Genomic DNA, 288,358 nt, shown 5'->3' on the forward strand with positions numbered 1-288,358 from the left:
TACAGTGACCTCTACAGAACATTCAGTGGCCATAACAACACTTCCTGGAATATCCACTATAGGTGCAGGAGTTACTAGGACAGCACCACAAACAACAGTTTTTACTCTTTCTTCAGCCACTCCCTTTTCAACTGCAGCCTTAACATCCATAATACCACCACCACCACCAACAACAGGACCCCCAACAGCCAGAACTCTTGCTAGAACATCCACCACTAGAGCAGCAGTTATCACTACAGCTGTAGTGACTCCCTCTTCAACTGCCTTTGCAACAAATGCTGAAATTACAGCAAAAACAACACCAACATCAGGTGCCATAACATCTGTAACAACAACAACAGAATTCTTAACCACCACAAAAATTCGTCCTGATATACCCAGAACTACTGCAGCAGTTACTACAACAAACCCAAAAACGACAACAGCCAAGGCAATAATAAAAGTAACAACAAGACCCCCTACATCAACTACCACAAAAGCTACTCCAATAGTGCCTGAGATCATTACAGAATTAGTTTTTCGCTCTTTTGACACATATACAGATGACCTCAAAGATGCAAACTCTGCAGGCTTCAAAAAGAGGGCTCAGGAAGCCAAAAGTAGGGTGAGTTAAGATCCACTGACTGGATTTACAGGAGGCACAGTGATGAGATCTTCCTTGATTATTTAACCTGTAGCTGAGAGAAGAGGCAACATTTAAATTATAAACACTTATAGTTTATTATACCAAAGTAGTGACTGCAACTGTGTGTTATTTGCTACAGCTTGAAGCAGTCTACAAACTGAAGTATGCTAACTTCATCAGAGTGATTGTCTTAAGATTCACGTAAGTACAGAATATTGCAATGCAGCTCATTTCATGTGCATAAGTACAGTATGTACAGTATGTGTGTGTGTGTGTGTGTGTGTGTGTGTGTGTGTGTGTGTGTGTGTATGTAAAAGAAAGAAAGAAAGGAAATGAAGAAAGAGAATGCAATAAACTGATAATTTACTGGTAACATGCTTATTTTAGAAATCTTGTTTGACATCTGTCTGTACAATATATTTCAGACCTGGGTCAATCATCACCACAACACAACTAGTTTTCAACTTGACACAAGCTGTCCCTACAGTAAAAGAAGTTGCAGATGTCCTTGTGGCATCAGTGGCAACAACAGATGTTGCTCCACTAAACATAATTGCTTCCTCAATTTCAGTCAATGGTTCAGGTATGTCTGACAACATTTTAAAACATATCAAATAAATTCTCACAAACTGTCCCTCACACTATTACTCAACATATCTTATGGAATTTATAGTCAATAAGATATACTGAAAAAAGGAACATAAGGCCTTATATATTTTGTCCTATACAGTATGTCCTAAATGGGTTCCATGTAATTTGCTTTCTTTTTCTAACAGCTATTGCTGCTACATCTGTTGCTGCTATGACAAACACAACAGCTTCAAGTGGATCAAAGATTGAATCCAGTCTACACCAAACAATATGCCTCATTATTATGTCAAAACTATTACAGCTTTTCCTGTAAATTAGTTAACCATACATCAACCAAACAGCAAAATATTCCCTTACAAATGTAAAAAACGTTTACAATTTTTATTACGTTAAAAGTATTTTACTTTAAAATATGGTATATGGCAATATAAAAATAAGACTGATATTGCACTGTTCCTCAAGAATACAATTCTCTTGGTGACTAATATATTCACTTAACCGCAGGCTGTTGAATCAAAAAAATGGAAATAATTTCTTATGTTTTATGCTTTTCTATGGGAGGAAGAAGTGGATCTTTTAAAGCTAATGTATAGCTTTAGATTAAAACAGTTATGTTCGATTAAAACAGTTGTTATAATACATTATTTTGTCTAGTATGTTCTAATATTCCAAGTATGTTCTAATATTGCATTATGTCATATTTATTATAATAAAATGAACATATTTATTGAGCTTATTTTCCAAAATTGAGTGTTTTTCCAATTAACATTTTTTATTGATTCAAAAAATACACATCAATTCAACATTTAAATTTTAACCCCACCTGATATCCCTCCCCATTTACCAACCCCACCCTGACCCCCTACGAACACCCCTGTGGTCACACAAAATAATACACACACACACACACACAAAAAGGTAAAAAAAGAAAAATATAATAAACTGTGGCAAGCAGGGCAGGGCCGAAAGCCGTGGGAACAGAGCGAGGCTGCTGGCGCGATCACTAACCTGCGCGCCGCACCGGCCTCCTGTCTCACGGGGGAGCTCCGGGAGGATAAAAGGAGGAGTGATGACAGTGAAGGACGAGAGAGGACCAGGCCTGGACTTTGTGTTTTGTTTATGTTTGTGCGGTAGTACACGAGGGGCTGACACTTTACTTTCGTTTTGTGTTTATTTTATAATTAAAATATGTTTGAATGTTCACCAGTTCCCACCTCCTTCTTCCCTGAACTACTAACCTTGTTACATAAACATACATAACTAAACTAAACTACTCTCTCCCCATCCCCTCCCTGAGAGAAATTATTACCCCATATCTTAAGAAACAAGTCCCCAAACCCAGCCTTCTACTTGCCATCTCCTTGAAAGCTGCCACCCTCCCCATCTCTGCACACCACCCCGGAAATGATGGAGCTCTGTCCGACTTCCATTCTCTTAAAAATAATTTGTCTGCCAATCATGATACTGGTCAGAACCCAATATTTTATATGTTTATCCCCCAAGTTTATGACCACCCCATCACCCAAAATACAGAGTCTGGGGCAAAGTAAAATTAGATTGCCCAAAACATCACACATACATCTCTTAACCTTCAACCAAAATTCTTGAATCTTAACACACACCCAAAAAACATGGGTTGGGTCTCCATCTTCTGATTGGCATCGCCAGCAGGTGGGTGTGTCTTTAAGACCAAGCCTATTCAATCTAGAGGGGGTCCAATAGAATCTATGTAAAATCTTAAATTGCATAAGGCGAACCCTTGCATCTCTAGATGCAGACTTGATGTTATTTAGAATCCTAGCCCACACTCCCTCCTCCAATACCAAATTTAAATCTTTCTCCCATAATCTCTTGAGAGAAGTTGAAGCTCCATCCCCCAGACTCTGAATTAGCAGGGAGTAATACACTCATGCTTCATGACCTTTTACAAAAGCAGAAATCACCTCTCCCAGAGTATCTGCCACTTTAGGGGGATGTGTGCTACTCCCTAAAACAATACAGAGCAGGTGGCACAGCTATAAATACATATAGAATTGAGATCTGGGAATCCCAAAATGTTGAACCAAATTTTCAAAAGATCTGAACACTCCACTCTCATACAGGTCACTGAGTGTAGTAACCCCCCTCACAATCCACTCTGACCAGCAGAAAGGGGACTTATTAATACATAATTGTGGGTTCAGCCATATGCTTGAGGCAACATTTAAATAAATGCCTGAACTAAACAAAGTGCAAATGCAAGTTAAGAGGGTGTAACTTAACTTCTCCGATTAGTTTGATAGAAAGGCTTTGCAATGGCAAAATAGGAGCAAGAACTTCCTGTTCAGTACAAAACCAGGGAGGGGCTCTTTCAGGTGGAAGCAACCAATGAGCCAAATGTCTGAGACCGAATGCATAATTATAAAATACAATTTTGGGTAGGCCTAGCCCACCTTTGTCAATCGGCTATGTAACTTATTAAAATGTAATTTAGGACTCTTACCATTCCAAATGAAGGACTTCGCTATGCTATCAAATTGCTTGAAATAAGAGAGAGGGACATCTACAGGGACAGATTGTAACAGGTAGTTAAAAACATCTGGCCCCGGAACCTTGCCTGAGGCAAGGCCTTAATTACCTCGCCAAGCTCCTCCAAGGTTATCTCAGAATCAAGATAATTTTTTGCTCATTCGTCAATTTAGGGAGTTCTAATGGTTCCACAAATTTTCTAATGTCTTCATCAGTAGACAAAGATGTGGAACTGTAGAGATCTAGATAGATTCTTTAAAAGCATTATTAATATCAATGGCTGAGGTAAATATTTCACCACCAGCAGATTTCACTGAGGGAATGATAGGAAAAGACTCAGATGACATTTGGCGCTTCAGCTCTGCCTCTGCACTTTTAATATTCCCTTCCAACTCCTCGAGTTCTCATGCTTTGGATTTTTGGTGAATGATGCATACTGTATGATCCGACCCCTAAGAACTGCCTTAAGTGCCTCCCAAGCCATGCCCACAGAGGATACTGAGGACCAGTTAGTCTCCATATAGACATTGATTTCAGCCTTTAGCATTTGTTGGAATTCAGGATTTTGCAAAAGGGATACATTAAAGTGCCAACTATATGATTTCCTTTTCTCCATATGTGGCAACACATCTAAACTCACCAGGCTGTGATCTCAGACTAAAATGTTTCCAATTGAGCAATCAACAACAGATGAAATGAGGGACTTAGATATAAAAAAAAAATCTATTCTAGGATAAATCTTATGGACTGAAAAAAAAAAAATTATAGTCCCTACCAGATGGGTTCAAAAGTCTCCAAATATCTGTAAGACCAAGATATTTAAACATCCTGTGAAGTGTCAATGTTGCTCTAGGGGGCTTACACTTTTGCTTCACTATGATCAAGGAGAGAGTCCATCAAAGGATTAAAGTCTCCTCCCAATATTATATCATGAGGGGTGCCAGCGGCTTGCAACATCCCGTCAAGATCTATAAAAAAGCCCTGATCATCAGCGTTAGGTGCATAAATATGAGCCAAAATCAACCTTTGCCCCTGAATGTCTTCTAAAACAATAATGACTCTTCCTAATTTATCTTTAATCTGTTTGAGACATTTGAATTGTAGATGTTTACTTATCAATGTAATGACTCCCCTGCTCTTACTTGAGCCAGCAAAGAAAACATGTCCACCCCATATCTTTCCAAATTTTTTCAGCTTCTTGCAGGGAAGATGTGTTTTGAAGAAACACAATATCATATTTCTTACGTTTAAGAAAATAAATAACCTTCCTTCTTTTTATGGGGTGCCCCAACCCATTCACATTCCACGTGGAGAGAGACAATCCACTCATCTTAACATTTGACATTTTGACATGTAAGAAAAAATAGATTGAGTGTCAAAAACAAAATTATAAAGACCACATTCCAACATTAGAGCAACAAACAAGCCCCGAACTTCCCCCAGAACAAAAAAAACGGAAAAAAGAAAAATGTGTGCATTAACCCCGCGCAAGATAGTGCCAACCAGCATCCATCCCTCTAAACTCAAACAGTCCATGTACACCTACGAGAACCCCCGTGACAACTTTGCCATCGGATTGCTCGAGTCTGGTGTTTCTATACAAATTTTGTGAGACAGAATTACACAACAGAAAATAATCTATAAAACAAACTAAAGCCAATATGAGGCATAAGCACAAAGAACGTGTAGATTCATCCACATAACCATCCTGAAGGTGTGTCCCTCCACAAAACAAACTCCAGCCACTAGCAGAACCAGCACAAAATTAAAGAAAAAAAAGGCCATTCAGTTTCCTCGGACAGTAAAACGAATGATCAGTGAGTCAGGACCACTCGGCTGTTACATGAGTGCAACAAATGCCCTAATCACTCTAATGATTTGCAAGAAATATTCTACAAAACATACTCCATCCAATAGGAGGCACAAGCACAAAGAATGTGCAGATTCATCCACATACTGTCCTGAAGGAGTGTTATTCCACATAACAAACTCCAGCCACTAGGCGGAACCAGCACAAAAAGAAACAAAGATGGCACTCAGTTTCCTCGGATGGTCAAGCGAATGTTCAGTGAGCTAGGTCCACTCGGCTGCATCACACAATGACTTACTTAGTCCATTGTCTTTATGAAGGACAATGCTTGCTGCAGGTATGTAAATGTTTTATGGCCATCCTTAGCATATATTCTAAATTTGGCCAGGAACATCAGTACAAAAGCAACCTTTTGTTGATGTAAGAGTTTCTTGCATTCCTTGAAACGATGTTTCTGTCTTGTCAAATTTGCAAAGTCTGGGAACAAGAAAATACTGTGGTTCTTTACTCCTCACCTCGTGTAACACAATATCTTTATTGGATGATCTCAGAAATGTGTCCAGAATTGATTGGGGCCTGTCTCCCTCAGCGGACCTCCAAGCCAGAACTCTGTGAGCTTGCTCGATTTCCAGCTTATGGCCTGTTATGTCAAGCAGACTCGGGAAGAGCTCGTCTAGGAATTTCACCATATCTCTGCCTTCTTTGTTCTCAGGAATTCCAACAATTTGGACGTTGTTTCACCGGTTACGATTCTCAAGATCTTCCAACTTTTCCCAAATGTGTTCCAATGGTCGCCAGCATGTCAGCAGCTAATTCCCTCTCCGATGACTCCAGATAATTGATCCGTTTCTCGACATCCCCCATTCTTGTAACCAGCACAGAGAACTTTGTCTCCATGGCAGTGATTGATCGGCGTATTACAGCAAGATCCTCCACGTCCACAACGACCTTCGCCAGCATCACCGACATGCTCGACAGTTGACGCTGAATCTCTCCCACCGCACCGTCCAAACGGAGTCCCTGGTCTGCGGCCCTGTCTGGTGTATCAGCTTGAGCACGTAAGTGTCTTTTAATGTCTCCAGTGCCCGAGTATTTTGAATTCTTTTACATATTGTCTTCATAGAACAGTAATGGAACAGGGTGTATCGAATCTCACCGGTTTAAGGCACAAAATGTATTAAAAACTAGCAAAGTGCACAGAGCTCGCCGTTCACAATTTTGACCCTCGCATGGCGCCACGCGACCAACCCAAAAATTGAGTGTTAAATATTTTGTATTGATGCAAAGACACTGACCCACCCACTATATTAATATCATCATCCTCACATAACTGAACCACCTCAAAATAGTACATTTATAAATGGTAAGCATCGCTGTCCTTATGCCACAAGAATATAGTCCAACCTTATTGAGAAATTTAGTTATGGCAAAGCTTATTGATGCTCCACAAAATGCTCAACAAAATGTAAAGCCAATTATTCACTGGTCTGCGAAGAACGAATGAATGTCATTTTCTAGCAATCTGTGCTCTTATAATAGGCTTATTAGTTTTTGCTTTCTCTGGTTGTGCTTAGAATTAAAGATTCAGAATTAATACACCCCTGTTATTTCCCATCCAATTACTGTAAGATACCTAAATGGAATTAAATTCAGGTTAGAATTTCTGCATGTATTGTAAGTAGGTATTTATTAATTCTGATAGGTGTTTTTGTCCATTGCTCATAAGGATTAACGTCAAACGGTGACACTAAAAATAATACGTGTGGTATGAAACATGCTCAAAGCAGTCAATGAACATTCTTCAAGACTATGTTTGGCACCTAATCATGCCATAGAAAGAATTACCTAACAAGTCATATGGGTGTCTGGAACACAGATAAATAGCACTCACACCCAAATGTGTAAATCACCAATTAATATCAACTCTGACACATCTGTAAATCTATGCGTGCCGTATACTGGACTTGTGACTTATATCACAGAAGGTTTAATATTTAGGCTCAGCAGCAGCTAGACATTGACAGTTCAGAGTAGAGACTAGTAGAACCATGAATTCTGACTATGAATTCAATTTAGCAAGAATTCGAGTTTTAGTAAAGACTCTACCTAGCCCTGGAGGACAAGTCTAATTATTATAATTTAACCAGGGAATGTGGAGGCATGGGTATAACCACAGCCCCATGTCCACATATCACATAAAACAAGAAAATCAGTGGCCATACACAATTATCATCAAATGCACCCTTAGGACACTTACTAGACACTACTTGTGTGTTTTGGTCCACTTAACGATATGTCAAATATGAAAAACATACGATAAGATACATATTATATGTAATGCCACTTTTAAGTAAGATTAAGATTTAAGAGTTTTCCTCTAGCAATTTTTTATTTCAAATTCTGCCATTATGTTTAAAATTCTTCTTTCATCTTTCCTTGTTATCTACCCACTAAATAAAATGACACAAAGCACACATAGACCATTCAACACAAGTTGAACCCTAACAGTGGGGTAAATTGTCACACTATTTGTGGTAAGTTGACATTAAATAGACTATTATAGGCTTTTTAACTAAATGTTAACAGTAAAACAAACAATAACAAACAAAAAGCAAACAATTAATGGCAGTACCAAGGGAGTACTACTATAATGTATTTATTCTTTACTATTTAAATAATGTGTTCTCTTTTTCATATTGGGGTAATGAGAATATCATAATGAACATCTTTTTTGAGTTGCAGTAATGAGAATTGAGGGGTAAAATGTGCAAAACTGTCACGAAAAAAAATCACAATATTAGGAAAATCTTAATGGCCCAAAAAACAGGCTTCATTTTCTATTTGCCAAATATAATTTCTTATTTGTTTCTTTTGATTTTGGAGTAAAAAAGGACCAGGACACTTCCTTATTTCTTTGATAAATTCTATAAAATTACAACACATGAGACAACTCATGAGCCCCAATAATGACATGACAACCTGCCTAACATTTAGTCCTTAGAACACAATTCAACCGTAAAATCGACCGTTTTGTGTAATTGGACTTTTGACCCGAAAAGTCAAACTAACCAACATGATCACAATGGAAGTCAGCATGTTGTTTTCGCATAAGAGACCCTGGTTCGGATCTCGCGTGGAAACCAGAAAGTAATCACATTTGCATTATTAGTGACGACCGCGATTTAGAGGTTGCATTTTTCCCTTTAACATTAAATTTTCACTCCACTGATCGTTAGGTCTAAACCTAAGTTTAGGGTTTGGTTTTGGGGGTACAGTTTATAAAATATGCATTCCTTTTCACTGCATTACACACCATACAGCTGAAAACAACTTCCTTTTGGATCCCCTCGGTGGACATTTTAATCAGAAAATACATGTTCATCGCTCAACAACACTTACCACTTTGGCCATTGGGGGCAGTGTTTTGAATTGCGGTGAGAAAAGACCAGTTTTACCTAAAGAAAAGTCAGCCTACTGTTTCCAGTTTCACTGTGAGATCAGTTTGAACTAACATCGGGCTCCCCAACTTTTTCAACTAAACCACACAAAATTTAGGGTTCATAGTCTGAATTAAAATCCAATTTTAATAATTATTATGTATTAATTATTATGTAGTATTATTATGGCTGTCAGAGTTACCCCTGCTCTTGTAATAACTCCTACTATTAAAAAGTGAGCTACTCTACCAGTCAATTCCTCCAGCTAGAACTTCAACAGACAGCAACATTTTTCTACAAGTTCATCGGCTTTTAGTCTCACAACCTTTCAATCAAGCTTCAACAGTAAGGTAATATGACAAATGTAGCTCTAAATTGATCTTCAGAACTATAAAGGAAAGGAACTATCCACTTTACAACATGCAAGCAGGTCAACTAAACATCATCATCACAATGTGTGTTTACACGTACTTAACATATAATCAAATAAACAAAGTTAACAGATAATTATTTCCATTAGTTTAATAAATGTAATTCAGATTTACTTCAAGGTCTTACCAGCTCTATGAAAAACACCTGGTAAATCCAGCAGTCATGGGAAAGATATCCACCATCTGTTAATTCTTAGCGACAACACACTGAACATGATTAAGAAACCAACATCACACCCATAATATTTTAAAACCAGCTTAATATCCACCTATCTCACAAAAGATGTTCAGAAGCCAGCCTTCTGTATTGTTCATCATTTGTTCTTTATTTTGGGTGTTCCTCAACAGAGTGGAACAACACCCCAGAACATACCATCACCTGCTCACCTTTACTGCTTATAAAATCTGTATTTATGTATCAAAGGCAATATTCACAATTACAATTTTAAATCATAATCAAAATGTTGGTTTTCTTCTTCTCAGTACATTTATGTAAAATGTATGTTATGTGTGTGTTTAACCCAATGTACCCCTTTGGCACAAAAGCAAAGTGTCTTGAGTTTGCTTGCCCAAAAAGAAAATTATATAGTAAGTGAGTCAAGTTATGCTAACAAAACAAAAACAAAAATCACAAAATAGGCACAGTACCACTAAATTACTATAAAATAATTAATATTAATACAAATAACATATTCACTTTTTTAGACCATGAAGTTCTGAACAGCTAAACTTACTTTACGGTTATAGTTCATAAATTAAAAAACTGTCAAAACAAGCCTCTAGTCCATACAAACATTTCAAAAAATCAAAATGACAACTTCAATACCACACATAACACCATGAGTGTGGACTGTACTCAGTCTTCATTTTAAACAGTTATCAAATCATATTTAGTTCAGATCTGATGATTGTTGATTAGAGAAAACATCCAGTTTTGTTAATGGCATTTCAATTACTGTAAATCTCTGGAGCGCACAATAAATGTGTGTCAGAAAGCAACATATAAGCCAATGTGTTTGCAAAATTGTGTCACATCCATGCACAAAATTTCCACATTTTCTTACAATTGTATACTGTGTCTGTTTAACCAAATTAGGTTTCAGTGTAAACAAATCCATAGTGTTTTTTTTTATAAATTTACATGTTTTAACAATGAAAGTGAGTACATTTTTGTATGATTTTGTATGATATATATACAGGGTTGGGGAGAAACAGAATACATGTAACAGGAATACGTATTTAAAATACAAAATATAAGTAACTGTATTCCACTACAGTTACAATTTAAATCATTGGTAATTAGAATACAGTTACATTCAAAAAGTATTTGATTACTGAAGAGATTACTTTGCATTTTAGTGTCATTTGTTTCATTTAATATTTAGTCCTTTCAGGTGGAAAACATTTATACATATAAATGATGCGATCAAAAGTGCATTTGAACAGCGGTGAAACACTTTCTTATGATGTGTTACATTCATACGAGCAGACAGAGAAGTAAGTTTGAAGTAAGTTTGGAGCAGAAGAAATAGAAATAAACCTTGTGTAAGTTGTCAGCTTTACGCTAAGCTAAAATGCTATTTCTAGATATTTTACATGCACATGTTACCAGGCACGATCATATTTTATTATTAAGAAAATTCACATTGGATAAAATTTTCTTTTTCTAGTAAGACCTTTGATATTAGGGCAAAAATCGCTTTCTTGATAATAATTTTTGTATTGTTTTCCTGTAAAAATATCTGAAAATCCTTAAAACAAGATCAATTTGATTTATCTTGTTTTAGAAACAACACTGCATAAAATAATTTGGTTTTTCAGAGAATGTATTTTTAACAAGTGTATTTTGTCTTACTGTACTGGCAGAGTTTTTATAATCAAAACAAGTGAAAAAATCTACCAGTGCTGAAGAAGTAATCCAAAGTATTTAGAATACGTTACTGACCTTGAGTAATGTAATGGAATACATTACAAATGATATTGTACAAATGACATTGTATTCTGTAATCTTTCTGCATATAAGCATGCTAAATGCTAAGATGTAATTGCTCTTTGAGTAACAGTGTGTTGTTTGTGTACCCGTCCTCAACCTAAGCAAAAGCTGCTCAGTATTGTCAAGGGTGATCAGACAATAATCAAACACTCTCTCCTGATCTGTCTCAGCACATTGGAAAGTCTGATTCATTTAGTGAATCTTTCATTTGGAGGGTTCATGTTAATTAACAGGTTAATAGACCTTATTCACAGCAGCGTCATCTTTGATTTTTAATAGGAATGACAACGAGGCTGTTAGGGATAGACTGCAGTCTCTTCAGTGCAGTTTTAAGTGTTTTTGGATCATTCCACGGTCAATACAGTGAAAAAATATCTTTCTAAGAACACTCAGTAGACAAAAAACTCCAAACAACATAAGCTGTGGAAAATCAGATGTGATCAAGGAGCTTTTTACAGCTTTATATAAGCCTATCGTTCATGCCATTGAAGAGACAGTAAGTCTATCACAGCCTCGTTGTCATTCCCATTAAAATTAAAGATGGTGTTAGCGTGAATAAGGTCTCTGAACAGTCATCGATTCGAATCTCAGTGCTGCGTTTTACGTCGTCGTCGTCTTTTCTTTCATATCAAAATATTAAAAGGGTCATGGTATGCCTTTTTTCATTATTTTAATGTTTCTTGGTGTTCACTTATAATATTATTAAAGTGTCTACACAAAAAACTATCATATGTTTGCAAAAACATGTTAATTTCCCACCCTCATTCTAGCTGAAAAGGAGATTGCTCCTTCTTTTTCAATGTAGTTAGCTACTTTATGTTGCTAGATTGCAGTGTAGCTAACTACTTTTACCAAAAAGGCATTGTTTTACTGGAGTTTGGAGTTTCGCAACATTGATAGATGAAAAAAGGTCACCCTGAAACTGGATCAGTTAAGATGATGAACATTTACACTATTCATTCCAAAGCAGGGGCTTTCAAACTGGGGTCCTGGACCCCCAGGGGGTCTGCGAAAAAAGTAAAAAGGTTAACATTTGACAAAACTACTGTTTCGTTCTGCTCTCTTGATTACTTCATTCTATTGACAGACAGTTTTTAACAGTAGTAAATAAAACAAACAGTTTTGTGAATTTTGTTTTATTGAAAAATGTGTTAATCTCACTTTCCTTGCAATATAATTTACATTATTTTGAGAATAGATTATACTTGTGTTGTATCCAATATCATGCCTACTGTTTTTCTCACACGATAAAAATGGGACTTTATTCATTAAAATTAGGAGCTGGCTTTATATTTTAGGAAGGGGGTCCTTCGCAAGGGTGATCGTCATATTTGGGGGTCCTTGATGAATTTGAAAACCCCTGTTCTAGAGCATACTGCATGGTGTATTTCAACTCTATCACAACAATAAGCATTGCAAACAGAATCTAACTGGCTTTGCATAAATACACAGCTGCATATAAGGACTCATTGTTTTCCTGTTACATAAAATGCATTTCCATATTAGGAATTAACTTGTTATATAAACAAATGCTCTAACGAGAAAAACAATGGTAACTGACTACTAATTACTATTGTTATTGTGCACATATAATAGTTACAAAAAAAAAAGAAAATGACTCTAGGTCAGCTAAGACTGTGCAAAGGTTGAGTACTAAGAACAGTCAGGAGTTTGGTCAGCATTACTGTATTGGGTGCGGATTGTCAATTTGTAGGTTGTCAGACAGAATGATCAAGTAGTCTAAGAGCTTAAAGGCAGAAACCATGTTAGTCTGGTGGTGTTGGCCTTAAGGGCCTATTCTGGGCCTATTCGTCCTGATGGTAGGCAGGGGTGTAACTAACCATGGCACTCATTTCCTGATATGCCTCACATCTTTTTACACTGTTCATCGGATGTCTATGAGAGAACTTTTGGCTCAGTGAACTGGGCTGTTTTCTTTCCCATATCTCATCCTTGTTGACAACAATCCCACAGTTGTGAGGAAGATTTCAGCAAATTGCTGTGTTGTTTGCAGTCAACATGCAAGTAGCTAGGTGTACTACAGTGAACCCAGTATGCAGCTCTGAGGGGCTTCAGTGAACCAAGTGTTAAGTCCCATTCTGGATCCTTACTACTTGACTTCTGAGAGTAAGGCTCAATATAAGATACATGAGCAGTGTATTTTGATGGAATATAAACTTGTGTGAGCAACATATAAAATCACTAATATTTCATTAAATAATTATAGGTGTTTTGCCAGGTTGGAGGGCTCTTTAAAGTGTAAAACTGACTTGTATTTTATTTTAGTTGCTATAGTGAAGGGCTTGGGATTGTTCTCGCAGTGCCATCATCATTAAGATAAAGTGAGTAGTATTTGGCTGGTCATATTATCTTATTCAATTGGCCCCCATGAGGTAACCTAGAATAGAATAGAATGGCTATTTTTAGGTCGCTTATATGACAGGAATCTTAAGCTCTTCTGAGTGTAATTCATTTTTTTTAAATGTAAACAAGCACTATTCATTTCTTTTTGTGCAGAAAATAAATAAAAACTGAATGCATCTTTGATTATAATCACTGCCACTGATCAAATAATCAATAACTTTTAATAATCATGATGACCAGTATTAGTTGCTAATACTTTCTGAGACGTGCAATTTGCCCTGAATTCACTGAAATGAAGAAACCAAAACATTTCCTTTCTTATTAAAGCTTATTTTCTTCTATTTACACTTACTTTGTATCGTAGTTCCTTCTAGTTGAGCAACTACAGATGCAAAAGGATGAGGAAAAAAAATATTATTTAGTTGCTTTCTGCTTTACAAGTTGAGAACTGTATTATTCAGTCTGAGAATTTCATGTGTCATTTATAAGGCACTTTTCAATCAGTACAATATTTCAAAATACAACAACAAGTATCCCAACATTTCCTATTACATTCTCAAAGCCCTGATAAGAAGCTGCCCTCCTGATCAACCACATTCTTTCAAACGTTATGCAATCTAAAAATCTAACAATGCATGGCACACACAAAGACATTGTCCAACCGGTCAAACTGTCCAAGTGCAACATTATCATTCTCTGACCTACAGAAACTTTTAGAGACTTTTTTTTTTTTTTTTTTTTTGCATAACAATGCAGTCTGTTGTTTGAATCAGGGTCGGACTGGCCGTCGGGAGAATCGGGAATGGCCGGTCAAAGTAATGGCCGTGGCACTCCCGCTCAACAACTTTTGGGCCAGTTTCTATGTAAAATCCCAGGCCAATTTCTCTTCCCAGTCCGCCCTTGTTTGACACCCATCTCATTAATAAGCATGCATTGTTGATTTTGTTCAGCACTGGTGATAAGTCATTGTTGGCTGGCAATATTGACGCAATGTGCTTTCTGTGGTCAACAGGTCTTAAACCAAAATAACAGGAAGCTTAAAGAAAGATGTAACAAATGCAGGGATTACAAGTGATCTCTGCTCTGTGTGTCAGGCAAAGTTTTAAATTTGTCATATGTGTCAGGCTTTGTCATACTGCAGCAATGGAATGAGTAACAAATATCCTACATGTACATGGAAAATTTGGAGCAGTATTCCAACCAAATAAGGCACAATTATATATATATATATTGTAAATTTCTGACCTGTCTTTCAAAAATTGAATTAAGCAGCAATAATATCAATATATATGTATATACAGTGCTGTACAAAAGTCTTAGGCACATAAGATGTTTCGCAAAAACATTTGTCTTAAGATGGTTATTTATATCTGCTACTTTAGTGTGTCAGTAGGAAATATATATTTTATACTCCCAAACATTCCTTTTGCAAATAGAATAGAACAGAAGAACAGGGAGCCCTGCAACAGATGGCATGGCCCTCACAGAGCCCCAAATGACCGATTCGCTAAAAGACCTTTAGGAGAGGTAGGAGTGTAGGAGAGGACGTTTCTAGCATATCAAATTTTCAACAGACAAGCATGCATCTGTTTTGTGGTTGATTTACAACTCTGAAATCTGTGGAATGTGTGATATGTTATATAAACTAATAGTATTAGTCCACACTTAAACCCTTATGTTGTCATTACTGGAAAAATCAAGTTGTCTTGTTTGGGCTTATGAATCAAATATCTCCTTGAACTTGTTTATTTAAAAAAAATTATAGACTTAAGATTTAAGTGTTAATAACTCAAACATAAAAAAGTAAAAAAATTGAAGCTGTGGGAAATACACAATCCCTTGCGCTTAAATTATTAAATGATGTTTGCTTGGGCAAAGGGAACTGTTGGGGACATTTGTATAGTTATTATTAAGAATTCATTGATGTTTTAGCTCTTTGTTTTATTATTTATATTGTTCTTTTGCAAATAGTTGTTTCTTGTGAGCCGTGTCCTCTTTGGTCAAATTGGACCCTGTTAATATTATCTCAGTTCTCCTTGTGCATTTACAAATGAAGTACAGGCATATATGTATTTCTCTGGAGAATTAAGTTTACTGAATTATTTTATTAGAATCAGTCATAATATACTTTATTTGAGCTGTGATATTATAGATCTAAATCTGAGTCCATTCAATGAAAATGAAGTTGAAACAACAACATTTAAACAGCAAATCTGAGTTAAGTCTACATGCATCTATAATTATAATTTTCTTTATTTATCACACATTATACATTTGCACATATATGGTGAAATTCTTCTTTTTCACATATCCCAGCTAGGCTGGGGTCAGAGTGCAGGGTCAGCCATGATACGGCGCCCCTGGAGCAGATAGGGTTAAAGGCCTTGCTCAAGGGCCCAACAGTGGCATTTTGGCGGTGCTGGGGCTTGAACCCCCGACCTTCTGATCAGTAACCCAGAGCCTTAACCGCTGAGCTACCACTGCCCTCTAATCCACTTTAATCTAGTTACCTGAAATTAAATAGTTAAGTTGATTCTAGATGAACACCAAGTTAAGTTAAGTTAATTACACAAGTTTTGGAGACACCATTACTCAGTTCAACTGAGGGAACAAGTTTACTCAATCAGTTGGCTCTTGTAGACCTGGTTACATAAGAACTGAGCGGACTGTGATGCGTCAAACATACTTGGGCAAGATTACACCATGAGACAGTGAGCCTGTTGCATCTGCACTGATGCAACACACTTTTAATTACTGGGGAACTTTATTTCCTTGTTCCTTCTTACAGGCATGATGCTGCATTAATATATGGCATCATGTGAGTGCATTCATTGGCACTACATCTATTTTTATTGTATTTAATTTATATTAAATATAACATTTTGTTTATAAAATATAATTGTAATAAATGTTTTTTTTTAGAGATACATCCAAATCAAAATGCAAATCTCTTGATATTTTATTATATTACTACATAACTGCATGGAATAGGCAATTTTACAATTAATACTTTAAATTAAATGAAATTTAATATAATTAATTTGTATTGGATCACAAGATGGAAAATTATATATACAGTAGACAATAGCGAGTGTTTCTAATTGTGACAGTATATATGAGTGAGTATGTCTAATAACAACACACTTCAAATTCAAGGTCAAATGAAGAGGGAGAAAAGAATGCCTAAAAAATGCTCATGAACCAAGACAAATTTTGATTTCTGCAATAACCTACTGGTGTAAGAGTGACATCTTGTGGTGTAAGTTGTTGTAATAAAGTTTGACTTCAAAAATTGCTGACATAAAGGGTGGGAACATAGTGGAGCATCAACCATTTAGAACGCAGAAAACCTTGAACATTCAGGAAAATTGAAATTATTCTAAACTTGGTCTCTCTACCAATTATGGAAATGGATAGAGATGTGTGGTTCTACAGAAAAACATAATAAAACTTAGCCTACGTAAATGATAAAATAAAGAAGAGGTCTCAATCAGAACAATAATAATGCAATAATGATAAATAACATGATAAAAAAAACATTTTTTATTATTAAACTTATATAAGTCTATATATGCAGATGTCTATACCAACAGTATTATGCTCCCAAACAAGTAATTTAAACCATTTATATGGCTTGCACACCAAGGCTGCAACACATATGAGTGAAATATCAATGAAAACCACAATAAAGATTATTCTACACAGCAATAATATCATTGTTCTTATATATCTCAATATTTCACACAAATACATACAGGTGCATCTCAGTAAATTAGGATGTCGTGGAAAAGTTCATTTATTTCAGTAATTCAACTCAAATTGTGAAACTCGTGTATTAAATAAATTCAATGCACACAGACTGAAGTAGTTTAAGTCTTTGGTTCTTTTAATTGTGATGATTTTGGCTCACATTTAACAAAAACCCACCAATTCACTGTCTCAAAAAATTTGAATATGGTGACATGCCAATCAGCTAATCAACTCAAAACACCTGCAAAGGTTTCCTAAGCCTTCAAAATGGTCTCTCAGTTTGGTTCACTAGGCTACACAATCATGGGGAAGACTGCTGATCTGACAGTTGTCCAGAAGACAATCATTAACACTCTTCACAAGGAGGGTAAGCCACAAACATTCATTGCCAAAGAAGCTGGCTGTTCACAGAGTGCTGTATCCAAGCATGTTAACAGAAAGTTGAGTGGAAGGAAAAAGTGTGGAAGAAAAAGATGCACAACCAACCGAGAGAACCACAGCCTTATGAGGATTGTCAAGCAAAATCGATTCAAGAATTTGGGTGAACTTCACAAGTAATGGACTGAGGCTGGGGTCAAGGCATCAAGAGCCACCACACACAGACATGTCAAGGAATTTGGTTACAGTTGTTGTATTCCTCTTGTTAAGCCACTTCAGAACCACAGACAACGTCAGAGGCGTCTTACCTGGGCTAAGGAGAAGAAGAACTGGACTGTTGCCCAGTGTTCCAAAGTCATTTGGAAACCAAGGTCCTAGAGTCTGGAGGAAGTGTGGAGAAGCTCATAGCCCAAGTTGCTTGAAGTCCAGTGCTAAGTTTCCACAGTCTGTGATGATTTGGGGTGCAATGTCATCTGCTGGTGTTGGTCCATTGTGTTTTTTGAAAACCAAAGTCACTGCACCCGTTTATCAAGAAATTTTGGAGCACTTCATGCTTCCTTCTGCTGACCAGCTTTTTAAAGATGCTGATTTCATTTTCCAGCCGGATTTGGCACCTGCCCACACTGCCAAAAGCACCAAAAGTTGGTTAAATGACCATGGTGTTGGTGTGCTTGACTGGCCAGCAAACTCACCAGACCTGAACCCCACAGAGAATCTATGGGGTATTGTCAAGAGGAAAATGAGAAACAAGAGACCAAAAAATGCAGATGAGCTGAAGGCCACTGTCAAAGAAACCTGGGCTTCCATACCACCTCAGCAGTGCCACAAACTGATCACCTCCATGCCATGCCGAATTGAGGCAGTAATTAAAGCAAAAGGAGCCCCTACCAAGTATTGAGTACATATACAGTAAATGAACATACTTTCCAGAAGGCCAACAATTCACTAAAAATGTTTTTTTTATTGGTCTTCTGATGTATTCTAATTTTTTGAGATAGTGAATTGGTGGGTTTTTGTTAAATGTGAGCCAAAATCATCACAATTAAAAGAACCAAAGACTTAAACTACTTCAGTCTGTGTGCACTGAATTTATTTAATACACGAGTTTCACAATTTGAGTTGAATTACTGAAATAAATGAACTTTTCCATGACATTCTAATTTATTGAGATGCACCTGTATTAGCGTATATCAGAATGAGCTTTATTGCCAAGTATGCTTACACACAAAAATAATTTATCATGGTGACAGAAGCTTCCAGTGCAAAGAGAATGCAACCATATATACATACATACAAATATATATATTTAAACATATATACATATAGTGACTTAATAAAAAATATAAGATAAAACAGATAAAAAATAAAAAGAGAAATATACAATAGAGCAAAAATGTTGTTCGAATATTTTATATACAGATATACAGTTATGTGCAGGTGATGTAATGTATTGAAGAAGAGGTAGGATATGTTACAGAATATAAATGAAATATGGATATAAGTAGGAATGGATGGATTGAATATTGCACATAGTTGTATTGGCCAAAGGAAAGTATTTTGGGGCAGTTTTAACTGTTCATGAGGTGGATGGCCTGAGGGGGAAAAAACTGTTCCTGTGCCAGGCTGTTCTGGTGCTCAATGCTCTGTAGTGCCGGCCAGAGGGCAACAGTTTGAAAAGGAAGTGTGCTGGGGGAATGGGGTCAAGAGTGATTTTAACAGCCCCTTTCGTCACTCTGGAAGTGTGCAGTTCTAGCAGGGTGGGTAGGGGAGTGCCAATAATCCTCTCAGCATTCCAAACTATCCTTTGAAGTCTTCTGATGACTTGGTAGCTGAACCAAACCAGACAGTTATAGAAGTGCAGAGGACAGACTCAATGACTGCTGAGTAGAACTGTATCAGCAGCACGTGTGGCAGGTTGAACTTCCTCAGCTGGCGATGGAAATACAACATCTGCCGGGCCTTTTTCAAAATTGAGTCTATGTGGGTCTCCCACTTCAGGTCCTGTAAGATGGTAGTGTCCTGGAACCTGAATGACTCCACTGCTGCCACAGCGCTGTTCAGAATGGTGAGCGGGGTTAATGTCGGGGTGTTCCACTGTTTTGAGCATGTTCAGTTCCATTTTGACTGCACCAGACGGTCAGCTGTTCAACTTCCCTTCTGTATGCATACTCATCGTCATCTTGGATGAGGCCAGTGACTGTAGTGTCATCTGCGAACTTCAGGAGCTTGATAGAGTGGTCTTTGGCGGTGCAGTCATTTGTGTACATGGAGAAGAGTAGTGGGGAGAGCACACATCCCCGGGGGGCACCAGAGCTAATTGTGCATGTGCTGGAGGTGAATTTCCCCATTCTCACTAGCTGCTGCCTGTCCGTCAGAAAGCTGGTGATCCACTGACAGATAGAGGCAGGAACAGGGAGCTGGGTTAATTTAGTCCATAGGAGAGCAGGGTTGATGGTGTTAAAAGCCGAACGGAAGTCAACAAATAGTATCCTTGCCTAAGTCCCTTGTCTGTCTAGATGTTGAAGTATGTAGTGCAGTCCCATATTGACTGCATCTTCCACAGACCTGTTTGCTCGAAAGGCAAACTGCAGGGGATCCAGGAAGGGTTCAGTGATGTCCTTCAGGTGGTCCAACACCAGTCTCTCAAATGACTTCATGACCACAGAGGTCAGAGCGACGGGTCTGTAGTCATTTAGTCCTGTGATTTTGGGTTTCTTTGTGACAGGAATGATTGTGGAGAATTTGAAGCATTGATCTGTTGAAGATCTGTGTGAAGATGGGAGCCAGCTGGTCAGCACAGGATTTTAGACAAGTGGGTGAAACACAATCTGGTCCCTGTGCTTTTTCTATCTTCTGTTTCTGGAAGACCGGCACACATCCTCTTCACAGATCTTAAGTGTAGGTTGAGTAGCAGGACAGGGGAGGAGTGTGGTTGCAGGGGGTGTAAATGTTTGTGTGCTGTGAAGGTTGGAGCGGGTGTGGGGTGTGTGACTGGGCTATTCAAATCTACAGTAAAACACATTCAGATCATCAGCCAGTTGTTGATTCCCTACAGTGTTGGGGGATGGTGTCTTGTAGTTAGTAATGTCTTTCAGGCCTCTCCACACTGATGCAGGGTTGTTAGCTGAAAACTGTTTTTCAGATTTTCAGAATAGCTTCTTTTAGCCACTCTAATCTCCTTCTTCATTCTGTTTTTGGCCTGATTGGACAAGATTTTATCCTCACTTCTGTAAGCATTCTCTTTGGCCTGACGAAGCTGCCTGAGTTTTGCTGTAAACCATGGATTGTCATTGTTGAATGCACATAACCTCACAGAAACTGATATATAATGTCACAGTATCTGTGAGCTCATCCAGGTCTGTGGCTGCATCCTAAAAAACACTCCAATCAGTGCAGTCAAAACAGGCTTGTAGTTCCAGTTCTGTTTCATTGGTCCATCTCTTATAGTCCTTACTACATGTTTAGCTGATTTTAGTTTCTGCCTGTAGATCAGAAGAAGCTGAGCCAGACAGTGATCAAAGAGTCCCAAAGCTGCTCGAGGGACAAAGCGATATGCATCCTTTTGTTGTGTAGCAATGATCCAGTGTATTTCTGTCTCTGGTGGGACATGTAATGTGCTGTCTGTATTTAGGCAGTTCATGTGTGAGATTTGCCTTGTTAAAATCACCAAGAATAATAGTAAGTGAGTCCGGGTATTGTTGCTCCGTGTCTGTGATGTGATCAGCCAGCTGTTGCAGCGCTGCGCTCACACACGTGTGTGGAGGAATATAAACAGTCACAGGAATACACGAGGAAAACTCAAGTTTATGAAGAGTGCCTCTAATTTAGGTCAGCACATCTTCTTCAGCGTTGTTACATCTGTACACCAATGTTTGTTGACGTGAAAACATTCTACCGCCTCTCGTTTTCCCTGTTAATGCCACGGTGCGATCCACTCTGAACAGCTGGATGCCTGGTAGATGAAATGCACTGTCCGGAATGGCTTCACTCAGCCAGGTTTCCGTGAAGCACAATGCAGCAGAATTTGCAAAGTCCTTATTTTTGCGGGTGAGGATTAGTAATTCTTCCGATTTGTTAGGAAGAGAGCGGAGATTCACTAGATAAATGCTTGGCAGCACGAAAGTTTGCGTCTTTTAACGCGCTTGTACAGCACCGTTGCTCGTCCAACTAAAATGCCCAACAGAATGTCCAAATGGCCGAAATGGCCATTACAACTTGAGAAAAACATAATCGAAAAGTACATAGTCATTTAGTCATGGAAATAAGATGAGTTAAATAAACTTGTGCAATGGGTTATTTCTAATCGACATTATCCCTACATTAAGTAAAAAGCATTTATTTACATTTAGCATCATGCACAAATCCACATAAGGCAAATAAATAACTGAACTACTCTCTAAAAACTCTCTGATCTGCTGATGTTTGTTCATCAACCTATGAACCTATTTCAGAGCAGTGCCATCTTTGATTTTTGAAGGGAATGAAAATGAGGCTGTGAGTGGTGTATTCCAAACCGCACACTTTTGCACTATTTTACATCATTTTTGTAGAATAAGTAGCACAAATAGTAAGTTAACACTAAAAATGCAACAAAAACAAGTGTACTTTGAGCACCCAGATGATGCACTTCTTCAACCGTCAAATTGAAGAGTGGAATGTTGGACACTTCGTTGACTCAGCGCTCACGACTTGCTGTATGTAGAGTATGGAGCAGAGATACCTGGCTGCGTTACTGGCCTGACAAAACAATTGTAAAAAATGGAGAATGTTGGAACCACTGGCAAAACTTCAGTGAAGACAGCTCCTTACAAATGTATGTTGTATGCTTTACCATCACCCAACGCTGTGTGAATGTGTACGTCGAGATGCAAGTGTTGAACTGAGTTTGACTAACGCGCTAAAGCTAGCGGCAACACATTGCATGCGTTTGAAACGTCATTTCCGTTGGCTGTAATACGACGAATGCTTTCATGTAGTAAATAATCGTAAAGTGTTTCAATTGGGACGATACTACACTTTGAAAATTCGCACACTGCTGCACATGGCTGAGTGCATAGTGTATATTGTAAGTGCACAGTGTATAGTGCGTCATTTGGGAGTCAGTGACAGTCTCTTCCATGGGCTGTACTGTTATTTAAAGCGGTGTTGAATTTTCAGCTGATAACCTACGGTGACCCAGGAATGCACAACACAACAAAATTAGCTAAGCAAACAAAAGTTGAAAACACAATGGAAATAAACCACAAAACAATGGAAATAAGTTATAATACAACAGTAAAAAACACAACACAACAGAAAGAAGCCACAAGGCAACAGAAATAAGCAGAAACACAACAAAATGAAGCCAAAACACAACAAAATAAAAAAAAAAATGTGTTTAAAATGGCTTTATAATTTGTGTGGCAGTTCTAACTCAGTGCAGGCAAGATCATGATTTTGTTTGATCTTTATTCTGTTGTGCTGTGGCTTTTCTGTTGTGTTGTGGCTTATTTCTGTTGTGTTGTGGCTTTTCTGTTGTGTTGTTGCTTATTTTCATTGTGTCGTGGCTTATTCGTTTTGTTATACCTTAATTTCGTGGTTCCCTATGTGTCACTCACTCGACGTTATGTCGATGTAGTGACACTAGGGGTCAGTCTTGGTAGCCTGAGATACCTCTGGTCTTTGGTAAAAGGCCAATGAAAATTGCCGAGTGGTATTTGCATGCCACTCCCCCGGACATACGGGTATAAAAGGAGCTGGTATGCAACCATTCATTCAGATTTTCTCTTCGGAGCCGAACGGTCATGCTCATTGAGCTGAATACTACTGTTCATTCACCTCTGCTGGATCTGACGGCGCATTTCAGCGGCTTCTCCCTCCTCTGCACTGGTGCACTGCAGAGAACGCCCCTGGGCGCTTCGGCAGAAAAACTAGAGAGTATATTTTCTGAAAGAGCTTTTTTCCCCTCTATAAGAGTATATATTTCTCTAAAAGAGCGCACACACGGAACGTCTTTTTAAAGATGCCTTTCCGATTGTGTGTTATTCCTGGTTGCGGTCGTTATCTCTCAACTTCGGATGGTCATGATCGCTGTCTTTCGTGTCTGGGCCCGACCCACACGGAGGCAGCTTTTGTGAATGGTTCATGTTCTCACTGCGACAACGTTGCGGTCGCAGCTCCCCAGCCTCGATCCTTCTACCTATGGGTATGAGGTCAGCGTGGCTAGCACTGGGGGCGATTTAGGAACCCCAAAGGGATTGTCTCCGCCAGGTATCCCCCCGCGGACCTCCCATTCCCCAGCACGCTCGTCTGCCCCAATTGGGCTTCAGATGAGTTCACCGGCTCGTCTCATGGCGAGTCTGGCTTCTTGTTCGGAGTCCACGAAGATGATGAGCTCTCGAGCGCAGCATCGGAAAGCGGCTTGTCCAGTCGGACGCAGAAGCCTCAGCTGGGCTTCCCCCTTTGGGGATGATTGCCCAGTCACAGGCCGATGCCGAAATGATGGACATGCTTTCCCGGGCCGCTCAAAGCAGCCACGCCCCACTCCAGTGCCATTCTTCCCGGAAGTGCATGAGGAGCTGACGAAGTCATGGGAGGCACCTTTTACTGGCCCCGACTCTGCAGGTCCCCCGCTCTCACTACCCTCGATGGTGGGGCAGCCAAGGGTTATACGGTGATTCCCCAGTGGATAAGGCGCTCGCGGTGCACCTATGCCCGCAGAGCGCCGCCACCTGGCGTGGACGCCCTAGGCTCCCATCCAAGCCCTGTAGGCTCACGTCGTACCTGACGGCTAAAGCCTACAGTACTGCTGGACAAGCCGCCACTGCCCTGCACGCCATGGCTCTCCTGCAGGTCCACCAAGCCAAGGTGCTGAAAGAACTGCATGAGGGTAGTTCCGCCCCAGATTTGATGCAGGAACTGTGCTCGGCGACCGACCTCGCTCTCCGGGCGACAAAGGTCACGGCGCGGTCTCTCGGGTGGATGATGGCCACACTAGTGGTCCAGGTGTGCCACCTTTGGCTCAACCTGGTCGAGATGTGCGAGGCCGACAAGACACAGTTCCTTGCTGCCCCCATTTCCCAGGTGGGCCTATTCGGCGACACCGTCGAGGACTTCGCCCAGCAGTTCTTGGCGGTGAAGCAGCAGACGGAGGCAATCCAGCACATCCTGCCCCGGCACGGCTCAAAATCCCGCACTCCGTCTGCTTATCACCAAGGGCGTCCCCCTGCGGTGACTGCACCGGCTCCGCCGCAGCCCGCCCCTTCGCCCCGGCCCCAGCGTGGAGCCCACTGCAGGAAGCCGACGCCACCCATCTCACAACCGGCACCAAAGAACCCACGGATGTCCTCGAAGCGCCCCTGAGATGGGCGACCCAGGGACGAGGGAACCCACTCACGTAGAGCTGGTAAGAAGACCACTCCATACCCCGGTGGAGGGCCGGGTGGAAAATCTTTTGTTGCCTTTTTGTTTGATTTCGCCGCATGCCCAAGTGGCTGTGGTACCCAACAGTTCAGCAAAAGAGCAGCTTCCTTCCTCCCTGGGTCACATACCCGGTGTGTACGGTCGTCACCACGACTACCATCCACGGGCTTTTTCTTGCAGGATTGGCACTCCAGCGGTGGCCTTTCTGCCCCTGAGTGCCCAGCTGTGGCACACAGCCGCCCCCGATGTGGCAGTCTCCATGGGTTACGAGGACAGGCCTCTTCCTCCCCCATCCCAGGCTGTTCCGGGGGTGGTCACAAGGAGCCAGATAAGTGCATCGATGTCCCTAGACTCAGCACGTTAAGGGAGGTGGGCATTCGCATTCTCAACTATCTCTGGCTAATCCTAGCTCACTCACGAGACGTTGTGTGTGCACAGGGACCTGGTGCTCTCACACCTCAGCTGACTAGGGCTTCGGGTCAGCTGGGAAAAGAGCAAGCTCCTCCTGGTTCAGAGCATCTCTTTTCTCAGATTGAAGTTGGACTTACCTTACGAATGAGTGCGCCCAGTCAGTGCGTTCAAACAGGGAACAGCGGTTCCACTGAAACTTTTTCAGAGGCTCCTGGGGCATATGGCATCCTCGCCGGTGGCCACCCCGCTCAGGTTGATGCATATGAGGCCGCTTCAGCACTGGCTCCAGACTCGAGTCCCAAGATGGGCATGGCGCCACGGGACACGTCGTGTGGCCATCACGTCGGTCTGTTCGTCTTTTCAGCCCTTGGACCGACCTCTCGTTTCTACAAGCAGGTGTTCCTTTAGAACTGGTCTCCAGGCGCGTCGTGGTCATGACAGATGCCTCCAAAATGGGCAGGGGCACTGTTTGCAATGGGCACACAGCCGCCGGCCTCTGGACGGGCCTGTGACTGCATTGGCACATCAACTGCCTCGAGTTGTTGACAATTCTGCTTGCCCTGCGGAGGTTCCGGCCGTTGATCCAGGGCAAGCACGTGTTGGTTCGGACAGACAGCACGGCAGAGGTAGCATATGTCAACCGCCAAGGCGGTCTGCACTCTCATGTATGTCACAACTTGCCCGCCGTCTCCTCCTCTGGAGTCAGCAGCACTTCAAGTCGCTGCGAACCACTCACATCCCGGGCAACCTCAACACTACAGCAGACGCGCAGTCACGGCAGGTTACCCTCAGGGGAGAGTGGAGACTCCACCCTCAGGTGGTCCAGCTGATTTGGATTCGATTCAGACTTCGCCTCCCAAGAATCCTCCCACTGCCCGCTCTGGTATGCCCTCACCGAGGCTCCCCTCAGCATAGATGCGCTGGCACATTGCTGGCACCCTGGCCTACGCAAATATGCATTTCCCCCAGTGAGCCTGCTTGCACAGACCCTGTGCAAGGTCAGGGAGGACGAGGAGCAGGTCGTCCTGGTAGAACCCTACTGGCCCACCCAGACGTGGTTCTCGGACCTCATGCTCCTCGCGACAGCTTCCCCCTGGTGAATTCCCCTGAGGAAGGACCTTCTCACGGAACACGGAAGACCTAAGCTGTCTCCCACCCGTGGTGGTAGACACGATCACTCAGGCTAGGGCCCCCTCTACAAGGCGCCTGTATGCCTTTAAGTGGCGTCTGTTCGCTAAGTGGTGTTCTTCCCGACACGAAGACCCCCAGAGATGCGCAGTCAGATCAGTGCTTTCCTTCCTGCAGGAGAGGCTGGGAGGGAGGCTGTCCCCTTCCACCTTGAAGGTGTACGTTGCCGCCATAGCAGCACACCACGACGCAGTCGACGGTAAGTCCTTAGGGAAGCACGACCTGATCATCAGGTTCCTAAGAGGTGCCAGGAGGCTGAATCCCTCTAGACCGTGCCTCATTCCCTCATGGGACCTCTCCGTAGTTCTTCAGGGTCTACAGAGAGCCCCCTTTGAACCTTTGCAGTCAGCCGAGCTTAAGGAACTCTCTTTGAAGACTGCCCTCCTGACTGCGCTCACTTCCATCAAAAGGGTAGGTGACCTGCAAGCGTTCTCTGTCAGCAAAACGTGCCTGGAGATCGGTCCGGGTTACTCTCACGTGATCCTGAGACCCTGACCGGGCTATGTGCCCAAGGTTCCCACCACCCCTTTAGGGACCAGGTGGTGAACCTGCAAGCGCTGCCCCAGCAGGAGGCAGACCCAGCCCTGTCGTCGCTGTGTCCGGTGCGCGCTTTACGCATCTATTTAGATCGCACGCAGAGCTTTAGAATCTCTGAGCAGCTCTTTATCTGCTTTGGTGCACAGCGGAAAGGAAGCGCTGTCTCCTAGCAGAGGATCGCCCACTGGCTCATTGACACCATAACTATGGCATATGTCGCCTAGGACATGCCACCCCCGGTAAGGCTACAAGCCCATTCTACCAGGGGTGTAGCGGCTCCCTGGGCCCTGACCAGGGGTGCCTCTCTAACAGACATTTGCAGAGCAGCGGGCTGGGCAACACCCAACACCTGTGCAAGGTTCTACAACCTCCGGGTGGAACCGGTTTCATCACAAGTAGTGGCACGCAACACAAGCGGATAAGCCCGGGATAGCTGGCAGGGTGTATCGCTTGCACATAGCGCTTTCCACCTCCCTTGGAGCTGAAGACGTGCACCATTAATTCCCAGTAGTGTTCACAAACTTTGTTCCCTGATTGACTTCCTCCGAGCCCTGTGGCAGTCGAGTTTTCGGAGAGACTCGCTGCCAGCCCAGTACACACGCTAACTAAGAGCCCTGTTCTGGGGTAGGTGCTCCGCATGTGGCGGTTCCCTGTAAGGCTAACCCCATGCGATTATATATCTTCCGCTAATTCGTTTCCCTGTTGGCAAACTGCGTCTTCCTTGGGCAGAGCCCCTCTGCCCCAGTCTCCATGTTTGTAGTAACTCCTCCCCCATTGGGCAGGCTCTACCTTGAAAACTCTTCACATGGTTGGAAAGACCATGCGACGTATTTTTCCACTTAAATATCCCCCCTCGCTTTGGGCGAGGTGTGGTCTCCACGGTGTCTTCCCCTTGGGAGGGACACCCCCCGACTAGACCTGGCGGCCCAGTCAGATAATCCCCCTTCTTTTTTAGGGAGTGGAAAAAAAGAAGGGGAAAAGAGGCCACGACTGGGTTAAGACTGTCTCTATCTTTTGGGTAGTCAACTTGTCCCCAAAAAGGGCAGTTCGACACTCATAACTATGCCTTTTATCAAAGACCAGAGGTGTCTCGGGCTCCCAAGAGTGACCCCTAGTGTCACTACATCGACACAACGTCTCGTTCCCTCTATCAGGGAACGGAGGTTACACAAGTAACCATGACGTTCTGTGGCTTTTCTGTTGTGGTGTGGCTTATTTTTGTTGTGTTGTGGTTTATTTCCGTTTTGTTGAGGCTTTCTAAAATAATGTTGAATATAAAAAAAAACTCCAAAAACACGAGCTGCGAACATTAGACTTTTGTACAGCTTTATACAGTGCACGCTATTGATGAAATAAGTCTATCCCTCACAGCCTAAATATGCCCCTACTCTGCCCTATTCATAAAATACATAAAATGCAGTCATGTGCGCTAATTGGCTACTGCAGACAGAGCTCCAAAAAGGGGCAGGAGCTCCAAATAGCCACCCCACTATACCTAGCTCCATGAGCTATACCTACTTGATCATTGATCTGAGTAAGAGCATAGCGCCCTCTGCCTATTTTCAATCACAACAATAACAGTTATTTTGTTTTACATCAGCCTGCTTATTTTAGCTGATGCATTCATCAAGAGCAGCATACAGCACACAGCAAGTTTAAAACAAACCTAAACATTAATAAATTAATATTAATTGAAGCAATTGTCTTAATAATATTATTAATTGAAATTGAATAAACTGTTTACATGACATAGAATGATGGTTATGGCATTATAAAATATATGTTCAGATTTAGATATTAATTTTCATGTGAATGTATGCATGATCTATGTGACATCATTTACAAACTACTTGATACCTGTTCATTTTAAGCAATTTGCATTAAGTGCTTGCTTGGCAAATCTGTGGCATTTACATACCAGGTATATTCATACCTTCTCCATCATTAATTCTATTTAATTTCCCATGATATATCTGTTAATGATGCCTCCTATCCACAATCCAGAATTTATTCATAATACTGTTGATACAACAGAGTGAAAGAGAAAACTTGTTTGGGAATGTACCTATCTTCCCTACTTTTGTTGTAGCATGAACCATATGTGCCCAACCCTTCGTGATTTATTTTCACCAAACACAAGATTTACAGGAATTAAGGTCTCAGCTCTGCATGCAAACTGTTGTTTACCAGAATGAGACTTACAAAGATTTCCCTGGGAATCACTTTTTTTTTTGTTTTTTTTTTTTTTGTTCAGTGTCTTTCATTTTAGCTTGATGTAGTTAAAAAGTCAAGTTAAAATGTACTTATAAATGAAAACTTTTCTGAGATTACTTTCACTGTTGGAGGCAGCTGTATTGAGTGTACTATACTCTCAGTTGGTTTAGGTAAAAAGTGTCTGTCATATGTCAAATAAATTCTGAATTACTTACTGAAATGCAAAACACTACCCCAGTGCCCAAAGCGGTAAGTGTTGTTGGGCGTATGGGCACAGGTAAGCTCCATTTTCCTCTTGTAATATCCACAGTGGCGCCAAAAGCGACATGTGAAAAGAGTTGTTTTCAGTTGTACAGGCTGTAATACAATGAAGAGGAATGTATATTTTATCAACTTTAACCCCAAACCTAAACCTGACCATAAGTGGTGTAAAAATGTGAAGTTAGAAGAAAAAATCCAACCTCCGAATAATCACTGATTATGCGAACACCATTGCTGTTTCCAGCAACCATTTGTGTTCTTCTTATAACAGAATACATGACAGAATATAAAATAAACAGATTGGTAAATGAAATATTGAAATTAAGAGTGTGAATATGGTTTTATTTATCTATTTTATTATACAGGTTCCATATGTGTTATAAGGTGTAGGTACAATTCTAAAGACATACATAAAAAGACATACAGTCCACCTTATTTTCAGTAAAATAAAAGAAATTAAATGAACATTGTTTCATGGAAATTTAGAATAGCTGAAACATGACAATTTAATTATGATTATGCACATTTCACATTATAATTTAACATTTAAAATCTCTTTTAAGTTACATAAACATAATTGCAAATAATTTCCCTTGATCATTTCCCATCAGTTGATTTAAGACATTTCAGAGGTTGTATCTTATGAAAAATTCTTGTCTGTTTTATAAATCTAAAAGACATTAAACCCATAAAGCATACCATTGTGAATCATATTATAGGTTAGCTTCATGGCTGAGTTATAATTTTTATGCATTCTCTATCTCACACCACTTTTATCTCTACAACCTCTGTTTTCTAACTCACAGAGTACAGATAAACACTAAAAACAAAACTTTTGATGTGGGAAATCCCTATTTCCATCCTTTATAGTGGCTTCATAAGCTTTCCAGATGAACTCTTGAGTAACACAAAGTACAACATATAACTGTTTGATTTGTTTTACTTTTATTTTCACTTGTATGAGCTGTGGTTATACGAAATAATTAAAATGACAACAGTTTTCAGATTTAGTATATAAAACGGGTCCAGCTTTGTGATCGATGGTGTTCAATATTTTATTTACTGTGGCTTTTACGTACATGGAAAAGTGTGTGGACTATTGGTGATAGAAATCATGACAAATTACAGCTCCACTAGCATAAGGTTATAGGAAAACAGAAAAGAGATATGACTTCATATAGGAAGCCAAGATGGTGCGTCTGAGTTCTGTTTAACCTCCGTGACATTTCTGGTAGGTGATGAACGTGGCTCTGGGCTTCACTTGTAGTTCAGCCAGCGTCTGGTGCAGCTGAACAGGTTTTCCACTGTAAGCGAGATCCACACTTCCAGCAAGCTCTGGTCTCATCTTCAGTAACTTCTGCTGCAGTTTCCCAATGGTATCGGTGCTTCTCAGCTTCAGAGGAATGGTGGTACCATTGGAACCATTGAAGATATTCACATGAATGGGTCCAGAAATTGGTGGAACTGGTCCTTGAACCTGGAGAACGCTGTGGGTTGTGTTTTCAAACACCTGATGGAAGGGAACTGGTACTGTGTCTTTGGGGTCTCCTTTTACACACTGCTGGGGTCCACAGTATTCCTGTAGATGCCTCAGGTACAGAGTCTGAAAGAGAATCAGGACATTCTGATAATGTGAGTGACAATAAATAAATAAGGTTGGACACAAGTGAGAATTGCAGCACTTTCATTTGACCATACATAACACAGTTACCCAAAATTTAAAGATTCAATTACGAATTGGCTCCTTTTCAATTCATGAATTGGAATTACATGAAGAGGAATTTACTGAGGTACAAACAATTCAACACACAAATTTCGCATGGCCTCGGTAGCTCAGCGAGTATTGACGCTGACTACCACCCCAGGAGTCATGAGTTCAAATCCAGGCTGTGCTGAGTGACTCCAGCCAGGTTTCCTAAGCAACCAAATTGGCCTGGTGGCTAGGGAGGATAAAGTCACATGGGTAACCTCCTCTTGGTCGCTATAATGTGTGGTTCTTGCTCTCGGTGGGGTGCGTAGTGAGTTGTGCGTGGATGCTGCGGAGAATAGCGTGGGCCTCCACACGTGCTACATCTCTGTGGTAACGTGCTCAACAAGCCACGTGATAAGATGCGTGGATTGACGGTCTCAGACGCGGAGGCAACTGAGATTTGTCCTCTGGATTGAGGCGAGTCACTACGCCACCATGAGTACATAGAGCGCATTGGGAATTGGACATGTGAAATTGCGGAGAAAAAAACCAAAACATTTTGCAACATAACAAAATTACACCAATTTTTACTAAATATGCTACAAATCAGAAAATTTGTTTCTGATTTGTAGCATTGTAGAATTGCTTGTGTTCAAAAGTGTCAAAAATGAACACAACCATCAAAAATTATTTCAATTTTCCCATATAAAAATAAACATTGATTTAAAAAAAATATATATATTTAATGAAGCACAAAGTGGTCCAATAAAATTAAATGTATTAGATATTTAATATGATTAAATACAATTACAATATATGCCATTTCAAACATTACTTTTCAATTTCATCTATGTTTATGGAAACACCCCATATGTTTTTGTTTATATATTTACACTTACAGCATAAATTTGAATTTCATTCCATTTTAATTCTATAAATCTAATTCCGTACATTCAAATTTAAATTACGGTTCTGCATCTTATTTCTTACCACAGATTGGAGCAAAAAAAAAAAAAAAAAAAAAAAAAGGCTTTCTCAATTTGATTCATGTTAAAAAAAAAAAAAATAAAAAATACATTTAATGGTTGCACAGCTGAATATCATTTTACTTAAGAACATCAGTAGTGTTGAGTGTAAAGTTCCTAAAACTGACAGTTTAACGATCTTATTAAAAACCCATCAAATCTTAGGCTAAATGACTGTCTGCATTAAAACTGTATCTTATTTAAAACCATTTGTAACTTGTAATAATTTTACCTGTTCTGGCCAAACATCTGGACTAGCCATACTGCTTTGAAATCTCTCTTTTGTTTATTCTTTTTAGTCCTTTGCTTGTTGTGTTCTTTTTGCAGATGCCAGTTTCATTACCCAAAATATGGATAGTACGACCTGTTATACCCATTCAGACTGATTTGTCCCGCCCAGGTTTCAGTGGAGATGAATGGCAGGTATAAAAACATTCTGTCATTGGGGGCGTGTCTGGGTAATGTACTTCTTCTTCCTTAACTTGAATTTTAACAACTACCTTTGTCCTGTTGTGGCAACTCCTGTCATTTGGACTAGCACAGATAAATGAATATTCCAAATAAGGTGTTTACATGACCCCAGAATTCCAGATAAGGAACTATAGTATGACCAAATTCCAATCTTACTTTTCATATGCATGTAAACATGATCTATGCGACATGACAGTATTTATATACTATGTGTAACCTGTTTATAATAAACAGTTTATAATAAATGCAAGCAATTGGTGATGTATACCTACCACAAATGTTCATACCTGCTCTAACATTAGTGACATTTGATTTGATTTGCCATAATATATCTTTTAATGCTGCCTGCCATCCACAAACCAAAAATTACAGTCTGATATTGTTGATACTACCTGAAAATTACAAAGTGAAAGAGAAACTTTTGTTTGGGAATGTCCATATTTCCTCCTCCTCTTGTTACACATGATTAATTCTCACCAAGCACAAGACTGAAAAGAATCATGGACTCAGCACTGCAGTTAAACCAGATATGAGATAAACACAGTGAGAGATTCCACGGGGAATCAGCATACTGGTTTGCAGTTCAAAAGAAATTAGTTTCCTCCTTTGTGTTTTCTTTCATTTGAATTTTTAGTTCTTGATGCTTATTAAAGGAATATTCCGGGTTCAATACAAGTTAAGCTCAACTGACAGCATTTGAGGCATAATGTTGATTACCACAAAACGTCTCCTTTTATTTAAAAAATAAAATAAAATAGAAAAAAGCAAGAATCTGGGTTACAGTGAGGCACTTACAATGGAAGTGAATGGAGCCAATCCACAAACGTTAAAATACTCACTGTTTCAAAAGTATAGACACAAGACAATATGCGTGTTAACATGATTTTAGTGTGATAAAATTGTAAAATTGCTTACTAACCTTTTCTGTGTTTTCAACGCCATTTACCCTGTAATCTCGCAAAAACGACAATTTAAACAACTTTGTAGCTCAAATAATACATGAGTTTTAACAAAAGAATTAATGTAAGTGCTTTTATAAAATTATAAGCTTCACATTTCTGCCTTTAAACCCTCCATAAATTGGCCTTCAGTCACTTCCATTGTAAGTGCCTCACTGTAACCTCATTTTTATTTATTTTTTAAGGAAAGGAGGGAAGAGTCTAAATGAATTTTTGTGATAATCAACATTATGGTACAAATTCTGTCAATTGTGATTAAAGCTTATATTGAACCCGGAATATTCCTTTAAGGGTACAATAAAAAGTTACTAATCAAATGATCAAAATTATACATACATGAAAACATTATTCAGATCACTGTTGTGCCCTAAACAAAAGATCATATTTGCTCCAAAATGAAGGCCCTTATATTATGTGTATTCTCAGTTTTTGTAAAAAGTGTCTGCTATCTGCCAAATTAATTCTGACAGCCGAGTAACATAAGAAAGGAGTATAATTTATGTAGGGGGTCAAAAATACAAATACAGAATTATATTTAAAAGCATTTACAAACAAATGCAAGCATTGCTTATAACTGTTGGCTCATAATTTCTCTGACTACTGAAAAATATCACGTAACATTACAGAACATTATGGGTTTTTTTATATATACTTTCATAGGTGTATTTACAGAACTTGCAATATGTTTGTGTACTTCAGACAACAGAATACTTAACCTATTTCACATTTTGATTTAACATGAAAAAATCTTAATGAACATTTTTGCAATACATTTCTCTTGAACCATCACATAAGACATTTCAGAGGTTGTATCTTATAAGAAACTCTTGTTTGTTTTAAATATAAAAGACATTTAACCCCATAAAGCATTCTATTGTGAGTTACATGATGGTTGAGTAATCATTTTCATGCATACTCTATCTCACACCACTTTTATCTTTACTACCTCTCCATTTATTGCAAATGACAAACCCACAGTGCAATATCACTAATAACAGATATTACTGTTTAATACTGTTTAAATAACGGCACCACGTCTTCACGCATTTGCTTAATAATTAGTGATTTGTGTTACAACAAAACACTAAAGGTGATAATCAAATCATAGATACTAATGATTTTTCACTGGAGCAGTTTTGAAGCTTGTAATGGATATATCTTTCTTATTTTTGAACGGATCTGTGATGTGTGTGCTGCTCTCATGATGACAACTGTTTTCAATACAAATAAATGTTAGCATATCACAATTAATGTAATTTTACTGTGTGGAGCATAAACATAACTGCCACATCTAACTTGCAAAAGTGTGGCTAAGGGCACTTTAAAAATAATCGGTATTGGTATCGTCCAATCTTGGTGTTAAAAAATCGGTGATCATATCGGTCTCACATTCCCTGACCGGTGCACCATTAACGGATGGTTAAAATTGTTCTTTCGTTAGAATTCTAAACTATACTGAATGTGAGACCTGCTCTTTATAGGCAGTTTGCATTAAATGTCAAATCTGTGGCATTTACCCACCACAAATACCCTCTCCATCTTTAATTCCAATTCATTTGTCATGTTAAATCCTTTAATGCTGCTTGCCATCCACAATCCACAAATTACAGTCTGATACTGTTGATGACACCTGACTTTATAAAGTGAAAGAGAAACTTTGTTTGGGAATGTACCTATCATTCATCCTCCTGTTGTGGCACTAACCAAATATGCCCAACCCTTCAACTCACCAAACACAAGACTTACAAGAATTGAGGACATAGCCAAATGTGTTTGCAAGAATCCAGATAAGAAATAACTCATCAGTGAAAGATTACAAATAAGGGAATCACCGTTCTTTTTTGCAGTGCAAAACAAACTAGTTTCCCCCTTTTTGTTGTTTAAAAGCTTTCTTTCATATTCATTTTCATATAGATCAAGTTGAATCAGTTATTTAATATTTCATGATGCTATAGTGGATTAAGGATCTTCATTAAAAAGCCATCAAATCATAACATTGTGAATCACATTATAGGTTAGCCTCATGGCTGAGTTGTAATTTTATGCATTCTCTATCTCACACCGCTTTTATCTCTACGACCTCTGTTGTCCAACTCACAGTGTACAGATAAACACTAAAAACAAAACTTTTGATGTGGGAAATCCCTGAAAATGCCACTTTATTTCCATCTTTCATTCACTGCAAATGTGTGCCAGAAGTTTGCAGCTCTTTGCCGGTAGTGGTGAACCTCCAGAAAACCTTTGGCAACAATGGACAATTTGCCGCAAGTTTGCCGCAAAGCTCATTTGCATGTGAATATTATCAGTGATGAATTTGCGTACCATATAAGCCCTCGTACAGATTTATTTTGAAATATAAAAAAGACAGAAAGCAGGAGAAAATGTTGTTTTTGCAGAGGAAATGCACATATTTGTTGGTATCGTTTTACTTTTTATTTGGAGCCAAACAAATGTTTAATTCTTTTGTTATTTGGGGCCATGTGCTAGCACTGTTCGGTGGCCATTTTGGAAGTTGCTCCAAAACTTCACTGTTTTTGATTACTTCATAAAAAGCCATTTATCTGGAGTCAGGTGAACAAACTGGGTGAGGAATGATAAAAATGTAAAACTAAGAGATTAATATGTCAAATGATACTTGATATCAGAGATTGAAACTCGAGTCTGTTACTCGGGCTCAACTCGAAAAATGACTTGCGTCTCGACTCAGACCCGTAAACAATTGACTTGAGACTTGACTTAGACTCAAAATTATAGACTCGTGAAAACATTTTGCAACTGTTTTTCCCACCGGTGTGACTACAGAGTTGGCCAACTCTCCTTTTCTCTCTCTCCGTTTATGCGCTGCCGTTTTCTGTTAAGCGATATCAAATGGACAAATTCCAATGGACAAAGCAGCCCGAGTGCAGAGCAGCTGTGCTTAAGCGTCTCGAGCTCTCAACCTCACAGCTCACATTCTAGCGCTGTGAGGACCAGTGAGAAGCACAGCACGAGTCACGGAAACATTTGAATTTGGCACAGAATTCTCAGGTGCAAACCTCTCAGTGAGCAAACATTAAACGGCACGACCAGGGCTGTCCCGTCCTACAATCGATACAGGCAGCCGCCTAGGGCCCCGATGTGCCTGTGGGGGCCCGCAAACACGTTCAAAGTAAATGAACAAGTCCTAAAATTGAGAAATATTGATTACTTTTATTTTGAAATTCTCCGCAGTCCAATGGTTTTTATCGCGCACACACTCAAGAGAGCGTGCAACACAGCAGAAACAGCGCTTGACAAATCATTAGGACTTTTCACATTTTCTTAATAATCTGCTGGGGAAGGAATTAAAACACTGCAGATATAAAGATGCAAAAAACTCACAGAGTGAACATATGAGCAATTAATCTGGAAAATAACCAAACCATCCTATCTGCAAAGATCTCTGCTCTCTACAAGGTATGTTTATTCTTTACATTTGTTTACAAATATATATTTCGAGGTGTTGTGTTTATAGGCCCTATTTAAAATATGCTGGTAACCTGATTTTCACTGATGTTTTAACTTTTATTCACTTTTGCACACATTCTGGCCAGCTCTAAATAAACTTATGTGGGTAGTTGAGATGGAATTTCAAGCATTGTCTGCAGTGTCCTATACTATTAAAACTATCTAAAACTATGTTAAATAGTATTTTATTATTCTGTGTTACTTTAATGGGTAACACATATGGTTGTATTTGTTAACATTAGTTAATTACATTAGTTAACATGAACTCTCAATTAACAATACTTAATAATCTTGGTTTATGTTAATTTCTAAATATAATGGTCCATCTTTAACATTAAAAATTGCATAAGTTAACATTAGTTAATACAATATGAACTAACATGAACAAACAATAAACAATCGTATTTTTATAAACTGACTAATTAGCCAAGATTAATTAATGATGGATAATTGTATTATACATTGTTAATGATATCTAATGCAAACCTTATTGTAAAATATCACCAAGTAATTACCATACTTGCAGTTTCTTGACCTCATATTAACTGAGACATTGGTTTATTTGTACTTCAAGAAAAAAGTTGAAAGGCGATCAAAATAAGGAATTGTGACTTGTCACAGTACCTAAAATACACATATTCCCCTATGTATGCAAGTACATTTTAACCAAACATATTTGGAAAAAAAGCTATTGGACATGCATTTTCATGATTTTGCCTAGGGCCCCCAAAAACCCACGGGTCGACAAAACATCATTGACGTTGAGAAAACACAGTGACATGCACAGACATAAATTAGCAGAATTTTCATATGTCACCACCTTTATCATGAATTTACTATATTAACACTAACTGTTTTGACTGTAGTATTTTAGGCAGAAATATATTCATAATAAATATTATATTTATAATAATACTATAGTTCTGTTAAATTTATAATAGTCTACATTAGGGAAGTGAGGGAATATCATTCATTTTTGTTATATCTATGGCAGTATATAAATGTTTATTATATATATATTGTATTTATAGTTTTAAATGTGTTTAGGATTTTTCTTTACAAAAACGCAAAAGTTTGTTTTATAGAAATCATGTTACATTTTACCATGGTAGTGACGATCCACGCTTGATTTTACCTGAGGTTACCATGGCCCTTTCAAGCCCTAAAGATTTTTGGACAAATGTAGTTTTCCCTTCTGTGTAAAATCTGTTCTCTGAAAAACATGTGATAGTTTATTGATTGTTTCCTGAATAAAAATACAATTCATGATTAAAGTAAAACCTTATGTACTTTATTAGACACATTTAAATAAATAAACAATCCCTTAAAGTAGTCAGTTTTAATATTTCAAAACTGAATTAGCATTATACTGGGTTTATTAAACTAACCAGCTGCAGATAATGAACTATTGCCAAAAAACTAAAAAACTAAGACTTGACTTGGACTTGTGACCAAACACTTGAGACTTGACTTAGACTTGGCCTTGAAAGACTTGAGACTTGACTTAGACTTGGCCTTTAAAGACTTGAGACTTGACTTAGACTTGACCTTGAAAGACTTGAGACTTGACTTAGACTTGGCCTTGAAAGACTTCAGACTTGACTTAGACTTGGCCTTGAAAGACTTGAGACTTGACTTAGACTTGGCCTTGAAAGACTTGAGACTCTACTTAGACTTGGCCTTTAAAGACTTGAGACTTGACTTAGACTTGGCCTTTAAAGACTTGAGACTTGACTTAGACTTGACCTTGAAAGACTTGAGACTTGACTTAGACTTGGCCTTGAAAGACTTGAGACTTGACTTAGACTTGGCCTTGAAAGACTTGAGACTTGACTTAGACTTGGCCTTGAAAGACTTGAGACTTGACTTAGACTTGGCCTTGAAAGACTTGAGACTTGACTTAGACTTGGCCTTGAAAGACTTGAGACTCGACTTAGACTTGGCCTTGAAAGACTTGAGACTCGACTTAGACTTGGCCTTGAAAGACTTGAGACTTGACTTAGACTTGGCCTTGAAAGACTTGAGACTTGACTTAGACTTGGCTTTGAAAGACTTGAGACTCGACTTAGACTTGGCCTTGAAAGACTTGAGACTTGACTTAGACTTGGCCTTGAAAGACTTGAGACTTGACTTAGACTTGGCCTTGAAAGACTTGAGACTTGACTTAGACTTGGCCTTTAAAGACTTGAGACTTGACTTGGACCTCAGGGAGTTGTGAACATGTCTGCTTGATATTATTTATTTTCTTTGTATTTAACATCAATACTTTGTATTTGAAAATATGGGTTTCATGAGTATCTGGAGCTATTGCAGGACACTGCCTGAGTAATGCTCACAAATAAAGAAAATGAATAAAAACTGCTGATAACCACATTAAATGAAAATATTTAAGAAGCTTCTTGAGCACAAACAAGATTTAGAACCTCATATTAAACTGAATTCATTGTCAACTCTACATACTGAATCTATTTTCATTACAGGGAGAAAATGAATAGGCAAAGAAAAGAATTAAAAGGACTCTCAGGTTCAGAAATGACATATTTCATTTCAGTATTTCAAAAATGAGGAGTTTATTTAGGAAAATGTGAAGCATTTACATTTTTAAAAGCATAGTGGGCTTATTAATAACACATGTGGGCTTAAATGGTACACAAGTTCCTTATAAGCCCACTCCAGACTTTTCACATTTGCAGTTAAATAAAGTACTTAATTTTGTCAGTTTATCACAAAACATATCATCAGTGTTTAGATGAGAGATTAATCTTTGATTTAATACTAATTTTAGTGGAAGGCTGTTAACATTTCTATAAGAAAACATGTAAAGCTTAGATTTGGGTGGGCTTAATTGGGTCACTTCCCCTACATGGAAAAGTGTGTGGACTAATGGTGATAGAAAATGTGACAAATTGCAGCCCTATTTGCATAATGTTAAAGGAAAACAGAAAAGAGATATGACTTCATATAGGTAGCCCAAATGGTGCATCTGAGTTCTGTTTAACCTCCGTGACATTTCTGGTAGGTGATGAACGTGGCTCCAGGCTTCACTTGTAGTTCAGCCAGCGTCTGGTGCAGCTGAACAGGTTTTCCATTGTAAGCGAGATCCACACTTCCAACAAGCTCTGGTCTCATCTTCAGCAAATTCTGCTGCAGTTGCATAATGGTATCGGTGCTTCTCAGCTTCAGAGGAATGGTGGTACCATTGGAACCATTGAAGATATTCACATGAATGGGTCCAGAAATTGGTGGAACTGGTCCTTGAACCTGGAGAACGCTGTGAGTGGTGTTTTGAAACACCTGATGGAAGGGAACGGGCACAGTGTTTTTGGGGTCTCCTTTTACACACTGCTGGGGTCCACAGTATTCCTGGTGACAGCTCAGGTCCAGAGCCTGAAAGAGATAATGAATGAAATTCAGATAATGTGAGTGACAATAAATAAATATGAACTTTCATCTGACCATACACACACAGCTGGGCACAATTTAGAATTTTTCAGTTGGGTTCCTTACAATTCATGAATTTGAATTTGAATCAGAATGACAGGAGGAATTTACTAAAATACAAAATAATCTAAAGTTAAATACAGCAACGCACAAGAAAGTAATTTCATTTGTCCATCGCAAGTTTGCAACAAAGCACAATCACATACATTTTTACAAAATATGACTATTTATTCTCTGATACGTAGAATATATTTTCCCGCCTGTGTTAAATACCGTCAAAACAATTAACACAACCAATTAAAATTGTAGATTAATAATTAAAATCTATTGGTTAAATAATATATCGACTTAATGAACCACGCGGTGGTCCAGAAAATACAAATAAATGTATTTAATATTTAATATGATTAAATACAGATTCTGCATGTGCCATTTCAAACATTAATTTCTAATCTAATCTAATGTTTGTGGAAATACCCCATATGTTTAGTGTATGATAGTGAAAACTACACTTACAGGAGGGCGGGGCCAGGCTGTGAGGACACACATCTCACCCTGGATCAGGCTAATCAGCCGGAAGGGGGACAAAGACGAGCCGGAGGCGCCAGTTCGAGAGAGAGAGAGAGACGCACGCGGCCATGTTGCATGTGTGTCTGCGTTTAATTTTTGTTTTATGATGAGTTTTATCATTAAACTTTACATTGACTGTTTAGCCGGTCTAAACTCCTCCTTGATCATCTCTTACCCCGTTACAAGCAGTTATTTGAATTTCTTTGCATTTTAAAGCTGAAGTGTGTCATTTCTGCATTGACCGGAATTGCAAAAATCAACGTTTTCAAAATAACTTTTTAAATTCGACCCCCTTTTGTCATTGATCAAGCAAACAGGTAGTCCCGCCCACAACCCACGGCATTAGCTGAGACAATTCAAATTGGAATAATAATTAAAAAAAGCATTCTCAATTTGATGCATCTTAAAAATACATGTTATTGCACAGACCTTGCTGAATATAATTTTACTTTAGAACAACAGTATTGATTGGGATAAATTCCTAAAACTGACATTAACCATCTTATTAAAAACAATCAAATCTTACACTAAATGACTTACACTAAAAAATACTCTTATTTAAAACCATTTATTTGTACCTGTACTTGGCAAACCTCTGTCATACTGCTTTGAAATCTCTCTGTCGTTTGTTCGTTTTAGTCTTTTGCTTGTTGTGTTCTTTTTGCAGATGCCAGTTTCTTTTGCCCAAAATAAGGAAAGTGCGACCTGTTATATCCTTTCTAACTTTGATTTGTCCCGCCCAGTTGTTTCACTAGAAGTGAAGTCACAGGTATGAAAACATTCCATCATTCGGAACATGTCTGGTTTATATAAGCCTCCTCACTTTGTAGCATTTTTAACTAGAATTTTTACAGCTGCGTGCGTGTTGTTTTGACAGTTACTTTCCTTTGGACTTGCAATGATAATTAACACTTTATAGGCCAAGAAGGTGTTTGCATGATCCAGAATTTCAGTTAAGGAGCTGTAGAGTATGACCAAATTCCAATCTTAATTTTCATGTGCATGTAAACGTGATCTATGTGTCATTATTTGTAAACCTACCACAAATCTATCATCAGTTACATTTGATTTGCCATAATATACAGTATCTTTAAATCCCGCCTGCTATATCCACCAACTACAAGTTTCAGTTTGATAAAGTTGAAACAACCTGACAGTTAAAGATTGAAAGAGTAACATAAGGAATGTGCCCGTCTTCTTTCTCTTGTTATACAAACCAAATACAGCCAACCCTTCTTGGTTAATTCTCACGAAAACACAAGACTTAAAATAAACCAGACCTCAGATAACACCTGTGAATTATTCCTCTGGAAAAAATTTTTTTTTTTTTTTTTTTTTTGCAGTTCAAAAGAACTAGTTTCCTCGTTTGTGTTTTCTTTCATTTTAATTTTATGTGGCTCAAGTTGAATCATATTCTGTGTTCAATACAAGTTAAGCTCAAGCTCAATCAACAGCATTGGTGGTAAAATGTTGATTACCTCAAAACTTAATTGGTGTTGGACTTGAGTACAAATCTGGGTTACAGTGAGGCACTTACATTGGAAGTGAATGGGGTCAATCCTTAAATGTTAAAATACTCACCATTTCAAAAGTAGAGCCATAAGACGTTAATAATATGCATGATAACATTTAGTGTGATAAAACTGCTTACTAACCTTTTCTGTGTAAAGTTATATCCAATTTTCTTTGCCATGGCAACGTAACACCGTAAACCCCATAATCCAGCAAAAACAACTATTTAAACAACTTTACAACTCAAATAATACATGAGTTTTAACTGAACAATTAATTAAAGTACTTTTATAAAGTTATTAGCTTCACATTTCTGCATTTAAAACCTTCCAAAATTGTTCTCATTGACTTCTATTGTAAGCGTTTAAATTTAGTCTTTTTTAAATCATAAGGAGGGATGAGTCGAAATTAATTTCTGTGGTAATCAAACTTAAACATGCATGAAAACATTACTGAGATTACTATCACTGTTGTGCCCTAAAGTAAAACATCAGATTTGCTCTAAAATGAAGGCCCCGATATTGAGAATTATATTTGAAAGCTTTCACAAACAAAAGCAATCATTGCTAAAAACTCTTGGCTCCCTATTTCTAATGGACTGAAGGATGACAAATATCATTAAGTTAAAGACAGAACTTTGTGGGTTTTATGTGTACTTGCATAGGTGTATTTACAGGAAATGATGTTTATTCAGATAACACAATATATAGCAAAATACCAAACAGATATATACATGAAACATTGGAATTAAGAGTGTTAATATGATTTTATCTACAGTATCTACTTTATTCTAAAGGTATATAGGGTATGTGCAATACAGTGTGGTACAAATCTATCCACATACAGTACTGTATTAAAGCCCTACAATCAAAGAAATTAACATTTAGATAAACGTAAATAATTTAGTAGCTAACACATGACAAATGCAATTAAATTGCACTTTAATTTCGATTACAGTAGTTCAATCACTGCCCTGTACAATTTTAAACACTGCTTACCAAAAAGTTGCATCATTTAATCTACTCCATCAATACATCATTTGTACTGTACAACATATACTACAGCATACAGCTAACTAATATTGGTGTTATGTTCATGCTGAAAAGCCAGCTGAGTCTGGTTACTCTTAAGACGTCTCAAGAAGTTCGTTTTCATTTATTAACTAACTTGTTAAGGAATTTTTGATCCTCTCCACAGTCACCTTTGGGTTAAGCTTAAGACATTAAGGCATGACTTTCTATAAAGCCGTTCATTGGGGCTTTAAGATGTTTAAGACATTGCAGTATGATTTTCTGTAAATTTGAAGCATGTAATGTGGAAAGCGTTATACAAATAAAAATGACTTGACATTTCCCTTAAACCATCATTTAATTCATGCAAGACATTTCAGAGATCTATTATAAGACAAAATGTTGTCTGTTTTATATATAGAAAAGACATTAAAACCCATAAAGCTACCATTACTTACGGCTGTGGTCATTCAGTTATGATAGTTCACCTAATGATAGGTTGGCAGTCTCTTTGTGCCTTTCTTGGTACTTTGTACTTGTTAGATAGCCAGATAATATTTTTGCATTCTCTGTTGCATACCAATTCTATCTCTATCTCTATCTCTGTTTTCCATGAAGCACTAATGACAAACTTCCAGACAGTGTACAGATAAACACTAAGAACAACATAGTTTGTCTTATTGTGGCTTTTTACACGACACATCGAACAAAAGCATTTGAGAAATTAGCAAATAAGGCAAAACTACACTTACAATGTAATTACAGTGTATTACCCTACAGTATAATGATAAAGGAAAATAAAATAGAGATGTTGTTGACAAGGTTGACAATTCAGATTGCCAGTGCATTTCTGGTAGGTGATTATCGTGGCTCCAGGCTTCACTTGCACTCTGGGGTCTCTTATTATACACTTTCTGGGTTCACATAGTTCAAGGAGATTCCTCCAATCTGGAGCCTGAAAGAGGTGCAAAACCGTCAAAGAATACAGTTGCACATAAGTGACAGATTGCAGCTCTATCATCTGACCTTGCATAGCATAACGCGGTTAGTAGGGGTGCAACAATCGATCGGCCACTGCATTGTGCTAAGATTCAGGGCCGATCTTTTTTGCAGCACACAGGGAATCACACATACACTGCTACTCTATTGAAGAGCGCTTGCTCAGCCCTTGATGCATGACAGTGTGGCCTCTGGAGGGTGAGCTGTTGGCAATTCTACATTCACAAATTTAAACATTCAGACATGCTGTAATTGAGCCAGATGAACATACGGGTTTGTTTTAAAACATGTGTACGAATAACATGTGTATGAATATTAAGTTGCGCATTTTCTAAAGTCATTACAGTAGTAATTCTGACTCTGCAAGGTGAGCACAGAGAGGATCAAGAGAGCATAAAAATGAATTAAACATCCAAATACAAATCTGAGTATATGTGATGTAACAATCAGACATTGTGTGGAGCAATAGAGACTGAGTTATCATGAGCACTTTCAGCTTCACTCCCTTCAACATGTGCACTCTTGGTGTCAATCAAACAAGTGCACCCACCAGGTTACATTTACATTTATGCATTTGGCAGACACTTTTATACAAAGCAACTTACAGTGCACTTATTACAGGGACAATCCCCTCAGAGCAGCCTGGAGTTAAGTGCCTCGCTCAAGGATACAATGGTGGTGGCTCTAGGGATCAAACCAGCAACCTTCTGCTTATCAGTTTTGTGCTTTAGCCCACTACACCACCTCATCAGTCACTCATCCCAGTGCTATTCTGTGATGATCCCAATTTAAATCAGACTGATGTTGGTCGCAATATCACTAATAACAGATATTACTGTTTAATACTGTTTAAATAACGGCACCACGTCTTCACGCATTTGCTTAATAATTAGTGATTTGTGTTACAACAAAACACTAAAGGTGATAATCAAATCATAGATACTAATGATTTTTCACTGGAGCAGTTTTGGAGCTTGTAATGGATTTATCTTTCTTCTTTTTGAACGGATCTGTGATGTGTGTGCTGCTCTCATGATGACAACTGTTTTCAATACAAATAAATGTTAGCATATCACAATTAATGTAATTTTACTGTGTGGAGCATAAACATAACTGCCACATCTAACTTGCAAAAGTGTGGCTAAGGGCACTTTAAAAATAATCGGTATCGGTATCGTCCAATCTTAGTGTTAAAAAAATCGGTGATCATATCGGTCTCACATTCCCTGACCGGTGCACCATTAACGGATGGTTAAAATTGTTCTTTCGTTAGAATTCTAAACTATACTGAATGTGAGACCTGCTCTTTATAGGCAGTTTGCATTAAATGTCAAATCTGTGGCATTTACCCACCACAAATACCCTCTCCATCTTTAATTCCAATTCATTTGTCATGTTAAATCCTTTAATGCTGCTTGCCATCCACAATCCACAAATTACAGTCAGATACTGTTGATGACACCTGACTTTATAAAGTGAAAGAGAAACTTTGTTTGGGAATGTACCTATCATTCATCCTCCTGTTGTGGCACTAACCAAATATGTCCAACCCTTCAACTCACCAAACACAAGACTTACAAGAATTGAGGACATAGCCAAATGTGTTTGCAAGAATCCAGATAAGAAATAACTCATCAGTGAAAGATTACAGATAAGGGAATCACCGTTCTTTTTTGCAGTGCAAAACAAACTAGTTTCCCCCTTTTTGTTGTTTAAAAGCTTTCTTTCATATTCATTTTCATATAGATCAAGTTGAATCAGTTATTTCATATTTCATGATGCTATAGTGGATTAAGGATCTTCATTAAAAAGCCATCAAACCTATATAGTTGATACATATTTGACAACTTTACTGAGATTTCTATATCACTGTTGTGTCCTAAAGCAAAACATCCTATTTTCTCCTAAATGGAGGCCTCTACAGTATATTGCGTGTACTCTCAGTTGCTTTAAGTAAAACGTGTCTGTCATATGTCAAATCAGTTCTGACAATAGAGTAAAATAAGAGAGAAGTCTAATCAGTTTTTATGAAGAGTTATATTTGAAAGCTTTTACACACAGAAGTAATCATTGCTGATAATGGTTAAATCATCATTTCTCTGACTGAAATATCACAAGTCACAGTAAAGAGAACATTTTGGGTTTTATTTGTGCTTGCATAAGTACTGACAGGACATGATATGTTTGTGTTCTTCTTATAACAGAATACATGACAGAATATAAAATAAACAGATTGGTAAATGAAATATTGAAATTAAGAGTGTGAATATGGTTTTATTTATCTACTTTATTATACAGGTTCCATATGTGTTATAAGGTGTAGGTACAATTCTAAAGACATACATAAAAAGACATACAGTCCACCTTATTTTCAGTAAAATAAAAGAAATGACCATTTTAATTTCACTTAAATTTAGGATAGCTGAAACATGACAACGTCATTATGATTATGCACATTTCACATTGTAATTTAACATTAAAATCTCTTTTAGCTTACATAAACATTTTTGCAAATAATTTCCATTAATGCAGCACATCATGTATGACATTTAAGTGGTTGTATCTTATGACAAGTTGTAGAGCCTATAAAAGACATTAAAACCAAAGCTAACCATTGTGAATCCCGTAAATCACATAATGAAATTGCAGACTCTTTAGATAATCCCACTTTTTTGTCTACTACCCCTGTTTTTCATTCATTGCCAATGACAAACTTGTGTAATAGTGTACAGATAAACATTAAAAAATGAAACTGCACCCTGAAAATGAACCCACTTTATGTATATCCTGTTGTGGAATCACAAACTTTCAAGCTCAATTCTTAAGGAACACAAAGTGCAAAAACAAAAGAAATACAACATCTTTGTACCACCAAGTACAATTACAGCTTAAACAAATCTTTTATATAAAACAGTATTAAAATATTATAATGTTTAGCTCAAAATCACCATGTCTGACTGCTCTGAGTTCACATTCACTTTCTGTTTGATTTGTTTTGCTTTTATTTTCAGTTGCAAGGTCTGGGGTTGTTAATGGCTGGTTTTACCAATAATTAAAATGAGATAACACTTTTTAGATTTTGAATATTCATCGGTCTGTTTTGTGATTGACGGTGGTAAATATCTCTTTCATAGTGTGACACAATGAATCAATTAACGGTAACAGAAAATGTGAAAAATTACAACATCAACCGCAGCATAATATTGAAGGAAAACAGAATATCAAATCTCATCAAAACATGGTGTATCCGAGTCCTTTTTAACCTCCGTGACATTTCTGGTAGGTGATGAACGTGGCTCCAGGCTTCACTTGTAGTTCAGCCAGCGTCTGGTGCAGCTGAACAGGTTTTCCATTGTAAGCGAGATCCACACTTCCAACAAGCTCTGGTCTCATCTTCAGCAAATTCTGCTGCAGTTGCATAATGGTATCAGTGCTTCTCAGCTTCAGAGGAATGGTGGTACCACTGGAACCATTGAAGATATTCACATGAATGGGTCCAGAAATTGGTGGAACTGGTCCTTGAACCCGGAGAACGCTGTGAGTGGTGTTTTGAAACACCTGATGGAAGGGAACGGGCACAGTGTTTTTGGGGTCTCCTTTTACACACTGCCTGGGTCCACAGTATTCCTGGTGACAGCTCAGGTCCAGAGCCTGAAAGAGAATCAGAACATTCAGATAACGTCAGAGACAATAATAAAAAAACAATGTAGGACACATGTGAGAACTAAAATACTTTTATCTGACCATAAGTAACACAGCTGGACAACATTCAGAATTTGAAGGAATATTCCGGGTTCGGTAAAGGTACAGCTCAATCGACAGCATTTGTGGCATAATTTCGAATAATTTAGATTTGTCCCTTCTTTTCTTTTCTTTTCTTTTCTTTTCTGAGGTTACAGTGAGGCACTTTCAATGGAAGTGAATGTGGCCATTTCTTGGAGAGTTTAAAGGCAGAAATGTGATGTTTATAATTTTCATTAATTCTGTTAAGAATTCCAGATATTCCAGACACATTCAGTGATAAACAGCGATATCTCTTAAAGGGCTTAGCAAATACTTTCCAAAATAGTATTACTGTAAAACGTGGAAAGCTAATAATATTCCAAAAGCTTGTTTTCATTATTTTCACTCGATATTATGAGCATTGGCCTGCAAAAGCTGTCGCAATGTGCGTTACCCCGGGAAGAGTTCCTTTGGGAACTGCATGTCCAAAATTAACTTTCTTTTTGTAATAGATTTTTGGTGAAGAAGATAGAGACATGAAACCAGTGTCATTCAATACAGGAGGACAGTGTGCAACTTTCACAACCTTTCATTTTAAAGGTTGAAAAGGGAAATGCATGTCCAAAATTAACCTTGTTTTTTAACCAAAATCTTTACTGCACTGTAAAATTGGGTATAACTTTACAGATATACTGTAAGGTTAGCAAGCAATTTTATTGCACTAAAATTGCGTTAACACTCATATTGTTCACATCTGGTGGCTATACTTTTGAAACTGTGAGTATTTTAACATTAATGGATTGGCCCCATTCACCTCCATTGTAAGTGCCTCATTGTATCCCAGATTTTTGCTTTTTTTTATAGAAGTTAAAATCAAGATTCAACATCAAAATTATGGCACAAACACTGTCAACTGAGCAAAACTTGTATTGAAACTGGAAACAGTAGCTTTAAGAATTGGTTCCCTTTCAATTCATGGATTGGAATTTGAAGAGCAATCTAATGAAACTGCTTAAAAATTATAATTAAAAAATATATATATATATATATATATATATATATATATATATATGTGGCATTTCAAACACTGATAATTAATATCTACTGTTTCTGGAAATGTCTCAAGTTTTGTGTATGATAATATGTGTAATTCATACTGAATAGTAAAATTGATAAAAAAAAATATATACATTTACAGCAGTAATGAATTTATTTGAAATTAAATTTAAATCTAATTCTACTTAAATTCAAATTTAAGTTAAGTACTGTGTTCTATTTGTTCCCAAACTTCAAATTGGAATTAGAAATGTATTCTTTCTTAAATTCTGGATGATGCACAACCCTAATACATAATAATTTCATGTTAAAAATGTATTTAATGGTTGCACGGACATTGCTGAATTTTATCTTAGAATATCGGCATTGCTGAGGCAGTTCCTATAGCTTAAATACCTTTTTCAAAAACATATAAAATCTTTTGATGAATGATAAATCTGCATTAAAACATACTCTAATTTTACCTGTGCTGGGTAACAGCGTGTAGCCATTCTGACTTGAAATCGTTCTGTCCTTTGTGTTTCTTTGTCCTTGGCTTCTTGTTGTTCTCTTTGCAGTGGTAGCTTTATAGCCAACATCAGAAGAAAAAAAAACGTTTAACCCTGATACAGACTCCACCTCCAATAATCATTTCCGACTTTCATTTCGTCATGCTAGTTTAACAAAGTGAAAGCATGACACAGCTGTATGAAAAAGTAATATTTCCATTTTCCATCTGATTTTTCCATTAAGACTGAGTTTATAAAAGTGGTGTTTAAAGAAAATAAGATCACTGACAACTTAAAAGCATCTATTTGTTGAATAAAATGCACAGTTCAGCTCTCAAATTATTGATCATTGCACCTCTCATGCAAAAAGTCCCTGAATAAATCGAAAGAAAAAGCTTCTTAGCCAAGCTCCTTGCTAAGGTGGAAAGTACCAAAGTATTACATTTGTTTACATACACCTTAGCTAAATACATTTAATCTCAGTTTTTCACAATTCCTGACATTTAATCTTAGAAAACATTCCCTGTCTTAGGTCAGTTAGGATCACTACTTTATTTTAAGAATGTGAAATGTCAGAATAATAGCAGAGAGAATGATTTATTTCAGCTTTTATTTCTTTCATCATATTCCCAGTGTGTCAGAAGATTACATACACTTTGTTAGTATTTGGTAGCATTGCCTTTAAATTGTTTAACTTGGGTCAAATGTTTTGGGTAGCCTTCCACAAGCTTCTCACAATAAGATGCTGGAACTTTGGCCCATTCCTCCAGACAGAACTGGTGTAACTGAGTCAGGTTTGTAGGCCTCCTTGCTCGCACACACTTTTTCAGTTCTGCCGATTGAGGTTCGGGCTTTGTGATGGCCACTCCAATACCTTGACTTTGTTGTCCTTAAGCCATTTTTCCACAACTTTGGAGGTGTGCTTGGGGTCATTGTCCATTTGGAAGACCATTTGTGACCAAGCTTTAACTTCATGGCTGATGTCTTGAGATGTTGCTTCAATATATCCACATAATTTTCCTTCTTCATGATGCCATCTATTTTGTGAAGTGCACCAGTCCCTCCTGCAGCAAAGCACCCCACATCATGTTGCTGCCACCCCCATGCTTTACGGTTGGGATGGTGTTCTCCGGCTTGCAAGCCTCACCCTTTTTCCTCCAAACATAACAATGGTCATTATGGCCATTTTGTTTCATTAGACCAGAGGACATTTCTCCAGAAAGTAAGATATTTGTCACCATGTGCACTTGCAAACTGTAGTCTGGCTTTTTTTATTTTTTATTATGGCAGTTTTGGAGCAGTGGCTTCTTCCTTGCTGAGCAGCCTTTCAGGTTATGTCGATATAGGACTCATTTTACTGTGGATATAGATACTTGTCTACCTGTTTTCTCCAGCATCTTCACTAGGTCCTTTGCTGTTGTTTTGGGAATGATTTGCACTTTTCACACCAAACTACGTTCATCTCTAGGAGACAGAATGCATCTCCTTCCTGAGCGGTATGATGGCTGCGTGGTCCCATGGTGTTTATACTTGCATACTATTGTTTGTACAGATGAACTCGGTACCTTCAGGCATTTGGAAATTGCTCCCAAGGATGAACCAGAGCTCCACAATTTTTTTTTCGAGGTCTTGGCTGATTTCTTTTGATTTTCCCATGATGTCAAGCAAAGAGGCACTGAGCTTGAAAGTAGGCCTTAAAATACATCCACAGGTACATCTCCAGTTGACTCCAATTAGCCTATCAGAAGCTAATTGGCTAATTGCCTAAAGTCATGACATAATTTTCACAGGCACAGTTAACTTAGTGTATGTAAACTTCTGACCCACTGGAATTGTGATATAGTCAATTAAAAGTGAAACAAAATGTCTGTAAACAATTGTTGGAAAAATTACTCATGTCATGCACAAAGTAGATGTCCTAAACGACTTGACAAAACTATAGTTTGCTAATATTAAATCTGTGGAGTGGTTAAAAAATGAGTTTTAATGACTTCAACCTAAGTGTATGTAAACTTCTGACTTCAACTGTATATTACCACTCATGCAAAAAGTCCCTGAGTAAATCGAAAGAAAAAGCTTCTTTTGCCAAGGTGGAAAGTCCCAATGTATTATATCTGATAAAAAATTTTTTTAAAAAGTAGACTGTGTTAGTAGGGTTAACCACATTTGTCTACAGTAATTGAGAACAACAATTTCTCACCAGTAGTACAAATGAATGTTTTCAAACAACTTTAAAACACTCCTGCCATCCTTCATGGTTCGCACCCCATTGATTAAGGCAAAGTTATGATGCCAGGCCGCTCAGATTGCAATGCCCTTTGGTACCATCAGTTGTGCAAACAATTACATTTCTCCTTTAACATACTGGTGTGTATTGTATACTGTACATTGTATGTTATTATTTGTATATTGTGTTGTGTGCAATTATATGTATATTAGATATGTAAATTGTGTTGTGTAAATCTGATGTGTATTGTACATTAGTATATGTCTCCTCACTGTCATGACTGCTATGTTGCTCGTAACTGCACCCAAGAATTTCCCCCACTGTTGCACTTGTGTATATGGTTGTGTGACAATTAAAGTGATTTGATTTGACATACAGTACATAAACCAGGAATCATTAGACAAAGATATTTGTTGGGGGGGGGGGGGGGGAGTCATGTGACAATCACATAAACTTATGTGCACACAGAGATATTGGGGGACAGGTGTCAAATAAAGGAAAACGTGTTTATTTGTATTTCAATTTGCTGTACAAATATTACATAATACAGTCACTCATTCCTACTCATCAAGAGCCACCTTCCTGCAGGGTTTATTTCCAACCCTGCTCTTACACACTCGACTTTAATTGGTCCAAGAACATTTAATTAAGAGTTGGAACTAAACTTTGCATTGGCTCTGAAGCAGGAATAAGTTGCCCTGCATTAACCTCAGACATTTTTAAGCAGATAGACAACCTAAACCTCTCCACAACACATTCTGTTATAATAGCTCACATACAATGCAGTCTTCTTTGAGTCTCTGCCAGAGAGAGGTCAGCGTGCCAGTGGTACAGACAGGCACTAAAAGTGCATATTAATAACAGCAAGCTTAGGTCTAAAGAGATTCTCACATCTACTAAACCTATGAGCTGCTGTTTGTTTTCCCTGCTCTTTTCTTGACACTAGGTGGCGTTATCTGCAGCGCTGAGAGTGTGTCTCTCTTCTCAATCTTTCTCAGCTGTTTCTTCTTCATTCTCTTTATCTTTGCAGTATTCTTAATCTGTGAGGAGCAAAGCAGTGAGTTACTAAGAAGGCACATAAGCAAAGAATAATGTCACTTAATAATAATAATACTGCAACTAAGTATGAGATTTCCAGATAGCATGTACAAAAGCAGAAATAGGCTCTGTTCCAAAATCCAGTGAGCTCATGGATGCCTGACACAAAAGCTGTTGGTAACAGGAATATACTGCCTTCTAAGATAAACCTTCTTAATAAAAAATGGCAATCAAATTAAGACTATTTACCCAATATCTGTGAACATTGTACTTTTTATGCTAAGGGTAGCACGTCATTAGCATAGCCACATGCTAATGGTAATCTCTTTTCGAATCGAGTTTCCTGTGCACTTCACATGAGTAGCGCCATTTGAGTTGCTGCTTATGAAGAGTGATCTAAATCGGTCACTAATGAGGTTCCATTTTAGTTAGGATTCTACCTTAGAAAGCAGTAAAAAGCAAGTTGCAATAGTTTGCGTTCCATCGCAATAAATTTACCATAGTTTTCCTATAGTAATATTGTAGTAACCATGTTTTGCTGCTTGAATTTTTGCGCCAGGATTGTCATAAATTCACTCAACAGCAATGTGAAAGACTGGTAGAGAGCATGAAAGCTATGATTGAAAATCAGGGTTATTCCACCAAATATTGATTTCTGAACTCTTCCTAAGTTAAAACATTAGTATTGTGTTGTTTATAAATGAATATGAACTTGTTTTCTTTGCATTATTTGAGGTCTGAAAACACAGCATCTTTTTTTGTTATTTTGACCAGTTGTCATTTTCTGCAAATAAATGCTCTAAATGACAATATTTTTATTTGGAATTTGGGAGAAATGTTGTCAGTACATTATAGAATTAAACAAAAATGTTCATTTTACTCAAACACATACCTATAAATAGTAAATCCAGAGAAACTGATAAATTTGCAGTGGTCTTTTAATTTTTTCCAGAGCTGTATATATTTCACCAGATGAGGTTTAAGGAGGAATAAGGTTTATTATTCACAAGATATGAAGCTGGAGACACAATGTATTTGCTAACGTTTCCATACAGTCACATTTTAATTTGCATGCCCACGCTTCAATTTGGAACTCCCGATCATCTTATCAAAATAAAAACAATATACACTGAAGTGAGAGAAAATATGGATGATAAGTCAGTGATAAAAGATTTAGATCCCCACGTGATTATTATTCACGAATAAAAAAAAATATTGAAATAAAAAAAAACTAATCAGCATCTATCGGCACAGATGTTTGAAAAAAACTGTTGGCACAGATCAATCGATAAAACCAATATATATCGGTTTACCTCTAAAAGTAACCATGTTTTTTTTTTTTCCCGAAAACCATGGTTTTAATACAGTATACTGTATCCATATAGTAACCATGGTTTTACTAGATTAACAATAGTTTGTTTGTGGTTACTATGTTTTACTACAAATACCATAGTTTGTTTTTTAAATCATAGGAATCACAATCTTTATTTTTATTACCATTGTTTTTGTTTTCTGTGTTATTACTATTGTGTCACTATGAATATCGTTAAAAAATGGTTACTGACAGTAGTAAAACCATGGTAAATTTATAAACTATTGCGAGGCCATGCAAAAATATTTCAGAAAAAACAAAAATAAATTGCTGCCCTGTCCTCTACGGGGCTCCCTACAATTCTGAAAGAAATGAGATATTTTGTATTTACCACTTGCACAATCTCCGCTTTTCTCTCATTTTCTGCTCGTCTTCGCAGATTTTCTGCTCTTCTCATCTTCTTGTCCTGCAAAAAAAGGACACTTTAGTTATCTGAACTACATGCCACACTGTGTGATTGTTGAAAAGTAGTCAATTCAACATTGATAAAAAAAAGCTTGCAGTTTGTAGGCACAAGCACACCTCTTTCTCTTTGGCCTTCTCGTCTTTGAGCTGCTGGTGGTACTGCTTCACCAGTTGTTTCTCTCTCTTGGCCTCCATTTTCTTTTCCCATGAAGTACGCAGAGGTTTGTCCCTCAACAGAGCAGAGAACCTAGAAAGCACAGCTACACATCAAGCACTGAACACGCAAACACATAACATCAGAGTAGAGGTCGACTGATAGTGGATTTTGCCGATCTCGATAACCAAGTTGGTGGAAAAGCCGATGACCGATTAATCAGCTGATAGTTTTTAAAATCTACTTATTGGATGTAAAAAAGAAAATAAAAAAAAAATAAAAAACTTTCCTTACTGTGGCACAGACAGAGGCTACAAGAGTCCAAAATAAGTTAAATCCCAGATGTGTGTTTGTTGTGCAACCAAAATCCCAATAATAACCAGAAGAAAATGAAGATTTGCTGCATAACACGAGACTTTTAATTATAAACAAACCCGAAATACACTGAGGACTCTTATTTTGAAATGTCTGTGCTTCCAGCTCATTCATACACACAAGGCAAACAAAACATGCACTCGTACAATTATCTACAATTTATTACAATAGAAGCACTTTAAAGTAAACATTGCAATATGGGCTACTGAATACTGTATGAGCAGTAATTCATCAACAGTAGATTATCAGCAACAGCTTGTCAATTGTCATGTTTTTGTTTTTAATAATATTTCACATTAATAGTAGTGAGTCCATAAACATTGATTGTGGCAGAGTCTTGGCTCCGTTACAATGCTTTATATGGAAATATTCACCAAATTAAGCTTTTTGTAGCCTATATATTCACCAGATGAAGGGTTTTGGCCACAGAGCAACCCGGAGGATTAATAATAATAATAATAAAAATCGGCAACTATCGCTGTCGTTTTTTGTTGCTAACCGATAGTTCTAAAAAAGCAACTATCGGCACCGATTAATCGGTAAAACCGATATATCGGTCGACCTATATCAGAGTGTTGATTAGACCCCACTTTTTAGCAAATTAGAAATGCTTACTGCATATCAATCATTTTGCATGTTGGGTTTGCTGACATTAGATTGACTGACGTGTCTTTGGGGGTGGGGTTTTGTGAAGAGGGCATGTGGTTGATGGAATTGAATATATATTTTAATCTATTTCTTAAATTATGGCCCGAGAACAGATTAGGATTAGTGAGTGATAATGCAATGCCATAATTTTGCCAAAATAAATAAATAAATAAAAATAAACTACATAAATGAAATGTAACATCTGTGTAATGGTTATGATATAATGGCATAATGGTTCAACTCCCATGAAGAATGTACATATAGAGCAAACGTAAAAAAACTCCAACAAGGTTAGGCCATCTGTCATCGACAAGAAAAACAAGCAATGCAAAAAACATTAGTCACCTTTGCTTGTTACGGTCTTTCCATACTCGTCCAGATTTGGGTTTCCCAAGAGGCACCATTTTACTTTTTATCTCACTGGATTCTGAGCGAGTCCTTTTTTTGGCCCTTTTCTTCTCAGGGTCAGTGGTACATGTAGACCCCGTCTTTCTGTTATTCGCCACGTTTACCAAGTTCTCCTTCTCACTGGTCTGATCTGAAACAATTAACTCTATTTGCTTTTCCTCTGTTGGTGCTGGTGCTGGTGCATCTGGGCCCACCGCTTCTGTCATTGCGCACTGATCAGTTGCATGTGCTGTAGATTCATCGGCAGGTTTTCCGGACGGTGATTCCCTGCTCTCTGCAGGATCCTCTCGGATAACAGACTTTCTGGTGCGACGGACGGGAGTTTTGGTCGTCGGTGCGCCGGAGTCCAGCAGCGCCGTGGGCGCTTGAAGTCTGCGGCCGCTCCGTGTGCGACTTATCACGGGAGGATCCTCTTCGGTATCGGGACCTTCTGGCTTTATAACACCATCTCCACTGTCTGTATGTATTTCCTTGTTTCTGGACACTGACATCATTAGCGTTTTATCGGTCAATTCAAAAGAAAAATAATTACACAATATCGGGTTTAATAAAATCCACACATGTGAACAAACACGCGTATTCCCCGTTTCCTCAAGAGGCGAAGAAGAAGATTCATCATTATTATAGGAAGTGGCGGCACCTAGTGGTGGGGAGACGCAGCAACCGTAATATAACCAGTCACGAGAAATTTAACCAGTTCATTGATTCATTGCAAAATGATTCACTGTTCGAAGAACTCGAAACACAGCGGAACACAATAGTTAAAAAAAATGCTGCCATCATGTATTTTCTTTTAAAATCAAATTGCAATATCCTCCAACAACTTAAATAAATATCACAGGTTCAATACAAGTTAAGCCAAAGTATTTGTAGCAAGTCAGTCCACTCGGCAGCCATCTTTGGAACGCACTCGCGAGGCTATTTCCAGTCACGCCAGTGCAGCTCCTATCTACTTGAATGGAGAAAGACCAAAATCTCAAAAACGGTTGGTCAAGATTATGATCAAAGAACATTTTTCAAATCAGCAGTCGAAGCTGACGACAACTGGTCTCAAAAACTTTGCTTCTTTACCTCATATTACGCTAAAACACGCAATTTTCCCGGCTTGTATAGCTAATGCGCATGCACGTTGTCGAGATGATTGACAGGCGATGTCTGTATCTAAAAGGTGATTGGCTCTTTTAACTGTAAGGCGGGACTTCCTTTCTACGTCCGTTGCCCGTTATGCGCTAGACTAGAGCTTGTTGGTTGTGCGTTCCAATTTCTCCCATTCATTTTAATAGAAGTGGCCCGTCTCTGCTAAAATCATCTCTGATTAAGCGCAATCGACAGCATATGTGGCATAACGTTGATTCCCACAAAAAGTAATTATAATAAATAAATAAAAAATAAAATAAAAAATCGAGGTTACAGTGAGGCACTTACAATGGAAGTGAATGGGGCCAATTTTTGGAGTGTTTAAAGGCAGAAATTTTAAGCTTATAATTTCATAAAAGCACTAACATTAACTCTTCTGTGAAAATGCATGTATTATTTGAGCTGTATAGTTGTTTAAATCCTCATTTTACGGTTTTAGGGTTACTTGGCATTACATTGTCATGGCAACGAAGTTGTAAAATGGGCCGTAACTTAATAAATATAGCTACATAAATTTGCAATATTTGAAACATAATTAAATATTAGATCAAATTGCCTCAAAATGAACCTTTAGACATTATACACAATGATCACATGGAAAATGACAATTTTGCAGTCCATGGTGACAAACAGGTGTTTAGGAAAGTAATGTGGTAGTTTTTGTCGCTACTTATTATTTTGGGAGCAAGTAAAATCAATGGAGCCTTCAGCCCCGTTGTACCCTAAACTTACTGAACTAGTGTACTTATTTAAAGTGTTTAAAACTGACTCGAGATCAGATAACATGACATTTGACGCTGGTTGCCGGACTCACTTTGGAGCCTCGTTTGCTGCCTGAAGAAGTCGCACAACTTGACCAGTTTGATTCGAGCTCCGAAGCATTGATTCAAAAGATTCATGAGGGTTTCGATGCTTTGCGAACCGAGTCTGCTCATCACAACATCTGACTTCCGCACCGCGTTTGCCGATTCAAGCGCACCATGGCTCTCGGTGTCCGGCTGCTGCCGCTTCTGCTCCAGACCATTCTTCCGATAACGGCAAGTATTTACTTTGTCTAATTGTTTCAAAAGAATCGTTTACGTCAAATGAATGCTTTGCTTACAGCGTGCAGATGTTTTCTCCAATCACTTGTTTATCATACTTGGAATAGTGACTTGTTGACTGAAAATGTTATTGATCCAAATGCACCATCTCAGATTACTATCACAGTTTTCAGTATAGTGCAATTCATTGTTTATGGACGAATGTTATCACGTAAATAGACTCGGTTCCTCTTTTGGTGTTATAATGTAATATAATAATAGACTGTGAACACGGATCTCTCATCCAGAATAGTGCGTGTACACTGATGATTCTTGCGTCTTGTGACATGTCATGTGAGCATGACAATCATCATATATATACATTTACATGACACTGAAAATTATTTAGAGCTGTAATTAAGCTTGCATTCAGTGCATGGATGATTATTGACATGCATAATCATCCATGCACTGAATAAAAGCAAGATACTGCATAAGAAGTCCATATAAAGAAAGAACAGAAAGAATACATTTTTCTGGGATAGTTCACCCAAAAATGAAAATTCTCTCATCATTTTCTCACCCTCATGCCATCCCAGATGTGCATGACTTTCTTTCTTCAGCAGAACACAAATGAAAATGTTTTGGAAAATTTCTCAGCTTTGTAGGTTCTCACAATACAAGTGAATGGTGACCAGAACTTTGAAGCTCCAAAAATCACATAAAGGCAGCTTAAAATCTGTTTCTCATCCACATCTATCATATCGCTTCTGAAGACATGGATTAAACCACTGGAGTCACATTTATGCTGCCTTTATGTGCTTTTTGGAGCTTCAAAGTTCTGGTCACCATTCACTTGCATTGTGAGAACCTACAAAGCTGAGATGTTTTTTCTAAAAATCTTTGTGTTCTACAGAGGAAAGAACATTAAACACATTTGGGATGGCATGAGGGGGAGTAAATGATTTTTTGGGGGGAACTATTTCTTTAACTCTGAAACAAGTTGTTCTTGTATTAAAGCTCTCTCTATCCTCATTCTTCTGCAGCTCGCCACAACTCCCAGTTTCACCGTGGATTATCGTCAAAACTGCTTCCTTAAAGATGGAGAGCCATTTCGCTACATATCCGGCAGCATCCACTACAGCAGAATTCCCAGAGTGTATTGGAAGGACAGACTACTTAAGATGTACATGGCTGGTTTGAACGCCATCCAGACGTAAGATGAGCACTGTGTGGATAACGGACAACTCAGGTTTGGAATTTTAGCTGTGTAGAAAACAAGAAAGTAAACAAAATTCACAACTTCATCCTAGATATGTACCTTGGAACTTCCACGAGCCGGTGCCCGGTCAGTATGACTTCAGCGGAGACCGGGATCTGGAGCACTTCCTACAGCTGTGTCAAGACATCGGCCTGCTGGTCATCATGAGACCAGGCCCTTACATCTGTGCAGAGTGGGATATGGTGAGAGAGAGAGAGAGCTATAAATCAGGGTACTCTATATAATGAGCAAGGAAATGTATTGAAAATAATGTGTAAATGTAAGTGTAAATTTGCTGACCTCAGCTTACTCAATATTTCTTGTTGCAGGGAGGCTTACCTGCCTGGTTGCTAAAAAAGAAAGATATTGTTCTACGATCATCTGATCCAGGTAATAGCGTGAGTTACTGATTAACCCCTGAAATCACCTGAATATGTGATAGAAAGAGTGAATCGTACAGCCTTTGACATAAAAACTCTTGTTCTAGACTACATTGCAGCAGTGGATAAGTGGATGGGGAAGTTGTTGCCCATAATTAATCGTTACCTGTACCAGAACGGAGGACCCATCATTACTGTGCAAGTAAGAGAACTGTATAACAATCACAGTGATGAACTTGAAACGTGCACAAATGTAGAGAAAAATCAAATGTATTTAGAACAGAGCTGGATGATATATCGAATATTTATATTATATCCGTAATGACTTTGCAGGCAATATAAAACTAACACCAGTGATGATTTTAATATGCTATTTATTTAATGTTAACTAGTCTACTGGATAATGCAGTAGCACATTTAACAGTAATTCCAGTGATAGATTTTAGTAGAAAAGAAGCCAGTTTTATTTGCACAACTTGTATTTGTATACTAATTATAATATTATTTATTAACTTTTAGAGTTTTATTATACAATAGTAATATATATTCAGTTGTGCCCTCGTGCTTTTATTTTGGCGGTCGAAACACTCCAGGAAGTCCTGTTGAGTGTATGTAGCCTGTAGTTCACAGTCATTTAATACGCTTCTTATCTGAAATCTGGTGCATGTTATTAGCAAACCGAACTATTGAGCATCTAAGATGTTGTTGTGCACATGCATATTCTGTATTTACTTATTAAATGCAGCCTTTTGCGATTCGTTTGTCTTCAAGTGACTTTGAATAAAATGCACAACTCATATGGACTTCTATAATGTTGCTTTTATTGTTCTTTTATGGCTTGACAGTAACGATCAAGACAACCCACAGTATCTCAATTGGATCGGGAACTATTTTTTCTAGTTTTTCTCTACTCTAAACTATTTATGTGGCTAAATATAGCTCTTTTGATGCGTAAAACATGGCCGCTAGTCCAATTTGTCAGTGAATAATTCGGTTCTTTTAAACAAATTAGTGGAAACAGGTCGCAAATTGGTCTACATTATTCTTTGGCAAATCGGTCTGAATCAAAATGATTTTTTTTACATTTGTATCCAGTAATCACACACTCTGGGAAAGATAGTGGAAAAGTTATGAAAATGTGTTGGTCAAAAAGGGCAGGAACCCTGTTCTTTGTCTCACACTTCACGAGTATCAGAGCATTAAGACAGATGTTTTAATAGTGTCTCTAATTTAAACTTTAATTTCAAAAATGACACTGATGGTCTTTGAATCAGTTCAAATTGTCAGTTTCAATGAATTAATTAAACTCTAATTCAACAATATATTTGCGTCATCACACAAAAATCTGTAATTATAAATGTAGGTAAATATTGCCATTTATTACAATGTATTGTTATATTGGTGCATATATGTAAATGTAAATATCAAGATAATTTTATTCCAAACTTGTCTCGTAGAATAAATGTTACTATTTTTGCAAACAGACGTTTACGTGCTGGGTTATAAGAACTATAACAACTGTGTGTTTTATTCACGTTCACACAACTCATGACTTACACGCACACTTTTACTCTAATGCATTATTTGAAAAATTATACATTTTAATGCTTGCATTACAGACCCACCTACATTTACACATTTATTCCAACTGGATTAGTTTGCACGGTAGCTCACCTGATAGAGTGATTTTATTTTTTTGATTTTTCTCCCCTTTTCTCCCCAATTTGGAATGCCCAATTCCCAATGCACTCTTAAGTCCTCGTGGCGGCGTAGTGACTCGCCTCAATCCGGGTGGCGGAGGACGAATCTTAGTTGCCTCCACATCTGAGACTGTAAATCTGCGCATCTTATCACGTGACTTGTTGAGTGCATTACCGCGGAGACATAGCACGTGTGGAGGCTTCACGCTATTCTCTGCGGCATCCACGCACAACTCACCACGTGTCCCACCGAGAGCGAGAACTACATTATAGCGACCACGAGGAGGTTACCCCATGTGACTCTACCCTTCCGAGCAACCGGGCCAATTTGGTTGCTTAAGAAGCCTGACTGGAGTCACTCAGCACACCCTGGATTCGAACTTGCAACTGCAGGGGTGGTAGTCAGCGTCTTTACTCTTAGGGCCCCCCCGATAGAGTGTTGGACTCGGAAGTCCGCGGTTCAAGCCCAGCCAAGCATACAAGCGGATCCGTGAGATGAAAGTGTCATAGAAGCGATCCGAAATGATGTGGTTACTTCAGAAAATGTGCTTTTGGACACTATCAGTTAGGTTTAGGTGTTGTTTTAGGGTAAGGATGTCTGTTTTATTTCCCTCTCATTTGATCTTTGATCACTGTTGGTTAGGTTTAGGTTAAAGTTATGTAGGTAACTACATTTTGCTCCCCCTGCTGGACATTTCACTGGGAAACTACAGCGAAATGTGTAATAAGGCACATAATTTCGTTTTGCAATAATGTGGCCACGGTTACATAATGTTGATGAGATCAGGGTGTTTTATAAGCTATAGGGCCCAGCCCTAATTGTGATTGAGTTTCACACTTTATTTTTTTTTCTCTTAACTAAAAATACATCTACTCATAGTTATGAATATGACTGGATGGGATGCATCGAATTAAGATTTTTTTCCTCATACGCAGGTAGAGAATGAATATGGCAGTTACTTTGCATGTGATTATAACTACATGCGGAATCTTTCCAAACTATTTCGCTCTCATCTGGGAGAAGAGGTGGTTCTGTTCACCACTGATGGAGCAGGTGTGGGCTATCTGAAGTGTGGATCCCTCCAGGGCATCTATGCCACCGTTGACTTCGGTCCAGGTCTGTGCATACAAATGGAATGGCTCACCTTTCTTAAACTTTTCTTAAAGTGTTAGGGTGCTTTTAGAAGCAAGTTGAAAGATTTTTTGAATATAAACCTTAATAGTGTGGATAATCACATGATGGTTTGGATGGCTACAAAAGGCGTTATTTGAGATTTGGTTATCTCTTTTTCATCCTATTTAAATAAAATAAGAAAGTCACAAATTGAAGAACTAGAACAAATTTGTCTCTCCCAAGAGTTAGTGTTGAAAAAGAAATCTCAAGATCTGTTGAAAATGCATTGAAGAGCTCCAGGTCCAAGCTAAATGATCTGCTTCGAAGAAAAGCTGAATTTATTATGCATAGAGTTCGGCAGAATTATTACTATAACGGTCCAAGACCTAGCAAGTTACTGGCATTACAACTTAGACGAAGTGAATCCAGGGCTTTTATCGACACTATTCATTCTCCTACAAAAGTACTAGTAACCAATCCTAGAGAAATTAATAACACCTTCGCAGATCATTTTAAAGATCTTTATCAGCCAGAGGACAACACGGACGTGGTTGAGTGTCATACATTTTTACACGACATAGATCTACCACAATTAATGCTAAGTGAATCCGAGCAATTGAGCCAACCTATAACACTCGAAGAACTGTATACAGCATTAAAAACGGTAAAGAAGGGGAAAGCACCTGGGCCAGATGGGATCCCACCAGAATTAATCCTACATTTTTGGGACATACTAGGACCAATTATGCACGCCGCGATAAATACAGCAATTCTAAAGGGAAAATTCGAAAAACAAATGAATACAGCTCTAATATCTTTAATACCAAAAAAAGACAAGGACCATACAAAATGATCAAATTTTAGACCAATTTCATTGATAAATTCAGATTTTAAAATATACGCCAGGATTTTAGCCCTACGTATTGAAAAACATATCTGTAAATTAATTCATAGTGACCAATCTGGCTTTATTCCACATCGTTTAGCTGCAGACAATATACGCTGTTTGCTACATGTAATCAGTGAATGCAAAGATAAAAATTTCCCTTGTGTAGTTTTATCCTTAGATGCAGACAAAGCTTCTGACAGATTAAATTGGGATTATTTATGGAGGGTGCTACAAAAATTGGGGTTTGGTGAGAAATTCATTAAAATGGTACGAATTATTTATGATAATCCATCAGCAATCATAGCAACAAACGGCTTACACTCCCAACCTTTTGATATTCTGAGAGGAACAAGGCAAGGATGCCCCCTTTCACCAATGTTATTTGCACTATCCCTCGAACCTCTAGCGCAAAAAATAAGACAAGAACAGATCTGTTCCATTTCAATAAAGGGTACCCAAAATGCAATATCTCTCTACGCAGATGACATTTTATTGTATTTTACAGATTTCGGCTCAATTCTAAATATATTAGGGACATTTAATAGTTTCAGGAAATTCTCTGGCTACAAGGTCAATTGGTCCAAATCATCTCTTCTACCATTAAATAAAAAAGCTTGGAGTATTCAGATACAATCAGCTATTCCAATTACAAATTGGATAACCTTTCCTGGGGATTGATATACAATCTTCTCTAAAGATATTGTATATATAAACTATGAGAAAATCTTTCAAAAGCTAAAAAAAGACATTGTTAGATGGAGAACACTTCCTGCTTCGCTACAATCCAGAGTCTCGACTGTGAAAATGAATATATTACCTCGGGTAAATTTTCTCAGTACCATGATCCCTTTGCCACTCCTCTCAAAATGGTAGAAAAGACTTGACTCTTTAATCCGCACCTTCCTTTGGAATGGAAAACAACCCAAGTTAAAATTGGCTACGCTGCAGTGTGCTAAAATGGAGGGAGGTCTCTCCCTTCCTAATTTTGAGTTATATCACAAAGCATTTCAGCTATGTACCGCCAAGACATGGTTTGAGTCTTTGGTTTCCACACCTTGTAAAGAAATAGAAGAAGCAATTGTCAGACCAAGTAGACTTGAGGATATACTTTTTTCTGGACTTCTTTAAAGCATTGCAAACAATCTTTTGGCCCTATTGTGACATACACTATCAGCACTTTCAGAGCAGTGAAGAAACTCTTAGGTTATGACAACAAATGGCACCTACAGACTCCTTTATGGCGCAACGGGAATATTAAACGTGTTCGCATCAGAACAGAGGTCAAAGCGGGGAATAAGGACTCTTGCTGATATATGGGATGATAATGGTATGCTCTGTTTCCAAAATATTGTTGCAACTTATAATGTGCCTGCGTCATCCTTCTTTTTGTTCCTGCAATTGCAATCAGCCCTCAGAGCATATGGAGTCCCATATGGAACAGCTCTCGAAACGCACCCAATCTACGGCTGGCTCTTTAATCCCTCACAACGAATAGCGTCAGCTGTCTATCCTTACCTTCTTGAAGTTAAACAAAAGTGACTACCACTGTGCACAATCTGGGAAAAGGAGCTATCTGTAGATCAAATTGATTTGGAGACGGTATGGAGTAATATTTTCTGTGCATCAAAAAATCCGAACCACCAATTAATTCATTTTAAATTTTGCCACAGGTTGTACTGGACACCAAAGAAGTGTTTCCACATTAAATTATCTCCAACTCCCCACTGTAGTTTTTGTCCTTACCAACAAGTGGGAACATTTATGCATATGGTGTGGGAATGTGAGAAGGTTTATGAGTTCTGGGAGAAGATTTCATCTACATTGTCTGATATGATAGGAAAACAAATCCCAACACAACCAGCTGCTCAACTTATTAATGACGATTCAAATTTAGGTTTAACAGAGAGACAAAGGAAGATTTGGCTAGCAGGTCTAACATCTGCCAAAAAGATAATTGCGCAAAGATGGCTTCCTCCTCATATTCTGTCTGTGTGACACTGGTTACTTCAGTTTCTTGACATAATAATGCTGGAACTTTCAACAATCAGAATAAATAAGGCCAGAGCTTGAACTCTTGAGGCATGGAAAGCTGCTGCAGATGAACTGACAGAAAGGCTTCAAGATGGTAGAAATTGGATATAATTTGGACTGATGGAATGGAGGGTCAGTTTTTTGTTATGTTTCATGTGAAGAATCTGGGCAATCTGTAATTGACCTTCTTTATATAAAACCAATAAAAAACAGTTGATCACAAAAAAAAAAAAAAAAAAGTGTTAGGGTGCTTACACATACAGATTGTTTGACAGAGAGGAGCATGTAAGATTCAGTTTACCCAGTATTTTGTAGCTTTACTCTAACATTGAACCTTCTGTAACATAAGTAAAGTGAACTGTACTGTTTTCAAATAGGTTCAAATGTAACAGCTGCTTTTGAAGCACAGAGACATGCAGAGCCACATGGCCCCTTGGTAAGAACCAAAAAAACCTTCTCACCAATAATTATTAATATGAAGAAACTGGTATTATGTAGGATACAGGTGCATGATTTTTCACATAGGTAAAAATGTTTTCTAACAAGGATGGATGTGTTTTATGGTTATGGTAATAAATGGTTATGTAATAGTAATAAAGCCCATTTGGTTTTCAGGTGAACTCAGAGTTCTACACGGGCTGGTTGGATCACTGGGGCCAGAGACACTCTGTTGTGCCCACAGCGGCTGTGATCAAGACCCTCAATGAAATACTGGAAATGGGAGCCAATGTCAACTTGTGAGCTGACCGCCCATTACAACTGACATGTTTAATAATGAGATATCCATTTTGCATTTGAAAACTGACTATTTTAAAGAATTTATAGAATTCTTTCATTCTGTCATTTTTATTTAAAAATGTTTTTATCCCTACACCAAGACAAAATTTCCAGTTGTGACTCCTCCTAAAGCTTTAAAGCTACATCCACCAAATTTGGCACAGACCTTCAGTCTGTTCTCACTCGGGTTGCCATGACTTTTCTAACTGATCCGACTTAAGGCTTTCGCACACCGGACGAGAAGCGCCACGCCACGTTGCGGCTAGGACACGGCACAGATATCAAACACAGGGCACGTCAATGCGGTTCAGTTTGCAGACAGTACGCACAAAAGTTGCTAAGGTTTTTCCTTTCTTCAAGAATGAACTATGCTAGAGTAAATAATTTATTTCCTCTGATAATGATTTGGGTTGAATTAATGGAAAATATGCTAGTTGCGCACCGTGGCGCAGCAGAAATTTGAGCAACCTCTGGAGTCGTAGCTGGGTGCCGCCGACAGACGCTGAGCGGCTGCGGTGGTGTGCATACCTTCATTGAAAACAGTTATTTCGAATATTTAGAATGCGCCATGTCGTCTGCCAGACGCGTCCGGTGTGCGACCCCCTTTACAATTGTCCCGTAATGGATTATCAAAAATCCAAAGAATCCTATAGATTTACATTGATGAAATGTTCAAACAGGCCAAAGAATGTTTGTGATCTATCTATTTATTTACCTATCTATCTATCTATATATCTTGACAAACTGTACCTATCTAGTTGCTTTTGTTATTTTTTTTTTTTTTTTTTCAAGATACTTATTCATTGGTGGAACCAACTTTGGCTATTGGAATGGTAGGTCTTCTGGATTTTTCTCAATAGACATACACGCATCATGTGTCCTGATCAGTGTTTGTCTATATATATATATGTATATATACTATATGTATATAATGTGTGGGTGTGTGTATTGCATCATAGGCGCCAACTCGCCTTTCGCTCCTCAGCCAACCAGCTATGACTATGACGCCCCACTTACAGAAGCTGGAGATCTCACGGACAAGTATTTCGCCATAAGAGATGTCATTAAAATGGTAAAGAAAATAAAATTTTTTGTTATTCCTTAAAGATGCTGAGGAACTTTACTTATGATGAAGAAATGCAATGGCTGTAATGACGAATTTATTTGATTGGTTGTTTTTTGGCAAACAGTACAAAAACATTCCAGAAGGGCTAGTGCCTCCATCAACACCAAAATTTGCTTATGGACCAGTGCAAATGAAAAAGGTAAATTCATTTTTGCCTGAGAAATAAACCCTTATTTACTCCACAAAATACGTTTTAGATTTTGATCTAGTTTGTCCATATACAGTAACATCTCTGTATTTTTTCTAAATAAGGACTAATAATTGTGGATGTTTATTAATGTCCTCTTTGCGTTTACAGATACAGACAGTGTTGGAGTCTTTGGATATATTATCTTCCTCTGGCCCCGTTAAAACTGTATATCCACTTACATTTACTGAAATGAATCAGGTATGCCAGTATTTCTTTTTAACTGTTAATCAGTAAATGTGAATCTATCCATCTGTCTGTCTATCTATCTGTCTGTCTGTCCGTCCCTCCATCTGTCAGTCTGTATGTCTGTCTGTCTGTATGTCTGTCTATCATTCTGTCTGTCTGTCTATAGTTCTATCTGTCATTCTATCTTTTGTTTTGTCTGTCTGACATTCTGTTTATCATTCTTTCTGTCTCTGTCTTTCTGTCTGTCTATCCATCTGTCGGTCTGTCGTTCTATTTATCATTCTCTGTCTATCTGTCTATTTATCGTTCTGTCTGCCTGTCTATCTGTTGTTCTGTCTTTCTGTCTGTCATTCTGTGTATCTACCTATCTGTCTGTCTGTCCATCGTTCTGTCTGTCTGTCTATCTATCTATCTGTCTGTCAGTCTATATATTGTTCTTTCTATCTGTCTGCCTATCATTCTGTTTGTCTGTCTGTCTGTCTGTCTATCATTCTGACTGTCTATCTATCGTTCTGTCTGTCTGTCTATTGTTGTGTCTGTCTGTCGTTCTATCTGTCAGTCTGTCTGTTGTTCTATCTATCATTCTGTATGTGTCTGTCTGACTATCTGTCTGTCTATCTATCTATCTATCTATCAATCTATCATCTATCTGTTGTTCTTTCTATCATTCTGTCTGTCTGTCTATCTATCATCTATCTGTTGTTCTTTCTATCGTTCTGTCTGTCTGTCGTTCTATCTATCTATCAGTCTGTCTGTATGTCTGTCTGTCTGTCGTTCTATCTTTCTGTCTGTCTGTCTATCTAGCTATCTATCTATCTATCTGTCGTTCTTTCTATCGTTCTGTCTGTCTGTCGTTCTATCTATCTATCAGTCTGTCTGTCTGTCTATCGTTCAGTCTGTCTGTCTGTCTATCTATCTATCTATCTGTCGTTCTTTCTATTGTTCTGTCTGTCATTCTATCTATCTATCGGTCTGTCTGTATGTCTGTCTGTCTATCATTCTATCTTTCTGTCTGTCTATCTATCTATCTGTCATTCTTTCTATCGTTCTGTCTGTCGTTCTATCTATCTATCAGTCTGTCTGTATGCCTGTCTGTCTATTGTTCAATCTTTCTGTCTGGCTGTCTATCTATCTATCTATCTATCTATCTATCTGTCGTTCTTTCTATTGTTCTGTTTGTCGTTCTATCTATCTGTCTATCTATCTATCTGTCGTTCTTTCTATCGTTCTGTCTGTCGTTCTATCTATCTGTCAGTCTGTCTGTATGTCTGTCTGTCTGTCTATCATTCTATCTTTGTCTGTCTGTCTGTCTATCTATCTATCTATCTGTTGTTCTTTCTATCATTCTGTCTGTCGTTCTATCTATCTATCAGTCTGTCTGTATGTCTGTCTGTCTATCGTTCTATCTTTCTGTCTGTCTGTCTATCTATCTATCTATCTGATGTTCTTTCTATCGTTCTGTCTGTCTGTCGTTCTGTCTATCTATCAGTCTGTCTGTATGTCTGTCTGTCTATCTATCTATCTATCTATCTATCTGTCATTCTTTCTATTGTTCTGTCTGTCGTTCTATCTATCTGTCTATCTATCTGTCGTTCTTTCTATCATTCTGTCTGTCGTTCTATCTATCAGTCTGTCTGTATGTCTGTCTGTCTGTCTATTGTTCTATCTTTCTGTCTGTCTGTCTGTCTATCTATCTATCTATCTGTTGTTCTTTCTATCATTCTGTCTGTCGTTCTATCTATCTATCAGTCTGTCTGTATGTCTGTCTGTCTATCGTTCTATCTTTCTGTCTGTCTGTCTATCTATCTATCTGATGTTCTTTCTATTGTTCTGTCTGTCTGTATGTCTGTCTGTCTATCATTCTATCATTCTGTCTGTCTGTCGTTCTATCTGTCAGTCTGTCTGTCTGTCGTTCTATCTGTCGTTCTGTCTGTCTATCTGTCATTCTGTCTGTCTGTCGTTCTAGCTGTCTATCTATCTGTCGTTCTTTCTATCATTCTGTCTGTCTGTCGTTCTATATATCTATCAGTCTCTGTCTGTCTATCTGTCTATCTATCTGTCGTTCTTTCTATCATTCTGTCTGTCTGTCATTCTGTCTGTCTACCTGTCTGTCTTTCTGTCTGTAAGGCCTTTATAACTATCAAACTTCAAAGCTTTTTAAACTTGTATGTTTTGTCAGCATTCAAAGTTTCTCTAAACGAACTTCCCTTTTCTCATTATTTAGACGTTCCTTGTCTCTGCAGATTTTTGTTTATTATGAAAAAGAAATTCTGTGATTATGCATGTCTTATTATATTGTCAGGCCTTCGGCTTCATGCTGTATCAGACTGTGCTACCTGTAGACTGTTTGAAGCCCACCCCGCTGTCATCCCCTCTTAACGGAGTCCACGATCGAGCATACATATCCATCGATGGCGTAAGCAGCACTGTTTTGCTCCTCTCGGTTCATTATGTTTTATTCCTGCTCATCAAGTTCCTCCATCATAATAGATGTCATAGTGAAACAGGTCTCCAACAATGCATCTGTTTTACTTTAAAATATTTAACCAGTTTAATGTACCCTGATTAATCAAAGATTTAAAGGGAAAAACAAATTCCTGTGCAACTTCAATCATTTGATTGTTCAGATTGCTGCTGGTATTTTGGAGAGGAACAAGGTGCTCACAATCAATGTAACAGGGAAAGCAGGGAGTCGTGTGGACATCCTAGTGGAGAACATGGGCAGAATCAACTATGGCAGAGAAATAAATGACTTCAAGGCAAGGAAGAGGATATTCATTTTGTTTTTTTTTAAATAAACATAGCCTTCTTACTAGAGGTGAGCAGTATGAACAAAATCTTATATGACACAATGAGTAGTTTCATATCATGGTAATGTCAGATATCGTCATGATATTTGTTGGAAATTCAACAACCACTAAAAATGGTTTGTATTTTAATAACCATGCTTTAATTCCTATTATTGGATAATCCAGTGAAATCAATACTTGACAATTGAATGTTTTTTTTTTTTCTAATTTATCATCACAATCCTTTAAAGTGGGACATGGTGAACATGTTGTCTTCTATCCAGTGTTTCTTGATTGTACCTTTTTTCTGTCTCTTTCTTGTGTAGGGTCTGGTGTATAATCTGACTCTTGGTGCTGATGTACTGGGTAACTGGACTGTATTCGCTCTGAGTATAGACGAAGCAGTGAGTCAGGGGCTGCTGACGGCATACAGCAGATCTGTCTCCACCTCCAGCTTCACCACATCACTACCTCCTGCTCTCTCACCTCCAACATTTTACTCTGGCAGCTTCAACATCCCTGACGGCATTCCAGATCTCCCTCAGGACACATACATTCAGTTCTCCAACTGGAGAAAGGTAGGAACCTAGATTGATCTAGCCATTCACAAATGTTAAATCATCAGAAACCCAACAGATGTACAATATGCTGGTCAAAACATAAGAGGTCATATCATTCCCTGAGGTCTACTTATAATATGAATATTTTTTTAAAAATGCAAAAACGGTCATAATTTAGTTTTGCATGACCATTCCACCCTAACTGACCCTGTAAACCGCTTCTTCATAGCTTTCCTCCGCTCACACACAGGCTGCGGGTTTGCAGTCGGGTACAAAGTGGTGCTGCTTCATCCTTCAACATCAGCCTTATTGAAATGTCTGTTACAGCGTGGCACATTAAAAAAAAAAGACAATCTGTGCTGAAATGTGCCACATAAACAGACTGAAAGGGTCTAGGATCTTGCTAAAAATAAACTTCAGCCACTAAGCAAAGCTGCAGGTGCTATGCACACCAAGGAACAACAAAAGGATGATGAACGTTCCTTAATTTCACTCTTTAAGTTATTTCTTCTGGTGTTTAATAATAATAGTATCTAGGGGGCCTGGGTAGCTCAGCGAGTATTGATGCTGACTACCACCCCTGGAATCACGAGGTCTCCTAAGCAACCAAATTGGCCCAGTTGCTAGGGAGGGTAGAGTCACATGGAGTAACCTCCTCGTGGTCGCGATTACTGGTTCTTGCTCTCAGTGGGGCGCGTGGTAAATTGTGCGTGGATCGTGGAGAGTAGCATGAGCCTCCACGTGCTGTGAGTCTCCGCGGTGTCATGAGCAATGCGGTAAGATGCGCAGATTGACTGTTTCAGAAGCGGAGGCAACTGAGACTTGTCCTCCACCACCAGGATTGAGATGAGTAACCGCGCCACCATGAGGACCTACTAAGTAGTGGGAATTGGGCATTCCAAATTGGGAGAAAAATTTCCCAGATTTTTGGGGAAAAATTTTTAAATAATAATAATAATAGTATCTATTATTCTTATAACAGATACTATTAGATACTAGATACTATTTGATACTAGAATAATAGTAAATGTCTGTTAATATCTATTATTCTATAATAGGAATAATAGTATCTGTCCTACCTCATTATTACCTCGCAGTGACCGAATACCGTAAAAGCACCATTAACATGTAAATGTCGGTTGTAATGTGTTAAAAAGTTATTTATTCGCCTGACATCTGACAGTTGCAGAAGTTCATAACGAGCCATTTTTCCAACTTAGTTTCAATAAATAGTCTTTTTGGACTATACAGTTTTGACTTAAGAAAGTTACAGTGTGTTTTTATAGTACAAAAGATCATGGCAACGAATTACCCCTTTAAAGGATGAAGTTAAAGAAATAGTTCACCCAAAAGTTAAAATTCTCTCATCATTTACTCACCCTCATGCCATTCCAGATGTGGATGACTTTCTTTCTTCTGCTGAACACAAACACAATTTTTTAGAAAATCATCTCAGCTCTGTTGGTTCTCACAATGCAACTGAATGGTAGCCAGAACTTTTAAGCTCCAAAAAGCACATAAAGGCAGCAGAAAAGTAATCCATATGACTTGATAAGTGTGGGTGAGAAACAGATCAATATTTAAGTCCTATTTTATTATAAATTCTCCCTGCCCAGTAGAGGGCGATATGCACATAGAATGCGAATCGACAAAAACACAAGAAGAAGAATGTGAATGTGGAGATTGATAGTATAAATGGACTTAAATATTTATCTGTTTCTCAACCACACTTATTATATCGCTTCTGATGACCAAATTCAATCACTGGAGTCGTATGGATTACTTTTATGCTGCCTTTATGTGCTTTTTGGAGCTTCAGTTTTGGTCACCATTCATTTGCATTGTATGGACCTTCAGAGCTGAAATATTCTTCTAAAAATCTTCATTTGTGTTCTGCAGAAGAAAGAAAGTCATACACATCTGGGATGGCATAAGGGTATAAAAGTTGAAAGTATTTTTATTTTTAGGTGAACTATCCCTTTAAATGAATCTTTAGAATTTAATTTGTTGTTTTGAAGAAAAAATATAAATTCCAATTCAAGGAAAATGAACTAACTTTATTACCACCAAGTCTGTAAAATTGTCACTATATTTCACTCTTCTTTACAGGGTCAGGTGTGGATTAACGGTTTTAACTTGGGTCGATACTGGCCGTCCCGTGGGCCGCAGGTGACCCTGTTTGTCCCAGCCTACCTGCTCAGCACCTCCGTCCAAAACAACATAACTGTTCTGGAGTTGGAGTCAGCGCCCTGTTCTCCAGGTCCCTGCACAGTGGAGTTCACCGACACTCCGATTATAAATGCCACTGTGAGGTCAACCAGCCAATACATAAGACGACTATTCAACAAACAAGATCTCTTATGAGTTTACTTACTGCTCTTATGAAATCTGACAGTAATTTGTTTGTTACGCACATAACACTGATTTGAAAGAATCCAAAGGATGTAATACATGAAGCAATGGAAGTGACAATTCAGCAGCTTTCCACACTGATCGGGGACTTATAGGGATAAAATTAATGAACACTATGAATGTACTGTAATATCACAGATATTCTCAGGTTTTAAAAAAATGCTGCTTGGGAAATGAGCTCTGATTTAATTTGAGATTACCACTCAAAATGAATTTAATGCAATAGCTCACTTAAAAATGAAAATGATGTTATCAATTACTACATGAATTATGACTTTTACATTCATTGCCCAATGCAGATTTTGTTTAGAGTTCATTGTAGTCTATCTACAATTATCGGCACTATTTTAAATCACAATGGAAATCGTTGTTTTTATTTTGTGTGCAGGCAGTGTTTAATCTAATATTGCCTTTTGTTCAGAATTAGAGGCTTGGGTGTACAGCAGGACTGTTTATTTTTGCACACTGTGTAGCCTATGTTGTCTAATACACTATATCACACTGAAATTATAAACCGTTTTATGTATCCATGTTGTTTCATTTTAAATGCCATCCAGGAACAATAGTTGCGTTTCAATAAAACAACTGCACTGTTTTATTCACTGTGTTTTTGTCGCTATGTGAGACGTATCTACTTTTTGGAAATACCTTTTCTCTCTGTAACATAAAAAAAAAAAATCCTTGAGTTGTCTTACAAGTGGGTGTCAACTTGCTAGTAATTAATATATATATATATATATATATATACTGTATATTCACATTAATAACGTGAAAAATTACTATTACAATTTGAAAAAAATGTTCAGAACTTCTTAAACTACTTCAAAGATTTCTCATCAAAAAATCCTCCACGTGCAGCAATGACAGCTTTGCAGATACTTGTTATTCTAGCTGTCAGTTTGTCCAGATACTCGGGTGACATTTCTCCCCACACTTCCTGTCTTGTCGGGCACTTCTCACGCACCTTACAGTCTAGCTGGGCAGTGGTGGCTTGGCGGTTAAGGCTCTGGGTTAATGACTAGATGGTCAGGGGTTCAAGCCCCAACACTGCCACAATGCCACCGTTGGGCCCTTGAGCAAGGCCCTTGACCCCATCTGCTCCAGGGGTGCCATATCATGGCTGACCCTGCACTCTGACCCCAGCCTAGCTGGGATATGTGAAAAAAAAAGAATTTCACTGTATATGTGCAAATGTGTAATGTGATAAATAAATATAATTATTATAAATTAGCTGATCCCACAAAAGCTCAATGGGGTTAAGATCCATAACACTCTTTTCCAATTATCTGTTGTCCAATGTCTGTGTTTCTTTGCCCACTCTAACCTTTTCTTTTTGTTTTCCTGTTTCAAAAGTGGCTTTTTCTTTGCAATTCTTCCCATAAGGCCTGCACCCCTGAGTCTTCTCTTTACTGTTGTACATGAAACTGGTGTTGAGCGGGTAGAATTCAATGAAGCTGTCAGCTGAGGACATGTGAGGCGTCTATTTCTCAAACTAGAGACTCTGATGTACTTATCCTCTTGTTTAGTTGTACATCTGGTCTTCCACATCTCTTTCTGTCCTTGTTAGAGGCAGTTGTCCTTTGTCTTTGAAGACTGTAGTGTACACCTTTGTATGAAATCTTCATTTTATTTGGCAATTTCAAGCATTGTATAGCCTTCATTCCTCAAAACAATGATTGACTGATGAGTTTCTAGAGAAAGCTGTTTCTTTTTTGCCATTTTTGACCTAATATTGACCTTAAGACATGCCAGTCTATTGCATACTGTGGCAACTCAAAAACAAACACAAAGACAATGTTAAGCTTCATTTAATGAACCAAATAGCTTTCAACTGTGTTTGATATAATGGCAAGTGATTTTCAAGTACCATATTAGCAATTTAGCATGATTACTCAAGGATAAGGTGTTGGAGTGATGGCTGCTGTCTAGATTTGATCAAAAAAGACTTTTTTCAAATAGTGATGGTGCTGTTTTTTACATCAGTGATGTCCTGACTATATTTTGTGATCAGTTGAATGCCACTTTGGTGAATTAAAGAACCAATTTCCTTCTGAAACTGCAACATCTGTACATTATTCCAAACTTTTGGCCGCAAGTGTACATTCTCCCTTTTTCTTTTCTTTTTTATTTTTTTTTTTGCCACCATTTATTAAACCGATTTATGTAATTTCAACAAACGGGGTGGAAAGTGTTTGAGGGAGATAAACCAGCTAATACCACAAAATATCAAAGAATTCATAAAAATATGATTTTGACATGATGATGATGACACTAACTCACTTGCACTCCTCGTGCCCGCTCGGATTCAGGTTGCGATGTGCGCGCGCACACGCATTCCTAACCGGAAATGGAGTCATCGTCGTCTGCGCGAGGGATTTGTACATTATGGTAAGTGACGTATATGGCAGCAAACACCTTTTATTTGCTTCAAACAAGCAGATATTTCTGATGTTTTTGTTATGTCGTAGATGTTTTAGCATTATACGCACAACAGGACACTCAAAGATGAAATTCTCGAGTATGCCGATAAAAACAAACACTAGCCTGTTAGGTTTTTCATGCTAGTCAACGTCAAACACCAACTTTAATGTTCTCATGCGATATATTGAGCATTAAAATATTGTGTCTGTTACATATCTCTGAATTATATTATGTTTTGTAAGTAACAGGAAATGTTCTTCATTGAAATGCTGCGTGAGTTATCTTTTGTTTTCTATTTAATTAAATATATTCAGCTCTGACCTGATAAAAACATTTTAAGATGTCGACTCATAGTTTTTATTTTTTTATTTTATTTATTTATTTTATTTTTTTTACAGAATAATACTTGTATCTAAAGGGTTTATCATAAAATATTTTTTACAATTTTCTTAGGTGGTATAAGGGTCGGTGACATGTAAGAATGTCCGAAATGTAATAATAATTAAAAATATAAAATCTCTAAAAAAAAAAATCAATCAGAAATTGAAAACATGGTCATCACAGAACATGTGTGTTTAAGTTATTGTCTGTATGTATCGCGTTTGTAATAACACTATAGATCTGCACATAAACAAAGTGAGTGTCATGACTCATAAGCTGAACCTGATTCAAATCTGCAACTACACTTCTCTATTTCAGGTAAATCACAAGAACCAATGAGCCAAGGAGGAAGAGATCTGACTTTCTGCATTGGGCATCACATGAAGATGATGTCATATCGTGAGAACAATCATCATTTATGAAAGAAAAAAAAAAACAACAACCTTGGTGTAACACCAAATTACAGGAAATGTAATTTCTTTTTACATCAGTCACTACACACATCTACTAAAAGCAGAATTCATTGAAATTGTTGGCCTGTGAAGGCAGAAAACATACATCTAGGTAATTACCCGATACATTGTCTAAACCATGGTGGACAACCGTTATGCCACAGCGCTGGTCATCGGATCTGTACTGAGCCTACTTGCCTGTGTCTATCTATCCGTTGCCATGGGAACACCGTACTGGTACCAGTACCACAGCCAACCAGCCAGCAACGATGCAAATAACGGCTCGGATCTGCACAACCTTCGGCAGGACTTTGAGGGAGAGGATATGGATGAGCGGAGCTACAGTGTGGCTCTGTTCAGGCTTAATGGCACTCTGGGTCTCTGGTGGCGCTGTATTCTAATGTGCCAAGAGCCTGGTAAGGAGATTTGTCCGTCCATCCATCTTGTAGCTGTCTTGATGTTTCTATAGCTCTTTCTATCAAATCCGTAATGTATAATTGCTTAATGCTCTGCTATATAACCATATAGCTTTAATGTTGTAAACTTTTAGACAAGATTTTGTCAAGCCAACATCAATGTTTGTCTTGTCCACTTCCATTCTTCTCCAGATCCAACACTGATGACTAAATGCCAGGCCTTTACTTTGCAGCAGCAGTGGGAATCCAAGTATAAATCCCCTGGAAATATCAACAGCGGAGATGATCTGCTGCGCACCTGTACGTCCTGGCTCAAAAACAACCATGTACACACACCTACTCGCACACATAACAGGGTTCCCACGGTCATGGAGGACCTAAAAATGGCAGTTTTAATATTGTGGTATCCAGGCCTGGAAAAGTCAAAGTATTTCTTGGTATGCTCAGCTCTAAAATATTTAATCTGTGATAAATTGTGAATTTAAATATAATCTCTGTAAAATGATTATCATGAATGACTAGGAAAAACAGAAAATTCATTGTTCAAAATGTGCGGGAGCTCTGAGATAATACGTTTTCACTTCAAATCAAAGTTCAGTGTTGATTCTTACCAGCGCTCACTGACTGTGAAACAGATTTTATTGGCCTGTGGTATTTCTAGTCCTCTGAGTAAATAGTTTTACTCTGCTGATGCCCTTGGAAAGGTTAAGAGAAGGTTTTAGAGTTTTATTAAAATAGATCTTATACATGTTATATAGTTTTTGCCTATTATATTTGAACCTGGATTTCACCACCAAAATAGCTACAGAAACTAGAGCGCGACCGATAGTGGATTTTGCAGATACCAATAACTAAAGTGGTGAAAAGGCCGATAACCAATTAATCGTCCGCTAGTTTTAAAAATCTATTTATATTGTCCTTACTATGATGGGTGCAGACATGGAGTACAAGAGTCCAAAATGAATTAATTACCAGATGCATTTAACTGTGCAATCTAAATGTCAATAATAACAAGAAAAAATTAATATTTGGTGCATAGCATGAGACTTTTAATGCAAAAAAACAAAAAAAAGAAAAAAAGCCTGAAATTTAAAGTGCAATGCTCTATATTTAAATATTTACCAAATTAAGCTTTTTGTAGCCCATGTATTAACCAGATGAATAGTTTTGTGTATATGTATGTATGTATATGTATATATGTGTGTATGTGTATATATATAGAGAGAGAGAGAGAGAGAGAGACAATACTTCTATTTAGAATACTTCATTATCTAATAAAAATGACAAAATATACACTGAAGTGAGGATAAAAATATGAATGAAAATTGCCAGTGATGACAGATTTTGATAAAGCAAATCCCCACCAGGTTCCAGTGATTTTTATTTCACCTCTAGAGGCCACTGTTATACTGTAGAAACAAGCCATTTTAACTGTAGAATCCTCCAGTGCCGACCACAGAGAAACACAGAGCAATAAAAAAAATATATATCAACATACATTTTTGCCAATAACCAATGTTTCCAAAAAGTAAATATTTTTACCTATTATTTAGTAAAACCGATATATCGGTCTGCCTCTAATGGAAGCTAGCATGACATTAAAAATAAACAAACACATGTTCATTCTGAATGTCTAGTTAATTATTTGTTGTTTCCCAGACAGTTTTATGTTCACATTTTCTTGCTCTTTACAGTGTCATTTGCATGTTCTAAATGCCTTTCAAAGCATGTTGTGGTTGTGTCTGCTCTCAGACCTGTGGAAGTGTCAGTTCCTGTTGCCGCTGGTCTCAGTGGGTTTGGTGTTTCTAGGCGCATTGATCGGAGTGTGTGCCTGCCTTTGCCGCAGTATCACACCCACTCTGTTTGTAGGGCTGCTGCATCTACTGGCCGGTAAGACACAGAGTATGCACTAAACCATCGACAGTTGATTTGAATAGAGTTTTCCCATTAGTATGTTGCTAAGTTAATGACGCAATACACTAATAAGCATAAAAAAATACATGAAACACAAATAGTCCATTTTTAATTTGATAAAAACCCATTTTTAGTGATACTTTTGGTCATTGAATAAATTATAAATACAAAAGAATTTGAATATATGACTTGATGTGTTTTGCTTGTTCGCAGGCCTGTGTTCTCTGGCCACAGTATGCTGTTTCCTCGCAGGTGTGTACCTGCTCCATGAAATCTCCGATCTGCCTGAGGGGATGGACTGCTCTCCAGGCTGGTCCCTGTTTCTGGCGCTGGTCTCTTCTCCACTGCAGATTATGGCTGCTGCACTCTTCATATGGGCTGCCAGGAGCCACCGCCAACACTACACTCGAATGACAGCCTACAGAGTTGCCTAGGCAACAGAGGACTGACTATAGTGTTGCTCAAGCAGCTATCCACTCTCACAAGAACCATGTTTGCTTAAGCAACTGCTTTACCACTAACAAACGAGCTGTTCTTTTAGAAAGGTTATGAAGGAGACGGCATAATCGCACTGCTCAATGTCAGTAGATTCGATTATTAGAAAAGTTCACTAAAAATGAAAATTCTGTCATCATTTACTCACCTTCATGTTGTTCCATGCCTGAATGATGTAACTTTTATGAAACCCAGAAAGGAGAAATTTTGAAGAATGCGCCAGTCGCTCTTTTCAATGTAATTGCTGTAAATGGAGGCTGGACTTTTCAAGCCTTCAAAGCGGATGCAAAAATCACCATAGAAGTATTGTAAAGGTGTCATTTTTACACCAAGTAAAAGTAATTTTTCACTGATAAACTTAAGTGAGCTGAACTACCGAACCACTGTGACGACTGCTTTTGTTTACGAGGACATCACTCTCATGAATGCACCAGGAAGAGATGGATGTCAAGATTTTTAGTCAATAACAGCTTAAATTATCCAGGTCACGTGTTTAGAATGACATGAGGGTGAGTAAATAATGACAGAATTTTCATTTTTGAGTGAACAATTCCTTTAACACATGCACCGTCCACTCAAAGCACTCCGCTGTGAATACTTGCAACACATGAAGGATCTTCTTACTATAAAACTGCCTTTTTCACCACTGTTAAGCTCTGAGCTGTATATCCCATAAACAGAAAAACTGCTCATAAACCGCTAAACTGTCGCTCTACAATCAACAGACGAAAAAAAAGAAGCTATAAACATATTATAGTTCTTCAAGGGCTTCACGATTATGTCAGAAATCATAATTGTCGATTATTTCCCTTGATATTGTATGCACGGTTATTAATTTTCATTAGTAGAATTTACAGTAAAATACTCGTTTTGTGTGTGGCAACTGCATGCCATATTTTGTATTTTATTTATTTATTTCATTGAAATGCCTCTGATTGCATTCATGCGCATAGAAGAAACGTAAATAGAAAACTGACACAACAGGACCAGACCCAATGGAATGCTGGAATTGACACTTCACATTTAGTTGCAGCAATTGTTATTTTTTTATTAATTGTGCAGCCGAGTTCTTCTGGACTTTTTTGAAGTCTTGAACTCGGTGGTTCTTAACTGGTTTCGCAAATTCAATTGACAGATGAATTTGCGCTAAAATCCAGTAGTTTGATTAGAAGCACGGCCTTTGATGTTGACAAAAAAAGTTCATAAGCCTATTTATTTTGCAATCCTTACCTTATGATTACATGGCTAGTTGTTTTGTATTCTTTGCATTTAGCATTGTTTTTCCCTGCTGTCTCTGGCCCTATCAGAGCTGACACACAACCCATTTTTGTGTCATGACCCAAGCCCTCACTTTATATTCACGTCTGGTGTAAGATTTGGTTTTGTCTCCTTGTTTTTATACACTTGACATTAGCCTGTGTAGTAGCTAATGACATTGCTTTTATGAAGAAGGTAGTAAATTGTGAATATGTTTTGCAATCCCAAGAATGCAGTAAGGTGTTGGCTTGGCCTAAAAGACTGAATGTTTGTATCTCTTATAAGCATTAACCACTTTAACCTTGGTGTGTTTTCTGAAATACTTGTGGTTATTTGTTCTTTTGCTTTGCATTTGGTTATGCTGTTTTGTTTACCATTTTGTTTCTTTTTTTTTTTTTCACTTTGAGAATGTCATCATATACTGTACGTTTGTTTAGTAACTTTTAGATTGCTGTTTCCTATTTTGATGGTTATGTTAGTCATTTAAAAGCATCTAAGCTGTGGTTTATATACTTATTTATACTATGATTTTTGCCACTATTTTGTTGTCTTGTAATGCAAAATTGAGACATGTGGTATCACAATTACCCCAAGTTCGCTGTGAAGATGGGGCTGTCCGTAAGACGTCTTTCGACCATCTCCATAAGGTGTTATTGTACAGTCTGACAAGCAACAGTTGTAAAGGACTGTAAAAATTTCACAGTGTACACCCGGCTTAAGTTGATTTGCATGTCCCACATGGTTTATTGTGTATTGTAATATTTTAATATTTATCAAGTTTTATAGGTTTGTCCCTATAATTTACAGCCCTTGAGAGGTTCAGTGTTTTCAAAGCAATCGGGAGAGATGGCAATAACATATCAGCAATACAGAAAATAGGATACCTCACAATCTACAGCCCACTGTGACATCATGATGGTGTCCAAAATACTTCCAATGGTTTTGCCTTTTTTTATAGACATGTTTATACACGTTCCTGTTAAATGAACATTTTGCTGCTGGTCACAATAAATATCTTTTCATCCACAACAATGTTGCCCATCTTTTATAGCAGAGTAAAATGAGTATGAGGCATTCATTGTGTCATATAGGTTTACAGTACAGAGTATTCCTGAGATATCAGTTTTAAAAAAAAGAAGAGATGTGTGTGAGATCTTTTGAGATGTTTTCCATCTTTTGATTTCATCAGACTCAAATCAGATTGTTGTTTTTTTTTTGTTTTGTTTTTATGATGGTTTGGTAATCACTTAGGGATGCAAACTACTTTTTTGAAGCTAATTTGTCCAATTGTTTGGTACAAGTTTCTACATGTTACTTAAAACCACTTAAAATGGGTACTTCAAGTTTTAACTCATTTAAATATGTAAGAAAATAACAAACCGACTGAAACATTACCCATGGAACACCTGCTATGATTTCTCACTTTTCTCACCTCTCATGGAGTTTGCATCCCTGCCCTTAAAACTATTGTATGCTGTGATTTATGCTGAATTCATAAGTGGAATATTTTCTCTCATTCAGTCTTTCTTTACTTGCACTGTTGGAATTGGCAGCATCACCTTTTTTGCCAAGTGAAAAGCAATTCCTTTTTCGTAGTAGGCACATTCGTTGATAAAGAAAGGATGACGTGGTTCTTCCTCCTCATACTTCAAGGTTTCTCCAGAAAATGATAAAAACACAGGATCACCTTTTTTGAGCAGGCAGAAATCTCTGTCCTAGAACACAAGACACATTTTTTTATTCTTTACAACAGGGGAAAGAAAAAAAGCTTTTTTTGGGGTGAAAGTCAAGAAAATGAGAACTATTTTAAGAACCATTTTTTGGACAATTACATTTCTTGACTGGTTTTATGAGAGTCACCCTTTTGTTTCACAAGAACATTTCTGTGGATTCTGTGATACTGAAGCAACTGAGGACTATCAATTGACCGAGCCCTTAAAGAAACAGTGCAGCTCAGAGTTGGATCTACTGGATTAATACATTGTTCACTCTGCCCCCCAACAAAAATGTTCTTTGTAAATATTACTTACAAGTTACATAGTCTATCCGGTATTTTCTGTCGGCTGTTTAAAATCAGAACTGGAGATGTCCGATTCATGAATGAATTGCTCTTTTGAGTCGGTTCTTTGCAACAAATTGGTCAAACGGGTTAGCAAACGGTCTGAATCGGTTCATCTGCAGATCAGTTGAAATCATTCCGACAGATGACTCACGTACCGAATCATTTGGAGCAGATTCTCACTCAGGAATGCAGATTTCTTCCAAAGTGGCACAAACTGAGAGTTATATAAATAATATACACAGAACAAATATCTGCACCTGCAGTTGTGGGTGAATGGCAGCATTGAGCTCCTGAGTCTCAGGATCTCTGGGATAATCAATACTGCTCTGAAACATAAAGACTTCCATCTCCCCGCCTTCAAATACTGTTCCTGAAAACACAATAGTTAAAAAAAAGAAGTTAAAAATGGGAAATTCTGTCATTATTTACTCACCCATTTATCATACCAAACCCATAAGCTGGAAAAATCTTCACACAGCAACACCAGTTCTGTCAGGCTCCAAAAGTGAAGAAAAAAAACGTATAAAAGCTCCAATAAAAGTAGTCCATACGACTTGTGTGCTAATACTGAAAACATTTTTTTTGGATTTTTTTATTTTTTATCCCCTTTTCTCCCAATTTGGAATGCCCAATTCCCACTGCTTAGTAGGTCCTCGTGGTGGCGCGGTTACTCACCTCAATCCGGGTGGCGGAGGACAAGTCTCAGTTGCCTCCACTTCTGAGACCGTCAATCCGCGCATCTTATCACGTGGCTCGCTGTGCATGACACCGCAGAGACTCACAGCATGTGGAGGCTCATGCTACTCTCCGCGCTCCACACACAACTTACCACATGCCCCACTGAGAGCGAGAACCACTAATCGCGACCACGAGGAGGTTACCCCATGTGACTCTACCCTTCCTAGCAACCGGGCCAATTTGGTTACTTAGGAGACCTGGCTGGTAGTGGTCAATTCTTAATTTGTTTCTTCTTTAGAAATTCTTAAAAAAAAAAAAAAAAAAGACTAACATTTAATATGGTGGGGTAGAAAAATAAGAAATTAATTAAGAAATTTGACTTGTTATATGATGTAATAATGTTATTTTGCCTATATTACCAGACTGACTTTCTCACATTTTTACAATTTTTGAATATAATCCTTGCTATATGTCCCTACCAACTTTCAAACAAAACCTACGCTCTTGTTCATACGTTACGGTTGTTGTCAACTAATCTTTTTTTTTTTCTTTTTCTTTTTTCTCGATGTATATTCCAAGTCTTCTGAAGTCATACAAAAGCTTTATGTGAGGAAGATTCTTCAAAAAGTCTCTTTTTATGTTCCAAAGAAAAAAATTAAATGCAGCATACATGGTTGGAACTACATGAGGGTGAATAAATAATGACAGAATTTTAATTTTTTTGGTGTAAGTATTCCATTAATTAGTAAAGGTCTACTACTGCATATAATATTATGTAAAATACACAATTAAGGCATATTTAGTACCCGAGTTGAATTTTCGGATCCATTCCAATGTCACGTCCACACCCTCTTTCATGATGTTATAAATGTCTGCCCTGATGACACCATGCGGCTGCGGCCCAACCTCTATCGCTATGGAAACACAAGTCTTAATCCTCACCATCTGAGCATGCATTTGTGGTTGAGTATACAAAAAGGAAATTGAGTGAAATGACCACAATCACTTACAAAAGCCATGCTTGGACACAGACTCCAACGAATATGCATCACTTATGGGAATATCCAGCATGACCACTCGCACAGGCACTTGGGTTATCTTTGTCTTAAATGTGCACACGACAACACACACCATCAATACACACATGCACACAAACATAGAAGCATATTCTGCTCTTTGCATATAGTTGATTATCCATCCACACAAACAACATCTTAGGACACAGTATGGGGCTTGCTAAAGCACACTTGATGTTTTTAATATCTTGCCTGTAAGTATTTGCAGATGTGCAGGGTCATCCAGTCATTGGTGTTGTAATGGATGAGAGTCAGGCCCATGTTAGAAGTGGTGTTATGGAGGTCACATATCATGTCTATGGCATCTGCAGACCCCTTCGGGCCCAACATAGTGTTCAGTTCCTGAGCTCGCCGCACTTCATACGGGCTGCTGTCTGTAATAGGAGAACTTTAAGAGAAAGATGATTTTAGATGCACATAATAAAATCAACCTATTTAGAAATGCACTCCATGTTTGAACCCAAAATCAAACTGGAGAGAAAAAAAAGAAACTATATTATATTTAAATAATTTAGGACAGTTAAGATATTTATTTATATATTTTGCATTGTGGCATAATTTACCTAACAAATAAATTCAACACGAAATGTCGCTCACAACCTATTTCACTTACATAATTGAATTAAAATGTACATTTGTAAAAACGTATTAATTGGAATAATGTGCACTGATGGATTATGCACAATAAGTAGTAAATAGTAAATAGGGTCAATTTTATTTCATATTGACTTTAGGCACAACTTCCACCTATTGTCATTACTTTAATACGTCCGGATATTCTACTTTTGAGTTTTTTTTGTAATTGTCTCTATTCTCAGTGGTGATTATAATTAGATTCTCAGAAATTGCTGTAATACATTTTTTTCTTTTTCTTTAATTAAGGTAAAATATTATAGTCAGTACAACAAATGCATAATTCTACCATGATGTAAAATCCTTCTCAATTTAAAGGGATAGTTCACCCAAAAATTGAAAGCTCTCTCAACATTCAGACACTTACTGGTCAGAGCAGGTCAAAGGTGGAGATTTATAGTAAAAAAGGACTTCAATATTGATCTATTTCTCACCCACATCTATCATATCACTTCTGAAGACATTTATTAAAACACTGGAGTTGTATGGATTACTTTTATGCTGCCTTTATGTCGTTTTTGGACCTTCTGAGTTCTGGTCACCATTCACTTGCATTGTGAGGACCAACAGAGCTGAGATATTCTTTTAAAAATGTTCATTTGTGTTCTGCAGAAGAAAGAAAGTCATACACATCTGGAATGGTATGAGCGCAGGTAAATGATGAGAGAATTTTTATTTTTGAGTGAACTGTCTTCTTAAATTATATAGCGCATTCATACAGTATTCAGACCCCTTCATTTTTTTTTCACATTTTGTTATGTTGCAGCCTTATGCTAAAATGCTTTAAATTATTTTTTTCCCACATGAATCAACAATCCATACCCCATAATGACAAAGCAAAAACCAGATTTTTGATAACTTTACAAATTTATTAAAAAGAAAAAAACTGAAATATCACATTGACATAAGTGACATTACTTAGTTGAAGCACCTTTGGCAGCCTCAAGTCTTTTTGGGTATGATGCGAAAAGCTTTGCAGATCCTCTCAAGCTCTGACAGGTTGGATGGGGACCGTTGGTGGACAGCCATTTTCGGGTCTCTCCAGAAGTGTTCGATGAAGCCCGGGCTCTGGCTGGGCCACTCAAGGACATTCACAGAGTTGTCCTTAAGCCACTCTTGCATTGTCTTGTCTGTGTGCATCGGGTCATTGTCCTGTTGGAAGATGAACCTTCGGTCCAGTCTGAGGTCCTGAGTGCTCTGGACCAGGTTTTCATTAAGGATATCTCTGTATTTTGCTGCGTTCAGCTTTCCTTCAACCCTGACCAGTCCCCCAGTCCCTGCCGCTGAACAGCCCCACAGCATGATGCTGTCTTCACCATGCTTCACCGTTGGGATGGTATTGCGCAGGTGATGAGCGGTGCCTGGTTTCCTCCAGACATGGCGCTTGGAATTGAGGCCATACAGTTCAATCTTAGTTTCATCAGACCAGAGAATCTTGTTTCTCACAGTCTGAGAGTCCTTTAGGTGTTTTTTGTGTCTTGCACTGTGGAGAGGTTTCCGTCTGGCTACTCTGCCATAAAGCCCAGATTGGTGGAGTGTTGCAGTGATGGTTGTCCTTCTGCAAGTTTCTCCCATCTCCACACATGATCTCTGGAGCTCCACCAGAGTGACCATCAGGTTCTTGGTCACCTCTCTTACCAAAGGCCCTTCTCTCTTGATTGCTCAGTTTGGCCGGGCAGCCAGCTCTAGAAAGAGTCCTGGTTGTTCCAAACTTCTTTAATTTAAGAATTATGGAGGCCACTGTGCTCATGGGAACCTTCAATGCAGCCAAAACCTTTTTGTAGCTTTCCCCAGATGCGCCTCAACACAATCCTGTCTCTGATCTCTGCAGGCAGTTCCTTTGACCTCATGGCTTGGTTTTTGCTCTGATATGTATTTTCAGCTATGAGACCTTATATAGACAGGTGTGTGCCTTTCCAAATCATGTCCAATCAATGGAATTTGCCATAAGTGGAATCCAATCAAAGTTTAGAAACATCTCAAAGATGATCCAGGGAAATGAGATGCACCTGAGCTCAATTTCATGTGTCATAGCAAAGGGTCTGAATACTTAGGTCAATGTGATATTTCAGTTTTTTCTTTTCAATAAATTTGCAAAGTTATCAAAACTCTGCTTTTTGCTTTGTCATTATGGGGTATGAAATGTAGATTGATGTGATAAAAAGGTATATTTTGGGTTGAAATGTGACTCTTGACTAGCTTCATAAGCATATTAGGATTTTCTCTATACTGCAGGTCTGTGCCTCACCTCAGTATGACGCTACTGAAGCAGCGGTTCATGTCGGTATCAGTGTATCTTCTGCACTCTTTCACAGCCCGCGGGTTTGACAGCACTGTTGTTACAGGAATGGGCCACACACCATCTCCCTTCACTTTCCGCTGTCTCTCCATCTCTCGCACCACATACACACCCGACAGCTCGTTGCCATGGGTACCTCCACATACGGCCATACGACCCACTGCTGCCAGGAAAGTGGATCCCATCTACGACAAAAAACAATTAGCAAATGGTGTTTTGCCTTAACAGTGTGTTTTACATAATTACTACTGTATTATGTCATAAGTCTTGGTCAGTTATTTTTAATGGTGATTTGCAGTACATTTACATTAAAGGAATATTCCGGGTATGTCAACAGCGTTTGTGGCATAGCCTAATGTTGACTGTCACAAAAATATTAATAAAAAATAAAAAAAGCAAAAAGGTTAAAGTGAGGCACTTACAATGGAAGTGAATGGGGCCAATTTGTAAACTTATATCCAATTTTACAACTTTATTGCCGTGATGACAACACCGTAAACCCTGTAATTCTGCATAAATTATGATTTAAACAACTTTACAGCTCAAATAATACGAGTTTTAACAGACTTTTTTAACTTTTATAAAATAATTATCCTCACATTTCTAAATTTAAATGCTTAAACAATTGGCCCCATTCACTTCCATTGTAAGTGCCTCACTGTAACCTCAATCTTTGCTTTGTTTAAAGAAGTGGGACGAGTTGAAATTCATTTTTGTGATAATAACACTGTGCCACAAATGCTGTCGATTGAGCTTAACTTGTATTGAAACCGGAACATTCCTTTAATATTTTTGGCACTGGCAGACACATAAAGAACCTCGCAAATGTTATGCTGTGCATGCAGTCACAGTAAAAAATTTCCGTAATTTTAACGGTAAAAGAATGTAGAAAATGCTACTGTAAAATTTTTTTTAATGTTTTTTAGATGTAAAAAGTATGATTTTACCATATAATTAACTGTAAAAAATAATCATAATATATATATATATATATATATTATGTTAAAAAAGAGAATACATGTATTTATTTTTTTACGGTAAACTATTGTTAAAATTATGGGGAAAAATCAATAATCGGGTGTTCCCAGAATTCTCGTAGAGTGACCCATCATATTTCATTATATTTTAAGGGAATAGTTATGTTTCTTCTTATTTTAAATATCAGTTACAGTATGTACATCAGTGTGTTCTGTGTTGTATTTTATGTAGTTAATGTTTAGGGTCACATGTTTTGTGTTTGTGTGAGTGACATTTTACATTGTCTATACATGTATATTCATTATTGCTTGATGAACTTTAAGTCATCATATGGGGTTTTGTAGTTACTACTGTGTTTAATGAAACATTTTAAAGTGAAAAGCAGACTTTTATAATTCCAGAAGGTTAGTTAATCAAGTTTATATAATTTAATAATATAAATGGTAGTGAACCATAAAATATATACACTGTTAGAGCTTACCGGGTTTTTTTCTACAGTGACATACTAGCAACGCTGTTGCCAGCTAGTTACTGTAAAAACCTGATAACGGTAACCTACTGCAATTGTTGTGTACAGTAGTTTACTGATTACTGTAATTGGTAGCTGAGGCATATTACTGTAAAAAATATAAATTGTACAGTAACTAGCTGTAAATATCCCTTACATTATTATTTCTATATAATATAATAATCATTATTTTTTTTACATTGTTATTATTATATAAAATGTATTAATAATAAAGAAAACAGCTCTGTTGGTCCATGCAATGCAAGTGAATGGTGACCAGAACTTTGTAGCTCCAAAAATTACATAAAGGCAGCATAAAAGTAATCCATAAGACTCCAGTGGTTAAATTAATATCGTCAGAAGCGATATCATAGGTGTGGGTGAGAAACAGATCAATATTTAAGTCATTTTTTTCTATAAATCTCCACCTTTGACCAGCCCCAACCAGTAGCTGGTTATAAGCACAAAGAATGTGAATCGCCAAAAAAAAAAAAAAAAAGAAGAAGATGAATCTGGAAGTGAAAGTGGAGATTTAACCACTGGATTTTTATAGATTACTTCAATGTTTCCTTTATGTGATTTTTGGAGCTACAAAGTTCTGTCACCATTCACTTGCATTGTATGGACCAACAGAGCTGAAATATTCTTCTAAAAACCTTTGTTTGTATTCTGCAGAAGAAAGAAAGTCATGCACATCTGGGATGGCATGAGGGTGAGTAAATGATGAGAGAATTTCCTTTTTGGGTGAACTCTCCATTTAAGTAAAAGACTACACAACATATACAGCGATTAAAAAGGTAACAAGGATTAAAATGTATACAGATTGAAGCCAGTCAGTGCAGGGCCACCAGGATCAAGTGAACACTGAAAGAAAATAATATATGATCAGTGTTAATGTTAAGTCATGAAGTCATCACACACAATACTCCCCAAATCTCCTTTAACTGTGTGGCCGTTCACATAAGTTTTGTGCCCAAAACAGCAAGATGGGGCGCAACGCAATAGTGAACGCGTGGGTCTCATTTAACGTTAACGTTTAACGTGACGCACCGTCTTAAAACGCTATAAACATTTCTCTTGAATTATCATCTAATTACTGCTTGTACTTACTTAATTTGATGTTTTCCACTCGGATTCCGTGGGACTCTGCCTACACACTCTCACAGCAAATCATCAGGATTCGTACGACTTTTCTAAATTTGGCTAATTTGTATGATATCGTGTGACTGCACTCGTTTGAATTCCTACGATTTTCACTACAGCCAATGACGTTGCTGGACATCGTTTCCATCTAATATGCAGCAATTACTTGCTTCTGTCACACACAACAGCTTCCTATCATGTTTACACACTCTACTGATCTGTTAGGTTTAGATAAGGGGTTCAGGTTAGGGCATAATATTAATAAGCATGTCCTTAACACCTCGTGCACGGAACTCGCTCTTACTTCCGCATTACACATCCATGAATTTGCACGTGATGAAGTCGTACTAGTTTATGCGAACAAAATTGTGCGAGATCATACGAAATAGCCAACTCGTAAATTGTGTACGAATTTTCATGAGATGAGGTTGGCTCTGCTCAAATGCAGCTTTCCCTCAGACAGGTGCGCGGGGCGTCAGGGGTTGTACCTGAAGTAAAGTTCGTCTCTCGCCATCGGGGGAGGTGGGAGGCCGAGAGAGAGAGAGAGACAAAGCCAAGATTACAGTTCATTATCGTTTCAAATATACAGTTTATCTTACTACCAATACCAAACGCTAGAATTTCGAATATTATAGAGGCAAGTTTCATCGTTAAACTTACCTGCAGTTGTCTCTGTGTGTACTCCATAATAAACGCTGACGGCGCATTTTTCCTCTAGAAATGCTCTGAGATCAAACGGAGTCTGCTTATGTGCGTGTTAATGCAAATAATTACCAGGATTTATGAATTTAAAAAAAAGAGTATGAACACAGAAATACGTAAACCCCTCAGGAAAAGACGTTGTGGGTTTTGTGCCGATATATATCTACAGTAATTTGCTGTATTTAGTTACAGTTTTTTACCGTATTAATTAGATAAAAAGTTATTAATTAATGCTATTAATGAGTGAAATTACCCATGATGCAATGCATATTACAGTTAAATACTGTATGATTATATTATAGTAATTTATTGATCATTTACCCTATAAACTACAGTTAGGGTTAACAGTGTAGGCATCAAAAATTACATCCTATAAAGCCTGAAACATGGTCACTGTATTTTCTACGGTAAATTTCTGGAAACCACATCTGCTGGTATTTTTCCGGAAATGTAACAGAATTTTATTTTGCAGTGTGGGATTCAAAAGTCATTTAAATTTTTGGTATTCAGAATCTAATTCAAATCTAATTGTAATCTTATTGTCCTCAATATATTATTTAAAATTTGAAACAAAGTTTTTGGATTTTGAAACTGTTAAAACAATGAAACTTTATGACATAAAATAAGGAAGAAATATTTAATATTCTGCCCTATTTTATGACACTGTTTTTCTTTTTTAAAACATTCATTCTGATGCAGTGCCTTGCCCCATATTGATTTCCATTCTAATAACTGAAAACAAGTTTTCTTCATTTTTAAGGTATTTAAATATGCTGTCCTCTTGCTAACCATTTAGATGATTAAAAAACTATTTTAATTGCACATTTTCCTTTCATTTTATAGTTACTGATTTGTAAAACTGCTGATGAAGTTGATAGACAACAAGCTGGAAGATGATAAAACAATCATTAAAAGCTACTAAGGGGTGGATGTGGGGTTCAAAAGGGCAAGGGTCTCTTTTGGTCAGACAATGCATGACTTGTTATGTCTCATAAGTCACTATTTTGCACGTTTGCAACCGCAGTGGTATGAATAAAATATCAACACAATAGCTTTATAAGCAAATATTTTCCAACAATCATCTAATTAAGAAATAAGGTAAGAGAGCTGCGCTTTACACCTAACAGCACCCTTAAGCCATTATTTTATTAAGTAAACATTAATTTATTAAACAAAATCATTAAGAGCCATCCTTCTGCAAGAAAACATGGTTCCTAATGAAGTTTTGTTATGCAACAAAATAACAATATGCTACAAGTGCTGTGCAGTTTAAGTGGAACTATTTCAAAGTTTTATTGACAAAAAATTGATTTATTCAGTTCTGTGGTTTGATGCTAAACCCCATCTAAAACTACTTTAAATAGCATTTTTTCTAATGCATTATCACTATTGTGCATAACTGAGAGACAACATGAATATTTGCACTTGCAATTTCACTTGTCACGCTGCAGGATCATTGAAGTTAGCTACTGGAGGCAAATGGTGATTAAAAATGGTGAAAAACTACTGTACTGGTCAATCAGCATCCAAAAACTACCTGTTTTTTTTATATTAACAACACGTCTAAATAGCAGCATGTTAGAAATATGTAAAACTTCCCTGCTTGTCTGCATTCCACCAATCCTTTAGAAGTAAACAAAACGATTATTTAAACAGCTTAATCCTGACAGTACCTGTTAAACAGCTTGTTTTCTTAAGGTTATGTCATGTTCAACAACTACATGCAGCAAAACTGTGCAAAGATTGCAAAAGAAAAGGAAAACGTCCTACCTTTATTTTTAAGACAATAGTAATGGTGTTCTACTTCTTTGTGGAGTTGCTTTCGCTCTAATACTCTTTTAGAGTAAAGTTGCGCAAGGCGTCAGAGACCTTTGGACACACACGGTGAGGTGTGACAGGACATGCCTGCTGCACTGAAAAAAATGGAAAGCAGCTCTATTGAATATACTAAACCAGTACACTTAAAATCTACTTAATACATTTATGTTTGAGATGAGAACATAATTATATTGTGTAATGTCCAAGTAAAATTCAACACAGTCATAAAAAAGTTATATGATTACATTGATATGAAATGACCAAATTGATTCGGACTTCTAATGGATAGTGTTCACTCAACATAATTTTTACTGCTTTCTCAATTTACTTAATTAAATTGAGTTTATCCAACACAATTCTTTAGCATTTGGTCTCAAGTTCATTTTGTACAATCCAGCTATGTTTACTTAATCCAATTGTGTTGGGACTATGTGAAAAAGATTTGTTGCATCAAACTATTTCTGAAACGGGACATGGGATTTACATTTCCCAGCATGCTTTGCATGAGACTGGATTGGGAGAGTAAATTTTGAAATTAAGTGTTATTTTAATGTATTTCTACACAAACTGAAAGAGGTAGGAGACTTGTTGATGTTTAATGTTCTGTTATGTTGGGATTTAGAGAAGTTTCTGTCATAGTGGATTTATGTGAATTACATGTGTGTAATTGTTATTGTCATGAAGCATTTAAATTTAAACTTACTATTTAAAATTAACTAGTGAAGGCAAAGAGTAAATAAAATGGGTGAAAATCTTAAAAGAAATGGTGACTAGTTAGAGGACCTATACACTTTCCCTTATACATTCAGATAAATGTTAACCTCAAATATTGATGTAAAGAAAACAAAAATCATGGACATGTTGTATGTCAGCTTTCTATGTAAAAAAAAATCTTCATTGCTGCAGCTCTCAAATGACACACGCACCAAAGCTCTTTCATTTTCCCTTTTTTTTTTTTTTTTTTTTTTTTTTTGTCCGGATTTATTAAGTTATTCAAAAATACATAAAAAATGCAATTCACACAAAACAATTACTTGAATACACCTCTACTATGATGAACACATTTTAAATTTCGGAATTTCTCAAAGTAATTGTGATATATATACTGGATATACATTATATATATATATATATATATATATATATATATATATATATATATATATATATATATATATATATATATATACAGCTGTGCTAAAGAATTTGCATACCCTGGCAGAAATTGTGAAATTTTGGCATTGATTTTGAAAATATGACTGATCATGCAAAAAAACTTTTTTTTATTTAAGGATAGTGATCATATGAAGCCATTTATCATCACATAGTTGTTTGGCTCCTTTTTAAATCATAATGATAACAGAAATCACCCAAATGGCCCTGATCAAAAGTTTACATACCCTTGAATATTTGGCCTTGTTACAGACACACAAGGTGACACACACAGGTTTAAATGGCAATTAAAGGTTAATTTCCCACACCTGTGGCTTTTTAAATTGCAATTAGTGTCTGTGTGTAATTAGTCAATGAGTTTGTTAGCTCTCATGTGGATGCACTGAGCAGGCTAGATACTGAGCCATGGGGAGCAGAAAAGAACTGTCAAAAGACCTGCGTAACAAGGTAATGGAACTTTATACAGATGGAAAAGGATATAAAAAGATATCCAAAGTCTTGAAAATGCCAGTCAGTACTGTTCAATCACTTATTAAGAAGTGGAAAATTCAGGGATCTCTTGATACCAAGCCAAGGTCAGGTAGACCAAGAAAGATTTCAGCCACAACTGCCAGAAGAATTGTTTGGGATACAAAGAAAAACCCACAGGTAACCTCAGGAGAAATACAGGCTGCTCTGGAAAAAGACGGTGTGGTTATTTCAAGGAGCACAATACTTGTTGACCCCTCTCCAAACATAGCGCTTATGGTTGTGACCATAAAGCTCTATTTTGGTCTCGTCACTCCAAATTACAGTGTGCCAGAAGCTGTGATGTGTGTCAAGGTGTTGTCAGGCATATTGTAACTGGGCTTTTTTGTGGCATTGGCGCAGTAAAGGTTTCTTTCTGGCAACTCGACCATGCAGCTCATTTTTGTTCAAGTATCGTCGTATTGTGCTCCTTGAAACAACCAGTATAGTCAGGACATTACTGATGTAAAAAACAACACCATCACTATTTGAAAAAAGTCATTTTTGATCAAATCTAGACAGCAGCCATCACTCCACCTTATCCTTGAGTAATCATGCCAAATTGCTAATTTGTTACTAGAAAATCACTTGTCATTATATCAAACACAGTTTTTGAGTTGCCACAGTATGCAATAGACTGGCATGTCTTAAGGTCAATATTAGGTCAAAAATGGCAAAAAAGAAACAGCTTTCTCTAGAAATTCGTCAGTCAATCATTGTTTTGGGGAATGAAGGCTATACAATGCTTGAAATCGCCAAAAAACTGAAGATTTCATACAAAGGTGTACACTACAGTCTTCAAACACAAAGGACAACTGGCTCTAACAAGGACAGAAAGAGATGTGGAAGGCCAGATGTACAACTAAACAAGAGGATAAGTACATCAGAGTCTCTAGTTTGAGAAATAGACGCCTCACATGTCCTCAGCTGACAGCTTCATTGAATTCTACCCGCTCAACACCAGTTTCATGTACAACAGTAAAGAGAAGACTCAGGGGTGCAGGCCTTATGGGAAGAATTGCAAAGATAAAGCCACTTTTGAAACAATAAACAAAAATGCTATAATTAGTTTGGAACAATCTTTTAATTGTATTTCTTAAAATAAATAAGCAGTCAAACAAATTTGTTTTAAAATATTATTAATATTTGAAAAAACTTCGTCTATCAAATCCAAGTCATTTGGTGCAACCAGTATGTAGCCAAAAAACAGAGCAGACCCCTTTAGACCCTCATGACTGTGTGTGAAGTTTTCAAAAAATGACAAAGTGCAATTTGTTAAGGTCAGATTGAGAAACCCTCAGAAAACGTCTTGATATTCATTACTCAATATTCATGATATTTGTGTATATATATATATATATATATATATATATATATATAAAATAGCCTATCATGAATATTGAGTAATGAATATCAAGACGTTTTCTGAGGGTTTCTCAATCTGACCTTAACAAATTGCACTTTGTCATTTTTTGAAAACTTCATAATAATAATAATAATAATAATAATAAATAAATAAATAAATATATATATATATATATATATATATATATATATATATATATATATATATATATATATACAGGGTTGGGGAGTAACGGAATACATGTAACAGGATTACGTATTTAAAATACAAAATATAAGTAACTGTATTCCACTACAGTTACAATTTAAATCATTGGTAATTAGAATACAGTTACATTCAAAAAGTATTTTATTACTGAAGAGATTACTTTCCATTTTAGTGTCATTTGTTTCATTTAATATTTAGTCCTTTCAGATGGAAAACATTTATACATATAAATGATGCGATCCAAAGTGCATTTGAACAGCGGTGAAACACTTTCTCATGATGTGTTACATTCATACGAGCAAACAGAGAAGTAAGTTTGAAGTAAGTTTGGAGCAGAAGAAATAGAAATAAACCTTGTGTAAATTGTCAGCTTTACGCTAAGCTAAAATGCTATTTCTAGCCATTTTACATGCACATGTTACCAGACACGATCATATTTTATTATGAAGAAAATTCACGTTGGATCATAATTTCTTTTTTTCTAGTAAGACCTTTGATATTAGGACAAAAATCTTATTCTTGATAATAATTTTTGTATTGTTTGCCTGTAACAATATCTAAAAAATCCTTAAAACAAGATCAATTTGATTTATCTTGTTTTAGAAACAACACTGCATAAGATATTTCGGTTTTTCAGAGAATGTATTTTTAACATGTGTATTTTGTCTTACTGTACTGGCAGAGTTCCCCTTCTGTCACTCACTCGATGTTGTGTTGATGTAGTGACACTAGGGGTCGATCTTGAGAGTCCGAGACACCTTCAGATCTTTGAGAAAAGGCCAATGAGAATTGGCGAGTAGAATTTGCATGTCACTCCCCCCGACGTATGGGTATAAAAGGGAGGCTGGAATGCGGATTCATTCAGATTTTTTCTTCGAAGCCGAGCGGTTGTATTTCAGCGAGCTGAATACAACTACTGATCCATTCACCTCTTCAGAAGCGTGTGCTGTTGGATATACGGCGCATTCCAGCAGCTTTCTCTCCACTCTGCACTCCACTGCAGACTACGCCCCTGGGCTTTAACAGCGCTTTAAAAGAGTTTATTTCCTCTAAAGAGTATATTTCCTCTATTAGAGCAGGCACAGTGATGCTGAAAGTCTTTTTAAAGACGCGTCTTTTTAAAGATGCCCTTCTGGTGTGTGGCCTCCGCGGGGTCTTTTCCCCCTGAAAGAATAGGAACGGAAAAGAACGCCTTCCCAAGTGCATTTTATGAGCATTTAAAGGCCCCAGCCGAATCTAATTTTCTGTGGAGAGAAAAACTTAGAGAGAAAAGGCCATGGCTGGCGTGACTAGATACATTTCGTTCCCTCCCCTCAGGGTTGTTGGAAATTACATGAGGTTTTGGGGCATCTGGGGAGGCTACGTGCAGTCCGAGTGCATCTGTTCCTATGCTCACTGTAGCTTGCCTACACCTGCATCGGCAGTTCACGTAACAAAGTTCAGCCATTGTGGCGTTTCATATAGGGACCCCTAGTGTCACTACACCGACATAACGTCGAGTGAGTTACAGAAGGGGAACGTCTCAGTTATTGTCGTAACCTCCGTTCCCTGATGGAGGGAACGAGACGTTGTGTCCCTCTTGCCACAGGCTGAACTACACCGCTGTAATGGCCGGGAACTTGTCTCGGCTCCTCAGTGCAAAAACCTGAATGAATCCGCATTCCAGCCTCTCTTTTATAACCGTATGTCAGGGGGAGTGGCATGCAAATTCTACTCGCCAATTCTCATTGGCCTTTTCTCAAAGATCTAAAGGTGTCTCGGGCTCTCAAGATCGACCCCTAGTGTCACTACATCAACACAACATCTCATTCCCTCCATCAGGGAATGGAGGTTACGACAGTAACCGAGACGTTTTTTTGGTCAAAACAAGTGAAAAAATCTACCAGTGCTGAAGAAGTAATTCAGAGTATTTAGAATACGTTACTGACCTTGAGTAATCTAACAGAATATGTTACAAATTACATTTTACATCATGTATTCTGTAATCTGTAGTGGAATATATTTAAAAAGTAATCCTCCCAACCCTGTATATTTCTGGAATTAAAGTTTCACCTGAATATAACTCGCACCTGGTCAAAATTGTGTTGTTAAAATACAGATAAGTCGCATCTTTGTATAAGTCACACTGACAGAGGTTAAATTCAGAAGGCACTAGGCCCTGGGAGCAGCCGCCGGAAACATCTTAGCAATTTGCGCCACTTCATTTACATCCAATACACCCACGGTTTGCACGCATACACCCACAGATAGCGCAAACACTCCCAACCATGCCAACTTGCATGAAAATCGCTCTTAGAATTAACGCTCTCACAAAAATTGGATGAGACGTAGTGTAAGGTCATTGCGCGTAGTGCTGTGCTTAGCGCGCTCATGAAAATAGAACCCCATGATTAAATGTCAAGTATTTTATTATTATTATTCTCAGAGCAAAGTCTAAAATCAGTTCCTGCATTTGCAGTTTGGAGATTCCACCAGCAGGTGGTAATAAAGTTAAGTAGAGCATACAAGTTTATGTCCAAACTCTGAAAATATAGTGGAACTTCAAATCCAGTAATGTCCCTGACAATCGTTTTAGCCGTTTTATGAAACACAAATGTATGTGATTTGTGTTAAGATTTCTAGATTTCATGGTTTATTTTTCAATTATTATTATTTTTATTATGTTTATATTTACAATTGTCTTTATGATCTAATTTGTATTAGTAATTTTCCACTTGTTGTCGTAGAGTGATTTTTAAGTCACTGCAAAAGAGGGCGGCGGAAGAAGCTGGAGAGGGTAAAATGTTTGGATTTCATTATTTTAATTATATTTTTGTTTAGTTTGAAAGTTTTTTGAGTTTCAAAAAATGAATTTAATTTTTAAAGCAAAATCGACTGGTAGAAGTGACATCCACGCAATAACCGGAGAAGATCCTCAGAATGAAATTGCACTTGACAGCCCATTAGCACTTTTGCCAAACCACACTTGCGCTTAGATTTAGCAAATGCTTGCTTGAGAATACCAAAACTTCATGGCCATGCCCACTGACTTTGCACTTATGATTTATTGCATCTCTTAAAATACGGCCCGTTAAATAAAAAAAAATTTAAAAAATCATTTATTTTTCTTTCTTTTTTTTTCTTCTCATTTTTTTTTTTTTTTTTTTTGGAAAAAACACTATACAATTTTTTTCAGAAATGTATGAAACCGACATGGACACACAGATTACACTTCTGTGAACTTAACATGTTTTAAACTAAATTTTTTAAAGATTTTTTTATCATCCCATTTTTATCACCTCATACAACCTTATTTGTTAATGACACTTATACATGTATCTACATTACACACAACCTAAATCCACATGTTGATTAAAAAATCTCCATGGACAGGCTAAGCATCAACTACTCATCTACAAACACACACATTTAGCTTTCTAAATGAGGACAAACCATACACTTTGTTTTAATATAAAGGTTATAATGACTGCAGACTAACACTATGACCCTAACCCTATACCCCTAAAAGAAAACCTTTTGCATTTTTAGGATGCAAAATTTTATTTTCTTTATTTATTAATCAATTTTAAGATCGGGGACATCCCGGAATTCAGATTCAGCTTTCTTTTGGGGACAAATAATGTATATCCCCAAACTATAGCTACTATGCACCTGCACAGTTTTGTTTTTCTATCTAACAGGGAACTTACCTTGACTTATATTGTTTTTTATACTAAGCTAACGATATTTTTAATCCCCTAAACCTAACCCTTACACAAACCTTTCTGTATGTTCAGATTGCCATTAAGACATTTTTTAGTATGTTGATGAAGCCGTTTTCCTCGTAGGGTCCATTTGCTGGTCCTAAATGTAGGTGATTTCAGGTTTTACTGTCTTTGTGGGGATGTTTGGTCCCCAAAATGTAGGCAAAACCTGATCCACACACATACACACATGCAGGGGCCTCCCATATATTTCCAGTGATGGATGCTTCCAAATCGCTCACACACAAAAAAGTAACATAAAACAGTGATTTACCTTCAGCTCTGTCTCGCTGATAGCTGTTTCTCTTCTTCAGTGATCAACCCTGGATCATCTTTCACACATGATGATGTCACAGCAACTCTCACTTCCACTGGCCATGAGGCTCCAGCATGAAGGCAGTGTTTTGCTGACTCATACATGCACTCGGAATAGACTGTATGTAGGGAAAAAAGGAAGAGAGAGAAAGTGGAATAATATAGAGAGGGGGAAGTGAATGAAGAGAGGCGTGACAATGGAACTGCTGTTTTGAATTTGAATGCAGAACACCACAAATAATACATATCTGTGACAGAGACTGGTAGGAAAGTGTTTAATAACAGACCGGTTATTCCTGTCGCCTTCGCTGCTACTTCCTTAGGGGAAGCACATAACCTGAGAAATGTAAAGCGGTGCTGTTGCATTTGAGAACACTTGGTCGTTTCAAAGGTCCGGCTCTTATGGCTCAATGGCATAAAAAAAAAAAAAAAAAAAAAATCAATTACAGCACAATCCCATGAAATATGGCACTCTTTACGTTTGATGTGATCTTTTTTCAAATATGTCTTCTTTCTAGGTGCAATGGGACAGTTGACTTGACATGTAATTTTACTGTCCTCAAACAAAACTTTCTAAATGGGCAATCTCTTAAGGATCCTGCTACAGTAACCAGGACCCCAACAGGAAGTAAACAAGACATTTTCAAACTTGTAAGTTAAGAAGGAAGAGATTTATCCCCTACTGTGGAGCTATGTCCATGTTCATTTATTTAGTCTTGCAGTGTGACACCTCTACATGACTGAAAGAGAGATTTTCAGCTGTAATGAACATATAATCAGTTAAAGCTTTAGGTATTGTGTGGATGCTAGCATATGGGAGTCAAAACACCTGAATACATTGACGTGTTCTGCAGACTGGCATGCTAATCTCTATCTAAAACTACTTAAAATAGCAATTTTGCAATTGTATTATAATTGTTGTTCATGCAATGACCTCAAAATAATATTCTGTATGCACTTAAAAACAATTCTTATTTTATTTTATTTTTTTAACACAGCAAGACCATTAAAATGAATTAATGAAGGTAAAAAGTTATTTAAAAGGTATGAAAGAAATGGTGACCAGCAGGATCTAAAATGTTCACTTTACTTTGTACAAATATATACATTTAAATCTAAAATCTTTAAGGAATAGTTCACCCAAAAATGATAATTCTCTCATCATTTACTCACCCTCATGTCAACCCAGATGTGTATGACTTTCTTTCTTGTGCTGAACACAAATTAAGACATTTTAAAAGAATATTTCAGCTCTGTAGAGCCATACAATGCAAGTGAATGGTGACTAAAACTTTGAAGCTCCAAAAAGCTCATAAAGGCAGCATAAAAGTAATCCATACAACTCCAGTGGTTTAATCCATGTTTTCTGATCAAGTGATCCAATCAGTTTTGGATGAGAACAGACCAAAATATAACTCTTTTTATAACACTTCCTAGTGCCGTCTAGCACTCTGTGCATGCGTCAGCATGAGGAAGTATAATCGAGCTTGAAATCATGATCGTGCTAAGAGACTGTACAGTGAAATAAGAGTTATATTTTGGTCTGTTCACACCCAAAACTGATTAGATTGCTTCAGAAGACATGGATTTAACCACCGGAGTCGTATGGATTACTTTTATGCTGCATTTATGTTATTTTTGGAGCTTTACCATTTTGGCCACCATTCACTTGCATTGTGAGGACCTACACAACTCTTTGTGTTCTGTAGGAAAAATGAAAAATGGTACACATCTGGGGTGGCATGAGGGTGAGTAAATGAGGAGGGAATATTCATTTTGTGGTGAACTATGCCTTTAATGTAAAAAAAAAAAAAAAAAGATCATGTCCATATCCATTTGTCAGCTACACAATAGTTCACTGTTCACACATCACGTATGGGCTTCTGTCAGGGCTGCAAGAAACATTTACCTAATGTAATCCTATACATTAATGGCACTTAATCTTATACATCTAAATTAGACACAATCCTTAATCTTACGCAAATGTATACAACCTACAGACTAAATGTCAAATTGTGTCTAGCTTTTGCTTGTTCTTTTTTTCTCCAAAGTATATAATTTTTTTCAGACATAAATTGTATTGCTCTTTTACACCTCATTAATTCAGAGTCAGTTGAGTCAATTGTTGACATACAGTAAGTGTATAGAGCTATAATATTAATGGATAGCATAGCCTAAATATTTTGCTCTTGGAAGTGTTTGATGAGAAATGTTTGGGCTCATATTAAAATCTCAGATTTTTGACTCATCTTGGGAAATCTGAGCACAGTTTTTAACATTGTATAGATCACTTTTGAAACTCCAGAAGAGACAAATATGAGATTATTGGGGGTCTTTATCTCAGGAGAATCATCTGAAGCAGGAAACCTAAGCATAAGTCTCTATGTGCTCTCAAATTAATATCATTTTTGTCTATAGCAGAAACATTTGAGATATTAAAGAGATCTCAGATGTGATTTATTTTTTATTTTGGACCAAATGGATTTTAGTAGAATGGTCTATTTTGCGGAGCTGCTATCTTATAAATGCGTACAAACATTTTATAATGAAAGTTCTCTGCATGGAAATGTACTTGCATCCCAAATGGATTTCACAGTGAAACACTCACACTGTTCTTGGTCTCACACACAATGTTTAGATAAAGCACATAGTTTGTACATTTTACAACATCCATTTGCATAGAGGTAGGCACTTTGTTTATTTTTGAGCTACAGAAAGTCTATAAAAGGGGACTATACGTACAGTATACCAATCAGCCACAACATTAAAACCACCTGCCTAATATTGTGTAGGTCCCCCTCGTGCCACCAAAACAGCGCCAACCGCATCTCAGAATAGCATTCTGATTTTATATTCTTCTCATCACAATTGTACAGAGCGGTTATCTGAGTTAACGTTGACTTTGTCAGTTTGAACCAGTCTGCCCATTCTCTGTTGACCTCTCTCATCATCAAAGAGTTTCTGTCCACAGAACTGCCGCTCACTGGATGATTTTTGTTTTTGACACCATTCTGAGTAAATTCTAGAAACTGTTGTGTGTGAAAATCCCAGGAGATCAGCAGTTACAGAAATACTCAAACCAGTCTGTCTGGCACCAACAATCATGCCACGGTCAAAATCACTGAGATCCATTCTGATGGTCGATGTGAACATTATCTGAAGCTCCTGACCCGTATCTGCATGATTTTATGCACTGCACTGCTGCCACACGATTGGCTGATTAGATAATTGCATGGATGGTTGTTGGTGCCAGTCAGACTAGTTTGAGTATTGCTTCGAACTGACAAAGTCTACAGTAACTCAGATAACCACTCTGTACAATTGTGGTGTGATGAATATAATCTCAGAATGTTATTCTGAGATGCGGGTTGCCGCCGTTTTGGCGGCACGAGGGGGACCTACACAATATTAGGCAGGTGGTTTTAATGTTGTGGCTGATCGGTATATATATATATAAATAATGATATATAAATAAAATATACTGTATATATATATATATATATATTCTTCATTTGGTCTTTGGCTGAACTAATGATTTGGGGCTCTTTTGACTTAGGCCAATAAGCAACCACCATGGAACCATTGATGGGGAGGCTCCTTTAAACTGTAGCTTCCAATTCTACAAGCAACTCATGACTTAAAACAGTTAAACTACAGTCAAGCTACTATTAAAAAAGAAGTAATAAACTACTCTACAAGTTACTAAAAAAAAGTAGCTAACATTGAAGCTATTTCTAAAAAATAAAATATGATATTTGTAAATATATAACATCCTGATTGCAGAATTAAATATCACCTGATAGTTAAAAACAATTAAGATGACATTAAAATGAAAATATACATTTATACTAAATATAAACTAATAAAACTACTCTATTAGCACCCTAAAACACCCTGTTTTATATAACTGAACCGAAATGGTGATAAACAGCAGCAATACACTAAATATTTTGCTGCAAAAATGAAGGCATAGTCCCTTTAATGCTGCACAGGGCGCAAATGAATGAGTGAATAATTTATGTGTACTAGTTCATTTATATGAACCATCCAAACAAACCGACTCACTAAATGATTCTGAGTTCCCAGCGCTAAATATAAGGGAATCGTTCATTTTAACTGCTTAATTTACAATGGATCCAGCCCATTGTACAAAAGTGCCACAGTTTGTTCCTGGCAGGCAGCAGATGCCCTAACCCTGCCCCCACCCTAATCCAAAACAAATGGAGCCTGTAAGGCAGAGTAGCCAGGAACAACGGATGGCATCTTCCTCCCATCGCAAACTGTCCAAAAGAACCGATTCACTTAAATGATTTGGTTTAAATAAATTGATCACCTCCTTAGCTCCATTGCTGTGTTCGCAATACAATGTGACAAATGTAGCATTTTGTGATACAGCAGTGTTACTTGTTGGAAAATGTAGCTTTGTGTGACAGGTCTCAGGTCAGCCTCAAGGAAAACGAGGAAGCGGGAACCAGCTCACACTCTTTAACTCTGTTTATTAAATCTCGCTTTCCAACGCACACACTAACAGAAAACACTCCATCGCGCAATAATCAAAAGTAAGCCTTCTCTTTAACGGCGACATCGTCATTTCGGGACTCAAGCTCCTCTCTCCCCCCACTGCAAAACTGGCTGCTCCTTTATCTCCCTCCAGCTCTCACTGTAACACAAAACAGCTGTCAGAGATCATTTCCCACATGTGATAATCCTTACTGCTCTCATCTCCCGAACTCACTCTCCATTCACAAACCACCGCTCGACCACGCCCCCACCACCACACTTTGTTACAGGGAAAGCTATTATACTATTGTGAAAATATCTGAACTACTGGCATTCATCGCCAGTGAAAAGCTTGGGACAGTGCACAATCTTGTGGTGCAATCCGCCAATCAGCACTGTCATGATAGTCTCAAAAACTTCTATGGTTCCTATGAGATGGCAGATTTCAAGTCACATTCTTCAGAGTGGTCCTGCACCAACCGAGCAACTGCCATTGAGATGAATGGGAATGCTGATAGATAGTTCTCTCCAGGTACCTCCTTGCAACTAAATAACGAATAACTGTTTATTTCAGCTTGCATACTCTGGCTCCCTCTCCTGGAAACTAAATTGCATTGTCACATAATGTTGATTTGAATTCTCACACATTTACCTAATTCAGACAGCAATACAAATGTATACTTTAGATTCATATGGTCCATAGGGTCAGGACCAACTCAAGTATTCTGTTTATATTGTGTTTGTATATGTTTTCCAAGATCATCTCACATGACGGCCATAAATGGGCGTTGCTTCACACTGGTCTGAATAGCATTACCAGAATGACACAATTACAGACCAATTTAATCTCTTTTTCAATCATCTTAAATATATGGCAGACCACCACAGGTGCAGTTAGATTTACCAATCATTTTCCCTTTCAATCTCAGATGTACCACTAAAACTGCCACTTGCACCCAGTCAATTTGATTGAAAGCAGTAATTTACTCACTCTACAGTTGAGTTAAAAACTCAGAAATTAAAGATGTGAGATTGTGGAGAGCTTGAATGAAATCAGGTGGTTCTTTGGGGCTTGCTTCTCCACTTGTTGAAGCCAGAGAAAGCACTCTTCAAACTAGCTGTGTGCACAATGGATGTAATCAGACATAGTAGTTAATTTCTGTTGTGAAGAGCGAGAGGGATGTGAAGTGGGACCCTGATGGGAACTTCAGCAACAAGAGTGCTGTAAAGACAGAGATGGTAGTGAGATGTTATGAAAATGTTGGAGATTCAATCAAACCTCCCGAACGAGTGACACACAGGGTTCTAGCTCATTAAATTTGCCCATAGCCTTTTTGAAGCTTTTAAATGAGCATCATTGGGCAATTTTCTCTTGAAATTGTATGTTTTAAAACCATTGGTTCTCAACTGGTTTTGCTTCAGAAGCCAGATTGTACATTGGACATAAAGTGTGACCCAATCCAGCACCAAAATGGTTAATCATACGGAAATAAACAAACAGCTCCTTAAAATCAACAAGGTCTAGAATACAGACAGAGCTATCAGTTCGTTTTTTGATTTATTTCAGTGGCAGTTGCTCAGCTGGCACATTACCCCCTGTAAGTACGCAAAACATCCTGAGCCCTATTTTAAGAGCGCTAAGAACAGTGCTATGCTTTAACTCGTATGCACAAAGTCAATGGGCATGGCCATGAAGGTTTGGTATTTTCGTGCAAGCATGGTCTAAGTCTAGGCACAAGTGGGTTTGGTGAAATTACATACAATTTCATTCTGAGGTTCATCTCTTGTTTATTGAACTGTCTGCGTCCTATTATATAGTCTATTCCCTGTCATGCACCAGCAATATGAACAAAGACAGCACATTCATAAAAAGCTGGCATAAATGGACTCTATGCAATGAATTAGAAGAATAGAAATATGGATGTTCTTTTGTGCATTCACTGTGTCCTTGTTAAATATCAGGCTTATTTCTATGACAATGATATGCTCCTTTTGTATGCATGGAAAATGGCGTTAAAGATATTGATCAAGTGACACACAAATCATGGCTAGTCTTAACAGTGATTGTAGCATGCGTTGTTTACCTGGGGTAGAGATGGCAGCAGGATGCACCATGGGAAGAAGGCAACTGGTGGAGGCAGTGTGATGCTCTGGGCAATGTTCTTTGGGAAACCTTCGGTCCTGGCATTCGTGTGGATGTTACTTTGACACATACCACCTACCTAAAGATTGTTGCAAACCATGTTCAGTACACCCCTTCATGGCAATGGTATTCACTGATGGCAGTGGCCTCTTTCAGCAGGATAATGCACACTGCCACACTGCAAAAATTGTTCAGGAATGGTTTGAGGAACATAACAAAGAGTTCAAGGTGTTGACTTGGCCTCCAAATTCCCCAGATCTCAGTCCGATTGAGCATCTATGGGATGTGCTGGACCAACAAGTCCAATCCATGGAGGCCCCACCTCGCAATTTACAGGACTTAAAGGATCTGCTGCTAACGTCTTAATGCCAGATACTACAGGACACCATCAGAGGTCTTGTGGAGTCCATGCCTTGACAGGTCAGAGCTGTTTTGGCGGCACGAGGGGGACCTAAATGATATTAGGCAGATGGTTTTAATGTTGTGGCTGATCGGTGTATATATTGGACAGTTTTCTTCTACCTTTTAAAATGTTGATAAGCCTGATTTGTTATCCTAATGCATGATTATATGCTTATTTGCATTTTATTATTTGCATTCAGCATTGTCTTTCCCCTGCTTTCCCCCACAATCAGAACAGACCTGAGATCCATTTTTGGGGAATGACCCACCCATTCAGAAAGCCCCAAATAGTTTTAAACATCACCATTACCATCATTCTGTGCAACATGCCATTTGGGATTACTACACCTGTTGATTGCCATGGACCAGAATCCTCTTGCAAGAAAAAATGTCACTCCAATACATACCAACACACTTGCATTGTGGCATTAGTCATTTTCCCCCTTGTGAAGTGGAAGGAAGTAACTGTTGATCTGATTCATTAAGTGTGCTTCAATCAGCACTTAATCCCTTTTAATTGGAAGAGCTTCTCCCCAGGCACTGACAGAGACTGTGAGAGAGCCGGACTCCTCCAACAGGTGCTAGTGAAGGTTGCCACATCTGCATAAAAGGGCACCTTCTTCCCAGAGAGCTCAAACACCTGCGGAAGCATCAAAGGATTAGTGAAATATTCGAAGATGAAAGAGATTAACCATCTGAACACTGGGTACGTGGTGAGATGTGTAACATGCCCTTTCTGTGGTTAGAACACACACAGACAAAAACAGTCACGAGTGTAAACACACAAACTTGTGTGCATACACCCATGCTGGATTCTTGTCTTAATGAGAATAAAGTCATTTAAAGGGATAGTTCACCAAAAAAAATTAACAAATTTCATTAAAGGGATAGTTCACCCAAAAAGGAAATGATCTCATCATTTACTCACCCTCATGTCATCCCAGATGTGTTTGACTTTTTCTTCTGCAAGACACAAATGAAGATTTTTAGAAGAATATTTCATCTCTGTAGGTCCATACAATGCAAGTGGATGGTGATCAGAACTTTGAAGGTCCAAAAGCCAGCACAAAAGTAATCCATAAGAAGCGATATGATAGGTCTGGGGGAGAAACAGATCAATATAAGTCCTTTTTTATTATTAATCCCCACCTTTGACCAGCCCAAACCATTCATGTTAAAATTCTGTTAACTACAGTAAAAGCTTTGAAAAGGTCTAGCTCCACAGTACTTAAGTCACCTTCTACCACGCTATATTCCATCATGTTCATTACGATCGCAAAATTCTGGCCTGTTAATGGTTCCTAGAATATCAAAATCCACAAAAGGAGGTAGATAATTTTCTTATTTAATTCCTAAACTATGGAATAGTCTCCCTAACACTGTTCGGGACTCAGACACACTCACTCAGTTTAAATCTAGACTAAAGACTCATCTATTTAGCCAGGCATACACCTAATTTATTCTTCACCTCACAATTAGTTATAGTTAAATTAGCTTTAGTTAGGTCTGCCTGAACCAGAAACATTTATCATGATCTATAACTCTACAAATATATATATATATATATATATATATGTCTATATTAGCCAACTAACAAAGGACAATGCATCAATGTGAACTTCTGAATTAATCCAGGATGGACTTCAATGACATTAGTCATTAATCTTACAGTTCATACAAAATCTTTGTTTAAACACTGGCCCTTAACACTTACTTAGTTTAATAATTTTAAACCATGACTTGCACTAAACATAAGTAATATTGGTATTATATTCATGATGTTAGCCAGAGGGGAACTGGCTCCCACAGTGAGCCTGGTTTCTCCCAAGGTTATTTTTCTCCATTAACCAACATCTTATGGAGTTTTGTGTTCCTTGCCACAGTCACCTTCGGCTTGCTCACTAGGTTTCTAAATACAATTACTATTTAATTACTTATTTTTATACACAATTCACAATCGTATTTAATCAAACTACACAATGATCACTCTAAGACTTAATAGATATTACAGTTTTTTTCTGTTAATGCATGATTTTCTGTAAAGCTGCTTTGAAACTATGAGTTGTGAAAGGTGCTATACAAATAAACATGACTTGATTTGATTTGAATGAGAAAGTAAAAGTCACTTCCACACCAGAAGGTGGAAATGAAAGTGTAGATTTACAGTTAAAAAAGGATTTGAATATTGATCTGTTTCTCACCCACACCTATCATATGGCTTCAGAAGATATGGATTTAACCACTGGAGTTGTTTGGATACTCTTCTGCCTCCTTTATATCATTTTTGGACCTTTAAAGATCTGGACACCATTCACTTGCATTGTATGTACCAACAGAGCTGAGATATTCTTCTAAAATCTTAATTTGTGTTCTGCTGAAGAAAGAAAGCCATACACAGCTGGGATGGCATGAGTGTGACTAAATCATGAGATCATTTTCGTTTTTGGGTGAACTATCCCTTTAAGATGGGTAAATTATGACTTTATGACCTTTGAATTATGACCTTCTGAAGCCATAGGATCGCGGGTGTGGGGAACAGACAAAGAAATTTAGGTCATACACAGAAATGTCCCCCAGCTCTCCCCTCAGAATCAAAAGAAAAAAAGAAAGAATATATATATATATACATACATACATACATATATATATATATTTACATTTTGAAGTTATTTTCATGACAATTAAGTGCATTTTCCCTTCAAACTCTCATAACTGCAATGCAATACAATACAATGCTAGGCAAAAAAAAAAAAAAAAAATCCATTACTGTAAAGGAAATCCTTCTGTCCAGATATATATATATATATATATATATATATATATATATATATATATAAATCAAATAAAAATCAAGCAAAAGAAAAAAAGATATGCTTTATTAGGCTATTTGAAAACAATAATATTATATATTATTAATGAAAATATATAAATTATTAATTTTAAATATATTAAAATAAATGCTATTAAATTAAATATACAATATAATAAAAATATATTATATTATACAATAATATAATAATATACCTTATTATTATTATTATTATATCCAGTATAGGCTATATATACACTGGATATAATATATATATATATATATATATATATATATATATATATATATATATATATATATATATATATATATATATATATACATATATATATACACTATAATAACAAAGACTAGAAATGCCCCCCACCCCCATAAAATAACACTCAAAACACTTAAACACACGACACACTCCTGCATATGTCTCTCCATCTCCATATGAGCAGCAACATGTGGCACCATCTCCAAACGTCACCGCAATTCTGAACAGCGCAACTTTGGATGGACTGATCTTTAATTATGTGAATAACTCTATAAAGGCGTAAATATATCTCAAAGCACGTCGTACACGTTTTAAGAAGGACAACAGAGGAACTTTATAATGGCTGCTCCTCAGAGCGCATCAAACGTAACGCGCAACTTAACGAATCAGTTCGTGCAGCCGCCGTGGCGCGTCGCGGTCTGGTCGGTCGCCTACAGCTCCGTACTGGCGGTCGCCGTGTTCGGAAACCTCATTGTTATTTGGATCATTTTGGCCCATAAACGGATGCGTACCGTGACCAACTATTTCTTGCTCAACCTGGCTTTCTCCGACGCATCGATGGCCGCTTTCAACACGCTCATCAATTTCATTTACGCGACACATGGAGAGTGGTACTTTGGAGAGGTGTACTGCAAGTTCCACAACTTCTTTCCCGTCACCGCCGTGTTTGCCAGCATCTATTCCATGACAGCTATTGCAGTCGATAGGTGAGGGTTGTTTAAAATTAATTACAACATTTTTATTATGCTTTTACATTAATACAGATGAGATCCTTGATTCTTGGTTCATATGGTCATGAAAAACCTGGAAAAGTAAAGTCATGGAAAGATCTATAGGATATCATATAAATCATTCATGTTTATATTATATAAATATTAAAATATTAAAAGTATATATTATGTATAAATGTTAAATTCTATATAAAATCTATTTTATATATACAAATTTTATATGAATAAAATATTTTATATATTTACATTTATAAAAAGATTATTAAAAAAGAATGTTAAATATTATTTTAAACTAATAATTAAAAAACTGATTATGATGATTTTCATTATACATGTGTTATATTAATATACACATTTTATCATATTAATTGTATTATTAACTTTATATTAATAAAGTATTTTTGTTAGAAATTTTAAAAAGTCATGGAAAATTGTATATTTTATAAAAATAAAATATTTTATTAATACATTATTTTAAACTATTTATGTTATTCAGTTATGTTATCTTAAAATTATTTATATAATAATATATACATTATATTTATATTAATAAAATTCTTTTTATATAAAAATCTTAAAAAAAATATTTTATGTATTAAAATCTTTAAAAGTCATGGAAAAATCCATATTTTATACATTATTTATAATATAATGCATGTATAAATAATAAGAAAAAGGAAAAGTCATGGACATTTTTGTAGCAAATGTTATTTTATCTCTAAAATAATTCATCAGCTAGTTGCTCTTTGTGAGTGAAATCTCTGAAATTGTATTTTTTTTTTATTTTTTATTTTTTTATCCTTATCAAGTAATCATGAAGGACTGGAAAAGTCTTGGAAATCACTGGTCATAAAGTGTGGGAACCTTGTTGCTTTAGTTATAAAATACTGGTCTACTGTTTTTATTTTTATCCCCTTTTCTCCCAATTTGGAATGCCTAATTCCCACTTCTTAGTAGGTCCTCGTGGTGGCGCGGTTACTCACCTCAATCCGGGTGGCAGAGGACAAGTCTCAGTTCCCTCCACTTCTGAGACAGTCAATCCGTGCATTTTATCACGTGGCTCACTGTGCATGACACCGTGGAGACTCACAGCATGTGGAGGCTCATGCTACTCTCCGCGATCCACGCACAACTTACCGAGAACCACTAATCACGACCACTTACCCCATGTGACTCTACCCTCCCTAGCAACCGGGCCAATTTGGTGTCACTCAGCACACCCTGGATTGGAATTCGCGACTAGTCAGCGTCAATACTTGCTGAGCTACCCAGGCCCCCTGGTCTCCTGGTTTTGATAACAGGTTTTCAAAAGACCACCAAACACTGTGCTTTCTCCCTCGTGCATTCTCTAGTCATCTAATCTCCATTTGGGAGCCCATAAACTGGGAAGCTTCATTTTAACCCTGCAGTTATCTAACTTTAAAATTAAAAAGAGGAAAACTAATTTCCTGCTGATGTACCATAGGGACAGTTACAGCTCATGCAGCTGCAATCTTAAGGATCAGAACATACAGGGTATCCATCATTAGTCCCATTAGCCCCAGATTCACTGAACCCTGTCAAAACTCGCAACATTCAGTAAGTTATACCCAGTTATTGAAAATAATGAGATTGATAAGATCTTACAGTCTGATCTGCATCCAAAAAAAGAGGAGGGGGCTTTTCCTTCATTAAAAGGTTGGCTCTTATGCAGTGCTATGTACTGTAAGAGCCAGAATAAGTAGACATGAGTTCATTGTAAATCTGTATAAACTTTCAGCATGTTTGAGTATTCATGTGCGTATACCTGCACCCCTATTTGTTCTTATAACCATGTGGTAACACTTCAATAATGTGGCTCTCATTTATTTGGATCACCATTTTTATTTTTATTTTATTTATTTTTTTGTGCAGGTACATGGCCATAATTCACCCACTGAAGCCCAGGCTGTCAGCGACTGCTACTAAAGTTGTGATTCTCTGTATTTGGGCACTTGCGGTGGTTTTGGCTTTCCCCTTATGTTTCTTCTCTACCACAAGAACAATGCCTCGACGAACCGTCTGCTACGTTGCCTGGCCGAGACCTGCAGAGGATTCATTTATGTGAGAGATTGGGGGAGATAAAATCATATTATTATTTTCATTATATACATACATAAATAAATATAAATCAAAAGGTAAGCAACATAATTATGCTGTCTTTTAAGATGTCTCCTTTTGGCCAAATTCTAAGGCAGGATCGTAACCTTACAGTGCATTGCAACAAGCTCAGATGATCCAAGATGGTGGGTGACACTAGAGAAAAGTTGATCATAAATATACTTATACGGAAAAGCTAAACAGTTCAATCTAATAAAAAATGGACTGTTTTACCCTATATTTGTGTGTATTATGTAAAATTATGCTTACTGGAGTATCATGTTGTTAGCCTAGCAATATGCTAACTCCAGACTATTGACATCAAATGTTAGCAGAGGCTTTAGCGCTTTGCATGGGGAGTGCTATTTGAATTACGTACGCTATTGCTGCCTATAGAGTGTCCCAAATCAGTCACATATGCAGTTCTATTTAATTTAGGATGCTACCTGGTAGACAGCAATAGACAGCATACTTGGCCACACTCACTCACTCATGATTCACATGATTTCACAATTACTTTTTTTCTGCTCGATTGTAATGTATGTTCAGTCTGCACTTGGTCCACTCTTCAATTATTGGTAATGCTCTTTCTGTCTTTGCATTTCCTGCCATCTTGACACTAATGGCCATCTGCCAGTGAGGCAAGAGACACTGACAACTAAACACATTAGACAACGATGGCCACTAACAAATGGTGGATTCACCATTTTCTGGTCATGACTTTACCTTGAATTTGTCAAAATGAAGCTGTGTAAACACAACAAAAATGTGCTTGCTGACTCACAATCCAAATTTCTCAGCTAAATGTCAAAAAGCATAAAGGCTAGGGTATACTTTGTTTTCCCGTGTGCTGTTCCATCTCTAGCATTTTCGAGCTTTGAGCTTTTCAAAGTATACTCTTTTGAGCGTGAGCCCATACGGACACGATCGACGCATGCACACAACGACTGCAGACAGACCACGCATACTCTGCTGATGACTAAATTTGCCATCATCATATCGGCTCGTGGAAAATCGGAGTATACTTTAGCCTTAAGATGTTCTGTACTGGTGTTCACCATGTTTGGAAACCAGATTGTAGGGCTAGAAAATTCAGGCACAAATATGTTGCCAACGCATTGCAAGCGAGCGGCCCCACTGAACATACTTAATGTTTTTGCGTTACTGTGCTCAAGGGGCGATAGAGTTACCTTTAAATGTCTGTTATTTAACCAGGTTTGTTATAATTCAGGTAGCTACCTAGAACATGTTGACTTTAACAGACTTTCTCAGCAAGATTCTTAAAACTTTGCCTCTGCCAAGACAGCTTATTTAACTGAAAGAGAAACTAACCATAGAAGAAGACAGTTTATGCTAATGTCTACTTTAGAACCCCTTTTGGAAATGCTGAGAATTGCATTGTACTAGCTAGAAGTGTTTGCATTCACATACTTGTGTAGATTATATTTCAGGCCTAATATGCATCATTTTGGCCCATAAACGGTTGCACACCGTGACCTACTATTTACCAACCTTGCTTTCTGATGTGTTACTCACAATCCAAATTTCTTGGCTAAATATCAGACCTCAATCATTAAATACTTTGGGTCACACTTTACAAAGAGGTTCCATTTGTTAACATTAGTTGACAAAAGTTAACATTAACTAACAATGAAAAAAAGATTAGTTAACATTAGTTAATGCGCTATGAACTAACACGAACTAACAATGAACAATTGTATGTTTATTAACTAACATTAACAAAGATTAATAAATGCTATAAAAATATATTGTTAATTGTTTGTTAACTAATGTTAATGAATGGAACCTTATTGTAAAGTGTTACCATACTTTGTTTTAACATTTGTTGATTCGGTACTATAAGCTAGTGTATATTATGCAGAGGTCGACTGATATATCGGTTTTATCGGTGCTGATATCGGTTATAGTTATTGTTTTTTTATTCCTCCATGTTCCTCTGTGGCCTGAAGCCTGATTCCTGGTGTTTTCCTGTCTTGTTTACTGTTAAAATGCCTGCATCATCCACCAGATCTTCGTTTCTCCTGGTTATTATTGGGATTCTGGTTGAGCAAATAAACTGCATCTGGCATTTTATTTATTTTAGACTCTTGCAGCTTATATGTCTGTGTCTGTCACAATAAGGAAAGACAAACAATTGTTTTTAACATACAATAAATCAATTTTAAAAACTATTGGCCAATTAATTGGTTATCTGCATTTTCCATCACCTTAGTTATCGTATCGGTAAAAAAAATACTATATAAAGACCACCTGTTCTTTATATTGGCTTCCTCTTACCTGTGCAGGTATCATATCATAGTAACAGTGCTGGTGTACATGCTGCCTCTAGTGGTAATGGCTATTACCTACACTATAGTAGGGGTGACACTTTGGGGAGGAGAGATCCCTGGAGATTCATCTGATAACTACATTGGACAACTGCGAGCCAAAAGGAAGGTAAGAGGCCACACTAACATTTAATATAATATTTGTGCTGAGGTTTTGCTCAGGGGTCTAAGAATGGAATAATATACACTGTGGTATGAGATCAATTCTGAGGCATTCAGATAATTAACTCTAGTAATTTCAGTAGTGCATTTGGGACATTGGTACTTGGTAAAGCTTTTAGGAAAACAAAAAAAGACCTGTCCTTAGAAAATGCTTGAAAATAAATTATTTTAATACATTAAATACTGAATTATTCAGCTCAGAACTGCTGAACTACTCTCAAAGTCTTTTAAGCAAGTCAGTTCACTAGGCGGACATCTTTGGAACGTTCCTGGGGAGCTATTTTTCTATGTAAACAAGTGGCATATAAGTGTAGCTCCTATCTACTTGAATGGGGAAAGACTGAAATCTCAAACATGGTTGGTCAAGATTACAATCAAAGAACAAATTTCAAGTCAGCAATAAAATCTGACTACACTGGTATCATAAATTGTGCTTCTTTACCTCAGATTACACAAAAAAACGAAAATGTTCCCGTCTTGTATAGATAATGCAAATGCGTTTTCTCGAGTTGATTGACAAGCGATGTCTAAATGGCGTCTCTAAAAGGTGACTGGCTCTTTTATCTGAAGGCAGGACTTCCTTTCTACATCTGTTCACCGTTGGTGATCGCTGGGCATTCCAATTTTCCCATTCATATTAATAGAAGTGACCCACCTCTGCTGAATAGTCTCTGACTACTGTTCACCTAGCCATGTTTGTGAGAAAGTCTTAACGGGATAGTTCACCCAAGAATGAATCCTCACCCCCATGTCATTCCAATATCTTTTGAGATGTTAGGCAGAATGTCTGAGCTGCTCTTTTCCATACAAGGTCATTAGGCTGTGATTTATACTTCCAAGACCCAAAAAGTACAAAAAGTCTATGCGACTCCTGGATTGTTTTCCAAGTATTCTGAAATAATATTCTGATAGATTTGCGTGAGGAACTTTGAGGGGCTGTTCATACTAAATGTGCTAAAAAAGTTAGATTCAGCACAACGAATGGCACTGAATGCAGGTGTCTCGAGATATGTCTCAAGATCTTTCAACCTGACATGGCGTCTTAAAAAAAACATGATGCTGCTGAGTGAGACGCTGAAAAGACTGTGAGTTGTGCCAAAATGGTCAAAGAAATCTGTTAAGTTTACATAAGAAAACAAGTGAAAAACAGCGCAGATGAATGCAAAAAGCACGCTCAGTTTGAACAGCTCATTTAAAAAACAAATATTTTCATGGATAGTCAAACTTGCTGCTTTGCAATGGCTCACATGAAGTAGAGGAATCAATGAGGGTTGATGTCAAACCTGGAATGATGTGTCTAAAGGCACCATTTTTTAAATGAACGATTCCTGAGGACAGAAGGGACGAATAACATTGAATACTGACTTCAAGTTTGGTCTGTTTCTCACATAAAGTTATGTTTGATGGAAGAAAGAAAATAGTGAGGGTGTGTAAATTATGTTGAAATGTTAATTTCAGGAGAAATGTTTTCTTTAAAAAGTGGTCTGAATGAGACTATCTAGTGTTCTTCTCATGGAGAGAAAATGTCATTCGACATTGATTGTAATTAAGAGCCCAGTAACTATATCATCATGTCTCTCTCATGTAATCTTTTTGTCCTCATCAGAACTGTCTTGATGAAGTGACTGCATAGCAGTTTAATGAACGAGACAGCTCATGCATTTGTAAACCATACAAATTAATATATAGATTATCTGTTACCTGTACTGAGTGAATTTCACTGTATTGTTATAGCTATTTGATATTTTTCCACAGATTAAGGTCATGACTGGTTTATCTAGCAGTTGGAGCTTTTGTGAGCTACAGCGCTCAGACACATACTTGCACACGTGGAACAATGATAGTTCTCTCTCAGGGATAAATCCAGGACAATTCATCTCTTATTGTGCAAAAAAAAAAAAAAAAAAAAAAAAAAAAAAGTTCATATGAATGACTGTCGTCTCCCTTTGTAATCCAGCACTTTTGTTTGTGATGCAGAGATTACAGAGTCGTTTCAGAAAAAACTGTGGGATTACAATGGATTAAAGCACTTGCTAACCCACTGTAAGGGGGTTTAGAGGAAAGGAGGAGGCGAGAACCGGCTTGACAACTTAAATAATAATTTATTAAACAAAAACCCAACCAAAAACACACAACTAAAAACACAGCACAGCTGTCTGTAATTCTCTCTCTCTCGAACTGTCATCCCCGGCCGCCTTTATCCCTCGCGCGCCCCATCAGGCTGATTGGGGACCGGGTGTGTCTCATTCCAGCCCGGCCCCGCCCTCCTCAGCTCTACACCCACCTTTGTACAACCCTGCTTTCCAATGCTATTCACTCTTTCGCAGCGCAGGCTGATTGGGTAGAATGTGATGGAGAGGATTTCAGAACTCTTTCCCAGACTTTTGACAGAAGACACAAGTTTTCACTGTCTCTGAGTAATAGACTGTTAAAGTTTGCACAGATTATCAAAATTTCCCATATTATTTCTACAAAGGCAAATAGAAATTTTCAATAAAAAAGAACAGCAAAAGACATAAAGAAATATTTGACTTTTGTTTTTAAAATGCTTTTTGATATTTTTATCAGTGCTGTCAATGCGCTAAATATTAAATAAGTGCGATTAATTATATACAACATTATGCGTTAAAAAATTACGTAATTTAGCATAATAAAGAATGCTCACCTTCATGTTTTTTATGAGTCCCAGTCAGCAGGGGGCAGTAAGTGCAACTCCAGTTGAACAGACAACTCGCAGCTGTACAGGCAACAAACCTAACTTACTGACAGCATACAGCACAAGATGACGACACGTTCTTGCGTTCGAACATAGCTGGACGTAGCGCAACTCTGAATTCAGGGTTCTGGAGATGTGTATTTCTAAGTTTCAAACAACGTTTAACTTGACACAGCATATGAAAAATGCTGTGTATTTGCCAAGACATCAACCATAGCGAGATGCTCCAAAAGTGGTTTTGTGAGAATACGTGTAACAGGATTATGTATTTAAACTACAAAATATAAGTAACTGTATTCCAACCTGACGCATTTTCAACGAAAATGTGTTAGTGTGCATTATATTAATGAAAGAGTGGCAGTCATTACGAAAATAGAATCTAATCCATGACAGAACGTCATGAAATTGGTGTTGAAAGAGACTGAATATATCCATGTTTCAATTACTGCCTGGCATCTAGTCAGTCTTATAACCATATTGGGTTAGAAATTAGCTGTACCCTCATGACAGGTCATGTTCACCTGCCTTCCTGAAAGACGTTGCACTTTCACACTCATCAAAGACCATTTTGCGCTTCACTTTCAGCCTTAATAAATGTTAGCAATATTTATGTCAAACTGGCATGGAAGGGCAGGTTCACTCATAACACACACTGATAGGGTTACGTCACACCTAACCTTTCTTGGCTTTGTGTAACTGTCAATCAAAGATTATTTGCAAGACAACTGAGACCCATCCCTCATTAAACTACAGCAGGGTCTCTTCAGAGAACAAGACTTTTGTCACTTGCTTTCAGAGACAAGGTGCAAATGAAAGTGTTCACTGATCGATGACGGATGCTGTTTCTTTGTCTTCTCCAGCATCTCCATTTCAAATTATGCACAAATTAATGAAGCTATTTGAGAAGCTGTGAGTGGCCTTTCAAAGGTTGTCATGCGCCAAAGTGAGTGGAAGACCAATGGTCTAGGAGAAAGGTAGATGGTTGTATATTGTTTGCAAAAGTGACAGATTAATGGCTTGACATTTTTATATCTTAACAAAAGAATTGCCAACAATAAAGGGGAAAGATATGAAGTGCAAAAAGGGCTTTACCTTTTGTCTAGTGGCCAAACTCTCTATGAAGTTTATATTGCCTGAGATTTTGTGTAGCCTAAATAATGTTTTAAATAGTCAAATGTTTTGCTCACAAAATTGCCTAGCACTATATGAAAATTGGCAGTTCTAATCTTATCAGCCAACATGATCACATGGGAAAATGACATGTTGCTTCCGAAAATGTATGTACCCTGAAATCAACACCATTCAGCCGAATAACTGATGAGCGCCATCCCCATCCGACATTTTTGCATAAATTCAAATGTGAACACATTTCCCTATAGTGCTATTTATAGCGCCTTACAACTCGCTTTTGGCGCCACTCTGTGGACATTTCAACACTTCCAGCTTTGTCCACTGGGGGCAATGATTTGAATTTTCTTAAGCACAGACCGATTTCAGCAGCAAAACTTTCAAATTACTGTTGTTGAATTCACAGTATGATTAGTCTCGATTGGATGGCGCTAAGCAATTTCATGCAGCTGGTGGGTGCACCAGTCCGTCTAGAAACGTAGTTGTTTTTACAATGTATCGTAATGATACAATGAGCTCATTTGGAGAATAACTATTAACTGGATTGGCCAAACTTTGCCTGGTTAGTGGTTAGACTTTTGTTTGAGGCACTTAGTTGAAAGTAAACTAGATATCCACAAGCAAAACTGTGTTCCATGTTATGTAATCATGGCTTATTATTTTTTAAACAAATTTTTGTGTTCATTAAAATTTTGGATAAATTCTGATTTCAAAGTCTTACAAATTCTTTGGTGTTTTCTTTACAACCAATCATGGACAGATGCTTGAAAGAGATTAAAATATAGGCTACACTGATCTATTATTGTGGTATCAGGGTCACTGACAAATAAGTTTGTCTGAGGTGATAAAAATGAGAAATCTTTTAAAAGTTCATAGAAATGTAATATTTGTGTCCAACTTTGTTTCATAAATTCTTCAGAAACATTTAAAGGAAACAAAATTAATAAGACTTCAAAAATGTCATGTGGTGTAACCATCAAGTAATAGGTACTAAAATACTTTTCAAAAGTAAAAAAAAAAAAAAAAATTTGTATATATATATATATATATATATTAATTTTATATACAGTATATATATATATATATATATATATATATATATATATATATATATATATATATAAATTTACAGATACCATGAAATTTTGAATGACGAATACCAAGAAATTTTCTAAGGGTTACTCCAAATGATCTGAACAAAATATGTCTTTTCATAAAAATATCAAAATATATGTGATGCATAAAAAAATTGTTTTTTTTTTTAAACGGCCTGAAGGGGTCCTCTGTTTTAAATTTTTTTTGTTTCACATGACAACAAAATGGCAACCTATATGTTGTTATACCACATGACAAATATTAATATTTTAAAATCACTTCTTTAAAATAAAAAAAAAAATAAAAAATCATTATGTCCTACTAAAAATTTTTTTTCTTTTTTTAATGAGACTTAGATTTTTACAGTCTCTGGACGGTTACACCACATGACATTTTTGACTCCAGAAAATATATCAACATGACTTTGTTTTTGTTCATCATAACATGAAGATTTTTTTAATACCTTAATAGATACTGACAAAAAAAAAAAAAGAAAAAAAAAAAAACAACATCATTGACCCATCAACAGATATTCAAGATAATTCCTCTTATAAACAACACGTAAATACAAAGCAAACTGTTATTAGTGGGCGGTGGGTGCCAGAATAAGCTGCAATATGGATCAGACTTCATGCTGATAGTCAAAAGTCTGGCTTGTCTGTGTGATGCCAAATCACTCTCAGCCATGTTTTATTCCTAATAATTCAGATTCCAAATATGAGAATAGCAGCAGGTGGCTTTGAGTCGAAAGATGGAGACTGTGAACAAACTGCACATTTTCTATCAGCTGAGAAGTGACTCTCTCTGTGCAACTGATGATGCAGTTTTGCTCTACGAATAGGACTCAAGAAGCCAAAAATTAAATATGCTTTCATATGCTTCATGTTGTGAATAGATCCCTCCTCTCTCCTCAGGTGGTGAAGATGATGATTGTGGTGGTAGTGACATTTGCCCTCTGCTGGTTGCCCTATCATGTGTACTTCATTGTGACAGGCCTGAACAAGCGGCTAAGCAAGTGGAAGTCGATTCAGCAGGTTTATCTGTCTGTTCTGTGGTTGGCCATGAGCTCCACAATGTACAACCCTATTATATACTGCTGCCTAAATGGCAGGTAATTACAACTTACTCTCCTACATACACTACCAGTGAAAGATTTGATATATTATATTAATATCTGAGATGCCATATATTTCAGTGAGCTGTTTTTCCTGATCTGCAGGTTTAGAGCAGGCTTCAAACGGGCCTTCAGGTGGTGTCCCTTCATCCAGGTGTCGAGCTATGATGAACTAGAGCTCCGCCCCACCCGACTCCACCCACGCAACCAGAGCAGCTTGTGCACCCTGTCACGCATCGACACCAGTGTCCACGGCGACGACCCTCGCCATAGCAACCGAAAGAGCACTAAGTCTCCAGGTCAGATTGAGGTCAATGATTAAGACGAAAACGCACCAGGTGTTAAACATTGTCTTCACAGAGAGCAAGCTTTTGCAACCAAGCAGCTCAGCTGATGAGCTTTCGTTATATATAATTTCATTTCGTATATTTATGTTATTTTAATTACGTTTTAGGCTTAAAGTGCTGTAAGCAATTTTTTTTTTTTTCATGGAAAATTATGCAAAACATTTTCCTACTCCCTTATATATATATATATGAATGAAATAAGTGTCCTGAGATATCTCACCGGTCTATGTGACAGCTGTAGACTTTGTAAACAGCAAACAAAAATGTGTGTTTGTTTGCTGTTTCACCTGTCAATCATTTTGCTCGTTCTCATAGTGTTGTATTTGAAGCGGATCATTGAGGCTATGATTCATAATGTTTGTCAGTTGAGGGCGCTATTGTGCCACTGTTGAATTTGACAGTCACAGGCATGTCAATTTGACATGCTCTTTTGACATGCTCTCTAGAATTTACTCCGAATGGTGCCAAAAACAAAAAACATCCAGTGAGCGGCAGTTTTGTGGCTCTAGTGGCTATAGGTGGCACTTCAGCACAGCAACATAACATACACAACACATTACAGTTTAAATCGTCTTGAATCGCCTTGCCGGGCAGTAAAAGACACATTTCACCAACAATCATGCCATGGTCCAAATCACTAAGATCACATTTTTTCCCATTTCTGATGGTTGATGTGAACATTAACTGAAGCTCCTGACCCGTATCTGAATGATTTTATACACTGCACTGCTGCCACACGATTGGCTGAATAAATAATCGCATGGATGATTGTTGGTGCCGGATGGGCTGGTTTGAGTATTTCTGTAACTGCTGATCTCCTGGGATTTTCACACACAACAGTCTCTAGAATTTACTCAGAATGGTGCCAAAAACCAAAAACATCCAGTGAGCGGCAGTTCTGTGGATGGAAACACCTTGTTGATGAGAGAGGTCAACAGAGAATGGCCAGACTGGTTCAAACTGACAAAGTCTACGGTAACTCAGATAACCGCTCTGTACAATTGTGGTGAGAAGAATATAATATCAGAATGTTATTCTGAGATGCGGGTTGGCGCTGTTTTGGTGGCACGAGGGGGACCTATACAATATTAGACAGGTGGTTATAATGTTGTGGCTGATCGGTGTATATATATAGATGAGAATTGGGGGTAAAATGTGCATAAATGTCATGAGAACAATTTAAAGAATCTTAATGGCTCTAAAAATAGGCTTCATTCTATATGCAAAATATAAAATTGTATTTGTTTCTTTTGATTTTAGAGTAAAATTAGTACATTTTCTTGACAAGTTTTGTGAGAATCACTTTATAATCTTTGGTTCATTTATCAACTGTAGCATATTGCATTGTCAAATATGGTATTCTGTGTGCTTTGTTGTATACCTCACATTATGGCAAATATTTAGGGTAATGTGGGTATTCCATGCATATATGCACAGTATATATATGGGCTCCAAATTTTAACTGAATGTAATACAGAATAATACATCTGAGCCAACAAACTGCTCTTAGTCAAGTTTTAAATGTGTGCTATGAGATTAATCAAAATCATGAATTTGCCAAGAAATAAGGAAACCTAATAAATAAGATTACAGTGGCTGAGGATAGGACATATATGAAGTTACAGAAATAATGAATGTATATAACATACAGTAAATTTTTGTGTCCTGTTCACATTTGATGTACTATGTTTTAAATTTATGCCAAAGTGTGTTAAACATGTATTCAAGTCTCAGTGACATACACCAATGATATTGTGCTTATCGTTTTTGTTTGTATTGTAATTAATGTGCAAAATTTGCTCGGTGTAATCATTATTGCAATATATGACATTTATGATATTTTCTCAGCTTTTAAGCCAGCTTTGTTTTAATGTTCCAATATAGATGTATGTCTAATAATGTGAATATGCTGCTTGCTGTGATTACATTGTTTTGATGTTGAGTGTGAACAAAGGTTTTATTAAAGTGAACAACAGAAATGATTAGCTACAATATTCAATGTCAGAATCATTTTCCCGTTGTCCTTTGTTTTATCCACTATGTTTGAAACAGGCTTTCAGTATTCTTAATGTGATTTACATTTCAAGCAATGCTATGTCTAGGAGTCTTGCGAGAGCACCTACCCCTAAACCTAACCCTAATCTTAACCCCACCGGTAAATCTAACCCTAAACATAACCTTAGTAACAGCGAAGACTCTTGTGAGACTTACTGATGTTACCTTCTTGACTCAACCAATCAAGAAACCTTCAGAGTTCTACCAAAGAGCACTAGGAGTAGAAACGAGCAGATTCATAAATTTCTCATGGAGTAAATGGCGCCATCTACTAGTGACCGTAAATCAATTCAGGGGAAGAGTAGGTGAAGTGTGTCTTTTCTTCACCTCAAAGGCTCAAAAAGACAAGTAGGTATAGCTGCAGCCCAGAGATCTCAAAATGGTGGCGGGATCTCCAAAAGAGGGTGGGGTAATTCCAGAAGGCGTCAGGGTTACTGCAGAAGGGGGTAGGCCCAGCTCCAAAAGGGGGCGACACTTCAACACACTTATAGGGTCAGGCAAAGGGTTAGGCTTGGGGCGCTCTATATCTCTGCTAGCACAATCGCACTTGACTTGACATACTACTTAACATAGTATTTATATAATATAACTGAAGTTATGCATGCTATATGCACACTGATACATACCTATTTCCAAGATCTGTGATTCAACACTCATCACAGCTTGTCTCAAATCATCCTCATCCTCCAATTTGGTTGGTCATCGGTTTGTCAACCCTGACTCTTTATGGCGGAAAAAGTCGACCGGCTCATCTTTGAACATCGGGTGTTTGGTTTATAAGTGTTCGATCAGTTTCACGTTTTAAACTGTCATTTGCGAGAAATTTGGTGCATACAACACACTGTGTACGTGGTTCATTATTAAGATTCACATGAATCCGTAATTTATGTACCGCTCCTCTGGTTTACATCGTTTTGTACAATCTTTTTAGCTTCACTTTTGAGTATGTGCCTAAAAAGTGTTTCAGTCATGAATGAATCAGTGTTTTTGAACAAATCTTTTAAGTAAACATGCCATTCTGAACGACTCAGGGTTTTCAACATATGAGTTGAATCAATGATTCAATGAATCATTTCATATTACACACATCTGTCGCCATCTGGTGTAAATATACAGAAATGGCTACCGAACGCATCTCTTTGAACAGTTTTAAACCAGTTGGATGAATCAAAATCCCTGTAATCTGGGCATCAGGGCCGGTACTAGGATGTGATCTTTGGGGGGGCATTTGGATCTTTAGTGTGGGAAACCGTTTATGTCTTTGTCTGACCGGGGTGTACTCCTCCTTGATAATTGCACTTGGGTTGGTCCCCATTCATCGTGTTTCGCCGTTAGTCCGGGGTGCGACAGAAGTTTGGGGGGCACAAGGAAAATCTAGGGGGAAGGCCAACTTTAATGAACAAACAAGGACATGAGAGACTGAAATAGCTTTTTAATATTTCAAATGTAAACACATCCATTGTAACATAAAATAATGGCCATGGTGGGACATCTAATATTAATGTCAAATAGTCTTTTGTTAAACACAGAAAGTTCTGTTTTGGTAAGCGTGAATGTCAAGACCAGTTTAACATTGACTGTTATAAAGTGCTTCAGTTTTGGACCAAAGACAATACTTTTTTTTCTTCCACATTATCCAATGTGCAGTAGGGATTGTTGCTTGATTTTTTGAGGTTGGTTGACTAAAGAGCACCTCACGGATTTGGAAAAATCAATTGGTAGCACCTCATTGCTTTTGGTCACTTTGGCTTTGCTATAGGCTAACAAGTGTGCCATAGAGAGCATTGGTCGAGATTTTACAAGTGGTTGTGTGGTATTACTAATATAAAAATTTAAACTAAGCATTTAAACAGGATAAAGAGGCACATCCTGAGATATTAACTCTTGTACCAGACATAGGAGAAGCCTATGAATGAAATGTCCATGAAAAGACCCCTAAAAAAGTTCCTATTGTAGAATGAAACTCTTGATTCAAATCACATGGTAATTAAATAAAACATTAAAACATATCATATCCAGTGTTGACAACATCCTTGCTTGAAAATACAGCCATTAATAAAAGATTTTAAACCTCTCGGCCTGGTTTGGCACGGACATTTGCTTCTGTACAGTTACACCCTTATGTACTTGCCTCTCTTTTTGCCGGTTTTATTGTATGTTTTCTTGGTTTTCATCTGAACGATGAAACAACCATGAATCTCCCAGTGAATACCCACTGTAACCCTCCTCAATGCTCACGGGTACACACATTGAACTTGTTGATACCCATGCGGAAATACTTCAGAACAACAAAGCTAGAATGGCTCCTGTAACTGGACAGAACACATGCATGCTAGCTCACAGGTGTCTTAAACCATGTAAAGCATGCAACAAACTTCCAAACTCACTTTGTAAAAACAGATAGCAACATTGGTGGAACTGTTTTCAGTTCTGTCTTCACATTAGACATCAAAACCATCATAGTTATGAGGACAGTGTGTGCTTGAGGGCTGTTCGTTTCATGTCCAGTAATGGCTGGTATCGTTTCTAGTCCATTAGCAGAGGTGTTGATTCAAGGCACCACACTTTGAAACACTTGACAATAGTGAAACATTGCACATAGTTTCTTCAAAATATAATTTTAGTTTAAAATGCATATCTTAAAAAATTAAGTACAAAGACAGTGAACTCTTGCTGAAATACGTTATTGACAGTTATTTAACGTTTTATGCCTGCGCTAAATGAAAGAGATGAACTTAGGCCCTGAATTTGACATCTCATTGGCAGTGTGTGATTGATATTCGTTGGAAACTTCGCAGAGGTCTTGTCGATCAAACACTCACCGCAAGTGGCATAACAGCTTCAAGTTAAACTCTTACGAAACACCATGACCGAACAGGGAGCACCAGGCTCCATCTGGCAATCATCAGTGTTTTTCTTCTTCAATTTTCTCTCCTTTTTTGCATTGATTTGCATTAGTTTGTTTCAGTAGTGTGGATAAGGTCCAATGCCTTCTTGTGGGCACACACTCCACTGAAAAAGAACAAAAACCTGAAAATAAAAGTACAAAAAAAATAAAACGCTATTCCCAGAAAAGTGGATTTTTGCACATCCACTGAATGGCAGTCTTGAGGAATCAGACCACAGTCTCTTTGGCCTTCTCGTCTATGAGGAAGGTGCTAAGTTGAGAAATGTCCACCACGGCATCGTTTTTGTTCATGGAAATGTCTTTTAAGTGGTCCTCATCACTTTGGTCCTTGGCAAAATTGACAAATACCTGAAATAAATAGACAAACAGAAACGTCACAACTACTGCCATTTACATTGTGTTTGTTACATTCTCATTGCAGTTCATGGGACTGGGATGCAGTTTTTGGGACTATTGGCATTAGGCGATAACCGTGCTTGCTTGCCCGATTTACAAAAGTGTTTTTTCTTTTTTTGTGTGTCAGTTCCATAATCTACCAACAGATTTGCTAGTGAATAACACAGTTTTTGTTTACAAATATTTTTAGATTATAATAATTGTTGAAAATGTATTATTGTGTTTTGAAATAATACAAATTACTGTTTAATTTTGAGCGAATATTTAGTAAAATGTTTGTTTAAATTTCAGCATATATGTGTACAGTATATAAGCTGTATATAACACAGTGTATATACTGTACGAATAACAGTTTTTGTTTTCAAATATTGTTAGATTATAATAATTGTCGAAAAATTATTATTGTGTTTTGAAATAATAAAAAAATTACTGTTGAATTTTGAGCAAATATTTAGTAAAATGTTTGTTTAAATTTCAGCATATATGTATACAGTATATAAGCTGTATATAACACAGTGTATATACTGTATGAATAACAGTTTTTGTTTTCAAATATTGTTAGATTATAATAATTGTCGAAAAATTATTATTGTGTTTTGAAATAATAAAAAAATTACTGTTGAATTTTGAGTGTATATTTTGTAAAATATGTTTGTTTAAATGTCAGCATATATGTATACAGTATATCGGCTAGGTCAATAAATCAGTCGATATTTTGCCATTTTGGGACTCTTGGCATTAGGCGATAGCCGGCTTGTCCAATTAACAAAAGTGTTTGTTTTTTCTTGTGTCAGTTCCAAAATCTACCAACATACTTGCCAGTGGATAATGCATAATTTGTTAAAAATATTTTTATAACATAATAATTGTTAAAAAAAAAAATGTTATATATATTTTTAAACTATTAAATGCATAATTTGTTTAAAAATATTTTTATAATATAATAACTGTTGAAAAACTATAATTGTTTTTGATGATTGTTGAAATTCAAGTAAATAATTTGTAAAATAGCTGTGTTACAAATGTTTGTGTATATGTGTACGATTTATCGACTAGGTGGATGAATCGGACGATATTTGGACATCAGCGCTTGGTCAATTTACAAAATGTTTTAGTTCTTTCCAGTATCATTTCCAAAATATACCAACTGACTTGCCAGTGGACAATTCATAATTAAAAAATATATTTTTTTATAATATCATAATTGTAAATTGTTATTAATATTTTATTATTCAGTAATTAATGCAGAACTCAATTTGTTTTAAAATATTTTTACAATATAATAATTGTTGAAAAATGATTATTGTTTTTTTAAATAATAAAAACAATTGTTGAATTTCAAGTAAATATTTTGCAAAATAGGATTGTTAAATTTTAACAATGTGTATGATATATCGGCTAGGTGGATAAATCGGCTGATACTTGGATATTTTGAGATTATCGCATCAGCGATAACCATGTCTGCTTGGTCAATTTACAAAATGTGTTAGTTCTTTCCTGTGTCATTTCCAAAATATACCTTGCCAGTGGATAATGCATAATTTGTTTTAAAATATTTTTATAATATAATAATTGTTCATTTTTTTATTAATATGTAATTTTTAAGCAATTAATGCATAATGCATTTTCTTTTTAAATATATTTGTATATCATAATTGGTAAAAAAAAAAAAAATATTAATATTTTATTTTTAGGCAATTAATGCATAACGCATAATTTGTTTGAAAATATTTTTATAATATAGCAATTGTTAAAATTCTTACTGTTTTTTTTTTATTTTTTTATAATAAAATATTGAGTAAAATTTTTGTAAATTGTTTGTCAATTTACACAATGTGTTAGTTCTTTCCAGTATAATTTCCAAAATTTACCAGCAGATTTGTCATTGGATAACACATAATTTGTTTTTAAATATTTTTAGACTATAATAATTGTTAAAAATTGTTATTAATATTTTATTACATATTCTCTTTTTTGCAATTAATGCATAACGCATTATTTATTTTCAACTATTTTTATAATATAATTGATAAAAAAAAAACATATTTTATTTTAAAAAATAATAATAATTAAATAGTTGAATTTCAAGTAAGAATTTTGAAAATATGTTTTGTTTTCATTTCAGCATATATGTGTATATATATATATATATGAGATTTACAACATTAACAATATAATTAACATTATAATATGTATTGGCCTATTCACAATTTACAGTAATATAGGCCATCGGCCACCCCGCTCTCTAGATATTAGTATCTACTATAGACAAACCCATATCAGTCCACCACTATTGCAAACTTGAACTTTTCAATTTGAATCCATTCAAAAACAATCATAATACAGTATTCTCAGCAGGCATTCTTACTTGGTCTAGAGTGGTCTGTGAGACGGAGTAGTCCTCGATGTGGAGCTGCCCTTTGTTCTTGGAGAGGAGGCTGAAGATGCGGGCGAGGGACGTGAGAGAAGAGGGAAGCTGGTACTGCAGCATGTTCCTGTGCTTCTCCTTCAGGTTGCTGCCCGGCAGCTCCCGTTCAATGAACTCCATCACCGGCTCCAGCTGCGGATCGGCCCCCGCCACCCGCAGGATGATGGTGTACCCGTCACCAAACCTGGTGCAGAGGAGAGAGAGCTGTTCAGAACAGTGCTCTTAAACATTTATCTTACGGTCAGTGTTTTGGAAAGTAGGTCAGCTCCGATGAGGTTGCAGATGTGTTGGTTGTACAGATGTTCATTCTTGTTCTGTAAAGTTGTACCTGTTCTTTAAGTGCTGCACACTGCCCAGGCAGCGGAACCTGCCGTTGACCATGATGGCCATACGAGTGCACAGAGCCTCGCACTCCTCCATACTGCAGGGGAAACACAGTAAAGTCATGCTTAGGATTTATTGCTTGTCGCTTTATTTCAATGCACCTGTTTATGACACCGTTTTAAAGAAACCATAACATTTCTTGCTTTCTGGGTTTCTCTCTCTCTCTCTCACCTGTGTGAGGTTAGAAGGACAGAGCGTCCCTCTTTAATGATGCTGAGGATGCAGTTCCACAGGGCCCGCCGGGCTTTGGGGTCCATCCCAGTGGTGGGTTCATCCTGTAACCACAGCAACAGCCAGGTTAACAGTCGCCCACAAATTGAGCAGAAAACACAAGCAGAACACCATGAGGATGTCGATTCTGGCCAGTAGACACCAGAAATGTGGAGTGCTGTGCTGCCTTGCTTAAACTGGCAAGTGCAACCTGGTTCCTTTATGGTAAACACTTTATGGTGTATTAAAATGTGGCAAGAACCAAATGGATTCAAAGGAGGCCCTGTGGGTATTGCTTTTGTTCTGAGAAAAAGAGGTCTGCCAAACAGCCAATCTGAGGACTGTTACACAACAGCACTGACCTAAATTGGAATAAATGTCATTAGCTCTTTTCATGAAATGCAGATGACCCATATACACATCCATGCATTGTTTTTGGGAATGGCTAAGTAAGAAAATTGTGTTTAACCCCACTGTATATGGAAATGCAGAATGACTATCATGGACACTGTATGAATCTGGTTCAATAATGATGTCTAGTTTAAAGTGCATAGAGTTTCGTAGTTTATCAGCTGCACACTCACCAAGAACACGACCGATGGGCCTCCAATGAGTGCCATGGCGGTGGAGAGTTTGCGCATGTTTCCTCCGCTGTAGCTTCCTGCCGCTTTGTCTACATATTTCATCAACCCCAGTTTACGAATGCCCCAATCCGCCACCTGTGACAAACAACCAACCAATCAGATCCATCTAAAATCAGCTCCATTTTTGAGATGTACTCTAGGCAGAATTTCTCTCTTGAGGACAACCCAAAAAAACGGACCTCGCACACTTCTTTCTCGGGAACGCCACGCAGAATGGCGTAAAACTCCAGATGTTCTCTGCCAGTCAGCAGGTCGTTGATGGCGTCAAACTGTGGACAGTATCCCATATTCTGATGAACTTCATCAATCTCTGTCAGCACACTGTGAAAAACAAGCAAACAATTTTGCAGTTTTAATAAAGAGTCACAACGTTTTTTGAGATGTTAACTAGCTTTACTATTAGGATATTTTGGATTTGTTTTTTTCTTCTGGGTTTCAAATCAAAGATGAGTCATGAACTATAGCTTATATTTGTGATTAGACATCGAAGAAGTCTCAAAAGTCATAAAAAATGCGAGAGAGCATTTACGTGGTTTTCAAATGTATAATGCATGATTTATACATTTTGATGCATGCTATTTTAAATTCATAAGACTGCATACAGTTATGCTGCTAATATTATATACTATAATACAACCAGTTAACAATACTTTCAGTGAATTGATATTATTATCTAAAAGTACTGAAATCAGTAACATGCTATTTGATTGTTTTTACCTCTTCCCTGCCAAGTAGGCCTCTCCGCTCGTAACAACAGAATCTCCGGTGAGCATCTTGAAAGTGCTGGTCTTTCCAGCACCGTTCACACCGAGCAAACCAAAACACTGAGGAAAGAAAAACCACCATCACAATCCAGTACCTTAAAACTGAATTAGGAAATTCTTCTTATAAGGTGAGGCGGTGATGTTTTACCAGGCCAAAGCAAACCAAAGACTGTGGTTAACATGGTCATGACTGATCGCTCATGGTAAAGCTACAGAATAAGTGATCTCACCTCTCCTGGTGGGATGCCAACACACAATCTGTCTACAGCTGGCTTCTGTTTTCTCTTATACACCTGCAGGAACAGCAATATTATTTCATAAGTCAACAACAACACTAATGCAACTAGAAAAGGAAAGTTCGTCAAGGCAAAATTTGATGTTGCCTTGACAAAGCTTTACTTAAAATAGTTAAAAACCTTGCTTTAAGGGGGCCTGGGTATCTCAACGAGTAAAGACACTGACTACCACACCTGGAGTCGCGAGTTCGAATCCAGGGCGTGCTGAGACCCCAGCCAGGTCTCCTAAGCAACCAAATTGGCCCGGTTGCTAGGGAGGGTAGAGTCACATGGGGTAACCTCCTCGTGGTCGCTATAATGTGGTTCGCTCTCAGTGGGGTGCACGGTGAGTTGTGCGTGGATGCCGCGGAGAATAGCGTGAAGCCTCCACATGCGCTATGTCTCCACAGTAATGCGCTCAACAAGCCACGTGATAAAATGCGCGGACTGACGGTCTCAGATGTGGAGGCAACTGAGATTCGTCCTCCACCACCCGGATTGAGGCGAGTCACTATGCCACCACGAGGACTTAGAGCGCATTGGGGATTGGGCATTCCAAATTGGGGAGAAAAGGGGAGAAAATAATAAAAAATAAAAAAAACACACAAAAAACCTTGCTTTAAATAGGTTTAAAAAGCATTGCAGACAGACAGAGACAGACAGACAGATGGATAGACACAGACAGACAGACAGATAGATGGATAGACACAGACAGACAGACAGTCAGACAGACAGATTGATAGAACGATCAACAGACAGACAGACAGACAGACAGATGGATAGACACAGACAGTCAGACAGACAGATAGAATGATAAACAGACACAGACAGATCGACACAGACAAACAGACAATCAGACATACAGACAGACAGACAGCCAGATAGATAGAATGATCGAAAGATAGACAGACAGACAGACAGATAGACACAGACAGTCAGACATACAGACAGATAGATAGAACGATCGACAGACAGACAGACAGACAGACAGGCAGTCAGACAGACAGAAATACAGACAGATAGACACAGACAGTCAGACAGACGGACAGCCAGATAGATTGAACAATCGATCGACAGACAGACATGTTCGTAGAGCTGCACAAACCTTGGTGAGCTGTTTGAGCTCCAGGATATCAGACTGTCCTCCTCCGCCTAAGATCCTCTGCCTCTCTCTGGCCACATCTTCATCCTCCTCTCCTATTGGTGTTAGCTTGGTGCTAACCGGCCTATTGAACGGAAAACAGAACATTTAATAGAGATGTTGCATACAATACATACTAACTAATTTTCTGATTTTCATTGCGAGAGTGTAAACATTTAGGGGTGTGGCTGTGGGGTTGTCACCTGGCCTTGATGCAGAAACGGTATTGGATGAGGACAGTGATGCAGAAGAAAACCACGCCCTCTACAGCCATGGCAAAGAGATTCTTGCCCACCATGTCCCACGCCAGAGGAGAGCGGAATCGATTCTCGCCTGAAAGCATTCAAAAACACCACATCAGGAGTCATTCTTTTTTGCTTAATTCAATCCCCATATGTAACAGTTTCTTGGGAAAAACACTTCACCTACATCTGTTGATCTTGTAAAATGCAAGACAGCATAGCTATTCTAAAGACTGAACATTTTATTATAACAGACTATAAAAACTATACAGAATCAGTAACTTGCTAATTAGAATTAGGTTAATAATATTGTATAAATGTGGCTGAATAGTGTGTGAATGATTAATGGGACTGTACATACCAAACCTCTCCAGAGCGTCAGCCATAGCTTGATTCTTCACCATGTCAATGAGACCTCTGCCCAGACAGAAGTGAGGAAAGATCAAGAACACGTTCTTCAAGATGTTGTTGATGCCTCCGATCTCCTAGAAAAAAAAGAGGAGTACATTTAGTTTCACTTAAATTTAAATTCTGTGATTGTTCCATACTGTATGTTTTAAAGGATGTAATCATCTTAAATTATATAGTCAAGCGCAGCTGAGAAGCATATTCAGGCAAATAATGTTAAGATATGCTCTCAAACAGACAGGTGTATATTGTTTACTCTATATATTACTTTAATTCTCTGTTTTGTTTATTTTTTTGTTTATGACTTATTTTCTTCTGGAAATTTCATGGTGTTTTTACACAGAATTTTCAATGGGCAAAATGTGTTTTTGGTGATTTGTTTGCAGTGACTTAATTACTGTTTTTCTCATAATATATGCAAAGTAGACCAGAGTATGAACTTACATTGCTGCCGAAAAGCTCTAGGACAAATGTGGACACACTGCCATTTATCCCAATGAGGATATTAACGCTTGTCAATACCACATATGCTGTACTGGGAATCTTAAAGAAGAATGATGCTGGGTACATCAGGGGTGTTATGGACCACCTGTATGGACACAAAACAAATTTGTAATTTTCATAGAAAGTCTTTCATAACTAGGGCTGTCGATTTAATGCGTTAATTCAGTTTGATTAATTATATAAAAAATAAAGCGTAAAAATTTGTATTTCATTAATCATGTCCCCGGACCATTATATGGAATATTCCTACAATCTGAGCGATTTAAGTTGCAGTACCACCCGTTTGTTTTCAGCAGGGGGCAGTAAGTGAAACTCCAGCAGTATAGGCAACGCGCAGCTGTATAGACAACAAACCAAACTCACTAGCGATAGCACAAGATGAGAATGCGTTCTTGCGTTCAAACAGCTAGACGGAGCGCAAAATGCAGGAATCTCCAGACGTGTTTTTCTAAGTTTCAAACTAGGTTTAACTTGACACAGCGACCTAAAAACATTGTGTTTATGACGTCTGTCTGACGCAGGTGTACATTGATGCTTCCTTATAAAACACCCTTATAATAAATCTATCTCTGTCTGATTGATGAGTTCAATTGCTAAATGGATTGCTGCAGACTGTAGGCCAATGATAGGCTTATGTTTAATAATATGGAATAAATATACTGTATATCTTCAATATATAAGCCACTTTTTGTATTTTTCTAATCAATGCTTTACTTGTCTATTTATAATTATTTAATCATTATACATTGTATTATTGTTACTTAAGGGGCTTTCTCAGCCAATTTTTACATCTGCAATTAAATTCCCATTAATTCAATTAATTAATCGGCATATCATGTAATTAATTTGATTAAAAAAAACAAAACAATTATTGACAGCCCTAATGATAACATGTAGCTTTCATACTAGGGACATCATTTAAGAGTCATATGTATAATCAATTAATAATAAATACATAGTGCTAGAACAATTTGAGGCTACTATATGGACACAATACAAAGATCTTTTAGGTCTTACCCATAGAGCAACAGCAGGAGGGCAAGAACAGGCAGATTGGTGGAGGACACGTAAGCCTCTTGCTGGAAACAGACGAAGATGATGATAACCAGGGTCGCAGGAACAATGTAGTTGCACTAAAGCAGGAAAGAAAGACAAGCAAAATCAGTCCAAAGACACAGATATACCCATACCGAGTCCTGTTTTTTATTACAATTTAAAAGGGGACTAACAAGCAAATTATCTTCATGTTTAAGTTATGTAACATATACACATCCATATATACGGTACATTATATAGTACTAACCATATCCCAGACAAAGTTGGCCAGCCAGTAGAGGAGGGGCTGCACTCCACTGATGAACTGCATGTGTTTGGCTTTATTCACTCTCTCCTGAATGAGGAACACCACAAAGCTGGCCGGAACGAAGGACATGGCGAAGATGACGCAGATGGACACCAGCACATCCACTGAGGTCGTCATTCTGGGAAATCGACAGGGTCAAAGGAAAGAGCTCAAGATCTGTTTTCACATTTGGTTCAGTTATTTCAATCACTTCCAATCAAACGAATCAATATCTGACGTCGTGGTTACTTACAGTGCCACCTGTGAGAGCTGCTCCTTGGTGAGGTTGAGTGGATGGTTGAAGGCTTTGATGCCGAACTTCGACTGCTCCAGGCCGGGGGGCAGATTAGCACGCAGGATGGCATTGTTCATGACATTGAGAAACGCTCCGATACTGTGCCAACCTTTATTATTGAACCAGATCTAGACAAGAAGATATGACAATCATGTGATTGCTCTTACAGAACAACGAAAGCCTTTAAAGCCCCTCAACATCGTGCAATGAGATTTGACATAATAATAAGCTGTGCCATCTACAAAATTAGAATCACTTTGGCCTCAATTGACATTAAAGGAATATCCCAGGTTCAATACATATTTAACTCAATCATCAGCATTTGTGGCATAATGTTGATTTACACACAAAAATTTTTTAAACCTGTGTCTCCTTTTCTTAAAAAAAGCTATATCAAGGTTAAAGTGAGGCACTTATAATGGAAGTGAATGAGGACAATTTTAAGATGAATCCTTATGATTAACCTTGTGTATTATTTAGAGCTGTAAAGTTGTTTAAATCATTTTTAATTTGTCAGATTGCAGGGGGCGTTATGTTGTCATGGCAACAAAGTTGTAAATTTGCATAACTTTACACTGAAAAGGTTAGTGAGCGATTTTATTGCATATTTACACGCACATGAAACAAGAGTATTTTAACATTTACGGATTGGTTCCCATTCACTTACATTGTAAGTGCCTCACTGTAACCCAGAAGAAAAGGAGTTACAAGTTTAAATAAATTTTTTGTGGAAATAAACTTTATGCCACAAATGCTGTCGATTGAACTTAAAGAAATATTTCACCCAAAATTGAAAATTCTCTCATCATTAACTCACCCTCATGCCATCTCAAATGTGTATGACTTTCTTTCTTCTGCAGAACACAAATTATGATTTTTGGAAGAATACATCAGCTCTGTAGGTCCATACAATGCAAGTGAATTGGTGTCAACATTTTGACGCTCCAAAAAGCACATAAAGGCATCATAAAAGTAATCTATATGACTCCAGTGTTTTAATCCATGTCTTCAGAAGTGATATAGGTGTAGGTGAGAAACAGATCAATATTTAAGTCCTTTTTTTGCTAGAAATTCTTCTCCCTGCTCAGAAGGGGGCGATATGCATGAAGAATGTGAATCACCAAAAACATAAGAAGAAGAATGTGGAAGTGAAAGTTAAAGTGGAGATTGACAAAACAGGGAGGAGAATTTACAGTGAAAAAGGACTTAAATAATGACATGTTTCTCACCCACACCTATCATATCACTTCTGAAGACATGGATTTAACCACTGGAGCCATATGGATTACTTTTATGCTGACTTTATGTGATTTTTGGAGCTTCAAAGTTTTGGCCACCATTCACTTGCATTGTATGGCCCAAAAGAGCTCTGAAATTCTTCTAAACATCTTACTTTGAGTTCAGCAGATGAAAGAAAGTCATACACATCCGAGATGGCAAAAGGGTGAGCAAATGGTGAGAGTATTTTCATTTTTGGGTGAACTAGCTTGAATCGAACCCAGAGTATTTGTTTAATAAATAGTGCAATGTGTCAACCTCTTCAATTTTCTTTTAGAAAAGCACATACAGCCTTCTGTCCTCTGAAAATAAATTATATTCTAAATAGAATTTATGATCATAAACATATATCAATACCAACAACAATAAAAAATATTCTAAATTAAAATCAAATTATAAATAATAAAAATTAATCAAATAAACTAAGTACATAAATAAGGTACAATAATAATAATAACAAATAAAAAAACTGATATTAACTTATATAAAGGCACCTTTAGTTTAGCCGATTTTTCATTAGGAAATAACTAAAGCCATACATATAACAATTGTTGGATTATTGTGTCAAGCAATATTTATGCAATCAAGCACTTGAAATCTTGTGTAAAGTATTTCTCAACTTGTACAAAGAGCGCAAGCTTTCAACAAGCGTATGATAAGCATGGCAAATACAAATTATAGTACATCCGCTCAGAATGTTGTCTACACACCTTTACGTTGTTCTTGGTGTCAAGACCTTGGATAAATGTTGACAGGCTTCCCAGGAAGCGGTCAGCTGCGGTACCCTATGGGCAGCAAAGCAAAGGGTTAAGGTGCGTAAATCCGAAACAATGGGCAACAGCATGGCCCCTAGCTGCTGATCAAAAATTAGTCGTATTTAACTTGACCGTGGGGCAAGCGCAGGGGACGTACCGCTTGAAGACTGAAGCGGTCACGAATATGGGAGATGGCATCGGTGATCTCATCACCAGGAGGAAGGGCCTGTGAGCTTCTGGCACCCAATGAGAATCCACCATACCTGTAAGACAGCCAATCATAGAGATTTGAGGCCCCATTCTTTAAATACAAAGTTTAAATGAATGCATCAGTATTATGTGCTGTGGTGTTGTTAAGTGTACCTGAATTCATTGACCCAGAGTTTGTTCTTCAAGCTGAACAGGGAAAACAAGAGTTATAGCACCTCCAATAGAATGACAAGAAGGAACATCAAGTAAACTGGTATTTCTGGATTTGCTGTACTCACCTTTTCCCAATAATCTGAGCATATGTTTTCACCAAGTAATCAGAAATGTTTCTGCCTGTGAGATTCTGTAAAGTCTCAGTAGCGGTGACTTTAATCTAAGGAAAATAGGAAAATTAAGAAATGAATATGTATCACATGTTACAGAGCAGAACTTTTGTTTAAAAATGGCAAAAATCAAACTGTTGGCATCCATGTTTTTTGTTTGCAGCCACGAGACCAAACTGCTGCTATCACTTTGCCAACCATGACAACTTCAGGAGTAACTCCTCTATTGTGTATACACACACCGAACTATCATTTATTTAAACGTGGTTGTCACTTTGAAACCTCTGTGTAGCATACATGGTCATAATGATGCTGTATAATTCATAATGAAGTATTATTGAACTGAAGTAGTCTATATTGTATAATATTTGGTGAATATGTTTACCTGAGGGGGTGGTAGACCACCGGCTTCTGGTGGACACTCCGGGAGCATCTTTTTCCGTCCTTCACAGCTACACTCACACAAAGGTGACGGGTTCTCCATACTCCAGTTCCCTTTTAGGAACACATCCTGAACAGACTCGGGAATCTCTGGAACCGTCCACTCTTCATCTTTAATCGGACACGATTTGCGGCTGTTTCGTAAATGAAACAAACAAAAAAATTATTATTGAATTGCACTCAGATTACATTATAACTTCAATCTGAGTATGTTGTATCTTTGTCTTTTTGCTTTGGACTAAAGCAGTGTGATACTAGGGGAAAGGTTTCAGGACTCACATAGATGTCTGTTCGCCTCTGCATTTTTCAGTGTAATCTGGACTGTCCTTCAGAGCTTCAAGCAGCCTGTTTGTATGCCTGTCATCTGGTGCATCATTGCTATAGTGAGAAAACAGTGTTATTAGCATTAACAAAAAAGAAATGGAAAGTGAATGAAAAACTTTTCATTAATTGATGTAAAAATAAAAAGCAACACTATAGTACAAAATCGAAAATGAACTAAAATACATTTTAATAATTCTAAAACTAACTAAAATAAAATATAAATGACATGGAATTAAAGGAATATACCGGGTTCAATACAAGATAAGCTCAATCGGCAGCATTTGTGGCATAATGTTGATTACCACAAAAATTCATTTTGACTCGTCCCTCCTTTTCTTTAAAAAAAGCAAAAATCCAGTGTTCCAGTGAGGCACTTACAATGGAAGTGAATGGGGCCAATTTGTGAATGTTAAAATACTCACGGTTTCAAAAGTATAGTCACAAGACATAAACAATATGTGTGCAATTACAAACACTTACTAACCTTTTCTGTGTAAAGTTATAGCATAGTTTACAAATTCGTTGCCATGGCAATATAATGTCAAAAAACCCTAAAACCTAAAACATCTATAAAATTGACAATTTAAAAACCTTTACAGCTCAAATAATTCATTACAATTCATACATTTTAACAGTGCTTTTATAAAAATATTAGCTTCACATTTCTGCCTTTAAACCCTCTAAAAATTGGCCCCATTCACTTTCATTGTAAGTGCCTCACTGTAACTTCTGTAACTGATACACAGCATCATAAAATCTGAAACCGTTTTGAAACCGAACTTAAATTCATTGTGTATAGTATGTATAAAATTAAATGTAAAAAATGCCACTAGATAGCTGTAACACAAGACTGCCCCTACAAATAATAATATAATAATAATAATAATAATAATAATAAAATAAAAAAACAGATTTACATTTTTATATTTTCCATGCATTATATCAGTAAACTCTGGCCGAAAAATACTAAAACTACAATAAAAACGAGCTAAGCTGAATCTAAAACACACACACACACACACACACACAAAAAACTAAACTAAATTACCAAACTGTCACAGAGTGAAAAATAACAAAACTAAACTAAATTAGAGTGACAAATTGAAAAAAATGGAGTAAAAACTAAATAAAAAATGTTAGCCAATCGGCTCACTCAAATGTGATATGTCAATCCAATCGGCTCACAAGGTGTAAGTTGACACGTCCTTTGATGTCTAATTGGGTAGCCAATCAACTTGCGTACTCTCGTTTTGCCTAACATTTGAATTTGCTCAGTTTGCAAGAAAGCCGCTTTCAATGCAGCGTGCTGCCAGAGTTTTCTCTGAAACCCACCTCCACCCCAGCTCCACTGGTCTAGATCTATCTACATGAGGACTGTATTTATTTCTAATTGTGCAGCAGCATGTCATTCATGCTCGATGCAGCATGTCTTGTGTTTTTCTAATGGTGCAGCAGCATGTCCACATTGTTCAGCTCAGTATGTCTGTGTATGTTCTAGCAGTAGCAAGTCTCCGTACTCGCACTGCAGCAGCAGCATAGCAGATATAGTCCGCCAAGACCAATATCCTATCAAAATGTAATAACCACATTAACATGCTAAATCTTTCCAAGAGTTGTCATGACCAAACTATAATATCCCTGATACAATCATTAGACTCTGAAAGAATCATGAAATGCATGCTTATTTTTAGCATGTAGCATACAATTGTTCCAAAACTATTTATCTTGCCTTCTGTTTCACTTACTATTTTTTTAAAGAATAGCAGACATTATAAACTGTCCGTGTACTGTTCAGTAAATAGTAAGCTAGTTTTCCATTTCAAACACAACCTTAAACTCAGGTGTGTAGATGGTCATGTGTACCTGATGAAGGTGAACTGCTCTTCATACATGCTGGGCTCCAGAGCGAGGCTGGGATACTTTCCAAAAGGAGGGACGATGAGACTGAAGACCAGAGCAATGCACACAAACACAGCAGGCAACACAATCTGGAACACACATATTTTTAAAGAGATGATTAGGAAGTGTAACAGAATTGTGATGAGTTGCAAAATCCATTGCAGATGTCATATTTTATACATCTGAATTTATTTAGTGAAGACTATACCTGAGCAAAGAAACCTTTCCGGGAGCGTCGGGCATAAAGGAAGCGTTTCCAGAGCAAGGCGACAAACTGCTGTCTCTTCAAACTCCAGCCCTTAACCTGATACGATCCTTTACCATCAGCACCACCCAGCCAGTCTGTCTCACGTGATTCTGCAGATGCACATTTATTCCGGTTATAGGACACATACTTAAATGCCTGCAATTTCACTCACTCTCTCTAAATCTCTCCTTAAAGGAATAGTTCAGCCGAAAATGAAAATTTTGTCACTTGTATGGTGATTTTATGTTTTTTTTTTATTATTTATTTTATTTATTTTTGAAGAACGACATGAGGATGAGTACATGAAGACAGAATTTAAATTTTTGGGTGAACTATTCCTTTAAGCAAGATGAGGCCACACATAAATTTTGACCTTCAAACACATGCTGTTTATGAGATGGTTTAAAGCTCCAAATATCTTCAAAGTGGGATGGATGAACGATGGGTAAAAGAACTACCTGGATCACCTTCTGAGTCATTAAAATCAAAGTCGTCTTCAGTGAAAGGCTTCAGACAGCTCTGATGGTCACCAAAAGCGTGCCGGCGGTTCCTGCGAGCAGGTATAATTCCATCTGTACGACAACATAAGATGTGAAACTTTAGATGCTTTTAGTAAATATGTGCATGAAGCATTTACAATAATAAAAGTAAAATGTGTTTACCTGACAATTCAGCATCAACACCACTGTCCTCTGCAACTTTGAGGAAAATCTGCTCAAATAATCAAACACAGATCAATTATATCCACTTTCTTTAATGAACTGAACTAATTAATAGAGCTAGACCGATATATCGGTTTTACCGATTAATCGGTGCCGATAGTCGCATTTTGGAACTATCGGTTATTGGCAAAAATCTATGTAGATAGGTTTTTTTTTAATTATTATTCCTCCATGTTTCTCTGTGGTTGGCGCTGGAGGATTCTACAGTTAAAATGGCTTGGTTCTATAGTATAACAGCGGCCTCTAGAGGTGAAACAAAAACAATCACTGGTACCTTGTGGGGGTTTGCTATATCAATATCTGTCATCACTGACAATATTTATTCATATTTTTATCCTCACTTCAGTGTATATTTTGTCATTTTGATTAGATAATCAAGTGTTCTAAACTGAAGCGAGGGCATGCAAAAAAAATGGCACTATTTAGAAATGTGCCCCATCAGTGCATACATTGGGTCTCAAACTTTAAATATTGTGAATAAAAATAAAAACCTTATTCTTAATTAAACCTCATCTGGTGTAATGCACCAATTATTTTTATTTTTTTTCTGGTTATAATTGGGATTTTGGTTGAATAATAAACAGCATCTGGGATTTTGTTCATTTTTTACTCTTGTAGCCTCTTTATCTGTGCTCATCATAGTAAGGAAAGACTAAGAATATGTTTTAACATTCTATAAAAGTATCGGCCGATTAATCGGTTATCTGTCTTTTCCACCACCTTAGTTATCGGTATCTTCAAAATCCACTATCAGTTGACCTCTACTAAATAATACAAATTAAAAATATTTTTTAAGTAATGACCCTTTACCTCCTCCAGTGTCGTGTCAGAGATGCCGTAGCTAGAAATGCCGAGGTCAGTGAGCCGATCGTCTATCTCATGGAAGAGCTCGACAAACGCTCCAGCTTTGGCCGATTCGTGCGGCAGAACATAAGTGAGCTCGTGACCAAGATCTTCAACAAGTCTGGCTGTAGGAACATGCTTGAAAATCACATTAGAGATCAGGGAGACATCTAGAATATGGAGAGAGTTGAGAAAACGCATACGATTAGATATTGACCTAATCAAGAGGTTATGAACTGAAGAGAGGTTTTGTGTATGTATACAGATGACTTTACCAATGGTGGTGGTTTCACTTTCATGGTCGCTGCCAAGTCCAGCATCAGAGCTGCTCTCAGACACACTGTCCTCCTATAGAGAGAGTGAAAATACACAAATATGATACCAAAACCTTTATAGACAAAATTCATTAGGGTTGGACAATATATCTAAAAACGATATCTATATGTTTTAAATTTTTTAAGTTCTTTTTCAAATCTATACATCTATAAATTAATATTTTTCAGACTTATTGACAACATTCAATGCATGTCTTAATATACCTACTGAATGCTTTGATTTAGACATTTTCGATCGTCAATTTAACCAAACAGTCCTCTTCCATACAAGGCTTCATACCTTCTTAAGACTTCCCTTGGAATAAGACACGGTGCTACTGGAGGTGCGACAGGAGCTAGCAGAGAGATCAAAGTCCTTCTTCACCAGTGTCAGGTAGTATCCCGTTCCCAGCTGGGTCTTGAGGAACAGAGAGGAACCAACACAGCAGAGCTTCCCATGGGAGATGATGGCAATGCGATCACCCAGGATATCGGCCTCGTCCATGTGATGGGTGGACAAGATGATAGTGCGACCTGAAGGAAACGGACACACGGTTTTAAGGAATTTCTCAGGAAGACCAACACTACGCTTACGTTGACAAAATCAACAGCATCTACCTTGACGATACTTCAGCAGCAGGTCCCAGATGCCACGGCGAGCATAAGGATCAACTCCGGCGGTGGGCTCATCCAGAATCACGACCTTTGAACCTCCAACAAAAGCCAGCGCTACTGATAACTTCCTCTGCATTCCACCTTTAGTAGAACATAGCAGTTCCTTCTGTTATTGTTTCATTGTTGTAGGATAAAAGACCTCATACTCTACTCTATGGGGATAATTTTAGATAAACACTTATACTTAATCAAACACTTAATGTTCATCTTTGATTCTGTACCTGAGAGCTTGCTGGTGCGAGACTTGCGTTTATGAGGCAGGCCGAGATCCATCACTATCTGCTCCATCTCAGACTTCACCTTCTCTTCAGGCAAACCCTTTAGACGCGCATAAAACCAGATATGTTCCTCCACAGTAAGCCTAGAACACAAGAACACTGGATCACATTCTAGATCTTGTTGAATACATAACAAAATTGCTTCTAAAATCTAATCTGGCCTAATTCTGCGTTTTTGGTGGTTACGTACATGCTAAACAGGACGTTATACTGCGGACACATGCCCAGGTTTTGACGTATAGCGCTGAGATCGGTCCGGATATCTTTGCCCATGATGTATGCAGTGCCAGAGGTGGGTGGGAACAGGCCAGTGAGAATAGACCTAAAACAATTAAGACACATTGAGCCTTTAATGTGTATGAAAAATAAGAAATTTTGTTTTAAAGATTTCGTGTTCAGTTGTCTTACATGGTTGTTGTTTTTCCAGCACCGTTGTGACCCAGGAAGGAGGTGATCTGACCTTCATAAAAGCCCAGAGTCAAACCGTCCACTGCCAGTTTTCCATTGCTGTAGACCTTCACCAGATTCTCGATGTAAACACCAGGTTCCAGGTGGGCTGGTTCCTCTTCAAAGCACACAGCTAGAAGAACAATCAAACCATTAATTTGGTCTTAGGCCTGTCGCAATTATTAAATAATCGTCTGATTGCGGATTATTGTGCACTTCGAATTCCAATCACATTTTAATGCCCAAATAAGGGAATTTTTTAAAAGCGAATATATAAATGCCATCAATGCCGTGTTATTCAGTTGAACTCCGAGCGTCACTAAGCCGCACCGCGGATGTCAACCAGCAACTCCTTTCCGAAAGAGCACTTCTCAAGTGCTAGCGCCAAACTCCCGTGAAAATATAAACAAACAAATATAATATTTGTTTTATATAATATAATATAATATAAAATATAAACTTTGATGGTGGATGCAAAGCGCTCCAGTTTCACTTTAAATGATCGATTAATTGCAAATGATCCTGACCATAGCTGGCCAAGGGCGTAGATTTGGCTTGAATTTTGGGGGGGAGGGGGTGCAACGTGAAGTATCTACATGTTTCCATTGATCATGGTATAAATATTGGGGGGGGCGTTGTACTTGCTTGTTTTGATTACTGGTGGGGTTACATCCCACCATCCCCCCTGGAAACTACGTCCCTGTAGATGACATACAGTGACACAGAGTAGGAGACGCACGCTTACTCTATTTCTGTGAAGTGATAAAATGATGAAAGGAAATGAAATCTCAAAGGTTTTGCTTCATGAGAAATAAGGGCTCGTGGGTTAAATCAAACAGCATTAAAATAACTTGTGAAAGTGAAGAAATTAGAAATATTTTACAATTGCGTAATATAATGTTATGTAATATTACAAAATATTACAACATTTTTCCAATGAAAATTATATAAAATGCATGAATTCCAAAAACAACAATGTAAAATTTACCAAAACTAAAGTTGACCAAAAATATTTTAAATATTTAGAAATATTTTCATATTTAAAACATTATTTTTCATGTCATTCATAAGTTTTTAAAGCTTTAAAAGAAAATCATATATCCTTATTTTATTATTTTATTTATATATTTGAAGTTAAATATGTACTGTAAAAATTATATGCATCCAGAAATATGACAATTTATATGACAATTAATCGTGAAAGCCCAAAAGAGGCAATTAATCGACATAACCCTAAAACAGACAATTAATTGTCATAATCACAATTAATTGTTTGAAAATTAATCACCATCCAAATTTCATAATCATGACAGTCCTATTTGGACTGTTTACAGCAAAAAAAATAAAAAATCACAATGGTAAATTGTTGTGGTATTAAATATTTCAGATAAATAAAACGGCATGTAAAACAAAATAAACTGTGATTGGTCACTTTTTATGTTGGTCAGACAGACATTCCCTGTCTAAGTGGCCAGTTCTTGGCCAGAATAAGCCTTCTTACCGGTAGTCAAAGTTGGGCACAAAAGACTAGCTTCAACTAGCTAAATTATTGTAAAATAATATTTAGTAACATTTCTATACCTTCAGCGTTTTCTTTGCTGTTGGTGGGCGCTGATGTTGTCCAACCACATTTCTCTCCACACCAGTATGACTTGGTGAAAGGGAAGTACCATGGACGTGGAATGCCATACTGACCTGTGAGAGGGATGTTTTACACCATCAAAAACCTCATCAAAGCCTTCCAATGTATTACAAGTATTAATTACACATTCACAAAATGGCCAATGAACACTTACCAGGGAATACAGCTTCAATGTACCAGGTCATGATGGCGTATAGCACAGAATCAAACAGCATGAGGGAAATGGATGTGGTGAGACTGTAGCTGTCTTCCTGCATGGGGCTGGACAGCAGGTTACTCCACTGAATACCCACCCCCTGCTCCTCAAACAGAGCAAAGTACTCGCAGCCGAAACCAAACGCCACCGGAGACAAGAGACTCTGAGGAGGAGAGAGAGATGGAGACATTCAATGCAGTATAGTATAAATAGCATCAAAATAGCAATTTACAGAGGCAAGAATGAGTCCGACCAATTTGGGTTTTTTAATGGGTGGCAGTTTTGGGTGCACAGTTATTAGCTGATATTCTCAAAATGGCCAAATATCATACAGTTTATCGGCCTGGCCAATATATCAGTCTATTATTACAGATGACATGACTGACACTCACCACTACCAATTTGGCCCCAAATCCCACATGATTGACACTCACCACTACCAATTTGGCCCCAAAGCCCACGTAATCCTGCCAGGCCACACACAGCACATAGGGTAGGTAAAGGGTGAAGTATATAATGCCCCCGCAGGCAGCCGCGAGGTTAGCACGCGAGAAAAGCGTACTGATCAGGAAACACTGCATGATGGTCACAATAGCGAAGGAAGCCAGGAACAAGTAGATTACACCAGGGTCACTATAAGGCAGCAGATTTCCCATCTGAGCCAAAAAAGAGAAACAAAAAAATGTTAGGAATACATTTATTTTATTTTTATTTTTTTACTGAAAATGCATTTTGCAACATTCGAGTAAAAGTCTAGCTTTGAAAAAAGACGCAACAACAATGTTGAACCGATCCACCATATTATCAGGAAAGCGTACTGTATACTCTTTTCTGACGTATGTCTATGAAAGTTCTGTGTGTTTGGATGGTATTAAACAGAACTGTGTTCAATGTTCAGCATCAATGTTGAATCTGCAGTTTCTAATCATGCTACTTCGTAATTGAACAATGCCAGATAAAAATGTTTTGCAAAATCACACTTCATTCCAGCCCACATAAAATAATATCCATTCAATTTATGACACTTTATGAGTACATTTTTAATTTATGAATCTTACAAAAATTATAAGCGTTTACAGAAACTTTAAGCTTTTGATTATCAATTTACACAGTTTTTAAACGTTACTGCATAATTTAAAGGGATAGTTCACACAAAAATCATCATTTACTCACCCTCATGCCATCCCTGATGGACTTTCTTTCTTCTGCAGAACACAACCATTTTTAGAAGAATATCTCAGCTCTTTAAGTCCATACAATGCAAGTGAATGGTGACCAGAACTCAGAAGGTCCAAAAAGGACACAAAGTCAGCATAAAAGTAATCCATATGACACCAGTGGTTAAATCCATGTCTTCTGAAGGGATATGATAGGTGTAGGTGAGAAACAGATCAATATTTAAGTCCTTTTTACTGTAAATCTCCAGTTAAATTTTCACTTTAACGTTCTGGTGTGGAAGTGACTTTCACTTTCACAATCAGTCACCTACTGGTAAGGGTTGGTCAAAGGTGGAGATTTATAGTAAAAAAAGGCCCTAATATTTATCTTTATCTCACCCACACCTATCATATCACTTCTGAAGACATGGATTTAAACACTGGAGTCTTATGGATTACTTTTATGCTGCCTTTATGTCCGTTTTGGACCTTAAGAGTTCTGGTCACCATTCACTTGCATTGTATGGACCAACAGAGCTGATATATTCTTCTAAAAATCTTTGTTTGAGTTCTGTAGAAGAAAGAATGTCATACACATCTCGGCTGGCATGAGGGTGAGTAAATGATGAGAGAATATTCATTTTTGGGTGAACTATTCCTTTCACAATTTCTTGTTCAGTTTCTTTAACAATTAACAATGGCAGGTAAAATGTTTTGCAATAAGCACATTCTCACCTTATGAATTTGACCAATATTCGAAGCTTTTATTGAAATAATACGTGAAAAGCTTTAGCCTCAATGGACCCTTTTCACTAAATAAGGTGGAGACGCATCATCACAGTCTGCAAAAATGGTCCATTTTGATTCACAGTTTTCACGGCTCTTAACCACTACTGTGTGATAAACAACTTCTTGTTCAATTTCTTTAACAATTAACAATGGCAGATAAAAAATGCTTTGCAATATCACACTTCATTACATCCCATTTAAGAATAAAATCCATTTAACTTTTTCCACTTTATGAGCAAATTTTACTGAAAATTGTGCTGCTCATGGAAAAATCCAGTTTCATTCAATTCCATTCTATCAAAAAATGCCATACCTTAAGGATGAGCACCAGTAGGGCGGCGCTAATGAGCAGTGGTATCAAACTACTGATGAACCAGCTCAGCCACAAGGTTCCATTATCTAAACCCATTATCCTCATGGTCTCCTTCAGTCTAGCTTCCTTCTCGTACACCACACCTTTGATGATGATTGCCACTGAGTACATCCAGGCCAGAGTCATGAAAAGAGGCATTGAACGACTCATGACCCGAAGAAAACTAGAGCAAAAGAGACAGGATGAGTTAGACTTTCCGGCCTTTTCTGGGCTGGTATAATGTAAGAAGACTAAAGCTCAGTTCCAAAACCTAGTGAGTTCACTACACAGGCAGCATTTTAAGGCAACATAGTTGTGCTCCTGACATGAAGCCTGTCCCAAAAAGGTAAGATAGATACCTCATTTTGGCCCAACTCTAAAGCAGCATTGCATGAATCCTTTGCAGAGAATGCAAATATTATCATTAATATGCCAGTTCATATAATACCAAAAAATATGATTAATCTCTTTTTAAAATTGACCATTTTATCCAATATTTGTACGTGCTATGTATTTTTATGCTTATTCAATCAGAGCGTTACAAATCAATCACTAATGAGGTTCCATTTAATTTGGGACGCAGCCTAGGTTTTGCAACAGAGCCGTACTCAGTTTCCATCGGAATCTGTGAAACCTGATCTCAAAAAGTAGATATGACTGTTCTAGAGTCTACAAAAATGACAGTTCTTACATGTCGTCCACATAGCAGGGATAAGGCATCTGTTGGATGTAAACTCCAGTTTTCTCTTTACTCCCCGTCAGTGCCCGGATGATTCCATGCTCAATAACATCCTGCAGGTAGGAGAAGCCGCCCCAGATGTAGCGCAGATCTTCAAACGGGTCAGCCCGGGGACCAGGGTCCCAATAGCTACAGCAAACACAATAGTTAGATCAATAAAATCAGAGTAGCATTTTCAGAGTAGCATTTGCAGTGTCAAGTATTAAGAAGCTATAAGAATGAATATCTAGGATAATCACTACCATAAAAATGTGATTAAAACTGAGCAATGGATAGATATGGAGTCTCATACCCATCCTTGATCTTGTTGGTGCGCTCCACATTGTCAATGTCCATGCGAATCTTGTAGTTGACGTTGGACGGCAGCTCAGCTGTGTTGGATTGCATATCAGGAAACACTATCCCAGCCCAGAACTTGCGATCATCCAACAGACGCATGGATTTATTTACCAAACGCTCCTCATTAGCCACCGGCTCTAACTTATCCAAGGTCACACACTTTAGGGAGAGAAGTTGAACAGTTTATCAGTAAGCAGTCAGGCCAGGTTAACAATTGTCAGTTCTGGTATTTGGATAAAGTGGGACAATCTACAAGTGTAAGTCAATTCAGTTGACTTTGAAATAGCTTGGCCTCATGGCTTGCTTTGGCGATTTGCCTGAAGTTCAAAAGTGCATTTGCTGTTGGAAGTCATCACATTTGATTCGTTAATGTAATTTATTGGAGAACTGAGAACTGTTTCATTGTCTGTGTGCTGACCTGACACAGTAACCCAGAAAAATAAAAGGCAGACACTAAGAAAAAACTAAATGAGGTATACAGATTCAGTTTTCTTAGAATCATTTAACTGGTTAGCGGTGATCACAAGATGCCCACTTAAAGGAATAGTTTACCCAAAAATGAAAATTCTCTCATCATTTACTCACCCTCATGCCATCCCAGATGTGTATGACTTTCTTTTTTCTGCTGAACACAAATTATGATTTTTACAAGAACATTTCAGCTCTGTAGATCCATACAATGCAAGTGAAAAATCACATACAGTAAGTTAGCATTAAGTAATTCATAAGACTCCAGTGGTTAAGTCAGTATCTTCAGAAGTGATATGATGGGTGTGAGTGACACCCACTTTCACATTCTTCTTATTGTGTTTTTGGTGATTCACATTCTTCATGCATATCACCCCCTACTGGGCATGGAGGAGAATTTCAAGCAAAAAAGGACATAAATATTGATCTGTTTCTCACCCACACCTATCATATCACTTCTGAAAATATGGATTAAAACACTGGAGTCATATAGATTACTTTTATGATGCCTTTATGTGCTTTTTGGAGCGTCAAAATGTTGGCACCTATTCACTTGCATTGTATGGACCTACAGAGCTGATGTATTCTTCCAAAAATCATAATTTGTGTTCTGCAGAAGAAAGAAAGTCATACACATCTGGGATGGCATGAGGGTGAGTAAATGATGAGAGAAATGTATTTTTTGGGTGAACTATCCCTTTAATATTGTTGCTGCACTCTCTGACACATTCACCTCATTTGATAATCAAGTCAACGGACTAGACATTAGCCATGGTCTTCTAAACAAGTTCAGGTAGTGTAAATCAAATGTTTGTGTAATGTGCGAGCATATAAGATTAATTTGTTCACTTGAGTGTTTTTAAATTCAGAAAGTATTACTGGTTAAACCAGTATATGTATACCTCCATGAATCGGGAGATGGTTTGTATGGCCTGATCAGTCTCGTTGAACACCTCTCGCCACGTGTACGCTGTCCCGTGGGGACGTGCATCTTCTGATGCTTTGGACAGAAAACTGGAAACATCCTCCACATGCCAGTCTGTCCCACTCAGCTTGGCATTAAAGAAGCGTGCGCTAGCATTGTTTTGGAGGAGTGTCTGTTCGGGAAAAAAAAACATTCAGTTATGCTGAGAATGTACAATACATTCTAGATATGAAACAATAGTTATGCTTGCCTTAGCAAACACCACTCATTCCTTATTGCATATACAAATAATGTAGTCAAGTCAAGACATATCAGGATGTGGTCAGGAGTCATATATTTTGTGGCAACAAAAATCTAACATAACACACTTTTTTATTTTTGCAACCAAGGCACGGTTCACGAATAAGTCCTAAATTTCCCAAGCGGTTTGAATAAGTATGCACCCAGCATAGCACCACACGTTGTGTGCCATGTGAGCTCAGCTTTGAGGTGTTGCAGTACCTCTTATGTCCAAAAGGGGGAAGTATGAAGTTCTCATTTTAGCCACTGTTTGCTAAATCATGTGGTAAGAGGTGAATTACACAGGCTGCGTTCGGAATGGCATACTACCCCTACTACTCTTACTACTTCTGCCATGTTTGTCTATGGCAGAAATAGTAGGAGTAGTATGGTAGTATGCCATTTCGAACTCGACCACAGTCTCTTGGTTCAAGTGGGTTTTTTTGTGTGTGTAACTCACCCGAACCAGGTCCATCTCCTCACTGTTCTCCATAAAGTTCCAGATTTTGGGTCTCATCTCTTCCCACATTCCTCCGAGATCCCTGAGCACTCCAAACTCTTGAAATGTCTTATTGACCTGCGAGTAAGAGAAATACAGTTAGGACGGTATGTAAATAGCCACACTTTAGACTTGCAGCATAAAGTCTGGTCAATACTGCAGCTTATTTTGGCCGAGAACAAAATATGGCATGGCTTTTGTACAGAAAACACCAAAGTGTTATAATTTGGTGATCAGAATTACTGTCCATCCAAAAGTACTGATTATTTCACAGACAGACAACAAAGTGAAATACATACTTTAGCTTATGGATGTCTAGGTTACTTGCTAATAATGACTTAAACAAAATTTTAAGAGTCTCTTTAAATGATTTGCCGCAAAATTTGCCACGCATTAGCAAAGCTATTCATTAGCGGTCTCCTGACCTCTTGTATGATCCTCTGGGTGGCTGGAGTATCTGGCGTGTACAAGATCTTCCCCATGAGCAGCGGCTTCAGTGCCCTCCAGATCATGCGAGAAATGGGACTCGACTCCAGGCCTTTCATCAAGTTGTTACAGTATGGCGCTAAAGGAAAGTCAAAAAGGTTTGTAAACAATTTAGAGGAGTACATAATTTTAGCCCTACACTTTTTGGCTCCCGCAAGTAAGGGAGTGAAATATTAATTCACTCACTGGAGGAGTTGTCGTAAACGGACTCGTCGCTGTCGTTGCCGTAGCTACCGAACAGGGCCTTGTAGTTGTTGTCCTCATACCAGTTGAGGGACTTTATCTTCAGACCTCCGCCCTCGGGATGGCCGCAGACGATGCGGGAAACGGCCTGGTACATGTGGTTGGGGGACTGCGTGCTGTTTCCAGTCAAATACAGGATCTCGTTTCGCATGTCTCGCCAGCTCTTCATACTCGCAAGCTGAGATGTGCAAAGAAATGTTTTAGTCAAAAATGTAGGTAAAAGTAGGAACTACTTAAAGGTGAAATGTGTCATTTCTGCACCACTTGCGGCATCTAATGCAGTTGCTAAAATAATTACTTTCCAAACAGTGCACTCAGTACATTTTTTAAGTATGTCGAAGTGGCTTACACTGTGGCCTGCATGCTGCATCATTCAAACACAGTAGTTTTCAGTTACCGATGCCATTGTAGAAATTCACTATGCACAGTAAACCAGGATTAATTTAATCCATGAGTGAAAGTGTCCAATAACAGGGCAGTTACTGAGATTAAGTGAGTATCAGCTGGTCATGTGATCCAAACATGGCTGCCCCCATGAGGGCGCCCCTGCCCCATGTAGAAAAAAAGAGCTTTTATAAGGTTACTGATATGACAGTTTCTTCAGTATCTTCATCTCACGAGTGCTCATGACTTTATACATGTTTCAAAATTATTATTAATTTCTTCACAAGTAAAACATTTTAAATGAGGAAAAAAATTTCTAAGTGCACCTTTAAGGATAGTCAATCCAAGCTGAACTGAGGATATAAGGTGATATGGTACTTGAATTTTTATTCTGTAGGCACACAATTGATTATCAAATAAGCAAATATTCCTTAATCTTATCGAAGGTCACAACATGAGTTGGCTTGTACTAAAGAACTGTTTGAAACAGTTTTTTTGGCGTTGAGAAAATTTTTAACATCCAGACACAATGCGTGACAGTTAACGCTTGTTTAACAAATTCTATCGTGATACCATGTATTGCTAAAGATGCATGAGAATGATGAGAAACACAGAAAATTCCAGCGCACGCCATTGTTAGATTTTATTTGAAAGTTTGTGTTTAGGTGAGGAACTTATAGTTAGTGTTCAGTCCACATGTCTCCCTGCATTTGGACATGAAACCTCCATGTGTCACAGGGTGTAATTATTATGAAGTGTTGTCAGTGTTCGCTGAAGGGTGTTTCTGATGGTGACTAAACCCAAATATAATAATAATAATAATAATAATAATAATAATAATAATAATAATAATAATGGAGAAACAAGCTTATTCTCTCTGTATGTCTGCCTTGTGCAATTTTAACTATTTGTAAAGATTGTAAAGATTTTTAAATGTGCTGTGAATCAGCATACAATGATAAAAACCGGCACAAAAATGTGGAACAGTGCATTAATTTAGTGAATTTAGGGCTAATCTCTGATTGGAGTGCTATGAAAGGGAGTTTATGAAAATTGGGATCTTGTGCCACTCGCTTAGCAACAAGCAGAACAGAGGAGCTGCTGTAACACGCTCGTGCCTGCTTGCGAGGAGAGGTTACTATCGGTCATTCTCCTGATGAAACAGAAAGAGAGCTCATGAGAACAAAAGAAGATAACCTACTTTCAGACATTCCATCGCAATTATGAAATCATGTAAAAAATGTGTTATGAAAAGTATGATCTGGTGTAAACAAGAGTGAGAGTTTTCATTCTGCAATAAATGGATGGCTTGACATGTTACATAAACCTTTGTTTGAATGTTTGAGTATGGGTTGTAATCGTCAGGTTTGTAATGGATGAGTCAGTATGATTCACAGGGCTATATACACATATGTCATATGCAATTCCCAAAATCACCATTAACCCCTATAACGTAAACAAAATAAACAGACCAAAAGATCAATAAAATGGTAACTCTTTGCAAAAAGGTTGTATAACATTAATGCATGTTAACATACAGTTGTAGATAACTTGAACAAACATTGAACATGCTTTTACAGCCTTTATTCATCTTGGTTAATGTTCATTTTTACATATACGTTTAATGTTAAAAATATATTAGTCTATGTTAACGTTAGTTAATGCATCATGAATTAACAAACCAACAATGAACAATACTTTCACAGCATTTATTAATCTTGGTTAATGTTAATTTATACATATACGATACTTTTAATGTTGAAAATGTCAGTGTCAGAAATTAACTTTTACATCATAGGGCTACATCTGTCCCCTGAATTTTATATTTGGGGGCATTTTTTCTAACCATTTGAAACCAACGGTGTCTCATCCATTTATTACATCTTACCCAAAGAATTAAATCAACATCAATTCACATTTTATACCATAATACGTTTAACTAAGACTATAATAGAATATTAAGAACTGTATCAGATGTTGCAAATAAAAAAAGGACATTTTTTGCCCCCACATTTAGAATTTTGGGGGCTTTTTTGGTGGCATTTTTGCCCCGAGTCCCCATAAAATTTCTGACCCAGGTATGTGTTAAAATTAATTAATGCATTATAAACTAACGTTAACAATGACAATACTTTTACAGCATTTATTATTCCTGGTTAATGTTAATTTCTACATATAATAATGCACTTTTAATGTTCAAAGTTGCGTATGTGAACATTAGTTACATAATTACATAAACCAGCAATTAATAAATAATATTATATTTATAAATTTACATGAATTGAGATTAATAACTGCTGCAAACTATAATTGTTTATTAAGTTCATGTTGCAAAATAACTTAACTATTGCTAACATATGAATCCTTTTTGCAAAGTGTTAAAATTGTCAGTTTTCCACATTCCTCAATTTACTTCAACAGGAAATATTTTTTTCCAAAGAGCTCAACCGTTAGCAGGAATCATTTGATACTACTGTAAGTTCTTGTGTACATGTACGTCCTATTATTCTGCAACGGTAAGTGCAATTTAATGAAAAGGTTCTGAGTAACGAGATCACACATCGGCTACATCATCCAGGAGTCACGTATCCTGTTATATCATTAAGGAAGGTTTTATCTATGCCCCATTCCACACTTAACTCAGCATGTGAATTACGTTAGTAACGTAAGAGACCTATTGTTATATCTGTCACCTTGTAAGCTATCATAAGAGGCATCTGAAAAAGCCCTGGAGGCCAGACAGGCATGCAAACATTAGAGAAATAAGGCACAACCTGGAGTAACCTCTCTGTCTCTGGCTTTAGCGAGGGTTACCAGAGTTCAGCTCTTATGTGAGAACAAAAAGGAACTAATGCCAGTCAGCGCTGTGCTGGCGTTTGCTCAATTTCTGTTTCTGTTTAAAATAATACAATTATGCCTGACTGAAAAACCGGATTGCTTGGAAGAGAAATTCCCAGTGAACAAATGCCCTGTGTGATGTAGCAACAGGACAGAGCAGGAAAAGTCTGCTTTTCAGCCCCTTCGAGCTCTTAATGCATGTTACCTCACATTTATTGAGCTCAGCGCTTTTGCCCAGAGCTGGCAGGAACTGACAGCCGGAGTCTTGTGATAGGGCAAGCTGCTAATGCTAACTCACTTAGCACTCTTTCTCAGGTTTGGTTTCTAAACTCTGTACATCGAATACTTTGGAACAGTGATACTAACGTGGGTGGCATAAGCTGGGTTGGCCTTGGAAGACCCTCATCAACAGTGCGGCTAATATGTCAAGTGTTGGTTTTCAAGAGCGTAGATGGCTCACAGAAATGGCTGGTCCTCTGCACAAATGTTGATATTAGGGCAATGAAGTGTGCTCAATAATTATTACTTGTCCCAATGCGAATCACAAGTGTTTTGGGAAGGATCTCTGAATGGGAAAAAAATCTAAGCCATCTGCTTGAACATGCTCAAAACGTTCATTTTAGACTGTGACTGAAAGTCATCTCAAAATCCAAATTGACCCTTTTTTACTTTCTTAATACACATTCCTGGTCTTAAATTGAATGATTTATTTGTGTACTGAATGTTATTCCAAAACAATGAAAAAGCTAAATAAACAACTGGCTCCGCCTCTGAAACGACATTCCTTCTCGGCTGATGTCACCAAACCCTCTTGCTTTTTCACCAACTTGATCACACGGGAAGTCAGAATTTTGTTGTTTCCGAGAGTTCCAGTCCCCAAGGATCAGCCACATTTGCCAACTCACTGACAAGCGTTATCTCCAATCAGACATTTTTGCATCGGCTCCAGCATGTTTACCTTCCCCCTGTGGCGCGACAGGAAGTGTGTTGTGTCGGCAGTATGGGAGACCCAGGTTCAAATTCTGAGTTGAAACCAGGAAGTAATTGTGTTCACACAATCAGTAATGAGCGTGATGCAGAGGTTGCATTTTCCCCTCTAACATTAGATTTTTTGTCCCTGATGGTTAGGTTTAGGTTTGGGATTTGGGTTGGGGGGTACAGTTTATAAAATATGCATTCCTTTTCACTGTATTACAGCCTGTACAGCTGAAAACAACTAGATTCTTGACTCGCTTTTGGCACCCCTCCGTGGACATTTCACCTGGAAAATGGAGCTCACACATGCCAATCCGCCCTACAACACTTACCGCTTTGGCCACTGGGGGCAGTGTTTCGCATTTCGGTTAGCACAGACCGAAGCTGAAGAAAAGTCAACCTACAGTTTCTGATTTCATTATGAAATCGATCTGTTTTTAACCCCACATGGCTTCATTCTAGTATGTAACGCCCACTTTTCACTATCCAATCAATTCCTGATTAAAAATAACAAGCTCTGACCTACATTTTTGTATTATTCAATATCCAGTTTTTTGACCAAAAATGTACATTATAGAAGTAGAATGGGTTGCAAATGCCTTTAAAGTCTTTAAGTTCTATAGAATTGACTTTGCCATAAGCTTCAATAAGCGTTATTGTATTTGCATTTTTGTACTGACTAATCCAGATCCACTGGTCTTTACAGTCTAATATGGGGTTAAGAACATTTGGAAAGCTGAGGGTGGGATTAAACACTTCACCTCAGTGTCTAGTTCTGTCTCTAAAAGGGGGTGAGGGATATTTTAGGGAGCACTTACTTCCACTGCTAATGCTCCCAAGCTCTCCAGCAGTCTATCTGTTGCCACAGACACATCTTGGATAATCTTCGGGTCGGACTTTACATCTTTCTACAATGCCAAAACATAGGAAGAAACATTATGAGCTTATCAAAGGAATCATACATTTCCTATACAAGTTTAAATTATTTTACAGATTACAGATTACAGTCTCTGATGCATCCCCGAAATCAGAAATATACTCTACACAAGTATGCAAACACAGGCGCGAATGCTTGGCCAAAGCATTGCAAATGGTCCCCTTACATTCTCAATTCTTGCGTTACCTTGGAGGTAACAAACATCAATACTCAAGGGGGCGATATAATTACCTTCAAATGTCTGTGCCATTAAACAAGCATTCAGGCATCTAACTCTAAACTTTAACTATGAAAATTTCTCAGCAAGATTCTCTTTAAACCATTCCTCCACCATGACAGTAGTTGACCAGGAAAAAAACCTGACCATAGAAGATGATGAAGATTTACAGAATGTTTACACTATGTTACGCGAATGTCCTCTATAGTGCCCCTTGTGGTAATACTGTAACTGCAATCAGCAATTGCGTTGCATTATGAACTGTGTTCAGGCACATTTTGGAATACAAAAACATGTTAAATCGAGCTTGTGAAGCATAATAGTACATGCAATGAGTCTTCAGGCCTGACGCTATTACTGGGGAAATACAAATTAGCGTGCAAGCTATACAGTAACTCCACTATACTCTTGTGATCAACAAGCCAAATGTGAATTAGGTCACTGTCCCCCTTGCATGCATAACTAAATTACTCTGTAATAGTAGTGAACTGCCATCTTGAAATCTCATTACTCAGAAGACAAAGAAATCCTTCACTCTGAAGTTAATGTACACAGACTCTTGACAAAGTCATCAATATGTGAAGACTTTTGGCTGATGGCCACTGATGTCCCAGAAATATGCTGAACTAATTATTCTGATTTACAAAACATTATGTAAACGTGATCATAATGGGACCACAATGTTAGTCTTGAAGATGTGACAAAGTTCACTTGGGCCATAATATTAAAATATACATAGCCTAGATTGTCTTAGAATGGTTTACTGAACTGGTCGTGGTGAATTTCTGGTGCACAAAGTGTTTATTGTGTTGTTTATTGAATTAATGTAGTCCAGACCAGTGAACAACCATTCTTGGAAATATATGGGACAGCATCATAAGACATAAAACACACAGGCTGAACTCAATAAACAGTTATACTACTTTTGAGGTGAATTGAATTTTATTAAAAAGAGATGTTTGTGTTAATTTTCTATTGATCGTGGCAACATTAATTTACCCAGATGAGCAATGTAGTTAAAAGCAAATAATCAATCGAATGACAGAATGACAATCAATCGACTACACAAGGCTTAGTCCTCTGAATGGGATTTGTATAACATCTTATTTACTTACCCTGATTGGCTTCAAAAAGTCCAGGTTGGATAAAAAGTGGTTCTCTGCATTGTTCAGCCATTCAGTCGATGATTGGCAGATGATGTTTTGTGTCAGCTGAGACACTTCTTTATCGGCTATGGTCACGAATTCCTCCAGAGATGTGGAATTGCACAGGTCCCGAAGGTGAACAGCAAAGCCTTTAATAAGCACCTGTAGATAAAGAAAAAGCAGTTAAAACAACTAAACAAGCACAAAGCCTTTTTCAAAATGACGATATTCTTTATGACTGTAAATAACGGGAATTCTCGCTCCGAGTCAAAGAAAGATGTTGTACGATGGATGCCAAATCAAACGGTTCATGTTGGACAGGTCTGTGAGGATAATATTATCTACAACAGCTTTTAAAAAAGTCGATCTCCAAAAAGAGAAACAAAATATTCATTTTTGGGTGAACTTCCCTTTGGAGGTCATGAAGACACTCAAATTCAAACAGTACGTACAAGCGAAGCAATCTCTAGAGTGTGGGTGCGAATGAGTGTGCCGATTTTCTCAAGAAAGAATGTTCTGAGATTACATGCTCATTCTTTCAGGCAGTGGACAGAAGCCTTGTTTTTCACATGTGCTTTTACAGTGTGACACCCTAAAACAATCTCTCTACAGTCCGCCATTCAATCTTTGAGGACCAGATGTGCTTAGCAGATGACTATGGTTAATTTGGGAAGCCTATAAAGGTGAAGTGTTTTATTTCTGCACCACTAGTAGCACCGTACAGAGCTGCAAATTGAAATTTCTATTCCTATTTTAAAGGATTGTTCCGGGTTCAATACAAGTTAAGCTAAATTGACAGTATTTGTAACATAATGTTGATCACCACAAAATAATTTTGATTTGTCCCTTGTTTATTTAAAAATAAAATTGCAAAAATAATGGTTACAGTTTTGAAATAATGCAAAATCACATAAAGGAAACTTAGAAGTAATCCATAAGACTCCAGTGTTTAAATCCATATATCCAGAATCAATATAATAGGTGTGGGTGAGAAACAGAACTATATTTAAGTCCTTTTTTACTCTAAATCTCCAATTCAACTTTCACTTTCAGGTGTGAAAATGAAACTAAACAGGCACCACATGAGTGAAAAGTGAAAGTGGAGATTTAGGGTATATAAAAAAAAAACAACAACACTGTAACACTTCTCAGTGGAAGGAGGAGGCGAGAAGCAGATTTCCTGGTTCAGGTAAGCGTTTTATTTTCCTCACAGCGGCAAGCACACACTTTCAGGGCTTTTACGCTGTTCAACAACTCACTCTAAAAAATACACAAACTACTTCACAAAATAAACTCTCAACTTTGCAATAATAAATTCTTGGCTTCGCAATCGGGTCTCTGGTGCCCAGGCTCTCTCTCTGGTCTACCTGCGGTGTGGCTCTATTTATGCCGCTCTCCCCGTGCTCACTGAAATTAGAGACAGGTGTTAGACATAATTTAACTCAGGTGTAAGCGCCCTTACCGCATTCTCTCTCTCCGGAGAGATGCTTGACCACGCCCCCGCTGCCACAAACACCTATTATTTCGCTTCTGAAGATGTGGATTAAACCACTTGAGTCTTATGGATTACGTCTATGTTTCCTTTATGTGATTTTTGGAGCTACAAAGTTCTGATCACCATTCACTTGCATTGTATGGACCTACAGAGCTGAGATATTCTTCTAAAAATCTTAGTTTGTTGTTCTGCAGAAGAAAGAAAGTCATACACATCTGGAATGGCATGAGGGTGAGTAAATAATGAATTTTCATTTTTGGGTGAACTATCCCTTTAATGTCTAAGGACTGGCCACATTCACTTCCACTGTAAGTGCCTTACTGTAATCAAGATTTTTAGTGTAATGGAAGTGGCCACTTTCTTGTTGTACAAATGCAATCAGCCCTTCTTAGTTTTCCAGGAATGGTCCTCTGGCTGTAGTTCTGCAAGGCAACAGTCATGTGACCCCTCTGCTTCGTCATAACCCCCCTCCCCCACTTTTTCACGGCACGTGCGCTGTACGGCTCTCTCGCTGCAGCTGTGCAGGAGGTCCATTATCTATAGCATCTGCCTGCGACCGTCCAATTCCAACACGAACACCCCAAGGTCATCTGCATGTGAGAGCATGCTTATGCATGTACAAATGGCTCCCTTCTAAACGTTTGAAAATCCGTCTGCTTCATATCTCAACATGCCAGCGATCTGTTACATAACAGATAGACTTTCATTTAATGACTACACAAGACGGAGCATCGGTGTAAAACATTTTAAGAGTTGTGAGCATGTTTGAAGGTATCAAGGCAGCAGATACTAACTAAAATGTCATGTTAATTTCTGAAGCATATTATATAATCTAAATTACCTGGTTGTACTATTTTAGGTGAAAAATATTAGTTAATATGACCAAATGATCCTGACTACATAAGGTTAAAATGACAGTTAGATCAAATAGAAATAGATCTTTAAGGTAAACAAATTCCACATTTCCACTGTTTGCAGTGCACTTGATGTGGTTGTTTTTAGACACTTTGTTCTGATTGGCTGATTGACAGCTTGTGACTGTCGTCCTGTTCTTTTACCTTCTCCAAGTTGACGTTGGCCTCCACTATCTGTCTCACTGCATGTTTGGACAGGGTGGCATTTCTCTCCAGAAACACAGACAATGTTTCATTATCACGCAGAAAGTCCTTCAGTTTGAAGCCTGTGAGGAAAACGAAACCCAGTTATACTAAAAATATAGAAATGAAATGAAAATAAAATTCTAAAGGTTTGGACACATCTACTAATTCTACAGTATATTGTTACTATTTTCCACATTTTAGAAAAATAGTCAAGTCATCAAAAATATGAATTAACCCAAATGGAAGTCTGGAAATTATGTAGTGACCTAAAAAATGAATCAAAAATATCTTATTTGTACGTATGTTTATACCAATATTGATTTATGTCATATAGAGACTCCGGCACGTATATCTATCACAAATGGATCTACAAAATGCCCAGATAGTGTCAGATTTTCAAAACATTTTTGAAAGTGCACTCAGTAACTTTTTGTTTGTGTCATCTTGGACTTAAAGTGACACCTAGTGATGTGGATGCAGCATCATTCAAAATCAATAGTTATCAGTTACAGATGCCATTATAGAAATACACTATTCACAATCTGCCAGGATTAATTTAATCCAAGAGTGAAAGTGTCCAATAACAAGACGGTTACTGAGATTAAGCGAATAGAGTTTGGCTGGTCATGTGATTCTAAAATGGCAGCCCCCATGAGAGCGCCCTGCCCCATGTAGAATAAAACAGCTTTTATAAGGATACTGATATGACTAGAGTCCTCATCTCATGTGAGTGCTCATGATTTTATACACATGTTTCAAAATTACAATTAATTTCTTTAGGAGTAAAACTTTTTTAATGGGTAAAAAATGACTGACTGCACCTTTAAGACAATTAGAAAATAATGGAATAGAATACATTCTGATTTATTTTGATGTTTTATTTGTCATATATCAAAGAGATTATGCAACAAATCTAGAACAGGATTCATTACTTCCACACTGAAATTTCAACTGGGACGCAACTGGCAGTCAAAGACATATTGAGCTACACTTAACGCATAATATACACATAAGCGGCATTTTCTCAGGCACTTTTTGAGTCTAAACAGATGCACATCTTCCATAATTTCAGTGGTACATCCAAATGACAATAGCCAAATCATACTGTTCATGTGTTGTACTTGCTATAGTTTACTTCCACATTGCTTCAATGTCAAATGTAAATCAAGTCAATCACTGAAACATCAGCGTCACCTTGAGAAAGAAATAGCAGATATAATATGTATGTGTACACGCATATGGAATACTGGTAATTCACTATTCTCACTCAGAAAATCAATGTGATATATTGGTCATTTGTGTGAATATAGTACTCATTTGTCTCTTAATATACAAAGAAATATATATACTGTGATAGTAAACTTATATAGTTATAATAATCAAATTTATGAGGTCCTGGGTCACTAAAGACCCGAGGTATGCATAAAAGTGTTAAAACAGATTTCAGCTTTTTTTTGTTACATGAAGGTCACAATAAAACTGACTTAGAAGGTCTTCATCAGTTATTTTATAATAATAATAATTTCCAGCACACCTAACAAGCTTGCCCCTAATAGTGTACTTGTTAATCAAGTCAACAAAAGTGTCAGTGAAGAGGGCGCTTGAGATAGAAAAAAGTGATGTTTGAAGAAAAACAAGGAAAAGTCAAGGTAAATTTTACTTGTGAGCACTGAGAAGAGTTTTGTATTGGACGTCATTTCCAATCAAGCTGTAATTTTGCCAAATTACACAAAAAGTGTCCAAATATAATTTAATATTTGTATTTAGGATGAATAAAATGTCAGCAATTAAATCATCCTTAGCAATACAAAAGAGTCAGACATTTTACTTTAAAAAAACTTTAAAAATGTAATTTCCAACACAGAATTCTCACAGAAGGCTTTCAGAACAAAATGACAAAAATGACATAAATCTCCTGTGATGCATGTACATACACTACTGGACATTGTTGGACAAATACAACAAAAAAAAGAGTTTGTTAATACCTAAGTCATGTGAGATTCATGCTGACTAACAGAAAACAAAAATTAATTCATAACTCATTACATAAAGCAATGATTCACTGGTGTTGCACGATGAGAAATGTTTATTTTACAAAGGGTGTCATTCAGAACATCTTGAAAAGCATGACTCCATTGCAATTCCCATCTCAATGATAAAGCGAGTGAGGTAATGCAGCAAAACCATTGCGTCAGATTACTTCAACAGTCATGAGAGAATTGTCCATTTAGTTCATCATACAAGATGTCTGGAGGAAATAACAAAAGCTAGAAAGAGACTGCAGCACTTTGTTCCTCACAGAGCGCATTGTGTTGCGTGTGTCAGAACATTCCAGTAGTCAACGGTATGAACCAGTTTGAGTCAGCCTCTTTCCTCCAGGGTTACTGTAGGTCATTCTCCTTTCCTCACAGTGGTACAGTGACAAAATTTCAGTTCCCTAAATGCATCAGAAAGCACTTCAATATTCAGGAAGCATTTGAGAACGATGCTAGATTTCAGAGGGTGCACTGTGCCAAATTTGTGTCCCATGCAAAACAAAGACGCTTTAAAATGTGAAAAGATTTATTGCTCAGAGGATGCTCTTTCATAACTCACAAGTTCTGAGAAATGTTCCATTTAAGTATCAACTTTGTCTCATTTAGGAGAAATACAAATGTACAGGAATGAGACAATTGTTGACAGTACAGTACGAGTATAGATTTATAAAAATGAATGTGGATAGCATAACATGGATAATTTGGTCTTGGAAGAATTTGATGAGAAATATACTACATATTAAAATCTCTAGCTTTTGATGGAGAATTCTGGTATATTTGCATATCTGCATAGTCTGAGACATTATTGAGGTCTCTTGAGGAGCCATATGTAGAGAGTACATGGTCTTTTTCTCAGAAGTAAAGTCTGAGAAGCAGGAGAATTTGAAAAAGTCTGCAATGTTTCACTGTTTATTCTCATTGCTGTCTAGGAGATATTAAAGAGATATCATTTGTAATTTGTCTTTCGTATTGGCATCAGTGCAGACAGTTTAAATGCAATATGAGACACCACTTTTTGCATAACTGGGCAGTACTTAGGAAGATCAGATGAGTTATCTTAACTCCATCTTGTTCGTCTGTGACAGCTAACAGCTCTCATACTTCAGCAACATTTCTAGAAATTACTGCATGTTTGAAGTCACAGTGGAATGTTTTAGAACATCAAAAGAGCACACATCTAATGTCTCAGTGGTATTATAATGTTTAACAGCCACGACTCGTGAGGCTTGCTAATTCACTATGGGTAAACTGAATCCTGTTTATCAAGCCCCAGGTGCATACAGCAATCCCTCCGGGAACATTAATTAAACGCTGTCAACTGTGAGTACATGCAACTCCCAGCATCCCTTTCTCAACAATAACACTTCAAATGATTTATACAGGAATGCAGGACACAAACTGTCCTTTTTTAAGGAAGACTATTAGGATTATTAGAGGTGTTTGTTAAGGCAAACACCGCAATAGAGCGCAACAATGCCCACACATTTTTTCAGCCATTTTGGTTCTGGAAGTATTTTTTCCTATTCATTATTCCATAGGGATTTCATAAAATCCTTAATAAAAGAGTTCTAAGCCATGAACCAAAACCTACCAGCTATGAGGTGAATAACAACATTGCACATTTTTATTTGAAGCAACAACAAAAAAAAACTTTTAAAATCGGACAAATCAAGACTAATGGCACTTTTCCACTACACGTTATGGTTCGACACGACTCGACTCTGTTCACTTTACTTTTCTGAGCTTGCTTTTCCACTGCAGTTTAATGCAGCCTCAACGTGGGTGGGATTATAGGATGATCGTCATAGTTGCGTCGCCCCATCCAGCTCTCGTTGGATCCTCTCCTCGGCTACTAACGAGAGGAACGTCTGCACCTCATTTATAGAACACGCTGTGGTTTTGCGCACAGCCATTTCGCGTGAACAAATGATACTGCTATCGCTGTTGCTAACTTGAAAACTAGCGGGTTGATGTCCCATGTCACAAATCCAGTGATGCTGGTAGTGACGATTCTCTCTGACTAATCAGTGATCTGCAGGGTTTTGAAGTCACATTTAGTATCGGCTCGGCTCGCTTGGAACTTTGACCGAGGTGGTTCTAAAAAAAGTACCAGCTACCAAGTTCTATCCACAGTGGAAAACCCCCAAAAAGTGAGCAGTTGAGTCGAGTCGAGCCGTACCGTGCAGTGGAAAAGCCCCATAAATGTACTTAATGTCTTTATTAAGGGAATGAACTACAATCCCATGAAGCATTGCGAACGACGTAACTGAATTAAAAACAATGGAAAACTAAAAACTATTAAGTATTTAAGTATAGAAACAATATACTTAAGTTATATTGCAAAATAGTGGTTTGAGAGTGTAGGTTATATAATATAACTATAGGTTCTATAGGTTATAGAAGTGGGCAGTCGCTACAGAGCTCTTTTGGCGTGCTTTGTCCGCTTTAAAGGTTTATACGTTTTCGGGAAAAATCCATTCGCCTATGGAGAAAATGAATGGGATTTTTACTTTCGAAACTTACTGTTACACAAAACCCGTCCTACACCGTGATACCTAAAGATACCTGAAATTACGCGCTTTGCCCTCAGAAAGGTGTGTGGTTTTTGCCTTAGGGCTAATAAAATGGGTGGAAACATTTTTAAGTTCAAACCCGAGGCAAATCTAGTGATGAGAATATCATGGGGCCAATAAGCAACCACCTAACAACCATGCAGAACACCCTAGCAACACATAGCAAAATGCTAAAAACATCATAACACCCTGGCAACCATCCTCACACAGCACCCTAGCATCTCAGCAGCGAGTCCTGTACAAGCAAACAGTCTTTTTAGTCTTTTTACTTGATTTTACTTAATTTAACAGTATGCGAGTGTCAGTATTTGTAGCTATACAACATGTTTGAAGAATGCTTCCCTAAATGTTCAGACATAAAACCATTATGAATGCCACATTTGAATGCTACTTTTTTTTTTTTATACAATCAAAGATGAACAATACTTAAACAGAACATATTCTTAATTGAAGAGCTACACTTGCAACACTCTCAAATTCTTGAAGGCAGATTTTTGTCAAGACGAACCGCACCTAAGCCAGATGTCAAGCAGGAAACAAATGCAAAAATCCCTCTGGTGTTTACCATTTCAGTGAATACAGAGAAACCTGCTAATTGTAAATTAGGGTGTGGAGACTCGTTACCCCTGCTAGTTATCAACCTACACTTAAACCAAGATAAGCACAGGTAATTTTACAGTGGCAGGGTGACATAAGCTCTTATAGTTTGCAGCGAGAAGGAGAAATTTCACATAAATGTCAGCAACCTTTAGAAACCGTGAACTTTATGCCAAGAAAAGAATTCTGGTGCAAACTTATACAGATCTTTCAAAGCATTTTCACATAATTCTACTCTTTAGATGCGACGTACCTTCAGTGTTTCTTTGCAGTTTTCTCAAGGCTCTGACGAGTCCTTTGAAACCTTCAAAGCTTTTGTCATGTTGGCTGTAGAGGAGGATTTTCCTGGCATCGATGAAGAGTCGGGAGATACTGTAAATGATGACAGTAACATGCATATTAATGGAAGATTGTTGTAAAGTGGTTGATTACAGGAAATATGGCATCATCCCAGAACTCTCAAACTGTGCATGATGCTATTTCCAGTCATCACCAGAAACCCTACTATTCTGTGAAAGAACTTAAGCAACAAAATTCTGATATAATAATGTATGTTATATACTAATAACATAATAATTTATAAAATTTTGTTGAGAATGCATAGTGAGTTATTTTGTTATGGAAAGCAGCTGAAATTAGAGGTAGACCGATATATTGGTTTTATTGATTAATCGGTGTCGATAGTTGCTTTTTATGTTTTGTAATTTCAAAATAAGAGTCGGTCTGTTTCAGGCTTGTATATACTTAAAAGTCCCATGTTATGCACCAAATCTTAATTATTTCTGGTTGTTTTGGGGATTTTGGTTGAACAATAAACTGCATCTGGGATTTTATTCATTTAGGACTGTTTATGTCATAGTAAGGAAAGAATAAGACATTATTTTGACCTTCTATAAATCCATTTTTAAAAACTATCGGCCGATTAATCGGTTATCAGCCTTTGCCATCACCTTAGTTATCGGTATCGGCAAAATCCACTATAGGTCGACCTCTAGTTGAAATTCTCAAAAATTCCGTAAAATGTTTAATTTGCTTACATTGAGTCGTTGAAGTTGCCCACCATCCCGGGGGTCTCTCCAGGGGTGGGGTAGCGAAAGCAAGGGTTGTTGGCATTGCAAATGATGCCCTGCAACCATGGTAGAGTCCCCGCAGAGGGCATAGCCTTATTGGGAAAGTGGCCTAGAAAAAGAGGGGCAAATGGGACAAAGCAATCAGATTTACATCAAACTGAAAAAAGTAACTTTTAAAGTCAACTAAATCGCTGTTCGCAAACCCTTTTAACTTACATAATCGGACGGACTTCTGAGAATAAACTAGGGTGGGACTAGAAAATGGAGCTAGGTGGTTGAAAATAAGAGGGCTTTGTGACATCAGCCAAAAAGGAATGTCATTTCAGTGGCGGAGCAAATGATTAGGCTACATTTTTTTTTCCTCCCAATTTGGAATGCCCAATTCCCAATGTGCTTTTAAGTCATCGTGGTCACGTAGTGATTCGCCTCAATCCGGGTGGTGGAGGATGAATCCCAGCTGCCTCCACGTCTGAGACCATCAGCCCGCTCATCTTATCACGTGGCTTGTTGAGCGCATTGCCACGGAGACAAAGCGCGTGTGGAGGCTTCACGCCATCCACCGGGGCATCCACGCTCAACTCATCACGCACCCCACCGAGAACGAACCACATTATAGCGACCACGAGGAGGTTACCCCATGTGACTCTATCCTCCCTAGCAACCGGGCCAATTTGGTTGCTTAGGAGACCTGGCTGGAGTCACTCAGCACGCCCTGGGATTCGCAAACTAGCGAACCCCAGGGGTGGTAGCCAGCGTCTTTTACCACTGAGCTACCCAGGCCCCCTATTAGGCTACATTTTGATAAAAGATGAAGAATACAAACATATAGATTTGTATTTTTTTTTAAATAACGTGAACCAATAATGTACAAAAAGAGTGTACATTAAGAAAGTAAACAGAGTCGGTTTTGATAACGTTGACTGTCAAATATAAAAACAATGACACCGGTCGCAAAGTATCTGTAAAACCAAATATTAACTCAATTCGGTACTCTAAAAAAATTAAAACTGGTAAACTGTAAGCAAACTGGGTTTCAGAGATCTTGTGATATATTTATAAAATTTCACTCTGTTCTTGGAGCTGGTTTTCTGTCGATGACCTTCCCTGGGGACAGGGGTGTGATTTCCAAAGAAGAGCAAATATTGACATTTTGGGTTGAATTAAGTAAGACACAATGAGTGTAACACAAGTCAATCAATCATCTTTTCAATCGTCATGACATTAAATGGTTTTGAACCATTTTAGGCCACTTACATTCATGTTGCTCGTAGGGAGGATAGTGAAGTCTGACAGAAATCAGGATGAAAAAGATAAAGAGGGGCCACACTATTTCGACCAATAGCTGAATCTGGAAGGGGGAAAAAAAGAGTGTGACATTTACTTATCTGTTGAAATGATACATTCTGGATTGCTTGTTACTCCCTAATGGACTTTTAACTGAACACAACTGAGGCTTTTCTTCCATGAATGAGAATCTAAATTCATTCCTGCAGATTTTGTGCACTTCATTCACATATCATATTTTGGTCTGCTGAAAGTTTGAAAGCAATGTTGGCTTGACAAAACCTAGCCAGAAAGTTTAAAATAGTTTTAAAAGCTTGATGTTTGAAGCTAAAAGCTTATATATTCCTTTCCGATTCAAATAGATAAATTAAAATACAACTACAGGGATTTTAAATGATGGATGACAGACTTCCTGCTTACATCACGCCTTGTTCATCACTAGTTCCTTCTGTTAAGACAGTACGTTCAATGCTTAGTGCAGGTGTTTTGTGTCCCTACTAATCATCATTTAATCAGTTTCTGAAGTACAAGTCTCATAACCTAGCGATTACTAGACAATATTTTTCTTTAAAGAAAGGTTGATAACGTGCAGAGCTCTGTTTGGCACTGCTAACGGCAACTATGGCTCAACTGTGGTGACAACAGTAAAGTACTTTGTACGAAGTACAATACTACTAACACACTATTTTTGCACTTATAAACACATAAGTACTTCAACAGCAACTTTAAATAAAACCCTCTCTGGCTATGTTTTCTGTGGGTTTTTATGTTTTTTTATGTTGAATGATCCAAAAGCAGATTGTCTTTAAATTGATGCATGTATTCATGTTGATTTAATGTTACATGCAAAGTAATATCTGTTGGTGACCCCCAGAACCTCACAGATGTTGCCAAACAGAAAAATGGGAGCCTAGGGACTCCATATGTTCAATTAGGAATTAACTGCATTGGAAACTAAACTAAAATAAAAAAAAACTTTCAATGTTGTTAGGTTTACAGAATCCTCCCTTGTTCATATTACAACAAAAAAAAGTGCATGTAACCAAGTGGACTTAATTAAACTGAGTTGTTTCAGTGAAAAAACTGTTTACTTTAATCCAACTGTGTTTGGACAACATGAATAATTTTTGTTTGGATAACTGAAACTGGGCAGGGGATTTCTAGTTCCAAGCATGCTAAGTGTTATTTTGTGTGTTTTGTGCAGGATGAAGCTAAATTGAGATACTTGTTAGTGTTTAATGTTTTGTTATGTTGAGATTTAGAAGAGTTTCTGTTATGTTGGAGATTTGGGGGTTGCCATTATAGTGAAAAGTGGAGGTTGAGTTTAGGATGAGAACAGGTACATGATGTACATGATATCAATTGCTCTCTTCATTGAACGGATGCTAAGTCAACTATAGTATAGTGACCATGCTGCACTTTGTATTGCTTTACACCAGCATGTATTTAGCATTCTTACATTCACTGTCATTAACTAGTACATAAAGAGATTCATTTGAGTTACTTTGACATGTCTAGTTACGTTGGGTTTACTTAATTCAACTAGGTTCCCTCCACACAAAGTATTTGAGTTTAGATTACTATGTAATTTTAAGTTAAAAAAAACTAATTTAAAACACGTAGAACCACTGCCCATGATTGAAACAAGTTCAAGAGTTATTTTTTTGAATGTAGAGTTGTTTTGTTTTATATTGTTATTGCTTCATCATTATTTGAGTTTGAACATCTAATTGAATTCATTCACTACTGAATATAGTGTCAAATTTGTCTGTGTGGAAAATTGCCATTAATGTGTTCAAAAAGTCTGCTTTATTTTGCACTATTTTCCGATTTTATTCAATTATTTCATTACAAACTCTAATATGATGAAAAGTTGCATTGAACCATTTAAATGTTACTTTCTGATTATTTCCCGGTTTAAATGAAAACAATCTCAGATTTTCAATAAAGCCTCACTTTGGGACCACAGCGAATGTTTTCAGTGACAACTTCTTTCCAACATTTGAACAATTTATTAGGAAATGACAAAAGCTCTATGCATATGGTGTGAACTTACAGTCTGTCTCCTTCTGTAAGTGAAGTTCTTCCACAACAGTAAGCCCAGCTGAGTGGAGACAGCCATCTTGTCACGGATCTACACTGTCCGTGCCACCTTTCTGGAACTGTCGAGGCAAAAATAAGCAAACGAAATAGGCATCAAGCCCATCGCCGACCGAAAACACCAAGCTCAATATGCTTCAACACTTCACTCGAGAGATGCAGAACATTCAAATGCAGGTCAAGTATCTCACACCAACTTTATCACAGTGACTTCATAAGATGAAGAGACAACATCCACACAGCTCTGACTCACATGCATTAAAGTAAAATGAGACTTTAGGACCAGTAAACATTCATGAGATTGTCATGGTTTGTGGTCAGGGATCTTCCATATACATAACATTTTAAATGATTTGTTTATTTGGGAGAATTAAGACAGAATAAAGTGGTCTATATTACTGTGACTTCAAAAAGCATCTGGTTAGTTTCATCAGCAAAATGTATTCATTCATAATCAGTACTTGAACTACACTGGCTTATCTGTTTTCCTTTGGTATCAGGGCTCAAGTAGTGAGAGAGGAAACAGTGCACAATGTCAATATGGTTTGTCATGGTCTGACACATTGAACTGAATCTCAAATATCACGATGTCCTGCTGGTGGTTTGATCAGCCTAAATAATAACAGTGATGTGCATGTTCAAATAAGCCTAAATTCGTTATCATTTGTTCATAAATGTGATGCTACAGGGAGTCCAAATGAAATAGGCTATATTTACAATGTCTGTCCAAAAAGCGCAATAGTATTTGTTGTATATGGCCTTTAATATATGCTGATTTACATTTGTAAAAAAAAAAAAGATATTACAGTAATTTTTTTACTGTAATACACTCAGAAATGTAGGCATATGTATTGCAGTACTAATAAGACTAGTTAGAATCCCCATGGTCCTACAATAGGCTTCATGCATCTACATCCAAAATTGTATTTCATGTTTCTTCTCTTTTTGGATATTTTCTTGAGATTCATCACATTTGATTCTGATGATGCTTGTTTTTGTATTTAGCGCCCCTAGTGGACAAAACTATTTTCTTGTTTTTCTCCTTGTTTACCATTTTCCTCATCAAAATCATTTCACTTGCGTCGTGCATTCACTGCGTTGTGATGTTGCGCCGAAACAAAATATTGCATATGCCATACAAAACCAACCCCCCAAAATTTATTTGATGCTCTCACACACAAAAAGAAAGAATCCTCTCGATCAGGACTGACATAAAATGATATGCAAATAGTTATAAGCAATGCATTGAAAAAACAAAACAAAAAACTATCAAATTTGATGTAACTGTGTTCTACTAAGGCTTCTCAGCCCCCATATTCACTTGTTTACTATGCACAATCTTTGCACATGTTTCTTTGTTTTGCTTTTTCGGCCACAAATTACATCTTTAGAACAAAACATGAAGCGACATATGATTATATAGAGAACTCTAGCCCTCAAGTGAGCATGTTAACCCCAAAAGTGTTTCTAATCGCGATGGTTAACAGATGCACAAGAGTTGCAGAGCTCGATGCGCCTTTCATTGTTCCGCAGAGGAGAGGAGAGGAGAGGTTACTCTCGGTCATTTCGCGCAGACTCGCGTGCACTTATAGACTTTGTTCAACTCTTTTCTCAAGTTGTCATCGACTAAATAGCCTACTTATAACATAAACAGTCAATAATAAACAAGTTTTCTACACGCATGTCTGCCGCGAAGTATGCAAAACAGCGCAACGTATCAAGTGTTTACGACGACATCAACATCAACAAAAAAAAAAAAAATAAAAAAACGATCGCGTATTTCACTTGAAAATAAAAACAAAAACACAGCGTTTCTGATGACAGAAATAGCAGGTCTATAAACAATTACTGAAAAAAAGCCAAACCTGACAAATCCATAATCTTCACAACAACAAAAAAAATAAAATAATAATAATAATAAAAAACAAGATAATGCATGTTTTTCTACTCACCACTTTTTTTTGTAGCTTAAAAAAAATTATTCCTTATTGGATAAACTGTAATTCCTTGTTATAAGAGAGGAGAAAAAAACGCGTCTTAGCTCGATGATGTGTTCTCAGAGATGTGTGCTCTTACTGACGGACTTTTTTTTCTCTCCTCCATCCTTTTATAGCGCGAGCGATGCGGCCGCTTTGAGACGCGAGGTTACTGTAGGTCAAAACGCGCTGCTGTTTGTGTTCGAGCCTCCATATAAGGAAAGCACGTGTGGACCCAAAACAGCTCTTAAAAGGGCAACGCGGGTTTACTCAGAATCAGTTCTTTTACGTTTCCTTGTGCATCTTCGATGATTTATAACAGGAAAGAGCATCAAAATACAGGCCAATTAAATGCAATGCATTATTTACATTATTTAGAAATTAAGGTGATAATAATAATAACAATAATTATAATATAAATCAATTTAAATATGAATAATATAAAATATTATAATATTTTTATATTATTATATTATTATTTTTATGGTAAAATATCGTGGAAATAAATAAACTAAATTGGAGTATATTTAGAAATTAAGGTAATAATATTTTTATAATAATAATAATAATAATAATAATAATAATATAAAGCTATTTAAATATGAATAATATAAAATATGATATTTTTTATATTAAGTCAACTTGGGATTGCATCATATCCTGTAACATCTGGACAGACCAGGGACATATGCAATGATCCTTTTTGTGGACTTCAGTTCAGCTTTCAACACCATCATCCCAGCTATACTCCAGAATAAATTACACCAACTCTCTGTTCCCATGTCTATCTGTCAGTGGATTACCAGCTTTTTGTGAGACAGGGGAAATTCACTTCTAGCACCTGTACAATCAGCACTGGTGCCCCCCAGGGATGTGTGCTCTCCCCACTACTCTTCTCCCTCTACACCAACGACTGCATCGCCAAGGACCCCTCTGTCAAGCTCCTGAAGTTTGCAGATGACACCACTGTCATCGGCCTCATCCGAGATGACGATGAGTCTGCATACAGAAGGGAGGTTGAACAGCTGGCTGTCTGGTGCAGTCAAAACAACACTGAGCTGAACAAGCTCAAAACGGTGGAGATGATTGTGGACTTTAGGAGGAACACCCCAACACTGTCCCCCCTCACCATTCTAAACAGCACTGTGGCAGCAGTGGAGTCATTCAGGTTCCTGGGCACTACCACCTCACAGGACCTGAAGTGGGAGACCCACATTGACTCCATTGTGAAAAAGGCCCAGCAGAGATTGTACTTCCTTCACCAGTTGAGGAAGTTCAACCTGCCACAGGTGCTGCTGATACAGTTCTACTCAGCATTCATTGAGTCTGTCCTCTGCACTTCAGTAACTGGTTTGGTTCAGCTACGAAATCAGACATCAGAAGACTACAAAGGACAGTTCGGACTGCTGAGAGGATTATCGGTTGACCCCTGCCCTCCCTTTAAGAACTATACACTTCCAGAGTGAGGAAAAAGGCTGGAAAAATAACTCTGGACCCCACTCACCCTGCCCACTACCTTTTTGAACTGTTGCCTTCTGGCCGACGCTTCAGAGCTCTGAGCACCAGAACCGTCGGGCACAGGAACAGTTTATTCCCTCAGTCTATCCATCTCATGAACAGTTAAAACTGTCCCGTTGAGCAATAACTATGTGCAATACACAGTTTAGTCTGTTTATATTTATCCAACACATCCAACCTCTTCTGCCATTACATTCCCTTGCACTGTATATAACAGATTTGTATTTAGATTTGCACTACGTATGTGCATGTATGTATGTATGTATGTATGTGTGTGTGTGTGTGTGTATGTATGTGTGTATGTACGTATGTGTGTGTGTGTATGTATGTATATGTGTATGTGTATGTATATATATTGTCTATTGTGTATTCTATATATACTTTATTTTCTTTTCAATATTTATATTTTATTAAATTTTTAATTATTTTTTCAAAGTCTTGTTGCTGTTTTGTATTGTTGTACACTGGAAGCTCCTGTCACCAAGACAAATTCCTTGTATGTGTAAGCATACTTGGCAATAAAGCTGATTCTGATTCTGATTATTTTTATGGTTAAATATCGTGAAAATAAATTAATTAATTAAAATAAATATGAATAAAATAAATTTAGAACTTATAATCAATTGATAATAATAATAATAATAATAATAACATAAAGCAAGTTAAATATGAATAATATAAACGATGATTATGTTTTATTTTGTTGTATTAACTTTATGGTAAAATATTGTGAAAATAAAATAAATAAATTAAACTTAATATGAATAAAATAAAGTTTGAAATGAAGGTAATAATAATAATAATAATAATAAATGTAATAATAATGTTGATGACAATGCAAAAAACTGTCATAAAGAGCAGTCTCTCTCTCTCTCGATTTTGCTTTGATCACAATTTGCATGAATTAAGCCTGACTAAAATGTGTGGGTTGTGGTGGCATGCATCCTTCTTGGATGACCCGTTTCTCTCACATAAATGGCAGTGGTGTACATTCTCATTGTGAAAGCTAAGACTCATGATAACTGTTGATTCTTTTCCTGGGCATGTCTGGATTTGTTGGCAATTCATGTTGTTACCTTGCAACAAAGTAATGCATGTCATCATTGCTTGGCTTTTTTATGTTTTAAAAAGAAAGTAGATTTGTTACTCTGGGATATACAGTACTGTTCCATTCACAGTATGTCTCTGAATCAAGGATGTAACCAAATATAAGACTGGTTTGAGCAATAGTTTGAAGGAATTGTTCACCCAAAAATAAAACTTCTAAAAAAGAAAATACTTTGAAGATCCAAAAAGCAAATAGGTAGCATAAAAATAATCCATATGACTTCAGTGGTTTAATCCATGTCTTCTGAAGCTATCTTATCGATTTTGGTTGAGAACAGACAAAAATATAACAAAAATTTCACTATGAATCTTGACATCAGCAGTCTCCTTGGCGATCATGATTTCAAGTTTGATTACACATTTTAGCGCCATCTAGCACACTGAGCATGTGTCAAGCACGAGGAAGTGTGATCGAGCTTGAAATCATGATCATGCCTAGAGACTGCAATGGCAAGATGCACAGTGAAAAGTTATATTTTGTATATTTTATATTTTATTTTTTTTATATTTTGGTCGTTCTCACAAAAAAACAATTGGATCCCTTCAGAAGACATTTATTTAACCACTTGAGTCTTATAGATTACTTTTATTTTGCCTTTATGTGCTTTTTGGAGCTTCAAATGTTTTGGTCGCCATTCTCTTGTGTTGGATGGACCTACAGAGCTGAAATATTCTTTTACAAATCTTTATTTGTGTTCTGCTGAAGAAAGAAAGTTATACACATCTGATATGTCAAGAGGGTGAGTAAATAATGAGAGAATTTTCATTTTTGGGTGAACTACCACTTTAATCTTGATTGACCCCAATTCTGAATACTAGGGAATGACAGTTCCCCCTCAGTGTCTACGGTCTGAAAGCACACACATTATCGCCTATGTCAACATGTGTTTTGGTGCACTTCATAACAGTGTGACACATCAATACCGGATCTAAAATATCATATCTGCAGGTTTTTGACTGATTAGACCCAAAAAGCTGTCTAGGAAACAGTTACATCAAACTACTATTTGAAGTGCATTGTTTTTCTGGACTCTACGAGCCAGTAGTCTACTTAGATATCATATTTCAAAATTCAATCCATATCTTCCCTCCAGGTAATCAGGACCTCTGTAAAATGAAGGCACTGGAGACTGTAAAACGCCTTAAGACTCAACCCACAGATGGGCCTTGCGTGAAGCTACCGAGCAAGACAAATACATAGCACTAGCTTAAGAATTTCTTTTTAAAGTGACAGAAATCTCTTACTCCTTTCATTCAAAATACTGTATAGTACTAAACACATAGCACAGGTGTCAGCGGTGTTATGAATTACTGCTGAATTAAAGCCAGACACTGGTTGCTTTTATAAGACATTTCCCATACTTTAAATGAAGAAGATACAATTTTGAATAAAATTACAAACAAAATGATTGCACATTTGCTCGATTCATTTTTATTTATTATTATTATGATTTTTTTTCAGAACTGCTGTTGAAGAAAGATATATAGCTGCTATGATTTTCTGAGCACAACCCTGAAAATGACATGTTCAAAATAAAATGTTTGCAGTTTGTGAACCCTTTGTACGGCAGACATAACCCTGGTCTCTTTATAAAAACATTTTATCTCTTTATTTTTTATCTGAGAGTCCAAATCAATTAAAGCCAAGAGACTAAGAGTTTATTCTCAATTTAGACTCAAGTACACTCAAACAATTACAGTTTTTCTCAGTCGCTTTGGTACATTTCTCAGATCACAATTGAAATTCTCAAAACTACTTGTTCAACCTCCACATCATCTAGTAACTTGTGCACATCATAAAAGCAATTTCTCATTCTTTTGAACAAATTGCCAATGCTTTGGTACATTCATGCAGCTGATTATATACAATTGTCTGCTGTTTCCTACATTATCAATTGCTTATGCCATGTTGATCATAATATAATATACCGGTTCTCTGTTGAATAGACTTACCCCCATCTAGGCATTAGTTAATTGCATAAGTCATTAAATGCAACAGCATTCTTCAAGAAGAAGAGGAGTAAGGAAGCGTGGTGGAAGGGCAGGAAGGCAAAACAGAAGAAGAGGTTGAAGAGGCCAAGGACATAGGTTTCCGATGAAATAAGGGCCACTATTGTGGACCACGTTCTCAATCGTGGCCGTGCAATGGCCAAGGCTGGTCGAAGGGTGCAGCCAAATGTTGGGAGAACAACCATGTCCTCACTCATTCAAACGTTTCGTAGACAGAACAGGTATGTAATCCAACAATGTGCACTGTACTGTAATACTGTATACTTACTGTAATGCTTCTTATTACAGTAGTCCACTTGCATTTTACAATATACAGTAAATATACTTTATACAGATACATACTGTAACACACAAACACACACACACACACACTCACACACACGCATACATATATACAGTGTATGTATAAACATATGTATATTTGCACAGTGACATATTTCTTTAAATCTTCCTCAATCTTGTGTTTTTCATTACTGTATTTTTCCCACATAGGACTGCAAGACTACTTCACAGGGGTGGCAGAGAGCCCCTTCTCACACCAAAACAGGAGGAGGCTACTTGCACCATGGTCAGAGCAAATAATGCCATTAGCCTAAGGGAGATACAGAGTGCCATTATAGAAGACAACAATGTCTTTGAAAACATCCAGTCTGTTAGCATCTCAACTATCGACAGGTTGCTGAAAAGACACTACATGAGCATGAAACAGCTGTACCATGTACCATTTGAATGGAATGGTGACAGAGTGAAGGAGCTACGGTACCAGTATGTACAGGTAAAACATCCATGTGCATAAAGTAACTACAGTAAACAGTACAGCATTTTATAGTGATATACAGTACAGTAAGTGTGACCTGTACACATTTGCAATGGCTGTAGAAAAGAACATGCAATATGTATACATTTGATGTAACTGTGTCTTGTCCAAAATGAAAATACATGTAATAAAACTAATTTTGTATCTTCTGAGATATAACGTATAATGGAACTGGAATCAAGTGAACCACTTCACAACTTCATATATCTGGATGAGGCTGGCTTCAACCTGGCCAAAAGCAGAAGGCGTGGTCGAAATATCATCGGCCACAGAGCTACTGTCGATGTGCCAGGCCAATGGGGAGGGAACGTCAGCATGTGTGCTGCTATTTCAGAGCATGGTGTGCCAACTCGTATTCCCCTTATAGGGCCATACAACACACAGCATCTCCTCACCTTCTTAGAGACCCTCTACAGATATCTCATCCCTGATAATGAGAGATGAGTCACCAAAGTATGTGGTAATTTGGGATAATGTGAGTTTACTTCACTCAAACACCATCAGGCAATGGTTTGTGACCCACTACAGGATACTGATGGAATTCCTCCCACCCTATTCCCCATTCCATAACCCAATTAAGGAGTTCTACTCAGCATGAAGGTGAAGGGTCTACGATCGCCAGCCACATACTCAGATGACCCTGCTGGCTGCTATGGATGCAGCATGTGAGGACATCACAGCAGACGTCTGCAGAGGCTGGATAAGACATTCCAAAAGATTCTTTCCATGCTGTATTGCAAGGGAAGATATATGTTGTGATGTGGATGAGAATCTGTGGCCCAACAGACCGGGACATCAGGGAGTGTAGAAAGACTGCACTGTGATTCCCCATACAGCGCTGCATGTACAATTCAGCCTAAGGGGTGTTTCCTATGTTTACCTTTCTAATTTTGTATTTTTTTTCCCTTTGTGCTGTAAAATAGTCTTGTCTTTTTCTTTTCTGTATCGCAATGACATTGTATTGTAATTTGTTGACAGACCAACAGTATATTGGTGTGTATTGTGGAAAGTAATTAGCAATTGTTTTGCATAAAATATAACCATTTTGCCACGTGTGAGACAATTTACCCCATCAACATGTTTTCCTCTATTCTACATAGTACAGTACACCTCCACCTCCTCTTACTTATACCAGTTTCCTCCCATAAACCTTCTTGTGCTGCATCATTTACATTTGATGTTTTACCGACAAAGTCAAGTGGTGTTTTTCCATTCTTAAACTTCAAATAGTTTTTTTTATTAAATGTTTTTGTACATACTGGCCAGATGATACATGCACTGTATCCTGTTGACCCACTCCCTGGACTTTCTGCATCACTGGTCTGGATAACTGTGAAGAGTCACCCATTAATGAAATGTAATTAGGCTATACATCTATGTCCAAACATTGCATTGCATTATGAACTGCACTCTGACACATTTCCGAACGCAACAGAATCGATCTTATGTTGCTAGAACTGTTTGCACGCATGTAACAACATTAATTATGTTTTTAGGCCTAAGAGAAAAGCAGTTATTACTACCTGTTGATAGTTTACATTTACACTATAGTAAATCTACATCTGGAATTACAACTACATTCAGTATATGTAATGACAGTGAATCAGACATCATTCAAAAGCATAATCTGACATGTCTGTTTCCACACAGTCACAAAATAACCTAATGATTGTAATTTGACTAAGGGAATGTAACGTTGTGCAATCTGCCTTTTGTTTTTTATGATCATGTGATCAGCACTTTCAACCTGTTTTTCCAAACCCTTCACCTCTTTGTGTTCACAGAGGCCGTGAGGCTGCAAAGTGAATAATGTTGCCCTCCTGCCCCAGTATCCTCTGCCAGTTTTGTGGAGTTGAGCCTCTAGGGTGAAAGTGAGAGAGAAAGAGAACATGACATGTCAAAGAAAACCACAAACAGGTCTGAGCTGAGGAGGAAGTTTCATGCATACACTGTGGTTGAGTCAGAGCATGTGACTAGAGGCATCTGAGTTTGTGAGATTTAAAGGGAAAGTTCACCCAAAAATGAACATTTTGTCATTTTTAAAATTTAGATTGTTATTCACTGAAAATCTTCCCCTCCAAAATCTCTGAAATCTCATTTGAAATTGCTTTAACACTGTAAAATAAAGTTCTGTTAAATTTATGGTAAAATACCGGCAGCTGTGGTTGCCAGAAATGTACTGTAAAAAAACAGTGACCATGTTTCTGGCATTACAGGATATTGTTTTGAAGCCTGTATAGTTTACGGTTCACTACCATTTAAATTATTAACTGATGTTAATTTAAAATAATAACCTTATGGAACTATTAAAAATCTGCTTTTCACTTTCAAATGTATAGGTAAACACTGTAATAACTACAGAAGACCACATCATGACTTAAACTGCATTAAAAGTGCTCCTACAGGAGCAAAAATTAATACACATGTAAAATGCACAGTGTCACTCATACAAACACAAAACAGGTTACACTTTATTTTGATGGTCCCAACTAGATATTTAACTGACTATAAGTGTAAATGTAAGTAGGCCATTAATAGAAATCTATATACAGGCTACTGAAAGTCTACTGAATGTTTGTTGTCATAGTCAGTTGAATATCTATTTGGGACCATCAAAATAAAGTGTTACCACAAAAGATGATCAAGGTAACACATGTGACACTAAAATAATGCAATATAAATTAACTAAACTATATAAATGCACATAACTTTTGTCAAAAATAAGAAGATAACTATTTTCATATACGTAATATAATGAAATGTGATGGGTTTTTCTTTTTACTATAAATCTCCACTTTCACCAGTCCTCCTAAGCGCTCCTCTCTCCTAAGAGTTTTCACGCATATCGCCACCTACTGGGCAGGGAGAATTTATAGTAAAAAAAAAAAAGACTTAAATATTGATCTGTTTCTCACCCACACCTATCATATAGCTTTTGAAGACATGGGTTTAACCACTGGAGTAGTATGGATTACCTTTATGCTGCCTTTATGTGCTTTTTAGAGCTTCAAAGTTCTGATCACCATTCACTTGCACTGAATGGACGGACAGAGCAGAAATATTCTTCTAATCATCTTCACTTGTGTTCAGCAGAAGAAAGAAAGGCATACACGTCTGGGATGGCATGAGAGTGAGTAAATGATGAGAGAATTTTCATGTTTGGGTGAACTATCCCTTTAATTCCTATCTGAATTATTTTGGTCATGGAACAGGCTACACAAAAGGACCATTGTATTGTATTGTTTTTTGTTTTTGTTTTTTGAAGATGAACTGTTTACCTCTTTAGGACATTGTGAGCTGTTGTCATAGCCCTGGCACAAATAATTGTTCAGATCCCAGCATTTGCTCCCATTTTACCAAAGCTGCTGTTGCCCTTTTAAGAGCACGCGCATCGGTTCTAAAATATATTATATTCGCCAGCAGCAAAGCGTTGCACTTTATGCATACGAAGTGGTTATTATTGCTTGTAAAATTAGACTTCAAAATGCGCTATTTATGTTTTTGTGTGTATGTTATATTTGCTGCGACAAATTGTGTCACCTTAAAAAAAAAAAAAAAAAAAAAAAAAAAATACGCAGTAGCCTATAGACTAGTCTGTTATGATATCCGACACGATGAAAAGGTCTATAGAAAACACAACCATTATAATAAAAGACTCATATAACGTACAATACGTCATAATGTATGTTATCATTTATATTACAACAAAATCGTGCGATTTTCTAAATTTTGTTCGCTCGCGTGATTATTCTCAAAGTCGCGCGACGTCAAAAAACGCGATTTTTTTTGTTTTTGTTTAAGCCCTCTGAAAATACTTTAAATTATTATATTATGCAGAGACAAACAATATGCAGCATGTTGCCAAAGGAAGCAAATATGATCGCTTTTTTTCAGGGTCTTGTCAGCAACTGAGCACAAATAGTAGGTTTGTCCGATAGTAACCCCGGCAAACGTGGAGGGGGGAGGGGTGGATAAATAATATAGTTACGAATATTGGAGCATCATAGAATCTAGCTCTTGCAATTAAGTTTTAAATCGTTCTCCATTATATTTCACGTGTTCATCACTGAAATCGACTGATTCGTTGCGTTTTCAAGGATACATCTCTCATTTACTGGCAACAAACATAATCACCCCCCGTTGGTATCATTCTTTTAAATATGCATTACATTAAGTGAATTAAGAACGTTAATGATGTTAGATGGTTGAGAAAATACTGCTTTAAGGACTGCCAGTGTGCTGCAGAGCTGCAATGACCGATAGTAACCTCGCCTCCGAGCACGAGCAGCAGAAACTGGGTGAAAGGTAACATGACGTCACTCTCTGTGAACTTTCTAGATTGCCGATCGGAACCTAAATTATCCAATGCACTTTACTGCTATGCATTCAGCAAACACAGTTGCTTGGTTCCTAATATGTCATTTTAATACACATGGGGAGAGAACACTTTAGTTGGTTACACAAAATGATTCAGGCTATTAGCCCATTGTTATTATTTTCTTTTAGAGACTGGAGGGATGGATCTGTGGGATCAGTATTGCAGGGCAGAATAAAAGCATTTTTGTGCACGAACAGGACATAGAGGGATGACTTCAGAGTAGGCATATATTGTGTCAGGCGAACCACCTATCAGTGCCTGTGCAAAGAAACAGGTCACTTGTGGAGCTGTCAGCCTAAATATATTTAATGTTTCCCCTCTAAAAATGCACCCCTGTATAATATAAACTCAACTCTGAATATATATCTAATGAACGCTCAAAAAAAAAAAAATATTTTAGCCTATTTTTAAGATTTATTGATTTCAATTTCATAACAAAATTCCATCAAATTTAATTGTGTAATGTTTAACAAAATAAAGTTAATACAATTTTATTTTATTTTATGAAAGATTACTTAATTACATTTGATGGAACTTTGTTATGAAATTGAAATGTGTGAATCTTAAAATAAATTTTTTTGAGTGAATATTTAACCAATAAGTTGAATTATGTTCTCAGGACAATCATATTTGTCATAAATGTCAAGTTTGGGCAAGTTCTCAAATTTCTATTGGTAAATATTGGTATATATACACTGAAAGTATAGAAATTACATGAAATTCTGTACCTAAGATGTGAATATACTTGGGACATTGTAAACATGGTACTGTGTAAATATGGAGTAAAATAAAGGCAAATAAGTTAATTAAAAAATGGGATTTAATGATTTCAAGTTGCAATCCCTTATTGATATTAGCTAGTTTTCAACATTCAGAAATCTGAAATATTACCTTATATGAACTTATAAATAAAATTATAGTTCATTTATTTGAGCATATTCAAATTCCACTGGAATTCCACTATTTGGGAAAATATGAAAATGGCCATGCATTGCAGTATTTTGAAATATATGTTGCATATATGTACAAGTGTGTGATTGTTTTATATCAGTGAAAACCTTATTTAACCATATATTTAATATGTGCTTTGCATATATTGTCATATAATAATAATAATAATAATATAGTATGAAATAATAGTGAATTAGCCATTACATCGTCACTTATTAAACTTAATTAAACTCATTAAAATAATCAAATTATTCTTTAATCTAAAAAAAATAATTCTGAAATAAATTAAAAAGCCATTTTAATCAATATTATATTTAAAACAACAACAACAACAACAAAATTGATATAAAATGTACATAAAAAACATATAAATAACACACAGTACATCAGATTTATGTATGGGTCAGTTAATTCATAAATAAACCAAATGTGCATATTAAATACCAATAATACAAGAAAACTGTATTGTGCAAAAAATATATATATATATATAATAATAATAATTTAAATGTGTTTTTTATTTATAGCAAATAAAAAATAAATATTTCTAGGCTATTACTAGTTTTTAATACTTTTCTTTTTCACTATTCTACTTTCACTGTATTTGTAACCAGCTTTCCAGCTCTCTTTTCCAATATACAGTATAATTAAAGAGCTTTGTGAACACAGTCTGATTAAACTTCAAGGTGAATATTTTAATTTTTTTCTACATGCCTTCCATTTCGGCTCATAATGCCATATTCCCTCTGATCTTGAACCTGCACCCCATATTCAGTTTAAATCAGGTTAAGAAGATAACAGAAACTGATTTCAAACCATTGACTGAAGATGTAGGCAGTGTTTCAAGTATGAAGTCCTGCTAGTCTCTTTGACATGTGAGTTCCCCCTTAAACCATAGCAGATGGTGTCAGACAGTAAGGGACATTCATAGGGGAAACAGCTGTAGGGAACACCCTGCCTTTGTGTCATGGTCTGTCCTCATGACACAGGAGGTGTGGTTTAGGGCCCATGTACATGGCTGAAAAGTGCTGACTGCATGCAGACTGCATTGACCAAACACAGCCTCTCCTATCTATCTATCTATCTATCTATCTATCTATCTATCTATCTATCTATCTATCTATCTGTCTATCTATCTTGAATGTGCTTCATGTGGTATCTAAAGTAACTTTTTTTTTAAACTTTGATTCAAGTAAAAAAAAAAATAACATCACAGAATCAAACGGAATACATTAGGTAACGGCAAAAAAAAAATAATCATCATTTCACGGCACTTTTTACAGTAAAGTGTCTATCCTGTAAAATGTTGTAACATACAAGAAAAAGGATTATGAAAATTAAAACGGGAAATCGGCATGTTGTGTCCAAGAATTCCAGTACCCTCGGATCGACCACATTATTGCAACTACAGTAACTGACAACTGACTACAGTAACTTTGCATAATCAGTGACGAGCACAATTTGGAGGTTGCTTTTTTCTCTCTAACATTACATTTTCATCCACTGATAATTAGGTTTAGGTTTAGGGTTTGGTTAGGGGGTTCAGTTTATAAAATATGCAGTATACCTTTTCACTGTAGCTGTGTACAGCTGATAACAACTCACTTTTGGCGCCCCTCTGTGGACATTTTACCCAGAAAATGGAGCTCGCATGTGCCCATACGCACCAACATCACTCACCGCTTTGGCCACTGGGGGCAGAGTTTCGCATTTCGGTAAGCACAGACCGATTTTACCTAAAGAAAATTCAACCTACTGTTATTTCAATTTCATTACAAAATTCTATCAAATTGAATTGTGTAATGTTTCACAAAATTAAATAAATTAAACTTTAAATTGTTTTTTTTACTCAATTCAATTGAAAATGCATTGTGTACAGTTGTTACCCTATAGATTTATTTCTACTTGATTTAACCCTTACAATTACATTTGTTGGTGTAACCTATTGTAATGAGGTTGATTTAATCATGTTAAATATTTTCGACTTGAGTTACACCAGTTAATTAAGATGTTACATTTTTAGATTATAAAAAAGTTGACGAAAAAGTTTTTATAGTGTATATATTATACTTAACATTTTTGAAGTATAGTGCGTTAGAATATATATTTAGTACAGGCTGAGTCTTTGAACAGTACAGTGCTTAAAAAGGATTTTAGCACTTTTGTATTATATTATATTTTTAGTATAATAATAATAATACAGTTTTTCTCTGTCGCTTTGGCTCATTTTTTAAAACAGACTTAACGTTCTTTAAACTGTAAGTGCAGCTGTCACAACTGTTTTATGGGACATCACAACTCTATTGCATGTCTGCAAAATGTAGTAACTCACCCAAAACATTTAATTCATGCTTCAAAACCAAGTTATTGTGTCAGTAAATTGGCCAATGCCACCAAAAGTTTTTTGTCAACGTGTGAGCCGTACTGGTTAAAATATTTCGATGTTTTTTCACCATGGCAGTCAACCCTGGAAATGTTTGTTATATACAAATTTCATTTTTGTTCTACTTTTTTGTTGATGCTGACTGCTTACTGTTCTCTACAAGAATGTCAGTTTTGTCTAGCTGAATGTTATTGTGTATCACAATGAGCTTTTGAGATACTGATTTCAACAGCAGGTAAAAGTTTACAGGGAAAACTCAATAATGTACAATACTGTACACAGAAGAAGGATGTGCACATTTGTATGTACACAGTAAATGTATTTTTGTAGCAATGTGTTACATGTAAACAGAAAATTCACATCTGCATGTCCATTTTTACACATTTCTTACATGTAAAGTCATATATAGTGAACAAATAATTGCAGGGAAAAAACAACAATGAAAAAACCTGCGGTAGTTCTGTAAAAAAACAAAAAAAAAACAATATATTGTACCTCCTCACAATACGTAACACTACAAGTTCCCATCTTCTTGGTGAACATCCTGTCGCTCTTGTTGGTCTGGCCAGAGATTTAGCCGACATCACAAACACTCCATGTCATAGATATTTATGGAATATACATTCATGTCTGACAGATTTTGATAACTGAATGGATCATTTTGCATGTGATGGCTCACACGATGAAAGAATGTTTAGAAGTTGTGAAGAGTATGACAGTTTCACTGTGAATCAATTGTAGACAATTGTACTTACTCTTTTGCAAACATGTGCCAAAACACGTGCAATTTGCTTAAATTAATAAGAAATTCAAATCTGGTGTGACCAAGAAACCAGCTGTTCAGAGATTTGAACTTTATGTTTTGAAAAAAAATAATTCTCATTCGAGAATTGATCCAAAGCGGTTGAGAAAAACTGTAATAATATATTTAGTAGAATGACAGCATAATGTGTTTTTACATTATGTCTTTCAGCGAACATATTGCCACTCAAATAATTAAATTATTTGTGCATCTAAAAAAAAAATTCAGACATTTTTAATTTTTAATTAATTTTTAATAATGTTGAAAAAAGGCATTTAAAATATATAAAATTACATTTTTAAATACATTATATATGTATATATATATATATACACACACACACTGGCGACCAAAGGTTTGGAATAATGTACAGATTTTGCTCTTATGGAAAGAAATTGGTAGTTTTATTCACCAAAGTGGCATTCAACTGATCTCAATGTATAGTCAGGACATTAATAACGTGAAAAATTACTATTACAATTTGAAAAAATGTTCAGAACTTCTTAAACTACTTCAAAGAGTTCTCATTAAAAAATCCTCCATGTGCAGCAATGACAGCTTTGCAGATCATTGACATTCTAGCTGTCAGTTTGTGCAGATACTCAGGTGACATTTCACCCCACACTTCCTGTAGCACTTGCCATAGATGTGACTGTCTTGTCGGGCACTTCTCACGCACCTTACAGTCTAGCTGATCCCACAAAAGCTCAATGGGGTTAAGATCCATAACACTCTTTTCCAATTATCTGTTGTCCAATGTCTGTGTTTCTTTGCCCACTCTAACCTTTTCTTTTTGTTTTCCTGTTTCAAAAGTGGCTTTTTCTTTGCAGTTCTTCCCATAAGGCCTGCACCCCTGAGTCTTCTCTTTACTGTTGTACATGAAACTGGTGTTGAGCGGGTAGAATTCAATGAAGCTGTCAGCTGAGGACATGTGAGGTGTCTATTTCTCAAACTAGAGACTCTGATGTACTTATCCTCTTGTTTCGTTGTAAATCTTTTCTTCCACATCTCTTTCTGTCCTTGTTAGAGCCAGTTGTCCTTTGTCTTTGAAGACTGTAGTGTACACCTTTGTATGAAATCTTCAGTTTTTTTTTTTTTTTGGCAATTTCATGCATTGTATAGCCTTCATTCCTCAAAACAATGATTGACTGACGAGTTTCTAGAGAAAACTGTTTATTTTTTGCCATTTTTGACCTAATATTTACCTTAAGACATGCCAGTCTATTGCATACTGTGGCAACTCAAAAACAAACACAAAGACAATGTTAAGCTTCATTTAACAAACCAAATAACTTTCAACTGTGTTTGATATAATGACAAGTGATTTTCTAGTTTCAAATTAGCAATTTAGCATGATTACTCATGATTAATGTCCTGACTATACTTTGTGATCAGTTGAATGCCACTTTGGTGAATTAAAGTACCAACTTCCTTCCGAAACAGCAAAATCTGTATATTGTTCCACACTTTTGGCCGCCAGTGTATATATATATATATTTACAATTAACATTAATATTAATATATAATTTCTTTACAGAATACAATTTAAAAAAAGAAAAATGTCTCAGGAATCGGAAGAACCACCTGTTGGTTTGTTTTAATCGACATTCCATCTTGACATTTTTGTCCATTCCTCTGGCCAGCATTGCTCAAGCTCCATTCATACTGGATGGGGACTGAATGTGAACTGCAATCTTTATATCATTCCACAGATGCTCAATTGGATTACAGTCTGGGCTTTGACTGGCACTCTCCAGGACATTAATCTTTTTGGGTTTAAGCCACTCAGTGTCTTGGGTCATTGTCCTATTGCAAGACGAATAAAAACAAACCATCCCAAATCCAAGTACTCATGCAGATTGGAACACGTTTTTTTTGGTACTTTTTGTACTAGCTTCATATCTTTTCCCTCTATCTTACATACTCCCTTCCACTGAGAAGAATTCCCAAAGCATGATGCAATTACCTATGTGTAACTGGGATGGTGTTTCTAATGTCTGATATCACATGCTGCATTATAGATCTCACATTGCACTGAGACCCAAAAGATCCGTTTGGAGACTCTCACGTGGCTTTGGGAACTATAGCAGGAATTTGATGAGTTTTCTTCTTTTAAAAAAATAAAAATAAAATAATGTTTCTGTGATACAAGCAATCTATTGTTGTTTCATAGTTTCTCTCATCTCAGTCCTGGTTGTAAGTTATTTTATGGCCTGCCGTGCAACAGTTTCTTTTGACCAGTCACTGCAGTTTTCAGCCTGTTCGTTTTCCTTTCTCATTACAGAATTTATACAAAATACATCAGTTTGAAAAAATACACATGAGATTGTAAATTTCAAGGTTCACTTGGTCATGGAAAAGCTGGAAATTTCAGGAAATCTAAAAATTGTGTTGCTATGATATCTGCTAGATATTGCTCGCAAGCCATAGTAATGCCCAGTTTGGGTGTAATCTAATACAAAGTAATTAGTTACTGTAATCTAATTACTTTTTAGTCAAAAGAAGTATTACACATTACAATTTTAATTACTGTAATCAGATTACAGTGACTTGTTAATTTGTTTTCAGTACATTACTTAGGTTACACATATTTCTAAAAAAACTATTATTTGTGTAAAATACATTAAAAAAATGTATTATGTGTACATTTGTTTGTGTTTCTGTGACAGCTGAAGAGACGACGAAAATGAACAAGGAGGAAATATTGAAATTCTTTTTAATTTGTTGAGCAGAAAACAAACTTCGGTGGAAATTGTTTTAGAAGGTAACCTAAAGTAAATTACTAATATGATTACTTTCCAATGAAGTAATCAGTTAATTAATCTGAAAATTTTAAGGAAGTAATTTGTGGACATAGTGGAAATAGTGGATTACTACTTATGTGTAACTTACCAACACTGGTGATTGTCAGATCGATTGGGTTTGTTGTTTGAAATGAATCAAACAAACCGATTCACAAATGATTCATTATGTGACGTCATGATGTGTTCTTTGTGAAATTCAGAAATTCGCCTTTTCTTGCAAAAAGTCCTGAGAATCTGAATATTACTTGGTTATAACTGGCAGTATTAGATGTAAGCTCTAGACTTTGTTCAAATGAACAATGTGTTCTCGAGTTTCAGAACATCACTACGACCTTGTATATAGACCTTGAAGGTGAACGAGACGAGACCAACATTATGCACATAATCAATACTCTCCCAAACCGTCTGTGTGAGCAGACTGTTGTGTAAAAGGAGTATGACGCTGAACTATGTGTGAGCTATGTTTGGATAAATGTATGGGGGAGGTTGAAAAATAAACTATGTGTGCACATTTCTCTAACAACACGTGACAGAAACATGGTAACATCCTCCCTCGAACACCCCAAACATGGTAGCTTCCTCTTTACCTAAACAAAACCCACCAAGTCTAAAACAAACCCAGATAGCACACTTACATCACCCAGACGTCTATTTGATGTGTTTACATCTGGAAGACGTATTTCTTACATTGTTTGCTCATCTGCAATACGTCTATAAGGTGTATGTCAATAGTTATGTCTCGGATGTCAATAAGACAATCAGCAGTTATGATCCAGAATGTTTGTAAATCTGATCTTTTTAAGATGTTTAGCAGATGTTTATTAGATGGCGATGCTTTCCAGATGAAAGGAGCTTAAACAGACATCATGGAGATGTGCATACCTGGGAGATCTTTTCATATTACTCAAGCAATAACTAACCTAGTTTATTACAGACAGATATGACGTTGACAGAAATGTCATCCTTGAATATTGAGTTTTACTTGGTTTGTTGGGACATTTTTCTATGCCCTGTAGCAGTAAGGGTCTTTTTCCTGTCGTTACTGGGTCAGACGTCAATAGTTGGGTTGTGGTTCATTCAACAGGGAATAGGAAAGGAGATTTTGGGGGATATTTCGTATAAGGGATGAGCCAGGGCAAAACAGGAAGTCATGTGAAAGAGGCTCTTTGTGTCATGATAAAAAAAAGGATATGAGAATAACTGTTGTCATCATACCCAGTTACCATAACCCTATTTTATTATTCTTTTTTTATTAGAACAAATATAGTATAAAGAACAAAACAAGGAACTTTAATATTTTTTTTAAAATGCTGCCCATTTCCTCCCTCATCTATTTTTATCTGGAGAAGAAAGACAAAATCACCTATACCTTAAATTTGTTTAGGTGCACCAGAAAGCTAACAACTCACAATCAACATTTTCTTCACATTTGAACATCAACAGTTTTCTGACATCTAGTGGTTGAAATGACCCACTCCTTAAGAAAAAAAAAAAAAAAATAAAAAAAAACATTATCTCTGTTATAAATAGTGCAATCCAAAAGAGAACAGACATATCATTTGGGTTCAATTCAATATTCAGTAATTTTTCAATTTCAAGTAACTTTATTTGCATGATTGTGTTTACATACAATATTGCCAATGCATCAATACACACACGAGTAATGAGAAAAAAAAAAAAAAAAAGAACAAAAAAATAAAAGCCTAATAATAATTAAGCAGTAACAAATAATAATAAAAAATATTAAACATAAATAAAAATAATTCAGTATGACATTTCAATAACTCCATATATAATTGTATTGTCTGCCAGGTGAAAACTGCAACTCTGATCAGCACTTAATTGGTGATGTAGCTCAGTGGTAGAGTGCATAATTTGCATGTGTGAAGACCTGGGTTCAATCCTTGCCATCTCCACATTTGTGACATGTTGCTGTATTGTGAAGTTATCTCATCTGTATTCCCACTGGTGAAGGGGAAAATAATAATAGATTGCAATAATATGTCATCTGTCAATAGTCACTTAATGTAATGTGCCTGACAGCATTAGCAGCCCATACAATGGTTGCAGACACTGAGGCTGAGTTCGGAATTGCAAACTACCGCACTACTTGTATTATTTCTGCAGTGGGAGAAGTAGTAAAAGTTGTATGGGTAGTATGCAATTCCAACTTCAGCATGACAGTTACATACCATTTCCTATTTTAAAAGTCTGCACTATTCCGTTCGTTCCGCTACTTCAACGTATTGTGTCCAATTCATTCAGCGAATCTGTTCATTCGGACGGTTCGTAATAAGAACCTGTACAAAGACCATAGAAAGTTAATAGCACATAGTGTTTTTTGTGTCACATTGTGACTGTCATTGCTTTTAATAACCCTCGGTGAACGTGATTCAGTACTGCTAAATCCAATACTGTATGACGTAGGCTATATTTGACATCTTTGTCTGTTCACACTGTTACACAATATCGTGAAAAGGTGGCGGATACTGAAAAGTTTCTGCAACATTTCGTTCTATCTGCTAGATATGGGGCTAAATGTATTGGGAAGTCCGACCATTTTAGCGAATCTGTTAATTCGAATGGTTCACACTATGAACCTGTTCAAAGAGCTGATTCTCTAATTCACATTGGGGCTACTGTTCCCAGTGTGAATTATCCCAATAATGCGAATTGTTGATAGCAATAGCCTATTATTCCAGATATTACAGTTTTACTCTAAACAAAGTCAATACAGTTGAGTGATTCACAAACGCTTTGCGAATCAGTTCAAGCGAATCACTAAAAAGAATTGGTTCAAAAGAACACAAATCGATAGTTTTACTCTTAAAAGTCAGAAATGAACTTTTCCATTAAGAGGCAATAACTGGCCCCTGGATTTTATTTTCAGGGGCATTTTTATTTTTAGTGAGGTATTTTTTAAATTTTTTATAAACATATAAAAAGTTATACTGTCATTCTTTTATTCAGATTCTTCCGTTTAATTAATTTATTAACATAAGTTCTAAATCTGAATAAATTAGACTGAGACAATCAGACCCCCTTACTGAGATAAAATATAAAAAACTATATCAGATGTTATAAATAAATAAATATATAAAAAACACACAAAGTGGGAGATTTTTTGCCCCAGAATTTTTAATTTCAGAGGCATTTGCCCCGAGCCGCCTTAAAGGAATATTTTGGTTCAATACAAGTTAAGCTCAATCGACAGCATTTTTGGTTTTATTTTACATGGGGCAGGGCGCACTCATGGAGGCTGCTATTTTACAATCACATGACCAGCTGAATACTACTCGCTTAATCTCAGTAACCATTTTGTTATTGGACACTTTCACTCTTTGATTAAATGAATCATGGCTGATTGTGTATAGTGAATTTCTACAATGGCATCTGTAACTGAAAACTATTCATTTTGAATGAAGCTGCATCCACACCACTAGACACCACAAACTCTATATATATTTTTGCAGATAACCGATAGTTCCAAAAAGCAACTATCTGTACCGATTAATCGGTAAAACCGATATATCTGCCTACCTCTAGTATGGACTACTTTTCATGGTTGCTTTTTTTTTGTACTTTTGGAGATTGACTGCTTGGACATTCTGCAAAACATCTTATGTGTTCCTGTGAAGAAAGAAAGTCACACATGTTTAGAGCAACATGATAGTGAGTAAATAATGACAATATTCATTTTTGAATGAATATACTGTAGACTCCTTTCACCTTGAATTACCTTTACTCTCAGCCAGGGTATGGAAACACAACTTTATCTTTAACACATTTTCAATGGCATTATTGTAGGTATGTGTTTTCTTGGACCCCTGCAACATTGATATAATGAGAAGAAAGATTAAATCCATTGCTTTGTGTGTGTCAAAATTTCACACTGGTGAAACTTTGTTTCTGCTGTTTTCTTTCTACTTTTTCGTGTAGTGCCTCATTACCAGTCTTCCACCACTGCATGCCAGTTGATATTTCCTGCTATGCCAAGTTTGTGGAGGCATTCATCACTTTTGTCAGCGACAACAGTGTGGTGTACAGGGTCATCGCCGGGGAGATGACATCCAAGGAGATGATTATGGGCTTGTGTCTGCTCGTGTTCGGTGAGCTCATTACATCTGACTTTAACAAAGACAATTTAAAGATCATGCCTCATTGGTCTGTTGACATGCTTTGTTAGAGAAGACCATGCTAAGAAATAGGGTAAACGACATTCATTTTTTGGGTCTGGATCTACTAATTTATTTAAAAAATCTTTATAAATCTATTTTATTTACACAATGACTAAAATACACCTCTTTTTTTGATGTTTTGTGATGAATTTCTGAATTAATATGAATTCGAATCGAATACAGCCATTTAAGGAATTAAAGACTATTAAGAGAAAGTGCTTTATAACACTGTTTCTGTCAGAGAACACAGCTTTTATGTGTTTATGTGCTGTTTATATGTCTTTGAAGAGTGCGCATGTGCACGTGTGTAGAGTGAAACCCCACTATTGCAGCACAATGCATCCGTCTCATTACACTGTGCATGTTACTTTCGTGTCTTCAGCAGCTTTCTTGCATTAAATGGCTTTCTGGTGTATGTCTATGTAGAGCCGAGGTGGGCGGGGCCGGGCTGGAATGACGCACGCCCGGTCCCCAATCAGCCTGATGGGGCGCGCGAGGGATAAAGGCGACCGGGGACGACAGTTAGAGAGAGAGAGAGAATTACAGGCAGCTGTACTGTGTGTTTATATTTGTGTGTTTTTGGTTAAGTTGTTTATTAAATTATTATTTAAGTTGTCAAGCCGGTTCTCGCCTCCTCCTTTCCACTGAACCCCTTTACAGTCTAAATGAGCTTTTATAATGTGATATCAGCAGAAGTTATTACTCCACCCCCTGCGTAACATCATAAACAACCACTCTGTATTGTTGAACCAACTTGGTCTGAATGATGGATGCGCAGCATAGTTACTAGGTTTTCCGGAAACAGTCGTGACTAGCTAAATTTCTCCAACTATGCATCATACTATGGTGGTTAAGCAGTGAGTTACGTCATTGTACAGGAAACGATATATTGGTCTATGGCTACAATATATTGGTCTCAAGACACATCTGCACTAATCCATTTAGTTTTCAACTACCTAACGTCAGTGTTTTCCAAAAATTGCAGTGATTGAAAGTGTTTTCAAAGCACTCTTCAAAAAACTGCATTTTCGTGTGGATGAGAGGCGTAAACATAGTGAAATCAATGCGTTTTTTTAAACGAAAACCTATTAGTGTGGACATGGCTTCAGGAATCTTACAAATTGACAATTCTACAGAAAAGATTCATGTTTTCCTTTTCAATGTCTGAATTAACTTCCAGGGATAAAGCAGCACTTACGATATATTTGTTATAGTGTCAAACAGTTTTGCTAACATTATATAACTGTGTTTCCACAGGAAGTCCAGTGCAGAATAACCAGATGGGCCTGGTGGAGTTCCATATGGACGGGCCACTGCAATACATGGTTTGGTATCACTCATTCGGTCTCATTTGGATCAGTGAGTTCATAATCACCTGTCAACAAATGACCATAGTGGGAGCTGTCATCACATACTACTTCACCAGGTCAGAGGTCAAAGCTCATTTAGAAAAAATAAAATAATACTTACAGTTGAAGTAAGAAGTTTACATACACTTAGGTTGAAGTCATTAAAACGAATTTTTTAACCACTCCACAGATTTCATATTAGCAACCAATAGTTTTGGCAAGTTATTTAGGACATCTACATTTTGTGCATGACATGAGTAATTTTTTCCAACAATTGTTTACAGACCAATTGTTTCACTTTTAATTGACTATATCACAATTCCAGTGGGTCAGAAGTTTACATACACTAAGTTAACTGTGCCTTTAAGCAGCTTGAAAAATGTGACTCCAGCCAGGCTTCCTAAGCAACCAAATTGGCCTGGTTGCTAGGGAGGGTGGAGTCACATGGGGTAACCTCCTTGTGGTCGCTATAATGTGGTTAGTTCTCGGTGGGGCGTGTGGATGGCGTGAAGCCTCCACACGTGCTATGTCTCCGTGGCAACGTGCTCAACAAGCCACGTGATAAGATGCGTGGGTTGGCGGTCTCAGATGCGGAGGCAACTGGGATTCGTCCTCCGCCACCCAGATTGAGGTGAATCACTACGCGACCACAAGGACTTAAAAGCACATTAAGTCCCCCCCCCCCATGATGTCAAGCCTTTAGGCAATTATCCAATTAGCTTCTGATAGGCTAATTGGCTAATTGGAGTCAATTGGAGGTGTACCTGTGGATGTATTTTAAGGCCTACCTTCAAACTCAGTGCCTCTTTGCTTAACATCATGGGAAAATCAAAGGAAATCAGCCAAGACCTCAGAAAAATAATTGTGGACTTCCACAAGTCTGGTTCATCCTTGGGAGCAATTTCCAAACGCTTGAATGTACCACGTTCATTGGTACAAACAATAGTATGCAAGTATAAACACCATGTGACCACACAGCCATCATAATGCTTAGGAAGGAGACACATTCTGTCTCCTAGAGATGAACGTAGTTTGGTGCGAAAAGTGCAAATCAATCCCAGAACAACAACAAAGGACCTTGTGAAGATGCAGGAGGAAACATGTAGACAAGTATCTATATCCACAGTAAAACGAATCCTATATCGACATAATCTGAAAGGCTGTTCAGCAAGGAAGAAGCCACTGCTCCAAAACCACCATAAAAAAGCCAGACTATGGTTTGCAAGTGCACATGGGGACAAAGATCTTACTTTCTGGAGAAATGTCCACTGGTCTTATGAAACAAAACTTGAACTGTTTGGCCATAATGACCATCGTTATGTTTGGAGGAAAAATGTTGAGGCTTGCAAGCCGAAGAACACCATCCCAACCGTGAAGCATGGGGGTGGCAGCATCATGTTGTGGGGGTGCTTTGCTGCAGGAGGGACTGGTGCACTTCAAAATATTGATGGCATCATGAAGAAGTAAAATTATGTGGATATACTGAAGCAACATCTCAAGACATCAGCCAAGAAGTTAAAGCTCGGTAGCAAATGGGCCTTCCAAATGGACAATGACCACAAGCACCAAAGTTGTGGCAAAATGGCTTAAGGACAACAAAGTCAGGGTATTGTAGTGGCCATCACAAAGCCTCAATCTGATAGAAAATGTGTGGGCAGAACTGAAAAAGCTTGTGTGAGCAAGGCGGCCTACAAACCTGACTCAGTTACATCAGTTCTGTCTGGAGGAATGGGCCAAAATCCAGCAATTTATTGTGAGAAGCTTGTGGAAGGCTACCCAAAATTGACCCAAGTTAAACAATTTAAAGGCAATGCTACCAAATACTAACAAAGTGTATGTAAACATCTGACCCACTGGGAATGTGATGAAAGAAATAAAAGCTGAAATAAATAATTTTCTCTACTATTATTCTGTTGAAATGTATTTGGCTAAGTTGTATGTAAACTTCTGACATCAACTGTAGCCTGCTATACAGTTTTTGTGGTCATACTATGCTCTGTTTCATTCTGTCATTGTAGAGATAAGTCTCAGTTGCCCTTCACGCTATCGTGTCATCAGTTCTGATCCTGATGCTCTATCATTTGGGCACAGTAGCTAAAGGAGCCTTCATCATCACTCTGGTGTAGATTCCATGTCTCATCCTCAGGTACATCCACAACCAGCTCAAAGGACGCGCGAGTGCACTGTCAGATTATCTAGTCAACTACAGTATGTCAGACACAAAACAGTTGGGTAATAGAGCTAGAAAAAAATATTATACAGCCTTTTGACAATATTTGATGTATATCTCGGTATTTAAGTATTTGTTTGCTATTTGCTTGGGGGGGGGGGGGGTCAATCAACGCAACCACAGCCATTGTTGCCAAGTACATACAACATTTTTAAAGCTGAAATGTGTAACTTTTTCAGTGTTCAAATATTTTCTTCTATCCCAGCTTAATATGCAGAGACGACAAGCCATTCATAGGTTAATTTTGTCAAAACTGTAAACACTGTGGCTCTATGAAAATTGTTTTGTGCGACTCATCTCATGAAACTCAGCAAAACTGACTCGACCAGTGGCGTGAGTTGGGGGCAGGACTATCTGTTCGTTTGATTCAATTCAGAAAGCTCTTTTGTAAACATTGTTTATTTATGCAGTTCCATTTGGTGGTGCCAGTGGCGCTGAAATTACACACTTCAGCCTTAATATAAGATCTAAAACACTTAATCAAATTATCAAAGCATTACTTTTTATTATTATTTATTAATTAGAAATATAAATATATGTATAAACAGATTTATTTATATTAGATTTATTAATCAGTTAGTTGTTGCTAAATGAATACAAGAATGCTATTTAGTCATTTTCATTTATATGCACCAATATAACTATTCACAGTAATAAACAGCTATATATACTGTACCTACATATATTATTACTAAAATATTTATAAATGAAAAATGCCCTGCAGAGACTTTTTTTTTTTGACACATTTTGACACAAACACAGTTATTAGAGGTGATTTATGAATCGATTCATTGCAGCGGTTTGATGGAATTCATTGAATTAATTCATGAAAATGAATCAACTTAATCAACTCTAACGCTGAAATTAAAATCAGTGATGCTATTAAAATATCTGTCGTAATTCTCTGATTATATTTGCAAAGAGAGACTGTGTCTAATCTAATTATGCAGTATTTAGGAAACGAAATGTCCAAGTTAAAATCATCGCAATATTCAGTGTTGCTTAATTTTACTTAGCCAGCAAAATCCTGAATTTTATATATTTTTATATACCACCCATAAGAACAAGTGACGTTGAAATGGCAACAAGTCATATTTAACTCCTGTAGTAAAATGCCTGTGCTCGCTACATGCTGAAAGCATGTTTCTGCTGTCTGTGGTGTTTGGAAAAGTGCCTCAGTTACTTGAACTTGTTGAGTTTTTAAAGAACATGGTGAGTTTAGTTTTTAAAATCTGTTTATAGAATGACAACAAAAAATGTTTAGTCTTTCATTACTATGATGGGCACAGAGGTGCATGCACTCACTTCAATTTAAAACCCTTGATTATCTAATTAAAATAACTAAATATGCATTGAAGTGAGGATAAAAATAGGGATGAATATTGTCAATGATTAAACATTTAGATACAGCAAACACCAACGAGGTGTTAGTGTGATTGTTTTTATTTCACCTCTTCTGCTGTTATAAAAACTGTAGAATCCTCCAGTGCTGGTCACAGTGTAACAGAGGAAAAATAAAAAAAAAGAGCAATATTTTTGCAGATAATCGATAGTTCAAAAAAGCAACTATCGGCACTGATCAATCGGTTAAACTGATATATCGGTCTACCTCTATTATATACTTTGTTTGGATGAATCATTTTTTTCAATAGATTTAATTTGCTTTCTGTATGCATGTTGTATTCTAACTTACCTGTTTAACACTGATAAATCCTCTATTGCAATCAGCTCTCAATTCAACTGCAAAAACAAAAACATATCAGTTGTAGTCTCTTCAAACGAAGCCTGAAGCATCAATTCAGTATTTTTTTTCTCTTATGTCCATGCACTGGCTGATGTGACTGTGATATCTGTACCTTAGTCTCTGGAGCACTTTTTGTCTTTTATCTTAGTGTCTGGTCCTCTTCCCAAAGTCACAGTTTGATGGTGTTGAAGCTGAATGGGTTTGTGAGAATCATCTTCACTCACTAGCCAGCACACAGGCATCTCCCTGAGAACATTGCATTCAATGCATTGAGAAACTGCATTCGTGTTATATATATTCCTCTATAACACAAATAAAGGATTTCATACAGCACACTTCAAAACTCTACTTATTCAAAAGGTAAACCGTTAATCGCGAACCGTTGTCAGCTGATGGAGTAATATGTGTGTAATATCTTGTATAGAATGAGTTACAGTTATAAACAACACAGTAGGAGCTGCACAATCCGCACACTACAGCAGCGAATCGTGCTTCTTCTTCGAGCACATCAACTGTGCGCCGCAAACAAAGAGCAGCGCAAATACTGCCGCCTATCGGTTGGATGACGTTACTTACGCCCACTGCATGCACGTTTCAATGACCTTTCTGCAACCTCTCATTAGAAAGGATTGTGAGTTTTGTCACTGCGAAAGAAAGAATCAGAATAAATTACATGTTCTTATAGCTTTTCACAAATACAAGCTTTGATTCCAATTTCTAAATGGAAATTATAATAATAAAATGCAAGTTTTGGGTGTAATCTTATGAAACGTGTGGTGCTGACTCTATGACTTCAGTGGGGCAATTAACGAGGAGGAAATATAGACATTATTTTGAAATTCTGCACTGAAAAACAGACAGGATTAATTAGTTGTTTGTAGTGAACCACTTTTTTGGGTAACTTACACAAACTGCAACGTTACTGGGCAACGTTAAACAGCTTGCAGTTAGGCTAATGAACTATATTTCTTTGTGGAATAATTATTAAAGTAGAAAAACTGTGTTCAAAACAAGTTAAGCTTAATTCACAGTATTTATGGCATTATGTTGAGAAGATTCGCCCCTGAATGAGCCTAAAGTTGTGGATTGGCCCCATTCTCTTCCATTGTAAGTGCCTCACTCATTGTAACCCGGATTTTTGCTTTTCATAAAAAAAACAGATTTAAAGTAGATTAAAGTAAAGTAAAAAAGTAGATTTATTTTTTTGTAGTAACAAATGCTGTCGAATGAGCTTAACTTGTCAATTGTAATATTCTCAAAGATTTTGTATAATGGCAACCGACTTCCTAAAAAGCTGTGCTAATTCCATTTCTCTAATATCACTTTCTCATGATAAAATAATTTCAACCCAAATCGATATTTCATTTTTATTTATTTATTTTGTAAGTTGCCTATAATAAGCAAGGCAATCTACAGTCAGCCAGTCATTATAGCAAAATAAAAACACTTTCAGGGTCCGCTTTAAAGCATTGGGGACCTGGACATCCTGTCAGGCAAGGGCGTTGATTTGGCTTGAATATTGGGGGGGGGGGGGTTTGCAGTGTGAAGCAAGTTACCTCCCCCCATCCCCCCTGGAAACTACACCCCTGCTGTCAGGGAATATTTTGCCAAAACAGTACATTAAAGATGCTGTATGCTAGCTTGCAACTATTTCATTGACATATTTCTGGGAATATAGACATTTTCTGATTGTCATTTCATAAACAAATCGCTTACAGCACCAGTCCCTATTTCTTGACATAAATCAGTGATATAGTTGCAATTAAATATTGCACCCATCTCTGTGACAGCGCTAGTCACTGTAAAACAATGAAAAATGAATTGGTCGCGGGCCGCGGTCAGTTTGACGGTTGTCAATTAGCGCTAACATTGAGAACACCTTACACACTCTCACGGCGAAATCATCAGGATTCATACGACTTTTCCAAATTTGGCTAATTTGTATGATATCGTGCAACCGCACTCTATGACTTTCACTACAGCCAATGACGTTGCTGGACATCGTTTCCATCTAATATGCGACAATTACTTGCTTCTGTCACACACAACAGCTTCCTATCATGTTTACACACTCTAATGATTTGTTAGGTTTAGATAAGGTGTTTGGGTAAGGGCATAATATTAATAAGCATGTCCTTAACACCTCGTGCGCGAAACTCGCGCTTCCGCATTAAACATCCTAACATTTGCACATGATGAAATCGTACAGATTTATACGAACGAACTCGTACGAAATCATACAAAATAGCCAACTCGTAAAACATGTACGAATTTTCATGAGACTGGGTTGGGTGTTCTCAAACTTAGCGCGAATTGACAACCGTCAAACTGACCACGGCTCGCGACCAATTAATTTTTCACCGTTTTACAGAGACTAGCGCTGCTAGCTTGGAACTATTTCATTGACATATTTCTGGGAATATAGACGTTTTCTGATTGTCATTTCATAAACAAATCGCATACAGCACCAGTCCCTATTTCTTGACATAAATCAGTGATATAGTTGCAATGAAATATTACCCCCATCTCTGTGACAGCGCTAGTCTCTGTAAAACGATGAAAATTGAATTGGTCGAGGGCCGCGGTCAGTTTGACGGTTGTTAATTTGCGCTAAGTTTGAGAACACCGATCAGTAGAGTGTGTAAACATGATAGGAAGATGTTGTGTTACAGAAACAAGTAATTGTTGCGTATTGGATGGAAACAACGTCCAGCGACGTCATTGGCTGTAATGAAAGTCGTACGAATTCATACGAATTAGCCAAATTTTGAAAAGTCGTACAAATCCTGACGATTTTGCTGTAAGAGTGTGTAGGAACACCCGTTGCGTTTTACTATGTGAAGTTCTAGAACTGTTTAAATCGCTCATAGCACCATGAACACTCACTTATTTTTAATTTTTTTTACTGTTAACTCACGGCCACTTTACACACTTAAGCCAAATCTCAGCCTAATTAAAATATCATCGAAGACAGCGGGAAGTCCTTCAGGCACATTTACTGATCAGAAGCAGCAGATGGTCTGTATGACCGAATGGGGAAAAAATAATGTGACTTTTATGTGAGTTGTGTGGTGATGTCATGTCACTGAGACTTCCCTCTTCTTCTTTTTCAAAGGGGATCACTGAGAGATCAGGTAAGAGATGGGCTGCACCCATAACACACTTTTAATCATTTTAACACCCTATGCACTTGGGTTTTCATATTAACCCATCATGTCATATCGTTAAGTGTGATTCCTTAGAGGTTTCGACTGATGTTGTGCTTTAATTGAAGAGATGTCTGTCATAAGACTACTGTGATTGAAGGTTAGCACAGGCTAGTTAGCCTCACTTTAACCCACATTTCCTCCTCACGCTGACAGTTTTAAAGGAATGTTAGAGGACAACATCGAATTGAATGATTTATAGGAGATATTTATGTGTTTAATAAACCGATTTATTCGGGGTTGATTTTTACGTTATGTGGTCATGTCTTGCGATATGGCGTCAGCTTTATTAGCCGTTAGCTGAATTAGCCGTCAGAGAGTCATTTTATATTCGCATTTGCGTGTTTATATGGCTAAAATCGAATTATAGCAAGGAATAAGAGCTTGTATTGTGTTTCGTGGCGGTGCGTTTGAACTTTGTCATTTTGAGGTCGTTTGGACTCAGAACTGTATGAGTACAGGCCTCGTTTATTTAAATAAAGTTTAAACACGCCTGAACGATGTTTATTTTGATTAATTAGGGCCATTTTTGCTCAGTAACAGCTGTTGTTTAAAAGTAGTTTTCGTACGTGTCTATAAATATCATGAAGTAGGCTGTCGGTTCACTCAATGAGTTTGTTTTTGGACACGTAGGCGAAACCAGCACACTGATAGACCTCCTTATACTCCCATTATATTCACTTAGTAGCTCCTTTAACACGTTTTTGGCTTTGCATGCAAGATTTGGGCTGTAATGCAAAACTTAACCCTTGTGCGACCTTCGGGACATTTTTGTTTTTTCGATCATTTTGGCTATGTTAATACCAACGGCATACATTTTGCCAAAGGTGTGTATTTTTGGGGGGAATTTTGATATTTCAACCTCAGTTCCTATGAAACATCTATAATACACTGTGTACACAAAACAGTTACACTCAGGGCCTTCAGGACAAAAATGTCCCCATTGAAACCCATTAAAACTGCAATATTTGATCCCAGTGTCGTTAAAGCGTAAAATCATGAATTCTATGATATTATGCTTTCATTCCGGAGCCCTGCCTTCAAAATTTAAGTTTTTTATATTTTCCACCAGATGGCGCCATTTTTCTCATGTTTAGCCTATGGAGCAAATACATGCTTTTTTCCTATTTTCTGTTTACTGTATTATAGAGCACTGCAGGCCAACTGAATAAATGATGCAGCTAAAATTGTGTGGGTGTGTTGGTATGGATGTCAGAGTGTGTTTTGTGTGTGTATAAAAACAACAGTGGCATTATGTAAACACTGGCATTTAAAGGGTTAAAATCCTGAAAATGAATATTTGGTAGTTATGATCAGGACTGATGTTGGTTGAAAAATGTAAGTCAGTGAAAGTGGAAAATAATATTTATATATAATATTTTTATGGCAGTTTTTTGACGTGGACATTTTTGTCCTCTAAGGTACTGAGTGTGGTTTTTAAAAAAAAAATCTGACACTGCACAAAAAATAATAATGCATCAAAATCAGTGTTGTTGCTAACCATTGATATCCCAGACTGTGATAATACCCCCCCCAAAATGTCCCCTTAGCATTTTGTATATAGAAATTAATTATTTTTTATTTTTTATAAACAACAGTGGCATTATATAAACAAAGTGGCATTTAAAGGGTTAAAATCCTGAAAATGAATGAATATTTGGTAGTTATGATCAGGACTGATGTTGGTTAAAAAAATGAACTCATTGAAAGTGGAAAATAATATTAACATATAATATTATCATGGCAGTTTTTTCACATGGGCATTTTTGTCCTCTAAGGACCTCTGAATAACTTTTTTAAATTGATGCACAAGGGTTAATGTGCTGCCTACCTAGACAGCATTTTTGGGTATCGACAGCATCAGTGCCCAAAATGATTCTCAGAATGCTGTCAAAGTAGGCAGTGACACAACCTTGGTGTGTGTAAACACATTAGGTGTTGTATATTTGCTCTGTCATTTAAGGTGTGTTGAAAGAGGACAGATCAGTGTTATTTTTGACACCCAGCTGTTGCGCCGTATGTTCAAAATTGCCAATTTTGGCTGATATATCCCTCTATCACTAGTGCCAACAAACCTGTTTAACCCTGTGTTCTTACAGACCCCCTTTAGACACTGTGAAGCCACGGGGTGTCGTGATGTCGGAGCCCAAGGCGCCCACCCCAGCCCCGGGGGACACCTATAAAGGCTGGCTCTTCAAATGGACAAATTATATCAAAGGATACCAGAGGCGATGGTTCGTCCTGAGCAATGGCTTGCTGTCTTATTACAGGTGAGTTAATGAAAAGTTTCATTGTTTACTGACCTTTTGAGAACAAAAAATGTTATCAGGTATCCGTCAGGCAACGGGTCTCCCATTGGTTGATAGGGATGTCTGATTAGATGTCCCAGTGACCCCTTTGTGGCGCTGTCACAGTGTTCTTTGGTCTTTCAACAACATCTGATAAGGTGTTACAATAGATAGGCTTTAGTTGTTGTGATTGTTAGTTGTGATAGCTAAGGCAAGTAGCACTGACCACGTTTACATGCACTTAAATGAATATTCCGGGTTCAATAGTTAAGCTCAATCGACAGCATTTGTGGCATAATGTTGATTACCACAAAAATTTATTTAGAGTCGTCCCTCCTTAAACAAAAATGCAAAAATCAGGGTTACAGTGAGGCACTTACAATGGAAGTGAATTGGGCCAATTTTTGGAGGGGTTGAAGGCAGAAATATGAAGCTTATTATTTTATAAAAGCACTTACATTAATTATTTTGTTAAAACTCATGTTTATTTAAGCTGTAAGTTGTTTAAATCATAGTTTTAAGGTTTGTTGACATTACATCATCATGGCAATTAAGTTGTAAAATTGGATTTATCTACACAGGAAAGGTTAGTAACTGATTTTATTGCACTAAAATCATGTTAACGTGCATATTTTTTTATGTCTTGTGGCTATACTTCTAAAATAGTGAGTATTTTAATGTTTACGGACTAAGGAAAATTAAATTAAGGAGGGGAAAATCAAAATAAATTTTTGTGGTAATCAGTGTTGTGTCACAAATGCTGTCGATTGAGCTTAGCTTGTATTGAACCTGGGATATTCCTTTAAGAAAATGGTTTATTCCAGGGTTTTTGCAGAAAGCGGCGATCTGAAATGTCATGTGAACTAAAACACCGGTTTCCTTATACCGTTAAAGGAATTAAGAGAAAGTGGTTTAACATGGAGAACATGTAAGCGCATAAATGGCGTTGTTACAGGTTTTTGAGGAGTGTGCATGTGTGTGAACAAACATCATAGGATGGAGCCCAACAACATGAAAACACTTCTGGGAGTATGGTGGGAAAATCACATACACTATAAACTGTACCCGTTTAGACACACCAATTTAAAATATCGACTGTCCCTCACGTCCGTGTATACACGCTTAAGTACATTGGGGGAATCCCAGAGTTTTACTTAAGAGGGAAACCCCACTATTGCAGTGCAATTCCGCTGCAGGCCGTGATAGAAAGTGAGAAGAAAAAAAAACACAGCAACAATTCTGGAATATCTGAAAATAAAGCAAAAAAAAAAAAAAAAAAAACTGGGAATAAAATAGCAAAGTCTTACTTGGATTCCATGTTTGTTATTTACACAAGCGTCGCGAGGAAATTACGTTGCTGTGGAGAAAGCTGCTTACTGAATGAGCCGCATGTATACGGGGGTAAGAAAAAGCCGCTAACACAGCTCATGTAAACCCATACACTTATTTCAAGCCTTAAGGAGCTTTCAGGCAATAAACGTCTTTCTGGTGTCCATGTAAACGTAGTCACTATTACTATTGCTCATACTCAATTGTATATGCAGTACAAATACTTTATTACTGTACTTAAGGAATGCTCCGGATTCAGTACAATTTAAGCTCAATCGACAGCATTTGTAGCATAATGTTGATTACCAAAAAAATTGGTGCTGATATAGTAAGGCACTTGCAATGGAAGTAAATGGGGCTAGTCCATAAAAATTAAAATACACACTGTTTCAAAAGTACAACCACAAGATGTAAACTTTATTTGTGTTAACATGATTTTAGTGTGATTAAATTGCTTGCATGATTTACCAGCGTTACATCATCATGGCATCGAAGTTCGAATATTGGATATAACTTTACACTGATAAGGTTAGGAAGTGATATTATCATACTAAAATGTAATTTCGGGCGGAGCTTGTTTATCTAGGCCTGCCAATCATTATCCACGAGGATACGTAAGTAGCTGCTTTCCTCACACCGGTAACGATTCTTCCACCATCCCTCCACCTCCCTATCTCAGCCTTTGTTTTATAACGCCTAGGGCTGCACGATATATCACATTTATCGGAATATCACAGATATACATATCATAATATGCACATCGCAAGGGCTTGCAATAATATTTTAAAAAGAACATTTATGGCAATGCAGATTGCCGAGAATAGACTGGGCGCACGATTGTAACTTATTGTGTGCAGTGTGCGTAGGCCAAGATCCAAAGCACAAGATATTCCTCATTCATTTTCTCCATGTCATTTCAACATTAACAAATAGACCGATTACATGAGAGTTGACACATTCTAGAAAGTTGTATTGTATCTTTCAGCATGCCCTGTGATTTTCATTCATGTTTTCCGTGCTTTAAGTCAGAGAGGGGGAGTGTTACATCCGGCTTCTTTTGAATCCTCATAGCATTAAAGAGCATTAAAACAACATTTTTATTTAGCCTGTGTGTCGTGTCTTGGCCCTGCTGGTGTTTGTAAGATGATGCCATTTTACTTAATTAAATTTGAGTCAGACACACAAGTTGAGCTGATGGGGAAGCTGCTTTCATCTCATTCAGCTTTGTCAATTATTAATTGTGTGTGTGGGAGTGCATAAAAGTGCCCGCATGTGTGTCTGTTTGCTCGTGCGATCTTCACTGTTTGCTCAACAGTTTGAGATGAGAGGATAAGACGTTCCTTAAAATCCACATTTGTAAATGAATGTTCCAGGTTCAATACAAGTTAAGCTACATCGACAGTACTTGTAGCTTAATGTTAATTACTTGTCCCTCGATTATTTAAAAAGCAGCAAAAATTGTGGTTATAGTAAGAAGTGAATAGGGCCAGTCCATAAACATAACAGTACACACTGTTTCAGAAATACAAGACATAAACAGTATACATAACACAATTTTAGTGTGGGAAAAAAAAAACTCTGCATGATAATAGTGTGATTAATATAATGTACAGGTTTTACCGGAGTTACGTTGTTATGGCAACGAAGTTGCAGTATTGGATTTAACTTTACATCGATAAGGTTAGTAAGCAATTTTATCAGACTAAATCATGTTAATTAGTAAGGTTATTAATATGGTACGTTTATTCACTATATCTGATCACTTATATGGTTTCATTTGCTGTCAAACATGTAATCCATTTTCAAAACAAATTATTTAATAGTTAATTTTACAGGCTATTTGATGATTTTAACCTACTTGGAATCCCCGCGATCTCAGACACACCTTTCCACGCATCATTTTTCATAAATATGTCCCTGTACGTGGGCAGAGACATATCATATAACACTGGTAAATTGCTAACAGCAAGGATTAGCCTTTCCTCCATCTTTCCGTCACTGCAGGAGCTGAGAGAGAGAAGGATCACGTGAGCTCTACCATCTTCTCTCGTATTGGCTGTCGCTCCAGAAAGTCGCTCTTCATTTGCATAAAGTAAAACATTGCTCAACTTTGCCACGTCGCTGGACACGCCCACATCCGGTCGCCGTCGCTCGTGTCGCCGGAAGTCGCCAGCTTTCATTGAAAATGAGTGAGATGAGGTTGTTTTGTCGCTGCATGTCGCTGGCAGTGTGAACGCAGCTTAACTGTAATCGCAATTTTATTTATTTATTTATTTATTTATTTTTTTGTGGTAAGCAACATTATGCCAACAATTCTGTCGATTTAGCTTGACTTGTATTGACCCTGAACATTCCTTTAACCTAACTCTTAAACTCTGGAAATACAGGATAACATAACAATGCCAACACATTAAACTGTTTTACAACAACAACAACAAAGAGGGCCTTCGCAGTTATTCTGTATTTTTTTTATGAACATGGAAATTAAATGTAAGTGTAATTAAGCATGAAGCCTGTCAAGAAAATGTCCTGCTCATATTTAACCCCAAATCAATATAAAACATTATGACCTGATATATTGCAGAAATAAAATAACACCTACATTTATGAACATTTTGTTTTGTTGCATTGTGACATTATTTTTAGGACACTTAAGCACATTTTACCACCTAATTTTCATTATTATAATGTATCCAGACATTTAACTTTTACTGTTCCAATTGTCTTCAATGATGATTCACATTACCGTTAACACAGTATTTTTATTTATTTTTTTACTGTATTACATTAAATTTGCATTGCAGTAATGAGAATATCATAGTGACCTTTTTCATTTCATGTTGCAGTATTGAGGACTGGGGGTAACATATGCGTCTCATGAAAGTAATGTCACAATGTAAAAAATCTTAATGGCTCTAAAAATAGGATCATTTTCTATATACAAAATATATTTTCTTATTTGTTTCTTTTGATTTTGGAGTTAAACAGGACTAGGACATTTTTCTGATTTTGTGTGAATCACCCACTTGGCTACAATGGTTGAAATCATTGAAATGAAAAATGTAGAATTTTGCTGATTGGAAAGATCGCCCTTTTAAGCCATTTCAGAGCTATTACATAAAGATCTAGATCTGTATCGGATATCATCAGAAGGCTGAAAAATATTGGTATATAATTTCTCTCAGCCCTTGGTGACAATATCTTTGTTATTCTGTTTCTCCCCATAAAGACAAAGTGGATATTGCTGTTATAGGATGTATTCTCGGCACGCATATTATATGCAAAGGACTCTTATGAAAGAAATCTGCATAAAATAGCTCCACTTTTCCAAGGATAGTAGAAACTATAATGTTGTTTAAACCTTCCCGCTCAGTCTGATTCCTTCCTCTGTTCGGCAGGCAGGCCTAAGAACTTATTCAGCACTCTTCTGTGTGTGTGTGTGTGTGTGTGGGAAGATTCATCTTGAAATTCAGAGGACGAGTATAAGATTTTTGTTTTCCCATTTTCCCAGGTTACAGACTTTGATTGTTATCCCGACTACTAGATTGCCTGTTTGATCGTGCCAGTCTTGGGTGTGGCATCTTTCTTGTGTCATGTCTCTGTGAATGGAAAAACCAGAGAACTGGAGATTCAGCAGTGCTGGCAGAGTATGTTTGAAGATGGAAACTTTATTTCAAATCAAATCAAAATCAAATCACTTTTATTGTCACACAGCCATATACACAAGTGCTATGGTGTGTGAAATTCTTGGGTGCAGTTCCGATCAATATAGCAGTCGTGACAGTGATGAGACATATACCAATTTACAATAACATCAAATGAACACAGCACAATTTAAACATCTGATATACACATAATTACACACAACAATATACAAATAATAACATACACTGTACAGTATACATTACACACAATATAGATACACATTATTCAATAATAAAAAATAAAAAAAGTATATATAGAATGTACAGTAGGTTGTATTGTACTGTATTGACATTCAGGCTGTCGGATGATAGTAAGCTGTTAAGAGAGAATATAATATAATAATAATATAATTTATGACAGTCCGGTGTGAGATATAAGAGTAAGAGTAATAAAGTGCAGTGCTGATGTATTTGATCATGGGAGATCAAGAGTTCAGAAGTCTGATTGCTTGGGGGTAGAAGCTATCATGGAGTCGGCTGGTGCGGGTCCTGATGCTGCGATACCACCCATGGCTCGGGTGGCTGGAGTCTCTGATGATCCTCCGAGCTTTTTTCACACACCGCCTGGTATATATGTCCTGGATTTTTAGTGATAATAATTTAACCTTATCACAAAAGTTTACACAGACCTACCATGATGTTGTTTAGCAATGATATAAGAGATGATAGAAGCCACAAGTGCAATTTCTACTAGAGGTCCACTGATAGTGGATTTTGCCAATACCGATAACTAAGGTGGTGGAAAAGGCAGATTACTGATTAATAGGCCGATGTTAAAAAAAAGTATTTTTTGCCTTTCCTTCCTATGACGGAGACAGACGTAGAGGCTACAAGAGTCCACAATTATGCAGTGTATTGTTGAACCAAAGCCCCCAAACCAATAATCAGAAAAAATGAAGATTTGGTGCAGAATGTGGGACTTTTAACTATAAACAAGCCTACAACACACATAGGGCTCTTATTTTAAAATTACGGAGACTTGGCTCTGTTACAATGCTCTGGTTTTCAGGTATTTACAAATTAACCTTTTATAGCCTGTATATTTACCAGATGAAGAGTTTTGTATATAAAGATATTTCAGAAGATAAGGTTTAATTAGGAAAAGGGTTTAATAATTATTCACAAGATATATGAAGTTGGAGACACAATGTATGTTCTAACGGGGGACGTTTCCATGTAATAAAATGTTTCTTTGCGAGCCCTCGCTTTAATATAGAACACTAGATTCTCTTATCAAAATAACAAAATGGGCATTGAAGTGAGGAAAAAAATATGGATGAATATTAATTATTAAAGATTTAGTTCAGCAAATCCCCCACAAACTTAATCATAAATAATATATATTTAGGCATAGATTTTTTCAGATAACCGAGAGTTCCAAAAAGCGGCACTGATTAATCGGTTAAACCGATATACAGTATTGGTTAACCTCTAATTTAAACTTATGTTAAAACAACGACAACGTGTTTAATTGCAGAATTCGTGGTGAAGACCTACACTACCCATTATCCTGAGTAGAAACCCACCAATCAGAGTAGTCGCTGACTGTTACTATGGAAGCATGAATCGCAGCAAAAAATCAAACTACTCATTTCATGAATAATTGCAGTAACGTATATGGATGAATATTGTCAATGATGAAAGATTTAGATACAATAAATCCCCAAACAATTAATTGTAAATTAAATTAAAAATATACACTGGCGGCCAAAGGTTTGGAATAATTTACAGATTTTGCTCTTATGGAAAGAAATTGTTACTTTTATTCAAGTGGCATTCAACCGATTACAATGTATAGTCAGGACATTAATAACATGAAAAATATATATATTATACTTTTATTTTAATTATATATTAATATAATTATACATATTATATACTCTGCACCCATCTACTGAGGTACTTCAACTTGGGAATTAACATTCCTTGTGTTTGAACATCATATTTACGGGCAAATTGGCGTCATTTATTTTTTTAGACATTTCTGTTGAAGCAAAGAATTGTGGGTTGTGAGTGTCCACGAAGGATTCACCTCTTGCTTCCTCCGAATTCCCATGTGAAAGAAGGTCGCATTCGAAGTGTCCTACTCGCTTTTCTGAAACGAGACAGCCTCGATGACGTATGCGGCCGACAAATGCGACCTCCGGAGGACGCAGCCTTCCAAACAAGACACAGCCTGTGTTTCTTTGCCCACTCTAACATTTTCTTTTTGTTTTTCTGTTTCAAAAGTGGCTTTTTCTTTGCAATTCTTCCCATAAGGCCTGCACCCCTGAGTCTTCTCTTTACTGTTGTACATGAAACTGGTGTTGAGCGGGTAGAATTCAATGAAGCTGTCAGCTGAGGACATGTGAGGCGTCTATTTCTCAAACTAGAGACTCTGATGTACTTATCCTCTTGTTTAGTTGTACATCTGGTCTTCCACATCTCTTTCTGTCCTTGTTAGAGCCAGTTGTCCTTTGTCTTTGAAGACTCTAGTGTACACCTTTGTATGAAATCTTAAGGTTTTTTGGCAATTTCAAGCATTGTATAGCCTTCATTCCTCAAAACAATGATTGACTGACGTGTTTCTAGAGAAAACTGTTTCTTTTTTGCCATTTTTGACCTAATATTGACCTTAAGACATGCCAGTCTATTGAATACTGTGACAACTCAAAAACAAACACAAAGACAATGTTAAGCTTCATTTAACGAACCAAATAGCTTTCAACTATGTTTGATATAATGGAAAGTGATTTTCTAGTAAGAAATGATCAATTTAGCATGATTCCTCAAGGATAAGGTGTTGGAGTGATGGCTGCTGGAAATGGGGCCTGTCTAGATTTGTAATGTCCTGACTATAATTTGTGATCAGTTGAATGCCACATTGGTGAATTAAAGGACCAATTTCCTTCCGAAACAGCAAAATCTGAACATTATTCCAAACTTTTGGCCGCCAGTGTATATATTGGCAAAGATTTCTTCTGATAACCACGAGTTCCAAAATGCAGCACCGATTAATCGGTTAAACATATATATTGGTTTACCTCTAATTTAAACTTAAATAAAAAAAAAAAAAGCATGTTTAATTGCAGAATTTGTGACGAAGACCTACACTACCCATTATCCTCAGAAGAAACTCACCAATCAGAGAAGTTGCTGACTGTTACTATGGAAACGGGAATCACAGCAAAAAATCAAACTACTCATTTCAGGAATCATTGCAGTAACGTAATTGAGACTGTCTACACTCTCAAACTACTTATATATTTGTTTATAACTTCAAATCTGTGGTATTTTGTATTTATAATCGACTTTTAGCGTTGTTTAAGATTTGATTACCTTATATTCAATGCTTCATGGTATGAACCTAGATCATTCCCCCAGTCAAAGGTTGTAATGTTGTGATTAATCTCAGAACTGGCTGATTTGGTTCAAGGCTTAAAACTCTTTACTTAAGAATTAAAAAAATTTATATGGAGAAAATAATTGGAAAAATACTTCCAGAACCAAGACTGCTGAAAAAGTGGTCCGGCAGTGTTGCACTCTCTTGAGCTGGTTTTAAAATCACTCATATAGCAGATTAACTGCTGTGAGTGCTTGTCAATATATGCACTATGATAATGAACATGAGGCTCTTTCAATCTGATACCAGACACTGTGATCGCAGCAGTAACTGGCCATATCTTCTGTCACACAAAAGCTCTAGATTGAAAGAAGGCATTTCTCGAATGCATGCCTCTCAGTGGTAATTCATGAATATTGCATCAGGTTCTGAAAAACAGCTGTCAAGGATGCTTTTGTGCAAGTTTTTGGTCTCAGACTTTATAGTGAGTTTATAGAGAATCTCATCAATGCTCCACTAGCTATGCAGAGTCAGACTTTTGACTATTGGCATAAAGTCTGCTCCACATCTTATTCTATAACTGCATATACAATATGCAATAGAAATGTCAATGTGTGTAAGTAGAGATTTTGATGTACTGTTTACACCACAGCAGATATATTTGCACAGCTATCAAATGGTAGGACTGCTTTACATTATTTACAGGTGAGAGCGACATGGAGAAATGCAAAAATACATATCAGGCATATCCCAAACAACTTAAGGCAAGAAAACAAACTTAAGCACAACGCGAACAAAGTGAAGTTTAGTCAACCTTCCACTTTAGGGGGCTGATAAAAACATTTTTTAAATACATATTCTTATTTCCATCTTTTTCGCTAAGATCTGTTCTCTCTTTCAGGACCCAGGCGGAGATGGGTCACACATGTCGGGGCACCATAAACCTGGCCACGGCCAATATCGCGGTAGAGGACTCGTGCAACTTTGTCATTTCTAATGGTGGCGCACAGACGTATCACCTGAAGGCAAGCTCAGAGGTGGAGAGGCAGAGGTGGATAACGGCACTGGAGCTGGCCAAAGCCAAAGCTGTCCGCATGCAGGAAGTATCTGGTGAGTGATGTTACTGCAACTGTTACATGGAGAAATGTAGCAACTCTCAAATTTGGTGAACCTTAGATTGTCGTCACTTCTATTGGTTATTACCGCATTGCATCGCTACTTATTGCATAAAGTTTCAGTGTCAATCATGTTGCCGCAGATTGCCAACTCTAATTAAAAATGCTTCATTTCTGGTAGTTTTGGCACTGCAAATCGCTGTATGTGTGAACGGGACATAAAATTGCACTCAGGCCAATAAATATCCTCACGTTCAAAATATATTCTAAGTTGAAAGCTGTTTGTGGTGGAAATCGTGGAAGACCGTTTTACAGATTTCGTTCCTCTTTTGTTTTTACCACAGATGACTCTGGGGATGAGTGCCCGACCACACCTACTTCAGCAGGGCAGGGTGGAGGCTCACGCAACTCAGAGGTGCAGTCCACCCTCCGCACTCTTGGCAGCAAGGTGGAGGATCTCAGCACCTGCAACGACCTCATCGCCAAACACGGCTCTGCACTTCAACGGTCAGTCTCTCTTTCCTGACATTTCCTATTAAAAATAATAGAACGGTACACTTTGGGACATGTTTGTACTTAAAATATAATTATATATACAATAAATAAGTGTGATGGAGTAGTTTTGGAGCTATTGCATATATCTTGGATAAATTTGAAAGTATTTCCTGTGTGTGTGATGGTGGTCACTATTTTCTAACAGAACTGTTCATATAGATTTTTTTTTACAGTATACACTCACCGAGCGCTTTGTTAGGAACACTATTGTCCTAATAAAGTGCCCGACATGGTCATCTGCTGTCGTAGCCCATCCGCCTCAAGGTTCGATGTGTTGTGCAATATATGTTCACTCTTGGTTGTTTCGCCATCCTACCAAATTCGGGGGTGCCTCAGAAGTTCCTGGGGGGCACAAGGAAAATCTAGGGGGCCCCCCTAACTAACCAGCCCCCCCCATCAAGTTTTTACCAAACCGAAACCATAATACAAATCGAACCGTGAGGACTTTGACCCTTTTACTCCCCTAATTTAAATCTGTGTGATACTGTATAAATTTGTTGATTTTAAATGCTTTTTCTTAGGTCTTTGTCTGAGCTCGAGGGGGTTCGGCTGGGAGGAGAAACGAGTGAAAAGATTCGGCAGGTGACGGAAAGAGCCACACTCTTCCGTATCACTTCCAACGCCATGATCAATGTAAGACATCCAAGCAAGAAATTCGCTTCAGATTAAGGAATTCACTTCATTTTACACCAGATATCAGCCAGAACTGTTGCTTGTTGAGGGACACACTGAAACCTTTCTGTCAAACGTATTCTTAACACTTCCTAACGATCTGATCCCCAGGCGTGCCGGGACTTCCTGGCGTTGGCTCAAGCTCACAGTAAGCGCTGGCAGAAAGCCCTGCAGGCAGAGAGAGAGCAGAGAGTACGATTAGAGGAGACACTGGAGCAGCTTGCCAAACAACACAATCATCTGGAGAGAGCCTTCAGAGGAGCCACTGTTCTGCCTCCTTCCCAGAGCAACCCTGCCATAGACAGCAAAGGTACCATACGACTAGTATGATGTTGTGTGTGCTTTCGGTTTAGGAGTCTTACTGGTTGTTCATGTTACAGCATGTGGTTAAAACAATGCACAGTTGCAACATTTTTGTGATAATAAGTATTGTTCTATAAATAAAGTTGTGGATCTACAAGAGAGAAGATCACTCACATTCGCAAACAAATTTGGACTAAAATGTCTATGATTAGCCACTAGCTGGTAAATGTTTAGATTTCACTCACCAGGTTCTGCACCGTGTTGAAAGTAAAAGCTTGGTTTGACTCAGGATTTTGAGTTTGTCTCGTTCTGGAAGCATACAAAAGGAGGAGCATAGAAGGTTCTAAAAAAACTAGCCCTTCCACTTTCCCAGCCCCGGAAGTGGTTATGATGGATGGCTCGAGTGGGCTGATTAGTTTGTATATTCTTTGTTTGACGTCAGAAAACATGGCCGCAGTGCTGCATCAAAATGGTGCGCTCCAACGTTAATGGCTTTGAACTTTTATTTAGTGATTGTTTGAAAGTTTGTAACATAAAAATAAAGATATTGTAATGTCGAAAATACTATTTGAGCAGCTGGTTCATTATGACAACTGCTCCAGTCCCTCTTTTGCTTGAAAACAGCAGCACTGATGCAGATCGCACCGGTTTGATCGTACGCATCTGAACCCAGCCTAGTGTAATCACACCGGTTTGATCGTACATGCAAAAAGGGTTAATTCCTACTTGATCTCACCTGTAGGTTCAGCTCCAGTAAAGGGAGACGCCAGTGATGAAGATGACGAGAATGAATTCTTTGACGCGTGCGAGGATGTTCAAGAGTTTATCACTGTACCAGCAGACCCCAAATATCACAGGTCTTTATTTACTCCCTCGCTCCTGTCGTTTACTCGCATACCTGTACCTTAACTCTTTAACCTTTTCTCATATAAGTGTCACCGGACCTAAGTGTGTGCCCTCTGCCTTCCCCTTCCTTCCTTCTCCTCTTCTTCCTCCACTCTCACTGGGGCTCTCTCACCCTCTTTCCCTTTCTCTCAGGAGATCTGGCAGCAATGTCAGTGGAATCAGTAGCGAGCTGGGAATGGATGACGGGACGACATCGGTAAGGCGTTATGATCTCATTTACAGTGTGTTTGGGTACAAGCCATGCTCAGTGTTTTTGACACTCCTTAAAGTGTTGCTCACAATGGCACCACAACATGTGCGTTTTAGTCATTTTCCTACATAATATTCAGCACTTATTTATAGTAGATTAATATGGCACTATCATTAAACCTCTGTAAACTTTAATTTTCTCTTGCGCTGTCGGAGTAGATCACTCTCGCGCTTCAACTTCAGTTTTTGGAGTTTCAGCCAAACTCATCATACGACACCTGTGGCTGCTAGTGTGCAATCGTATCTTAGAGCTCCTTGCGTGCAATTAAGCGATTTCCATTTCTATGCCCGCATTACGTAGGCGTAGGACATTGCGTGTGTTGGATAGAATAGACGCTAAAATAATTTGGAGAAAAAAAAAAGTCATTTTTGAGCCGTGACCATATGTTTGAACGATAAACCGTTACACCCCTACAAGAGAGTTTTAACTATATTTTGGTGCTGGCGGTGTGTGAATTGGTAGCAATAATTGAGAAACATGGAAAGCCATTTGCAGTTTTTCATTCAGTAAACACCCTAACACTGCATTTTGTTCTTCTCTCACAGCTAGATGAGCAGTCTCTGGCGTCCAATCCCGAGTCTCCTCAGTCCCAGGAGGTGGTGCCTGTGAGAAAGAGGCGGAGCCGAATTCCAGATAAACCAAATTACTCGCTCAATCTATGGAGCATCATGAAGAACTGTATTGGAAAAGAGCTCTCCAAAATACCTATGCCTGTATGCTTATCTGTGTCTTTACAAAAATCCAAAACACCCCTGTTGCTGATTCTAATAATCAAAAATTGCAGTGGATTTTGAAATGAAATGAAATTCATTGTTTCTTTTCTGGAAGGTGAACTTCAACGAGCCCTTGTCCATGCTGCAGCGTCTCTCAGAGGATCTCGAGTACTACGAACTGCTGGACCGGGCCGCTAAGTGCAAGAGTTCTCTGGAGCAGATGTGTTATGTGGCAGCTTTCACTGTGTCCTCTTACTCCACTACAGTTCACCGCACCGGCAAACCCTTCAACCCTCTGCTGGGAGAGACGTTTGAGCTGGACCGTGTCCAAGAGAGCGGGTACAGGTCCCTTTGTGAGCAGGTGAGGGGACGGCCACTACTATTTATACTGAGCATGGCCAGGTCAGTGTGAGACAGCTTTGGTCCATTTAAAAGAACTGTAAATTGTCCCATTTGGCCATTTTCTTCCGTTCCAATTATTATTATTATTATTTTTAAAGGAATAGTTCACCCAAAAATTAATTTAAATTATTTTAATTAAATAATTTACTCAACCTCAGGCCATTCAAGATGTATCTTATCAAGAGTTTCTTTCTTCATCAAAACAGAATTTAAGATTTTTAGGATTTCATTTCAGGCCTCCTCCCCTAAACAATGCAAGTGAATGTACTTTTGATGGTCCAAAATGCATATTTAGGGTGCATCAAAATAATCCACACGACTCCAGTTGACAAATAAAGTTCTTCTGAACCGATTTGATCGAACCAAACGATTGATTATTTTGAGAAACAAAACAATACTTGTATACTTTTTAACAAATTTTTAACTACAAATGTTCACTTCCGTACTTCTCTGTGACGCACGCTCATGAGGAGGAGGCAGGAAGCGCATCATTGTTTACAAGAGAAACTTGCGCAGACCACAGACCAAGCGCCGTTCACAAACCAAAACAATTTCAAACATGATGTCGGAGGATTTTGATTTTAGAAGAGGAGATGGACTGATGAGGAACTGAGGGAGATGGAGGAGGCTGCAGCAGCGGTGCAATCACAAGTCTCGGGGAGGCAGCGATCTATGGAGACATGGTGGTGCACATGTAGTAAATACCAACAGAGGCAAAGAGCCTGTGCTGCCATGACTGGACCATAGCAATTCCACCGTTGGAAACAATTTGCGAGGCAGCCGGTGAGATCACTCCTAGTCCTAGCTGCATTATCGAACATAATGGTTTTCCACCATTACTGAGCCCCAGTGTTTTAGAGATGTTTTTCAGTTTGCCACGAATAAACTGGAAGCGCCGTCCGAGGCCAGAAGGTCCCAATGGCACCCTATCAGTAGAGTAAGTATCATGTTTCGTTTGTTACTATAGCTACTATATAGAAATATTTTGGCTATATGACCAAGTTTTCACACATACCTGAGTTCGCTGGAAAAACAGCACGGGCACAGCCAATGAATTCAGAAATCGACCTTTTGTTTCTTTCGATGGTCTGAAATCCTCAGGGGTAAAATGTTCACTGCGCACCCTCCAATATTTGAGAGAATGTAGGGGTGTACTGACATCCAGGTTCAGCGCGATAAGCCAGAGCTTCAATCGCTAATAATCATGTATAGACAATCGATGAAAAGTTTATATTTTTCCCGGCATGCATTTTCTTTGGGGTTCCTGAAGGTTGAAGCATCCAGGATACACACACTAAACGACCATTTTGAACAATACACTTATACAAATACAAATCTACAGCAAAGACAATTAAACTTTTGTACAGCACACCTTCTCTTGTAAACAATGACGCGTACGCGTGACCTTACCAACGAGCTTACGTCATCCCTCTCACGAGCGCGCGTCACAGAGATGTATGGAAGCAAACATTTGTAGTTAAAAAGTATTTAAGTATTGTTTTGTTTCTAAAACTAATCAATCGTTTGGGTTCAGAAGAACTTTATTTGACTGGAGTCGTGTGGATTATATTGATGCACCCTAAATATGCATTTTGGACTGTCAAAATTTTTTGCATTGTTTAAAGGAGGAGGCCTGAAATGAAATCCTAAAAATCTTAAATTCTGTTTTGATGAAGAAAGAAACTCAGATCTTAGTATGTTATATATATATATATATATATATATATATATATATACACCGATCAGCTACAACATTAAAACCACCTGCCTAATATTGTGTAGGTCCCCCTCATACAGCCAAAACAGCGCCAACCCGCATCTCCGAATAGCATTCTGCGGGGGCCTGGGTAGCTCAGTGGTAAAATACGCTGGCTACCACCCCTGGAGTTCGCTAGTTCACATTACATGGGGTAAACTTAAACTCCTCGTGGTCACTATAATGTGGTTCGTTCTCGGTGGAGCGCATGGTGAGTTGAGCGTGGTTGCCGCGGTGGATGGCATGAAGCCTCCACACGCACTATGTCTCCGTGGCAACGTGCTCACCATTCGGAGTAAATTCTAGAGACTGTTGTGTGTGAAAATCCCAGGAGATAAGCAGTTACTGAAATACTCAAACCAGCCCATCTGGCACCAACAATCATGCCACAGTCCAAATCATTGATCACAATTCTGATGATTGATGTGAACATTAACTGAAGCTCCTGACCCGTATCTGCATGATTTTATGCACTGCACTGCTGCCACGCAATTGGCTGATTAGATAATCACATGGATGATTGTTGGTGCCAGATGGTCTGCTTTGAGTATTTCTGTAACTGCTGATCTCCTGGGATTTTCACATACAACAGTCTCTAGAATTTACTCCGAATGGTGCCAAAAACAAAATACATCCAGTGAGGGGCAGTTCTGTGGACTGAAATGTCTTGTTATCGAAAGAGGTCAACAGAGAATGACCAGACTGGTTCAAAATGACAAAGTCTACAGTAACTCAGATAACTGCTCTGTACAATTGTGGTGAGAAGTATATAATATCAGAATGTTATTCTGAGATGCGGGTTGGCGCTATTTTGGCGGCAAGAGGGGGACCTACACAATATTAGGCAGGTGGTTTCAATGTTGTGGCTAATTGGTGTATATTACACAATGTTTCTAAACAGTAAATTATTTCATATTTTTTAAGGAAGATTTATTAATTTTATTGACATTTTTTTAATAAATGGTTTGTGAGGCAATTACAAATCTGAACCACTGGCCCAGAAAAAAGCTGAAAAATCCTTGTCTTCGATTATTGAATAAGATTATTGAATAAGGAATGACATTACAAATGATGTGCATTGTGTTTGAAGTTGCTCAGTTATCTTTCTCTGTCTCTTCAGGTGAGTCATCACCCTCCGGCTGCGGCACATCACGCAATCTCCCAGCGAGGCTGGACCCTGCGACAGGAGATTGCCCTGGCCAGCAAGTTCAGGGGCAAATACCTCTCCATTATGCCCCTGGGTAACTTTTAGCATCTTATTTTGGATCTGTATCAGTATGTGTCTCTAATTTTCAGTGTCTCTAAAGCAAGTGCACCTGGGGAAGAATCTGTCTTATTAGTTCCTTTTCTTAAGTAAACAACATATAAGTTTCAAACTGATAGTCAACTCTATTAAATAAATTGTTACCACAGTCAGACAGAAAATCTGTGGTTATTTGTGTTGGCGAAGGAACCATATTTTGAACTTGCATATCTTAAATGCAGTATCTATTTAGTTTTTACAAGCTAATAATAGCACTTACTTTAAATGAAGGAAATTATTTAAAAATTCCATTATTATTTTACAATTTGGGTTATGTAGTATATAATGGTTGTGACAGAAAATATAAGTGCAGTAACCTAAAATTATTATTATCTAAATAAACTCAACAAAGAGCCTATGTAACCTTGTTGAAGTCATAGCAGGCGAAATGTGGTAAGAAGGCCTTTAGGATGAAGGCTGACTTTAATATTGAAAGGGTTGACAAGAGAGACACATGTGAAACCTTATTTTTTTACCTCACATTTTTTTAAATGAACATCTTCCTTCAGGACATACAGTGCTGGGATGTCTTGAAGCCTGATTTCTTGTATTTTTCATACTAAATTGTTTTAGATCTTCAAACAAGATATAAATCAAAGGCAACCTGAGTTAACACAAAATACAGTTTTCAAATATACGTTTTTTTTATTGAAGCAAAAAAATTATCCAACACCTATATCACCCATGTGAAAAACAAACTTAAACTTAATAGCTGGTTGTGCCAACTTAAGCAGCAACAACTGCAACCAAACGCTTCCATTTTGGCCCACTCTTTGCAGTACTGCTTTAGTTCAGCCACACTGGAGGGTTTTCAAGCATGAACTGCCCATTTAAGGTCCTGCCACAGCATCTCAATCGATTTCAAGTCAGGACTTTGACTAGGCCACTCCAAAACTTTAATTTTGCTTCTTTTGAGCCATTCAGAGGTGGATCTGAATGCTTTGGATCATTGTCTTACTGCATAATCCAGTTGCACTTGAGCTTCAACTCACAGACTGATGACCTGACGTTCTCCTTTAGGATCTTCTGGTAGAGAGCAGAATTTATGTTTCTCTAAATTACTGCAAGTCGCCCTGGCCCTGAAGCAGCAAAGCATCCCCACACCATCACACTACCACCACCATGCTTGACCGTAGGTATGATGTTCTTTTTGTGGAATTGTGTTTGATTTACTGCCAGATGTAACGGGACCCCTCTCTTCCAAACAGTTCCACTTTCGACTCATCAGTCCACAGAACATTCTCCCAAAAGCTTTGAGGATCATCAAGGTGTGTTTTAGCAAAATTCAGATGACCCAGTTCTTCTGGGTTAGCAGTGATTTTCGCCTCGCCACTCTTCCATGGATGGCATTATTGACCAGTGTCTTTCTGATAGTGGAGTCATGAACAGTGAACTTTATTGATGCGAGAGAGGCCTGCAGTTCCTTGGATGTTGTCCTTGGCTTTTTTTATGACTTCCTGGATGAGTTGTCGCTGTGCTCTTCGAGGAATTTTTGAAGGTCGGCCACTTCTGGGAAGGTTCACTTCTGTGCCAAGTTTTCTCCATTTGGAGATAATGGCTCTCACTGTGGTCCTCTGGAGTCCCAGAGCCTTTGAAATAGCTTTGTAACCCTTCCCAGACTGATGTATTTCAATCACCTTTTTCCTCATAATGTCTGGAATTTCTTTCGACCTCGGCATAGTGTGCTACAGGGTGAGACCTTTAGCCAACTTCATGCTGCTGAAAAAGTTCTATTTAGGTGTTGATTTGATTAAACAGGGCTGACAGTAATCAGGCCTGGGTGTGTCTAGTCCAGCTGGACCCCATTATGAATGCAGTTTCATAGATTTGGTTAACTAAGGGGGCAAATACCTTTTCACACAGGCCCAGTTGGTGTTGGATAACTTTTTTGCTTCAATAAATATAATTATGTTTTAAAAACTGTATTTTGTGTTTACACAGATTGCCTTTGTTTTATGTTAAAATTTGTTAGAATTTTTTAAACAATTTAGTATGAGATATACACAAAAACAGAAGAAATCAGGATAGGGGCAAATGCTTTTTTTTTCACAGCACTGAAGTAGTAATGTTTCCTTTTGAAGATGCATATTTTTCATTCCTTTTACATTTATTATACATTTAATACTACACATTAAACGTACAGTGCATCCGGAAAGTATTCACACCGCTTCACTTTTTCCACATTTTGTTATGTTACAGCCTTATTCCAAAATGGATTAAATTCATTATTTTCCTCAAAATTCTACAAACAATACCCCATAATGACAACGTGAAAAGTTTGTTTGAAATCATTGCAAAGTTATTAAAAATAAAAAACGGAAAAAAAATCACATGTACATAAGTATTCACAGCCTTTGCCATGACACTCAAAATTGAGCTCAGGTGCATCCTGTTTCCACTGATCATCCTTGAGATGTTTCTACAACTTGATTGGAGTCCACCTGTGGTAAATTCAGTTGATTTGACATGATTTGGAAAGGCACACACCTGTCTATATAAGGTCCCACAGTTAACAGTGCATGTCAGAGCACAAACCAAGCCATGAAGTCCAAGGATTTGTCTGTAGACCTCTGAGACAGGATTGTATCGAGGCACAGATCTGGGGAAGGGTACAGACAAATTTCTGCAGCATTGAAGGTCCCAGTGAGCACAGTGGCCTCCATCATCCGTAAATGGAAGAAGTTTGGAACCACCAGGACTCTTCCTAGAGCTGGCCGCCTGGCCAAACTGAGCGATCGGGGGAGAAGGGCCTTAGTCAGGGAGGTGACCAAGAACCCAATGGTCACTCTGACAGAGCTCCAGCATTTCTCTATGCAGAGAGGAGAAACTTCCAGAAGAACAGTCATCTCTGCAGCACTCCACCAATCAGGCCTGTATGGTAGAGTGGCCAGACGGAAGTCACTACTCAGTAAAAGGCACATTACAGCCCGCCTGGAGTTTGCCAAAAGACACCTGAAGGACTCTCAGACCATGAGAAACAAAGACTGAACTCTTTGGCCTGAATGGCAAGCCTCATGTCTGGAGGAAACCAGGCACCGCTCATCACCTGGCCAATACCATCCCTACAGTGAAGCATGGTGGTGGCAGCATCATGCTGTGGGGATGTTTTTCAGCGGCAGGAACTTGGAGACTAGTCAGGATCGAGGGAAAGATGAATGCAGCAATGTACAGAGACATCCTTGATGAAAACCTGCTCCAGAGCGCTCTGGACCTCAGACTGGGGCGAAGGTTCATCTTCCAACAGGACAACGACCCTAAGCACACAGCCAAGATAACAAAGGAGTGGCTCCGGGACAACTCTGTGAATGTCCTTGAGTGGCCCAGACTTGAACCCGATTGAACATCTCTGGAGAGATCTGAAAATGGCTGTGCACCGACGCTCCCCATCCAACCTGATGGAGCTTGAGAGGTCCTGCAAAGAAGAATGGGAGAAACTGCCCAAAAATAGGTGTGCCAAGCTTGTAGCATCATACTCAAAAAGACTCGAGGCTGTAATTGGTGCCAAAGGTGCTTCAACAAAGTATTGAGCAAAGGCTGTGAATACTTATGTACATGTGATTTTTTTTTTTGTTTTGTTTTGTTTTTTATTTTTAATAAATTTGCAAAGACTTCAAACAAACTTCTTTCACGTTGTCATTATGGGGTATTGTTTGTAGAATTGAGGAAAATAATGAATTTAATCCATTTTGGAATAAGGCTGTAACATAGCAAAATGTGGAAAAAGTGAAGCGCTGTGAATACTTTCCGGATGCACTGTACATTTAATAGTCATGTTTAAGTATGGCTTAAAGTATGTGTCCACATAATTTGTACACTTATGTACTCGTATGGAAAGATGGATGTTTTAATGTCTTTTGCTCACAAATTTAATGTTCTGTGTTTAAAAATTGTCTGTTTGCTTGTTCAGGTTCTATTCATTGTATGTTTGAGAAGAGTAACAATCACTACACTTGGAAGAAAGTCACCACCACAGTGCACAATATCATTGTTGGGAAACTGTGGATCGATCAGGTCAGAACAGTCCTCTTATTTGTATTTCCATAATTTCCCGAAATCATGTAATAAAAAAACTTTTATGAGTTGTGAGTTAAGTTTGCAAACATTATAAAAAAACTAATATATATATATAAAAATTAATTCTGAGATCTATAGTTTGGCTTTTCATTCAATTCATAATCTAATTTGTGTCTCCGAATTGGTTCAGTCAGGAGAAATAGATGTTGTGAACCACAGAACAGGCGACCGTTGTCACCTCAAATTCGCCCCGTACAGCTACTTCTCCAGAGACGTGGCCAGGAAGGTGAGTCAGCAACTCTTCCACTCACTTCTATCTCCCAGAATGTAGACGTATCTGTTTTTGTCATTTTGGTCCATCACCCTCTGCAGCTTTTGCCCGTTCCATCCTTCAACAATTTATGACAGTCCATCTGCTTTCGTTTCCTACTGTAATGCCTCTCTCTCTCTCTGTAGGTCACGGGGGTGGTGACGGATAAAGATGGCAAAGCACACTACGTTCTCTCTGGAACATGGGATGAGAAGATGGAGTGCTCTCGTGTGATGCAGAGCAGCAGAGGGGGAGAGAACGGTGCCGAAGGACGACAGAAAACCGTCTATCAGACGCTCAAACCCAAAGAGCTGTGGAGGAAAACTCCACTGCCGTAAGACACGCTTCATAGTTACACACACATGCTTCAGGATCTCTGATTGGAAAAAGCTGTAAAGGATTGCAGTTGTTTGCATTCCTTCGTTCATTGATTAATTCAAATTCGATGATTCTTGATACTACTTTCCCACAGCAGAAATTTAAATGCACTTGTTCAGTCAGAGTGGCTATGGAATTAAATGTTCAACAATAATGTGTAAACCTCTCAAGATTTGTTTAATGGTGGTATACGCTTTCAATTTCATTTAAAAAAATGGGTGTAATATCTGAATTCCCGGTGAAGAACTACACTACCCACAATCCTGGAGAGAGAACCACCAATCAGAGAAGTTGCTGTTACCTTGGAAATACATATCCACACCAAAAGGGAACAGCAGTGACCACCCACTCCCATGAAGCAAATTATGTAATCGAGACACACTCAAACTACTAATATAGCTGACGATTTAGCAATAAACAAAAAATTAGGGCTCTTGATTTGACACGTTAATTTAGTGTAATTAATAATATAAATTATATAAAAAATTACGTGTTCTAATCATGCAATTAATAATGCCCCCCATACCTGAACTTAAGTTCCGTAATGAAAATACTAATTTTCCTACCATCAGAGCAGTTCTGTTAACTTCATGTTGTGATTGGCCGTGTCAGCAGGGGGCAGTCAGCGCACCTAAAACCTCACAAGCAGCGCAGCCACAGAATGAGAGCCGGTCACACAGGACGCGTTCTTGCCAGCTGGGCAAAAAAACAACTAAAAGTCATGTCTCGAGATCCCTGCATTCTAAATTTCAACTACTTTTAACTTGACAACACATCCTAAAAATGCGGCATTTATGATGCTGAATACCAGTGAGTCCATCTGATGCATATGTACATACTGGCAATTAAAAATAGTGCAGATGGAATGCAAGAATGCATCCTATGAGAACAGGACAGATTGACGAACTCAATTGTGTAGGCTTATGTTGAATGAAATGGTAATAAAACAAACAATAGACTTCTAAAGCCACTTTTTGTATTGTCTAATCAGTGCTTAATTGTCTGACACAATAATGCATTATATTTCAATCTGAATGACTATAGCTATTTATAATTTTTTGAATGAGTATGTATTATTTATATTGAATATGTAATCTTTATTTCGGGGCATTTTTCAGCAAATAATATGGGTTTAATTTGATGAATTAATCTACATGTCCTGTAACTATTTCAATTTAACATTTTAATTGATTGACAACCCTACTTCAAACATATTTTTTTACTTTTTTATACTGTAAAATACAGATTCTTCTCGAAGCTGCTTGGTTAGAACTGGACTCTTTTGTGAAGAATTGTATTAAATCCCTATGGAAAAAAGTAATGGGAAAAATACTTCCAGAACCAACGTTGTTGAAAATTGGACGTTCGCTAGTCGTTTTTTCCTCAGTATTGATAATACAGAGTACTTTTCAGTCTTTTTACATTCCTAACATTCCTGTCTTTATTTATGTCTGCGCAGAGATGGAGCTGAGAATATGTACTACTTCTCGACCCTGGCATTGACGTTGAACGAGCAAGAGGAAGGCGTGGCTCCCACAGACAGCAGGAGGCGGCCCGACCAGCGTCTGATGGAGCAGGGCCGCTGGGAGGAGGCCAACGCAGAGAAACAGAGATTGGAGGAGAAACAACGCACCACCCGGCGAGAGAGGGAGCGAGAGGCTGCCCGCACCTCCAACCCTTCAGAGGAGGGTAAGAACGGACCAGAGCAGGCTGAATCTCACTGCTTCCTCTTTGTTTTCTTTACTCTATCATTCTGCTCCTCTCTCCTTGTTTCTTCTCTCGTTCTCTCTTGTCCGGGTCTCGTTCACTCCTGTGTATGTGTCTCTGTCTTTCCCTCAAGCTCTCATTGAGGACTCCATATCTGACTCGCCTCTAAAAAGCAAGTACTCCTGGTTCTTCTCTGTTTCTGTTTATTTTCTCTTTTTAACTGGCGTTTGTTGCATTCCCTCTATCACTCAAACACGCACGCACAAAGCTGTAATGGTGCTTATTTGCCATCACATTAAAATTAGGGATTGCCATTTTGAGTAATTTTGAGGTTGAGTACTCTAATACATAGTGAAATGAGTAATTGATTACTTAAAAAAAAATATAGATATATATAATATATACCTTGACATGGTGTATAAAGAACACTGCATTTCTACATGAGTAGCTAAAAAAAACAGTGAGATATGGCACAGCGGTCAAAAACGGCCGTCTAACGGATGTTTAGCTAGAAAAACAATCGAAAAACAGTGCAGATGGATGCAGAAACATATTCAGTGTGAACGGCCCCTTAGCCTGTTAACAATCGGGATTCAGTTGTAATGGTGAAATTTAGGTGAGGGATTGAGTGGAAAAGTATAATTCATTGTTATTCAACAGCAAAATCAATCTGTGATTTTCAAGATATTCGTGTTTTACTAATCGATTTGTTAATTGAACAGAACGAGTACTCGACTAGTCGATTACTCGTGCACATTCCTAATTAATACATAGGAGCACTTTCCCTGCCTCCATTATGCCATTCATTCATTGTATTCTTTCTTTTTTTGTTTTATGTCCTAATTTGCATCCCCCCTTTTTAATTTGTGGCCGCTCGTCTCTCAACTGATCAGCTGAAGAAGTCGAGATTGCCAGCGAGCCTTCTGAGACTACTTACAAAAGCAAGTACCATCCCATCCCTCTCTTAATCACTCTCATTTCTAGCATTAATCATCCAATCATCTTCATTTTCTCTTCTCTTGCATCTGTCTATTCCTCCATCAGCTGACACAGATGAAACCTCCTCTGATCTCTCGCTCTCAAGCAAGTAGCCTTTGAGTATCTGAATCAAAACAAACCATAGTTTGAGTGGAGATGTTTAGTCTGGTGTGTCCCAACTGCCCTCATTTAAACTCTACTAGAGGGCAGTTTGAACCCAAATGTTAGAGCAGTTTATACTGTAATATAGTGTAGTACAGAGAATATGGCTCTGTTCCAAAACTGAGTGAGCTGCCTTGCTGTCTGCTGCCTCCTTAGTGTGCAGTGTTGGGGAGTAACTAAATAAAAGTAGCAATGTTACTAATTTAACATTTTTCAATAGTGTGACAATAATTCAGCTGCTTTCAAAATAGTGTCACTTTTCCAGTAACAAACTACTTTTCCCAACACATAGCTGTATACTGCAACAAAAGGCTACATTGCTGTTGCATTGCCCGTGTGGCTTTACATCCAAACGAACTGAAGCAATAACCAAACACACTCTCCTAAACTGTCCAAACTCTTATGTATAGTGTTGGAAAGTCTTATTCATTCTAGTGAATTTCTTTGTTCAGACAGTTCATATAAATGCAAATATTCATTTTCCATTATTCAGTTTACTTCTCCCTTGCATGCTAACATCTCCATCACTTGTTTCTCTTTGCCTGCGTCCATCCAAATTCAACTCTGTGCTTCTGTTGTGTTACTGATTCAGCTGAAACGCTGCACGGCTCACACCCACCTGCATACTCAAGCAAGTACCACACACACACACACACACGCACACACTCTATCTCATGTCAAGCATTATTATTCATAATCAAGTAAAACACGTCATTGAAAGAAGTACATGTTTAACTATTGCACACCCACACACTGTTTATACAATGGTAATTTTACTGTCACGCAAACCACACACACTATCACATATTGCACACCTATTCACATTATCACACATTATACAATGCTGAAGTTCACTATCACACTCAATCATGCTGTCACGCACACAATTTAACATGCCATTAATGGGGTAAGGTTAGGTGGTATGACTGTACGTAATGTTCAGTGGTACAAATGTGTCAGTCAGTAGAGATTTTGATACAGTATATACCACTGTAGATATATTCACGTATCTGTCAGTGGGCAGGAATGCTTTATGGTATTTACATGTGAGAGTGATAAAGAAACACGGAGCAATGAGAAAATACTGTGTGCCCAAATGTGAAAACGAGGCAGAACTTTAGTGTTGTCAAGCACAGTGCTAACAGAAATTATGTTGTTTGTGGCTGACAAGCAACGTTGCAACTTTACACACATTGATGAGTGTTTCTTCAACTTCGGTCAATTTCATGTCCCAGGGACTTTTGTTATGTAAAAGTCACATTAAAATGACTAAACTTTAAATGGGCCTTCTTTATTATTATTATTATTTTATTTTTATTTTTTTTGCACTTTTCAGATGCCTTTTATTTACAGATTTTTACTGTTTTAGCCTTGTCCCAGACTCAGATTTTAGTATTTAACTATAAAAATCCATTATAACAATACTAATTATTACATGTTAAAAATATGATAATCTTAACAAACATAAACCAATTCAGTATTTATTGTGTGAAAATTTCTGTAAATGTTTAAAAATGTACGACTGTCCTACAGTCGTGGTGTCATTTCCAACACATCACATTTTTTTGCCCTTAATAAAGTTTTTTTCAAAAGTAAGTGCACTTCTTAACCAAGTCAACAGAAGTGTCAGTGAAGAGCATGGGACAAGTGATGTTTAAAGAAAAATCATGGCAAATATCACTTGTGAGAAGAATATTTTTGATTGGGCGTCATTTCTAATCAAGCTGCATTTTGGCCAAGTAATGCAAAAACTGTGAAAATATTAAATTTTGGGTATTTAGGATACATAAAATGTCAGCTATGACATTAGCCTTGGCAAGTCAAAGAATGTTATATCAAAAACATTAATGGCATTTCTATCAGCTTCATTTTCACCACAGAATTCTATTAAACCAAAGTCTTTTTAGCAAATTTGTGCAGTCAGTGGCCATCTTTAGAACGCTCGGGGCAGATTTTTTTTCTGTGTAAACAAGCGGCATACAAGTGCAGCACCTACAGTTGAAGTCAGAAGTTTACATACAACATAGCCAAATACATTTAAACTCAGTTTTTCACAATTCCTGACATTTAATTGTAGAAAACATTCCCTGTCTTAGGTCAGTTAGGATCACTACTTTATTTTAAGAATATGAAATGTCAGAATAATAGTAGAGAGAATTATTTATTTCAGCTTTTATTTCTTTCATCACATTCCCAGTGTGTCAGAAGTTTACATACACTTTGTTAGTATTTAGTAGCATTGCCTTTAAATTGTTTAACTTGGGTCAAAAGTTTTGGGTAGCCTTCCACAAGCTTCTCACAATAAGATGCTGGAACTTTGGCCCATTCCTCCAGACAGAACTGGTGTAACTGAGTCAGGTTTGTAGGCCGCCTTGCTCACACAAGCTTTTTCAGTTCTGCCCACAAATTTTCTATCGGATTGAGGTCGGCGCTTTGTGATGGCCACTCCAATACCTTGACTTTGTTGTCCTTAAGCCATTTTGCCACAACTTTGGAGGTATGCTTGGGGTCATTGTCCATTTGGAAGACCCATTTGCGACTGAGCTTTAACTTCCTTGCTGATGTCTTGAGATGTTGCTTCAATATATCCACATTATTTTCCTTCCTCATGATGCCATCTATTTTGTGAAGTGCACCAGTCCCTACTGTAACAAAGCACCCCCACAACATGATGCTGCCATCCCCATGCTTCACGGTTGGGATGGTGGTCTTCGGCTTGCAAGCCTCACCCTTTTTCCTCCAAACAAAACGATGGTCATTATGGCCATTTGTTTCATTAGACCAGAGGAAATTTTTCCAAAAAGTAAGATCTTTGTCCCCATGTGCACTTGCAAACCGTAGTCTGGCTTTTTTATGGCGGTTTTGGAGCAGTGGCTTCTTCTTTGCTGAGCAGCCTTTTCAGGTTGTTTTGATATAGGACTCATTTTACTGTGGATATAGATACTTGTCTACATGTTTTCTCCAGCATCTTCACTAGGTCCTTTGCTGTTGTTTTGGGATTGATTTGCACTTTTCACACCAAACTACGTTCATCTCTAGGAGACAGAATGTGTCTCCTTCCTGAGCAGTATGATGGCTGCGTGGTCCCATGGTGTTTATACTTGCGTACTATTTTGTGCAGATGAACATGGTACCTTCAGGCATTTGGAAATTGCTCCCAAGGATGAACCAGACTTGTGGAGGTCCACAGTTTTTTTTTTTTTTTTTTTTTTCTGAGGTCTTGGCTGATTTCTTTTGATTCCCATGATGTCAAGCAAAGAAGCACTGAGTTTGAAGGTAGGCTTTAAAATACATCCACTGGTACACCTCCAGTTGACTCCAATTAGACAATCAGAAGCTAATTGCCTAAAGGCTTGACATCATTTTCTGGAATTTTCCAAGCTGCTTAAAGGCACAGTTAACTTAGTGTATGTAAACTTCTGGCCCACTGAAATTGTGATATAGTCAATTAAAAGTTCAATAATCTGTCTGTAAACAATTGTTAGAAAAATTACTCATGTCATGCACAAAGTAGATGTCCTAAACGACTTGACAAAACTATAGTTTGCTAATATGACATCTGTGAAGTGGTAAAAAAATCAGTTTTAATGACTTCAGCCTAAGTGTATGTAAATTTCTGACTTCAGCTGTATCTACTGTAAGATCGAAATCTTCAAAACGGTTGTACTAGATTACAATCAAAGAACATATTTAAAATCAGCAGTAAAATCGGACAACATTGGTATCGTTAATTGTGCTGCCTTACCTCATTACATTAAAGAGCGCAATTTTCCCGGCTTGTATAGGATGCGTGTTCTCAAGTTGACTGACAGGCGATGTCTGTATCTAAATAGGTGATTGGCTCTTTTACCTGTAAGGCAGGACTTCCTTTGTACATCCGTTGACCGTTTGGCATTCCAATTTCTCCCAATCATTTTAATAGAAGTGGCCCGTCTCTGCTAAACAGTCTCTGATTAAACACAATACAGAATTTGAGATGTGCTGGAAATTACACTGTGGTGGGAATATTCATGACTTTCAGAAAAATGACAGAAATCTCCTGTGAGACATGTACATACACTGTTAGATATTGTTAGTAGACAAATGAAAAAAAAAAAAGCTAGTGAGAGTGTGAAAATTTTAACGAAGCCCACAGTGTTAAAAGTGCCTGAAGTTGAAACACCCTGATATAGAATTCAATTTATGTGCGGTCACAGTTGCATGTGTATCAGCTGTTTTAACAATGTCACTTATCCAATAATTTACCATTACCGCTTCTATAAACCATTCTTTTGCTGAACTTCCAGCAACAACTACTATATTGTGATAAATACCATTACTGAGCTAAAATTACTCAGCGTGATACAAGATTTTGGTCATACCTCCCACCCTTTTTGTGGGGTCACACTTTAGTTGTGTATTTGGCCTCTTGTCATACTTATGTGAGCCAGTGGAAGAGACTCTTATTGTCTTACTGTCTGCTCTGTCTCACTGTAGCAGAGGGGCCTTATGGATCTTCAGTCAAAAGCAAGTAACATCCAAGTAAAAATCCTTCTAGCCCCTCCATCTCTCGCCTCTACCGATATTTGTTTTCCCTTCACCTGTCTAGACCATGTGTTTTTTTAGTTCCTGTTTTATCTACCAGCTGTTTAGATATAGAGTGGGATGTGTAGAATTAGGATTTTGTAGGTACTAATAATGGCCAAAATATACTTTGGTTTTCTGCGTGCTGGTACATCTCGTGAACAGTGCGCATGAGGCGTATTTCATCACACATAGACTGTCCGTGTGCAGCGCGGTGTTTCCAGATGCACGAGCAGTCGGCATCTGTGCGCATCGTCTGCACATGTGCCTGCTGTTGTATCACAAATCAGTTGCTCATGGTCAAAATAGTATACTTTTTAAGACCAGAATTCTCGAACTTGCGCAAGACATAACGGCACATGGAAAAACTAAGTATACACTAGCCTTAACAGGTAAGATGTGATAACACCTGTTATTTAAAAGTGAATTGTGTAATTCTTTCAATATTAAAATAGTTTCTTGTATTTCTATGTAACATGCAGAAACAACTAAGTAAACCATTTGTAAGATGATTCCCCAAAAAGTGTAAACACTGTGGCGCTATCATAACATTGATCTGTTTTAAGCATTCTGAACGCCCGACACAGCAACACTGACTCAAACAATGGTGTGAATTTGCCATGGGACTATCTGTTTGTTTGGGAAACCTGTTTGAAAACAGTTGATAATTTTGCAATTGCGTTTGGTGAGGCTAGTGCTGCAGAAATTACACATTTCACCTGTAACCAGTTATGAGATGTTGTGGCCAATGCTCTTTAGTCTACGTTTGTCTAGTGAGCTTCTGATGTAAAGGACTGACTATATCGGACACTTTTTATCTAGTTTCGTTCTTCTACTTTTTTTTTTTTTACTGAAAAATAGTCTTCTTTTTTGGGAAAGACCATAAAGGCTGTAGTGCGCAACAGTCGGGTTCTAGAAGTAAAAATCCCTTACATTTTTTCCATTGGGGAATTGATTATTTAAGCTTCACTACGTAGTTTTGTGCTCTCTAGCAACCGACATCTGTGGGTGTAGCTTAAAATTGCAAGCAATTTGCTGAAGAACCTTTTACGTCAGTCGTGTTTCGGCACTGCTGTTCTGGTGGATGAATTTCATGGTTTGAGGTTACTTAGACATCGCCTGTGTATGATCATAACTGGGAGATATTCAGAGACTCAGAGTCATAACGTGCTATTTTCATGTTGATATTATTGTTATACGATTAAACACTTAAAAATGAAATATTTCTTGCTTTGATAAAGATAAACAATCACTCTTATTTACACATTTTGAATTAATTAATTTTACACAACGCTTTTCTGACACTACACTCAAAGCGCTTTTACAGAGAGAACATGGGACACTCCTCATTCACTACCAGTTACTAGTATTATTTTAATATAACAATTCAAGTGTTTTATCTACTATTAATGTTTGTATTGTACTACACTTATCAATTTAAGAGGTGAAACTTGTGATATGGCTGATATGAGTTCAATGGAAGACTTTATTATTTTTATATTATATTGTACAGCCTTAGATGAAAATGCAAGTGAACCGTAATACTACAATAATATGGCTATGCAATGCACACAATAACACAGTAAACTAAAAACATAAAACAAGGATTCAATAATGATGGGGATAAAATATACTTTATTAAACATAACGATTGCAAGAAGTCAATTTCAGAATTCATACATATTAGTAAACAATGTCACAGTAACTTCCCCCGACAACGTAGATACATCGCGATTGGTTAAAACACGAGTGATTTTCAATTCATAAAAGGATGACAACCCATATAAGCTTCAACAACCCAAACAGAAAACATATCCAAGCATTATAGCAGGTAAACAACTTTGCCAACCGGATAACAGATATACATCCATCCAGACTGCAGCGACGCTGTCCTGAACTGTGTGAGTTTGACTGAACTGAAGTGAAGAGCATAGTTTCTCCTACCGGAACATGTGACAGCCGGTGGTTCTTTCCTATGTTTATGGGCATGCTGTATTGAAGCAAGGATGAATGACATAAGCCAGTGATTTTGTTCCAAATCCGACCCGACAGCTCAAAATACAAATAATTTGTATGATTATTATTTTTATGAAAACATTTGTTTTGAATGCTGATTGTTTGTGGACTCAATCAATAATGGCAATTTGTTCATTATTAAACAAAAAAAAATCATATGTAGTGCAGCTTTAAAGGAATATGCTGGGTTCAGTACAAGTTATTTGTGGCATAATGTTGTCAGTTCATTTTTGTGGAAATCCATATTATGCTTCAAATGCTGTTGATTGAGCTGAACTTGTTTTGAACCCAGATTATTCCTTTAGTGATAACTTAAAAACCCATAAATCAGACCTACCGAGAGCTCTGATGTTGTTAATCGATGGTATATATGCTTTCCTATAAAGCCATCATTCAACTTCCACCAATCCAAATCAACCAATCAGAGAATTGCAGCCAACAAAGTGCACCAAAAGAGCTCTACAGCAGCTGCCCACTCCCATGATGAACTGTGAATGATGCAATCGAGTCAGTGTCCCTAAGCTCTCTAGCTACCTATAAATTTGAATACATATGAATATTTTGCTATGTACTTTAATTACACTTTAGTTTTTATACTTCTAATACAGTTTTACTTTTTTCCATCTTTTTAATTCGATTACATCATTCACAATGCTTCATGGAGTTGTAGTTTATTCCCTCATTAAAAAGTGTTTTGTCTTTTTGTCCAATTTTCAAATATCTTTTTGCTTCAAATCAAAGTTTGTAATGTTATGATTCACCTCGGAGCTGATTGGTTTGGTTCATGAATTAAAACTCTTTTATGAAGGATTTTATGAAATCCCTATGGAAAAAAATGAATGGCAAAAACACTTATGGAACTAAAATTCCTGAAAAAGTGCCCGGGCACTGTTGCGCTCCATTGCTTTTAGCCCGAAATTATACCAGAGTTACTTGCTCCCTCATGTTCCAGCTATTCTTTTTAACTAAGTGGTTGTTTGCTTTTGTGTGTACATGTTTGTTTTGTTCAACCAGGTACTCACCAGGACAACTACCAGGCGATGTGGTTCGAGCGGCGTGTCGATCCGGTGACTGGAGAGCCCACACACATCTACAAAGGGGGATACTGGGAGACAAAGGAGCAGGGCAACTGGGACTGCTGTCCGGATATCTTCTGATCTGAATCATGCACACATCCCGCTCTGCCAGTAGGGTGCACTAAACCACCAGATGCCCCACCACTCCTCCTCCCAGAAAAACAAAACAAATAGAAGCTCAGTCAGCCGCCCACTTCTCTTTTCTGTACTGTAGTATAAAGATGAACTTTAACACATCATTCTCTCTCGACACCACCATTACTCTACTCTGAAATTGAGGGACTCCAAAATGGTTCGAGAAGATTCTCTCATCTCCATCTACTCTTTCTATTAAGGCCTATAGGGTTCATGGGTCAGTACATGCTAGCACTAGTACAACATATTCTTCACCCCACCGATCAGCCCCGTCTGAATCCTTCACTCCATGCATCTTCCACAGGCTGTGGACAAGACCTTCTTCAAACATCAGGGAGTGGGGTGATTTTGCAAATGAAGGGATATGGAGGCATGTTTGCTGGTGTGTGTGAGTTAGAGAATGTGTGAGTGACTTTAGAGAAGCGCTGTAGTGTTCTTTTTGTCATTGCGTGTGTGTGTGTGTGTGTGTGTGAGAGAGGGATATCTAGCAGTTTCAGCAGGGTGTATTTGTCCGCCTTAGTTTGTGGATTTTGAAGGGATAGTTCACCCAAAAAAGAAAATTCGGACTTTATTTGTCTATATGCTGTTATTTTTTTCATGGAACACAAAAGGAGAATTTTTGAAGAATCTTTGCAAAATGCTTTTCCATTCAATGACAGTTTATAGTAACCACGGCTTTCAAGTTGTTAAAAAGAGAAAAAAACACATTAAAGTACTCTGATGCTATATTCCAAGTCTTCTGAAGCTGTACGATAGCTTTGTGTGAGGAACAAAGTCATTATTCAGTGAAAAACATCCCTTAAATAACATTTTTCATCCCACATAGTCATAGTGGCGCATCTTATTAGGTTACGAAACAAGCGACAAGTTGGCGTCAGTTGCGTCAAAACATGGCGTAACGCATTGACATGCCATTTTTGAACCTAAACGCAAATTAATTTTCAGAACTTTGGCGAAGGGGAAATTTTTATGTGAAAACAACTTAAATTTTGGTCCACTCATCACACAAGGCTATTGTATGGCTTCAGAAGACTTGAAATATAGCGCACAAGTCGTATGGACTACTTTTATGGTGCTTTAGTGGTGCTTCTCTGTCTTTTTGGGAGTCAAATATAAGTAAAATAGCTGGATAAAGATTTTTCAAAACAAAATTTTTTTTGCAGAACACAGCTTTGAAACGACATGAGGGTGAGTAAATAATGACAATTTTTATTTTTCAATGAACTATCCCTTTAATTCCAGCTACATCTGGATAGTCCTCTCTGTCCCTTCTGCTTCCGATGCGTCCAATATCATCCTGATCTCTTACTAACACCGGCTAAAAACACTCAAAATGATTAACTCCTGTCCACCTCTTTGTCATCCAGACCAGCATATCTCACTCAACCTGGACTCACAAGGGATCAAATCACTCTTTTTATAGGAGCCACGTAAAAACAGGCGCTAATGTAGCCAGAGAAAAAATTATGAATGATTATTGGCTTAATGGAGACCATCAGTAAGAAATCTATGGAAACTTGAGGCGTACAAATGTGTGAATGTGAGTGTGTGTTTGAATGCGAAGGATCAAGGGAGGACTCTAAGACCAGTCAGTGTATGTATGTGTGTGTGTGTGTGTGTGTGTGTGTGTGTGTGCATATGTGTATGTTCATGAGTGATGTATTTGGGGTTTGTTGTATATTCCAGTGAAACTAAAAATCAAACATTTTATTTTCAAGTGTACTTAAGACACATGCGTGGGGAAAAAACAATACAGCAATGCAAAAACATTGCAAATATTTGTGTATATATCAAATAATGAAGTGAAAATATTCATACTATTAATAACAATTCTAATGCTGACAGCTAGAGGTATAATTATGATGGTAATTTTGAAGTCTTTTTATCTTTATTTTTTTTTTCTTTCCATGGTGTATGCTTTATATGAGAAGCAAAAAACGGCTGTGTTTTACTCCCCATATCAAAATTCATTTTTGCCTATGGATCCTAATTAATGGAAATTTTATATATATATATATATATATATATATATATATATATACACAAACCAATCAGCCACAACATTAAAATCACCTGTCTAATATTGTGTAGGTCCCCCTCGTGCCACCAAAACAGCGCCAACCCCCATCTCAGAATAACATTCTGATATTATATTCTTCTCAGCACAATTGTACAGAGTGGTTATCTGAGTTACCATAGACTTTGTCAGTTGGAACCAGTCTGGCCATTCTCTATTGACCTCTCTCATCAACAAGGTGTTTCCATCCACAGAACTGCTGCTCATTGTTTTTTTGTTTTGTTTTTGGCACCATTCTGAGTAAATTCTAGAGACTGTTGTGTGTGAAAATCCCAGGAGATCAGCAGTTACAGAAATACTCAAACCAGCCCATCTGTCACCAACAATCATCCATGCAATTATGTAATCAGCCAATTGTGTGGCAGCAGTGCAGTGCATAAAATCATGCAGATACGGGTCAGGAGCTTCAGTTAATGTTCACATCAACCATCAGAATGGGGAAAAAATGTTGATCTCAGTGATTTTGACCGTGGCATTATTGTTGGTGCCAGATGGGCAGGTTTGAGTATTTCTGTAACTGTTGATCTCCTGGGATTTTCACACACAACAGTCTCTAGAATTTACTCCGAATGGTGCCAAAAACAAAAAACATCCAGTGAGGGGCAGTTCTGTGGACTGAAACGCCTTGTTGATGAAAGAGGTCAACAGAGAATGGCCAGACTGGTTCAAACTGACAAAGTCTACGGTAACTCGGATAACCGCTCTGTACAATTGTGATGAGAAGAATATAATATCAGAATGTTATTCTGAGATGCGGGTTGACGCTGTTTTGGCGGCACGAGGGGGACCTACACAATATTAGGCAGGTGGTTTTAATGTTGTGGCTGATTAGTGTGTGTGTGTGTACATATATTTATATATATGTACATCTGTCCCTTCATTCTCCCATTCCGTTAAAACAGCAGTTTAAACATGAATTCACATTTTTACTGCTGTTTGTAATAATTGCAAATAATAATTATTATTATTATTTTTATTTTTTTTGGTAAAACCTTTTCTTTCATCCTCTGATTTTTCTTTGACTCATTCCACAGATCTTGCTTCATTTCCCTCACGTTGTTTGTCCTGTTCTTTTGTCCCTCTCTTGGCCTCTGATCATTGTGTAATGGCACAGAGTTGCTCTTGACTGTCATCATTGTGCCGACTGATGATGTAATAAAGCTGGTTTGGAAAAGGAAATGATCAAACACACAACTTTCTGTTGTCACATATCTGTCATTTCACTTTGCATAAGAAAGTATCTACTGAAACCTTAAATGATTCTTCTGGGGATCAGTACAATTTAAGCTCAATTAACAGCATATTTGTCAGTAAATAAAAAATAATTTTTAATTATCTAGGCTATCCTAGACTTTAAATTTAAATGTAAAGACTTTTCATGTTTATTTAAAAAAACAAAACAACATTGCAATGTACAGTAAGGCACTTACAATGGAAGTGTGTGATAAAACAGTGATTCACTGGCGTTATGGCATTTACCAGATTTCAGGATTTACCAGCATTACCTAGTCTTAACAACGGAGTTGTAATATTGGATATATTTAATGTTAATAAATATGTTATGTCTTGTGGCTATACTTTTGAAACTGTCCATTTTAATCTCAGTGGACTGGGCCCATTCACTTCCATTGTAAGTTCCTTACTGTACCGTAATTTTACCCTTTTTTTTTTTTTAAACAGGACAAATCGATATTTATTTTTATTTTATTTATTTTTAAAATCAACATTATACCACAAATGTAGTCAATTGATCTAAACTTGTATTGTACCTGAAACATCCCTTTGAATGAAAATGCAGTTACGGTTTCCTTTTTCTCCTCACAATGTGCACTGAGATGAAATGTGTTTGCATGAACAAATTGAGGCACTTTTCATGACCTTCAAGTTTAAAAGTTGGAACTCATAAATGGCACTCCTGAAAGATATGACGTGGGTTAGTATCATACAAGATACGAACACAAGGACATGTCAACCAAAAATGTCAGTCCTGTAAAATTAGCTGTATAAAAGAGAGAAGGCATTTACTTTGCTGCTGAAAATGGAAAATGAACATAGCATCAAAATTGGAAGGTGGATTTGTTTGTCACAAAATTAAGCAGGGTTCCTTTGCTCATGAAAAACTTGGAATTTTAAAAGTGATGGAAAAGTAATTTTAACAGTAATGTGAACAATTGTAGTGAATGTAAAAAATTGTTTTTTTTTTTAAGATTCTTATGTTTAATGTTTTTTTTTTTTTTTTTTTTTTAATTCTGCTAAAAAATATTCCATTGACTATGTGGTCTTTTTGGAGATTTGTACAATCTTAAGTATAATAATTTCATTCTATTGTTTCTAAGGACTGGCATGTGATATATATGGAAAATTGCCCCACAAAAAAAAAAAAAAAAAAAAAAATTCAAAGTGAAGTGTGTGTCTGTGAGAGAGAGAGACTTATTGAAAACCCACTAGTGAGGACATTTTAGGTGGTCTTCACTAGTAAAAAAAAAATAAAAATAAAAAAAAGGCCCATAAATCAGCCAAATCATGTTTAGCTTTAAATCTACTGAAGTGCACAGGTTTCTGTGAGGGTTAGGTTGAGGGGTAGGGTTGGAGCCTGCTATGAAATCAGTGGAAGTCTATGGGATGTCTTCACTTATATAGTGAAACAAACCTGTGTGAGTGATTTAAGTGTTTTATTAAGGACAGTATTTTAAAAACGATCCTTAAACGTGTTTCTCTTCCACCATCTATTCAAAAGCTTGGGGGATTTTACAAGGTATGTTTAAGATTTTGATTATGCTTTGTTTAATTTTATCAGTATTAGTGGTATAACAGGCATTATTTATTGCTGTTATTTTCGTTTGTGTCTCTGATTTCTTCTTTTTTCTCTCACACAGTCATCAATCATGGTAAAAGGCACACTGGATAAATTGTCTCAGCTGAAGAACTCAGGCTTTGGTCAGTCAGTGCTTATACATGGATTAAACCTGTTGTATTGGTTTGCTCATGACTATTTGACTTCAACAATGGTGATATTGTACCCATGTTCATTACTCGAAATGGAGCCTTTAGCTTTTACAGTTTCCTAAACACAATTCAAGAGGAAGATCGTATCGTGCCCACTCAGAATCTTACGTTATTTTGAAGTGGGCAACCTAAATGCCAAAGGAGCACACAAACCGTTATATCAGGGCACTTTTCTGGCACAGTGATCCTGATGGTAAAAAGGATCGTATTTTTGTGCGCCAGGATGACTTGGTCAACTTGAACAGGGTGTGTGTGACTGAGTGACTGAACACAGTGATAAAAAACTTCCCACGGCATCCTGGAGCTACTCCAGATCATCAAGAACAGGAATCGAGAGCAGTATCTCTCCCTCCTCTAAAAAAACAACAACAACAAAAAACAAGGTGTTATTAACCCTACGTTTTGCTTAATTTCTGTTTATAATATCTACATTTATTACAGAGTTGATTTGAATGACATTGTGCCTAACAGGTTTAACCCTTGTGTGACCTTAGGGATATTTTTGTCTTTTAATTTTTGTTTTTCCATCATTTTGGCTGTGTTAATGCCAACGGCGTAAATTTTGCCAAAGGCATGTATTTTTTGGGGTAATTTTGGAATTTCAACCTCAGTTCCTGCAAAATAGTTACGCTCAGGACCTTCAGGACAAAAATGCCTCCATTGAAACCCAATATTTGCAATATTTGATCCCAGTGCCATTAAAGCATAAAATCATGAAGTCTATGATATTATACTTTCTGGAGCACTGGCTTCAAAATTTACATTTTTAATATTTTCCACCAGATGGCGCCATTTTTCTCATGTTTAGCCTATGGAGCAAATACATGCTTTTTTCCTATTTTCTGTTTCACACAAAATCACATGTACATAAGTATTCACAGCCTTTGCTCAATACTTTGTTGAAGCACCTTTGGCACCAATTACAGCCTCAAGTCTTTTTGAACTCCCTCCCCAATTTGTTCAAGCCAAATCTGCGCCATTGCAATAAGCAGTCAGGACCCATAAAGCATGTTTATTTCTCTCTCATGAAATTTATAGAGGTAGAAATGTCAGCTCACCAGGATCACTACAAAAAGTTGGGGGAATCAGCTATCAAACCATTTTTACATTTTCAGTCTCTTTGAGTGTTGATCAATTTGTATTTAGTGGCTCCTTGGATGTTTTAACTATTATTTTAAATGTAGTTTGTGCCATCTCTTATTTCTCTCTTTCTCTCTCACTCACAGTTATCAGTCATGGTAAAGGGTACACTGAATGAGTTGTCTCAGCTGAAGAACTCAGGCTATGTATCTGGATACCAGCGGCATCTTTGACAGGGTATATATATCACCGAACACTGCTAACCAAAACGATTTGATGGCAGCAAAACCTATCGTGTCAGCCAGGGACTCCGCAAGATCATAAAGGACATGAAGAGTTGAGATCAGTATCTTAAACTTCTCCACACAAGAGACCAAGATAAGCATCTCAACTTTACAGAGCAGAGTTGTCCTGTGAGATCTCCTGAAGACAACTCCTGGTGTACCATTCTTTAAATACAGATTTTGTTTCTATTTACCACGTTTTCATTTTCCATCTAGATTTTCCATTCATTTTATCTGTGACAATTATTATCTTCATCACTGAATTGATTAACACATAGTCATATTATGTCTCCTAGAGTGCAATCACAGATTTAAAGGTTTGTCCCTGGTTTTCTTTCCCTTTCATTATATTTATATAAATGCTTTCTCTTACTGGTAGACAGTGGGTTTGAAATAAAATTCATTTGGGAAGCTGTGCTTGGTTTTCCCTTTTGTCTGAGCAAATGAAACTTCTGTTGTTAGTTTGTTATACTGTCTCTAAGGATGTCTTTTTACATTTTTTATAATTTTAAAATGTATTTAAAAGTAAGCATGTTAGTCCTAGAGTGCAGACTATAGCAGTTGTCTGTTTGTGAGTCTAGTGTCTAGTTTTCAGGCAAAATATTTGATCAGTTCCTTCCTGAGACTGAGCATGGAATTTCTCATGCTTTTATAGATGTTTCTTCAACTTCAGGCTATTTTGTGTACTAGGGGTTGATTTTAATATACACATTATATGAAGGTTGGAAAATTTTTACTAGGCCTTCATCATTTATTTTTGGTACTTTTCAAACAGGCCCAGCTCCAGCTTCAGGGGTGGGCCCATAAGACTCACTGGGTGGGCTAGACAGTTGGGGAGGTGGTTGGTGGGTGTTTGCCAGAGTGGGCCAACCTCATGACAAGGGGGACCAGGCCCACCCAAGCCCCCCTGTGAAGCCGGACCTGTTTTCAAATGCCTTTTATCTATTTATTTTATTGTTTTAGCTTTGTCCCAGACCCAGACTTTCAATAATAAACTAAATGAATCCATTACAAATATAAAAATGGTTACATATTTAAAATAATCTAAACGAAGAGTGAAATAAACATAAACCTTTTCAATATTTATTGTGTGAAAATGAATTCTATAAATTTTTCCAACTTTTTGGAAATTTTTTTGCCCCTAATAAAGTTTTTTTTTTTTTTTTGTCTTTTTTTATATTAGTGTACTTGTTTACCAAGTTGATAGATGTGTCAGTAGAGAGCATGCTTGAGATGAAATATGAGATAAGTGATGTTTGAATAAAGTAAAAACAAAATCAAGGTAAATTTGTACTTGTGAGCAGAATATTTTAATTGGGCGTCATTTCCAAACAAGCTGTTATTTTTCCAAATTATTCAAAAAGTGTGAGAATTATATTTAATTGTGAACATTTAGGCTAAATTAAATGTTGGCTGTGAAGCCTTAGCAAGATAAAGGAGTTGGACATTTTATTTAAAAAAATGTCACCAATATTATTTCCATCAGCGTCATTTCCACCACATAATTCAGTTAAACACAATACAGAATGTGAGATGTGCTGGAAATAACACTGTAGTGGGAACTGTCATGACTTTCAGAAAAAATGACAGAAATCCCGTGTGATGCTTGTACATACAGTGTTGAACATTGTTAATAGACAAAAACAATGAGAGTGTAAAAAATGTGTTAGTTCGCTAAAAGTGCCACCCTTATATACTGTATCTGCTTTTCTGTTGGTTCAGTGCTTATTATATATTAAAATAAAAATAAAATAAAAACTAATATTCATATTATGTTAATATTCCTATTTAATATTAATCTTATAGACACACCCGCTTATCTGGCAATAGACACGCCCACATTTATGTCTGGTTCACTTTCGGTTTCCCAGTTATTCCCCTGATCTTTGCACATAAACAGAAAAAGACTGCCCTGTTAGATTCTTAAAAATAGTTTACTGATCCCGCCCCCAATGAGAAACAAAGGAATAGTTTGTCTTAGTTTCTGTAAGCAAAAGATTTCTGTTTGTCCGTGCACCACCAACTAACAGACACATGAAGAATATAAGAGTGTAACGTGCCCAAAATACAGTACACATCTGTCTCACATCGCAAAAACAAGGTGCAGTATTATCAGCTCAATTTGTTTCATTGTCTGATTTTTATACATTACTTTGTTTATGCAAAACAATACCAAATTTACCATAGGAGCGGATTGTCTTCAGTTTAGTTTACAGTGCATCTGGAAAGTATTCACAGCGCTTCACTTTTTCCACATTTTGTTATGTTACAGCCTTATTCCAAAATGGATTAAATTCATTATTTTCCTCAATTCTACAAACAATACCCCATAATGAGAACGTGAAAGAAGTTTGTTTGAAATCTTTGCAAATTTATTAAAAAAAAAAAAAAAAAAAAAAAAAATCACATGTACATAAGTATTCACAGCCTTTGCTCAATACTTTGTTGAAGCACCTTTGGCACCAATTACAGCCTCAAGTCTTTTTGAGTATGATGCTACAAGCTTGGCACACCTATTTTTGGGCAGTTTCTCCCATTCTTCTTTGCAGGACCTCCCAAGCTCCATCAGGTTGGATGGGGAGCGTCGGTGCACAGCCATTTTCAGATCCCTCCAGAGATGTTCAATCGGGTTTAAGTCTGGGCTCTGGCTGGGCCACTCAAGGACATTCACAGAGTTGTCCCGGAGCCACTCTTGTTATCTTGGCTGTGTGCTTAGGGTCGTTATCCTGTTGGAAGATGAACCTTCGCCCCAGTCCGAGGTCCTGAGCACTCTGGAGCAGGTTCTCATCAAGGATGTCTCTGTACATTGCTGCATTCATCTTACCCTTGATCCTGACTAGTCTCCCAGTTCCTGCCGCTGAAAAACATCCCCACAGCATGATGCTGCCACCACCATGCTTCACTGTAGGGATGGTATTGGCCAGGTGATGAGCGGTGCCTGGTTTCCTCCAGACGTGACGCTTGCCATTCAGGCCAAAGAGTTCAATCTTTGTTTCTCATGGTCTGAGAGTCCTTCAGGTGCCTTTTGGCAAACTCCAGGCGGGCTGTCATGTGCCTTTTGCTGAGGAGTGGCTTCCGTCTGGCCACTCTACCATACAGGCCTGATTGGTGGAGTGCTGCAGAGATGGTTGTTCTTCTGGAAGGTTCTCCTCTCTCCACAGAGAAACGCTGGAGCTCTGTCAGAGTGACCATCGGGTTCTTGGTGACCTCCCTGACTAAGGCCCTTCTCCCCCGATCGCTCAGTTTGGCCAGGCGGCCAGCTCTAGGAAGAGTCCTGGTGGTTCCAAACTTCTTCCATTTACGGATGATGGAGGCCACTGTGCTCATTGGGACCTTCAATGCTGCAGAAATTTGTCTGTACCCTTCCCCAGATCTGTGCCTCAATACAATCCTGTCTTGGAGGTCTAAAGACAATTCCTTGGACTTCATGGCTTGGTTTGTGCTCTGACATGCACTGTTAACTGTGGGACCTTATATAGACAGTTGTGTGCCTTTCCAAATCATGTCCAATCAACTGAATTTACCACAGGTGGACTCCAATCAAGTTGTAGAAACATCTCAAGGATGATCAGTGGAAACAGGATGCATCTGAGCTCAATTTTGTGATTGAGACGTGATTTTTTTCGTTTTTTTATTTTAATAAATTTGCAAAGATTTCAAACAAACTTCTTTCACGTTGTCATTATGGGGTATTGTTTGTAGAATTGAGGAAAATAATGAATTTAATCCATTTTGGAATAAGGCTGTAACATAACAAAATGTGGAAAAAGTGAAGCACTGTGTATACTTTCCGGATGCACTGTAGTTATCTTCAAACAGCTGTGACAGACAAACTGCTGCCTTGTTTTTACTTTTTAGGGAAACAGTAAGAATATTGGACGATCTGTTTTTGGATGGGTGCAATTTAATTTTTTGTCTTTTTATTTTAGTTAATTATTGCATTTATCCTGTATATCTGTTATAGCTGGATACACTTGAAAATAAGTTCTGAAAACATCTTCAAATCTGTGCTCAGGTCAAAGCAATTTAAAGAATTATTCATTTTAATTTCTGATGTTTCTGCTCCTTTGGAGTGTTGGGTGCATGGTCATTTGATCATGGAAGATAATCAGGAAAATTTGTTTTTAATGAATTTAAATGAATTATTTACTTTATATAAATTAAGCCTTGTTTGTTTTAGTGCTCTGTTATGGTTAGTTACAGTTGGCAACTTTTTCACATTTTGTGTACTTCAGTACGGGACGTTGTATCACTGTCAGAAGTGGAGAGGGACATTTCCTCTCAGCCCTGATACCCCAGACTGCATACGTACATCTCCGTGAGGTCTGTTTTAGATCTTTTCAGCTGGAAAGCATCACAATCTAATTAACATCTGTTAAACATCTTAAAAAGATCTGATTTACAAACTAAATCAGAAACATCTCAAAGACATCTACGTCTTATTGACATCCGTTTTGCAGATGAGCAAACAACGTAAAAAAAAATACATCTTCCAGATGTAAACACACACATCAGATAGACATCTGGATGATGTTCCTGTGCTATCAGGGCCACATATTTCATGTGTGTGTGTTTACATCTGTATTTATTTATTTATTTATTTATTTATTTATTTTTGGTTGTTTGCTCATTTGCAATACATCTATAAGACGTTTCCTCTCGATGTTTAGCAGATGTTAATCAGATTGTGATGCTTTCCAGATAAAAGATCAAAGACAGACATCTCAGAGATGTACTTGTGCTATCTGAGAACTGTTTCTTTGCTGAACGGAACAATGGGACGATTTCGGCCAAAAAAACGGGACGTCTCGGCTAATATACAAAATTAACTTGAATTTTATTGGATTAAGACCAGTCTTGTTCAATGTTTTTACATTTCTCCAAAAACAGAACTGTCAGAAAAATGGTGGGAACGTTGAATGAACTGGCCCAGCTGAGAGACTCCAGATTTGGTCAGCCATATCCAAGACATGGCCTCAGCCTGCTGTGGTGGTTTGCCGATGAATGTGTGGACATCGATGGAGATGGCAGTATGACTGCCCTGCACTGCAACCCAGAAGATGGAGATTTTGGCTTCCACCCGTTCCATAATACAGAAGGTCTTCTTCCTGAAACTGCCCTGCCATACTATGAAGTGGGCAACCTGCACAAGGGTTTACACTTACTTCCTGATAGAGTTACGAGGTATTACAACAGCGATTTAGTTGACAGCAACAGAGATCGCATTGTTGCTTCATTCAATTCGTGCCAGAACAAATTTTCCAGGATTTATGTGACCCAGCATTTAGATCAGTCGGAATTTAATGAGTTTCACACCTACCGCATCAGCAAAGGTCTCATAAACATCATCAAAAACATGGAAAGAGCAGATTTCATCAGAGAAGTTTATGTCGGATAGGACTTCTGATAAGGGTGATGTAAACAACTCATGTGAGTTGATTGAATGAACAGGATGAGTGGCCCAAGTTTGTTTCACGATTCTGCATTGATGCATAAAAATAATCCCAAAACTTCAAAGATTAATTGTGCTCTGTCTGTTTATTTTGTGTTATTAATTTTGCTTTTATACTCCTTTTACAGATTTAGTCATAACTGGCTTCTTTTCAATTCCACTTCTGTAACTGTGCCTGAAAATTCTCTTATCCAGATGTCACTGCTTTTCTATTAGCTCTGCGATATGCACATGTTCATGTCAGTCATGTTGTTTATTCACAGTTTGGATACATAAATAGAGCATATGTTTCTAAAGGTCTTTGCGAAGTTTGATTGTTATCTATAATTCAGAGCATTCTTATTCACGGCATTTTTTGATTTGCAACACTCTGCCTGGCTTGCCTCCATATGTTTCAGCGTATTGAGGATTTGTTTGCTCCATCTTTTGTGAGTATTTCTGACTCTTGACTATTTTTGGTCCATTTTGGATTTGGATTGTTTAATCTCTGCTTCAATAAACTTCTGCACGTGAATTTCTAAAGCACCCGTCTGAATTCTGATGTGTTACGATAGCGATAATGTTCTCTAAAATGTCTTGGTTTTCTATAAAACATCTAAAGGAACTTGTGCATACTTTGTGTGTGATTATATAAACGAAAGAGTCACTTCATTTTATTTACCCTGGTCATGTCATTCGCAACACACTCTCACGGCAAAATCGTCAGGATTCGTACAACTGTTCTAAATTTGGCTAATTCGTATGATATAGTGCGACTGCACTCGTTTGAATTCCTACGAATTTCACTACAACCAATGACGTCGCTGGACAATTGCTTGCTTCTGTCACACACAACAGCTTCCTATCATGTTTACACACTCTACTGATTGGTTAAGTTTAGATAAGGAGTTTGGGTAAGGGCATTCATTTTATTAATAATAAGTAATATGTTTAATATTAATAAGTATGTCCTTAACGCCTCGTGCGCGGAACTCGCGCTTCCGCATTACACATCTGGGAATTTGCAACTGATGAAGTCGTATGAGTTTATGCGAACAACATTGTGCAAGACCATACGAAATAGCCAATTTGTAAATGATGTACGACTTTTCATGAGATCAGGTCTTGTAATTCCAACAAAAAGTGCCAAAAAGAACCATGGTACTAGCATGTTTTTATCATTCAGTTTAATGGTATAGACATGCCACAGTATTTTTTATGTTCAGACTGCTTTTGAAGTATAGGGCAGCTCCAACCATTGGACCTATAACAGCAAACCTACAACCCATGAGTAAACGCTGCTTCATTATATGCAAACAGGCTGTTTTCACAGTAGCAAATATTAAGAAAGAGTGTAGAAAATACTCATTAAAAAAAACTCAATTAAGACTGTTTCAGTGCAAGAATCCTTGGCTGATATCACTTGCAGATGGACTTGCAGGGTAAAATGAAAATGATAAAATAGGGTGACAAAAAACACTTTTAAAGGAATGTTCCGGGTTCAGTACATGTTAAGCTCAATCGACAGCATTTGTGGCATAATGTTGATTACCACAAAAATTATTTTCGACTCCTTTCTTTAAAAAAACAAAAATCGGGGGCCTGGGTAGCTCAGTGGTAAAATACGTTGGCTACCACCCCTGGAGTTCGCTAGTTCGCTAGTTTGAATTCCAGGGCGTGCTGAGTGACTCAAGCCATGTCTTCTAAGCAACCAAATTGGCCCGGTTGCTAGGGAGGGTAGAGTCACATGGGGTAACCTCCTCATGGTCGCTATAATGTGGTTTGTTCTCTGTGGGGCGCGTGATGAGTTGAGTGTGGTTGCCGCGGTGGATGGCGTGAAGCCTCCACACGCGCTATGTCTCCGTGGCAACGCACTCAACAAGCCACGTGATAAGATGCATGGGTTGACTGTCTCAGATGCGGAGGCAACTGGGATTTGTCCTCCGCCACCCAAACTGAGGCGAATCACTATGCGACCACCAGGACTTAGAGCGCATTGGGAATTGGGCATTCCAAATTGGGAGAAAAATTTGTAAAATCGAGGTTACAGTGAGGCACTTACAATGGAAGTGAATGGGGCCAATTTTTGGAGGGTTTAAAGGCAGAAATTTGTTTAAATTGTCATTTTTACAGTCATTTTAGGGTTTGTTGACATTACATCATCATGGCAATGAAGATGTAAAATTGGCTAAGACGTTACACAGAAAAGGTAAGTAATTTTATTACACTAAAATCATGTTACCACACATATTGTTTATGTCTTGTGGCCATACTTTTAAACAGTGAGTATTTTAACATTTACGGATTGGCCCCATTGACTTCCATTGTAAGTGCCTCACTGTATCCCAGATTTTTGCTTTTTTTTAAAGGAAAGGAGGAACGAGTCTAAACACATTTTTGTGGTAGTCAATATTGTGCTACAAATGTCGATTGAGCTTAACTTGTATTGAACCCGGAACATTCCTTTAAGAATACTAATGATATTCATAGACATCACACAATTGCATACAAACCATAATAATAATAATAACCATTAAAACAGTGTGTATAAGGGCAAATCTAACAAAACCTGTCCAGGTCATTAAAACAAAATAAAAAGGAAAATAAAAAGAAATTATATTTTGTTTAAACAAAATTAATTAGGATATGTTTTTTTAATTGAAACATTATTTTCATGACAATAAAGCACCCCCTCCCGCAAACTCTTTCAATAATAATAATAATAATAATAATAATAATAAAATAAACAAAATTCTAATTTTTGTTACTGTAAGGTAACGAAATGATATTTTAATCATGAATTATTTAATCATGTAGTATTTGATGTACTGCCTTCATGCTGATTTAAATAAATCATTGTACAACAATATATATTTTTTTACTGTAATACAATAAAACTACTGTATTAGAATAATGCGAATATAATAAGAATCACCATTGAGTGGAAATTACAACAAAAACGTATAATTTTGGACGCATTACGGTAATGAGAATTTGACGGTGGGGATGTGCTTAATTGTCCTGAAAATAATGTCACTTGCAAACATCATAATGGTCCAAAATAATTTCATTTGTCCTTATTTATCTTGGAATGACATGTGACCTGCTTTATCGGTTTACAGCAGCAAGCTGACTCCTATACTAGATTCGAAACTCCCACACATTGTTTGTCTGGTTCAGTTTCTGTTTCCCAGCAAGTGAGTTTGTCTTCTGCTTTTCAACATTTCTGCTAATATAGAGGACAGCAGCACACAACAGACTCCTGCAAGAATTTGATGATTGTAAGGGGGAAAAAAGAGGTATAATCTACTTTGTGTGTTTTTTTCGTCTAATATTTGAAATGCTCAAGCAATTAATTCAAGAAATTAACTAATAACTTAATGCACAACTTGCCATGATCATATCAGGTATGTGCACACACAATCCAATCCTCTTCCTCGTTTAAAATAACATGCCATTTAGTTCACAATTGACATATAAAACCTATTTGTATAAAAAACACATATTTTTAAAGTAAAAGTTTTGGTAATTATTGCCATTTTACTCATGATAAATCAAACCAAACACCATTTTAAACAGTTATTTCCCCTTTAAAAGTTACAAGCTGCCATAACTGTTAATGTGTGATTTTTAACTATGCTGTTCTATGTCACTGATGTCATTATGCAAAAGCAAAGTGTACCTTTGGTCTTTAAAGTTTACTCAAATTATCAGCTAGTTTGTACTGTATATGTATATTTATGTGTATAAATGCAGTCTTAGAATACAACCTATCCCGTATGTTTTGTTTCCGACCATTTTCTAGATAAAGAATGGTGCAACTGAAAACACTGAATGAACTGGCCCAGCTGAGAGACTCCAGGTTTGGTCAGCCATATCCCAGACATGGCCTCAGCCTGCTGTGGTGGTTTGCCAATGAATGTGTGGACATCGATGAAGAAGATTGCAGTATGATTTCAAGGTGCAACCCAGCGAAACGACATTATGGCTTCCATGAATTCCATAATACAGAAGGTCTTCTTCCTGAAACTGCCCTGCCATACTATGAAGTGGGCAACCTGCACAAGGGTTTACACTTACTTCCTGATAATGTTACGAGGTATTACGACAGCGATTTAGTTGACAGCAACAGAGATCGCATTGTTGCTTCATTCGATTCGTGCCAGAATGAATTTTCCAGGATTTATGTGACCCAGCATTTAGATCAGTCGGAATTCAACGAGTTTCACACCTACCGCATCAGCAAAGGTCTCATAATCATCATCCAAAACATGGATTGGCGAGAATTCATCGGACAAATTTATGTCAAGCGGCGTCACCGACGTCGTCGCTGAGCAAGTGCAACTGTCACAAGAAGTTATGGCCTCACATCCGTCATGTTTTCCATAGTTTTAAATTCAACGTTGAAGGACTTTAAACGTCTCTTAAAGCTTTTCATGAACTGCACTATTTTTTGATAACCTCTGATAATAAATTGATTGATTTGAATGAATACACTGATTTGGGTGATGTAAACAAGTCATGCAAGTTGATTGAATGAGCAGGATGAGTAGCCTAATTTAGTTGATTCTGCCATTGATGTCAGCATAAATCCAATCCAAGAGCCTTGAGATACATCTGTCTGTTTATTTTTTCTCATTTTGCTTTTATACTCCTTTTACGGCATTAAAGGGACAGTTCACCCAAAAGTGAAAATTCTCTCATCATTTACTCCCCTCATTCCATCCCAGATGTGTTTGACTTTCTTTCTTCTGCTGAACACAAACACACCTTTTTAGAAGAATATTTCAGCTCAGTAGGTACATACAATGCAAGTGAATGGTGACAAAAACTTTGAAGCTCCAAAAAGCACATAAAGGCTACATACAAGTATTATTTACATTTTTACTATCAATCTCCACTTTTGACCAGCCCCAAACAGTAAGTGGCTGAATGTGGAAGTGAAAGTGTGGATTTACAGTAAAAAAAAAAAAAATGACTTAAATATTGATCTGTTTCTCACCTAAACCTATCATATCACTTCAGAGGATATGGATTAAACCACTGGAGTCTTATGGATTACTTGTATGCTGCCTTTTGGGCCTTCAAAGTTCAGGTCACAATTCATTTGCATTACAGAGCTGAAATATTCTTCTAAAAATTTTTGATGAGAGAATTTTCATTTTTGGGTGAACTATCCCTTTTCAATTGCACTTCTGTAACTGTTAATTCTCCTATCCAGATGTCACTGCTTTTCTATGATGTGCACATGTTCATGTCAATCACCTGTTGTTAATTCACAGTTTGGATATATAAATAGAGCATCCTCTCATATTTGAAACATTCAAACGATTATTTCAAGCACTATATTTTAATTAACTAATAGCTTGATGTACAACATATTCACCATTGTCATATCAGGTATGTGCCCACACAATTCAATCCTCTACCTCCTCCAAAATAACAGAGAACTGCATTAACGATTATTTTTAGTTATGGTTTTACAGTAATTATTGTAATTCTACTACAATAAATAACATCATACCTAAACTGAAACTGTTATCTCTCCTTCAAAATTAACAAGTCACAATAACTTTTAATATTAATGTGTGGATGTATTGTATTTCACTCATGTCGTTATGCATAAGCAAAGTAGTTCTTTGGTCTTTGAACATTTATTTAAATGAGTTTTTTCCACATCAGATTGTTTGTCTCGCTCACTGTCTGTTTACACAGTCAGATATTAAAGCCATACTTCAAAATCTGAAAGTCTTGTGTTTGAGGACGTACTGTGTATTGACAACAACACGTATACATATGCTTTTAAGTGTACTAATGTTAGTATATACTATATATATTTATACTGATACATAGCATGTTATACATGTACATTTTACTGTATATAAAGCTATTTTACTGTTATAAATATTAACAGTAGCCTATATAGCTCCCCTTACAAAAATAGAGAGTTCTGGCACACTTAATGCAAACTTGCTGCATAATTGCCAAACATTTGGCAAACTCTTCATTGTCACCAAAGGTTTGCTGCAGGTTCACCACTACCGGTGAAGAGCTGCAAACTTCTGGCAAACATTTATGGCGAATGGCAAGCTCATTTGCATGTGAAAATAATGAGCGGGAAATCTGCTGCAAGTTCGTCAGATCTTTTTTGTAAGGGTCGAGTACTCATGCTATTGTACGCATCGTGCCTACCAATGCTCTTTAGGCTTTATAGCCTGTAATATGAAGGATGAACCCCACCCTAATCGCTAACATATTCAGGGAAATATTCATAATATTTTTTGTGATAAAGTCCTGGCAGATTTATTAGTTTGTTTATTGTTTGTTTCCCCTGTGAATAAATATAATGCAACCAATTCTATACGTTTTCTTTTTGCCTGTTTTCTAGAAACAGAATGGTCCGACTGGAAACGCTGGATAAATTGTCTGAGCTGAGAGACTCCAGGTTTGGTCAGCCATATCCCAGACACGGCCTCAACTTGCTGTGGTGGTTTGCCAATAAATGTGTTTACATCGATAAAATGGGTGCAACCCAGAAAATTGAGATTTAGGCTTCCACCGATTCCATAATACAGACGGACTTCTTCCTAGTTCTAGCCAACCGTATTATGAAGTGGGCAATTTGAACACCCCTGGCAGACTAACTCATTATGTCAAAAGAAATTATTACCACTGTTATTCAGATGACAGCAACACCTACCGCATCGTTTCCCTTAATTCAAGCAGAAATGGTGAAGTCAAATATTTTGACAAGATTTATGTGACTCGGCATTCAGATCAGGTGCATTTTGAGCACAATTGCACTTACCTCATCAGCAGAGGTCTCATAATGATCATTGAAAACTTTGAAAGCAGGGGCGAATTTCTCAGTAAAACAGTGGACAACCAGAGATATGATCCAGAGGCCGTTCTGCAGCCTGAATCCTTCAGAAATAAAAAAAATTCAACAGAAAGCAGACCATTTCAGAGTCAGAACTTTCAACAGTCATCAAATCACACCACATCGAAAACCACTGGAGGATGCTGTGGTCTGTTTTGCTGGTCTGCACTGCTAATCGTTCTTTTTAATTTTTTTATTTATCACTTTAATATTTAATTCCTCTGTAAAGGTATAATAAATCTCCTTTTTTTGCTATTCTCTTTGGTCTGTGGCCTACAATTTGTATATAAAATTTAACACAATTTTAAGCCTTGCATCATACCTTCGTCATTCTTCTTAAGCTGTACATTTTGAACTCTGTTATTTGGGTTGTAGTTAAAGGAAGTTTTTCTTCAAAAGTCTTTACTAAACTCTCAGAAATATGCACTGGTCAAGCTCGGGCACTAAAACTTCATTAGTTATGGAAAAAAGTGGAAATAGAGTATTAGCTTACATGATGGTGTTTGTCAGAAGCTAATTCTTATATTTTTTCAACACTGTTTTGAAATGTTTTCATACCAATTTCTGTAATTGTGTCAAACAGGATGGCATAATGTAGAGTAAGACAAACCAGCAAATACTGCATGTAAAAACAAAAACGTTGTTTTCACGTTGGTCAGATGGTTTGACCAGAATAAAATGCAATATGGACCAGATCTTATGCTGTTAGTCAGGGTCTGGCTACATGAGACTAACCCAGATGTTATCATTAATTAATTTTACACAATAGTCTATACAATAATATCATTGTCTGGAATCTCCTACACTCAGGCAACGTCCACACTAATATTTCTTTATGTTTATGCCTCTCATCCACCCTAGAAACTGCGCTTTCCTTCACCGAAAATAGAGACTTCCGAAAACGCTTCCCGTTACCCAGCCTGGGGAGCATTTACCATACAACAACGTAACTCACTGTGTAACCACCATAGTACAATGCATCATTGGAGAAATTAACTAGCTAGTCACGACTTTTTCCAGAAACCGTAATAAATATGTAGCAGATTTATTGTTCAAACCATGTTAGTTCAGCAACATAGAGCTGTCGTTAATAACGTTACTCAGGGGGTGGAGTAATAACTGCAGAAAATATTCAATTATAAGAACACATTTACACATACACCAGAAAGCTGTTAATGTGAGAAAACTGCTGAACACACAAAAGCGCTGTGCGCTTTGTAATGCGACAGACTGATAAGCTGCAATGATGGGGTTTCCCTCTACATAAGACTTCAGTGTTCTCCCAACACACTTGAGCATGTACACACATGTGCACTCTTCAAAAACATATTAACGCCACTTAACACGTTAACATAAACACATAAAAGCCTCTTAACAGCTTTTAATACCTTAGTCGGCTGCATTGCATTTGCGTTATGTGATGTTTTAGAATGCCACTTTCTGCAAAACCCCGGAATAAACTTTTTTCTTAAATGCATGAAAACATAGTCAAAGTGTTGACAGAATGAAAGATATACATGGAATAAAAGATATAGAAACCTCAGCGAAGTCAAATGATGTCCACACAGCAACTAATAAGGAACTATGCTTCTAACTACAGGTAAAGAGCTGTAGTTCCAACCACCCGCTTTTGTGATGCTGTTTGCAAGTGTTCTTTTGAACGCCGATTTTGGGAAACACCAAATCTTTAAAGTATGTTGGTAATGATGGAACTTGCGACCATAGTTGGCTAGCGATGCTTTTGGGAAATGCTCCCCTGATCTCATGAACATTACGTGATCGTGGCAACCTTTTTGTAAAACAAAATGACGTGCTTCATTTCACGTTTCCCTGCAGTTTCCCAGTGAAATGTCCAGTGGGTGGAACCAAAACGAGAGCGAAATGGTGGTGGAATCAGACAAGGTTTTAATGAGTAAAACGTACTACCCTAACCTAAAACTTTAACCTAAACTTAACCAATAGTGTCCTAATCCAAATGCAACATGAAAAGCACAATTTCTGAAGCAACCACATCATTTTGAACCACTCCTATGACACTTTTGTTTCACATGTCAGCTTGTGTTCTCAGATGGGCTTGAACTTCTGAGTCCAAAGTCCTATGCTCTATCAGGTGAGCTACTGTAAAACGAATCATATTGGAATAAGTGTTTTAATATAGGTAAGTCTGTAATACAAGCATTTAAATGTATCGTTCTTCAAATTATGTGTTAGAGTAAAAGTTTCGATATCATAACATATGTGTGAGATGTGTGTGAGTAATAAAGTGAAAAATAAGTATTTATAAAGTTATAATTTGTCGTTATAGTCGTGATTTGTGTGAAAGTGAATAAAAGGCACAGTTGTTGTAGCGCCTCTAGTGTTCATTTCACCAGGAAACTGCGGCGAAACGTTGAACACGCAACATAAAACTCAGATTGCAAAAATGTTATTATAATAACATACATTCTATGAGACTAGTTTGCCATTACCACATTCGATGACGTTATGAAACTGATTAGAGAGTTTTCAAACTTAAACAGTTCCCTTTCTGTCACTCACTCGATGTTGTGTCGATGTAGTGACATTAGGGGTCACACTTGGGAGCCCGAGACACCTTTGGTCTTTGATAAAAGGCCAATGAAAATTGGCGAGTAGTATTTGCATGCCACTCCCCTGGACATACGGGTATAAAAGGAGCTGGTATGCAACCACTCATTCAGATTTTCTCTTCGGAGCCGAACGGTCATGCTCACTGAGCTAAATTCCCACGACTGTTCATTCACCTCTGCTGGATCTGATGGCGCATTTCAGTGGCTTCTCCCTCCTCTGCACTGTTGCACTGCAGAGAATGCACCTGGGCGCTTTGGCAGAAATAAAAGAGTATATTTCTCTAAATTAGTATATATCTCTAAAAGAGCGGCACATACGGAACGTCTTTTTAAAGATGTGTCTATTTAAAGATGCCTTTCGTTTGTGTGTTATTCCTGGTTGCGGTCGTTATCTCTCGCCTTCTGACGGTCAAGATCACTGTCTTTCGTGTCTGGGCACTGCTTACGCAGAGACAGCATTCGTGGGTGGGTCATGTACTCATTGCGAGAACATGTCCATGGCAACGATGCGGTCGCGGCTTACCTTCGTAAGAAAGCAAGCCACCCCAGAGGCTCCCCGCCTTGGTCCCTCTACCCACGGGTATGAGGCCAGCGCGGCTAGCACTGGGGGCGATTTGGGGACCCCAATGGGACCACCTCCGCCGGGTATCCCCCCACGGACCTCCCATTCCCCAGCACACTCATCTGCCCCGATCGGGCTTCCGGATGAGTCTGCCGGCTCGTCTCACGGCGAGTTCAACCTCTTATTCGGAGCCCGCAAAAGTGATGAGCTCTCAAGCGCAGCATCGGAGAGCGGGCTCATCCAGTCGGACGCGGAAGCCTCAGCTGGGCTCCTCCCTGTGGGTGCGGTCGCACTCTTCCACAAGGAGCCAGGTAAGTACTTCGATGTCCCTGAACTCAGCACAGCCACAACATGGTGTGGCACCACCCGCCGGTACGTCTGATGAGATTGTCCCTCCAGCCGAGATGAAGAAGGGGTTTTTACAGCTCCTACTTCATTGTACTGAAAAAAGGTGGAGGGTTGCGGCCAATCCTGGACCTGCAAGTACTGAACCGGGCTTTACACAGACTCCTGTCCTAGATGCCGACGCAAAGACGCACTCTAGCAAGCGTCCGGCATCAAGATTGGTTCACGGCGGTAGACCTGAGGGACGTGTACTTCCACATCTCGATTCTACCTGGACACACACCCTTCCTGTGGTTTGCATTCGAGGGTCGGGTGTATCAGTACAAGGTCCTCCCTTTCAGTCTGTCCTTGTGCCCTCGCATCTTCACGAAGGTAGCAGAGGCAGCCCTTGCCCCGCTAAGGGAAGTGGGCATTCGCATCCTCAACTATCCCGAGGGTTGGCTAATCCTAGTTTGCTCTCGGGATGTGTTGTGTGCACACAGGGACCTAGTGCTCTAGCCGACTAGGGCTTTGGGTCAACTGGGAAAAGAGCAAGCTCCTCAGAGCATCAGAGCATCTCTTTTCTTGGTTTGGAGTTGGACTCAGTCTCGCTGACGGTGCACCTCACGAACAAGCGCGCACAGTCAGTGCTGACCTGTTTGAAGGCATTCAAACAGAAAACACTGACATTTTTTCAGAGGCTCCTAGGGCATATGGCATCCTCAACGGTGGCCACCCCGCTCGGGTTGATGCATATGAGACCGCTTCAGCACTGGCTTCAGACTTGAGTCCCGAGATGGGCATGGCGCCACGGGACACATCGTGTGGTTATCGCGCTGGTCTGTCACCGCCTCTTCAGCCCTTGGACCGACCTCACATTTCTACAGGCAGGCGTTCCCCTAGAGCAGGTCTCCAGGCATGTCGTGGTCACGACAGACACCTCCAAAACAGGCTGGGGTGCTGTTTGCAATGGGCACGCATCTGCCGGCTTATGGACGGGCCCGTGGCTGCGTTGGCACCTCAACTGCCTGGAGTTGCTGGCAATTCTACTCACCCTGTGGAGGTTCTGGCCGTTGATCCAGAGCAAGCACATGTTAGTTCGGACACACAACACGGCAATGGTAGCATATGTCAACTGCCAAGGTGGTCTACGCTCTCGTTGTATGTCACAACTTGCCCGCCGTCTTCTCCTCTGGAGTCAGCAGCACCTCAAGTCGCTGTGAGCCACTCACATCCCAGGCGACCTCAACACTGCAGCGGACGTGCTGTTATTGCAGGTTACCCTCAGGGGAGAGTGGAGACTCCACCCTCAGGTGGTCCAGCTGATCTGGAGTCAATTCAGACAGACACAGGTAGACCTTCTCTGTCAGCGAAACGTGCCTGGAGTTCGGTCCGGGCTACACTCACGTAATCTTGAGACCCCCACCAGGCTATGTGCCCAAGGTTCCCACGACCCCTTTTAGGGACCAGGTGGTGAACCTGCGAGCGCTGCCCCAGGAGGAGGCAGACCCAGCCCTGTCGTTGCAGTGTCCGGTGCGCACTTTACGCATCTATTTGGATCACACGCAGAGCTTTAGGATCTCTGAGCATCTCTTTGTCTGCTTTGGTGCACAGCGGAAAGGAAGCGCTGTCTCCAAGCAGAGGATCGCCCACTGGCTCATTGATGCCATAGCTATGGCATATCACGTCCAGGACATGCCGCTCCCAGTAGGGCTACAAGCCCATTCTACCAGGGGTGTAGCGGCCTCCTGGGCCATGGCAGATAAGCCCGGGATAGTCGGCTGGGTGTATCACTTGCACATAGCGCCTTTCACCTCCTCTGAGCTGAAGACGTGCGCCATTAATTCCCAGTAGTGTTCACAAAATATGTTCCCTAGTTGACTTCCTCCGAGCCCTGTGGCAGTCAAGTGTTCGGAGAGACTCGCTGCCGGCCCAGTATACGTGCTAACTAAGAGCCCTGTTCTGGGGTAGGTGCTCTGCATGTGGCGGTTCCCTGTAAGGTAACCCCATATGATGTATATCTTCCGCTAATTCGTTTCCCTAGAAAAGAGATGCTCTGAACCGGGGAGAGCTTGCTCTTTTCCCAGTTGACCCGAAGCCCCAGTCGGCTGAGGTGCCAGAGCACGAGGTTCCTGTGTGCGCACAGCAACTCTCAAGAGTGAGCTAGGATTAGCCAGTCATCGAGATAGCTGAGGATGCAGATGCCCACTTCCCTTAGCGGGGCAAGGGCTGCCTCTGCCACCTTCGTGAAGATGCCAGGAGACAAGGACAGGCCGAAGGAGGACGCCCTTGGCGACGAGCAGACAGGGTGCAGGGTCTTAAGCCACACCGGGGCAGGATATGTTGTAAGGCCTCGGTCTGCTTTTTCACTGCCAAGAACTGCTGGGCAAAGTCCTCGGCGGCGTCACCAAACAGGCCAACATGGGAAATGGGGGCATCAAGGAACCGTGCCTTGTCTGCCTCCCCCATCTCGACCAAGCTGAGCCAAAGGTGGCGCTCCTAGACCACCAGGGTGGACATCGCCTGCCCAAGAGACCGCGCCATGACCTTCATCGCCCAGAGAGCGAGGTCGGTAACTGAGCGCAGTTCCTGCATCAATCCTACCCAATCAACTACCCTCGTGCAGTACTTTTAGCGCCTTGGCTTGGTGTACTTGCAGGAGAGATATTGTGTGCAGGGCGGAGGCGGCTTGTCCAGTGACACCGTAGGCCACAGTCATCAGGGACGACGTAAACCTACAGGCCCTGGATGGGAGCCTCGGGCGCCCGCACCAGGTGGCGGCGCTCTGCGGACACAAGTGCACCGCGTGCACCTTATCCACCTGGGGGATCACCGAATGCCCCCTGGCCGCTCCACCATCGAGGGTAGTGAGAGCAGGGGAGCTGAAAGACCTGGACTGGGCAGTAAAAGGTGCCTCCCACGATCTTGTCAGCTCCATGCACTTCCGGGAAGAAAGGAACGGGGGCAGGGTGTGGCCGTGGGCGCGCCCCGAACCCAGGAACCAATCGTCGAGCCACGAGGGTTCAGGGGAGAGTGGAGGGTTCCACTCTAGCCTGACGTTCACGGTTGGCGTGAGACTGGGCGACCGTTCCCGAAGGAGGAAGCCCAGCCGAAGCCTCTGCGTCAGACTGGATGAACCCGCTCTACGATGCTGCATTCGATAACTCATCGTCTTCCCGAGCTCCGAATGAGAAGTCGAACTTGCGCTGAGACGAGCCGGCGGTCTTGTGCGAGAGCCCGATCGGGGCAAGCGAGCGTGCTGGGGAATGGGAGGACTGTGGGGGGATACCCGGCGGAGGTGGTCCCATTGATGTCCCCAAATCGCCCCCAGTGCTAACCGACGCGGCATCAAACCCGTAGGTAGAAGGACCGGTGCGGGGAGCCGCTGGGGTGGCATACTTTCTTGCGAAAGCAAGCCGTGACCACAACGTTGCCATGGTCATGTTCTCGCAATGGGACATGACTCATCCACGAACAATGTCTCCGTGTGGGCAGTGCCCAGACAAGTAAGACAGCGATCATGGCCGTCAGAAGCGGAGAGATAACGACCGCAACCAGGAATAACACACAAATGGAAAGGCATCTTTCGATGTTCCGTGTGTGTGCCGCTCTTTTTGTGAATGAAAATATACTCTTTTCGAATATACTCTCTTATTTTCACTCTGCCAAAGTGCCCAGGGGCGTTCTCTGCACTCCACGGGTGCAGAGGGAGAGAAGCCGCTGAAATGCACCGGTAATCCAACAGTTTTGAGGTGTGTCTTTGGAGGGAATTGAATTCAGTGCACTGAATACAACCACTCGGCTCCGAAGAGAAAATATGAATGAGTGGTTGCATACCAGTTCCTTTTATACCCGTATGTCCAGGGGAGTGGCATGCAAATTCCACTCGCCAATTCTCATTGGCCTTTTTAAGAAAAAGCAGAGGTGTTTGGGGCTCCCAAGAGTGACCCCTGGTGTTACTACATCGACACAACGTCAAATGAGTGACAGATAGGGAAAACTATTTTTCTGATATATAAAATCAACATTCATTAATGTGTTACTATATATATATATATATATATATATATATATATATATATATATATATATATATATATTATATCCACATATATTATTGTGCAAAAGTCTTAGGCACATATGATGTTTAACAGAAACACTTGTCTTAAGATGGTTATTTATATCTGCTACTTTAGTGTGTCAATAGGAAATATACATTTTATACTCCCAAACATTCCTTTTGCAAACATTCCTATACTGAAACATATCTTATGCCGAAATAGATAGAAGAACTGTGGCAAATTCTCCAAGAAGCTTGGAACATCCTATCTACCAACAACCAAGAAAACCTGTGTCCAGGTGTAAGTAAGAGAAATGGGGCTGTTTTAAAGGCAAAGGTGGCCACACCGAATATTGATTTAGCTCTTTTTCTGTTTACTAGACTTTGTATAATGTTAATTGATTAATGAAATTAATGACTATTTATGTCATAATTTTTTTAAGAAATCCTCACTTTGAAAGTTTTTCACAAGTGCCTAAAACTTTTGCACAGTACTGTATGTGTATATATATATATATATATATATATATATATATATATATATATAATTTATAAATTGTACTGTCTTTGGTTTTATGTTAAGGCCTGCAGTGTAGTCAGACTGATGTTTGCTCATGTTAGATTAGACACACCCACATTCTGTCTTTAGTTAAGTTTCTGTTTCCCAACTAGTGATCTTCTGCATTTCTGTTGCTACGGGAGGCACTGTCCTGCTAAAACAGTGAATATGGAAAGACTGTCAAAGAGAAACAGTTACCTTTAAGTGTTTCTTTTGCTCTCCTTCTTTTACTCTACACTGAAAGAAAAGTTGCTGTTTAACAACAACAGTAAGTAAATAATAACCTTCAGAGTTTGTACTAGTCACAAAGTACAATTTTATTTGTCACTTACACATCCTTCCTGAGAAACCCTAGACTTTGCATTTGTTGTCTTCAAAAATGTAATATAAAATGAAAGTAAATATACAGGTGCATCTCAATAAATTAGAATGTCGTGGAAAAGTTCATTTATTTCAGTAATTCAACTCAAATTGTGAAACTCGTGTATTAAATAAATTCAGTGCACACAGACTGAAGTAGTTTAAGTCTTTGGTTCTTTTAATTGTGATGATTTTGGCTCACATTTAACAAAAACCCACCAATTCACTATCTCAAAAAATTAGAATACATCATAAGACCAATAAAAAAAACATTTTTAGTGAATTGTTGGCCTTCTGGAAAGTATGTTCATTTACTGTATATGTACTCAATACTTGGTAGGGGCTCCTTTTGCTTTAATTACTACCTCAATTTGGCGTGGCATGGATGTGATCAGTTTGTGGCACTGCTGAGGTGGTATGGAAGCCCAGGTTTCTTTGACAGTGGCCTTCAGCTCATCTGCATTTTTTGGTCTCTTGTTTCTCATTCTCCTCTTGACAATATGGGTTCAGGTCTGGTGAGTTTGTTGGCCAGTCAAGCACACCAACACCATGGTCATTTAACCAACTTTTGGTGCTTTTGGCAGTGTTGGCAGGTGCCAAATCCTGCTGGAAAATGAAATCAGCATCTTTAAAAAGCTGGTCAACAGAAGGAAGCATGAAGTGCTCCAAAATTTCTTGGTAAACGGGTGCAGTGACTTCAGTTTTCAAAAAACACAATGGACCAACACCAGCAGATGACATTGCACCCCAAATCATCACAGACTGTGGAAACTTAACACTGGACTTCAAGCAACTTGGGCTATGAGCTTCTCCACCCTTCCTCCAGACTCTAGGACCTTGGTTTCCAAATGAAATACAAAACTTGCTCTCATCTGAAAAGAGGACTTTGGACCACTGGGCAACAGTCCAGTTCTTCTTCTCCTTAGCCCAGGTAAGACGCCTCTGACGTTGTCTGTGGTTCAGGAGTGGCTTAACAAGAGGAATACGTCAACTGTAGCCAAATTCCTTGACACGTCTGTGTGTGGTGGCTCTTGATGCCTTGACCCCAGCCTCAGTCCATTCCTTGTGAAGTTCACCCAAATTCTTGAATTGATTTTGCTTGACAATCCTCATAAGGCTGCGGTTCTCTCGGTTGGTTGTGCATCTTTTTCTTCCACACTTTTTCCTTCCACTCAACTTTCTGTTAACATGCTTGGATACAGCACTCTGTGAACAGCCAGCTTCTTTGGCAATGAATGTTTGTGGCTTACCCTCCTTGTGAAGGGTGTCAGTTATTGTCTTCTGGACAACTGTCAGATCAGCAGTCTTCCCCATGATTGTGTAGCCTAGTGAACCAAACTGAGAGACCATTTTGAAGGCTCAGGAAACCTTTGCAGGTGTTTTGAGTTGATTAGCTGATTGGCATGTCACCATATTCTAATTTTTTGAGATAGTGAATTGGTGGGTTTTTGTTAAATGTGAGCCAAAATCATCACAATTAAAAGAACCAAAGACTTAAACTACTTCAGTCTGTGTGCATTGAATTTATTTAATACACGAGTTTCACAATTTGAGTTGAATTACTGAAATAAATGAACTTTTCCACGACATTCTAATTTATTGAGATGCACCTGTATATCTACTGTATACTAAAGTGTGTTGGACGGCACTGCCTTTAAAGAATATCCAGTACATACATAAAACTGAATGTATTTTTCTCTTATAATCTGTACTGATCAAATTCTGTTCAATGCATGAAGTCCATGGTCAGAAGAACAAAAACTATTTCTGAACTGGAAGGCTCTGGATTTGGTCGACCTTGTCCCAGACATGGACTCAAACTCTTGTTCTGGTTTGCTGATTACTGTATTTGTTATTTTAATGATGACATGTTCCTCCAGTGTGACCCAGTGAGGGGAGATTATGGATTTCATTTTTTTGAGAACAGAAGAAACAAACACAAAGTCAAACTTCTCCCAGATGTGAATTTTCCCTACTATGTGATCGGCAATATGAATTACCCAGGAGCTGATATGCTTCCGGACTATGTTGTGGAAGACTACACTTATTGCCGAGATGACAACAGCAATGCAGACCGCATCATTGTCAGCGTTCATGAAGGGAACAGGTTTGGGAAAGTTTATATGACCACACACAATGATCTGTCCAATTATGACCCACGTGCCACATTCCACATTACCAGAACTCTCCTCAAGGTAATCAAATCATACCTGAATATTGATGACTTTCTGAGGGACACTGGGTATCATCCACAGTACCATGTGGAGATATCTAATCAGCCAGTTTCTCCTTCACCTTTGAGGTATTATGACCCAGATTGTCATATTGACATGGAATCACCCAATGTTTCAAACAGCAGTACAGACATAATGATAGAAAATGATGCATCATCACAAAACTCTGAGAACTTAACCAGGAAGAAGGGATTGTGTGAACGTTTCTGTACCATACTTTAAGACAGTTTTTTATTTGAAACTCATAGGGTCTGTTCCAAAACCTCACCATAGGCATGTCTTAAAAATATTAACCTTATTATGATCTTTTTAATTAATTGTTCTAAAATACAAACTTGCTTCACACCAGTCTCTGATTAACATGAAAAGTCACTGCTATTTCTGGTCTATTTTTGTGTCAAATAATGTGAGCTTTGAATGATTCTGAATAAATTATTTGTTGTCAAATTTGTACTCATTTGATGCAATGTGTGATGATTTCATAAAATGTTGTTTCTTGCCCACTGAATTTTTTTTTCTCTTGCAGTTTAAGCTTATAGTTCACTCAAAAATGAAAATTGTGTCATAATTTACTTTGAAAGTGAATGGTGACCAACAGTCAAGCTCCAAGAATGACAAAGAGCACCTTAAAAGTAACCATTAAAGTACTCCATGCTACATTCTTTCACTAAAAAAGACAAAATCCTCCCAAAGCTGCATAAGGACCCCGATTCACCAGGGGGCCCCCTTGCTGTCAAAGACATTATAAACAGCCTACTAATTTTATTTCTTGTCATGCACACATAACTGTAAAAACATTATAAACATACATGAATAAATGTAATGTCAACTGTAGAGGAGTTTCATAATAAATTATTTTAATTACTCATTTTATTTCATTTTCGGATGTACACCAGGTAGGCTAATGAGAGATGATGTAATGTAGATAGTCATGACTCACTATATACATAAATAAAAAGAAATTATATTTTGTTTAAAGAAAATTAATTAGGATATGTTTTTTGAATTGAAACATTATTTTCATGATAATAAAGCACCCCCTCCTGCAAACTCTTTCAATAATAATAATAATAATAATAATAATAAAATAAACAAAATTCTAATTTTTGTTACTGTAAGGTAACGAAATGATATTTTAATCATGAATTATTTAATCATGTAGTATTTGATGTACTGCCTTCATGCTGATTTAAATAAATCATTGTACAACAATATATATTTTTTTACTGTAATACAATAAAACTACTGTATTAGAATAATGCGAATATAATAAGAATCACCATTGAGTGGAAATTACAACAAAAACGTATAATTTTGGACGCATTACGGTAATGAGAATTTGATGGTGGGGATGTGCTTAATTGTCCTGAAAATAATGTCACTTGCAAACATCATAATGGTCCAAAATAAATTAATTTGTCCTTATTTATCTTGGAATGACATGTGACCTGCTTTATCAGTTTACAGCAGCAAGCTGACTCCTATACTAGATTCGATACTCCCAGTGCCGGTCCTACCCCATTTTGCACCCTAGGCGAGACTCTCCAGTAAATATAGAAGGCTACTCCAAAGAACATGTCCAAAAAACATGGTATTGGTTTGGTTTTGGTACTTTTAAGTGCTTTCATGTAATGTAAGTGTTTTGATACACTTTTATTTAGAAAGTATCTTTACCTGCAATAGATAATCATTCACAGACTGCACTTGCACATGATCTTCATCACTGGCAAATGACTGAATGCAGCTGCACAATTTGTTTCATTGAATTGTAAGTAAATATTCACTTTATTCACCATTGTTTTTGTTCTCTGTCTTCTAAGCATCCCATCACTGTTTTACTGCGTGACAAAGAGCTTCAAACGATTCAGCTCGCATGTTAGACAAATTCATTGAGAAGAACCGACTCAAAAGACTGGTTAATTCACACATCGGGCATTTCACTTCGATTCACAAGCCCTGCTGAGTTTATGGCCATGTTCACAATGGCATACTATCCATACTACTTTCACTGGGTTTTTTGTTTGTTTTTTGTTTTGCCAAACACAGGTATAACAGGAACAGTAAGAGTAGTACGGCATGTAGTACACGGTCCATTTGTTCTGTGGGGGGCGCCACAACACATCATTGGAACACACAGGGTGCATTTTGTTTGACACAGATTGAACACATACTTATTGGCTCAGTAGATCGGCGCCCCCAAGCGATGCCGCACTAGGCACTCGCCTATGTCGCCTAATGGGTTGACCGGCCCTAGACACTCCCACACATTGTTTGTCTGGTTCAGTTTCTGTTTCCCAGCAAGTGAGTTTGTCTTCTGCTTTTCAACATTTCTGCTAATATAGAGGACAGCAGCACACAACAGACTCCTGCAAGAATTTGATGATTGTAAGGGGAAAAAAAGAGGTATAATCTACTTTGTTTTTTTTCCTCTAATATTTGAAATGCTCAAGCAATTAATTCAAGAAATTAAATGTAATTAACTAATAACTTATTAGCACAACTTGAAAAAAAAAAAAGCAAAAGTTTTGGTAATTATTGCCATTTTACTCATGATAAATCAAATCAAACACCATTTTAAACAGTTATTTCCCCTTTAAAAGTTACAAGCTGCCATAACTGTTAATGTGTGATTTTTAACTATGCTGTTCTATGTCACTGATGTCATTATGCAAAAGCAAAGTGTACCTTTGGTCTTTAAAGTTTACTCAAATTATCAGCTAGTTTGTACTGTATATGTATATTTATGTGTATAAATGCAGTCTTAGAATACAACCTTTCCCGTATGTTTTCTTTCCGACCATTTTCTAGATAAAGAATGGTGCAACTGAAAACACTGAATGAACTGGCCCAGCTGAGAGACTCCAGGTTTGGTCAGCCATATCCCAGACATGGCCTCAACTTGCTGTGGTGGTTTGCCAAAAAATGTGTTTACATTGATAAAAAGGGCTGTATGATTGCACAGTGCAACCCAGAAAATGGAGATTTTGGCTTCCACAGATTCCATAATACAGATGGACTTCTTCCTAGTTCTAGCCTACCATATTATGAAGTGGGCAACTTGAACACCCCTGGCAGACTACCTCATTATGTCAAAAGAAATTATTACCACTGTTATTCAGATGACAGCAACACCGACCGCATCATTGTTTCCCTTATTTCAAGCAGAAATGGTGAAGTCAAATATTTTGACAAGATTTATGTGACTCGGCATTCAGATCAGGTGCATTTTGAGCACAATCGCACTTACCTCATCAGCAGAGGTCTCATAAAGATCATTGAAAACTTTGAAAGCAGGGGCGAATTTCTCAGTAAAACAGTGGACAACCAGAGATATGATCCAGAGGCCGTTCTGCAGCCTGAATCCTTCAGAAATAAAAAAAATTCAACAGAAAGCAGACCATTTCAGAGTCAGAACTTGCAACAGTCATCAAATCACACCACATTGAAAACCATTGGAGGATGCTGTGGTCTGTTTTGCTGGTCTGCACTGCTAATCGTTCTTTTTCTAATTTATCACTTTAGAATTTAATTCCTTTGTAAAATTATAATAAATCCCCTTTGGTAACACTTTACAATATGGGTGCATTAATAAGCATTCATTCATGCTTAACTAATGCACAGATAATATTGAGTTAATATGACTTATGATTAACTAAGCCATTCATTAATGATTGCCACATCAGCAACTAATAAAGAGTCTGTCTGATTAATATATTAAGTCATATATGAATTGCTATTAATTAAATGTGTCATTGTGGATTAATTCCCTAACAACTTCTTATATGAACTAATAGTGTTAATTAATGTGTTAATTACCACAATGACCAGAAGCCATGTATTTGAACTTCCACCCAATACGGGTGCACTAATATGCATTAATACATGCTTAATTAATGCATTATTACTGCAAATTCATGTGTTAATTACTAGGGCTGACACGATTAGTCAACGTTATCGACAACATCGACAATAAAAAATTGTCGACAAAAATTTCCGTTGTCGAATAGTCATTTGATCTTAACGTAACATAAGATCACATGAAACTCTAATGATTGCACACAAGAGCAGCACTGCAGCTCGCGCCTGACTGAGGAGAAGAAGAAAACACATCTCACAGTCCAGACGCACTCTCAACTTTCCAAACAGCTTCAGGTGATGTAGATCGCAAAGTATGAGGGAATTATAATGCAAAAATACAAAATAAGTAAATACAGAAGCACTCTTGTTGTGGAATAAGCAGAGCTGGAGCTGACACTCAGCTTAAGCAAAACTTGCTTGTCAAGTGTCTTTAAAGGAAACACCCCAGCGTTACATCTTTAATGCAGTTCTATTTAATGTGTTACAGCTTTATTAAAGTTAAAATAATAAGGAAACTGGCATTTCTCTGTGCAGTCAGCACCTCTTCTATGAGTTGCGCAAAGTGTCCTGATCTAAGGGGGAGAGATTGAAGCTGCACCCGGCTGATGTACACTCTGTCGCGGGGACGCTCATCCCTCGAGTGCACGCGCTTAATGCATCTAGATTATAACGCAACTTAATGAATCATAATATATGTCACTGTGTATTTCTTATCGTGAAGAAAATTGGCAAAACGCAGCTTTATTAATAAGAGAGAGTTTGTTTTTTTGTGAGTTAAAGATGGATTGAAGTGAACAAAAAGATGAGAGAGGGTAGTCTTCGCCCCATTATACCCTCGCCCTGCAGATTATTGGTTCCACGTTCACTGTGGGGGAGGCGGATGCCGAGCCAGAGTTCCACGACATGGCCGCTGAGACAGAGTGCCACGACATGGCCGCCGAGCCAGAGTTCCACATCATGGCCGCCGAGTCAGACGTGGCCGCCGAGCCAGACATGGCCGCTGAGCCAGAGTTCCACGTCATGGCCGCCGAGCCAGAGTTCCACTTCATAACCGCCGAGCCAGAGTTCCACGACATGGCCGCCGAGCCAGAGTTCCACGACATGGTTGCCGAGCCAGAGTTCCACGTCATGGCCGCCGAGCCAGAGGTCCACGTCATGGCCGCCGAGCCAGAGGTCCACATCATGGCCGCCAAGCCAGAGGCGGTCATGCCCTCAGCCTGCTTCATGCCATGTCACAGCATGGCCTGTCGATCACTCGACATCGCCTCGGCTCTGCATTCCCTCAGCTCCACTGCGGTTCTTCAGCCTGTCGGCTTTGCCAGGGTCCCCCGTCCCACCTGCTCCTCCTTGGACTGTCGGTCACCTGGCTCCGCCTTGGCTCTCCGATCCTCTGGCTGCGCCTCGTCCCTCCGATCCATCAGCTCCACCTGGGACCTCCTTCCCTATGGCTCCACCTTGGTCCTCCCTGCCATCGGCTCCACCCTGGCCCTTTGAGTCTTCGGCTACTCTCTGGGTACCAAGTTCCCTGGTGTCGCCCTTCAAGTCTCTCATTGACTCTGCCCTGGTCCCATGCCCCACGCCCTGTCACGCCAGGCCACACCCCACGCCATGCCCTTCCAAGCTACGTTTCAAGACACACCACCCCCCCCCCCCAGCTCCCTACAGACCTTTGTGTTGATTCATGTTTTATGTGTTTGTTCATGTGTTGGGGCATCAGGAGCCGCCCCTTAGTGGGGGGGATATGTCACGTGTATTTTGTTGATTCATGTTTTTTTTTATTTTGTAAAGTTTAGTTCCTGTTTCATGTCATGTGTTCCTGGTCATGTGATGTACTGTTTTCCCTCCATGTTCATGTGTCTTGTTTTCATTGGTTCATTGTTTGATTATCTTGTTTAGAGTTCTGTTTGTTCATTGGTTTATGTTCTCCCATGTCCAAGTATTTAAGCCCTCATGTTTTCTATTGTTGATTGAGGTATTGTGTGAATGTAACTTTGTTAGATAGTTCATGTCAAGTTTAAGTCTAGTCAAGTCAAGTTCATGTTTATGTTTATTTTCCATGTTTGTAGTTAGGGTTTTGTGGATATCAAGACACATATGTATATGTGATATTTTGTATAACTCTTTTTTACAAAATGTCAATGTCAATGTTTTTGGAAACCGATGTTAAATAAACAGCTTTTATAAAGTCCAATGATGGTCATTTCAAATATGAATATGTTTGGGTTGTAGTTAAAGGAAGTTTTTCTTCAAAAGGCTTTAATAAACTCTCAGAAATATGCACTGGTCAAGCTCGGGCACTAAAACTTAATTAGTTATGGAAAAAAGTGGAAATAGAGTATTAGCTTACATGATGGTGTTTGTCAGAAGCTAATTCTTATATTTTTTCAACACTGTTTTGAAATGTTTTCATACTAATTTCTGTAATTGTGTCAAACAGGATGGAATAAGACAAACCAGCAAATACTGCATGTAAAAACAAAAACGTTGTTTTCACGTTGGTCAGATGGTTTGACCAGAATAAAATGCAATATGGACCAGATCTTATGCCGTTAGTCAGGGTCTGGCTACATGAGACTAACCCAGATGTTATCATTAATTAATTTTATACAATAGTCTATACAATAATATCATTGTCTGGAATCTCCTACACTCAGGCAACGTCCACACTAATATTTCTTTACGTTTACGCCTCTCATCCACCCTAGAAACTGCGCTTTACCCAGCCTGGGGTGCGTTTACTGAACAACAACGTAACTCACTGCGTAACCGCCATAGTACAATGCATCTTTGGAGAAATTAACTAGCTTATCATGACTTTTTCCGGAAACCGTAGTAAACGTAGCAGATCTCAACCTGCACTTAAGATCTGTGAAGATGATGTGAGCCGCGTCTTTCGGAAACAAAAGACGAGGAAGGCTTCAAACCCAGATGGCGTCTCACCAGCGTGTCGTCAATCCTGTGCTAACCAGCTGGCCCCCATCTTCACACAAATCTTCAATAGATCTCTGGAGCAGTGTGAAGTCCCATGCTGCGTCAAATGCTCAATCATTATTCCTGTCCCAAAGAAACCAAAAATCACAGGACTTAATTACTACAGACCTGTCACCCTGACGTCTGTGGTCATGAAGTAATTTGAGAGACTGGTGTTGGCCCACCTGAAGGACATCACTGGACCCTTTCTAGATCCCCTTCAATTTGCTTATCGAGCAAACAGGTCTGTGGATGATGCAGTCAACATAAGATTGCATCATATCCTGCAACATCTGGACAGACCAGGGACATATGCAGTGATCCTTTTTGTGGACTTCAGTTCAGCTTTCAACACCATCATCCCAGCTATACTCCAGAATAAATTACACCAACTCTCTGTTCCCATGTCTATCTGTCAATGGATTACCAGCTTTCTGACGGACAGGCAGCAGCTTGTGAGACAGGGGAAACTCACTTCTAGCACCTGTACAATCAGCACTGGTGCCCCCCAGGGATGTGTGCTCTCCCCACTCTCCCCCTACACCAATGACTGCATCACCAAGGACCCCTCTGTCAAGCTCCTGAAGTTTGCAGACGACACCACTGTCATCGGCCTCATCCGAGATGACGATGAGTCTGCATACAGAAGGGAGGTTGAACAGCTGGCTGTCTGGTGCAGTCAAAACAACACTGAGCTGAACACGCTCAAAACGGTGGAGATGATTGTGGACATTAGGAGGAACACCCCAACACTGTCCCCCCTCACCATTCTAAACAGCACAGCAGAGGTTGTACTTCCTTCGCCAGCTGAGGAAAGTCAACCTGCCACAGGCGCTGCTGATACAGTTCTACTCAGCAGTCATTGAGTCTGTCCTCTGCACTTCAATAACTGTCTGGTTTGGTTCAGCTACGAAATCAGACATCAGAAGACTCACCGCACAGTGGAAGAATGCTTATGTTTCTTTACAAAGTGACATCGCCAACTACTGGCCTTGCATGCATAATACAGCGTTTTTAGTCGTTTTCGCAGATTCGTGTGAACGGGGATCGTTTTGACAACATTGTCGTCTGTACGCGAAACTTTTCAAAAATGCAAAGTTTGTACATCGTTGTTGTGTAAACGTACCCTTAGAGTCCTTTAAAGGAATATTCCGCATTCAATACAAGTTAAGCTCAATCGACAGCATTTGTGGCATAATACTGATTACCACAAAAATAAAGTTTTACTTGCCCCTCATTTTCTTAAAAAAAAAAAGGCAAAAATCGAGGTTACAATGAGGCATTTACAATGGGAGTCAATAAGGGCCAATCCGTAATCGTAAAACACTCGTTTCAAAGATTTAGCCACAAGAAATAAACAATATGCATGTTAATATAATTTTAGAGTGATAAAATTGCTTACTAACCTTTTCTGTGTTAAATTATATCCAATTTCACAACTTCGTTGCCATGACAATGTAATGTCAACAAACCCTAAAACCCTAAAATGACTGTAAAATTATGATTTAAACGACTTTACAGCTGAAATAATACAGTGGTGTGAAAAAGTGTTTGCCCCCTTCCTGATTTCTTATTTTTTTGCATGTTTGTCACACTTAAATGTTTCAGATCATCAAACAAGTTTAAATATTAGTCAAAGATAACACAAGTAAACACAAAATGCAGTTTTTAAATGAAGGTTGTTATTATTAAGGGAAAACAAAATCCAAACCTACATGGCCCTGTGTGAAAAAGTGATTGCCCCCTAAACCTAATAACTGGTTGGGCCACCCTTAGCAGCAACAACTGCAATCAAGCGTTTGCGATAACTTGCAATGAGTCATTTACAGCGCTGTGGAGGAATTTTGGCCCACTCATCTTTGCAGAATTGTTGTAATTCAGCCATATTGGAGGGTTTTCGAGCATGAACTGCCTTTTTAAGGTCATGCCACAGCATCTCAATAGGATTCAGGTCAGGACTTTGACTAGGCCACTCCAAAGTCTTCATTTTGTTTTTCTTCAGCCATTCAGAGGTGGACTTGCTGGTGTGTTTTGGATTATTGTCTTGCTGCAGAACCCAAGTTCGCTTCAGCTTGAGGTCACGAACAGATGGCCGGACATTCTCCTTCAGGATTTTTTGGTAGACAGCAGAATTCATGGTTCCATTTATCACAGCAAGTCTTCCAGGTCCTGAAGCAGCAAAACAGCCCCAGACCATCACACTACCACCACCATATTTTACTGTTGGTATGATGTTCTTTTTCTGAAATGCGGTGTTACTTTTACACCAGATGTAAGGGGACACACACCTTCCAAAAAGTTCAACTTTTGTCTCGTCAGTCCACAGAGTATTTTCCCAAAATTCTTGGGGATCATCAAGATGTTTTCTGGCAAAAATGAGACGAGCCTTAATGTTCTTTTTGCTCAGCAGTGGTTTTCGTCCTGGAACTCTGCCATGCAGGCCATTTTTGCCCAGTCTCTTTCTAATGGTGGAGTCATGAACACTGACCTTAACTGAGGCAAGTGAGGCCTGCAGTTCTTTGGATGTTGTTGTGGGGTCTTTTGTGACCTCTTGGATGAGTCGTCGCTGTGCTCTTGGGGTAATTTTGGTTGGCCGGCCACTCCTGGGAAGGTTCACCACTGTTCCATGTTTTTGCCATTTGTGGATAATGGCTCTCACTGTGGTTCTCTGGAGTCCCAAAGCTTTAGAAATGGCTTTATAACCTTTTCCAGACTGATAGATCTCAATTACTTTCTTTCTCATTTGTTCCTGAATTTCTTTGGATCTCGGCATGATGTCTAGCTTTTGAAGATCTTTTGGTCTACTTCACTTTGTCAGGCAGGTCCTATTTAAGTGATTTCTTGATTGAGAACAGGTGTGGCAGTAATCAGGCCTGGGTGTGGCTAGAGAAATTGAACTCAGGTGTGATAAACCACAGTTAAGTTATGTTTTAACAGGTGGGGCAAACACTTTTTCACACAGGGCCATGTAGGTTTGGATTTTGTTTTCCCTTAATAATAACAACCTTCATTTAAAAACTGCATTTTGTGTTTACTTGTGTTATCTTTGACTAATATTTAAACTTGTTTGATGATCTGAAACATTTAAGTGTGACAAACTTGCAAAAAAATAAGAAATCAGGAAGGGGGCAAACACTTTTTCACACCACTGTACATGAGTTTTAACAGAAGAGTTAACATGAGGGCTTTTATAAATGTATAAGCTTCACATTTCTCCATCTTTTTCAAAGAAAAGGATGAACGAGTTGATTTTTCTTTTGTGTGTGGTAATCAACATTATCCCACAAATGCTGCTTTTGCTTTCTGCTGTTCATTTAAATTAGTTCTGCACTGCGACAAACTAATTTTTTTGGACAAATTACAAATATTCCACTTAGTCTTTCAATACTCATTCATGAAAAGTGAACTTATGACCAAATCATGATGCTGTAAAATTGTTTTAGATGAAGTATATAGCATGTCACACTGCTGTCACATCATCTACTCATAAGGAAATCCAACATTTTATACCCAATAATAGTCTATAGCAATTTAGGGAAAACTACAGTGGGTTTAAAAAAAAGTAAAAAAAATAAAATAAAAACAATTCTGATATATAAAATCAACATTCACTAATGTGTTACTATATATATATATATATATATATATATATATATATATATATATATATATATATATATACACACAGTATATATATGTGTAGCACATCAATAGAAAGGAGGTGGCGAGAACCGGCTTGACAATATAAATAATATTTAAAGATTAACTAAAATAAAAGCACAAACACACACACAGGTGTTGGACAGCTGTCCGTAACTCTCTCTCTGTCGCACTGCCGTCTCCAGTCGGCCTTTATCCCTCTCGGGCTAATCAGCCTGATTAGGAGCTGGGTGTGTAGAATCACGACCCAGCCCCGTCCTCCGCCCTGCCACAATATAATTTATAAATTGCCTTTGGTTTTATGTTAAGGCCTGCAGTGTGGTCAGACTGATCTTTGCTCATTTTACATTAGACACACCCACATCCTGTCCTTAGTTAAGTTTCTGTTTCCCAACTATTGAGCTTAACGTCTGCATTACTGTTGCTACAGAAGGCAGCGGCACACCGGAAATTCCTGCTAAAACAATGAATATGTGAAGACTGTCAAAGAGGAACAGTTACCTTTAAGTGTTTCTTTTGCTCTCCTTCTTTTACTCTACACTGAAAGAAAAGTTGCTGTTTAACAACAACAGTAAGTAAATAATAACCTTCAGAGATTGTACTAGTCACAAAGTACAATTTTATTTGTCACTTACACATCCTTCCTGAGAAACCCTAGACTTTGCATTTGTTGTCTTCAAAAATGTAATATAAAATTAAAGTAAATATATATATACTGTATACTAAAGTGTGTTGGACGGCACTGCCTTTAAAGAATATCCAGTACATACATAAAACTGAATGTATTTTTCTCTTATAATCTGTACTGATCAAATTCTGTTCAATGCATGAAGACCATGGTCAGAAGAATAAAAACTATTTCTGAACTGGAAGGCTCTGGATTTGGTCGACCTTGTCCCAGACATGGACTCAAACTCTTGTTCTGGTTTGCTGATTACTGTATTTGTTATTTTAATGATGACATGTTCCTCCAGTGTGACCCAGTGAGGGGAGATTATGGATTTCATTTTTTTGAGAACAGAAGAAACAAACACAAAGTCAAACTTCTCCCAGATGTGAATTTTCCCTACTATGTGGTCGGCAATATGAATTACCCAGGAGCTGATATGCTTCCGGACTATGTTGTGGAAGACTACACTTATTGCCGAGATGACAACAGCAATGCAGACCGCATCATTGTCAGCGTTCATGAAGGGAACAGGTTTGGGAAAGTTTATATGACCACACACAATGATCTGTCCAATTATGACCCACGTGCCACATTCCACATTACCAGAACTCTCCTCAAGATAATCAAATCATACCTGAATATTGATGACTTTCTGAGGGACACTGGGTATCATCCACAGTACCATGTGGAGATATCTAATCAGCCAGTTTCTCCTTCACCTTTGAGGTATTATGACCCAGATTGTCATATTGACATGGAATCACCCAATGTTTCAAACAGCAGTACAGACATAATGATAGAAAATGATGCATCATCACAAAACTCTGAGAACTTAACCAGGAAGAAGGGATTGTGTGAACGTTTCTGTACCATACTTTAAGACAGTTTTTTATTTGAAACTCATAGGGTCTGTTCCAAAACCTCACCATAGGCATGTCTTAAAAATATTAACCTTATTATGATCTTTTTAATTAATTGTTCTAAAATACAAACTTGCTTCACACCAGTCTCTGATTAACATGAAAAGTCACTGCTATTTCTGGTCTATTTTTGTGTCAAATAATGTGAGCTTTGAATGATTCTGAATAAATTATTTGTTGTCAAATTTGTACTCATTTGATGCAATGTGTGATGATTTCATAAAATGTTGTTTCTTGCCCACTGAATTTTTTTTCTCTTGCAGTTTAAGCTTATAGTTCACTCAAAAATGAAAATTGTGTCATAATTTACTTTGAAAGTGAATGGTGACCAACAGTCAAGCTCCAAGAATGACAAAGAGCACCTTAAAAGTAACCATTAAAGTACTCCATGCTACATTCTTTCACTAAAAAAGACAAAATCCTCCCAAAGCTGCATAAGGACCCCGATTCACCAGGGGGCCCCCTTGCTGTCAAAGACATTATAAACAGCCTACTAATTTTATTTCTTGTCATGCACACATAACTGTAAAAACATTATAAACATACATGAATAAATGTAATGTCAACTGTAGAGGAGTTGTGTGTTTCATAATAAATTATTTTAATTACTCATTTTATTTCATTTTCGGATGTTTGCCTGGTAGGCTAATGAGAGATGATGTAATGTTGATAGTCATGACTCACTATGGCTTCGAAGAGAAGCTACCAGTCTGGAGTAGAAAAAAAGGAGAAAAAAGCACAAAAATGAGAAATGACATTAGCAAGAAGGTATGTACTTTTATTGGTAACACTTTATATTAATGGTCTGTCATTCATAGGTTACTATGCAGGAATTAATGCAGGACAGATGAGTAGTACTACATTAACACTTTAGTTACTGCTATTAACTAATATGGAAACATGATTAACTAATCAGTAAGTAATCAGTAGTTCACTGTTAGGTAATCAATAATTAATAATTGATTACAATAATTACAAACAATAATTAATAATTAATTAATTAATTAATTAATAATTTGATTTGCCTCATTGAGAACTATTAACTAACTATGGCTAATTTAAAATAACTACTAATTAATAAGTAATCAAAACATTAACATTTGTCTAAAATGTGAATGATTATGTTTTTATTGTGAAAAAGATCATGAAATGTACCTGTGTATTTCTTGGGATATCTCTTCTGTTCATTACAAATTATTAACTTCAGCATGTTAGATATTGCTAGAGGTCTTTTTTTTGTAAATAATTTTGGTAACCCTGCCAAATATTTACTAATTATTTTAAAGTGAGGGTCATGGTAATGCACAGAGGTGTATAGTAACGAAGTACAAATACTTCATTACTGTACTTAACTGCAGTTGTTTAATATTTGTACTTGAGTATAAATATTTCTTTGGACTTTTACTTTCACTTCACTACATTTTGAAGAAAAATGTATTCTTATACTCCGATACATTTCTCCAGACCCTTTCGTTACTTTTGCGACTGAACACCGCGAAAAAAATAATAGCTGTATGTGCAAAAATGCATGCAGATCAGCGATAGTGATGTGTGATTCGTTGAAAGAATCATTTGCGTCAAGTCTTTTACATTTTATTCCTTTGAACTGAACAAAAAGATTCAAAAAGCAGTCTGAATGATTCGTTTTGCGAATCACAAATCTGAACGAAAATAACAAGCGAAGTGCACGCCAGATTATGTGTTCCGTCTTTTGTCTCCACTGGGGAAGAAACTGCTCTTGTGAGTTTAATTATTTTTATTTATTTATTTTTTGACTAATTAATTTGATAAGTTTAGGCTTAAACATTATGAAAGCTGTTAAATAATGAAGTTATGTGCGATCAGTCTCCCGCCTTTCCAGGAGACCTGTTCATATAAAAGTCAATCACATGCATTTACATTTTACATTTAAACAAGGTATGATGTGTATGAATAATCACCAGCGCTCATGAAAATGTCGAACAATATTTATTTCTATATTTTATGGAGATGTGAATGGTCTTTGTCTAAGCAAAACTAGTTTTTTGGTGGTTGCTAAAGTGTTATATTTGCTTTGTAGCACATTTATGCTACAGTATGTGGTAACTAGGGTTTTCTGGATGGTTGCTAGGGCATGCAGTGCAGTTGTCAAGGTGATCTCTGCTGTGTGTTTTGGCATATTGATACAGTATGTGGTTGCCAAGTTGTTACTATGCTGTTGCTAAGTTGTTTTCTGTGTTTTTTGCACATTGCTCTGCAGTTGACAGGGTGTTCTAGGTGGTTGTCAGATTGTTGCTATGCTGTTGATAAGTTGTTTTAACTATGTTTCAGCACATTGCTATGCAGTTGCCTGGGTGTTCTGGGTGGTTGCTGGGTGGTTGGTTATTGGCCCAAATGAAAAGAGCCAACCCCCACATGACTCTGTTCTGGTCATTAATATGACTCAACTCCCTCCTTCAATGTTCCAGTTTTTATGGATTGTGGTGTTCATTTTCACTCATCCCATAAATATGATCACTCTGATGCGACTTGAATGTGCCATTAAAGGGATAGTTTAGTTCATATAAAAATTAAAATTCTCTAAATTTTCTCACCCTCATTCGATCCAAGATGCGTATGACTTTCTTTCATAAAAGAAAAAAAAAAGAAAAGATTTTCAGAAGAATATCACTGTTATGAAAATCAATTCAGTGTAAGTGAATGGTGGCCAGACCTTTGAAACTCTAAAAAGCACATAAATGCAGCACAAGAGTAATCCATAAGACTCCAGTGGTTTCACCAATGTCTTCTGAACGGATTCACTTGGTTTTGGGTGAGAACAGACCACCAAAATATAACTCTTTTATCGACTATAAATCTTGAGATTAGCAGTCTCCTTGGCAATCAGGATTTCAAGCTCGATTACACTTCCTATAGCGCCATGTAGGGCTCTGAGCATGCATCAAGCACTAGAAAGTGAAATCGAGCTTGAAATCATGATCATGCCTAGTGATTGCAATGGCAAGATATACAGTGAAAATGAGTTACAATTTGGTTTGTTCCCGCCCAAAACCAACTGTATAACTTCTAAAGACATGGATTTAACCACTGTAGTAGTATGGATAACTTTATTAACATATTTTTAACCAACATATGCTCCCTTAATGTGTTTTTTGTAGCTTGAAATGTCTAGCCTTCACTTGCATTGAATTGACCTACAGAGCTGAAATATTCTTCTAAAAATCTTTGTATGTGTTCTGCAGATGAAAGAAAGTCATACACACCTGGGATGGCATGAGCGTGAGTAAATGATGAGCACCACCAATCAAATAAGTTGCCATGGGTTTAATGAACTGTTCTGTAATTTATGCAATTTACTTGTTCTTTTGATACGTAAGTAAATTTAATATCAGTTATTGTAATACTTTTACTTAAGTCGTTTTCTCATGAGCTACTTAAACTTTTACTTGAGTCAATTTCCATGAAGGTATCTTTACTTTTACTCAAGTATGACAAATGGATACTTTATATACTTGAATATACACAAAAAATTTTTTTTAGTCATATATACTGTAGTGTTTAATTTTATATTTATAGTTATTCAGTATTTTTTTCTGAGTAACTTACTGGATCCAATGAAAAAAATAGAATGAGTGTCATGTCCATCAAGCTTCTAATCCAATCAGGGTTCACCATATTCGATGCTCGTGCTGAAACTGAAAGAAGAGCGAGCGCGATTTTGCTCCACCCTCCCGTAGCTCCGCCTGCACGCTGTAAACTTTAACATACATTCTGTCCTGTTCAGACCGAACATTGGCAAAGGAGGAAACATGTAAAATTACTTTTATAAAAACTGCACATATTTACCGTGTGGACTGTCTAGGGCGGAAGTGCACATGTGGAATTGGCCTCATGCTGCACGCCAGTTTTCTCTCCATTTTCTGTTGAAGTCTTGTGGAGATCAACACACTTGTCCTTTAGACACATAATTTTATTTTTTTGCTTTATGTTAAGAGATAAGACTTTTAAAACATGTAGTAACCATGAGCACCAGCAATTAAAAGCATTATCCTGCTAAAGGTTTGTACCTATGAAATTATGTTCAGTTATTTCAATTATTCATAATTTAATACCAGACTTTTTTTGGAATGTCTGTGAATGTTTGTTAACTATCTGTTTGATTAAATGAATAAAATGTAGGAACAAACACTTGAGTATTCATTACTAACTGATAAGTAACACCTCAGTTACTATTAATGGTTTATAATGTGTTTTCACTTTATAATAACGTCCCAGATAACCTTTAACTCCCAAGGAAGGAAACAGTAAGATCTCATTAATTAATAATGCATTACTATGACCCTCACTTTAGAATAATGGTCCAGATAATCTTTAACTCCCAAGGAAGGACACAGTAAGATCTCATTAATTAATAATGCGTTACTATGACCCTCACTTTAGAATATTGGTCCAGATAATCTTTAACTCCCAAGGAAGGAAACAGCAAGATTTCATTAATTAATAATGCGTTACCATGACCCTCACTTTAGAATAATGGTCCAGATAATCTTTAACTCCCAAGGAAGGAAACAGTAAGATCTCATTAATTAATAATGTGTTACCATGACCCTCACTTTAGAATAATGGTCCAGATAATCTTTAACGCCCAAGGAAGGAAACAGTAAGATATCATTAATTAATAATGCGTTACCACGACCCTCACTTTAGAATAATGGTCCAGATAATCTTTAACTCCCAAGGAAGGAAACAGTATGATCTCATGAATTAATAATGTGTTACTATGACCCTCACTTTAGAATAATGATCCAGATAATCTTTAACTCCCAAGGAATGAAACAGTAAGATCTCATTAATTAATAATAATCGTTACCATGACCCTCACTTTAGAATAATGATCCAGATAATCTTTAACTCCCAAGGAATGAAACAGTAAGATCTCATTAATTAATAATAATCGTTACCATGACCCTCACTTTAGAATAATGGTCCAGATAATCTTTAACTCCCAAGGAAGGAAACAGTATGATCTCATGAATTAATAATGTGTTACTATGACCCTCACTTTAGAATAATGATCCAGATAATCTTTAACTCCCAAGGAATGAAACAGTAAGATCTCATTAATTAATAATAATCGTTACCATGACCCTCTCTTTAGAATAATGGTCCACATAATCTTTAACTCCCAAGGAAGGAAACAGTTAGATCTCATTAATTAATAATGCGTTACTATTACCCTCACTTTAGAATAATGGTCCAGATAATTAGTAATTCCTTCATGTTTATGTGGTAACACTTGACTCATTACTTATCTGTTACCAGAATTATAAAAAAAATCCTCCAGCAACATCAAACCTGCTGAAGTTGATCATTTTTAACGAACAGAAGAGATATCCCAAGGAATACACAGGTTGGGCACATTCATCCCTATATTTCTGTAAGGTAAGCTAACTATGCTCATGGCCAGAACCACCATAGACATTGAGGGGGACATGTCCCCCACAATATTTGTAATATTGGTCTTTTGAAATGGGTTTTTTCATGGTTAATTATTACATTATTACATTTGGTCCCCATCAATCCTGAATATGTGGTTACATCCTTGACTATGATATTCTAGCAGACACTGTAGCCTTGATTTAGTGAGCTGTTACGTTCATAAATTAATTCCCGCAAAGAACACACGTGAGACGCATGTTTCTCTGAAGCGCATTTCATGATCTTGTTCACAATAAAACATAATCATTCACATTTTAGAAGTTAGTTAATAGTTCTCATTGAGGCAAATCAAATTCAGTTATTACTGATTACCTAACAGTGATCTACCTCAGTCATTAGTTCACTATTACTTACTGATTAGTTAATCATGTTTCCATATTAGTTAATAATAGTAACTAAATTGTTAATGTAGTACTACTCTTTTGTCTTGCATTAATTCCTGCATAGTTACCTATTAATGATGGACCATTATTATAAATTCTTACCCTTTTATCATATATAACATATTTAAAATTCTTATTTAATCTTGTCGTATCATTACGCTCATACTTCATGTGTCCAGCTTCGTTATACTGTATAACCTCTGTTTTATGACAGAAATGCTACACTGAAAGTAATTTCTTAATTTGCTTCAGGATTACACATCAAAGTATGCAAAATCAAAATGGAACATGTGTTTTCGAATGTAATAAATAGCACATATCTGTTCAATCATGCAAGCTCTGCTGAATATGTCTTGTCAATGTGTCAGTAAACAATATGCATTAGAACTTTTAGTCCAAAGTTCGCACATTTAGACAAATATTGATGGATTCTTCCGATTTCTTGAAAAAAAAATATTTTTAATGTTTTCCAATAAAATATGCAGTCAGAAAAATATATATTCAACTACAACTGAGGTAACAAACACACTGATTGGGGATCCTCACATTAAGTTTTGCTTAGGTGCCCCCAAAAGGCTAAGACCGGCACTGATATTTGGACTCTTAAAGGAATAGTTCACCCAAAAATTATAATTCTCTCATCATTTACTCACCTTCATGTTGTCTCAAACTTGTATGAAGATATTTTAATGGAGATATGATGTCTGTTACAATGCATGCAATGCAAGTGAATGGTGATGACATTTTTAATCACGAAGGCAGCATAAAAGGAATCCATATGACTCCAGTGGTTTAATCCATGTGTTCTGAAGCAATCCAATCAGTTTTGGGTAAGAAAAAAACAAAATATAACTACAAAATATAAAGGAATATTCTGGGTTCAGTACAAGTTATATCGACAGCATACGTGACATAATATTGATTGCCACAAAAATTAACTTTTTTCTTATAAAAAAAAAGAAAAAAGAGCAAAAATCTGGGTTACAGTGAGGCACAATGGAAGTGAATGGGGCCAATTTTTGAACATTAGAATACTCACTGTTTCAAAAGTATAGCCGCAAGATGTAAACAATATGCTTGTTAACATGATTTTAGTGTGATATAATTGCTTACTAACCTTTTATGTGGAAAGTTTGTGGAAAATTTATTTTTATTAACATTTTTTTTCAATTATTTCTTCTTAACTGTAAATTGCTTTCTGTAAATGAACCAAACATGTTCATATGCTTAGATAATTAGTTTCTCTTTTTGTAGCTAAGTCGACTGAAGTTTCTTTGTATGACCATCTCTGCCAAGGTCAGAGAGGAAAAGGGAGGCAGAGAACTGTGTCTTATCAGAGGACACAGCCATAGAGTGAAAAACGTCTTATTATTATAGAATGTGCCTAGTGAGGATGAAGAATAGAGCATTTCAGGACAGGAACCTGTCCTTGTAAGGTGAAGAAAGATAGGAGGTCCTATGATAATTACTTTTTATATTTAGCCAATCATTTAGTTTAGCAATCATTCACTTCCATTGTAAGTGACTCACTGTAACCTCCATTTTTGCTTTTTTTAAAGAAAAGGAGGGATGAGCCGAAATACATTTTTGTGGTGATCAATATTATGCCACAAATGCTGTCCATTGAACTTAACTTGTATTGAACCTGGAATATTTCTTTAAGGTCAACAATGTTTTTACTTATTTTACAAAAAAAAAACACTATTAGTCTAGAATTTCAGTTTCCTAAAAATATCTACTCACACTTCTGCGATAACTGTAAATAGCCTAGGTGAAGATTGCAGATAAAGATGTCTTAGATTTCCTCTTTCCTCTTTAATACTGACAATATCAAAAATTGTATAATTATTTTATATAAAGCTATGTCAGTTATATCATACTTAGTGAGTCTAATTGTTGTTTGTCTTTTTGTAAATATTTCAAAAATCCATCCACAGGTAATACGGAGCATAATGCATCAAGCAATTGTACACCACAATGCTAGACAAGCCTGACAGACTGCTGGGGGTCAGAGTAAAGTTAAAAAAGTTGTATCACAGTCAGTCTTATGTCATGGTTGGGTGATAAAATTTGAATACTTGTCGCACTGGTCCTTTGGTCTTCTTGGTTTTACTTTTACTTTGGCAGAAACAGAACACATCAAGTCTGCAGATGAACAGTGCAGCTCACTCCAAGAACATCGAAGGATCTGCCTTTGTACAGGTACAATTTAATATTTTTTTAGCTTTTGAACTTAGTCTTGTATATTTATGTTAGTGATCAATATCTAAGGATGCCATAGGCATCATGTTCTAAACATTTTCTACTTTTTTATGCATGAATAAATAATAGTACTTTTACTTGAGTTGATTAAAAATGAAGTAATGAACTTCGCTACAGTTATTTTTCACCACAATTATTTTTCCGTTCCGTCTCGCGCACAGTTGTGCGCGCACAGCTTTGAAAGTATACCTCACATGGATGAGCGCGAATGGACGCGTTCGACACATGCGCAGTTCAAGGATAAAGAAGAAAATCAGAGGATCCGCCATTAGAGGAAGCAAGAACAACAACAACAAAACGATGGAGAAGGATATGTTCTTCAACTACTGCTTGACAGTACAGCCCAACTGTGCATATTGCCACCTAGTGGACTCTTCTATCTCAACAGTCAACATTGCGCTTGCGCATGCACATTTGTCCGCACACAGTCCTCCATTTCTTTTAAAAAAAAGCAAAAATGGTGGTTCCAGTGAGGCACTTACAATGGAAGTGAATGGGGCCAATTTTGGAACGTTAAAATACTCACTGTTTCAAAAGTATGGCCACAAGACGTAAACAATATGTGTGGTAACATGATTTTAGTGTCATAAAATCACTTACTAACCTTTTCTGTGTAAAGTTATAGCCAATTGTACAACTTCATTACCATGACGATGTAATGTCAACAAACTCTAAAACCACAAAAGACTGTAAGAGTTACCATTTAAACAACTTCACA

The 288,358-nt window shown here is 37.7% G+C and overlaps 10 protein-coding genes and 1 long non-coding RNA gene across 33 annotated transcripts in view; 7 read left to right on the forward strand and 4 right to left on the reverse strand.

Annotated features, from left to right (window-relative positions):
• LOC127445020 (mucin-22-like) overlaps positions 1-1,775 on the forward strand; it is a 3,969-nt gene extending 2,194 nt beyond the window's left edge. Inside the window, exons 1-4 of the mRNA XM_051704735.1 lie at positions 1-604; positions 765-826; positions 1,051-1,208; positions 1,402-1,775. The exon at positions 1-604 is cut by the window's left edge and continues 2,194 nt beyond it. Coding sequence (XP_051560695.1) covers positions 1-604; positions 765-826; positions 1,051-1,208; positions 1,402-1,529 — 952 coding nt within the window. The 3' untranslated portion in view covers positions 1,530-1,775. The remainder of the gene's footprint in view (positions 605-764; positions 827-1,050; positions 1,209-1,401) is intronic.
• Positions 1,776-53,043: 51,268 nt separating this feature from the next.
• Positions 53,044-57,567, reverse strand: LOC127445037 (coiled-coil domain-containing protein 86-like). Its single transcript, XM_051704770.1, has 4 exons — positions 56,894-57,567; positions 55,489-55,618; positions 55,298-55,372; positions 53,044-53,596 (listed from the first exon to the last, which is right to left on the reverse strand). The coding sequence occupies exons 1-4, from the start codon at positions 57,448-57,450 to the stop codon at positions 53,459-53,461; spliced, it is 900 nt and encodes a 299-aa protein (XP_051560730.1). The 5' UTR covers positions 57,451-57,567; the 3' UTR covers positions 53,044-53,458.
• A 1,448-nt stretch (positions 57,568-59,015) lies between these two features.
• glb1 (galactosidase, beta 1) lies at positions 59,016-75,128 on the forward strand. The gene is made up of 16 exons (XM_051704741.1): positions 59,016-59,130; positions 60,162-60,331; positions 60,429-60,579; positions 60,706-60,766; positions 60,864-60,958; positions 63,393-63,573; positions 66,868-66,926; positions 67,106-67,227; positions 68,060-68,100; positions 68,227-68,339; positions 68,458-68,532; positions 68,692-68,781; positions 71,072-71,185; positions 71,397-71,528; positions 71,885-72,136; positions 74,228-75,128. The coding sequence occupies exons 1-16, from the start codon at positions 59,074-59,076 to the stop codon at positions 74,480-74,482; spliced, it is 1,968 nt and encodes a 655-aa protein (XP_051560701.1). The 5' UTR covers positions 59,016-59,073; the 3' UTR covers positions 74,483-75,128.
• Positions 75,129-76,860: 1,732 nt separating this feature from the next.
• On the forward strand, positions 76,861-82,434 carry LOC127445039 (claudin domain-containing protein 1-like). 2 transcript variants are annotated; one of them, XM_051704773.1, is made up of 5 exons: positions 76,861-76,918; positions 77,651-78,200; positions 78,393-78,500; positions 79,953-80,090; positions 80,328-82,434. In XM_051704773.1, the coding sequence occupies exons 2-5, from the start codon at positions 77,924-77,926 to the stop codon at positions 80,546-80,548; spliced, it is 744 nt and encodes a 247-aa protein (XP_051560733.1). In that variant the 5' UTR covers positions 76,861-76,918; positions 77,651-77,923; the 3' UTR covers positions 80,549-82,434. The 2 variants fall into 2 exon arrangements, with proteins under 2 accessions (XP_051560733.1, XP_051560732.1); XM_051704772.1 differs by lacking the exon at positions 76,861-76,918 and adding an exon at positions 76,933-77,224.
• A 147-nt stretch (positions 82,435-82,581) lies between these two features.
• Positions 82,582-90,378, reverse strand: LOC127445050 (N-acyl-aromatic-L-amino acid amidohydrolase (carboxylate-forming) B-like). The gene is made up of 6 exons (XM_051704785.1): positions 88,564-90,378; positions 85,875-86,070; positions 85,617-85,710; positions 85,413-85,520; positions 84,186-84,298; positions 82,582-83,581 (listed from the first exon to the last, which is right to left on the reverse strand). Exons 1-6 carry the CDS (start codon positions 88,797-88,799, stop codon positions 83,384-83,386), a joined length of 945 nt encoding a protein of 314 aa, XP_051560745.1. The 5' UTR covers positions 88,800-90,378; the 3' UTR covers positions 82,582-83,383.
• Positions 90,379-111,435: 21,057 nt separating this feature from the next.
• LOC127444700 (neuromedin-K receptor-like) lies at positions 111,436-122,858 on the forward strand. The gene is made up of 4 exons (XM_051704243.1): positions 111,436-111,915; positions 113,833-114,021; positions 116,364-116,514; positions 122,421-122,858. The coding sequence occupies exons 1-4, from the start codon at positions 111,548-111,550 to the stop codon at positions 122,619-122,621; spliced, it is 909 nt and encodes a 302-aa protein (XP_051560203.1). The 5' UTR covers positions 111,436-111,547; the 3' UTR covers positions 122,622-122,858.
• Positions 122,859-126,438: 3,580 nt separating this feature from the next.
• LOC127444698 (phospholipid-transporting ATPase ABCA1-like) lies at positions 126,439-174,720 on the reverse strand. 4 transcript variants are annotated; one of them, XM_051704241.1, is made up of 50 exons: positions 174,537-174,720; positions 172,541-172,646; positions 170,455-170,548; positions 169,168-169,309; positions 168,384-168,502; positions 162,883-163,004; positions 160,300-160,491; positions 158,849-158,938; positions 153,777-154,011; positions 153,530-153,669; positions 153,066-153,182; positions 152,304-152,498; positions 150,887-151,092; positions 150,547-150,723; positions 149,817-150,039; positions 147,950-148,213; positions 147,516-147,720; positions 147,301-147,414; positions 145,681-145,852; positions 145,463-145,594; positions 145,216-145,355; positions 144,938-145,075; positions 144,621-144,853; positions 144,281-144,353; positions 143,973-144,175; positions 143,103-143,151; positions 142,908-143,012; positions 142,402-142,550; positions 142,158-142,282; positions 140,250-140,348; positions 139,915-140,104; positions 139,485-139,579; positions 139,360-139,392; positions 139,154-139,259; positions 138,952-139,026; positions 136,922-137,091; positions 136,630-136,807; positions 136,344-136,459; positions 135,267-135,411; positions 134,776-134,899; positions 134,376-134,505; positions 134,137-134,257; positions 132,987-133,049; positions 132,710-132,816; positions 132,172-132,313; positions 131,933-132,067; positions 131,310-131,413; positions 131,083-131,175; positions 130,695-130,938; positions 126,439-128,278 (listed from the first exon to the last, which is right to left on the reverse strand). In XM_051704241.1, exons 2-50 carry the CDS (start codon positions 172,604-172,606, stop codon positions 128,138-128,140), a joined length of 6,831 nt encoding a protein of 2,276 aa, XP_051560201.1. In that variant the 5' UTR covers positions 172,607-172,646; positions 174,537-174,720; the 3' UTR covers positions 126,439-128,137. The 4 variants fall into 4 exon arrangements, with proteins under 4 accessions (XP_051560201.1, XP_051560202.1, XP_051560200.1 ...); XM_051704242.1 differs by having other exon boundaries at positions 142,899-143,012; positions 147,992-148,213; positions 174,537-174,719; XM_051704240.1 differs by having other exon boundaries at positions 142,899-143,012; positions 174,537-174,719.
• An 18,188-nt stretch (positions 174,721-192,908) lies between these two features.
• On the reverse strand, positions 192,909-201,324 carry LOC127445519 (uncharacterized). Of its 7 annotated transcripts, none has more exons than XR_007898010.1 (8): positions 201,212-201,324; positions 200,944-201,077; positions 200,781-200,827; positions 196,743-200,576; positions 195,281-195,458; positions 195,060-195,157; positions 194,871-194,960; positions 192,909-193,630 (listed from the first exon to the last, which is right to left on the reverse strand). It is a non-coding gene; the product is annotated as an uncharacterized LOC127445519 (long non-coding RNA). The 7 variants fall into 7 exon arrangements; XR_007898009.1 differs by having other exon boundaries at positions 196,707-200,576; XR_007898005.1 differs by lacking the exon at positions 196,743-200,576 and having other exon boundaries at positions 192,917-193,295; positions 193,523-193,630.
• Positions 201,325-203,922: 2,598 nt separating this feature from the next.
• On the forward strand, positions 203,923-240,063 carry LOC127445512 (oxysterol-binding protein 1-like). Of its 10 annotated transcripts, XM_051705649.1 has the most exons (21): positions 206,186-206,307; positions 211,166-211,301; positions 215,386-215,444; positions 215,582-215,790; positions 216,140-216,302; positions 216,872-216,983; positions 217,134-217,332; positions 218,068-218,182; positions 218,364-218,427; positions 219,027-219,194; positions 219,310-219,555; positions 222,473-222,593; positions 226,563-226,666; positions 226,860-226,955; positions 227,126-227,313; positions 228,817-229,046; positions 229,198-229,236; positions 229,958-230,005; positions 230,109-230,147; positions 230,797-230,835; positions 237,798-240,063. In XM_051705649.1, the coding sequence occupies exons 2-21, from the start codon at positions 211,260-211,262 to the stop codon at positions 237,938-237,940; spliced, it is 2,424 nt and encodes an 807-aa protein (XP_051561609.1). In that variant the 5' UTR covers positions 206,186-206,307; positions 211,166-211,259; the 3' UTR covers positions 237,941-240,063. The 10 variants fall into 10 exon arrangements, with proteins under 10 accessions (XP_051561607.1, XP_051561608.1, XP_051561611.1 ...); XM_051705647.1 differs by lacking the exons at positions 211,166-211,301; positions 215,386-215,444 and adding an exon at positions 203,923-203,965 and having other exon boundaries at positions 206,137-206,307; XM_051705648.1 differs by lacking the exons at positions 211,166-211,301; positions 215,386-215,444 and adding an exon at positions 203,923-203,965 and having other exon boundaries at positions 206,137-206,307; positions 218,367-218,427.
• Positions 240,064-265,007: 24,944 nt separating this feature from the next.
• LOC127445516 (uncharacterized) lies at positions 265,008-279,708 on the forward strand. Of its 3 annotated transcripts, none has more exons than XM_051705662.1 (2): positions 265,008-265,113; positions 266,945-267,892. In XM_051705662.1, the coding sequence occupies exon 2, from the start codon at positions 266,948-266,950 to the stop codon at positions 267,659-267,661; it is 714 nt and encodes a 237-aa protein (XP_051561622.1). In that variant the 5' UTR covers positions 265,008-265,113; positions 266,945-266,947; the 3' UTR covers positions 267,662-267,892. The 3 variants fall into 3 exon arrangements, with proteins under 3 accessions (XP_051561622.1, XP_051561621.1, XP_051561620.1); XM_051705661.1 differs by lacking the exon at positions 266,945-267,892 and adding an exon at positions 278,761-279,708 and having other exon boundaries at positions 265,036-265,113; XM_051705660.1 differs by lacking the exons at positions 265,008-265,113; positions 266,945-267,892 and adding exons at positions 278,307-278,498; positions 278,761-279,708.
• LOC127445517 (uncharacterized) lies at positions 268,974-273,488 on the forward strand. Of its 2 annotated transcripts, none has more exons than XM_051705663.1 (4): positions 268,974-269,030; positions 269,123-269,207; positions 269,782-269,842; positions 270,248-273,488. In XM_051705663.1, exon 4 carries the CDS (start codon positions 270,255-270,257, stop codon positions 270,966-270,968), a length of 714 nt encoding a protein of 237 aa, XP_051561623.1. In that variant the 5' UTR covers positions 268,974-269,030; positions 269,123-269,207; positions 269,782-269,842; positions 270,248-270,254; the 3' UTR covers positions 270,969-273,488. The 2 variants fall into 2 exon arrangements, with proteins under 2 accessions (XP_051561623.1, XP_051561624.1); XM_051705664.1 differs by having other exon boundaries at positions 269,004-269,030; positions 269,137-269,207.
• Positions 279,709-288,358: the final 8,650 nt, after the last annotated feature.

The sequence above is a fragment of the Myxocyprinus asiaticus genome, chromosome 8 (genome assembly GCF_019703515.2).
Source record: "Myxocyprinus asiaticus isolate MX2 ecotype Aquarium Trade chromosome 8, UBuf_Myxa_2, whole genome shotgun sequence".
NCBI classification, from domain to species: domain Eukaryota; kingdom Metazoa; phylum Chordata; class Actinopteri; order Cypriniformes; family Catostomidae; genus Myxocyprinus; species Myxocyprinus asiaticus.

Bases quoted from the DNA above. Each gene is read 5' to 3' on its own strand.
- LOC127445037 (XM_051704770.1), bottom strand. From the start codon at position 57,450: ATGATGTCAGTGTCCAGAAACAAGGAAATACATACAGACAGTGGAGAT. The intron at 55,619-56,893 runs GTGACTAATGTT...TGTGCTTTCTAG, and splicing joins AAAGACCGTAACAAGCAAAG to GTTCTCTGCTCTGTTGAGGG. The intron at 53,597-55,297 runs GTAAATACAAAA...TGCTCCTCACAG, and splicing joins AAGCGGAGATTGTGCAAGTG to ATTAAGAATACTGCAAAGAT.
- glb1 (XM_051704741.1), top strand. From the start codon at position 59,074: ATGGCTCTCGGTGTCCGGCTGCTGCCGCTTCTGCTCCAGACCATTCTT. The intron at 66,927-67,105 runs GTAAGAACCAAA...TTTGGTTTTCAG, and splicing joins CAGAGCCACATGGCCCCTTG to GTGAACTCAGAGTTCTACAC. The intron at 71,529-71,884 runs GCAAGGAAGAGG...TTTCTTGTGTAG, and splicing joins GAGAAATAAATGACTTCAAG to GGTCTGGTGTATAATCTGAC.
- LOC127445039 (XM_051704773.1), top strand. From the start codon at position 77,924: ATGGTGGACAACCGTTATGCCACAGCGCTGGTCATCGGATCTGTACTG. The intron at 78,201-78,392 runs GTAAGGAGATTT...ATTCTTCTCCAG, and splicing joins TCTAATGTGCCAAGAGCCTG to ATCCAACACTGATGACTAAA. The intron at 78,501-79,952 runs GTACGTCCTGGC...GTCTGCTCTCAG, and splicing joins AGATGATCTGCTGCGCACCT to ACCTGTGGAAGTGTCAGTTC.
- LOC127445050 (XM_051704785.1), bottom strand. From the start codon at position 88,799: ATGGGATCCACTTTCCTGGCAGCAGTGGGTCGTATGGCCGTATGTGGA. The intron at 85,521-85,616 runs GTAAGTGATTGT...GTGTTTCCATAG, and splicing joins TGTGTCCAAGCATGGCTTTT to CGATAGAGGTTGGGCCGCAG. The intron at 83,582-84,185 runs GTGCAGATATTT...CTTGTGTTCTAG, and splicing joins CCATTCACCCACAACTGCAG to GACAGAGATTTCTGCCTGCT.
- LOC127444700 (XM_051704243.1), top strand. From the start codon at position 111,548: ATGGCTGCTCCTCAGAGCGCATCAAACGTAACGCGCAACTTAACGAAT. The intron at 114,022-116,363 runs GTGAGAGATTGG...TTACCTGTGCAG, and splicing joins CCTGCAGAGGATTCATTTAT to GTATCATATCATAGTAACAG. The intron at 116,515-122,420 runs GTAAGAGGCCAC...CTCTCTCCTCAG, and splicing joins AACTGCGAGCCAAAAGGAAG to GTGGTGAAGATGATGATTGT.
- LOC127444698 (XM_051704239.1), bottom strand. From the start codon at position 172,606: ATGGCTGTCTCCACTCAGCTGGGCTTACTGTTGTGGAAGAACTTCACT. The intron at 170,549-172,540 runs GTAAGTTCACAC...TCCCCCTTCCAG, and splicing joins CTTACAGAAGGAGACAGACT to ATTCAGCTATTGGTCGAAAT. The intron at 137,092-138,951 runs GTGTGTAGACAA...CTTCTTGTCTAG, and splicing joins ACACCAAGAACAACGTAAAG to ATCTGGTTCAATAATAAAGG.
- LOC127445512 (XM_051705647.1), top strand. From the start codon at position 206,174: ATGTCGGAGCCCAAGGCGCCCACCCCAGCCCCGGGGGACACCTATAAA. The intron at 217,333-218,067 runs GTACCATACGAC...TCTCACCTGTAG, and splicing joins CCCTGCCATAGACAGCAAAG to GTTCAGCTCCAGTAAAGGGA. The intron at 226,667-226,859 runs GTCAGAACAGTC...GAATTGGTTCAG, and splicing joins GGAAACTGTGGATCGATCAG to TCAGGAGAAATAGATGTTGT.
- LOC127445516 (XM_051705662.1), top strand. From the start codon at position 266,948: ATGGTCAGAAGAACAAAAACTATTTCTGAACTGGAAGGCTCTGGATTT.
- LOC127445517 (XM_051705663.1), top strand. From the start codon at position 270,255: ATGGTGCAACTGAAAACACTGAATGAACTGGCCCAGCTGAGAGACTCC.